General features: G+C 39.9%; 3 protein-coding genes and 1 pseudogene across 4 annotated transcripts; 1 reads left to right on the plus strand and 3 right to left on the minus strand.

Moving 5' to 3' along the window:
• Window positions 1–1,106: 1,106 nt before the first annotated feature.
• Window positions 1,107–85,258, minus strand: RGS20 (regulator of G protein signaling 20). Its single transcript, XM_055318310.1, is given in 8 exon segments — window positions 1,107–5,675; window positions 11,105–11,339; window positions 17,720–17,803; window positions 25,767–25,915; window positions 62,435–62,493; window positions 62,496–62,748; window positions 68,993–69,001; window positions 85,094–85,258. Coding segments are annotated over 8 exon segments (1,143 nt in total). The 3' UTR covers window positions 1,107–5,486.
• Window positions 85,259–102,619: 17,361 nt separating this feature from the next.
• ATP6V1H (ATPase H+ transporting V1 subunit H) lies at window positions 102,620–238,231 on the plus strand. 2 transcript variants are annotated; one of them, XM_055318350.1, is made up of 14 exons: window positions 102,620–102,869; window positions 104,203–104,350; window positions 117,358–117,460; window positions 118,698–118,787; window positions 126,196–126,309; window positions 129,431–129,535; window positions 132,855–132,908; window positions 147,558–147,655; window positions 152,883–153,075; window positions 167,633–167,811; window positions 170,479–170,604; window positions 185,348–185,449; window positions 201,301–201,414; window positions 237,760–238,231. In XM_055318350.1, the coding sequence occupies exons 2-14, from the start codon at window positions 104,238–104,240 to the stop codon at window positions 237,818–237,820; spliced, it is 1,452 nt and encodes a 483-aa protein (XP_055174325.1). In that variant the 5' UTR covers window positions 102,620–102,869; window positions 104,203–104,237; the 3' UTR covers window positions 237,821–238,231. The 2 variants fall into 2 exon arrangements, with proteins under 2 accessions (XP_055174325.1, XP_055174326.1); XM_055318351.1 differs by lacking the exon at window positions 201,301–201,414.
• LOC129505343 (glyceraldehyde-3-phosphate dehydrogenase-like) lies at window positions 181,277–182,460 on the minus strand. Its single transcript, XM_055318352.1, has one exon. The coding sequence runs from the start codon at window positions 182,414–182,416 to the stop codon at window positions 181,415–181,417; it is 1,002 nt and encodes a 333-aa protein (XP_055174327.1). The 5' UTR covers window positions 182,417–182,460; the 3' UTR covers window positions 181,277–181,414.
• A 39,098-nt stretch (window positions 238,232–277,329) lies between the features above and the next one.
• On the minus strand, window positions 277,330–279,517 carry LOC129505254 (CREB-regulated transcription coactivator 1-like; annotated as a pseudogene).
• Window positions 279,518–288,358: the final 8,841 nt, after the last annotated feature.

Here is a 288,358-nt window from a genome sequence, read left to right on the forward strand (position 1 = left end):
AGAAAGGCAAACTAGTTTATCTACCCGTCAACAGTAAGGCCCTTTTCCTGACACCTTTGCTACTACTGGATATGCTCAAACCTTTTGGTTTGGGCAAATCTAGGGGGGAAAAGAGCAACCACTATTCTCTCGTTTAATTTGAGTTCATATGATTATCTTCTTGTATTTATTATGCTCATCTTTTCTTGTTTATAACCAATTGATTTCTTATGTTCCTTCTGTTTTTTTTATATGTTTTTTTTTTAATTTTTATTTATTTATGATAGTCACAGAGAGAGAGAGAGAGAGAGAGAGGCAGAGACACAGGCAGAGGGAGAAGCAGGCTCCATGCACCGGGAGCCCGATGTGGGATTCGATCCCGGGTCTCCAGGATCGCGCCCTGAGCCAAAGGCAGGCGCCAAACCGCTGCGCCACCCAGGGATCCCTGTTCCTTCTGTTTTTATTGTGTCTTTCCTTTTTGGTCTGGAGAGTTGTCTTAGTAGGTTATAATGCATTCTGCATAGATTTTTTTAGTTTTGTTTTGTAGCATGATAGTTGTATTTTGATTCTTTTTATGTTGTCTTTGTGGCACAGAATTTAAATAATATTTTTCATATCATCCAGTCTATTAGTATTTTATGTTGTCTGGCTTGGATTTATGTTTTCCTTAGGAAGACCTTGTCCATCCGAAGCTACAAGAATATTGCCTACATTTTCTTCCAATATTCTTATAATGTTCTCTTTTTAAAAAGTTTTGAGTTCTTTAAAAGGTTTGGAATTTATATTTGTTTATATATTCTTTTTTTTCCCAAATGGAGTGCCATTCATCCCAACAAAATAAACTCTTCAAAGTTTACATAAAAATTTTTGGGACACCTGGGTCGCTCAGTGGTTTAACACCTGCCTTTGGTCCAGGGCGTGATCCTGGAGTCCCTGGATCAAGTCCCACATTGGGCTCCCTCCCTGCATGGAGCCTGCTTCTCCCTCTGCCTGTGTCTCTGCCTCTCTCTCACTGTGTGTGTCTCTTATGGATAAATAAAATATTAAAAAAAAAATCTTAAAAACCTGGGACTTCTGGGTGGCTCACTGTTTGAGCATCTGCCTTTGGCTCAGGTAGGATCCCAGGGTCCTGGGATCGAGTCTCAGCATCAGGCTCACCACAGGGAGCCTGCTTCTCCCTCTGCCTGTGTCTCTCTGCCTCTGTGTCTCTCATGAATGAATGCATGAGTGAATGAATGAATAAAGAATTTTTAAAATCCTTAGAATTGCATTGATTTGGGGCAGCTTCAGGATTCTTTCATACACATAGATGTCACCAGCGATTTACCCATCGAATTGGTTTGTAGTAGTAGTGCACTCTGTAGCCACATGGGCTGTGATGATTTCTTTCTGAGATGTGACACATCGTGAAATAAATTTGGAATGGAATTTTTGTTTTATAACTGGAAAGTTCAGCTTTCATGCTATAACTCTCCAGTTCAGTTCTACAAACATTTACGGAATACTGTTCTTAAATATATATATGAGGGACAAAGTGTATTTCCAATGCCTGTGGAGCTTATAGTCTAATGGGAAAGATAGGTCAACATAGTTTGTAAACTCAGATGATAAATAATTGTACAGGAAAATATTGGGATACTAAGAATGGCACCCAGCGCAGTGGAAATAGAAATCAAGAGGTCAGGTAAGGTTTTTTGGAGGCTGTAGTGTGTTAGGTAAATCTTAAAGGAATGAAAGGAGTTAGCTGAGTGAAGGGTGGCATTGTAGAGAGGGGTAGGGGTAGCAGGAAGTATGAACAGTATGAGCAGTGATGAGGTATGAAAATATACTTGTCTATAAGTATATATTCTAGAGTCTAAACCGTGTGTGGGGTTGGCTAGGGAGCCAGTAGCCCAACTATAGAGGCCCTTGCTTATACACCTGTTGTGCCCAAGATTGCTAATCCGAGAAACTGCCAGGGAGCTGACACCGATGCAATCACACGAGGGTTTATTTACAAGCTCGAGCCTGGGGCCAAGTGTACCCGACACAGCGGAGCAGGGACTTGGACCCCGAAACTAAGAGGCTTAGCAACTTTATAGGGGCCAGTGGCCAATGGGATATGCAGAAAGTTGCACAGTCATGCTGGTCAGCTGAGCCGGATTTCCGATTAGGGTGTGTCCTGGTCTTTGATTAGGGCGGGGCAGTGCCCTAAGTAATAAGCAGGTCAGCACAAGGCGGGTGCAGCCCAAAATAGAGTCAGTCCTCCTCTGCTTGTCCAGGGGTAGGGGATTTTGTTCAATTTCCTGGGTCCCCACACCGTACTGAGAGTTTGGTACTTGTACTCTGGGCAGTTGGGAATTAGGAAGATTCTAAGGAGCAGAGGGATGGTGATGAGATTTGTGTGTAAGAAAAGTCACCTCGTGGCATTTTGAAAGCCTGAGAGAGACTAGGTAGGAGGCTCTTGGTGATGATACTGGTAGGTGTGCGATAATGGGGATCAGAAGAAGGAAGGAGACACATGAGAAATATTTAGGAGTTAAGATCAGCAGGGCTTGGCGACTGCTTGCAAGGAGAAAGAAGGGGAAAGTTAGCAGGTAAATAAGAACTTAGGTGACTGGCCAGGTGACTGGGGACCTAGGCAGTGCTGGGGCTTGGAGGGAGGAGGGCAGTGGGATGAGAAGTCAGAATTTAGATGAATTTCAATATCATCTCTGTGGTGGGATATGCAAGGGGAGATGTCTGGCTGGCAGCTGATTGGGAAGTGCTGGGGGTAGCCTACACCAGGTCCTGGTCTGGTAGTCCTACGTGTGTTGGCAGTAATTTAAGGGGTTATAAGAATGCAGGGAAGCGGACAGATGAGTAAGGAAAGTACGCCAGAGCCTAAACCCGGAGGCCGTATCTAGTGGACAAAGAATAATAGCAATAACTGACATACAGTGATTGCTTAGTATATTTTACATGGGTTAGTTTCTTTTTTAAAAAGTATCATTTTTTACAGATTTCATTTGAGAGAGAGGGATAGAGGGCATAAGGGGTAGACCGGGCAGAGGGAGAGGGAGAAGCAGCCCCCCCACTGAGACGGCAGCCCCTAGATCAAGACCTGAGCCAAAGGCAGACCCTTCACCGGCCCAGGCGCGCCTAAAGATTTATTTCTAAGCGATCCCTGCACCCAGTAGGCCCCTGGAGCGCACACCCCGGCGACCGAGAATCTCCTGCCCTGCCGAGTGGCTGGCCCCGCGTGGGTGAGTTTCAGTCTGCACAGCAAGCCCAGCCCTTTGCTGACCGCCTCTCCCTTTGAGTCTACTCAATAAATCTCACTTGGGGGAAAAAAATCCGCGCAGCAACTGGGGTGAGGTCCCAGTATCCCCGCTCTTGCAGATGAAGAGGCAGGCCCGGGCAAGACCCGGGTACCCAGCGCGCGGTCGAGCTTCGGAGCCTGGACCCTCCCGTACCCGCTGACTGGGGACAGGGAGGAGGGTCTGCGGGGAGCTGCGCCTGCGGGGACCTGCGCAGAGGCTCCCGAGTGCGGCAGGAGAGGAGCAAAGGCACCAGCAAGCGCCGACCCGCTGAGAGGCGAAGGGCAACCGGCGGTTCTGGGGTGCAGGCTCGCGTTCACTGGGGGCCCGCGGGGAACGGGGAGCCGAGTTCCAGGTAAGAGCCTTCATGGACCATTAGGTGCCCGGTGCCCGGACCGTTCCTGTGCTGCCTTATCCCCACTTTCTTACCGGAACCGAGAAGGCAAATCCTCCCCAGTTTTCTTCGGGACTCTTTGTTGCAAGGATTTACCTCAGCTCTTCTCACTCTGTAACCCTTCTGGCAATCTTATCTGTGTTGAAAATCCCAAATACTCCAGCCTAAAATCTTGACACCCCGGGTCCCTCTGATGTCTTGACCGCCTTCATCTTACAGTCACTTGCACTGCCTGTCCCCAGCTAGACTCATTTGGGGGATGCTTCAGTTACAAATACCTTCCCTACACCTCGGACCCAACACACACACACCCTCCGCCAGTAGCCCCTCAAGACTTGCTTGCTGCAGTATAATGTAGCGGCCACACACGCCTATTGTCCTTACCTAAATGTAAACTAGAGGGCAGAATTTATGTCTCAATCACAATCATGTCCTGTCTAGTGAAAAAAGTGAGACTGTTGACTATGGCATCGAAAGCACATAAGGGGTTGATGGCTTGAAAAGGAGGAACGATCACATTAGTCCCTGGGACTGGACTGACAGAGGTGGGAACAAATGCCCATCCAGACACATTTGGAGCTTACACGGGAAGATGAAGCGGGTAGGGACCCTAGTAGGAGGTGGGAAGATGTTTGCCTGAGGATGAGAGCAAGGGGCTTAGTCTGGGGCTTGAATTGAGTAATGAAGAAATCACCAGGCCAGGTGAGAATGGCCCAGAGGAAAGCTCGCCCCTGTAGGGGAAGCCTGCCACAGGCCCCTTGCACATAATTTCTAACCCACAACTCCAACCATTCCAGATTTTGGATGTTTTTCCCTTTCACTGCAGTGATGGGTTTCTTCAGGATGGCTGATGGGTACTAACCACTAGTTATACCTGTAAGCTGTTAAAGTTACTCCATTTGTCTACTGTAAAAATAGTGGGATCTAAAAACAGGGTCTGGGGAGCTAGATGCTACCTTGTATGTTTCCCTACTTACTCCATCTTATATTCCCAAATATTTAACGTGTGAAAAAAAATGGAGATAAAACTCTTGTGCTTTATTATGTCAGAGTGAAAATGCCATATTTCCTTGAATAATCAAAATGAAAATATGCTTATTTGAAGGTTCTGTTATGAACATTCATTCTTTAGGTTGGCAGATTCTGATAATAAAATAAAGGTAACTTTTCAACGAAAGAATTTTCTAAACACTACTTCTCTTGCCAAACAGGTGAAACCGATCCACTTAAGAGCACAGTACATGAACCATTATAGATACACATGCACATATATGTATCTACATACACAGAGTCTAAGATAAAGTGGAATACCATTTTTATAAGTAGTGGGGACACGTCTTTATAAAATGGGAATTTGGGTCCTACGATGGCACCAATAAGCAAATATTCAAAATAGCTGGATGGAAGGAAGGAGTGGCTAAGAAACACCTGAATGCCTTTTCTTTGGGAGGAGAATCATCGGATACTACATTCATGGGAAACAAAAGCAGTCCTGTTGGCTCCAGTGGACGCAGATGCCCCAGGCAGTAGAGAGTCTTCTAGGGTATCCTTCGCCATTGACAACACGCTGCTGTTACTGTAAATGTAAATATATTATTTTTCTAAGACAGCCATACTCCATTTTCCCCCCCAAAAGTATCACGAAAAGTGGCTGCAGTTTACGTTGTGAATATGTAGCTTTCTCTAAAAGGAAGCATCTGTTGTTAAAAAATAGCCCAAGTAATAGCCCAAGTATTTCTCTAGCAGAACATACTCCTACCTCTAAGTTCCCTGTACTACACATAGTCCATCAGTTCTTTTATTGTTTTATTAATAATAAATATATTTGATAACATCTAGGCTTCAGCTGATTTCTCAGATAAGGACTGAAGCAAATCTTTATAGAGGGCAGAGTTCATGAATCGGGGATATGAGTCTCTGTGCATTAAAGTGTAGATCTGAAGTTGGGCGTCATCAAATATGTGTTGGGATGGCTCTACCATGTTCCTGTTGATGACTTCTCTTACTCGGGAATCCAAGCTGACCTGTCAGTAGAAACAAAGAAGAGTGGGATTAGATATTTTTCCCTTTGGAAATCCATCCCTAACCCCCCCTGGCTTGTTCTGTTTCTTAAAAATCCCAAACCAGGGGATCCCTGGGTGGCGCAGCGGTTTGGCGCCTGCCTTTGGCCCAGGGTGTGATCCTGGAGACCCGGGATCGAATCCCACGTCGGGCTCCCGGTGCATGGAGCCTGCTTTTCCCTCTGCCTGTGTCTCTGCCTCTCTCTCTGTCTCTGTGACTATCATAAATGAATAATAATAATAAAAAAAAAGGACACATATGAAGAAGAGGAAATTAAAAAAAAAAATCCCAAACGAAACAAAGTCATCCAGAAATCTAAATCGCTGAAAGAGAAGTCGAACACACAATGAACAGGGGTTTTCAAGCTTCAGCAGCATCAGAAGGAATGCCTGTTTAACAGATTGCTGGCCCCCACCTGCAGAATTTCTGACTCGGTAGGTCTGGGTTGGGGGTGCCTGAAATGTGTATTTCTCATGAATTTTAGGTGATGCTGGCGGGGATCACGTTGCTTTAGAAAACCACAACATTGTTTTCCTTCTTCCAAGTGACTGTACTGTGTCCTTTGAAAATAAAAGGGTAGCGTGCACAGACTCACCCCTTGCTAATTTCCTAACATCAGGGCTTAACACATGGAGGCCCCCGGCTGTAGCCAGCTAGAGCACAGTCGCAGATTTCTGGGAACGAGTGTCAGGCTGGCTGGTGAATCGAAGCTAACTCGAGCACCATGGAATGGTTAACAGCACAGGGCCTGTGTTTCAATCCCAGCTACATCACTACTTAGTTGTGGGGCCTTAGGCAAAGTAAATTTAGCCCCAACGAACTCCTTCCTAAAGGGGATAATGATGATGATAGTGGTGGGGATTTAATGAGAAATTATTTCAAGTATACAATGGAATATTCCTCAGCCATTAGAAACGACAAATACCCACCATTTGCTTCGACGTGGATGGAACTGGAGGGTGTTATGCTGAGTGAAGTAAGTCAGTCGGAGAAGGACAAACATTATATGGTCTCATTCATTTGGGGAATATAAAAAATAGTGAAAGGGAATAAAGAGGAAAGGAGAGAAAATGAGTGGGAAATATCAGGGAGGGAGACAGAACAGAAAGACTCCTAACTCTGGGAAACGAAATAGGGGTGGTGGAAAGGGAGGAGGGCGGGGGGAGGGGGTGAGTGGGTGACGCACTGGGGGGGGCACTTGACAGGATGAGCACTGGGTGTTATTCTGTATGTTGGTAAATTGAACACCAATAAAAAATTATTATTAAAAAAAAAGAATTCATTAAGTCCTTAGGAGATGTTGGCTCTTCTTTCTCTGATGTTTTGCTCATCCTAGAAAAGCCTGTCTCACAGACCAGAGGAAGCTATTGGGCTTCGACTTTCTCCATAGGACACCAAACAAGAGTACAGGCTGTAGAGACGAACTCGCACCTTCGCGGGACCATCTCTGCACCAGGAGGCCAGGATAGTTCTAATGCTATACGATGCACATGCTGCTCTTTAGTAGGAAACTGAAAATATGACTAGCTAAACCATTAAATTTTGACTTCAGTGATCTGTCTTTCCAGATGCATATATCTACTCTCCTCCCAGAAAGCCCCTGGTACCCACCCACAGGTAACTCAATGTGGTTGACCTTGAACAACATAACATGGGTTTGAATTGCGTGGGTCCCCTCACAGTGGATTTTTTGGGGACAAATACAGTAGAGTACTGTAAGTGCATTTTCCTCTTAGCATTTCTGAGTAACGTTTTCTTTTCTGTATCTTTACTGTAAGCACGTGCTAATCGACTGTTTATGCTGTCGGGAAGGCTTCTGGTCAACAGTAGGCTATTAGTAGTTATGTTTTCGGGGAGTCAAAATTATACGTAGATTATTGACTGTGTGGGGTCAGCGCCCCTAACCCTGTGTTGTTCAAGGGCCAACTTCACGTGGATTCAGTGGATTGCCAGCATCTCCGAATCTCTTTTTTGTATAGCTTGGGAAGGAAGAAAACTTTTTCCATCCAATTCCAAGTCCCTCTCATCCCTCATTTTCCCTCTGGCTCTGTATTCAAAGCCTCCAGGAACCTGCCTCTTTAACACCTCTCAAATCTGTCTACCTCATGCCTCTTACCTGCCAACACCCTTGGGGAAATCCATTTCCTGCTGGATTTGTTCACTGGCTTCCTAACTGGTCTCCCGTCTCCTGAGTGCCTCTCCAAACCACACCACTGTTTGGCCAGAGGGCCCTTCCTTCCTTGGGCTCTTTCTTCCTTCCTCCCTCCCTCCCTTCTTCCTTTTATTCTTATTTTTTTTATTTTTAAGATTTTATTTATTTGAGCACAAGCAAGGAGAGTGGCAGGCAGAGGGAGAAGGAGACTCCCCGCTGAGCAGGGAGCTGAATGAACTATCAGGGCTTGATCCCAGGACCTTGGGATCATGACTTGAGCTACAGACAGACACTTAACTGATAGATCCACCTAGGTGCCCCTAGAGGACTCTTTCTATGGTACAAACTCCATTCTGACACTGCAGCTTCAGAGCTGGCACTGACTTGTCCAAGTGCTCAGAATAAGCCCAAAGTTTAAACTTAGGAGGCCTTTATGCTCTGCTTCTACCAATTTCCCCTGGTCTACCTTACTATTCCACTCAAGAATGTAAAGATTTGGAATTCCACTTGAAACTTAAAGAAAGAAGGTGCTAGGGTGGCACAGTCACTTGAGCATCCAGTTCTTGGTCAGCTGGCGTTGTGATCTCAGGATCATGAGATGGAACCCCACCTCAGGCTGTGCGCTCAGCAGGGAGTCTGCTCTAGACTTTCTCTCCCTCTCCCTCCGGCCCTGCCCCTGCTCCCCACTCACTCATGCTATCCCTCGAATAAATCAGTAAATCTTAAAAAAGGCAAGCAAGCAAGCAAGCTAGGACTAGCTTGTCTTTGTTCCCTCCATCTAGAATAACCTTTCCCTGACTTCTCCTTCAGGTCCTGGGTTAGCTGTCACTCCCCCATCATCCGGAGAAGCCTCCCACAACTACCCAGAGGGAGGTGGAGTTCCCTCCTTTGCTGCCCCCCTGCCCCCCCCCCCCACAGCTTATTCCTGGGGCAGCACTCAGCCAAGCAATCCCTTCGTGGAAGCTTCTTGAGGATTAAGTGCCCCGTGCTGAGGTGCTGAGGGACATTGCTCCTGCCAAAGGAGAGACTTGCTACTTATCATTGGCTAGAAGGATGAGATCTTCTGCTCTTGTTAGGGAATTTGATGGAGATACTCTAGAAATCATTAACATTTTAGTTTACAAACAGCTAAGGCACAAATGGAATTTTTTTCATTCTCTCCAGCCTCCACATGAGCATCCCTGTCCGTCTGCTCAGGATGAGAGAATGAACACAGAGAAGAGGCCATGTCGAGTGTCACCACTGTGCCAGGTGCTATGGTGAGTAGGGCTTTGCACCTGTCCTCCCTTTAATCCTCCCAGACAGGAAAATGGCCATGTCCCATTGTACATATGAGGCAGTGGAGCCCCCAGAGAGGTTCAGATATACTGAAGGTAATTTAGCTGTTAAATGAGAGAAGTAGGGTTCAAACCCAAGTGAATCTGACCCCCAAATCTAAGCTCTTAAAAATGTCAAGCTTTTACACTTTAAGTAATACATGCTTACATTTGGGCAGCAAGAGTCATCTTTTTATATCCTTTTGGCTTCACACATTTGCTAAGAAATTTTTGGGTATATGATGCTTATCTCAAAAATCTTGTCTCAAAAAATAAGAAGGAAAATCACGACAAAATAAGAACATGTAGAAGCCTTAAAGGACAAAAATTCTCTTGCTTTTATGAATCCAAAATGGAAATGATATTCTGAACTCTATATTCATACATCTGTCACTGAGTATCTCCAACTTAAAAACACAAACTTAAGTAAGCAAAGTTGAGCCCTGTGGTCTTTCTCCCAGGCTCGATCCCCATCCTGTCTGCCCAAATTCCACGTATCACACCACTGTCTGATGTGCCCTGACATATGGGAGTCATTCCAGACGCTGGGATCCCCCTCAAATCAAAGCCCACTGCTCAGGTTTCTCCCCAGCTGGCTCGTCAGGCCTCATGATGTCCTCTTTCCACTACAGAATGAACCTGCTAACTGTTCTCTGCCTCTTGTGTCTTCCTCCTAATCCATTCTGCAGCCACACTGGTCTTTTGGAAATCTAAATTTGATGATGCTTCCAGGCTAAAATCCGAGGGCTTCCCAAGATAACAATTAGAACAGGCCAGCATGGCCCCCAACCCCTTGATGCTCTTGGGCCATCCCCTTTTCTGAACTGTCCTCCAGCTGCCTGCCAGCAGCCTCAATAGCTTGGTAAACGTGCTACATTCCAGCATTCCAAACTGTGGACATTTTCACAGATCATGGGACTGCATGCTTTTACCCTTGGCGCATCTAGTCCTTTCCTCTGGGATGTTTTCATCCCACTGGGTTGCTAGTGATTTCCTTTTCATATCCTTGGTTCGTCCACGGCCTCTTCTAGTACGTCTTCCTTCTTCCTGCCCCACCCTCTATTGATGGCTCACTCTGCCAGCTCCTTGGTCACACCACGGGCTCCACACCTGTCTGCCCCATTGACTATGAGCTCCCTGACAGGAGAGGCCCTGTTTGATTGACTATATTCTCAGAGGCATATAGGAGGACATAATGGCTGATTTTACAATTAGAGCTATAAAGTACTCGGTGTTGAGATAACCCTGACCCTGTAGATTTACATTTGAAGGAACAGCAACTGGGCGATGGCAGCTTACTGATGTCCCTCATCTGACAGTTTCTCTGCTCTAAGAGAAGGATACCCTAGGGAAAACCTCCATATCATATTAGCCATGCTATTTTTTTTTTCAGATTTTATTTATTTGAGAGAGAGAGAGAGCATGAGCAGGGGGAAGCACTGGCGGGGAAGCAGACTCCCCGCTGAACAGGGAGCCTGTTGGGGCTCAATCCCAGGACCCTGAGATCATGACCTGAGTTGCAGGCAGATGCTTAATGGACTGAGCCACCCGGATGCACCAGCAATGCTATTTCTATCGAAATAAAAATACCTGTAAAAAATATTGGTGCTCAGAACAAAAAGATAATTTTATTTAAATAAATTCTTATAGGGTATAATGTTTTTAAACAGTATTTACAATAAAATGCACAGACTACCCCTTCTGGAGAATCTGGTGAAAGTCATAAATAGTTTCTCCAGAAAGATGCACAAAAGTTATCACAGAGTTCACGGGGCACTGAGAGCCTGCCTGTGAGACCACGTCAAAGGCATCCAAATACTATGAGTGTGGGTGGAGTCGTCTCTACCTTATAGTAGCTGTCACTGTGCCATGTGACCCAATGCTGATGGGGTTCATTTTACCCACGGCCATGGCAGGTACGTACCTCTTTAGGAGAAAGAATAGAAATATAGTCTTCATAGATGGTCCTTGCTTTTTCCTCAATGATGGTTTTATTAGCTTCTTTTTTCAATTCCTCACACGCCATCCAGAAAAGCATATTTTCTTCACTAAATTCTGTTCGGAGGAATTCCCGGAAAGCATTCCTTCCCGCTGGAGTGAGCATTACCTTGTCAAATGACTGAGACCAGGCGTTGACTTCCTCCAGAGTGGGACTTGGGCTTAATGGGGATGGAAAGAAAGGGGCAAGAGGAAGCTATGTTATTGGTAGTTGCTTTACTTTGAATTTCCTCACTATAAACATCCCCTTTTCCCCTCTGAGAATGAAAATGTGCACCTAGGCCCTTTTAGGAAAGGAAAGAGCTGTGCTCATTTCCTTGCGCCTTTGGCAAAAAACACACGAGTATGATACTTTTAAATCGTTTAGCTGGAGTGTGTGGTACTGCCCAAATGCTTGCAGACCAGTCACTAGAATAACTGCTAAGAACACTCTTGTTTAGATCTTAGGAGTCCTAGTGAAGTTTTAAAATTATAACAGTGAAGTAAAATCCTAGGAGCATCTCACCAAAACTTCCCTGTCACCCGCGACAGACCTCAGCACACTACCTTCCAGCACAGCAGTGGGGCTATATATCTCTTTAGTGGTTTTTAACATGTGAAAGAGAATTTTAAGGAGAAAGGGAAAAGAACATGTAATATAACTGCAAGTTATAAAGGACGATAACAAACACACACTATAAACTCAGCATTCACCTTGAGAACCAGGCTGCCACCACCAGCCGCACCTACCTTGGCATCATATGGCCACAACCTGTTCTTCTGCCTTCCCCACCCTGAGGGAACTGCTGTGCTTGATTTTGGACTCGCCCTGGTTTAGTTTATTTTTACTTATATTTTAATTATATTGAGGCCAGAAAACATAGTCTGTTTAGCAGTGATACTTATTAAATAATTTCTTTCCTGGGAATGGAAGCTGGTGCAACCACTCTGGAAAACAATATGGAGGTTCCTCAGAAAGCTGAAAATAGAGTCACTCTATGACCCAGGAATTTCACTATTGGGTATTTATCCCAAAGATACAAAGGTAGTGATCTGAAGGGGCACATGCACCCCAATGTTTATAGCAGCAATGTCCACAATAGCCAAAGTATGGAAAGAACCCAGATGTCCGTTGACCGATGAATGGATAAAGAAGATGTGGTATATGTATACAATGGACTACTACTCAGCCATCAAAAAAAAAAAAAAAAGAAATATTGCCATTTGCAATGACGTGGATGGAACTAGAGGGTATTATGCTAAGTGAAATAAATCAATCAGAGAAAGAGAATTATATGATCTCATTCTTATGTCAAATTTAAGAAAACAGAAGATCATAGGGGAAAAGGGAAAAATAAACAAGAGGAAATAAGAGGGACACAGAACCATAATAGACTCTTAATCATAGGAAACAAATTGAGGGTCATTGGACCGGAGGGGGGGTGGAGGGACAGGGTAACTGGGTGATGGGCATTAAGGAGGGCATGTGATATACTGAGCACTGGGTGTTATATAAGACTAATGAATGACTGACCTTTACCTCTGAAACCAAGAATACGTTATATGTTAATTAGCTGAATTTAAATAATTTCTTTCCTCCTAGCTTTCTTTTCATAGTTTTAATGTAAATACGTATCTCTGAAGACTATATTCTTCAGTGGTTTTTTTTTCCCCTTCACTTTATAAAAATGGCTGACCACCATGTTGTCTTTGGCCAATTGCTTTTGTCACCCAACACTGTCTAAGATTCATGAATCCACATTGCTGAAGGTGGCCAGAGTTCCTGAGTAGGATTTATCTTTCACTTTCTATTCTTGAACTGTCCTCTTCTGGTCTGGTGTTCCTGTTGAATTGATTTCTTACACATTTGGGTAGTTATACAAGACCCGTAAAACCTTGGAATGATTTACTGCAGAACTGTTTTGTGGAACTAACCTGTAAAACCAATTGGACTCAGTGTTTATTTTGTAGGAGGGTGTTATGAGTTGAATTAGGTCTCCTAAAAGAAGATATGTTGACATCTTAACTCTAGTACTTCAGGAAGTGACTATATTTGGAAATAGAGTCTTTGTAGATTTAGCTAAGATGAAGTGATTAACGGGAGCCCTAAACCAGTAGGACGGGCATTCTTTTTTTTTTTTTTTAAGATTTTATTTATTTATTCACGACAGACACAGAGAGAAAGAGAGAGGCAGAGAGAGAAGCAGGCTCCTGCATGGAGCCTGACGTGGGACTGGATCCTGGGTCTCCAGGATTACACCCCGGGCGGAAGGTGGCGCTAAACCGCTGGGCCACCCGGGCTGCCCAAGGACTGCCGTTCTTATACGAAGGGGAATCAGGACGTTGAGACAGTCACACACAGGGGAAAGATGGCCATGTAATTGGTATGATGCATCTACAAGCCAAGGGATGCCAAGGATTGCTGGCAACCACCAGAGAAGCTAGAAGAGACAAGGAAGGGGTCTCCCCTAGAGCCATCAGAGGGCATGGCCCTGCTGACACTCTGATTTTGGACCTCTGGCCTCAGAAAAATAACATTAAAGCATAAAGAAAAAAGGAATCTCATGTGCCATTTGCCCAGTTTCCCCAAGGTGACATCTTGCAGAACTATAGTACAACTTCACAGTCCTCCTGGACACTTCTGATGGTTGAATTGTACTCATTTATTTTTGTGATCCCATCTTTAATTGGTTTAAACATTTCAGAGACCATTATATTTTATTACAGATAACTCTAATATCTGAAGTCCTTTGGGCTCTAAATCCAAGTGTTGATTCTACTGTCACTTGTGTGTTGTGTCCTTTTAGTTTTCGTTTAGGTTCTGGTTGGTCTTAATCTTTAGAAAACTAAGAGTCAAAATTGGGAATATTTTCTTTCCTCCAGAGAGGTTGTGTGTTGGCTTCTTCTGAGATCTAGGAGGTGTTACTGACCCAGGACCACTTAGGCTTCTTTCATAAATCAGGGCATAATCTGGGATCTCAGTTTCAACATCTTGTCCTCACCCTACCTTGTACTTGTTCTTTGAGAAAATCCTTTCAACTCTGCTTAGCCATCAATACTCAGGATTTTGCTTATTTTTTATTTGGTTTGGTTTTTCAGTTGCTTTGTCATTTTCCTTACTCTCTAGGAGCCCAGCAATGCAAAAACTTCAAAATAATGCAAAATCTATTGTTCTGCATTGGGAAGGCCCTCTGATTATCTACTCTGCCACAGTGCCAAAAGTTCTGTATTTAGTTTTGAGGAGTACAGGATGTATACCCCAAAATTTGATATGTAGCTACTTGTCCTAGTTATATGAAGGTCATAGAAAAAAACACACTCACATATACAGAGGTTCACAGTGTTAATTCAATTTCCTTTTCTTGAAATGTATCTTGAAGATGGATTATAATGACCCAGCAGTGAAGCATAAATGAAAGGCTCAAGACCAGAAAAAGTAGGTTATAGAGAGGAGTCAGCAGACCAAAAAAGAAAAAAAAGATATTCAAACGATTGTTTCAAGTTAGTTTCAAAATTAGATTCACTGTATACATGGATCATCCCATTTCAGTACAACTGTGTGTAAATAAATAGAAAATTCTTTTGAAGATATATATTTCTATTTATATAAAACATTGATGGTAGTTCTATCTGGAGACTGGGATGAGGTCTAGAACAAAAGGAAGACTGAATTTTTACTGAAAACCTTTTGTAGTGTTTGGGTTTTGTAGTGTTTTTATAGTGGGTAGACTTTTCATCATGCAAAAAACTATTGTGTATGAAAACAAAGTATCTTTCATAACTAGGAAAAATAGTTTTGAAAGAAAATGTTTAAAAGATGTTGAAAAGATAATTTAAAAATAAAAATAATAACTTCAAGTAACCTGCATAAAAATCTTGGATTTTTTTCAGAAAGGTGTGGCTGAGTATGCTAAGTCATGTTCCTTAAGGGACACCTGGTGGGTGGCTCAGTGGTTGAGCCTCTGCCTTGAGCTCAGGACATGATCCTGGGGTCACTGGATCAAGTCCACATCGGGCTCCCAGCAAGGAGCCTGCTTCTCCCTCTGCCTTTCTCTCTCTCTGTGAGTCTCTCATGGATAAATAAATAAAATCTTAACAAAATTATGTTCCTTAAATATGAAGATTCAGAAGATACTTTTTTTACTCCTGTCAGTTTAAGAGATATAAAAGGATGATTCTGAAAAACTTAAAAGCAATTGGTAGTACATTTTTTTTTTTTTTAATAAGAAAGAGCAGAGGTGCCTGGCTGGCTCAGTCAGTAGACTTCCAAACAAAAATTAAGGAAGTAATTAGTCGGTATTACATGAGATAATATGCTAGAAGATTAGACTTACCAGTCATCATCAAAATAACTGACACAATGTCATTGGATTCTAATTCCTCATTTAATGAGACTGCTCTGGGGCCAGAATCCAACATAATGGTATTTTTAGGAAACATATACAATATTACAAAAATTAAGAACAAATAGGCAAAGATATATGAGGCAAATGCAAATAAGAATAATATTAATACCTAAGTAGAATTAAAAACAAAAGACATGAAGTTGGATAAAGAGTCATTTCATATTCTTGAATTTGAGACCAAATAATGGCCAACATATGTCGAATGCTTGCCAGGCTCATGACAGTAGCCACAATAAACTGTTATTGTTCCCATTTTCACACCCAAGGAAACCGAGGCAGAGTGTGGCTTCTCAGCAAAGTGCCCAAGGTCACACTGGCAGGATGGCTAGAGTCAGGCCTAGATGAAGCATTCTCGTTCCAGATAGAAGAGCCTCAAAGCTTTGGTACAGAATACAACATACCAGTATATGTAAGATAAAAGCCATTTTTAAAAAAGCTTATTTTTTTAGTAAGCTCTACACCCAACATGGGGCTCATATTCATAACCCCGAGATCATGAGTCGCATGCTCTTCCAACTGAGCCAGCCAGCGCCTTAAGATAAAAGCTATTTTTTAAAAGATTTTTATTTTTAAATTTTATTTATTTGAGAGAGAGAGTGAGGGAGAGCAAGAGTACGGGGGAGAAGCAGAGGGAGAGGGAGAAGCAGACTCCCTGCTGAGCAGGGAGCCCAATGGGGACTTGATCCCAGGACCTTGAGTTTATGACTTGAACTGAAGATAGATGCTTAACCAACTGAGCCACCCAGGTGCCCTGATAAAAGCCATTTTTAAACAAACTCATAAATTGTGGAATATTTTTTAAAAGTTTTTATTTTTTTAGTTATCTCTACACCCAACATGAGGCTTGAACTCATAACCTCAAGATCAAGAGTCTCATATTCCTCAAACTGAGCATGCCAGGCGTACCAAATTGTGGAAGATTTTAATATGCTTCCCAGACTTTGAAAAATCTGGGTAAGGGTAAGTAAGTTAAAAGAATGAAAAAAAAAAAAAACCACTTAAGTAACCATTTAGGCTACTTGTTTTTTTCCCCCTCAAAAATAAGCAATTTAATACAAGACCTATTTGAACAATGCTTTTAGGAGACTTGTCCAGTATCTGTAATTATATAGGTATAATACCAAGAAAAGACATTAGAATAGGCAAGTGAAAGTAAGTCAACTGATAATACAGGAACAAAACGAGATAATTTTAAAATCTGATATTATGGAAAGTAGTGTGTTTTCTTCCTAACAATTTTTCAAAATATTTAAATTAAGACAATACTACATTTGAGCATAAATTTATAGTTAAGAAGAAAAATGGACTTTCCTGAAAACCAAATATGTGTGTTTCACTACTATGTTTTATTCTATTTTATTTATTTTTTAAAGGTTTTATTTATTTATTCATGAGAGACAGGCACAGAGACACAGGCAGAGGGAGAAGCAGGCCCCATGCAGAGAGCCTGATGTAGGACTCGATCCCGGGTCTCCAGGATCAGGCCCTGGGCTGAAGGCGGAGCTAAACCACTGAGCCACCGGGGCTGCCCCTGTGTTTTATTTTTTTAAAAGTCTATCATATGAAAATAGGAAAACATCATGTTTTGTCAAGAAGCATCAGTTAAGCTGAGTGAAGTAAGTCAATCGGAGGACACAGTGTATGTTCTCCTTCATTTGGGGAATATAAATAAATAATAGTGAAAGGGAATATAAGGGAAGGGAGAAGAAATGTGTGGGAAATATCAGAAAGGGAGACAGAACATAAAGACTCCTAACTCTGGGAAACGAACTAGGGGTGGTGGAGGGGGAGGAGGGCGGGGGGTGGGGGTGAATGGGTGACGGGCACTGAGGGGGACACTTGACGGGATGAGCACTGGGTGTTATTCTGTATGTTGGTAAATTGAACACCAATAAAAAATTAATTTATTTTTTTAATTAATTTATTTAAAAAAAGAAGCATCAGTTAATATTTGTGATTAGCAGGGATGAAATTAATAATGGAATTAATTTTTCTCCCTGTCACACAATGAACTCTGCAGAGTGGAAATGTGCTACTTTAGGATCTGATTATCATTAAACTGCAGTTAAGCAACTGTGTGTTACAGTGCCAAAAAATCACAATGATAAGGCTGGCATTTCTGTCAATTTAGTAAGCTAAACAGTAATGAGATTTACCTTTCTTCACAGGATGGAAGGTCTTCTTGTCTGAGTTCATGGGAGGGCCTCCTGGGTCTCTGTTCTTGGTTTCTAACAGTAAGACTGCATGAAACAAGACATTTATGTATCAATTGAAATCATTATGTGTCAGGAAATATGTTAAAGGGAACTCCAGATTACCAAGAAATACCAAGTATTTCTCTCTTTTCTTGAAAAAAACTGGCCCTGATTTTCTTAAGAAAACCAAAAGTTGGGCATCTGCATGGCTCAGTCAGTTAAGCATCTGTCTTTGGCTCAGGTCAAGATCCCAGGGTCCTGGGATTGAGCCCCACATCAGGCTCCCTGCTCAGCAGGGAGTCTGCTTCTCCCTCTCTCTCTGCCCCTCATTCATGCTCCTGTACTCTTTCTCAAATAAATAAATAAAAAGTCTTAAACCCAAACCAAATGTATGATACCAAAGCATTAGCAAAATAATTATAATATTGTGGTCTACACTAATTGAGGGAGAGTTTACATTTAGAATAATACTTATTTTCATAAAAACATCTGTAAGAAAAATATAAAAAGGTCAGGGGTCAGGTTATCAGGAATGTTTGAGGTTTTCATTTCATTTCTACACCTTGAAAAAAAGTGTACATTCTCGTCAAAATGTATTTGTCTTTCCAGTCAAAATAGAGGTCTTAGATATTTCTAGGCACATATGCAAAAATGTTATGAGAAAACCGGGAAAGCATACAAAATTTATGCCTTTCAGGAGACTTTAAATTTCCTTATTTATTCCAAGTGATTCTGTTGTTATTGCAAATGCAGTTTTCATCTCATCTCTTAACTGGTTCCTGTTTGTACATATTAAGGCTACTACTTTTTTAATAGCTTTATTGAACCATCATTTACTTATTTATTTTCTTCTTAAAGATTTTATTTATTTGAGAGAGAAAGAGAGAGAGATGAGATGAGTGGGGGAGGGGCAGAGAGAGAGAGAAGAAGTGGAGTCCCCACTGAGTAGGGAGCCTGACACAGGGCTTGATCGCAGGACCCTGAGATCATGACCTGAGCTGAAGGCAGATGCTTAACCAAATGAGCCACCCCAGTGCCCCCAGAAAATCATTTATACATCAAGAAGTTACCTGTTTAAAATGTACAATCTAGTGGTTTGTAGCATAATCACAAGGTTGTACAACCATCACTATGACCTAACTTCAGAACATTTTCATCCCTCCAAAAGGAAGACCCACGGAGCAGCCCCTCCTCATTACCCCCTATATCCTGCGTCCTCCGGCCCCAGACACCTGCTGATCTACTTCCTGTCTCCACAGACGTGCCTCTTCTGAATGATACAGCACGTGGTCTTTGGTGGCTACCTTCTCTCACCTGGCAAATTGTTTTTAAGGTTCATTCATGTTGTAGTGGGTATCAGTACTTCATTCCTTTTTGCAGTTTAATAACATTCCACCGTTTGGATATGTGCCAATTTGTTATCCATCCACTGGTTGATGAACATTTAGGTTATCTGCACTTTTTTGCTATTATAAATAATTCCACTGTGCACGATCATGTACAGGTTTTTTCTGTGGATGTTTGTTTTATGTCTCTTGGGCAGACACTTAGGAATGGAAGTGCTTTCCTATGGTAACTCTGTTTTCAACATTTTGAGGAAGTCGCAAATTGTTTTCCAAAGCAGCTGTGCCATTTTACACTCCTACCAGCAATGCTGGAGAGACTATTTCTCCACCTCCTTGTCAACACTTCCTAGTATCTTTTTTATTCTTATTGACTCAGGGGGTATGAGGTGGTGGTACCTCATGATGGTTTTGACTTGCATTTTGCTAATGGCTAAGGAGATTATTTTTTCATGTATTATTACCTATTTGTAGGTCTTTTTTGGAGACATGTTCTACACTCTTGCCTACTTTTATCATCTTTTTATTTTCCAAATACGTTTTTCTTTTTTTTTAATTTTTTTTTCAAATATGTTTTTCTTAAAAAGAAAAGATTTATCTATTTATTTTAGAAAAGGAGACAGGGGCAGAGGGAGAGAGAGAGAGAATCTTAAGCAGAGTCCTCGCTGAGTGCAGAGCTCAATGCAGGGCTTGATCTCATGACCCATGAGATCCTGACTTGAGCCGAAATCAAGAGTTGAATGCTCAACTGACTGAACCCCTCTTTTGCCTACTTTTAAATTGGTTCATCCTTTTATTTTTGCATTGTGAGAGTTCTTTACATTCTGAAGGCTATTCTTTTTTACACTAATTCTGTATCTTTCTTCGTACTGAATTCTTTGGTGTTTGCTCTGGTTTAGCCACAATTCTCTGGGGATTTCCAGGTATACTCTCATATCTTCTGCAGATAGGGAGAGTCTTACTACTTCTCCTCTGATTCTTAGGCCACAGGTTGTTTCTTCTTGTCCACACGCATCAACTGATGCCTGATAAGATACAATGTTAAAGAGAAGGGGAGAGCATAGACATCCTTGCTTTGTTCTTGCTTTTAGTTCCCCATTAATTTCAAAATGGATTTTTATTATTGGTTGAGTTTGCTTTATCTGACTATTGCTACTGCTCTTTTCTATTCCTTTTATTATATCTTTCCTTTGCACTCTTTCCACCATTTTATAAGAGTAATTCAGCCTATTTTTAGCACATTTGCTTTATGGATTTTCGGTAATTGTGTGTGTGTGTGTGTGTGTGTGTGTGTGTGCGCAGCTCTGTTTTTCGTTAATGTGGTCATTAGAAATGCAGGAACTCTTCTGACTTGTTGCTTTCATGATGCCAGTTTCAGTAAATAATGGTTTCTTAAAACAAAAACAAACAAGAGACATCTGGGTGGTGTTCGTGCTGCAGGAGCATTAATACTGCTTAACTTCTTAGACTTCTTTTGTAAGCAGAAAACATTAGTACACAATGGGTATGAAAAATCAAAGAGAAAAATAAAGGATGAATTTGACACAAGATTTCTAAGAGAACTGGAAGTTACATTGTGAATTAAATAATACAACCTTTATTTAGCTTTGACATTTTTTCCATGTCTCATTATTTAAAGGAGGAATATTTCTTAATGAGTTCTTAAAAAAAGTGAAAAATATATTTTGTGTCGTTTTCAACCTGATTTGTTATTGTTACAGTAGAAGAAAACTCCTAGAAGCTAAAATAGCTGTTCACCATGTTTAAGAGCTATTCAGTAAAAGAAGTCCCATGGCTAGATATATTTTAGTAAATTTTTAAAAATATTTATCTTTTATTTATTTATTCATGAGCAACACACAGAGAGCAGCAGAGACACAGGCAGAGGGAGAAGCAGGCTCCATGCAGTGAGCGCGATGTGGGACTCAATCCCAGGACCATGGGATCATGACTGAGCCAAAGGCAGATGCTCAACCACTGAGCCACCCAAGTGCCCCTGTTTTAGTAAATTTTTGACTTATAAAGAGGAAAAAATTCTTCAATCTTCTAACAAGGAAAAAAAAGTTTATTTTTAAGAAATCAAGTATCTGCATGACTTCTTTGATAAAATGAAATGCCAGAAGGCCATGAAGCAGAATTTTGAGAAAGATAATACAAGGGCTTAGAAAACGTACTTCCTTTTAATTTTCTTAAAAAATGACTCTACTAGGGGGGCACCTGGGTGGCTCAGTTGGTTAAGCATCTGACTTTGGCTTGGGTCATAATCTTGGGGGTCCTGGGATCGAGCCTAGCGTGGGGCTCCAAGTCAGGCTCCCTGCTTGGTGGAGGATCTGCTTTTCCCTCTCTCTGCCTCTTCCCCTGACTCCTGCTGTTTTTCTTCTCTCTCTCTCAAGTAAATAAATAAAATCTTAAAAAAAAAAACCCACTCTAGTAGGTATTATCAACATGGAAAAATCTCAAAAGCTGTATGCTTTTGAGTGGAGAGGGAAAGGGGAGAGATATAATCCCAAGCAGACTCCATGCTGAGCACGGAGCTTGAGGTGGGGTTGATCCCACGACCCTGAGATGTGACCTGAGCCAAAATCAAGAGTCAGATGCTTAACTGACTGAGCTCTTCAGGCACCCCACAACATATATTCTTTTTTCCTCCAGCACATGTATTTAAATGCTGTATGGTACTGCATTGTGTAACCACACTGCAATATATTTATCCATTCTCCTGTTCTTGCACATTAGAGACATTTTCAATTTTTCTCAATCAGATTAATGCTTCAGTGAATCCTCTCATACATATCTCCTTTTGCTTGTGTGCAAGAGGTTTTTTTAAGGTAGAGTATTATATTTAGGTGGTGTATATTTAACTCTCATGTATCTGATCCTTGTTTATAGGAGCACAAGTAGATTCTTTTCTGTTTCATTTCCTTTGCTTATTTTTCTTTTGGTTATTATTTTCTTATTCATCTCCTGAAGTTCTTTCTTTGTGTGTTCTAGGTTTATATTCTTTATTTGCTAATGTCTTGTAATCATCTTCTCTCAGTATGTTCTATGTGTTCATTTTACTTCCGATTTTTTGCTAAACCCATATTAAAAATAGTTTTATTCAGATAAAAATCACACACCGTAAACTCACAATTTAAATGGTACAAGTCAATAGTTTTAGTATACTCATAAAATTGTGCAACCATCACCACAATTTTAGAACATTTTATCACTGCAAAATGAAACTGTACACATCAGCACCAACTCCCATTCCCCCAGGCCGAGGCGACTATCAACTTTTTGTCTCTGTGAATTTATTCCAGATGTTTTGCATTAATGGAATCATAGGGTATGTGGTCTTCTGTGTCTGGCTTCTTTTACTTAGCATGATCTTTTCAAGGTTCATCCATGTTTTAGCAGTTTCAAGACTTCACTCCTTTTATGGTCAAATCATATTCCACTGTATGGATACACCACATTTTGTTTATCCATTCATCAGTTGATGGACCTTTGGGTTGCTTCCACTTTTTGGCTAGTGACTGCTATACATATTCATGTACAAGTCTTTGTATAGAGTATGTTTCTTTTTCTCTTGTTAGACACATTTTTATATTTTAATATAGTCCTATTTGTGAATCTTTTTAAAAAGTAATTCTTCCCAATGCCAAAATCAGAAATATATTATCCTGTATTTGTTCTTGGCTACTCACATTTAGGCCTTTAAACCATCTGGAATTGATCTTCATTTTGGGTGGGGTGGGGTGTAGGGGTTTAGGGAGAGACTGGGTTTTGTATGTGCTGCAATATAGGAATAGAAGTATTTTTTGGATTTGGATACCAGGTAGGGTGACCCACTTCCCGAGTTTGCCTGGGACTCATGGGTTCTCAGATAGTGCTAAAACAAAGACAGTCCTGGGCAAGTGGAATGAGCTAGTCACCCTAACTCCAAGTATCTTGGCATTCATAGAATAGTTCATTCTCTCTTGTTAAAACCACTTTTGTCATATGTTGATAGTTTTCTATGTTTCTGTTATTTTCCATCGATGTGGAAAGTCTCTGTTATACTTGTGGCTATTCAAGAATGCCATTAATTTGGAAAGAAAATGTAATTTTTTCCTAAATCAGAAATTATTTGATTTGTCTATCACTACCATGATATTGTTTACAACTTTAGATTTACACTTATTAGCACAAATTAAGTATGTTTTATAGCTATATTTGATCCATTCCATTCTGTGTCCATGATTGTTACTTGTTTCCCATGACTACCCTGTGGGTTCACTTGTTCTTCCTGAAGTACATTCTCTCTTAGTGCTTTTAAGGGAAGGTCTGAAGACAGCTTTCTTGGTCTTTGTATGTCTGAAAATGTCTTGTCTTAACCCACACTCTTGAATTTGAGTTTGACTAAGTTTTCCATTATTTTTCTCCAGTTCTTTGATGACATTGCTCTATTGTGTTCTTTTAATTGAAGTATAATTAATATACAGTGTTATATTAGTGTCAGGTGTACGCACACAGTATGTGCTGCAGGAGTGTTGGCTATGATGAGGATGGCTAAACATAGTTTTATAATTTATTCACCATAGTGGGTGCCAGTGGAAGGTGTCTGCTCTGGTAGCAGCATGCCACCACCGGCTATGCTCACACCATCAGTCCCAGACACTGTTGAGGTCACAGCCTCCTGCGTCCCTTTAAGGCAGTAGAGAAGGGAGGGGGTAAACAGGAGTTTCACCCACACCTGAATATCTCTGCATCTCTCTCACACAACCATCTCTCTCTCACTATCTCACTGAAACTGATTAGCAGAGTGAAAGACTCTGCTAGAGTGAAATCCCTTCACCATTGGTGGGTCTCCCCACTGTGTTGGGTGGGTCCTGGACCCCACATGTGCAGGGTATGCCAACTTGTGCCTCTCTTCCAGTTTTCTGTTGAATTTTTCAGATTCCTACTCGGGGCTGAAGCCCTGCCTTGAGTCAGACCGCTTGGCTCCTGCCAGTCCCATATCCCCCATATTCCTGCTTGTGTCTGGGATTTTGTACTGAACAGGCCAAACACCCACCATCATCATCCCATCAGTCCTTGGTGTATTGTATTGCTGAGTCCCATCCATCAGATAGGAACTTCTTGGAAATTAACACTAGCTCAAATCAAGCAAGAGACCAAGTTTTCCTGGACATTTAATTTCAGTCTGCACCTGTTTCACCCCAATTACAACAGTCCTGTCACTGTTCTTTTTTTTTTTTTTAAGATTTTATTTATTTATTCATGACATGGAGAGAGAGAGAGAGAGAGAGAGAGAGAGAGAGAGAGAGAGGCAGAGACACAGGCAGAGGGAGAAGCAGGCTCATGCAGGGAGCCTGACATGGGACTTGATCCTGGGTCTTCAGGATCAGGCCCTGGGCTGAAGGCGGCGCTAAACCGCTGAGCCACCCAGGCTGCCCCTGTCACTGTTCTTGAGAGCTGCACTATCACCTGGTCTTCTCTACTGGAGAGTGATCTTGGTCCAACTTGTGGCCAAGCCTACATAAATATAGAATAATTTTTAAAAACCCTTCTCTAAGATTTTATTTTTGAGAGAGAGAGGGAGAGAGAGAGAAAGAGAACATGCATGTGCAGGGGTGGGGGCAGAGGGAGAAGCAGACTCCCGGCTGAGGCCCTGTGGTACTCGATCCCAGGACCCTGAGATCATGACCTGACCCAAAGGTGGACACTTAATTGACTGAGCCACCCAGGTGCCCAATATCCAATAATGTAATTGCCTAAAGTTAGGCACACATTTGGTGGGCACTAAGCACTTTTCATAGCCAAGATTTCAGAAATGCCACCTAACATTCCTATGATTTTTAGGTGTAAACTATACACATTTCTCCAGACCTTGACAGTCAAGGATATTTTCCAAACTGTGTATCTCTCTTATGAAGCAAAGATTGTGTATCTTCCTGTACCAGTAAGTTAGCCTATATTTTTATATTCTTCTCTCTGTTAAGCATATATTTTGCCATTTTTCTTTATTAAAACATGAAATTAATAAAAGAAAAACAGAAGATAAAATCCAGGCTCCTCTACCTCACCTTAACTTTTAAGAGCCACCTTAAATCCTAACTCCTTTACAAAACCTTTGTTACCAAGTAGACTGCCTTGAGTTCACTCCTTTCTAACACCTAGTTGTCATTTCTGCCCAAATATTAACATTTGATCAGCAATGGCCTTAGACTCTCCTTTAGCTGTTTAACACACCACCCTGATTTCAGGGATTTGAATAGAAGTCCCCTGAGAGCTAGAATACAGAGCCTCTTTGTGAGTGTGTGTGTGTGTGTGTGTGTGTGTGTGTGTGTGTGTTGTTGCTGTTCTTCACAGGTCCCAAATCAGTGTGCCAGGCATATAGTAGTTGTTCAAAAGATACATATGGGGGAGCCTGGGTGGCACAGTCGGTTAAGTGTCTGACTCATGGTTTCAGCTCAGGTCATGATCTCAGGCCAGGTCGTTGAGTTGGAGCCCACATTGGACTCCATGCTCAGCGGGGTCTGCTTGAGATTCTCTCCCTCCACCTTTGCCCTCCCACCCATGCTCTCTACCTCAAATAAATATTAAAAAATAAAATAAAATTAGAGAATTAATCCTAAGCTGGCCCTCCCCAGGGGGGCCAATTCCCATACAGAAGCGCACGGGAGAAGCCCCGAACTTACCAGGAACAGCTGCAGCAGCAGCACCAGCAGAAGCAGCAGGCGTTGGCCCCGCGCTCCCCTGCTCCGGGCTGGCCTGGCGTGGAGCCGGCGGTCTCCTGGGCTGCAGGCATCTGCCGTTTCCGCATCTCTGGCCGCTCAGATCCCATGGGCTGCAACAGTGCAAGCGAAAGGGGGGCCAGTTACCACCACACAAGGTAGGAGAGTCTGCTGTCTGGATCGCTGCGAAAACGCAAGGCGCCTCTCTCCAGGCCATTTCTGCGAATTCTGGCAACATTTGGCGCTCAGAGTCCATTAATGTAGCCAACATTTCGCGTCTGGCATCTGCCAAGCACTGTGAATAGAATGACGGCGTGTCCCTGCCCTAGGGCGCTTCAAGATCAGGAGAGGAATCAGACACTGCCATCACCTACTGAGGACATCTGGTGACGAGGAGCGCATTTCTCAGCCCTGGGTTCCCGCTGGGTGGAGCTGCCAGGGAGCAGCGGCAGGTGGCAGCTGAGTTAGGGATGCCCCCAAGGCCGGAGCATCGGAGGAAGCCAGGCCGAGAAGGCAAGTGCACTAACAAGGCGGTAAGAGGAAATGTCCTAAGAGGAAGAATGGAACTCCTGGGGGGCAGCCAGGTTCTGAGACCCCACTGACAGGTTCAAGTCTTTTTTAATATTTAATTTATTTATTCATGAGAGACACAGAGAGCGAGGCAGAGACACAGGCAGAGGGAGAAGCAGGCTCCCTGTGGGGAACTCAATGCAGGGATCGATCCCAGGACCCTGGGATCACAACCTGAGCCAAAGGCAGCAGCTCAACCCAGTTGCCCCTGGTAGGTTCAAGTCTTAACTTGCTCTGAAACCTTGAAGATGTTTCCCCACTCTGTATGTGGACCTGAAGTTAGGTCCTGTGGCTCAGTTACTCCCAGGAAGCAAGGAAGGGCTGTGAACTGTGGCCTGCTCTGATCTGCCCTGCCATCTGCAGGGACAGTCACCCTCGCCTACCTCAGTGGAGAGCAAGTCATTGCAAACAAGGTCTCTGTCCATCAACCTCCTCTTTTTCTGAAGACCACAGAATGGCTGAAGCAGCACAAGAAGGAGGAATCATCCAGTGCACTTTTACGCTTGATACTATTATTCAATTGCTGGTGAAGTAAAAGCAAAAATACCAAAGCTACATTAAAGAACCTTAAATAGGACTTTGGGATTAAATTCTGGATGTGGTATTCCATTCCAACACTAGGTTTCTCTCTCCCAACTATTACTGATTCTTAGGTTCTATTGGACTTTAATTACTAGAGTTTTAGTATGGGTTTTTATATTGGGTAGGTAAAATTCTCTTCACAAATTAAAAAATTGTTTTTGGCTGTTTGTGTCTGTTTTGTTTTGTTTTGTTTTCATCTAGTTGAATTTTGGAATCAGCTTTTCAAGGTCCAGAAATTCCATGTTGGGATTTTGAGTAGGACTACATTGAATTTATAGATGTATTTATGAGAAATGACATCTGTTTTAGTACCTGCCAAATCAGGATGACTCCTCTGGAGTAGCCCTTTTATTTAATTATGCAGGATGTATTCCAGGACTGCAAGAGAGACGCGGCCAAGCATTCACTGTGCTTTCCCACAACGGGAACAACACTCAGAACTCCTGTCCAGTGTCCAGCCCAAGCAGTCCAGGATGCTGGCACTGGGGTGGCTCACTTGTCCAAAGGGTGGAGACAGAGACTTTTGTTCAACTCACAGCCATGTTTTATGGCACCACTGGGAGACAAGACCCTTTTAATGCCCCGGAGGTAGAAACCTGGGCTTCTTCCTAGGCATCTGTGGCCTTGCAGTAGAGATGCAGACTAAGGATTGTTTCACTTCATTCAGGACACTGAGGGGCAAGGGCAAGCGGGCACAATCTCCAAACAAAGATGGCTGGAGCAGGAGATGCCTCCAGGTGATTGTTATGTCCTAAGAGATACTGATGCAACTTGCCTCATTAAAAAGAAAAATCCCAATAGCTTCTCAGAAGAAGGAAGGATTGTGACGTGGGAATGTCAATGAGTTTCAAGGGACTACTTTTCTAACATCTTTGCAACACTGGGTCTTCCCAATCAGTACGTGGAATATATGTTCATTCAGAGCCTCCCCTGTGTATTTGAAAGGCTTTACTCAAACACGTCTTGCATATTTTTGATAGGTTTATTTCTGAGTATTTTATAGGTCTTTTTTTTGCTGCTTTTGTAAATACTTCTCTGCTTCAAGTTTCTAAATAGTTATTTTGGTGTATAGGGAGGCTACTATATCTGGCCTCCCTGCTGAATTCTCTTATTAATTCTAGTAGTCTTTCTACTGATCCTCTTGGGTTTTCTAGGTGGATGATCATACTGTCTATAAATAGTCACACTTGTTGGTTTACCTTCTGTACCTTTCCAAGTACAGTATCTTTCCTCTCCATGGTCTTATTTCATTGGCCAGGAAGTTCTGTAAATATTGAAAAGTAGGGATCCCTGGGTGGCGCAGCGGTTTGGCGCCTGCCTTTGGCCCAGGGCGCGATCCTGGAGATCAGGATCGAATCCCACATCGGGCTCCCAGTGCATGGAGCCTGCTTCTCCCTCTGCCTATGTCTCTGTGCCTCTCTCTCTCTCTGTGACTATCATAAATAAATAAAAAAAAAAGTTAAAAAAAATATTGAAAAGTAGTAGTACTTTTTGGTACCTTGGGCTTCTTCATGACTTTATGAGAAGACTCATAGCACTTTGCCCATATGTGTGATGTGTGCTGAAGGTTTCTGGGAGAAGGTAATTTTATGGAGTTAATCACATTTTCTTCTATTGTTTACATAGTACAAAACAAGTTGTGCCCGTTATTTATTTTATTTATTTATTTATTTAATTTATTTTACAGAGAGATGGAGAGTGTGAGTAGGGGAGGGGCAGAGGGAGAGGGAGAGTGAATCTCAAGCACTCAGCATGGAATCTGATACCAGACTCAATCCCAGGACCATGAGATCATGATCTGAGCTGAAACCAAGAGTCAGCTGCCCAACTGACTGAGCCACCCAGGCCTCCCACCCCTGCTTATTAGTTAACTTATTTTATTTGCTTGTACATACCTCATTCTTTGTAAACCCGAGGAAGACTTAATGGTTTAGTGAGCAAACTCTGAGAGAACATCACACAGTTGTTCATGACTAAATATATTCTCCGAAATCAAAGACAAATGTCATCAAAGTCTGTTCTTACACATTTTTGAGAACAGCTTTATTGAGGTGTAACTAGCATAGAGTCTGCAAATGCTATTTAAAGGGTATAATTTGATAAGTTTTGGCATGTTAATATACCTGTGAGACTACCACCACAACAATCACGACCACATCATCCACTGCAAGTTTCCTCACACCCCTTGGGAATCCCTCTTGCCCTTCTCTCCTGCTCCTGCCTGCTCTAGCAATCACCGATCTGCTTTTTCCCACCATATGTTAATTTGAATTTTTAAAGAATTTTATACAAATGGAATCTTTTTTGTCTGGCTTCCTTTACCCAACATGATTATTTTATGATGGTTATGTATATCAAACATTCATTCCTTTTTAAAAATTTCTGACTCTCTCTCTCTCTGTGTGTGTGTGACTATCATAAATAAATAAAAAAATTTTTAAAAAATTTTAAAAAGGGATCCCTGGGTGGCGCAGCGGTTTGGCGCCTGCCTTTGGCCCAGGGTGCGATCCTGGAGACCGGGGATCGAATCCCACATCGGGCTCCCGGTGCATGGAGCCTGCTTCTCCCTCTGCCTATGTCTCTGCCTCTCTCTCTCTCTCTCTATCATAAATAAATTTAAAAAATTAAAAAAATTTAAAAAATTTCTGAGCAGTAGTTCATTGTCTAGATATACACAATTTGCTTATACATACACCTATTGCTGGACTTACACCTTATTGATGGTTCCTGAAAGGATTATATATATAAAAGATATTGTCTTCTTTTGAACACAGCAGTCTTTTATCAATCAATAGGAGAGGTGCATGTTGCTGAGATTGCATTAAAGTTTACAGTACTGTATACAGTTGTAATGTTTCTAGTTTGTTCTTCCACATTGAATAATGATTGATGATTATGGTCTTTTGGTATTTCTTGGACAAATCATGGTTGTTAACCACTTTCCTCACTTATAATTCCTTTCTTTTCTCAGTGTTCCATGTTTAGTTTATCTTTATAGAGTTTCAACTTGGCCTCATAACATAATCCATTTAATTTTTCTTCTGTTTAATATTAGAATTTCTTGTATGATTTCTTGAAAATCTTACACTCAGTTCAGTAATTCTGACATTCTGAATCATTTAAAACTTCAGATAAACAAAAAAATATATGCTATTCCTATAAAATCTACGAGCAACCTATATCCCCCTCTCAATTCCAAAATTTCTAAATGGATAGATGTTTTTCACTCAATTATGAGGTGCTGGAGTGTTCAGTGGAGGCAGTAGTTAGTCTTGAGGATTTATGCCCTGCTGAGCCATGGTGGAATAGGAGAGTGTGAGAAAAGGCAAAATGTGTTAATAAAAATCTGAATATTAAATATTAACAAAATGTTGATAATTGTGTCATTAACACAGGGACTTTGTTATACCTTCCTCTCTATACTTTTTAAGATAGTAAGCTCATAAACTGAGGGGAGGGGAGAAGGAGAGGGAGAAAGAATCTTAAGCAGGGTCCAGGCCCAGCATGAGCCTGACATGGGGCTCCATCTTACGACCCTCAGATCATGACCTGAGCTGAAATCAAGAATTGGACGTTTAACCAACTGAGCCACCCAGACACCACCTTCCTCTCTACGTTTAAGTATACTTGTTTGAAATTTTTCTTTAAAACATTTATATACAATGGAATATTACTCAGCCACCAGAAAGGATGAATACCCACCATTTGCTTCAAGGTGGCTGGAACTGGAGGGTATTCTGTTGAGTGAAGTAAGTCAACCAGAGAAGGAAAATCATACTATGTTTTCACTCATATGGGGAATATAAGAAATGGTGAAAGGGATTATAAGGGAAAGGAGGGGAACTGAATGGTAAAAATTAGAGAGGAAGACAAACCATGAGAGACTCCTAACTCTGGGAAATGAATAAAGGATTGCAGAACGGGAGGTGGGTGGGGGGATGGGGTGACTGGGTGACGGGCACTGGGGGGGGGCACTTGATGGGATGAGCACTGGGTGTTACACTATATGTAGGTAAATTGAACTTCAATAAAAACAAAACAAAACTTTTTAAAATATTGAACTCTATCAATTAAAATATCTATTGAGAATATGTATCTGTTAAGAATATGAATTTCCTCCTTTGAATAGTTAATGAAACAAATTAATGAATTTTTAAATTTTGAACCACCTTTATCTTATTGGAAAAACTCTTCTCGGGTCTAAAAGATGGTTATTCTTTTTAAAAAAAAAAAGATTTTAAATTTATTTATTCATGAGAGATGCATTGAAGGAAGCAGAGACACAGGCAAGAGGGAGAAGCAGGCTCTATGCACCGGGAACCAGACGTGGGATTCGATCCTGGGTCTCCAGGTTCGTGCCCTGGGCCAAAGGCAGGCGCCAAACCGCTGTGCCACCCAGGGATCCCAGACAGAGAGAATCTGAAGCAGCTCCATGAAGCTGATATGGAGCTTGATCTCATGACCTGGAGATCATGAGCTGAAACCAAGGGTCTGGCACCCAACTGATTGAGCCACCCAGGCACCCCTATGTATCTTTATTAGGAAATTATTTTTTTCCTGAGGACTTGCAGAGATTGCCTGCAAAATTACTGAAATCTCTCAAGAGTGGCTTGTTAACTATGTCTTCAATTTCTTCCTTGATTTGTTTTCATTTTCCTCCTTTCTTTGAGTCAATATGGTATTTTTCATCTCCTGTTTAAAAAACTCATCCATTTCACCTAGTTTGCAAATTTACTGAAACTCATTATTAATAGTCATCTTATCACTGTCAGATGATTTGCTTTAAATTACTGTCTGCTTGTTTAAGAGACAAATGTGTAATTGCCTATGGGAGAGTTGCATATTTGGTGTCACTAAATATTTGTAGAGAATTTTTCATTGTGATAGCTGATTAATACGAGGCCTAAAAACATATACTAAATGAATACTATCTATTTATAAGATTTTTTAAATATGCCATTGGTATGTATTAATTGGCTCAGTCCTTTTAGAGACTGGCATATGATCTGATTAGCCAAACTAGCTTCACGTATCTTTTTTCCTTTGCCTCACCATATTTGTGGGAGAACGCTGTACACATTTTATTTCCATTTGTCCTTTCTTTTTTTAATCATATTTTATTTCAATTCAAATAATTAACATTTAGTGTATCATTAGTTTCAGATGTAGAGTTCGGTCATTCATCAATTACATAGAACACCCAGTGCTCATTACATCACGTTGTCTCCTTAATGCCCATCACCCAATTACCCCATCCTCCCAGCCTCCATTTGTTCTTTCTAAATAACATGGACTCAGAGCTTCCTTATCATTGCTATTGTCTTCTTCTTCTGGTGAGTGTCTGGCATAGACTGTTGGGCATCACTTCAGTGTCTGTGGGGATGACTCAAGCATGTCACAGGCATAATGCCCCAGTAACTAGCTTCCCTTTGCTGGAAAGGTTGTGTGAATGCAAAACCAATGTCAGATGCTTTATTCTATAATTTATGGCATTTAAAAATCAGCTTGAGGAAATGGGAATAATAGAGGTTGGCAATTTATTAAATATTCAGATCTTAACCAAAAGATAATTCTACTCAAATATGGCTTTTCCAAATACCTAGGATCCTGGCATTTAAGAGAATTTTTTCAAAGTTCAAGCAAAAGCCAAAGCAAACTCTTAATCTTGATCACAATCTTTTACTAATTTGGAATCAAAAGTAGTATCTTGTTTGAAAAAAATTTAACGTAACTATAATTAGCTCAGAAAAGTTATTTTTTTTGTTAAACTTGGTGCTTAGATTCCATTAATAGCTGTTTATTTTCATTATAGTTTCTAAATCTGAAAACAGCCATTTTTGACTTACATATTGAGAATATGATGACACATCAAGTAATGTATGAAAAAAAAATCTTATCTCTTAAGGCCTAAGGCCGAGCTCCTGTTAGAATCATAGACAAGGGTATAGACTCATAGACAAGATCCCAATGAAGAAGAACCAAGAACCTTAGAGGACATAAAATCAAAATCATCCCTAGCAATTCTTAGGAAATGATCCTGCCATCAGGGGATATTCAGGGGCCTGAAAGTTAAATATATGAGGAATTTGAGAGGACAAATTCCCTTGAAGGAAACCAAAATCCGAAATCCCAAATGGAACAGCTTCTGAGTTCCATTTTCTTTAACAAATCTTGGCTCTTGACTCCCTTTGGGCAGCACTCCATTATGGATCATGAGTGTATAAAAATTAATTATGGGAAACCTTACTAACATGGAGTGGGGAGACCAGAGGGGGGAGCTCTCACCCCTTACCAGTTGATGTCAATTACGGGAAGCACTGCCAATTAGAGACTCCAACAGAAGATCTTCAAACAGAAAAGAAAAATCAATTACAGGCCACAACAGAAAAGATACACATTGCATCTCCAGAAGAAATCAACGACCCAGCAACTGGGCCAATGAGCAACCCTCATCACCCTGGACTCTTGCTTTTCTCAAGTGGACTTTTCTACAAAACAACCCCTCCCCCAACTTCCAACTTCTCCATAAAATTACTCTCTTTTGTTAGACTAGCCTCTGGGTTTTTGCTGGCTTGCCTGTCCTAAATTGCAATCTCTGCTATTCTCAAATAAATGTGTTTTTGCTGGTAAAATAACTTTTATTTTTATCACTGTAAATTTCATCAGTTTGTTTTCATGTCCATTATTCTGTATTTATCTTTCTTGAAAACTACTTTGTTAGTTTTCTCACCTCTGGCACTAAATTTTTAGTTTATTTTCCATCATTGCTGTTTTCTAATTAATGTAGTTTGGTCTACACATGTTTATCCAATTACTGCTTTGTGCACTACTGGTTAACAAGGAGCTCAGACCTAATTTAAGCTCAGATTTCTTTTTATCCAAGGTTTTTCAGAAGTTTCTTTTTAATTTCTTGAGTGGCCTTGTCATGAGCTTATATATATATATATATTTTTTTCAATTTATTTAAAAAAATTTTTTTTATTGGAGTTCAATTTGCCAACATATACAACCCGTGCTCATCCCGCTAATTGCCCCCCCTCAGTGCCCATCACCCAGTCACCCCACACCCCTGCCCACCTCCCCTTCCACTACCCCTTGTTCATTTCCAAGAGTTAGGTGGCTTATATATATATTTGCATTGATTAGAAAACGTGGCCTCTAGGACTTCACCATTTTTGAATATAGTGTGATTTTGGGTAACTTTATTCAAGGTTTAAAAAGATGTAGCTTTACTTACCTTTAGCTTTACATTTTCCAGAATGCCATATAAATGAAATAATATAGTACAAAGCCACCCCTAGAATTTTCCATTCATTTTCTGGGATCATAATGTCATTGGCTGGAAGAACCCAATAGCCTGGTCACTTGACTCACAGCAGAATCATTACCTCCCAAACCAATGGTATCTGACTCTTTAAATATTTAGGAAAGGTTTTTTTCTTTTTTTAAAGATACATTTAAAAAATTTTTTGTCAGAGAGAGAGAGCACCAGCAGGGGGAGCAGCAGACAGAGGGAGAGAAGCAGGTTCCCTGCTGAGCAGGGATCCCCATGCAGGACTTGATTGCAGGACTCTGGGATCATGACCTGAGCTGAAGGCAGACTCTTAACCAACTGAGCCACTCAGTGCCCCTAAATATTTTGGAAAGATTCTTTACATTGTAGCATAGATAAGAAGGCTGTCAACACATTGAAAACATCAAATGTTTCACAAGAAAGGTGATTTATGAGCACAGGAACTGTTATGCAGCCCCCTTATCTGAGATAAAGAAGAGTGGGAATGGGGTGGGTGCACAGCACCGGACTCCTGGCATCCTCATCACCCATCAGCTCAGTCATTCCCAGTACACCTTCCTTACCATGTGTTGCAGAAACAACTGGTTTGAGTTTTGCCCTTTCTTTGTTTTCACACTGAAGAACTTACTAATGAAGTCAAAACGGGTGGGAGGTGAAGGCAGAGAACTATTTCTGGTATTTTATAGCCTTAGTAAGTCCAAATATACCAACTGTACTAGATTGACTACAAATAAGTGTTAGGCTTCCTTGGCACTACACTGTTGCACGCGGACTGTACCTTCTTTTCTGTCATGCTCTCTCTGTCCTCCGATATCTTTTAAAATGTTTTATTTATTTGAGAGAGGGAGAGGGAGGGAGTGCCGCATGAGCTGGGGGACAGGGGAATGCTTAGCCCAGTGACCACCCAGGCAACCCTCCCCCGAAATTTTTTTTTAGCCTGTTCAAATGATTGAGTTTGTACCAGGAACAAAGGTCTCTTCCTCGTGAGCCACTTCTGTTCCTGGATCTTGCACTGCTTGCTAAGCTCCCACTGCCAGAGGCACCCATCCGGAAGAGAGGTGGGATGCCTGGGTGGCTCCGTTGTTGAGCATCTGCCTTCCACTCCGGGTGTGATCCTGGAGACCCGGGATCGAGTCCCACGTTGGGCTCCCTGCATGGAGCCTGCTTCTCCCTCTGCCTGTGTCTCTGCCTCTCTCTCTCTCTCTCTCTCTTTGTGTCTCTCATGAATTAAAAAAAAAAAAAAAAGAGGAACGGAGGTTATGCTCCAGGAATATTTTCTGTGCTGCCGCCTCAAGAGACACACTCATTTCTCTGTTCTGCAATAATATTTCTCAGTACTTAGCAGAATTTGCTCTTAATTTTATCCTGATTTTGGTCTTCCTGCTTTTTAAGTTTCTATAGGCTGGAAAAACATTTCCTAACATTATTTTGTCCTGGACGCAGCCTGATTTTTCACAGATACCACCCTGCCACAGGGCTAGCACATCCACGGTGTGCTCCACAGCCACGTGGCAGAGGGCTGAGTGTAAGCCTTCTGCAGGTTCTGCACGTACTGGTTCTGAAAGTTGGGTGCTCACGTGCAGGGGGCAGGGGAAAGATCCAGGTCCCACTCAGATGGGACCTAACTTCTGAATAACTTCTGTTCACTGTTAGAATCGAGTGAACAGGCTGGGGAAAGGGGAATGTTCAAAGTCCTTACATAGGTTGGAGGGAGGTGCACATCGGGTATGACGAGCACCGGGCTTCCAAGACCTGAAGGGGGTTGATTCTGAGGGTGTTTGGGTTTGAGGCTGGTTAAGCCACAGGAAGGCTCTCTCATTCAAGAATCTACACCAGGGAGTTTGAAAAACAGACCAACTGAAATCAGCAGGGACCGTTCCCCTCCTGAACACTTCCTGGGTTTAGCTACTTGGTCTGAAAACAACCACAGGTGAACAGCTTTCCCTGAGTCACAGAGTCCAAGTGTTAACACCAGATTGCCTGATGCTAAATAAGTCACCATCAAACGCACCACCTGCCTAAAGGCTTCCACCTGTTATTATTAGCTGCTGGGAAATAAGTGAACCCAGGTCCACAGTGATGTTTCTATTCTGTTTAGCTGGTTCCCGCAATAAAAGTTTCAAGTTTGAGGGAATGTCGGCCCATTACCCTGTGGTACAGTCATTACCAGAAAGAAGTCCAACTCACTCCACCTCATGAAATATTAATTAATGAAGATCTAGAAGTTACTTGCACTGACTTCAAATGGACCAAAACTCTAATCAGAGCTGTATCTTCCACTTTATAAGGCATGGAGAGCTAACAATTTTTAGTAGCTCGTAGGCTGGTGGGAGATCTTAATTCTTCCTCTGTGCAAAACTATGAGTTTTCAAAAATTTCTTCCTTTGGTTTTATAGTCTGAATAATTTGGGGGCTATTTTAAGAAAAAGCTAGTTCATTGTTCTAGAAGGGGGAGTCAACTGAAAGCTTACTGATAACAATAGACATTTTAGAATTATAATTACTTCCAGATGGATGCTTACACAAGTCCTCACCTCTTAAAAAAATACATTAAGTGTGTTACCATCTGCTTTGCAGTGACTCTGAATGGAAACCTTTACTCCTCTGTCTACGTGCCTGCCGCCAAGCTTAAGACTATAATTGTAATGTCTTTCTCTTCTTTTCTGTTACTAAATGGACATATTGTATAACCCAACGTTTACGACTGTTTTTGGGAAATATCAGAAATAATAAGAGTATGATCTAAAGGAAGTTAATCAGTTATACATGTTTTAACTTGTTCTTTCTTAATACCAAACAATTAACATTTTGCAAGTACTGACTGAAATCTTCATCCTGGACTTTCCTTATCCCAGGAGATCATGGGAATTTCTAAAGGAGATTGTAGATGGGCACATTCCCAATGATAACTTAGCTCAGGGACACCTCGGAAACACGTATGAAAATCTTGGTCTATGGGGCTGCTTTAAAGAATTTTCAAATCATTAAGGAATGTGTCAGTCATTAACAGTTTGCTTAAGAATTTCTGCCAGTGTCTTAGTGTTTCTCAGCAAGGAAAAGTCCCTCTAACAAGAATGTATGAGCTAATTGTGGCAAATTATAGAAAAAAAAAACATGACAACATACTTGCAACATGGAAAAATTAATATACAAATTCAAACTTATTTTCATGGATAAACCTACCCATTTTCTTCCTGTCCTGATCTTGGTAGGCAGCATTGCTATCTATCTAGTTAAGAAAGCTTGAAGCCACCCTTCACTTCTCCCACTTCTAATTTGTGGCAGAGCCAAATAGAGTCTCTTCCCAAGATGTCTTTCACATCCATCCCCCTTTCTATCTCCATGTGTCTCAGCCCTAGTTATCCTCTCCAGCTTTGGATTATGAAGGCAGTCTCCACATTACTCTGCCTCCATCTGGCCTTGGATCACTAGAAAAAGGGTAAAATTCTGGAAGGAGCTATAAGAGAGTTTCCACTGCCTTTTCTCCCTCTGTGGTCTTTCTTTTTCACTCCTTCTGAGGCAATGTTTTAGGTGGTACTTGGTAGGGAAGGAGTTGACTTTGGGATGATCATGCTTTTGCTTGGGAGATGCTTCTTCATTTTGGATGAAGATAAGGCTGTTGAACTGAAGAAGCACAAGTTATCTGGGGCGCCTGGCTGGCTCAGCTGGAAGAGCATGCAATTCTTGATCTCAGGTTCATAGTTCAAGCCCCATGTTGGGAATAGAGATTATTTAAAAAGAAACCCCCCCCCTCCACCCAGGGGGTTCCTGGGTGGCTCAGTTGGTTAAGGATCTGACTCTTGATTTCAGCTCAGGTCATGATCTCAGGTCTGTGAGATTGAGCCTCATAGTGGGCTGGGTGTGGAGCCTGCTTAAGATTCTCTCTCCCTCTGCCCCTTTATCCCTTTCCTAGAAGAAGAAAGAAGAAGAAAAGAAGAAGAAGAAGAAAGAAGAAAGAAGAAGAAGAAGAAGAAAACAGTTTTTCTGATGTTGCTCTGGGTTAGGCTCTGAAGAACCATGAAAGAAGGAGCATGGACAGTACTAGGTTATCAGCTAGGTCATCAGGGAAAGATCATGGGCAGAAACTGGGCAGGAATGTGGTCTGCTTCTCATAGTTTCTTGTGTCCTGTCTCTCAGGGACCTAACTGGTGTGGAAGGTGGCTAGGTGCGGAGCAGATGTAGTCAACGTTAATGTTAATTCTGGGACTGTGTAACCAGCATTCCAGTTAGTCAAATTAGACGCATTTTACTAAACTGATATTACTTTTCCTATAACAATTGTTGGACCTCTCATTTGTTCACCATATCCTAAAGATTTTAAAAAGAAACCTACATCAATATGGTGATTTTTTTTTCACGATGGTAGAAGAGCAGTGTCTAGCCTACAGGAGGCACTAGAAATAATATAAATACATGTCAAACAGAACACACGTATTTATATATGTACATATATACCTATCTATATAAACATACGTACGTGTATACACACATGCACAATAATGACAGCACAATGGCTTAATAAATTAACCTGCCCATTTTCATTTAGAGGAAATAAATTGCCAGTGTATGAATGGATATCACATGATCCCTCTGTCAAAAATATAAAAATCAGTCATTTTTGTTTTTGCATTTAAAACTTTGGCTTTTTTGGAGTGCCTATGTGGCACAGTCAGTTAAATGACAGACACTTGACTTCTTCCCACTCAGGTCATGATCTCAGGGTCATCAGATGGGGTCCCGCAGGCTTTGCGCTCAGCACAGAGTCTGCTTAAGTTTCTCTCTTCCTCTCCCTCTGCTTTTCTCCCCCCACCCCCACACTCTCTCTCTCTCCAATAAATAAATAAATTTTAAAAAATTAAAAGTTTAGCTTTTTCTTCATTTTCATAGCAATATCCATACCCTAATAATTAGTGTAACAATACCATGCAGATTTAGCCAACTACTAAAACACAGGGAATGGCACCTGTACACACACCTCCGAAGAGCTAAAATGATGAAGAAAATGCCAAATGATGGTGATCATATAGAGAAAATACATTGCTGATGGGAGTGCAAACTGGTATAACCACTTTGGAGCACTCACATTCGTGAGCACTGACCACATACACACCCTCAGACCCAGCCATTGTAGTCCTTAGTATACATACACTCCCCAGAAACACTGCGCCGAAAGCATGCATTAGGGCGTTCTTGAATGTACTCACATCTAAAACGACTCAAATGTTCATCAGTGGCAGAATGGATAAGTTGTGGTATATTCATTCACACAACAGACTGCTGCTCAGCAATGACGGCTCTACCGTTACCGCAAGATGTGGATGAATCTCACCAACAATGTTGAGTGGGAGAAGCCAGATGAAAAAAGACTACACATTGCATGACTCTATTAAAAGAAAAATTCAGGCCCCGGCAAAACTCTTCTGGCAAAACTGTTCTCCGCTGTCAGGAGTCAGAATAGTGCTTCCCCTTGGTGAGGAGGCTTCTGAGGACTTGTCATGTGCGGCCACCACACTGTGGGTGAGGGTTACAGGGGTGTGTGGAGGTGGTGAGAACCGGCCAAACCATCTGTGCACTTTTCTGTTTGTGTGGCATGGTTTTAAAGAAAGCTAAAATGATAACAAGGAAGGCTAGAAGACATGATAATGGAAGAAGGGCAGAACAGAGCTTTATAATTATCTGGATGTCTGTCACCTGCCAGGGCGTCTGACTTCATGGCGCACAGGGAACTCGAGGCAGGGGAGCTCGCCCTGGGCGACCTGCCAGCGCGAACAGCATGCATGCCAGACTCCAGACGCATGCTCGCCTCCTCCCTCCTATGGAAGTGTTCCTCTTACTGCAAGATGTTTGCCTTGTGCTTTCAACATTTTTGACCTGTTTGTCAAAGGGCCAGAAAGCATATGGACAAGGAACTTTAAAAAAATGTGTAACAGTGATCGGCATGGTGTCTGTTTCATACAGAAATCCTGCAAAGTTCTTGGCACAAATCTGGAGCCCAATAAGCATAGTCATGGCCTTGCAAAAGGTTTTTGTGAGCTCCAGCATTGTGGGATATTGTCAACAGACACTGTGAGAAATGGTGGCAAGGTATGCTTTTCACATCCTGCCTGGACACTTTGTTTTACACCTTCTCAAATGTGGAAAATCTGCTGAATCTATGTGTGATGGCACAGTAGGAGGATCAGGCAAAGAATGACTCGATTAGGGAGACCTGGGTGGTTCAGTCAGTCAGGCATCTGCCTTGGGCTCAGGGGTCCTGGGATTGAGCCCCAAGTGGGGCTCCCTGCTCAGCAGGGGAGTCTGCTTCTCCCCTTCCCTCTACACTCTCCCCTTCTTGTGTTCTCTCTTTCTCAAATAAATAAACAAAATCTAAAAAAAAAATGACTTGATTACAAATCTAGGGTGAAAAGGTTAAAAATATGACCATGTTGTTTGTTTTCAAAGGCTTTTCCTGCTGAACTGATTTCACATTTATTGAGCTCCACCTGAAGCAGTCCGTGTTGCAGGCAGGGGGGCCTCTGGGGTAAGCCTGACTGTTTCTGTCAAGGGCTTACATTCTAGTCAGAGAAACACAAAACCGTGACAACAAATAGGTAAGAGAACTTGAAGTCTGAGAAGTGCTGCAAAAATGCTAAAATGGTTGATAGCCTATAGCATGATGAGGGATAGTGGCCAGGGAAGGTCTCTGAGGTGAGAGCAGTGATATGGAGGCGGGCACACAAATATGGTTGGGGGTGCTTCTAAGAAGGAACTGTAAATACAAATGATCCTGGCCTGTTCCTGGAACATGGAAGGGTAGTGAATGATGAAAGGGTGGAGGGTGCTGAGGACTCGTGAGTTAGGGAGATGAGAAGGAGGCCTCAGACACCAGAGAATTTATGGAGGAGAGCACCACCGTGAGCGACTGGGTGGGTCACAGGTGTGGGTTTTAGGATGAGGTTTCCGAGACCATGCAGTTGGGTCATAGCTAACCTGAGGGATGGTCACATAAATGACGGCCGGGGTGTGGAAGGGAAAAAGACTTCTGGAACTGAGAAAATCAAGGAGCAGAGGGGCCGGAGGGCAGCACAGGTCATTCACAGGGATGTTGAAGAAATCAGGAATGAAGACCGGGCCAGTGCTGGAGAGGAAATGATGGCTACGTGCTGAAGTCTTCTACATGATGGCAGGGACCGGAAGGTGAGCAGGTGACTGAAGGGAGCAGAAGCAGTGGTTCACTCTAAGGACATGCATTCAAAAGTAGTATTATTTTTTCTAGTTGTGGTAAATTTACATAACCTAAAATTTATCATTTTAACCATTTTTTAACGTACAGTTCAGTGGTGCTAAATACACTCACACTGCATCCAACCATCACCACCATCTGTCTCCAGAACTTTTTCTGAATTCATGAAATACTAACTTCCATTCCCACCTTCCCCCAGCCCCTGACAACTGCCATTCTACTTTCTGTCTCTAAAAATACAAGTAGACGGGGATCCCCGGTTGGCTCAGCGGTTTGGCGCCTGCCTTTGGCTCAGGGCGCGATCCTGGAGTCCTGGGATCAAGTCCCATGTCAGGCTCCCGGCATGGAGCCTGCTTCTCCCTCTGCCTGTGTCTCAGCCTCTCTCTCTCTCTCTCTCTCATGAATAAATTAATAAAAAATCTTAAAAAAATAAAAATACGAATAGTCTAGGAACCTCGAGTAAGTGGAATCATACAGTGTTTGTTCTTTTGCATCTGACTTATTTCACCCAGCATCATGTTTTCAAGGTTTACCCATGTTGCAGCACATGTCGGAACTTAAGAGGTAGGGTTTTTGAGGGAAGAATGTTTTGGAAGTGGCACAGAGGTAAGAATGGAAGTCAGTGGTAAAAATTCAGTGGCAAAATGCCTGCAATTACCAGGGCCATGGGGGAAAGCACTGTCCTCTGAGAGCAGGTAAAGTTCAGAGAGAAGGAAGGGAAGGGATGTTGAGACACTTGTGAAAAACTGGGGCATTCTGCTGGCAGGCTGAGTTCCAGGGGGCTCAGCAGGCAGGAGGCAGAGGGGCGTCCAATGAAGCCAGATCAAGAGGCGTGCATCCCTGTAGTGACCAGGATCAGAAGCCGAGTGGGAATAACCAGGTTTATTTGGAGAAGTCCTGCCAGTCTTGGGCTGGCACTTAAAGAATAATCATTGAAAAAGAATGAGCAACTGATCCAGAGTTTCTACAAGGGTGTGTGGTGGTTTGCACCATCAGTCATGAAGAGATCATGGGGTTTCAAAGCCAGAGGATCCACTTCTACTTTGACCTTTGCCACTTGGGTGGCCTGGACTAAACACCTTCACCCTCCTAAGCCTCTCTCTCCTTATTTGGATATCAGCTACCTGAAGACTTGCTGAAAGGCATAAATGAGAGAATGTATGCAAGAGGCCTCTGAAAACTAGTAGTGCTACTCCGATGCCATTATTATTAGTTTAATTTAGTACTTATCAATGATCTGTAATGAAAAAGACAAAATGAGTAATATGGGAAGTCTTTAAATTGTGTGTGTGTTTAAAGTAGGCCCCATGCCCAGCGCAGAGGCCAAAGCAGGGCCTGAACTCACAACCTGAGATCAAGACCTGAGCTGAGATCAAGAGTCAGACGCCCCACCGACTGAGCCACCCAGGTGTCCCTAAATTGTGTTGTAAGATCAGAAACAAATCCATCTTATACCTTTGTATCTATAGTCAGCAGAGGGTGAAGCAGCTGGTCCCTCTTATCCACCCTCAGACCCCTGGTACCTTGTCCATTCACAAACTTAGAAGAAAACTAAAGTGCCTCCTCCTGCTCGCAAAGTGGCAACAAAATGCTGAGGAGAGGGAGAATGGAAGACCAGAGGAGCTGAGTGTATGGCATGTACCATTAGCTTGCCACCCAGAGCTAAAAGCTTTTGCATGTTCACTGGGGAAGCCTGGGGAGAACCTGCTAGAAGGCCTAGGCAGGAAGAGGTCTGGGTCCAGCCCTGGCTTTTCCATCAGGCTTTGTGACTTCAGCAATGGGCCACCTTCCCAGGCCTCAGTTTTCCTATCTGCAAATTGAAGGACCAAGATGATCACTAAGCTTTTCTTCTTATTCTAAGATGCTATTACACGGGTGATGCATGCAAAAATTGCTGAGTGAAGAAAAGCCAGATATAAAAGGCTGATATAAAGGCAGATATTGTATGACTCCTTTTATATGAAAAATTTAAAAGAGACAAAGCTGTAGAAACAGAAGGTAGCTCAGTGGTTGCTATGGCTGCAGGACACATGGGCTTAGTGGGGGACAACTAGGGGGCGTTGGGTTTCTTCTTGATGCTCAAATCATCTAATGTTCTAAAACGGATTCTGGTGATTGCTACACACTCTGAATATATTAAAAGCCATTGAACTGTACTATTTATTTATTTATTTATTTATTTATTGAACTGTACCTTTTAAATAGGTGAATTGTATGGTATGTGAATTACCTCCCAATAAAATGTTTCTAAAATGCTGTTACTTTATATAGATTTATCACCTGAAACTAATGTAACATTGTGTCAGCTACAATTAAATTTTTAAATTTTATTATTTTTAATTAATTAATTTTTAAAGATTTCATTTATTTATTTGCAGAGAAAGAGAGAGCACAGGCAGAGGGAGCAGCAGGCAGAGGGAGAGGGAGAAGCAGGTTCTCTGCAGAGCAAAGGAGCCTGATGTGGGGCTCAATCTCAGGACCCTGAGATTATGACCTAAGCCTAAAGCAGACGCTTAACTGGCTGAAGCACCTAGATGCCCCTAAAAACAATTCTTTTAGGTGTCCTTTTAAAATGTATTTAAAGGCAGCATGTTGGACTATATGAGCCAGGAGAGCAGGGACTCTGGCTATGAGTTCAGTTCTGGCCCTAACGTGGTGATCATACCTAAGTCATTTGCCCATGCCAGGCTTCTGGGGGCTGAGTCATTCCCCTTTGCTGTTTCATAAAGTTAACTTTCCCTGGGCATGATGTTTAATTGGGTATTTTTACTTTTGTTAGGTATGACAAAGGGATTCCGTGACTTAGAGCTGAGACACATCAGAGAACGAGAGACAACTACACAGGGAAGAAGAGTAAGGAGAGAGAAAAGGAAGTAGGGATGAGCAGCTGCAGTATGGTGGTGCCCTGGGAACAGGGACACACAAGTAACACAGGCTTGCAAGGTGTTGAGGGATATGGTGCATCATATAGCCCTGGGGTGTAGTAGGAGTGTGGACAAACAGCCCCACTCCTGAAGGAAATGCTACATCACGGCCCAGAACTGTGTGTATGGTGCCTAATATTGAGAGAGTTTTTCAAGTCTGTATTTGAAAAAAGAAGTATCATGAAAATACTTGCCCAAACACCATGGTATAACGGGAAATTCAGTTGAACATGCCAGTCACCTGACCATTTCAGTGCTCTCTTATGTATGGAAGTCGGTTGGTACAAAGATCCGGAATGCAAGCTCTTTCCCTGGCTAAAAGCACAAGAAGTGCTCTCTGGTCCAGAGAATAATTACACTTACAGTCTTTCCTACATTCAACAGTGGAGAAGTGGTTCCCAAAGTGCATGTGGAGAAACAGAAAATGCTTAAATCTTAACTAATTACATTTTAGATTTTATTTGATAGAGAAGACGGTGAATAAGTGCAATTAATGCCACATCGGCCCTCACTGGGTACAATTTTGTGCATATTTCAGATCTCCCTCTGGTTCTGAAATCTAAATAAATCCAGAGCCCAGAGGGTATCCTGTATTATGCATGCTTCAATATAACCCAAAGAATGTGAACTGAAATTTGATGTGGATTTAAATTCTCTACAAACTCACACTTAGAAAAGTGTCTGAAGTAAGGATGAAATGTTAAGAATGAAGCCAGTTTCTTCTTTGGTTCTGAGGTGATACAAGGAACATAGCCTTACAACAACAACAACAAAAGGATAAAGTAAAGCCCCTCGGTGCTCCCTTAATTGCTTCACCTCCCCCATTCCTAGGTACATTCTAAATATCCTTCAATACCAGGACAAGGGTCTGGGAACATCTTATATCCTCAGATGCATTTCTGGAGGTGATACAGTTTCCTCAACCCAGAAGAGTTCTCCAAATTAACAATGCAGAGGGGAAATGCAACATAATCACCATCATCCTTGCTCAAGGCCATCCAGGCAGGTAAGCTGTAGCTAGGAGAAAGCCCTGTGAGGGATGGGAGGGGTGGGAGTGGTGGAGGAGGTGAGGGTATGGGGGCTGCAAATCAAGGAGGCATTCCAGCCCCTCTGAGGGACAGGACATTAAGGGGCAGGCCTGGAGCGTGCACTGTCAAGATCCTTTGGCAACGAGAAGGCTCCTGTTACGGGTGCTGCATGAGCACAGACACACCTGTGTGCTCTTAGCCACTCTGTAAATGTCAACTGACCCACCAAGCTTTCAAAAGGCCCTTAGGAAATAGCATAACTAAAAGGGGTTGGTCATGCAGAAAGACTGTGCCTTTCTGATCCAATGTAGTAAGAAGTTCAAGCACCACCCAGGAAAAGGTCTGGTCAAGTCACTGAGCCTAAGTCTATTCTGGCCTTTGGATCTAACATCTACTTTGGAGAAATTCAGGGAGTAGAGGATGATAAGCATGATAAGGAAGAAGCAAATAAATTCATGATGTAGTATGATCCACGGGCACTGGATCTGGTTTCTTCCACAAGTTAGCATGTGAAAGAGAAAATGGAAGGTGGATGAAGCAGAGACCAAGGAGAAACAATGTGACATGGTTGGACTGAATTGGGTCCCCTAACCCCCATTTTTATGTTGAAGTCCTAATCCCCAGTACTTTAGAATATGACTTTATTTGGACACAGGGTCTTTAATGAATAACATTTGTAATAAAGCTTCCTATCATTGCCCCAAAGCAATTAGCTAGAACTGTGGAAACTCTTAATGGACAAGGCATCTTGTTTGATCACAAGTGAGAGCAAGGCTTCACCCAGGGCTGCAGAAGCCCCCTACCACTCTGGTCTAGTCTGTTGGGGCTCTCCTCACCCATTCTGTTTATGCTGGCCACAGATCTTACAGACATTAGGCCTGGATGACTCGTTGCTAGTTGAAGAACTAATCTTCCACCAATTACAGCAGATGGCCTGTGACATGTGTTAATGTACATGCAAATTAGGGATAATAAAAGTATACAAAAATCTGTGTTCCTAAGTAACTAGCCTTCTGTACTCCTTGTAGATCTATCTGGGTAAATTTTTCCTCTATGTCTCTTTTTTTCACAAATTCTACTTTGTCACACAGAAAGGTCTCCATGATCCCTTAGTGGATAGTAGTATCGAATCCTCAAACTCTGCCTTACGTCCATTATTAGTTAGACATTTTCATCTTGCGATGATGATAGCAAGCTCCCATCCTATTTAGAAGCTTTTAGATTGTAAGTAATTTGAATCTCCACAAGCCTCTAGCATCTGAGTTGTACACACAACATTTGTGCATATCATTTCCCTCTGGCCCAGGTTCATTAGTACTTCTGGGGCTTGTTAAAATGTCCTTAAATTTTCCCATTTATATGAAAACACTGAATGTTGAAGTGATGGATACCAAAAGGAATCTTAAGTTAGATCTTTTCTTTCTTTTTCTTTCTTTCTTTCTTTCTTTCTTTCTTTCTTTCTTTCTTTCTTTCTTTCTTTCAAGATTTTACTTATTTATTCATGAGAGACACAGAGAAAGAAGCAGAGACAGAAACAGACTCCCCACAGGCAGCCCGTTGGGGGATTCGATCCCAGGACCCCAGGATCATGGCCTGAGCCAAAGGCAGACGCTCAACCGCTGAGCCACCCAGGTATCCCCTTACTTCATTTCCTATAGGAGATTGTCTCTAATTGAATTTTTGGTCTTTCTGAAATTTTTTTAAGAGTACACCATTTTTCTAAGAAATAACATTACTAGCGGTTAAACATCATATTTACTTTCATATAGACTGTTTCTTATAAAAATGTAGTAATACTTCACACTTACATCTACGTTGTAGGTGAGAGGGAGATAAACCTTTTCTGTAAAGGACCAGAGAGTAATACTGTCGCTTTTGCGACCCATACAGTCTCTACAGCAACTCCTCAGCTTTGCTTCTATTGGTGCAAAAGCAGTCACAGACACCATGTAAATTGAATGGATGTGGCTGCATTCCAATAAAACTTTATGGACACTGAAATTCAAATTTTGTAACATTTTCATGTGTCAAGAGATATTCTTTTGGTGTTTTCCCCCGAACAACCGAAAAATGTAAACATTGAGCTTCCACGTTGGTGAACACATCTAGCTGCTGGGAAGGTGGTGTACCCACAGAGGGCATGCAAGCTCTGTGCCCTTCCCTCTGCATCCCATCCACTTGGCTTTGCCCTCTGCATCCCATCCACTTGGCTGTGGCTGAGTTATTGACCTCCCCCTACTCCCCCCCCCCACACACACCATTCAAGGAGGAATGCTGCTAGCAGACTGCCTTTGGATTTGAACTGTGACTCTTCCCTGAGTCCCCAGCCCACTAGCCTTAGTCCATCAAGATTTTGGACATACCAAGTTTCCACAATCATGTGAGCTAATTCCTCTAAATAACTCTCTCTCTCATTTTCTCTCCCTCTCCTCTCTCTCTCTCTCTCTCTCTCTATATATATATATATATATATATATATATAATTTATTTTATATATATATATAATTTTTTAAAATGTAAAAACCATTTTTAGTGTGTAGGTCATACAAAAACAGACAGCAATATTGATTTGGCCAAGACGCCTTAGTTTGCTGACCTCTGTAGTAAATCCATAGCAACTCTCAGTAGATTTGTTTACAGTTTTAGAAAAGAAAGTGCATATTCTAAGGCAGTAATATCCCAAATCATGCTGAAGAATTTCCCCACTATAACCTCATGAGAATCTAGTACACCACAGCACAGCAAGCTACATACATGAAGTATACATACATACATGTATATACATACATACATGAAGACTCTAATAAATTCTCATTTCTGCCTCAGGCCCAGGCCAGTCCCTTCATTTCAAAACACATCAATCCAGCTGCCTACTCACCCCCACAGTTGTAACTTTTGTGGATGTCTCAGACTTTGGGGTGTGAAGTGGACTCCTGAGTCTCCTGCCCTGCTCCCTGTTTCCTCTCCAATGTTCTCCAAGTCCATACATGGTGCCCTTTACCCACCCCCATCTGATGAATCACCTTGACTCCTCTCTCTGCTACTCACTCATTGGCAAGCTTGCCAGATCTCCAGAGTGGATGTCAAGTCTGCTCACTTCTCTCCAATTCCATGGCCCCTCAGCTCAGGTGGGCACCACCTCTGCATGGATCAATTCTCCTTGTACTTTATCTCCCACAGATTTGCCATTAGTGGCAAGAGTTGAGTAGTTGCAATAGAGACCATATGGCCCCCAAAGTCTAAAATATTTACTGTTTACAATAGAGTTCACATTTTGTTAGTCCCCCTCCTGTGGCCTTCCGTGGCAATCTATGGCATCAGAAGAAAATCTAAACTCTTTATCAGAGCCTACTTTTTCCACATATAGCTTCCAAATAATGCCGTTTCTCCTTTGTCTATATGAGCAAATGTAGTAGTAATCACACCTTACATTTAATTTGTGAAATGATTCTGTGGAGATTTCAAGATCCTATTTTATCAACAGGAAATTAAGACACAGAGAGTTTGTGTGATATAACCAACTACCCAAAGTCAGCCCCCAAACAGACTTCAATCTAGATCATTCAGCTCTAGGTTTGGGTCCATCCCATCACCCCACAGTGCCTTGCTCTTCCCTCCACAGCTATGCATGGGCCACAGTGAGACAGGTTTGGATTATTTTTGGATGCCCGTAAGTAAATGCCTCTGGAGTCTTTCTTCTAGCAGGGTTGCCTCTGATTAGAATGGAAACTCCAGTGTACTACCTTGGTTCCATACACCCTTCATGTTCCCAAGAAGGTCTCTGGGGGCTGAGCTGATGGAATGTTTTTGTCTTTTCCTAGGGTATGTTTGGGAGAATCTCTGTTCCTCAAGGTTCTGGTTTTTTACAACTTGTCCCAAAATAGCTACTGAATTTTAGGTTCCCATTCCCCCTTGGCATGAGGTGTTAAATAAATAAATGTTGAACAAACATTTAAAATTGAAAAAATTTCAAAGAACTAAAATGTTTAATGGTTATGCATTTTGGCCTATCTGTATTGTACCACAGCTATTTGATATTTTTTTTTGTGAGACAATATAAGGCAATTAGACACAGAGATCCAAAAATAAAACCCCCAACCTGAGGGATATATAAAAAGGCTCATAGAGCATCTGATTTTTTATTTTGGTTCAGGTCATGATCTCAGGGTCCTGGGTCCTGGGATCTCAGGTCCTGGGATACAGCCCCATGTCAGGTTCCATACTCAGTGGGAAGTCTGCTCAAAGATTTCTCTCTCTCCCTCTGCCTCACCTCCAACTCATGCTTTCTGTCTCTCTCTCTCTCAAAAATAAATAAGTAAATCTTAAAAAAAAAAAAGGTTCACAGAGGACCAGTTTCCATTAAGAATATAATCTATATGTATTTCCTGACTCTCAGAATGCATGATATATTTTAAATAAATATATGCTCTACCTAAGTTAGTATTTATAGTTTTTTTAGGGGGGGAGGGGGGGGATAAAGAATATTTTTTTGGGGGGGGGATAAAGAATCTTAAGCAGGCTCCGCGCTGAAGCCCAATGTGGGGCTCGATCTCATGATCCTGAGATCATGATCTGAACAAAAATCAAGAGTGAGACGCTGAACCAACTGAGCCACTCTAGTGCCCCATAAATTAGTACTTACAGTTTTAATACTTTTATGATTTTGAACCCATCACTGAAAGATTAATAAAAGAAATAGAGGCTTTTGTTTCATTTATGACATTTTTTGAATATGCCCAGGTGAGTTTTTCACTTTATCAGATTTTGCAGAATTGTACCTTTTTCATACTTCTTTGTATCTTTTCATTCACCCTCCTTTAACCCAAATTTATTCCACATGGTCTGGTCATGACGTTCAGATGTTTTTGTTACTAAGTACTTCATTTCACCAAATAGCATAGTCTAACAAGGGCCAGAAGTGACTTAACTTCTTCAACAAAGCCTTAGCTCTAGGAGGTATTTGGTAAATTCCAGTTTGTTGCATAACTAGATCCTACAGTTCTTGTGCCTTGACTTAAATCTGTCTACAAGCTGTAAGGAGCATAGTCTCTCAAAATTTAGGGGTCAGACTAGTGGAGCCCCACTCTCACTGTGCTGAGGAATTAAAGACAGGTATATCTGTGGCCTCAGGGACATGGACCTGAGATGCTGTCCTCCTTGCACAGGTCAGAAGAGGCCTGTGTATACCAGAAACACCCATCTGTCTCTAAGAATATTTTCATCCTCTATTTAGAGCAGAATCAATTGTTCCCATATGCTAGTGCAGTCCTCTTCTTTTTTATTTATTTTTTTAAAGATTTTTAAAAATTTATTCATAGAGACACACACAGAGAGAGAGAGAGAGAGAGAGAGAGAGAGGCAGAGACACAGACAGAGGGAGAAGCAGGCTCCATGCAGGGAGCCTGACGTGGGACTCGATCCCAGGTCTCCAGGATCACACCCCAGGCTGCAGGCGGCGCTAAACCACTGTGCCACTGGGGCTGCCCCTCTTTCTTTTTAAAAAAGATTTTTATTTATTTATTTATTTATTTATTTATTTATTTATTTGAGAGAGAGAGAGAACAAATGGGGGGACAGAGGGGCAGAGGAAGAGGGAGAAGCAGAATCCCTGCTGAGCAGGGAGCCTGACATAGGGCTCAATCCCAGAACCCTGAGACCACAACCTGCCATGAAGGCAGATGCCCCCCAGGTACCCCGAGAGCAGTCTTTTAAAAAAAACAAAACAGTGCATAAATCAAAATAAGAGTGTGGCTCATAACAGAAAATTTAGTATGAAGATTAATTATATTTGAATCATTCATGGAGATAAGGTTAAAATTACTCCTAGCCCCCACACAGACACTCCTCTGCAAAAATGAACCAGCTGTCCTTTCCAGAGAATACTGGTAGACTTTTTAAAGTATTTCTCAATACTATTTTCTTACTGGCAACATCTTATAATAAACCATATTAGTATGACATCAGGTAGTCAGATATGGATTTTACTGAAAGACTACTTTGAATATAATTCTTTCTGTTACTAAATTTTATTTATTTTATAGTTTACAAAACACAGACATTTTGGCAAAATACGAATTCATAAACTTATTTAGTAATATTTTCATAGATATTAAGTCATAGGTATAGGCTTTTTTTTTAGGTATAGGCTTTTTATGTTAAACGAAATCTTTTCACAGAACCTTGTTTGAATGGTAAAAATCTCAGAATCTGTATCAGATAGAAATATATCAAAATATAAACATTTAAAATCAAATTACACATGTTCAGGGGCCTAAAATAATGATGGATAAATCTTAGAGGAATAATGATAATAGGAATAATGATAATTCATTCCTACTGAATGCTCTCTTGAAACTTCTGCTGCACATTTCTTACTATAATGTAAGTGTAATTATTCCTATTATACATATTTAGAATTGGAGGCTCAGAAAAACTAAGTGAGCAAAATCAAAATTCAAACTCAAGTTTTCTTTCATCCCAAAGCTCATGCTTTTTAGATCACGTAACTGCAACATGAAGCATTAAGAGTTGTAAGGATCATAACATACTTCTTTTCCTTCTAACATTTTTGAACTCATAAAATATATAGTACACTTTATATTTGTAAATGGCAAGGTTTTTTTTTTAAATGGCAAGATTTTAATGTTCATTTTCTGAGTTATATTGGAAACAAATGATGTAATAGAAAGATAAAAATGTGATCCAAACATAAAAAGAGGGATCCCTGGGTGGTGCAGCGGTCTGGCGCCTGCCTTTGGCCCAGGGCGCGATCCTGGAGACCCGGGATCGAATCCCACGTTGGGCTCCCAGTGCATTGAGCCTGCTTCTCCCTCTGCCTGGGTCTCTGCCTCTCTCTCTCTCTCTCTGTGACTATCATAAATAAATAAAAATTTATTTTAAAAAAAGATAAAAAGAAAAGAATGAAAAGAAAAAAGAAGAAACAAGGAAAAGAAACTTAAGAAAAATATCTTCAAGAAAAAAGACAATAGGTAAGGGCAGACTGCAGTTCCTCTGCACCAAGTAAAAAAGTCAGATAAATAACTAGAAACACATTTCTAAACACATCAGAAGGCTGTGGAAGCAAAAAGAATAAATTAATTAAAATATCTGAGAGGGAGAACTCTTCAAAAGTGAGCAGTCCGTCATCAGGTATTTTCTTTCCTGACGTCATTTGCTGACTCTAGGCTTGGGATGAGAATATAAAGGACTCCATTAGGGGCACCTCAGTGGCTCAGTGGTTGAGCGTCTGCCTTTGGCTCAAGTTGTGATCCTAGGGTCCTGGGATCGAGTCTCACATCAGGCTCCCCGCAAGGAATCTGCCTATGTCTATGCCTCTCTTTTTGTGTCTCTCATGAATAATAATAGAATCTTAAAAAGAAAAAAAAACGGACTCCATAGTTTCATGTGGAAGAGCCAGTCCCCATGTGTAACAAGGCCAACCTCAAACACATGCCTAGCCTCCTTGAGACATTTACCGGATGTGGAAGTCACTGGGTGAAGGTGGGAGTGGAAAGCAAGCTCAAAACCTCTGAAGGTTTTATGAAATTTATAAGTATCTCAGTCTTTCAAGACTGAGTAGATAGGAAACCCACTAGGCCTTAACTCTGAAGCCCAGGAGAGAAAACTCAAGGAATGGGAAAAAGCCAGAGGTTACTTATGTCTTATTAAATTTGTCTAATTAAAATTAAAACTTGCCCTAATTCATTTCAATACCTGTCAGTACTGAAGTGGTCAGCCCCTCATCCTCACAGAGGAAACCCCTCCAACAGTCCTTGCTGGTGGACAATATTATGTGAACAGATATAGTTTCTTTATATACAATGTGTACATACGATAAAAATTAGGAGGTATGTGAAGAGACTGAAATGTGACAGAAGAAACAAATAAAAGATACAGACTCACAATATTAATATTGTTACATATTACTCTTAATAGATAAGAATTTGATGGATGAACCTGAAGAGAAGATGAATTTCATTAGAGAATTTAAATGAATTAAAAAGAATCAAATAGACAAAATACATTGAAAACAAAATACTTTCTGAAATTGACAGTTCCCTAGATGGTTTGACAGAAGCTTGGGCACAGCAGAAGACAGGATAAATAAACTAAAACACAGGTCAAAAGAAAGTATTCAAAATGGAAGAAGAGAGGGATCCCTGGGTGGCACAGCGGTTTGGCGCCTGCCTTTGGCCCAGGGCGCGATCCTGGAGACCCGGGATCGAATCCCACATCGGGCTCCCGGTGCATGGAGCCTGCTTCTCCCTCTGCCTGTGTCTCTGCCTCTCTCTCTCTCTCTCTCTCTGTGTGTGTGTGACTATCATAAATAAATAAAAAAATAAAAATTAAAAATTAAAAAAAATTAAAAAAAAATGGAAGAAGAGAGAGAGAGACCCACCCCCAAAAGGGGATAAAACAGAGCATAGAATAAAAGACACAGCAGAAGAAAAAGAAAGTCTAACATATGTACAATTTGAATCCCAGAAGCAGGAGAGAAGGAGAGAAAAAGGGCACGAAGATGTTGAGTGAACATTTCCCAAATGTGATGAATGATATCAATCTACAGGCACAAAAAACTCAGTGAGTTCAAAGTAAGACAAATACAAAACCACACATTTATTCTAACCATGGCAAGTCAAAAACAAAGAGAATTTTAAATCAATCAGAGGAAAAGCCATGTTACTTTCAGAGAAACAGGACTTCAAAAGAAACTGCAGAAACCAAAAGATAATGGTCTGAGAACGTAAAGTCAAGAAGGCACAGGCTGGGATATGCAATACACACAGACACACACACGTTTTTGACAACAACCTATATCCAGAATATCTAAAGAACTCTCATGAATGAAAAAAAGACAGACAACTCAGTGGGAAAATGGGCCAAATACTAGAAGAGGCAGTTTATAATAGAAGATATACAAATGGCCAATAAAAAGATGCTCAACATCATTAGCAATCAGAGAGATACAGACTGAAACCACAGTGAATTACCACTACACTGCCGCCAGAATGACTAAAATTAAATGGGTGAACAATGATAAGTATTGATCAGGATGTGAAATAATACACTGCTGGTAGGCTTGTAAATTAGTTTGGAGTGTAAAAACAGTTTGAAAACTCAAAGTATCTAGTAAAGCTAAACACATACTGGATCTACTACCCTGCAATGTCATTCCTGGGCATCCAATGGAAATAAGGCTTATGTTTGTCAAAAGACATGATAAGAATACAAATATTAGCATTATTCAAAATATCCCCATGCTAGAGACAATTCAAATGCCGTCCAATAGTGAAATAGGTAAATTAACTGTTTATGTTAACACAAAAGAACACTGGATAGCATTGAAAAAAATCACAGTACATGAAACAACAAGTGAATCTCATATATATATATATATATATATATATATATATAATGCTGAGCTAAGGAATCAGATGCAAGTAATATTTACTGTATAATTCCATATAAAGTTCAGAAAAGGTCCAACTAACACAGTTGACTCTTTAACAACATGGGGGTGGGGCGCTGAGGGCTCCCATTCACTGTATTCTTATAATAAACCAGAGAAAAGAAAATGTTATTAAGAAATCATAAAGGAAATACTTTTACAGTACTGTACTGTATTAAAAAAAATCCATGTAGAAGTTGATCCAAACAGTTCAAACTCATGTTGTTCACGGTCAAGTTTGAAAACTTGTGAGAGTGGTTATCTGTGGAAGTAAATACTGGGAAGAAGCAAGGGGGGTTCTTATGGATATGAGCTGAAATTACTCTATATCTTGGTCTAGAGCAGTGGTGAGTGATCTTGCCCCCAGGAAACATCTGGCAATGTCTAGAGACATTTTTCTTTGTCACATCTAGGGAAGGGTGCTACTGGCATCTGGGGGTGGAGGCCAGGAATGCTGCTACACATTCTCCAGCGCACAGGTCAGTCCCCCAGGCAGGGAGGTATCAGGTCCCAAATATCAATAATGCTGAGATTGGGAAATGCTGATCTACACAATAGGTACTTACATAGGGGATACTCATAAAAAGGTTTATTAAGTTGTACACTTAAGACGTGTACACTTTAGTATAAGTTATAACTGAAATAAACAAAAGTAAAAGCAATAACTAAAGTCACAAAAGTACCTATAGCCCCTAACTGAAATTTAGCAAATGTATATAGAAACTGTGTTTCAGCTTTATGTATAGTCTAATTCATTAGGGTCATAATGACTTGACTTTGTCAGGAATTGCATTTAAGTCAGGAAGAACAGAACTCGTTATGTACCACCCCCATTAAATGATTAAATGGCAAGATGGGTGCTATTACTGATAGCACAAGATGTATGAATTAAGATCTGGGTTATTTCTAGGAATGTATATTTGTAGAAACACAATACAAGTATATGGTAAAGTCCACACTTCTGGGATTTTCTTGGAGCCATTCTGCTGAACTGGCTTGGGATATTGCTACAAAGTCACTCCCTACTTAATGCCCTGTATTTCTGTCCAGAAGATACAGAAAAATATACATGTACTTTTAAGTAGTAGTCCAACCTTCCTTCCAAAGAGAGTAACCTTTTGCCACTAATTAGCAACAAATTAAGAAATCTTCTAGTCCCTTAAATCTCATTCTGACTCCATCCTGAGATGTAACATTCATTTGCAAAGGTGGGGTCAGGCATCCATTGCGTCATTCTTTCCACTGTCTTGCATAAATGCAACAGCTACATAAGCTTATGTTGATCTAGCCATACAGCCATAGAAGGGTGAGAAGTGCTGGGTGTTGCTAGCCCTGGAACAGCACCACAATCCTGTGTACCAGCTCTTGAACAAATACTGTTCAGTCAGCGTGAGAGGGGACAGGCACTAACAGAGACAAAGGAGAGAAAAAGGTGACTCTTCTACTTCACTGTTAGGCTGACTTGCTGTTGTACAACCCAGGATCTTAGGAAGTCAGACTGCTAAGTAATTGCACGAGATGCTGTTGTCTAAAATCCAAATACTCACACGTATTTTAAAAGGATTTTGCAGTTTCAAGTAAAATTAAATAATAATTAGAAATCAAGTACATCCAAACCAGAACAGTTGATGGGCTTTAAAGTCAGTGAAATAACTGAAGTAAAGTGTCACTGCTGGGTAACACTGCATATTACTCCAATTTCACAAATGATTCCCCATGCAAATAGCTAGAATCTAATCAGCTGGATCAGAATCGGGGCAATTTATTTTACGAATCCATCATCATGTAATATTCCCTTGTGCTCTCAGTTACATCAAACTTTATTGTGAATGATTGCCGCAGAAGCCCATTTGATTGTACTACAAACTGATTCACCCCATGCAGCATTATCTAAATTCATGAGCTGCTCAAGGTAAAATTCATGGACATCTCAGATAGTGCCCAGTAGTCAGTGACTCACACTTACTGTACTAAATCCTAGGCTGTGACTCAGAGTGAACCCTGTCAGTTGCTGACAGATACTATATGTATTTGAATAGAAGCTCACACTGTGAGTCACCTGGTGGTATACCGAAAACCAATCTGAAATATTCCCAATTGGACAATGATTCATGTTATAATCATACTGGGACTTGACTTAACACATGTGATTTCAAAACTCAGTTCTGCTGAACTGGCTTGGGAGATTGCTACAAAGTCACTCCCTACTTAATGCCCTGCATTTCTTTCGAAAAACATGTGGTAGGCAAACAGAGGTGCAAAGTCAAGGGTAAGATATCCACTTTATGCACTGGAGGAACAATGGTTTCCTTCTTCGAAGATGCAAGCACAGTTCCTAGAAGTGTCTTCTTTGGAAGACACACCATTCCTATAATCTTAAATAACTTCATGAGGCCAGATGCTTATTTGAAAGGCTCTGCCATAATGATTCCTAAACTGCTCATGCCAGGGCTGAACCCTGAAGCTACCCCCACTGCACCTGTCTGTGGAAGGTGAATGTCATTAGACTACCACATGCAAAAGTGAAAGAACTGTAGGATTTTAGGAGTTGATACTCAAGTGCCTGGAATGGAAATCATTTACCAAACTACTGCATTAAAATAAGAAAGCTCCCCCCCCCCCCGTTTTCTCTTGCTCGTTCACAACATCTGGAATAATAAAATCTCCTATGCAATTTTGAAGGCCTTCCCTAAAAAGCTCTCAAGTCAGCAGGAAGGAGACTTCAAGAAACTAAGAAAAGCTCAAAAAATGACTTCTAAGGAAGTCCAGGGATTAACAGAATATGCAACCAATTGTGTACTCCAGAGGGACTCTGGATTCTAGTGCTGGCTCTGCCTCTGGCTTGATCTGTGACCTCAGCTTACTTTAGGTAAGTTTTGCCGTCCTACCTTCTGCTGTGCGGGACCATGATGAAGCTGAGGGACGATAGCCAAATTACTGTCTTGTCTTTCTCGTGTTGTATATAACACATGCTTGCATATTTTCCCTTATGTAATGGCTTCTAGTTTCCTATTTGTTAAAGGTTCATACGTCTGTAGAAGACAGGAAAACATCAGTGTGGTGTATACAAGCCTTGGGGAGCCAGTCAGAAGACTGCATTCTAATCCTATTTAGCTGGAGATCTCCAGTAGGGACTTCTACCCTCTCTGAATGTTTCCTCAGCTGTAAAGTGAAGGAATCTGACTTTTATCCTTTTCTTCTTTCTCTTCTCTTCTCTTCTCTTCTCTTCTCTTCTCTTCTCTTCTCTTCTCTTCTCTTCTCTTCTTTCTGTTCTTCCTCCCTCCCTCCCTTCCATGATCTCTGTGCCAGTGTGGGGCTTGAACTCACAACCCAGAGATCAAGAGTCACATGCTCTACAGACTGAACAAGCCAGATGACCCTATCTATGTTTTTGATACTAAGAGTATTTTTGCTAAAATGTTTACAATCACCTTAGAGAAGTTAGCATTTCTAGCTTCCAAGGTAAGTTTCCCGATTCTCTTAAATTACAATTGACCTGGTACAGTATTTTAATGCAGACATTGGATTTTTTTTAAAATTTATTTTATTTATGATAGTCACACACACAGAGAGAGGGAGGCAGAGACACAGGCAGAGGGAGAAGCAGGCTCCATGCACCGGGAGCCCGACGTGGGACTCGATCCCGGGGCCTCCAGGATCGCGCCCTGGGCCGAAGGCAGGCGCCAAACCGCTGCGCCACCCAGGGATCCCCGACATTGGATTTTCTGTATATATCATGATGTAGTGTGTATTTTTTATGCATGTTTCACAAAGTGAAATATTTTGAAGGTTAGAGATAATTTTCTTAAAACGCTGTTTGAAATATGTATTTCCTAATTATTTGAAATATAAAGGGTCCAGATGGTGTAGAAACGCACTGCATTTTAAACGTACGGTATCAACACAGAAAATGTTTACTGGTTTTCTAATTTTGGAGATGGACATCTTTTACTTTATTATATAAACTCTTCATAGCATACCAAAAAATGCATTTTGTTCCTGATCTCATGGTACAGTATTTTGAAGGCTACTTAGCCAATTTTGCATAAATATAATAATAGTAATACCAACTTTTGTTTGGTATGTGACAGAGCTCTACTGCATTAATTAACTGTATGGCAGCTACCCTATCGAGTAGGTATTTTTTCTTACCCTCATTTTGCAGCTCATGAAACAATGGCATCCAAACGTTAAATAACTTGCCTGAGGCTACACAGCTAGGCTGGGATTCGAATCCAATCAGTTAGGGAACCCAGGACTCTGACCTGCCAGACAATACTGTCTCTCATATGCGTTACTAATACTCGATACAGAAGATGCCATTTAGGGGATCCCCGGGTGGCTCAGCGGTTTGGCGCCTGCCTTTGGCCCAGGGCGCGATCCTGGAGTCCCACGTCGGGCTCCCGGCATGGAGCCTGCTTCTCCCTCTGCCTCTCTCTCTCTCTATCATGAATAAATAAATCTTTAAAAAACATATTTTAAAAAGATGCCATTTAATGAGAAGGTAAATACGATGAGGCTCAGTAGAGGTTATGAGCAAACATCAGGTCATGAACAAAAACAAGAATATAGAGTCATTTTATGACAAACGTCCTCGCCAAGTCTGGGGGGGGGGGAGTCCGTTTCCTTTCCCCAGCTGGGATCCTGGTTTAGTCAATTCCATAATCTTAACTAGAAGTTACGTGGTTAACCGTAACCACGAGAAGCAAAATGAAGCCAAGCCACGCAGGGTCCTGGGCCCGGGCGGAGGGGGACCGACCCGGGGGGGACACCTGGAGACTGGGGCGGGGAGCTCCCTGCTCTCCCCACGGCGCAGACGCTAGACGGAGCCCAGCGGGCGAGCGACCGACTGCTTCGGCCTGGGGGGGCAGCGGCAGGCCGGGGCGCCCGGGGAACTGCGGCCGGGGCGCCTGGTTGCGACGGCCGGGGTCCGCAGGAGCCGGGGGGTCCGCAGGAGCCGGGGCCTCCGCGGGATGCGCAGAAGGAAGGGAGGCCGGAGAGAGCTCCCCCTCGGCGCTCCACTCCCCCCGGATGGAGCCTGCGCTCACTTTCGCCCTCCAGCCCGTCCTCCGCGGGCCGCGCGGGTGCCGCAGCCGCACCCCGGTAGCCGGCTTGGGGCACTCGCCGCCGCCGTGTCCGCCCGCCGCCGGGTCGCGCGCTCGCCGGGAATCCCCCATACCCCGCCCCCTCCCCCCCCCCCGCCAAGCCGGCGAGTCGGAGAAACCCACCGCGGCCTGGGAGCGCCGCCTCCCGCGGGGCCCCTCCCCGCCCACTCACCACTCTCGCCGGGTGCCCGCCGTTTCCCGCCCACCCCCGGCTGCGCACCCAGCCCCGCCCGCAGGCGCCCACCCGCTCCGGCGCGCAGCCCTCCCCGGCCCCTCCCCGCCCACTCCCCACCGCCCGGGACGGGGGCCGCCGCGCACGCCGGTGCCCAAAGGTGCCCCGCGCCCCCCGGGCCCCCGCGCGCCCACGCCCCTTCCAGTGTCCGCAGCCGGGCCGCGGGGACTCGTCCCAACTTACCCAGAGACTCGGTCGCCGGGGCCGAGGGTGGGCAGACAGCCCGGCGGGCTTCCGGGAGCCTGAACGCGGACGCCGACTCAGACCCTCCGGGGCGCGCGCTCAGACGCCCGCTCCCCGGCTCCACCGCCTCGGCGGCGCTTTTCTTACGGGAGGCGCCGGGACCCCGGGAGTGTCTCCCCCTCCTTCCCGCCGGCGCCCCAGCTGCGCGGCCCGGCGACGCCGCCGACGTTTCCACCGCGCGGAGCTCCCCAGATCCACCCCGGGAGGCTTCCAGGGCTGGGCTCCCGCGTCCTACCCGCCCCCGGAGCCCAGGCCCCCGTGGCTGAGTCGTGCGGACGCCCCGGGGGACCCGGCCAAAGCTGGTCCCGGCGGCTGGACGCCCCCCTTGAGACCCAGGCACACTGTGAGCCCGTACACCCCTCCAGGACGCGCGGGCCGTGGGGCCACCGACCTGCACCGGCTCCCGCCATCGCGGCTCCGACGAGAGCTCCCGGCCCTGCCCTGCGAGCGGCCCGCCTGGCCGCGGCCCCCTCCCAGCCCGAGGCCTTCGAGCGAGTCCGAGCGGGGCCGGGGGGTGAGGCCCGCGGTACTCACGATTTCGCCGTCCGCTGGGCGAGCCGGAGGGAAGCTCCGGCAGCTCGCCTCTGTCGGCGGTGCGCATGCGTCTAGTGTGTGCCTTTTTTTTTTTTTTTTTTTGATATTACAATACCCACTGGTAGCTTTACTTCGCCCGCGACTGCCCGCCTCGGTCTTTGCTCTCACCTTCTTCTCCGTCGCTCTGGCTCCCTCCGCTCTGCCTCCTCCGCGCCCCTCCCCCGCGCCTCCCCGGCCGGGCAGTCCCGGTCTCGCCTCCCTGCTGCCGCAGCGCGCTCCGCCGCGCCGGGGCTGGGGGCTCGCCCCGGGCTCCCAGAGGGACCCAGTCCGCGGCGGGGCTGTAGCCCACTCCTCCAGCCCGGGGCTGGGCCGAACCCAGAGCGCCGGCACTCGGCCGGGCGAGCGCGGCGAGCGCCCGCAGGTCGCCTCTGCTCTCCCTTCGCTTGGGCGCGCGGGGGCCGCGTGCTCAGACCTAGTGAATGGAGCGGGCGGGGGGAGGTGCGGGTGCGAGGGTGCGGAGAGGCGCGCCGAGGGTCACGCGGCGGACCACGCCGCATCTGGAGGGCAGCCCCCTACCTTCTTCCTTTCCCCGGGTGCTCCTCCGAGCTCTGCCCCCGTCCCACCCGGGTGATGCCTCTGCCTGTCCCTCCCTCACTGGCGACGAGCTCCACGCCCTCCGCCTGCCGCCGCGGCCCGAGGCCCCGCCAGCTCGACGGTGGGGGTGGGGGTGAGGCGGTTGGCTAACTCCGGATTCCGGATCCCGCTGAGCCCCCAGGCAGCTGCCTGCCGTCCCCCGGGTCCCCGAGCCCCAGGCGTAGGGAGAGACCTGGGGGCGGGGCGGAAAATACGCGGCGGCTCCGCTCCTCGGGCGCAGAGCCCGGGGGATCCCGGTAGGCCCCTCCGTGTGCCCTCGGGAGCGAGGCGCAGACGGACCGCCGGGGCCCGAGCAGGAGGTTGGAGGGCCAAACTGAAGCTGGAAGCCGAGCTGACACAGAAATAACATCACGTCATTTCCTCCCCGGCCTCCGAGCCTGCGGACGCCTAGAGGGCAGGGGAGTGGGCGCGGGAGGGGCGGAGGCGCGTTGCGCGGAGGCTCGGAGGAAGGGGCTGAGCCGCACGTTAAGAAGGAGAGTTTGGGGGGCAGCCTCGCGAAGGGCGAGGACTCCCTCCCGCCTCCACTGCTTCCATTCACACTGGATGGGAACGGTCCAGGAAAAAGTAGCTCCCGGGGTCCGCTGCGAAAAGGAGTGTCAGCCGAGGCGCCGGCGCCCTTTCCTTGAACATGCTCACGCCTCCCTTAACCTTCCCACCAAGACTCTCCGCCTCTCCCCCCACACCTCCCGCTCTGGCCCGGCGCGGAAGGGGTCAGTCGGGGTCAGGACGGAGCCGGGGGTGCGGGTGTCCGGGGGGGAGGTCGGGGGTGGGGCGTGCTGGAGACCACAGTACTCACGGGCATGGGCGAGCTCTGCCCAGCGCAGGCGTCCTCTTCCCTGGGCGCGCGGCCCCCCGGGGTCGGCTGGGCAGTGCCAGAGCTGCCCCCAGCGGGAGCGAGAGGCGGCCTGGCCGCTCCCCGTGACCCCGCGAGAGCCTAGCCGCTGGCAGAGAGCGAACGGAAAGCAGGAGGGAGAAGTCCGGGCGCCGCTGGGGAGTCCCAGAAGGGGGTCGCCGGAGGAGGTGAGAGAAGAATCGTGCGAGGCCAGAGAGCGTGCTGGACAGGAGGCTGAGCGGCTTCGCGGCAGCGCGCGAGTCTGGGAGCTGTGCAGGGTCGGCAGCAGGCAGGGCAGGAGGTAGGGGGGAGAGAAACAAAATCAACACACCATTACTGTTGGCTCTAGCTACAGATGGAAGAAAATGTGTATTTACTATCATTTGCTACAGCATTTTGAGGCTGTATTTTGGGGGTGCAAGAGAAGGTAGGTGAGAGCAAAGGGAAAGGCCTTTGCTTAGATTCTCCTTCCCTATTCTCTCCTTCCCCCCCTCCCCTACCCCCTTTCTGAACTCTGTGCTACTCAGTGTGGTTCTTAGACCAGCAGCTTCAATAACAACCAGGAGCTGGTCAGAAATACAGAATCTGGAACCCTGTCCTGAACTAGAGCATCAAAATGTGAATGTTAACATTCCCAGTGAGGTTTGTATGCACCTTACATGTGAGATGCAGTGTAAAGAAGCGTCTGTATTCGTGTTTCTTGGTTCTTTGGGATTTCCTAGTGAATGAAAATTCACTTTTGCAACTCTTGCTCATCTCCCATTTTCCCTCCGACCTTTCCCACCTCCCAAAGTGCCTAGAGTTCTCCCTGCTGAGTCATAGAAGTTAGACTTGGTTACTAGGTTCCCTTGTGAGAGGTGTCTAGGGGAGAACTGATGAATGGCAGAGGACTGAGCAATCGGAGACCTAGGCTGGGTGGAACAAGGGACTGGCTGATTTGGCTTTGGTTGTACACGTTGGAGTGGGCAGAATACTAGGACTGTTTTGGGTCTCATAAGTGCACACTATGCAGGGCCCCTTTCCACACTCTAATGTGTCCATCTTATTCTCAGGAACACAGGCCTTTGCACCTTCCACTTGTTGCGTAGGATATCAAAACAGCCAGTGTGAAGGTAAAATTATTATTATTTTCTTTGAAAGTAGAGGGAGGCATTAATTCACAAGTCAGAAACCCAAGGTTCTAGACTGAGCCTTGCAACTAAGTCCACTGCTTAACCTTGGGAAAGTCTCTTTATTCTTTGAATTTATCTACTTCATTTATAGAGTAAAGGGATTGAACTCAGCGGCTTTTTAAAGTCACCTGCCTAGTCAGGTCTCATTTTTAGAGCTTCTTGGTCCACTAACATTTAGAGAAGTTACAATCCAGAACCTAACTCAGCCAATACAAACAGCACCCTCAAGCAAAACAAAAAGACAATTTAATCTGTTTGTGAAAAACAAGAGTGGTGGTTGCCAAGAAATTGGAAGGTGGAGGCGGGAAGCAGCGAATAAAAGTGACAGGGTGGCGAGGCACGGGAGGGGGCTAGGCTAGCGGGGCGGGAAGCGAGTCCCCAGGGCGCGGCCGCCGCTCTCCAGGGTCCTGAAGGCGGGAGCGGCCGCGGGCGGCCTGCGTGGGCTTGGCTGCGCAGGTTCCCCCTGCTCCGCAGTTGGCAGGCCCCGCATGTTTTCTTTGGGCCGTAGAAGTCTTGTGGGAAGCAATTGTCGAGAGGGAGGGAGGAAACCTAGCAACCCATTCTCATTCATGAGGCCCTTTCTGGGAAGCCGCCGAGCGCGTTGGCCGATTTGTCTTTCGGTCGTTTGTATGCGCCCGGGGAGAGAGTGGAGCTCGGTTTGCATTTCCGAGTAAGTTCACACTGTTTCGCTTCCCCCTGATTACCTTTTCCTGGAGAATGGGGTCTTTCTCCTAGAATTTTCATTCTCTCCGTTCAAGTGCTTGTTTCCCCTCCCCTGCTTTCTGGCACCGTGCGTTTATTTTAGGGATTGGAGCTGAGAGCCCAGGAGGCTCCTGGAGGAGGGCCAACAGCGCACTCGAGGCGGGGGCGGGGTGGGAGGTGGGGAGGTGGGGAAATGAGAGAATTGGACAATACGCTGAGCGGGCCTCGGCGCCCAGCTTCGGTCTCGCTGGGGAGGAGGCAGGGGATGAGTCCCTTGGTCTGGGGTTGGGGTGGGTGCTCAGGAGGCGCCAAGCGAGCTCGGACGCCGCGGGCAGCTGGACTTGGACTGATCGCAGTTCACTTCATGCGCACCTGCCGGTGATGGTGGGCCAGTGGCCGTGGCCGCGTCCGTCTCGGGTGAGCTGCCGGACGACAGCAGAAACCTAAGCGGATTCGGGCACGGGGGCCTGAAGGGCCCCATGGAGAGGAAGTCAAGAAAGAACCGATTCAATCCGTGGTGACCCAGAGCCTGACTAAGCCCACCAGCGACCTTTTCCGACCAGCCTTCATAGAAAGGCTTGAGCAAAGATTAAATCGCTGGAAATGAGCAACAGGTACACTTTCTAAGGGCCCAAAGGAGGCTTCACGGGACTTCTGTGGGTCGCAGAATTTGCGTCTCCAGCTCATATTTTCAAATGGCTTTGTGAGAATGTGTGAACCTATAATCTGACCCTTCTCTCTTCTCTCCTCCCAAGTCCTTCTTCCCAAGTCATTTGCACGTCCTCCCCCCCCCCCCGCCCCATCCCCCGCACGCTTCATTAGGCATTTTGCTTCGGTCTTTGCTTCAAGACAGAGACGCTTGTGAGGGAAATAGTGGAAATGTTCAGGCAGAATAAAAGTCCCAAACTCAGCCCCAGAAACCCAAAGCCCCTGCTCCGCTGCTCCTTTGGAGACAGTCAGCTTTTACCCTTCCCTAGGTTGGTCTTTTCTCTCAGGATCAGTAGCCTGCTCTCCAATTCTGGCTGTGTCTGGACACACGGCAGTCAGAGCAAGTCTGGGCAGGGACGACTGGCTTCTCTAACAAGCAGGGGGATGAAGCATGATAGTGTAGGGTGCTGAAATCCTACTCCCTCTGGCTCTCTTGGCAAGGACAGAGCTCTGGAAGTGTCAGTGGAGCCACAAAATTTGATCTGATAAAATTATCTGAGGAAAGACTTCTGCTGCCTGCCGTGCTCCAGAAATCCCTGTCTTCCTTTTAGGCCAGATTCTAGATGGCAGTCTGAGGGTTTCACTAACATTGTGCACAAAATGAAATCATCTTGGAATCTGTATTACTGAAAGCATCACTCCTTAGGGATCCAGAAGACTTAGGGAATACTTTATAAAGATCGAATATCCCCTTCCCTACTTAATCATATTGGCTACCGAACCCTGCAGAGGAAAAAAAAAAATCACCACACCCAAATCAATATACACAAAGTCTCACCCCTTTAAAAGGCAAATTGAAATTTTGCATTCACCCCTAAATAACATCATTTCATAAAGGAAGCATTCATGGCAGGATTAAACAACTTTTAATCAAAAATTTCTGAGAGACTTTAGAATTAAAATCACAGGATGGAATTTGAAATTAGATTTAATTTTATGAGAGGACCTATTTTTTTTTCTGGACTCCTTTCTTTTTAACCTCTGTTTTGCTTTGATTTAGCCATATTACACATTTTTATTTTTTCATTATTTGGAGAAATAATTCCTCCACTTGGATCTAAGAATCTAATTGGCAATGATTTAAAAGTCTAATATGGCAAGTCTTTGCTTGTGCTGACTTTAAATCATGCAGATTGGAAAATGGCAAGATAGAAGATAGACAGATCATGGATAGTAGAGTCACAGGTTAATATTAATTTGAGGCCAACCAAACAATGATGTTTCTATTAGGTTTTGCTTCAAATCTTGATGTTCTTAGTGAAAGTACAACTGTTAAAAAGAATATCTCTGTAGCTCATAATTAGTTTTGACTTCATTCTTTTAATAACTTTCTAGTGGGTCTATGCCTAGGGCTTACATGGAGGTGTTACAAGTAGATGTTACATACTGGAGCATTGGTAATAAGGGGGAGGTGGAACTGGGAACAGAGGGGACCAGAAATGAGGGCTACTTAGGTGACATACATGTCTGGGGGAGGGAAACACTGCAGGCTGTCTGCTCAATTCTTTCAGAGATAACTGGGCCCTTTGCCTTCCTGCTGGTGTTCTTAACCAAGTGAGGAGCTTAAGATAGGAGGTGGGTCTTTATTTGAATCTATGTACATATATTTATTTGATTATACACAAAACTGAACTCTTGGTATTCCACTCCAAACTTTCTCCTCCACCTCGGTGAATGGCCACTTGATCATTTCAGTTCAGGTCAAAACCACTGAAGTATCCCTGCTTCTTACATTCACAGTTATCACTGTGTTATAGGATGAATTGAGTCTCCCTTGAAATCGAATGTTGAAGTCCTAACTCCCAGTACTTTAGAATATGGCCTTATTTAAAAATAGGATGGAGCAGATACAATTATTTAAGATGAGTCATGTTAGAATAGCATAGGCCTCTAATCCTATGTGACTGGTATCCCTATAAAAAAGGAGAAATTTGGACACAGACACACACAGAGAATGCCATGTGAAAATAAAAGCAGTGATGGAGATGACGCATCCACAAGCCAAGGAATGCCAAAGATTGCCAACTAACCATCAGAAATAAGGAAGAGGCATAGAACAGATTCTCCCTCTCAAGAAATCTGGCCACGAGACTGAAACATAGAAACCCTGCCTCAGTTTCCAGCCTGTTGACCTATCCTGCAGATTTTAGATCAGGACTGAAACATCAGTTCTAACCTGAATTTCTAACCTGCCAGCTTACCCTACAGATTTGAGATTTTCCAGCCAACATGGAATGTTGGAATGGAGTCAATTCCTTAAGATAAATCTCCTACTCCCTCACCATCCCCTTTCCTTCTATCCTCTCCCTGCTACTCTCTGTCATCATCTGTCTATCACATATATATCCTATAGGTTCTGGTTCTCCAGAGAATCTTGTCTACTACCCTTTGATACAGGTCTTATCATCATTCATCTGGACTTCTGAATTACCCTTCTAGCCGGTATTTCTACTTCCCCTTTGCCTCGTTTCTCTCACTTTGCCTCACATTCCCTTAATATTGAAGCTAGGATTTTTCTTTAAAATGTAGGTCAGGTTATGCCACTCTGCAAATCCAAACTTTCTATTGGCTTCTATTTTGGAGTAAAATCCAAAGTCCTTACACTAGCCCTTAAGACACAACATGAATGGTCCATCCTACCACTAAGATCTCCTCTTCCTGTAGAGCTATTCTTGCAATATTGGTTTTCTATAACACTTATTACTATTTGGCATATTATATATTTACTTCTTTTTTTAATGATGAAGTAGTAACTTTTTTCTCTTTTGTTCATTGCTATGTCAATAATGCCTAGAACACTGTTTGGCCCTTAACAAAGTGCTCAATAAGTATTTGTGAGACAAATGAATGAAAAAGCAAGCTCAAATATTAGTCATAAAAAGGAATGGAATTCTGGTGCATGCTACAACATGGATGAACTTTGAAAACATGCTAAGTGAAAGAAGCTGGACATAAAAGGACAGATATTGTATGATTCCATTTATATGAGATACCAAAACTAGGCAAATTCACACAGATAGAAAGAATAGTGTTTACCAGGGGCTGGTGGGAGAGAAGAATTGAGAGTTACTACTTAATGGATGCAGAGTGTATGTGTTGATGTAAGAGTTCTGGAAATAGTGGTGATGGTTCTACAACCTTGTAAATGTATTAAATATCACTGAATAATACACTTAAAATGGCTATTTTATGTTATTTTTATTTTACCACAGTTAAAAAAAAAACATTAAAAACTCTTTGGGGCAGCCCCGGTGGCCCAGCGGTTTAGCGCCGCCTTCCACCCGGGGTGTGATCCTGGAGACACGGGATTGAGTCCCACATCAGGCTTCCTGCGTGGAGCCTGCTTCTTCCTCTGCCTGTGTCTCTGCCTCTCTCTGTCTCTCTCTGTCTCTCTGTCTCTCTTTCTCTGTCTATCATGAATAAATAAATAAAATCTTAAAAAAAACCTCTTTAATGTGTGAGCTCAGAGGAGCTTGAGAATGCCTACCCAATGGGGAAAAACAACTGATTTTTTCAACTCCTGATTCTGCCAGAGATTTCACCTACCTCCTGAGCTTCCCTTGCCTTGATTTTTGCTGCCACCAACTAAAAGTTTGCAAGATAGACATTGCCAACTTTCATTCCATTCCATAGATTGTGGTATGTAGAAGTAGAAAGAAAATAGCTGAAGCAGGATCCAAGAACAGTCTTGTAGGCTCTCATTTCTTCATTCTTTCAACAAACATATCTCTTAATTATCAATGTCTAGATACTCTGGATTCGAATTGGGGCGGAAGAAAATGATCCACTCCTACAGTGTGGTGAAGGAGTGTATAGTGAGAATCTATGTAGACCGTTTAGGACAAGTAAGTCATGGCAAGGATTTTGGATTTCATTTTAAAAGCAATTGTAAGTCATTGAAAAGTTTTACGCAAGAGAGTGACATGATCTTATTTATAATTTTAAAAGACTCCATGGTTCTTTGTATTGGAATGATTGGTGGGGTGACAGGCATGGGATTAGTGAAAGCAGGAGGCTTTACCATAGTCCAAGTGAGAGAAGATGATGACTGGGACAGAAATGGGAATAAAATATAGAGAAATAGACTAAGATATGTTTTAGAGAATTAATAGCACTTCAGTGGATTGGATGTGCAGGCTGAGAAAAGGGAATCAAAGATAATACCCAAGTTTTCTGAGATAAGTGGCTGGGTGGCTGGCTGAAATGAGGAAAAGGGTGGGGAATCAAGAATCCTGGTAAACACATTCCTAGATGCCCATGAGTCATTCAAATGGAGATGCTAAATAGGCTGTTGTAAAACAGCTTTGAGCTCAGGGTAGAAGTCTAGGTAGGAGTTTAGGAGATGTACATTAGGAGTTATTAGCATAAAATGGTATTTAAAGCTATTGGAATTGGGTAAGATTCCTAGAAAGAGATGAAAAGATAGAACAAGATTGAATTAATTTAAAGAGTCTGAACCACATCCAGATGGAAATGGGAAGCCACTGACAAAACTTAATCAGGGAGTTAACAGAATCAGGTTTGTATTTTAGAAAGATCTCTCTGTCCTTTTGTGTTACTCAGAGGTAGGCATGACTGGAAAGAGTGACCAGGGAAGATGCTGTTGCAATAATTTTTGGGGAGATGATAGTGACTTGATCTAGGAAAGCATTAAATGGGATGGAGATAACTAAATGAAGAGATCAAGAGATACTTTTGAATAGTGTGAACAAAATGTGGGGATTGATTAGAAGTATGAAATGAGGACAAGAGCAAAGTCAAGGGTTATGCCTCCCAAATTGTAGTTCAAAACTGGATAGATGATAGTACCATTTTTACTGAGAGAACTTAGGAGAAGAAGAGTTTGGGCAAAGGTAAAGAATTTTGAAGTGCCTTTTAGATATATAAATGTAGATGGTCAGTAGATTTTCATAAATTCATGTGTGGACTGCAGCAGACAGAGCCTGAGTGGATTCATCAATCCTTAAGCTGTCTCAGAGCCTTTGACACTGCTCAGATTAGCCAGAGAGAATGAGTCCAGGGAGAAAAGAAAAGTCCAGTGAGAAGATGAAAACCTAGGGAACTTCTAATATTTCAGAGTCAATAAAGGGAGAGGAATTTTTAAATGAGGTGAAAGGGAGCAGCCAGAGAAGAAGGAAACAAGACAAAAGGGACATCATCTGTTATGTTCCAGACTCTGGTTAGATGTTAGGTCATTTATTTCTTTTTGTAACCCTGCAAGCAGGTATTGACTTCCTTTCCATTTGACAGAAGACTGTTTTGAGACTCAAGTGAAATAACTTGGCCAAAGATATTTATCCAGAAAATAACAGAACAAGTTTGAAGGAATTTAACAAGCTTGGACGATCAAGTTTCTACCCTTTGTATGTTGGTAAAAGGAATGAATTGTGTGTGTGTGTGTGTGTGTGTGTGTGTGTGTGCCCAGGTACATATATTTGTATATACATAGACTATCTGTAGGACAAAACAAAGAAGCTGATAAGACTGAAGAGTGGCTGCCTTGGGTGGATTGGGGAGTGCAGGTTGGGGACTGGCCAGATAAAGACTTAGTATATTGTATGTACTTTTATGCTCTACATTATTGTAATAGAATCTATAATAAAGAGTTGGTTCCTTTATTTATTTTTCTTTAAATACTTGACTGCTGACAGCTTTCAATCCCCACTCTCTTTTTCCTTCTGCTTCATATCGGGCAAACTGATAGGACAACCTAGATGCTTTCTCCTTTGGCACCTGCAGGAAGTTCAAGCCATGCAAGTCCTGTCTCTTGCAAAGGAGTACCCTCAATTCTAGCCCACTATGAAATCCCAAGACACTCTTCTGCTCTCCCAAGCCATATTTGGACCTGTTAGCGTCCTGACTTGCTCTCCTCAGAGGGCTTCATTATGTGAATAAAACACCTCTCTATACTCTCTTGGTATTTTTGTGGCCTAATTGGCCTGGACATCTGAACCGAATTTGGGGTGTGTGTGTGAGAGGGTCGGTCCATTCTGCCTATGTAGGGATGACCACAACAATTGTATTAGGTCATAACTGTAAGCTATACTAGTCTAATTTTGAATATTAACTAGAACATTTTTAAATGGTAAGAATAAAAAAAGGTCCATGTACCAAAGCCCTAAGATTTTAAGATCCATGTCGGCCTTCTCCATCTTTCTTATCTGCTAATTCATTAAAAAGGCTGAAAAAGAAAAGAAAACTAAACTAAAATGACTAAAATCTGTGCTCTTTCTTCCATATTATTCCATATTCCAGAGATCAGGAAGGGAATTATTATTACATAAAATACAGAAAATTGAAAAGAAAAATTCAAAGTAAATTTTTGAAGCTTTGGTGATGTTTATCTGGGATCTTCAACTCTAAAAAAATTAGATTTGTCCAAAACTACCATATTTTAAAAAATCATAGATGCTTACAATGAAAAAAATATATTTATATATACATAAAGCATATATAAAATTATATATATATAATATATATATTCAAGCAAGCTATTCCTGAGGAATAGTAATCAGTACTCTAACAGAATCCTCACTGTATTTTACATACTTATTTTATCATATTTTAGGACATATTTTACCCTGATGTGCAAGCACTTAGAAAATGTTCTCAACATGCATGCACTCACCACCCCTTTCCTTTTTTTTTTTTTAAGGTTTTATTTATTTATTCATGAGAGACACAGAGAATGAGGCTGAGACACAGGCAGAGGGAGAAGCAGGCTCCTTGCAGGGAACCTAATGCAGAACTCGGTCCCAGGACCCTGGGATCATGCCCTGAGCCAAAGGCAGACACTAAACCACTGAGCCACCCAGGTGTCCCTCACCACTCCTTCCTTAAAGCTATTTGGTGAGGAGGCTACAGACCAGTGAGCTCCAATGATTTCTGTTAGGGCGGGCAAGGAACAGAACTGGGCCACTGATTAGTGCTTCCTGCCATAGTGCTTCTTGACCCACATCCAGGAGATGTGCTCATTATTTACTGATGTTAGTAACTAGGATTAACAGTAACAGTAATCAAGGACAGTGATATTGTTGATGCATATCCCTGAATGCCTCGATGGTTGCTAACTGTTCTTAAGTGCCTTTGACATTATTTCTCTCAGACCAAAATTCCAATTTCCCCTCCTTCTCATATCCAGCAAGCAATGAAAATTCCATGACTAGCTTGCTTCCAAACTGCCATTGGAGATTGAATTACTGACTTCAACTCTATAGGTGCTGGGTCAGTTTATCACATGGCTGCTAATTCTCTACTTCCCTCAACAATACAGTTACTTCTTTGAGGTCCTAAAAGGACAATAACCTTTTTAATAATCTGATTTACTTAAAACTAGAGAACAGTATTTTAAGCCCTAACAGAGAGGCCCCTAACATTTTAGATAGTAAAGAAAATACACCAAAGTGAAGGCTGTAGGAGAATCTGCCTCACATGATGTCAGACACCTTCGGTTAAGTTAAATCCACAGAGTGCAGAATATTGTTACTCTGAAATGAAATACAATATAGTCAAAACTCTGTATAATTTATAAAGTTCCTATTTAATTATTTATTTATTTTCAAGAAAGCTGCTAATCTTAGTGCAGCCAAGCTTTGCACAATGATTGGCAGAGTCTAATATAATTGTAAATCATACATTTATTTTTCAGTTCTTATTCAGTTTCTCTTAAGAAGATATAGAACAGGTCAACAAGAGTTCATATTGTGATATTTCATCCTAAGGCTTTTCAAGGATTAATGTCAGTAACTACGAGAAATGAAAAACTGTGTCATCAAAATCCTAAGAGCTGGTGGGAGCAAGCAGAAGCTTGAAAAGTGCAAATGTGAGAAATGCAGGGATGGGGCTGCTCACATAATCAAAAGTCTTCTTTTTCTTAGGTTATCTGTATATAAAAGTTTCCAGCACTGCTGCCATTTGAATCTTAACATTTTCCCTGGGCTCTGTTGGTCCCCTGGGGTGCCTAGTGGGGAAGAGGGAAGAAGGTTGGCAAGAGAACAGAGCAGGGGAAAAGCTGTAGATGGGGGAAGGGCAGAGTCAGGAGATGGAGGCCCTACCAGCTGTGTCCCCTGTGACTTTGGATAAGTGCTCACCTGGGCTGCAGTTTCCTTTTCTGCAGAGGGATTTAGTGAAGACAGCCTCAGGGCTTCTAAAGGAGCTGATTTCTGGGTTCAGTGTGGGGCCCATTCTCTGACACATAATCCCTTTCCATTGTCCTTTCCTGGGGCTCCCTCCCCAACACATGCGAATGTGCGCACACATGCACACACTTACACGCACACACTCACACATGCACACACACGAACCCTGTACCTTAGAGCAGAGAAGCAGAGCAGAACCCAGAGGGAGCTCTGGAGCCAGCGTGACTCCCAAGCAAGCACTTATCAACATCCCCACTGCGACTTCTCCAGCTTCCTTAATTAAATTACAGCATTCCTCCTAAGGAGGAGCTTCCACATTGGAGCCTGCACAGTGCCGCAGTCCATTCTACCCTGTTCTCTACCCAGCTGAAGGAGTAATCTTTCTAAAAGGCAAATGTGATCATGTTGCTCCCCTCCCTCTAGCCATTCACTGGCTCCTCATTTCTTTATGGGCCCTAATACAGCATATAGACCTTCTGTGATTTGATCTCTACTTTTACTCGCTTTTCTTTTCCTTCTCCCTATTACCTTGTATTCAAAGCTCCAATTATATTGTTCTGTCAGTTCCTAAAATTCCCTTGTACATGTTCATTCCTGGTTCTTTGTATAAATTTCCCTTCTGCTGAATCATTACCCATTCCTAATCTGCTCTTCTTCTTCTCACCCAGGGGAGTCTCTTATTAACCTTCAAGTCTCAGTTTAGGTGGGGTTCCTCCAGGAAGCTCTCTCAGGTTGGGTTAGCTGCTTGCATATTTTCTCTTGTCACAACATTTCCTGCTCTGAATTGTGATAGTTTGTGAGAGTCAGGACTTTGCCCTTATATGAGACCTGTGTCTCAAAAAACCAAAAGCAGTACTGAGACATAATTCGTGTTCAATTGATATTTGTTAAATGAACGAACTTAGATATGACATGATCTGGAGTTGATAATTGTTGAAGCTGGGTAATATATACATAGGGTTCTATTATGCTATTATTTACTATGCTATTTTTCTGCTTTTAAGTATATTTTGACATTTGTTGTAATAAAATAATTTTTTAAAAAGTTTTTATTTATCTATTTGAGAGAGAGCACATGAACGGGGTAGGGAGGAGGCATAGAAGAAGAAGCAGCTCCTTGCTGAGCAGGGAGCTCAACTCAGGGCTCTATCTCAGGACCTCGGGATCATGACCTGAGCTGAAGGCAGACACTTAACCAACTGAGCCACCCAGGTGCCCCTTAATAAAAAGATTTTTTAAAAGATATGATTTTTAATTTTTTTTTTATTTTTAACTTCTAAACAACATATCTCAATTCTTCTTAAATTGCAATCAATAGACCAGAGACAGCAGAGTAGAAGCTGCCACAATTCCATGTGCAAGCCTTCAGGGCATGAGGTTTATTAAAATGGCTGTTCGGAGAAGGTATGATGCAAAGGGGGACACGTACAGGTCTCACTCGAGGAGCCTGCCCTCCATTTGTCCCCATGGTCCCACGCCGGATCCACCAATTTCACACTGGTGGGGTACAAAAATCAATAAGCAAGATGGCAAGAACAAGGGAAGACATTGTTCCGTCCAAAGTGGAAATTTGTGAGAGCGCTCAGGAAGGCTGCATGGGCTTTGTAGCTTTTCCAGTGGTTTCTAATAAACCAGGCTTTGTGTGAGCCTCACTCAGGCTGCACAGGGCCCTGTCCTAAGGCTTTCTCTCTCCTCTGGCCTGGCTGCCCAGGGAACTTATTAGCTCTCACTCATTTCTTTGGAGTTGGACTCCACTGAATTGGATTGCTTTGCTTTGCATTTTAAAAGAGGTATTTTTCTTGAGGAAGCTGGAAGCTGGCACTGACCTGAAATTACATATTTTGAGACCAGTCAGGATCCATAACTATCATTAATTTCCTTCATGGCACTTAAGACCTTTGGCTGAAAAAAGATTCTAACAATGCCCTTGGCTTAAAGAGGTAGAGAAAACTCAGTATTTCACCCCTATGGTGGGAACAATGTCGGATAATAATACGTACTAATCAATTGGCAAATCAGTATTGATTGGGTTCTTAGCGGGTGCCCAGTATGTGAGAGGCTTCCACATAGAAGGGAATAATTCCCACAGATGGGAATAATTAGATGAACTGTTGTGGGGGAAGCATGGGTTCCCCAGGAGAGCAGTGTAGGACCAATAGGATGCCTGGACCCGTGGGTGCAGACTGTTTTTTAAAAGTCAAAGCATCTGATTAAAAAAAAATAGAATTATTCACGAGAGCTATTATTGTCTTGATTTTATAGATGATAAAACCAGACAAAGAGAATTAAACCCTACTTGGACCTGAATTAAAAAATCAGTTCTTGCCAGTACAAAGACATTGATTTCATGTCATCACACTGCCTGGTTTGTACCTGCGTACACCATAAAAATGCACATGACTGAACTTCTTCAGCTAGGATAAAGGATGTCTTTAAGTAAGTAGTGAGACTTACTGGTTAAAACTGAACCTCATTTTACTAGTTTGAGATCCTGCAATGCTGTCATGTCCACCAGATGTCAGTGTATGCTGTTCTTTCACTCCCTTGGGTCTTGCTTTTAGGAAATATCAAGACCCAAGAGCCCACCTTGCTCTTGGGCTCCTCAAAATGGTTTTTGCACCTGGGCATGTGGTGAAGGGCTGTGTGCTAAGAGGGTACCGCTGAGTGCTGAGTCTTGACTCAGAAGGAATTTGGAAATCTCATGAGCTCTCTGCTGCCCCGATTTTCTAAAATCCAAAGGAATTAATTTCTTCTCCCCTCTTTTGTGATTTCGTGTATCTAAAAACCAGCTCATTTCTGATGGATGAGCCAAGCAGAGTTATAACCTGCTCTGTGGCTAAGACTGCACAGAAAAAAAAGGAGGTTTTGAAAGTGCAGGGAGGATGCCAGGAATGTCTCAGCTTCTCTGTAATCAGCCGAAGAAGCCAGTGCCAGATAGGGCTGGGATTTGGACCAGGCTGGAGTGTGGCTTCTGAGGAGGGGCCAGAAATAGCCTCAAAGGGGGTTTCTCTTCTGCTCAGCTTCTTTATACCTCAAATTACACTATTTCAAGTTCATCCTTGCAGATCTAATATTACCATTCCGCGTAGATTTCGTGAGTAGGAACAGTCTATTAATTCATTTACATCTAAGTGCAAATGAATTTGAATTTTATGGTTTTTCTAATGGGAGAAAACAGGCAGGAATGAGACACTGAAGTGCCTCGGGGATGCCTGGGGAAAGAGGCTAAGGTGAGGGGTAGGGGAAAGAGCGAGTGTGACAAACTTCTCTGATCTCCCAGGCTGGCTCAGGCTAATAATGGACGTGGTGCCTGGGAGACCTTCTGTGCTCTGTCCCTCATATCCTTACTGACCTTAATGACACCAGCAAGTTGTTAAAAATAGTTTGACGGTATTTTTAAGGAGAAGAAAAAAGGAAGCAATAGTAGTAGGATTTTATTTGCTAATCATATGCTTATTTTTCAAACCAGCAGGATTTTTTCTGTAACAAAAGTGTCTATATAAGTAAGTGACTGTTCTCCTTGGATGATGTTGATGGTAGTAGTAAAGCTCTCTCCTCAAATGAAAACTTCAAAAAATATGCCCTTCAGAACACTCTGAACAAATGGTCACAGATGAAAGTCTTAAATAAATGGAGTTCAGTCTAACCTGTAGAAGCAGAGAGAGCAGATTTATTACAGAATGGAGAAATGTGGTGTGAAATTGGTAATATCAAATGCTTTGATCATTTCTTTCTAGTAATGTTTTATTCATTCCATTTGGTCATTTCTGCTCAACTTTCTTACACAACCTTGAACAACCTTTAATGATAGCTTATATGTAAAAATATTTATGTAACAGTGTGTCTGGGTTACTAGATGACCCGCACTGATTTGAGGGAGTACAGAGGGTCACACAAAAAGCTTACAGTCTACCGTGTCTGTCTGGTGGAGGCGGGGGTTTGTCTGGTGACTAGATTTCAGTTGCTGTGGGGCCCACCCACAGATATTTGCTAAATAGGGGATAAATGGGGGAGATGTGTGGATTTATCTCTGAAATATGACTATAAGGCTTGTGAGTGATAGATACAAAAATGCCAGACCTAAAACATCTAAATTAGCACTATCTCTTTCCAGTGTCATGGTTACTTTGGGAGGCCATATACTGGTTCAAAGTTGTAGTCACTCCAAACGTGCTGGTGAGCTCCTCTAGGATTGTCTCTTAACTTACAGAAGGGCCAGGACTGATTGATTGATCCAGGGGTAGATACCAGACCCACACTGGGCCAGATTCTCTCTCCAGGGAATTGGAAATGAGACCGTGGAGATGCAATGATGGGAGTCTGCTTTTTGGTGCTGAGCTGTCTTTCTAGCACCTTCCACAGACTTCCAGGCTCAGGTTCCTGAGCTGCCACGCTCCCGGCTTCCTGATTTTCCTTTTATCTTCTGGTTGGTCATACATAGTTTGAAAAGGCAGTTACCCAGATGTGTTGAGACTATGCTTATGATATTTTAATCTTACTTCAAATAAAAGTCCTTGGAATGCTCTATCACTTGAAAATGAATACTTACAGTTTTTAGTGCTGAGAATTCAAAATTTTGTAAGTACAATATATTCTTAGGGAAAAACATACTTGGTTACATCATTGATATCAAATTAAATCATAGTCTGCAATTTGGACTTCATTCTTGAATATTTGAAATATATTCCAATAGTCACTGCAGGGTTTAAACTAAATATTATCTGTCAGCATATGTGCTTCATTTTAAAATTTCTTTTTTCAGTCATTTTAAATGCAGTAACTATGAAACCATTCTATGGAAGTTTCTAAAATAAATTCCCACCCCACATAACACAAGTTTAATCTGAATTGCTTTTACCTAAGGAATGGAAATACATGGTTCATACGGAAGCTGTAGCAACAAGTTTACTACCAAAGGTTCCCAGTAAAGTTCATCTACAGCTTTACCTTGCAACAAGGAAAAACTTTAATGTAAATTTCCTAAGGTATTTGCAGTGGTTTTATTGTTTTGTGAAGGCTGGCTTGATTCTTTTTTTTTTTAAGTTTATTTAATTATTTATATTGTAGTAATCTCTACAGCCAATGTGGGGCTTGAACCCACAACCCTGAGAGATCAAGAGTCACATGCTCTTTTGACTGAGCCAGCCAGGAGCCCCAAGGCTGGCTTGATTTTGACAGGAAAGCCAACATGATTTTATGAGATCTTTTGAATAGAGGAAATGAGACAAGGTATATTTTTTCCTAAATATTAATTTAAAATCTGAGCATTTGGGATGTCTGGGTGGCTCAGCAGTTGAGTGTCTGCCTGTGGCTCAGGTCCTGATCCCGGGGTTCTGGGATGGAGTCCCACATTGGGCTCCACAGGGAGCCTGCTTCTCCCTCTGCCTGTGTCTCTGCCTCTCTGTGTGTCTCTCATGAATAAATAAATAAAATCTTGAAAAAATAAAATAAAATAAAATCTGAGCATTCTAAGATTTGTGAAAAAAAAGCCCAAGCTACATAATGAGGCCAACTCGGACTTTAACAATATGTTTTTAATTCTTCCAGACAAGATCTTTTGCCATTTTTATTTATTTCTCATTTTTACTTATTTATTATTATTAGTTTTAAGGATCTTTTGCCATTTTTAAAGATTTTTCTGAAAGTTCAAGATGAGTTGTGCTATCCAGTGAATGTCTGAATGTCTGAAGTATGTGCTAATAACTCCCATTGTGATATAAATAGGTATATGGAAAATTGTATTTATGTGTCTATTCGCTCTTTAATTTCAAAGGGTAAAATTGAATCCCCAGTCTTTGAGATTGAAAAAAAAATGTATTACGTTAACTTTCAAATAAAAAAATACCCAGGGCAAATATACTCATGAATTTTCATATCCATCACTCAGTATCAACATATTGCCAATTCTGCTTCATTTCACACACCCCCCCCCCCTTTCTCCCCGCTTCTCCTGTTATTTTAAAGGAAGTCAGAGGTCATATGTCATTTCTTCTGAAGACATTCTTGTTTGCCTCTTTGGGACTTAAAAGAAAAAAAAAAGGAAAACATAAAAACCACAGTCTCTTCTGACTTCCTTTTTCCAGACATGAGGGGTAGAACCCATTGTTTCTCCTCTTCTCCCTTCCTTTCTTTGTGTCTGTGAATTTAATCTGGAGCTGTAAGCCTCCTCCCTTATTCATTTCTCCTTTCTTTTTGTAATATAACCAAACTTTTAAAGAATAATCACATTTTGCAGTCACTTTTTTACCTCTAATATCTTCATCCAAGCAACTCTTTCAATAATTACCATCGATCCTTCCTAACTGTGACTTCCACATTTTTCATCGCTTTGAAACATATTTTCATGTGACTTACACAGGAAGTGTGGCTGTGTCATAATCTGTATACTTGAATATCTTAAAATGTCTTTCTCTTGAGTTAGGGCATGAGTGACACTTGCTTATGAATAATTCTTGGGACATAAAGTTATTTTCTTCAAAGCTCTTGCTATATATCAATTGTTTTCAGTTATTTAGTGCTTCAGAGAATTATAAGGTGAAGGACCTTCTTGTTTCCCTATATGTAATCTTATGTTTTCTGGATATTTACTGAAATGTCTTAATTTTTGAAATTTGAACATTCTATGAGGATATTTCTAGGCTTAGTTCTATTTTCATTAAGTTTGCTTCTAATAGAATATGTCTTCTTAGATTATTGTTTGAAATCTTTATTACATCAGGAATATAAAATTATATTTAAAGAAAACTTGATTATTGCTGAGTAATGTATTCAGATCCCACTTTATATCTATTTCCTTTATCTGTCCCTAAAGTGAATTTTTCAAGATATGGCCTCCTTATACTATGCCTTCATAATTTTAATTTCTTTATCTTTCTCCCCTGTGTTGTGACTTTCTCAAATATATTATTCTATTTTGATATTTCTTATTTTGATTATTTTAATTTTTGTGGCATCTGGTCTGCTGTTAAAGACTTCCTCCCTCCCTCCCCTTTTAAATCAATGACTGAATGTCTTAACTCCATTAACTTTTCTTTTTTTTGGTAACATTTCACTAATTTCCAAAATGCAACACCTGCTTGAATATTACAATGAATATAACACAGATATATATTATTAAAATATTTCTGTTTTCTACAGGAGTATGCCCTGGTAGCACAGTCAACACCAACCTACAGCCAAAGCCATCAGTAGTGGCAGAAAGCACGCTGGCTAAGTAGGCAGGCTGTCCCGGCAGTGATGTAGACATGGGGCTGCAGTGACACTTGGTATAAATAATTCTTGGGACATAGAGTTTTTTCTCCATGGCTCTCTTGTCATAAATCAATTGTCTTCAGTTATTTAGTGCTTCAGAGAATTATAAGGTGAGAAGAGAAGCACTATGTGGGTTTTACACTGAAGTGGTCATGTACCGCCCTTGTAGGATTCCATGGCCATGCCACAGTATCCGGAAAGTTAAGAAGTATTATGCTAAGTGCAATAAGTCAGTCAGAGAAAGAAAGCTGCCATATGATTTCACTCATATGAGAAACTTAAGAAACAAAAGAAATGAACAACAACAACAATAATAATAAAGATAGCTATACTCCTTTGCCTCATCTAGAACATCCTACAGGAGTTACTGGAGGATTGCCAATTAACATTTGCATGCTAACTATGGAAGATATAATCACAACAGGCTTCCAAATGAAACTTTTTCTGAAAAGGTTTATGTGAACATCTCAAATGTTAAACTAATTACTACCGAATTCTTTTCAGAGGGCCTTCAAAAAAAAAAAGAACCAATTTTATCCTTCTTACTGGGCTTACTCTTTCACAAATGGAGGCAGGACAAACTGATTTTGTCTTCTGAATACATTAATGTTAAAGTATTGGATATCAGAAGCATAATTCCTTTTTACGAAGACTTTTTTTCTTCTTTTCTGTATCTTTTTCATCACACAAAGCTTCATTGTCTTTGTAGCTACCTTTTGGGGCCCTGACATTTGTTTTTCTCCTTTTAGTGTATAACGTCTCAAAACAAGTGCTTTGATCAGCTGCTCAAGGGATTACACGTCTGGACAGGAGGGCACTTAGAAGCCTGTGTTCTTAGAGATGCATTGATGTTGGAATGGTATGAAAAATAATTTTGTGGAGGGGTCTGGCTGGCTCAGTCTGTAGAGAATGCGACTCTTGATCTCTGGGTTAAAAAAAATGATTTTATGGAAACAACTTTCTTTTTTTTTTTTTTTTGGAAACAACTTTCGTCTAAGCTCTGACCATGTTTATTACTGAAGAAGAATGCATTGACACATATACATATAAATCTATGTCAATAGATGGATTTGACTTCTTGCCACTGTGGCTTTAATGCTTTCTCTCTTTCTCATGTCTATCACTTAGGAAGAATGGTTGGCCTAGAGGGTCCTCTGCCCCCTACCTGCATTCCATGCCCTGAATTAAAGGAAGCAAAAATCCTGATGCAGAAAAAATATTCTGCTGGAGATGGGTGTGTGATTATGTGGATGGGGGTATTAATTTATTTTGTAGTAAATTAGTGGTCCATGTTGGTGTACTTTGGGCTGAATGCACAAAACACTATTAACACTTAAGCTACAAAACACTATTAAGAAGTCTGTCGTCAAGCCTCTGAAATTATAGCCTACTTTCTAAATCGCTATCAGAAGCTATTGAATTAGTAATAAAATCAGTGCCCCAAAAAACTCTAGGTTCAAATCACCACTCAGATGACTTCACACACATAACCAACAGTATTTCAAAACTTGTTTTCCCATCTCTAAAACGGGTCTAATGACACTAGTGCTACTGACCCAATCAAAGTGGTTAAGGATCCAAATGAAAAGAACTGGAAGAACCAGAACAATAAATGTAGGCAACACTGTGTTGGTACATCAGTGTAACTGTCTTTGTTTTCTTTTAATTTTTATTTTGAAATAATTATAGATTCATAGTAAGTTCCAAGAGAGAATGGGCAGAGTGGTTCCAGGCACCTTTTGCTCAGTTTCCCTCATGGAAACTGCATGACTATTGTCCATTATCAAAACCAGGAAACTGACATTGGTACAATCCATAGCATTTATTTCAATTTCACAAGTTTACTCATTGCCAGCACTAGGTTTTGTCACTTTATTTATTTTTTTTTTTTAGTAGACTCGACCCTGGGCTCAATTCACAATCCTGAGACAAAGCAAGACCTGAGCTGAGATCAAGAGTCAGATGCTTAACCAACTGAGCCACCCAGGCACCCCTCACTGCTTTTCATTTTAGCCATTCTGATAGGTGTGTAGTGATATTTTATTGTGTTTTTAGTTTGTGTTTTCCTAATGGCTATGATGTTGACTATCTTTTCATGTGTTTGTTTGCCATTTGTATATGCTCTTTGATGGAATGCCTGTTCAATTTCTTTGCCCATATTCTAGTTGGATTGTTTGCTATTTTATTTTTGAGCTTTGTGAATTCTTTATATATTCTAAATGTGAGGGCTTTGTCAGTTATGCGGTTTGAAAATATTCTCTCAAAGTCTGTAGTTTGTCTTTTTATCCTCTTAACAGTTTTTGGCAGAGCAAATGTTTATTTTTTATATTCTGAGATTCAACTTTTTAATTTTTCCTTTATGGACTATACTTTTGATGCCCAAGAACTCTGATTAGCCTTAATCACAATGATTAACAAAAATTTCCCCCTGAAAGTTTTATAGTTTTACTTACAGTTGTACATTTTATAAGTCCATGATGCATTTTGAATTAATTTCTGTATAATGTATGAGGCTTAGGTTGAAGATTTTTGAAGGTTTTATCACTGGCCTCTAGACATCTAAACACATTCCATCCCATACTCTCCCTGTCTACTTTTCCATATTTCTTTTTTTTTTAAGATTTTATTTATTTATTCATGAGAGACACAGAGAGAGAGAGAGAGAGAGGCAGAGACACAGGCAGAGGGAGAAGCAGGCTCCATGCAGGGAGCCTGACGTGGGACTTGATCCTGGGTCTCCAGGATCATGCCCTGGGCTGAAGGCAGCCCTAAACCACTGAGCCACCCGGGCTGCCCACTTTTCCATATTTCTAAGACATTATTTCACGTCTACTTTAAATTTCATCTCTTTAACTCTTTCATTAGGCAATTTTCAGTTGTTTTACTCTATATTGGTCATATGCCATCCCTAACATTTTACTGCCTTACTGACAAAAAGAATATAGTTACATAGATATCCTCTACTGTTGACATGAGTATGGTGATAATACGGTAACTTAATAAATGTTGATATGCTTGTCTGTTTTCCAATGTATTGTAAGTCTGCCAAGGAGAAGGAGCATATCTTTTTCTTTCGCAAAACCTAACCCAGGTTTTACACATAGTAAGGATGCAATGCTATTTATAGAATTAAAATGGATTGAGTTCTATCATCCTTATATATGCTAGAAGAGGGACGTGTTCACCTATATGTGTATCTATGTTCAGATGCAACATAAGATTTTTTGAGGAGGCAAAACTGAGTGGGAAGGCCAGTAGCATCTCAGCTGGATCACTCCTGACTACTCATACCTGCTGCTGTACTGGCTAGAACCTGTTTATCTGGGTGAATGAGGTCAGTATCACAGGTAGGATTGTCCAGTACTGGAAGTGTATTTGATTCCAGGATGCTGTGGGAAGATGTATTGCTGATTCATAAATACTTTTCCAATTTATCTGCCTATGATTCTGTTTAAAGAGTACCCCTCAATACAGTTAGAACTTTGAAAGTATATGTGTGCACACACATAAAATATATCTAAGTTGTTGTTGCTATTTCCGCAGAGTAACCTCCAAATTCTACCTTTCAGAAATCTCTTTTGCATAGGTTCCCTACATTTAGGTTTAGATGCCCATTAATTAAGGACTTCCAGCCAGTATATCTATTTCATTTTAGCTTCCTAAAGACCTAGTGCTCAGGTGATAATAGGAGCTGTGAATATCACATATTATTTGTTCACATCTGTCTGAAAGGTCAAAAGTGAAGGTCAGTACATTTCTACATTTTTCTTCTTCCTGTGCCAATTGGTTAAAATAAGATATCCAATAATAAATCATGATTATTGTCAGGATATGAGCCATGGCACAAGGACGGATCAGTTTTTTGGTGTTAAAGTATTTGGATAGGTTTGCTGTAGTATGATTGCAGCATTTAATTCTGAGCTCTGATTATTTGTAGGCAGTAACATAGGCCCATCCCCCTTTCTCTGAATAACCTTTTAAGAGATGGTTCTATTTATAGTTAAGAGGATTTACAGACTTAAACTGCAAAGATACACACAACACTGAGCAGGCAAATTGTCACTCTTTGGGGAAATAATGTTACCTATTGATAGAAATTCATGCTTAAAAAATTCACCATAGGAAACTATGAATTCAGGAAAAAATATCCCTTAGCTTCTTAATGTTCTTATGTTCCTGTATTATTTTATCAATTTTTTTCTTGAGCAATTTTTGTAGAAAGCAGTCTATAGTTTTTCTTTCTTTTTTTTTATAGTTTTTCTTTCAATACTGTACGAGAAATAAATTTTATTTCAGAGAAAAATATCCAAGCTACAATAGCCACAAAATATCAACAGTCATAAAAATCTATGGCTAGATTTCCTTTTTTAAAAAACATTACCCCTCCTGAAACAAACAAGCAAACAAACAAACAAACAATAAATAAGCATTTGTCTTCGTAAAGGGAAGCTGTTTAGGTTGGAGAAAACTGGACAGATCTGGTAATTATTATCAAAGTTCTAGTTTTTCTCTTGGGGTTAGCTTGAAAACATTTTGATAAACTATTAGTAAGATAGAGCAATAGTATGAAAGCTTGCTTATGGTTTTATATTCTTTCCAGATAAAAATTTTCCTTGTCAAGAAAGGATCAGGGGTTGTGGAGATTGTCTTACCTTGATATCATGCACAGCCTTGGTGCTACCTTCATTTTCCATGGTTTCGTGAATGTTTGCTTTATATCCCTCTGCCCTACGCAGGGGCAGAAATTGCTTCCACATAGATGGTCTGGAGAAATGTTCCTGGAGGCACTCTTGGTTGTCTTGGGGAAGACTGGGCATGTTTAACAATAAAGTTCTAAATGAGTCCTGCAGCCTGATTTTAACAGCACTAGCCCAGGATCCAGTCTACTTCTCTTCGCCTGGTGGATGCTGTGCTATCTCTCAGCCAGCTGGGGATCACCCTGCTTCACTATCTGAAGCAACAGGATTATCTGTTTTGGGGATCAGCAGTTTATCCACTAGTGTTCTATTCCAGGTAGAGCTTCTGGTTTTGAATGTCTAGATATGTTATGACTGCCCTCTGCAGGCAGCAATGTGTTCCTAATTCAAATTTAATTCCTAAATCAAAATGGAAAGAAATGGTGTAAGTGATATATTGCTTAGGATATAATGATAAAGGGAATAGATTGTTTTGCGAAATTCTGCATTAGTCGTGTGCGATAGGGACTAGTATTTGATCATCTTGGACCACGCAATTGAGAGGCAGATGGTCTGCCTAATCTATGTAGTTTTCTTAAAAGGTCATTTTAGCAGCAGTTAGCTTTGCGGTTAGAAATATTTGCTAAACTCACACCCAAACTTAAGCCCAAGGATTATTACACCTAAATTGATATCATGTAGGATTAAAATGATTTTTCTTGCGAAGTAACTAGTCATCTAGTGATTAAACCAAAAGTTGGCTTCGAATATCGTGCTTCACATTTGTAAAGTGCCCTATAAATAAAGATTATTACACAGAGTGCAAAGAGTAGAACATAATATCTTTCTATCAAGGAATATCTAATGTTCAGGTAACCATTGCTGGGTCTGGTGCACAGGGGTAAAGACCCCAGATGTATATTACTTGGGTTATGAACTGGAGAAATTTCCTTTTGTAAAATGACCCCGGGCCTCCAGAATTGGTATGCAAAACAAACACAGTCACAGTCCCTATCAACATTTCAGCTTCATTTTCTTTTTATTCTTTTTTTTTTGTGAGAAATTGATAGATTGATTGTAAAATTCATATGGAACTGTAAGGGACCCAGAATATCCAAAACAATCTCATAAAAAGAACAAAGTTGGAGGATTCACATTTCTCAATTTTAAAACTTATTATAAGGGGATGCTTGGGTGGCTCAGTGGTTGAGCGTCTGCCTTTGGCTTAGGTTGTGATTCCAGGGTTCCAGGATCGAGTCCCGCATCAGGTTCTCCACAGGGAGCCTACTTCTCCCTCTGCCTCTCTCTCATGAATAAATAAAAAAAACTAATTATAAAGCCACAGTAATTAATAGTGTGGTACTCGCATAAAAATAGACCTATAGATCAACAGAATAGAGAGTCCATAAATAGATCCATACATTTATGGTCAATTGATTTTTGACAAGGTGCCAAAATAACTCAACAGAGGAAAGAATTGTCTTTTCAACAAATAGTGCTGGAACAACTGGATAACTACAGGCAGACAGATTAAGTTGAACTTCTACCTCACACCACAGAAAAAATGAACTCAAAATGAATCATAGATGTATAGGTAAGAGCTGAAACTATAAAACTGCTACAAGAAAATGTAGGGGTAAATCTTTGTGACCTTGGATTAAGCAAAGCCTTCTTACATACAATACCAAAAGCACAAAGGACAAAAGAAAAAACAGGGAAACTGGACTTCAGCAAAATGAAAAACTTTGATTTTCAAAGAACCTCAGAAAGAAAGTGAAAAGATAACCTACAAAATAGAAAATATTGCAAATCATATATACACAATAAAGGAATTGTATCCAGAATATGTAAAGAGTTCTTACAACTGAAAAAACAAAACAAAATAAAATTTAACTGAAAGTGGGTGATGTGTCTAGATAAATATTTCTCCAAAGAAAATACATAAATGGCCAATAAGCCCATGAAAAGATGCTCGACATCATTAGCCATTAGGGAAAAGCAAGTCAAAATCACAATGATTTTATACTCAATAGGTTGGCAAAAAAACAGACAATGATAAATGTTAGTATGTGGAGAAACTAGGACTCTCAGACGTTATCCATGGAAATGTAAAATGTTGTTGCAACCATTTTGGAAAACAGTTTGGCAGTTCCTCAAAATGTTCAACATAGATACCATAATATCCAGCAATTTTGTTTTCCACTGAGGTTACTAACTAGTAAAATATAAGTCTGGTCCCGTTGGTGTATATCTTTGCCAATACTTGCACAGAACTTGCTTAAGAATGAAATAAGCTCACTGAGAACCAGAATAGATAGGCAGGCAGACCGATTCCTAACATCATTTGAGCAATTCACTGTCCCTGAAGAACTAATCTTAGACTCTTCATTTATATGGTTTAATAACTTCCTTAGAAATAAAAAATGTTATTTTGAGAATATTATTACTATTTGCTTAAGTTAGCTCGATCTGTTTCCTTTCACCTGCAGCATAGATGAAGGGCTTATTGGAGTGCTCAACACATAATAAACTCTTGCTACATGTTTGCTGTTATTATTATTACCTTGGCTGCCGTGACTGTATTAGTTATTTATTGTTGCATAACAAGTATTCTACAACTTAGCGGTTTAAGATAACATTTATTATCTGACTGTAACAGGAGCTGGCTGCAGATCCTCTGGCTCAAAAACCACTGCTGAGTCAAGGTGCCAGCTGGAGCTATAGTCATCTCAAGGCTCAACTGGGGAAGGAGTCACTTCTAGGCTCACTCACATAGCTGTTGCCAGGATTTAGTTCCTCAAATGCAAGTGGACTAAGGGCCCCGTTCCTTACTGGTTGCTGACTAGAGTCTGCCCTCAGTTCCTGCCATATCAGGCTCTCCGTGGGGCAGTTTACCACCTGGCAGCTTGCTTCATTTGTGTGAACAAGTGAGAACGACCCAACAGAATGCAAGTAAGATGAAAGTCATGGTCTTTTGTAACCTCAGCTCAGAAGTGACAGTCCTTTTCCCTTTGCTGTATTCTGTTCCTTAGAAGAAACTCAGTAGGTCTAGCACATACTCAAGGAGAGAGGATCAGAGAAAGGCAGGAGTCACTGGGAGGTGGGATTACTAAGAGCTGCTACCACAGTGACCATATTTTTAAATTGTGGGAGATTGTCATTATGGGGCCAGTGGACAAATCTAATAGACTTGACCTGGAAAATCCTAAAGCTCGGTTGCCGTAGGAATTTAGGGCACTGGTATCACAAATAAGTGAAATCCTTTGTTATTGATATTAGATCTACTTTGGTAGTACCAATGAAGAGGCTGTTATGATAGCTGGTTAGAGAACTTTGTAAAGATGTCATGTGTCCATGCCCAGGGTTACTGTCAGGTCAAAGTAAGTCAGCTTCTTACAAATGTCTACTGTATGAAAGATATTGGAAAAACCATTCTTCCATTAAATTAATATTTTATTCACTGAGCAGCAAAAACTTCTCAAAGTCCTCACCCAGCTGAAGGTAGGCTGGTAGCATAATGTTTACTAGGGGCAATAAGTATGTCATGTGAAATCATCTTTTAGAATAAGATTTCTGTTGGCTGGATCTCCTTTAGCTCCATGGGCAAATGTAAGTTTAATCCACATTTGGAAGGAAAAGATTGGAAATGATGATGTTCATAACATTTTCTGTTTTAGGCTGAAGAAATTCCTTTGAAATTATGTATTTTTTCTACTTCTGATCGCTTCTTTTTTTTTTTTTTTGCAACTTCTGATCACTTCTAGGTGGTATATTCTCTCAAACATATAATATAATCCTACTCTAGTGAAAAAAAGTTAAACATATGGGACATTGATTTAAAGAACACATTAATTATTAGTATTATTTTTCTTCTGTTGATGTAGTTTTATCTTATTTCCCTTGTGTTATTTTTAAAAAAGATTTTATCTATTTGAGAGGGAGAGATCAAGCAGGGGGTAGCAGCAGAGGCAGAGAGAGAAGCAAACTCCCTGCTGAGCAGGGAGACCAATGCCAGGGAGCCCAACTCAGGGCTTGATCCCAGGATCCGGGATCATGATCTAAGCCGAAGGCAGATGCTTAACTTACTGAGCCACCCAGGTGCTCCTCCCTTGAGTCATTTTTTTTGGTAAAGATTTTATTTATTTATTCATGAGGCAAACAGAGAGAGAGGCAGAGACAGACATAGGCAGAGGGAGAAGTAAGGCTCCCCGTAGGAAGCCCAATGCAGGACATGATCCCAGGACCCAGGGATCACGCCTGAGCCGAAGGCAGATGCTCAACCACTGAGCCATCCAGGCGTCCCCCTTGTGTCATTTCTAAATAGCAAATCTGGAGCCCACCTAACTCTAATTACCTCCTGAAGGCCCCATTTTCAAATACCATCACAATCGGGGGGGGGGGGTAGGGCTTCAACACATGGATTTTGAGGGAAACACAAACATTCATTTCATAACATTGAAAGATAAACTGAGGATTATTAACATTTTTCAAGAGTTTATTTGAGTTAATATCAATTTGAACCAGGCAGCACCAAAGTGAAAGTGCTTGACAGGAGCTTGTGAAAAGGCTTGTAAAGAACAGATGTGGAAGCAGAGCAAGGAAGTTATTTGATGGCCTACAGCTTAGTAGGTTGACTAATTTGGGAAAGTCTAGGCGGCTGTTTGTGACTGTTTAGTGTCATTGTCTACAGTACAAGTGCATTTACAAGAATTGACTCTGGGTTACACAGTCTACCAAGGCATTAGAGGCAGCTCAGTCTAATGGCCCCCAGGTTAATTACTTTAACAATTCCCCCTTTTGGTTATTTTCTCATATATGATGGATTGACCAAAAAATTGGTATTAGTGCCACCCTTGGTCACTATCAGGGTTAAGTTGTTTCACTGTGAAACTTATAGGTTATTGATGTCAGTTTGTGGAAGGTTTTTGTTATTCATCTCCTTGTTCATCTTGTTTCTCTTTCTCCCAGCTCAGATAAGACCAGCTGATGTCCTGCTGAGGGCTACAAGCATGTTTTTAAGACTCTTGAGAGATAACTTTTAAGTAGATAGAACATAAAATGTAATTATTATTGAAAAGTCCATTTATAAACTTTTACTTATATCTATTCAATGCACTTGTTCCTAACAATTTTTTTTAGATTACTCCTGAAAAATTCACAAGATGTTAAATAGCTAGTGATCATCTCAAGTTTTTTTGATTGCTGAAATATTTTGTGACAGTCATAATATCAGCTTATTTGACTAGTAAACCTAGGTAGAATTGAAGTTGTATGTCTGCATTATAGTTAACGTTGATAACTCTGAAGGCATGAGTGTTTTAATTAAACCAAGCAAACTTAGACTAGCTTTTATATATCAAAGATTATCAAAGATCATGTGAACTTGAACTACATTTGGGTTAGTTTCGATATTTCTTTTTTTTTAAATTTATTTTACGATAGTCATACAGAGAGAGCGAGAGGCAGAGACACAGGCAGAGGGAGAAGCAGGCTCCATGCACCGGGATCCTGACGTGGGATTCGATCCCGGGTCTCCAGGATCGCGCCCTGGGCCAAAGGCAGGCCCCAAACCGCTGCGCCACCCAGGGATCCCAGTTTCGATATTTCTGAGAGAATACTTAATTTATGTAAATACTTTATTTTTTTAAGCCAATTTAATAGAGTTCTTTTACAAATTTTGTTAAAATTTAACATTAAAATTACCATCTAAATAGAAAAATTGCACATCTATATATAACACATGTATAGACACAAATAAATATACAGCAGACACTTTTAAAATTGTAGCCATGAGGCAAGTATAATACAAAACTTGCTAGTTTCTAAAAGAACTGTTGGATCAGAATTGTGTTTCTGGCAGTTGGAATAAGTTAAGGTTACTTGCTCTGTTGCTTAAAGCCTTTTACTAATATTTATAGAGACTTGATCTTTTCATTTGCTTTTTGTTTTGTTTTTAAAGATTTTGTTTATTCGTGAGAGACTCACAGAGAGAGGCAGAGACACAGACAGAGGGAGAAGCAGGCTCCTTGCAGGGAGCCCGAATTGGGACTCGATCCCTGGACTGGAATCATGCCCTGAGCCAAAGGCAGATGCTCAACCACTGAGCCACCCAGGCATCCCTTTATTTGCTTTCTGTAAAGAAATTTTTAAAGAGGCCATTTTAAATTCATTTAGTCTCTTAGGACCTTCTGCATACCAACTGAAAGATGTATTCTATTATTTTTGGGAAGTTTGGTACCCCCCCTTTTTTTTTGTCTTTAGGGCGCCTTATAAATGGATAAACTTATCTACATTAAAAGTTCCCAGTGTGGCCAATGTTATTCAAGATTATCTTTGGTAAATTTCATCCACTTGTTCAGACAAACAGGTTCTGGGCTCATAATTTTTCTATATATACTCAGACAAAATCCTAGATGGAGGAGTCCCAGACTCTGGGCTTAGAGGAACCCATTTTGTTTTGCTCTCTCCCTTTTTCCATTTAAAACAGAATTTTACCTACTGGAGGCCCCACAATGGACCCAGACCATTGGGTCTGACTGGTGCAAGTCAGACTAGCACCAACTCTGGACTCAGTCTGGAAAAAAAGAAATGCTCAAATAAAGCTGGAGAGCTCACAGTGCAAAAGCTGCAGAGCTCAGATCTGAGAGGAACTTTCTGCACCCTTAAAGAAAGACGTGGGCACAGAGTGCTCGGCAGGTGCCTGTGCCCAAATGCTCCCTGAGACCCATCAAAGTTTTCCTTGGGGTCCTGTTTCTAACACAGAACTTTGAAAAGACAAGCTGAAGAGTTTATTTGAGCAGACATGGATTCACATCAGGCAGTGCCAAACTGAGAGTAGTTAGGCGCACTCTGCGAAGAGGAGTTAGGGAAAAGGATTTAACAAAGTGGATGCAGAAGCAAAGCAAGGAAATGATTTGATTGGCCACAGCTTAAGCAGGTGCCTCATTTCAGAAAACCTAGTTGTCTGTTTTTGGTTGCTCTTAAATTTTGTCTTCTGGGATGCAAATGCATTTACAGGCATTGACTCTGGCTTAGGTTTTTTTTTGGCTTGCTTATGTAGGCTACCCAGGCATTACAGCCATCTGGGTCTAATGGCCTTCTTTTTACAATAGCCTATTACATTACGAACTGTTGAGGACCAACTGGCTGACCACGTGCTCTTAACAAATTGGGGCTTCAGGCAGCCATCCAGGCAACACTTGACGGTGCTGTTTCCTACCTTATGCCTCCTTATAATTAGGATCTGTATTTTTCAGGGTAGTAACTGATTGGTGGTATCTAAAAGATATGTCTACATTAAAACCTAGGAATTTGTAGATGTTTCCTTATTTAGAAAAGGTCTTTGCAGATGTAATTAAGGATCTTGAGATGAGGAGATCATCTTCAGTTATCCAGGTGGGCCCTAAATCCAGTGACAAGGTCCTCATAACGCAGGGAGGTGAAGGTGGAGATTGGGATGTAGCAGGCACTGGAAGCTGCAAGAGGCAAAGATTGGATTCTACCCTACAGCCGTGGGAGGGAGCACAGTCCTGCTGACACCTGGATTTTAGACTTCTGGCCTCCAGAACGGAAAAGAATAAATTTCTGAAACTTCTGGAGTTTTTTTTTTTTAGTACTCAAGTTTGTGATAATTTGGTACACTAGTCCTGGGAAACTGATATAGTGAGAAATCCTTTTCTTAGTCTGACGCAGTGTTTCTCAACATTTACTTCATTTTTGCCCAATCCAGAGGAGAAAAAAAGAATTTAACTAAAATTTAAAGTGAGTTTAGGGAATCCCTGGGTGGCGCAGCGGTTTGGCACTTGCCTTTGGCCCAGGGCGCGATCCTGGAGACCCCGGATCGAATCCCATGTCGGGTTCCCGGTGCATGGAGCCTGCTTCTCTCTCTGCCTGTGTCTCTGCCTCCCTCCCTCTCTCTCTCTGTGTGTGTGACTATCATAAATAAATAAAAATAAAAAAAGAACATATTCATTAAAAAAAATAAAGTGAGTTTAGTTTCTCCCTAACAAGTTAAATACCAAGAACATTTTGGCAGATATGGTTATTATGGGTCACAGACCATTGTGATGTCTACGGTTTTCTTAACCTTAAGGACCATTTTGCCATCTTGGAGACAACAATATTATCCCCCGGTTTCCATTGGGAGCACAAGGTCTGGAAGTACTGAAAGTGATTAAAAAGGAGAAAATTACCAGGGAAGGAAGCACTGACAGATGTAGATAGAGTCCGTAGAAATTTAGGTTTAATAATTTTCTGTTTTAAAGAAAAGTGTATTTGGAGAAAAAGCTATTAAAAGTCAGTATGGAATCCGACTTAAAACTTTTAGCACTTAAGTATTAGACTAAGTAGCAGCTGAATGATACAGATAGTGTTATACAGATAGTGTTATAGGTAGGGCTGTAACATGGGCTGGGCCTCGATTCATGGGTATGGGTGATTAGCACAGGACAGCCAACAGGGCATTCCTGGTATGGGGAAAGAGGTGGAGTGAAGGAGAGGACACAAAACTCATCTGGTCTAATAAGCTTGTGATAATAGTTGGATTAGACCCCAAGGTAAGTAATGGCATTGGGTCCATATTGCAGGGAGCACTTAATGCTAGACCAGGAAGTCTGGATTTTGTTCTCCCGGGCAATAGGGAGGTGGTACGTATTCTTCACTAATGTTTATGTCCTAATCTCTTCTTTTTAGAAGGACACCAGTTATATTGTAGTAGGATGCACTCTAATGGCCCCATTTTACTTTAATCACCTTTTTAAAGACTGTACCTCCAAATACAGTCACGCTTTGAGGTCCTGGGCATTGGGACTTCATCATATGAACTTTGAGGTGAAAAACACAATTAGCCCATAACAATAGCTATACAAATCAATTCTGTACCAGTGGCTTAAATTGTTATGTCTGATTTTTTAACGTTCCCCCAGAATAAAAATAAATTCAATTTTTAAATTATTCTTTTTAATTTCTTCTTCTTAGCATCTGTACTCTTGACATATTGATATGAAACTTAGATATTTTCAGACTCAATTTATAAGAAAGTTATGATAGAATAAAACTTCTTTCTATCTCCTCACAGCTTTACAATGAATAAAACTAGTGTTTTCAACTATTTGTAAAAATGACAGCTTCTTATATCCTTTGTTTACAGGTATTAATAGAAGACATTTTATTATAATCAAAATATTTCAAATTGAATTACTTGATTTTTGTCAAGTTTATTTTTTGGTTAATTCATTGAAATATGAAAATTCCCCATGGTACTCTCACCTGCTGTGAGAGTTCTGTTTATTATTTTCTCTATTCTGACCAAAAATATACATACGGCATATGCTGCACTTTGAATAATTCCTAGATCTACCAAAGACATTAAACACCTTTTTGTAAAATGACATTTAACATTTATTTTTGTGATATCTTGAAGTATGATATTTAAAAAGTATTTTGAAGATGAAGACATGCATTGGCCCTGAGCCCTGGACCCCTTTTCAGCATCAGAGCTAACGAAATAACGAGGAAACGTGTTGGGATGGGTGAGTGAAAACCCAGTTTATCTGAGTGCCTCAGGGAAGAAATTCTGCATGAATAAATTGAAAAAAATTCTTGATTTCTCTACTTGGTTTGCTTTGAAACCCGGCTGATGAATAAATACATTTAATTGGTGATAGTGAGAAGTCATCTTCATAACATTTTAGGAAGCGAATAGTCCAGATAGCTCCTTGAAATATATAAGAGAAGTTAAAAGATTGGGTATTGGAATATAATCATACCAGGCAAGTTAAATGAGTGGCTCTTTGATCATGTATAAAGACTTTTAGCTTTCAGCTTTTATTTTTTTTTAATTTTTTATGATAGTCACAGAGAGAGAGAGAGGCAGAGACACAGGCAGAGGGAGAAGCAGGCTCCATGCACCGTAAGCCCGACGTGGGATTCGATCCCGGGTCTCCAGGATCGCGCCCTGGGCCAAAGGCAGGCGCCAAACCGCTGCGCCACCCAGGGATCCCAGCTTTCAGCTTTTAAAGAGTTGTATAAAACTGTGAATATACTTCAGCCTGTCTTGAGATTTCTGTCACCAATGCCAGAAGTCACATCCTAGGAAGGGGATATTTTGGTCCTTTTTCTGTCCTTGTTCACATGACCTGCCTGTAGCATCTGACATGGTAAGCCATTCCCTCTGTTTTGAAACTTCTGTCCTCTTAATGTTGTCAGTCTTCCATAGATTCCACCCCCCCAATCTATCTGGAAACTTCTTTTCATGATTCTTTTTCCTCTTCTTGATCCATAAATAGTATGTCTTTAGGACTCTGCCCTTGGCCTCCTTCACTTCCTACTCTTGGCTGACTGCATCCATTCTCAAGCCTGGAATGTTGTCCTCCACACTGATGATATCCACATGGTATCTCCAGTCCAGACTCCGTCCTGAAATCTAGAAAACTGATTTAAGTGATTCCTTGACATTTCCACCTAGGTATTTCATATAAATTTCAAACTGAACATGTCCATGTGACTGGCAGGCAACAACAGGTCTCTTGTAGTTAGACTTCCAGGACTGCCTTCAGAAAATAGAGATAAGTTTTGCTCAAATATATTTTGCTAACTTTTTGATACCAGTAGGCATTAGGAGGGAATAGGTTGTCTTGCTTTCAAACTGACTTACAGAAGGAAGCTTTATGTGGATATTGTACATGAACCTCTGGGCACAGTATAGAATACATTTCAATTTTGTCCTATTTTACCTTTGTTCACATAGCAACCCACATCCCATAACTAAGCTATTAACAAAAGTGATAAAAGGGAAGATTTTGGTATTTGTTTTAACAGATGTATAGTTCAAATCCTTATTTTTCTCAGAAATTTTTTATTTATAATGATTTACAATATTTCATGATTTATAATACTACATTGTTTAAATTCCAGAACTCCACATCCAATCTTTGTCCTTTAGGTATCCATCATGACATGAATTGCAAGAGGATTTCTTCCAGTATCAGAGGCACTGAGATCTATATTTTATATCTTAATAGTGGAAACTAGTTTCCCTATAAATGTGGAATTAAGATAATGATGACAGGAGAAAACTCAGGATGTTGGAGGAGGACCAAAGGAGGGCCATATTTTTACTGGTATTTAGCTACTTAAAATATCTATCTATCTTATCTATCTATATAAATTCCAGTATAATTAACATACAGTGTTATATTAGTTTCAGGTGTACAATATAGTGATTCAACAGTTCCATACAACACCCGGTGGTCCTTACAACACCTACTGTCCTTAATCCCCATCACCTATTTCACTCCTCCCCTCTGCCCATTTCCCATCTGGAAATCATCAGTTTGTTCTCCAGAATTAAGAGCGTGCTTCTTCATTTATCTTTCTCTCTCACTCTTTTTTTTTTGCCCTTGCTCATTTGTTTTCTTAAATTCCATATATGACTGAAATCATACAGTGTTTGTCTTTCTCTGACTTATTTTGGTTAGCATTATACTTTCTGGCTCCATCTGTGTTGTTGCAAATGGCAAGATTTCATTTTTTATGGCTGAATAATATTCTGTTGTCTATCGTCTATCTATCTATCTATCTAATCAATTATCTATCTATCTATCTATCTATCTATCTATCTATCATCTATCTATCACATCTTCTTTATCCATTCATCTGTGAATGGACACTTGGGTTCCTTCCATATCTTGGCCTTGTAAATAATGCTGCTAGAAACATTTGGGTACAGGTATCCCTTTGAATTAGTATTTTTGTATTTTTTGGGTAAATACCCAGGAGTATGATTGCTGGATTGTAGGGTAGTTCTATTTTGAACTTTTTGAGGAAACTCCATATTGTTTTCCACAGTGGCTGCATCAGTTTGCATTCCCACCAACAGTGCATGAGAGCTCCCCTTTCTCCACATTCTAGCCAACACCTGTTGTTTTGTGTTGTTAATTTTAGCCATTCTGACAGGTGTGAAGTGATATCTCACTGTAGTTTTGATTTATATTTCCATGATGATGAGTCATGTTGAGCATATTTTCATGTGTCTGTTGAAGATGTCTTCTTTTTTTTAAAATAAATTAATTTTTATTGGTGTTCAATTTACCAACATACAGAATAACACCCAGTGCTCATCCCGTCAAGTGTCCCCCTCAGTGCCCGTCACCCATTCACCCCTACCCCCTGCCCTCCTCCCCTTCCACACCCCTAGTGAAGATGTCTTCTTTAGAGAAATGTCTATTCATGTCTTCCACCCAACTTTTATTTTTTTTCCACCCAACTTTTAATTAGAATATTTGTTTTTGGATGTTGAGTTTGATGAGTTCTTTATAGGTTTTGGATACTAACACTTTCTTGGATATGTCATTTGCAAATATCTTCTCCCATTCCGTAGGTTGCCTTTTAGTTTTGTTGATTGTTTCCTTCACTGTGCAGAAGGTTTTTATTCTGAGGTAGTCCCAATAGTTTATTTTTGCTTTTATTTCCCTTGCCTCAGGAGGCCTATCTAGAAAAATGTTGCTGCAGCTGATGTCAGAGACATCACTGCTGTGCTCTCTTCTAGGATTTTTATGGCTTTAATCCATTTTGAGATTATTTTTGTGTACAGGCTAAGAAAGTGGTCTAGTTTCATTCTTTTGCATATTGCTGTCCAGTTTTCCCAACATCATTTTTGAAGAGACTGTCTTTTTTTTTCCATTGGATATTCTTTCTTGTTTTGTTGAAGATTAATTGACCATATAGTTGTGAGTTCATTTCTGGGTTTTTCTACTCTGTCCATTGAATTGTCTATTTTTGTTCCAGTACCATACTGTCTTGATCACTACAGCTTTGTAATATAATTTGAAGTCTGGAATTGTTATGCCTCCACCTTTGCTTTTCTTTTTCAAGATTGCTTTGGTTATTCGAGGTCTTTTGTGGTTCCAAGCAAATTTTAGGATTGCTTGTTTTAGCTCTGGAAAAAGTGCTGTTGGTATTTTAATTAGGATCGCATCAAATGTGTAGATTGCTTTGGATAATATGGAAATTTTAATAATAGTTATTCTTCCAAGCTTGAACATTTCCTTGTGTCATCTTCAGTTTCTTTTATTAATGTTTTATAGTTTTCAGAATACAGGTATTTCACCTCTTGGGTTAGGTTTATTCCTAGATATCCTATTATTTTTGGTGCAACTGTAAATGGGATTGTTTTCTTAATTTCTCTTTCTGCTGCTTCATTATTGGTGTATATAAATGCAACAAATTTCTGCACATTGATTTTATATCTTGCAACTTTACTGAATTTGTTTATCAGTTCTAGCAGTCTTTTGGTGGAGTCTTTTGGGTGTTCTATATATAGAGTATCATGTCACCTGCAAATAGTGAAATTTTGACTTCTTCCTTACTGATTTGGATGCTTATTTCTTTTTATTGTCTGACTGCTGTGCTCAGGACTTCCAGTACTGGGTTGAATAAAAGTGGTGAGAGTGGATATCCTTGTTTTGTTCCTGATCTTAGTGGAAAAAGCTCTCAGTTTTTCCTCATTGAGTATGATGTTTGCTGTGAGTTTTTCACAGCCTTTATTATGTTGAGATATGTTCTATCTGGACTTACTTTGTTGAGGGATTTTATTATGAATGGGTATTATACTTTGTCATATGCTTTTCAAAGGAGGGCCATTTTAAGAGGAAAAAAACTGAATACATTTTGATGAAAGCTTAACTTATCATTTACCTTTAGGGCTGGAAAAAAGCAGGAAATAGTTTGCTAATTTAAGAAAATACTAATACCTTCTGCTTTTGGGAATTTATTAGTGCATGATTACTTTATGCTTCCTCTCTTTTTAAAAATTATTTGCTTTATTTTTTTAAAAAAATTATTTATTTATTCATGACAGACACACACACACACACACACAGAGAGAGAGAGAGAGAGAGAGAGAGAGAGAGAGAGAGGCAGAGACACAAGCAGGCTCCATGCAGGGAGCCCAACGTGGGACTCGATCCCAGGTCTCCAGGATCACACCCCGGGCTGCAGGCGGCACTAAACCACTATGCCACCAGGGCTGCCCACTTCCTCTCTTTCTATGAAAGCTTTTTCTCTTATATTTTCTTTCAAAAGGAAACACCCAGACTTTTGCTTTTGGCCAAGGCAGAATGCCTAGATGAATTTACTCTTCCAACTAAAGCAACTAAAAAACTTGACTAAGTATATGAAAAAAACAAAACAACTCAGTACTCAAGACATTGGATGTCAGTAATGAAGGGTACCAACCCCCAAGAGGCAGGAAACAAATGGATGCCATGGCTTACTGCTTTGAGAATGTTTTCAGGCTCTGCTTAGGGATAGGAATCCAGGTAGGGAATGGTGGTCTCCCTGAGGTGAAGAGATGGAGCAGGGAGTTTGGAGAGGCCACAGTTGGTAGAGTTCCTGAGGGTACTGGTGAGGAAGAGCTGCATAGAGTGAGACTTTGGGGATCTCCAAAGGGCTCCTCTTTTTAAAAAATATTTTATTTGTTTATTTGAGAGAGTGTGAGAGAGAACACAAGCAGGAGGGAGGAGCAGGCTCCCCACTGAGCAGGGAGCCTGACTTGGGGCTGAATCCCAGGACTTTGGGGCTTGATCCCAGGACCCTGGAATCATGACCTGAGCTGAAGACAGACTCTTATGCAACTGAGCCACCCAGGCACCCCTAAAGCGCCCCCCTTGAATGTTCGGCTGAGTGCTAATCAGTGTACTCATATGAGGAGACTAGTCGAGGCTGGGGAAAGAACCATCCAAAGGATAGAAGAAACAATACTTATAGCTTATGAAAGGCTGGGGTTAGCACCTGTTCTCAAAAGGCCAGAGTGGGAACACTTACAACTCACAAGGTATTAGATATTCAGAACTCAGAGGGTTTTGCTTCAGTATTGGGGAAAATTAATCCTAGATGATACATTGCTTTAGTTCTGCCTAACAAAGCTTAAAAGCAGGACCCAAAAGGATTAAACTGTGGGTGACATAAGTATGTCCTGGAACAAAACTCAAGAATATTTACAGGAATAAAAAAAAATACCCCCCCCCGACAAAATGGTAAAATTCACCAGTTCTGGTGAATGACCAATACCTTGTGAACTCTAAGTGTGCACACACACACACACACACACACACACACTCTCTCTCTCTCTCCCGACCATGTGAGGACACAGTGAGAAGGTGGCTATCTACAAGCCAGGGAGACACTTGACCTAACCAAAATGGCCAGCACCTTGATCTTGGACTCCCAGCCTCCAGAACTGAGAAATAATGTCCTATTGTTTAAGCCACTCAATCTTTGCTATTTTGTTAGGGCAACCTGACCTGACAAATTTTTCTATTTTTTTTCTACTATAAAAAATATTGCACTGAAAATCCTGTGTATTTATCTTTGCATGGTTATGCTGAGTTTTATAGCAGGGATTTCTGGAAGTTTGTTTGCTTGGTTATGGTGTGTACACATGTAACATCTGGGTAGATATGCTATTCTTTCTGTCAGTGCCTCTTAGTATTCAGATGCACAAAAATGATGTCATTCTGTAATGGTAAGGCCATGTATTCCTATCACAGCCTAGAATATGCCTTCATATTTGCAATGACAGCTTGATCATATAGAGTTAGTCATCATCCCACTTCCTCCATAGGAGCACTACTGACATTTTTGGCTGGAAAATGCCTTGTGTGTGGTACTGTGCTGGTATCCCTTCCCAGCTCTTATCATCCCTAGTCCCTGTGCACCAAATGCCAGCAACACTCCATCCCTAGCCATTGTAATAAGTCCAAGAGTCCCACATAGTCTCAAAGACTCCTGAGAGGGTTATTTTCCCACTTCCAGAAACTGAAACATTGATAAATGTTTTACTTATAAAACTATAAAATATTATAGTTAATATTTTAAACAGTTTTGTGACCTATAGCTTTGTTAACAAGGATTTTTTTTTTACTCTTATTGTGGTTAGTACCTGCAATCATGTTTAAAAATTCTAACCTCACAATTTTCTAATCAGCAAGTCCCACATTAATTTAGGCCAGACTTTCACATGTAAATGGACTTAATCCATAGCATCAAACTTATTAAAAGAAAATGCCAAATAAAAAGAACATAAGGAGTGAATATCCATGTATATTATTCAGATTTTAAAAGGTTAACATTTTGCAGTATTAGGTTGAGGTTTTAAAAAATTTTTACTTTAGAAATTAAACGTGGATGTCATGCAGGGCTCCTCTGTATGTTTACTTAACCAGTTACACTAATGTGTATCCTTGCCTCTGTGTTTGTGATAGGCAGAATAATGGTCCCCTAAAGATGTCTGTGTTCTGACCTCTGGAGCCTTTGAATATGTTAATTTACATGGCAAAAGGGAAACAAGGTTATGTGTGCATGTGGTTAAGGTTAAGGACCTTGAGGTGGGGAGAGTTGCTTGTATTATCCAGGTGGATCTAATCTAATCAGCCCATAAAATCAGAGAACCCTTCTCAGCCGTGTTGAGAGAGGGAGCAGGCGAGCTGTGACGTTGCTGACTTTGAAGGTGGAGGAAAGAGGACGTTGACCAAGGAATGCAGGCAGCTTTTAGCAACTGGAGAAGACAGGGAAACGGACTGAGACCCAAGTCATGCTATAGACCTAGAGAACCGCAAAAGAATAAACGTGGTAGCTTGTTAAAACAGCAATAGAAAAACAATAAATTATATGCTATGTGTTTACTCATAGGGTTTAAAACTTGACCGAAACGTAACATTTTTCGTAGAAATGTGTTGATTCTACTTATAAATCCCTTTCAGTGCTGGTTTGCAAAAACGTGTTAGGGACGCCTGGGTGGCTCGGCGGTTGGCTTCTGCCTTCTGCTCGGGGTGTGACCCCGGGGTCCTGGGATCGAGTCCCCCGTCGGGCTCCCTGCATGGAGCCTGCCTCTCTCTGTGTGTCTCTCATGAATAAATAAATCTTAAAAACAAAAACATGATGTTACATTTACCTGACTGCCCACAAGGTGTAGCACCGAGTAGCATCACTCATTATCATTTAGGACAAGGAGGCTAGTTGAGGCCTGAACTGGGGCAATCCCGGGCTCAAGTCAGAGTTGTCAAATCTGCGCTTTCGGCAAACACGGAAACTTTAATGTAAGAGCAAACACTACATGCAACACACTACTTGCTAAGCCTGCGAACCGACGGGAAGACAACTTGTGATCCCCTTCTCGGCATCAGTTTTGCACTTAAAATCCTTGTAAGAGCTCCTGCTTCATTCACTGAGCCGTTAGATCACGCGGAAGTCAATCTACTGAAAAGCACTGAACATATCGAAAGAATGACGGTCACGATAAACAAGTCTCGGCCCGCCTCTGCCTGGGGCCGGAGGGCCCTGGGTTTCGGGGTGGCGGCCCCCACGTGCCCGGGCGGCGCCCCCGCTCTCCACCCGCCTTCCGGGCCGCCGGGACCCCCAGACGCAGGCGGGCCCCGCGGGCGGCTTCGGAGCTTCCGGCTTCCGGCTTCCGGCTCGTCACGTGCCTCTGGTCACGTGACCGAGGCTCCTGTCATCCTCCTGCGGCCGCTCCTGCTTCCTTCTGCCTGTGGCGCCCTCAACGTCTCCTGGGTGCGGGAACGTCTGCACTTCCCGGGGGCCGTGGCTCACGCCGCCGCTCAGACCTCGGTACCGGGCCGGAGACGCCAACTCGTCACCGACTCGGGGCCTCAGCCGGCGGCGGCCCCCACGGCCTTGACCGCAGCGTCCTCCGCGCGGTGTCTGGGTGACTTGTAGCGTCCCCGGGGTTTGCCAGGTAAGGCCGCACCCGCCCTTTGTCCCTTGGCCCGGGCCGAGGGAGGCGACCCCTGCGGTTCCCCGGCTTCTCCGGTGCGTGCTGGTTGCTCGCCGCGCAGGCCCCGCCCGCCGCCTCCAGCCCGGGGTCTCCAGTTCTTTCCTTCGGGGCCTCAAGCAGGTTTACGGACCTGGGGCTGCTTTCCTGCGGGGCAGGGGATGGGAGGGGCGGGCAGAGGAGAGGACGAGGACGGGGAACGTGTATTTCCCCCAGGACTGGGCCACGGCCCCGGCCTGCGGAAGGCTCGAGTCGTTCAGTGACTGGGCTGTGGGTCCTGAGGCACCGCCACCTGCCCCAGGGGGGCCGCTGGGCCTGAAGCCGCCGAACAGGGCTCCAGCCTGGCCCGGACACCGCCGGTTTTACCTCTGCCCTGCCCGTGTATATTCCTTTTCCTTGTTTAGGCAGCAAACCCTCGGATGTAGAGATTAAGTTCCAAACTGATTAAGGTCATTGGGGTTGCAGAATAGAATTTTGGGTATGGTTTTAGTTTCTTTGTGGCTGTGGCAGTGAACTTACGTGTTGTGAGCCAGAACCTATATATTTTGTACTAAGATAAAGACAGGCTTAAGAGCTTACCGTAAATTACCTTAAATTCAGAAACGAGAGTTACATAGAAGCTCAGCGCTGTCAGTTCTTGCTCTCAGACCAGACTCTCATTGTTGGCTGTATCTGAATTTTAATTAGTGTTTGTTCCAAAACTTTCTCCCAAAATTGATTTTGAAGATACCGTGAACTTTGGTTGAAAAAAGAAAGCTCTGCCTTTGAGGAAATTGCTTTCCCATTTTGGGGTTTTTAATTTGAATAAGTCATTTTAGAGGGCACTTGTACGTTTTTTTTTTTAATATGTCACTTCAAAATGATGCTTAGTAAATGTAAATTAAATAATTGGTCTTTACAAGTTTTGATTTTTTTCTGTCGGGAGAAAGTTGATGCCAGTTGTATATACATTTAAACTGTTCATATGCCTATTTTATTTAAGCATGACTCCTCATGTCAGTATCTTAAAGTGTTACTTTAAAAATCTTACTGCAAGATTAGTGCCAATAATTAAAAAAAAAACTTTTCCTGGAAATGTAAAAACCTTTAGAAGACACTTTATGGAGTGGTGCATAATTGGGCAAGATATGGAATATAATTATATTAATATTTAATGTGTAGGATATTCAATATTTGAGTTGAATGTGTACAGAGAGAGTAAGGTGATGATATTAATTACAACAGTAATGATAGTAGTAATTGTTAAAATGAATGATAACATTTGGTATTCTGGTTTCACCTTGCATCAAAATTGAAGATCTGTTGAAAAAAATCCAAGATCATAAAATTTAGATGACCAAAATGGATATCCGAGGTGCCGTGGATGCTGCTGTTCCCACGAACATTATTGCTGCCAAGGCTGCAGAGGTTCGTGCAAACAAAGTGAACTGGCAGTCCTATCTTCAGTAAGTACCGATTTGCTGTGAATCATGGATAATCATGTGCTTTTGCATCAGTCTTTTTCATGATCATGCTTCTATGAGAGAGATACTGGAAAAATACTAATACATGTGGAAGAAAACACTTCCTCCTCAGAATTCTTACCTGTCCTAGGGAGACAGTGTCGTGTGCTGGAAACAGCTTGAGGCTCTAGCTGGGGAGTGGAGCTGCTCAGAGCAGTTTTGACCTTTTCTGTCTGGAAAATTGTACTTTTTGAATGAGTAGGAAATGTGAGAGGGATGTTCGTGGGATCTGTAGGCGGGAAGGGGATAATAGGCAAAACCTTCCAGACTGGCTCACTGTGCTTGGTGAGCAATGTGGGGACAGAGGTGTTGCAGAATGGCTCATACAACTAGTAAAAAGTGTGGATGTTTGAATTTCAAGACCTGGGTTGAATTGTGTTTCTTCTGTCTACTAGATTGGTAATTGTAGGTGAATCTTATCTTCTCTGAGGTTCATTGACATATATGTGAAATGGGGATAGATAACTCCGAGTTGTTTAAATAGTGTACTTAAAGTATTAACACAGTTGAATACAAGCATTCGTGTGTTCAATATACTCTCAATAAATTGTAGTTCTTTCCCCTTCTTTCTTGTATGCATTAAGACTTAGCATGCTGGTGTTCTGTATTTATCTGTAACGTAACGGTTTAATTATTTTTAACCATATTTTATCATACCGACTTTACCTCATATCTATTTATTTTGGTATATTTTTAAGAGTAACTTATTAAGGAAACTCAGTTAAGATTTGGATATACATTTTGAAAAACAAATTGAGGAATCTTTAGTTTTATACTTAGCAGTTTGCTTTGCTGTAAGAGGGACATACAAAAATGTACAAAAATGATACATTTATTTCTGTTAATTTAGTCACTCGTCAAACATTTATTGCCTGCCCTTCAAGTTTGAGGCATTTTTCTAGGTTTTGAAGCTTCAAAAGATAAACTTATTAATCTAGTAGGGAAGTCAAATATATACATAGATAATTTAAATTTAGTTTGTTAACTGAGGTAGTAGAAAGATGCACAGGGGATCATGGGTGGATAGAAAAAGGACAGCTAATCTTATCTCCAGGAGAAGATGGTCTCTTTTCCTGGAGGGGATGGTCAAAGGTAGGGAATTAAAAAGCAGCATGCTGGGTGGGGGATAATACTTGTTTTGGAGGCAGGCAGTGGGGGAGGGCTGAGGCTGGAGAGACAGCCAGAGTAGCCAATTGTAAAGGCTCCCCCAGGAACACAGTTTTAAAATCACTGTTGTAGGTATTGGGAATGACTGTTGTTTGTAGGTGGGGGTTAGATGTCAGATTGCCTTTTGGCTGGATTGTTCTACTGACAATGTAGAGGGTGGATTTGTGGAAACAAAGCTAGAGTAGGGTGAGGCTATAGCAGTATCAGGGTGTTGCAATGGATAGAATTGAATAGATTTGAGAAAGTCTTAGTGATCAATTTAATGTATGAGAGTGAAAATGAATCTAGAATGACTCAGGATTCCTACTTTAAGGGACTGGATTGAAATGGGGCCATGGACACAAGGGCAGGAGGAGGAGGGACTTTTTCTTTTTTTTTTAAGATTTTATTTATTTATTCATGAGAGACAGAGAGAGAGAGGCAGAGACACAGGCAGAGGGAGAAGCAGGCTCCATGCAGGGAGCTCCATGTGGGACTCGATCCCGGGACTCCAGGATCGCGCCCTGGGCCAAAGGCAGGCGCTAAACCGCTGAGCCACCCAGGGATCCCCGAGGAGGGACTTTCTGATGTTTTCTCTGTTCATCTATATCTGTGTAATTGTTTAAAGCCCCTGTGAAATTAGGATTTTAAGCTCTGTTTCCTAATTTTAGCCTAGAGTGTTTTTAGACTAGAGGACAGGAGTTTCATGTTTATAAAGCTTGACTCTGTTTATAATCTAAATAGAATGATATTGTTATTGATAAGAAAGCACTGGCTGACTGGAGAAGTTCTCTAGCATTGGCATTTGGGACATTTTTAATTCATGGAGATTTTTAATTGCTTTCTCTTCTGTTCTTCCTTTTCCGAGACCTCTGTACTACTAAGTTGTGGTTTTGTCCTTTATTCCGTTGTCCATCTCATGCATTTCTTTATAAAACCTTCCTACTCTGTATGTCTGTACACATACATTCACCAAATGTTACTGTGTGCCTGCTGTTGAGCCAACTGTTGTGGGGACACTGGTGGGTGTGAAATGTACTTGCCCTAAAAGAGCTTAAAAATCATTGGGGATGGCCACAACACATGAATTCTCAGAGAATCCTGTATCACATCTTATTCTGATAAGAGTCCCCCAAAGTCAGAAGGCCAGTATGCTCTGTTCCTTACAAACTTTAACATGTTATTATGAGAATACAGTGTTTTCAAAATGTATGTAGATTTAAAAAAATGTATGTACATTTGGTTAAATTTTTTCTTCGTAATTGAACTAGACAGTACATAAATGAATGGGCTTGGCTATCTTTCAGTCAAGCTGGACTCTAGTAAAACTCTATCCTGAGGATACAAGAATCATAAAATAGCATTCTTCCTCTGGCGTTTAATATCTAATGAGGAAACAGACTTTTAAATAAAAAATTAAATAATAACTTTTGGGAAGCATTAAAAATGGAGATAAGTGTGAAGTTTTCTCAAATAACAAAAGCAGGGAACGAATAATTATCTGGCAGCATTGGGAGTGACTTCACAGAACACCTGAAGATACTCGTAGGAGTTGTCCAAGCAGAGGAGCTGCAGCTGTGGTGAGAGAAACCCTAAGGGGAGGAGACGAGCTGTGGAAGAAGGCCCGCTGGGGGAGCTTCCGGTAGTTGGGTGTGGCTCCCTCCTGCCTGTTGAAGGACAGTTTGTGGCACGTTTCCTCACTGGCCCTGTTGGCCCAAATTTATTAGCCATTTTGACACTTCCCTTCCCAAACCATCCATGTCCAGACAAATTCTTTTAGCTCTGTATCCGAAACCCATCCTGGATCTTACCATTTTTCTTGCTCCACACTCAGTGCTCTATGTAAGCTGTCATTATTGCCCACATGCTCTCTTCTTACAGCCCTTTGCCTGCTATTCCTGCTTTCACTGTTCCTCATTGGAGCAACTGTTTTTTTTTTTAATGAAAAATATTGATTTAATTGACTACAGTGTTACGTTGGCTTCAGGAATACAGCATAGTGATTAGATATTTTTATACATTATGAAATGATCACCTTGGTGTGTCTAGTTACCATCTGTCACCACACAAAGTTAGAACAATATTATTGACCGTATTCCCTATGCTGTACTTTTCATCCCTGTGACTTATTTATTTTATGACTGGAAGTTTGTACCTCTTAATCCCCTTAGCGTATTTTGCCCTTCCCTTTACACCCCTCCCCTCTCATGGTCACTACTTGTTCTCTGTATCTGTTAATGTGTTTCTGTTTTGTTTATTTTTATATTTTCATTTCCCCACATAATGGAAACGTGAAAACGTGCAGTATTTTGTCTCTCTGACTTATTTTCCTTGGCATATTACCCTCTAGGTCCATCCATGTTGTACGAATGGCAGATTCTCATCCCTTTTGAGTGGCTGCATGATATTCCATTATGTATACACCACATTTTCCTTATCCAAATGTCTGTTTGGTGGACAGGCTGCTTCCACATCTTGGCTGTTGTAAATCATGCAGCAGTAAACATTGAGGTGCACATACCTTTTTGAATTAGCGTTTGTTTTCCTGAGATAAATATCCAGAAGTGGAAATGAAGAGCAGTTCTTTACAGCTCTGTGACAGTCATTTGAAAATATGAATCAGATTATGCCACCCTGTTCACAAACACCCAGCAATTCTGCTTTTCTTGCTCTTTCCAGCTACTGCTGTGCCACTGTCCTTGGACTTATACTTCTGTCTGGAAGTTCCTCCCTAGATTACTTGGCTCATTAACTCGCTTCATGCAGGTGTCTGCACAGGTGGCCTCAGAAAGGCCTTCACTGTAGTGCGCCTGGGTGGCTCAGTTGGTTAAGTCTATGACTCTTGATTTTGACTCAGGGCATGATCTCATGGTCTTGAGATCATCAAGTTCCCAGCTCAGTGGGGAGCCTGCTTTCTCTCTCTTTCTCCCCTCCCTGCCCATACATTCTCTAAAATAAATAAGTCTTTAAAAAAAATAACATGTACATGCTAATACAGGTTTTTCTACCTAGGTGCTAGGTAGAACTGCCATACAAATTCACAGTCTGACTGATGAAAAAAGTAATGTGGTCAGATGTGTGCTTGAGAAAGCTGGCTGGTGGTAGGTAAGAGGGATGTGGGGGAGGAGTGGATCATTACCTGAAGGCTGAGCTACTCCAGAGGCAGGGAAGTCTGGAGGAGAGTGATGCTAGGTGGAAGGATTGTTAGGACTGGTTGCAGGCAGGTCTCTAGAAAAGAGACAAGAGTCCCTAAGTTGTAGGTTATGGGACTGTTAAAGGAAGATTCAGAAACAAAAGAATTTAAGCAAAAAAGAAAAAGTTACTTAGAACAAATGCAGGAAAGTAAGGCTTCAGAAGGACTGGCTTACCAAATAAAAACCAGTTATTTAAATGGAAAAGAAAGCTGTAAAATGATAAGGTTACCAACTGTAATCTTCATTGTACACTTTTTTCATGGTAGAAAAACCACAATTTTTTCACATGATTATCCTATCTGCAAAGGTTGTGATATGCTTTTATATAATAGCATAGCAAAATTTGGGGCTGAAATTGTTTTAGCTGGGAAGTTCAGGTTTATGAAAAAGACTGCATTTGTTTTGGGGCCAGAACTGGACACGATGACCTTGTTATCTTGGTCTATCCTAGGGTACAGAGTGCATTTTTTTCTTGCTTGGTATGTGAAGTGCTTAGGCACAAAGATAACAGGGGATTTCATTATCCCATTAGCCAGTCTGTGGTGGAGTGTGTGTCGGGATATATGTTAGTGATCTCAGTTCTGCCCTTGTAGGGTCTGGAGTGCCTGTGTGCTTGCTGTGTGGGAGGAGAGGTCCCCATGTGTGAGTGGGCACTGCAGCAGGGTGGCCTGGGCTGGAGCTGAAGACTGTGAGCTACCAGCACAGAGGCTAGCTGGCAGCACTCCGGGAGGATTCAGGGAGTGCAAATGAAAAGAGCCTTCCATAGAACCTGAGGCAGAGGGTAGGAGATAAGGAGTCTGTGAAGAGCACTAATGAATGGCCTGAGGAGGACGAGAAGAATCTGGAAGCTCAGGAAGAGAGTGTCAAGAAATGGTTATGTTTGATATAGAACTTTGCCTGAATTCCTGCTGGGCTCTTACCTTCCTTGCTCTGTGTTCCCCACTCCATCCCTGGTCTCCTGGGAGCACTGCCTGCATAGACTGCCTGTACACCAATCTCCATGTCAAGGCTTGCCACTAGGAACCCAATCCAAGCCAGATCTGAAAAAGGACTATATTTCTGTAACTATGTGTATGGGGAAATTGGCTTCAAATTCATTGTTTCCCTAGTTGGGCTTTTGTGGAACACTAGTTTCTCAACATACTTGGGGGGCAGGGGGTGAGGAAGGGCAGTTTTTTTTAACTACCGAGTTAAAAAATATATTGATGCTATTTGAATGACAAAGCATATTATAAGACATTTTTAATTTTAAACTTACATTTACTTCATGCTTACATCCATCAAGTGCTTTTTCTTGTATTTTTTCATAACTGCTCAGCAGACCAGAGCAGGTAGTATTATAATTGCCATTTTCCTGGTGTGGCAAACGTTGCTCAGAGGGGTAGTGACCTGCTAAAGTTTCACAGCTGGAGTTGGAACTCTTCCTCAGATTGATGCAAATTCTATACTTTACCCACTATACTGATAGTCTGAAAAGATTGATGTATGTCCCGAAGTATACAGTGTCACAGAAACTAGCAAGGCTGTTTTGCTGATAGGTCTTTTTACAAGGTAGTGTCAAATGGGGTTTGAGTTGTTTTTTTTTTTTTTTTATAAATTAATTTTTATTGGTGTTCAATTTACCAACATACAGAATAACACCCAGTGCTCATCCCGTCAAGTGTCCCCCTCCGTGCCCGTCACCCATTCACCCCCACCCCCCGCCCTCCTCCCCTTCCACCACCCCTAGTTCATTTCCCAGAGTTAGAAGTCTTTATGTTCTGTGTCCCTTTCTGATATCTCCCACACATTTCTTCTCCCTTCCCTTATATTCCCCTTCACTATTATTCATATTCCCCAAATAAGTGAGAACATACACTGTTTGTCCTTCTCCGATTGACTTACTTCACTCAGCATAATACCCTCCAGTTCCATCCACGTTGAAGCAAATGGTGGGTATTTGTTGTTTCTAATGGCTGAGTAATATTCCATTGTATACATAAACCACATCTTCTTTATCCATTCATCTTTCGATGGGCACCGAGGCTCCTTCCACAGTTTGGCTATTGTGGACATGGCTGCTAGAAACATCGGGGTGCAGGTGCCCCGGCGTTTCATTGCATCTGAATCTTCGGGGTAAATCCCTAACAGTGCAATTGCTGGGTCGTAGGGCAGGTCTATTTTTAATTCTTTGAGGAACCTCCACACAGTTTTCCAGAGTGGCTGCACCAGTTCACATTCCCACCAACAGTGTAAGAGGGTTCCCTTTTCTCCGCATCCTCTCCAACATTTGTTGTTTCCTGCCTTGTTAATTTTCCCCATTCTCACTGGTGTGAGGTGGTATCTCATTGTGGTTTTGATTTGTATTTCCCTGATGGCAAGTGATGCAGAGCATTTTCTCATGTGCATGTTGGCCATGTCTATGTCTTCCTCTGTGAGATTTCTCTTCATGTCTTTTGCCCATTTCATGATTGGATTGTTTGTTTCTTTGGTGTTGAGTTTAATAAGTTCTTTATAGATTTTGGAAACTAGCCCTTTATCTGATATGTTATTTGCAAATATCTTCTCCCATTCTGTAGGTTTTCTTTGAGTTTTGTTGACTGTATCCTTTGCTGTGCAAAAGCTTCTTATCTTGATGAAGTCCCAATAGTTCATTTTTGCTTTTGTTTCTTTTGCCTTCCTGGATGTATCTTGCAAGAAGTTACTGTGGCCAAGTTCAAAAAGGGTGTTGCCTGTGTTCTCCTCTAGGATTTTGATGGAGTCTTGTCTCACATTTAAATCTTTCATCCATTTTGAGTTTATCTTTGTGTATGGTGCAAGAGACTGGTCTAGTTTCATTCTTCTGCATGTGGATGACCAATTTTCCCAGCACCATTTATTGAAGAGACTGTCTTTCTTCCAGTGGATAGTCTTTCCTCCTTTGTCGAATATTAGTTGACCATAAAGTTCAGGGTTCATTTCTGGATTCTCTATTCTGTTCCATTGGTCTATGTGTCTGTTTTTGTGCCAGTACCACACTGTCTTGATGACCACAGCTTTGTAGTACAACCTGAAATCTGGCATTGTGATGCCCCCAGCTATGGTTTTCTTTTTTAAAATTCCCCTGGCTATTCGGGGTCTTTTCTGATTCCACACAAATCTTAAAATAATTTGTTCTAAGTCTCTGAAAAAAGTCCATGGTATTTTGATAGGGATTGCATTGAACGTGTAAATTGCCCTGGGTAGCATTGACATTTTCACAATATTAATTCTGCCAATCCATGAGCATGGAATATTTTTCCATCTCTTTGTGTCTTCCTCAATTTCTTTCAGAAGTGTTCTATAGTTTTTAGGGTATAGATCCTTTACCTCTTTGGTTAGGTTTATTCCTAGGTATCTTATGCTTTTGGGTGCAATTGTAAATGGGATTGACTCCTTAATTTCTCTTTCTTCAGTCTCATTGTTAGTGTATAGGAATGCCATTGATTTCTGGGCATTGATTTTGTATCCTGCCACGCTACCAAATTGCTGTATGAGTTCTAGCAATCTTGGGGTGGAGGCTTTTGGGTTTTCTATGTAGAGTATCATGTCATCGGCGAAGAGGGAGAGTTTGACTTCTTCTTTGCCAATTTGAATGCCTTTTATTTCTTTTTGTTGTCTGATTGCTGAGGCTAGGACTTCCAATACTATGTTGAATAGCAGTGGTGAGAGTGGACATCCCTGTCTGGTTCCTGATCTTAGGGGAAAGGCTCCCAGTGCTTCCCCATTGAGAATGATATTTGCTGTGGGCTTTTCGTAGATGGCTTTTAAGATATCGAGGAAAGTTCCCTCTATCCCTACACTCTGAAGAGTTTTAATCAGGAATGGATGCTGTATTTTGTCAAATGCTTTCTCTGCATCTAATGAGAGGATCATATGGTTCTTGGTTTTTCTCTTGCTGATATGATGAATCACATTGATTGTTTTACGAGTGTTGAACCAGCCTTGCATCCCGGGGATAAATCCTACTTGGTCATGGTGAATAATTTTCTTAATGTGTTGTTGGATCCTATTGGCTAGTATCTTGTTGAGAATTTTTGCATCCATGTTCATCAGGGATATTGGTCTGTAATTCTCCTTTTTGGTGGGGTCTTTGTCTGGTTTTGGAATTAAGGTGATGCTGGCCTCATAGAATGAGTTTGGAAGTACTCCATCTCTTTCTATCTTTCCAAACAGCTTTAGTAGAATAGGTATGATTGCTTCTTTAAACGTTTGATAGAATTCCCCTGGGAAGCCATCTGGCCCTGGACTCTTGTGTCTTGGGAGGTTTTTGATGACTGCTTCAATTTCCTCCCTGGTTATTGGCCTGTTCAGGTTTTCTATTTCTTCCTGCTCCAGTTTTGGTAGTTTGTGGCTTTCCAGGAATGCGTCCATTTCTTCTAGATTGCCTAATTTATTGGCGTAGAGCTGTTCATAATATGTTTTTAAAATCGTTTGTATTTCCTTGGTGTTGGTAGTGATCTCTCCTTTCTCATTCATGATTTTATTAATTTGAGTCTTCTCTCTCTTCTTTTTAATAAGGTTGGCTAATGGTTTATCTATCTTATTAATTCTTTCAAAGAACCAACTCCTGGTTCTATTGATCTGTTCCACAGTTCTTCTGGTCTCAATTTCGTTGAGTTCTGCTCGAATTTTAATTAACTCTCTTCTTCTGCTGGGCGTCGGGTCGATTTGCTGCTTCTTCTCTAGCTCCTTTATGTGTAAGGTTAGCTTTTGTATTTGAGTTCTTTCCAGTTTTTGAATGGATGCTTGTATTGCGATGTATTTCCCCCTCAGGACTGCTTTTGCTGCATCCCAAAGATTTTGAACAGTTGTATCTTCATTCTCATTAGTTTCCATGAATCTTTTTAATTCTTCCTTAATTTCCTGGTTGACCCTTTTATCTTTTAGCAGGATGGTCCTTAACCTCCACGTGTTTGAGGTCCTTCCAAACTTCTTCTTGTGATTGAGTTCTAATTTCAAGGCGTTATGGTCTGAGAATATGCAGGGGACGATCCCAATCTTTTGGTATCGGTTCAGACCCGATTTGTGACCCAGTATGTGGTCTATTCTGGAAAAAGTTCCATGTGCACTTGAGAAGAATGTGTATTCAGTTGAGTTTGGATGTAAAGTTCTGTAGATATCTGTGAAATCTATCTGGTCCAGTGTATCATTTAAAGCTCTCGTTTCTTTGGAGATGTTGTGTTTAGAAGACCTATCAAGGGTAGAGAGAGCTAGATTGAAGTCACCAAGTATAAGTGTATTATTATCTAAGTATTTCTTTACTTTGGTTAATAATTCGTTTAAGTATTTGGCAGCTCCCACATTCGGGGCATATATATTGAGGATTGTTAAGTCCTCTTGTTGGATAGATCCTTTAAGTATGATATAGTGTCCCTCTTCGTCTCTCACTACTGTCTTCGGAGTGAATTTTAGTTTATCTGATATAAGGATGGCTACCCCTGCTTTCTTTTGCGAACCATTTGAATGGTAAATGGTTCTCCAACCTTTTATTTTCAGGTTGTAGGTGTCCTTCTGTCTAAAATGAGTCTCTTGTAGACAGCAAATAGATGGGTCCTGCTTTTTTATCCAGTCTGAAACCCTGCGCCTTTTGATGGGGTCATTAAGCCCGTTCACGTTCAGAGTTACTATTGACAGATATGAGTTTAGTGTCATCATGATATCTATTTAGTCCTTGTTTTTGTGGATTGTTCCACTGAACTTCTTCTTAAAGGGGAATTTTAAGAGTCCCCCTTAAAATTTCTTGCAGAGCTGGTTTAGAGGTCACATATTCTTTCAGTTCCTGCCTGTCTTGGAAGCTCTTTATCTCTCCTTCCATTTTGAATGAGAGCCTTGCTGGATAAAGTATTCTTGGTTGCATGTTCTTCTCATTTAGGACCCTGAATATATCCTGCCAGCCCTTTCTGGCCTGCCAGGTCTCTGTGGAGAGGTCTGCTGTTACCCTAATATTCCTCCCCATGAAAGTCAGGGACTTCTTGTCTCTTGCTGCTTTAAGGATCTTCTCTTTATCTTTGGAATTTGCAAGCTTCACTATTAGATGTCGAGGTGTTGAACGGTTTTTATTGATTTTAGGGGGGGATCTCTCTATTTCCTGGATCTGAATGCCTGTTTCCCTTCCCAGATTGGGAAAGTTTTCAGCTAGGATTTGTTCAAATACATATTCTGGCCCTCTGTCCCTTTCGGCGCCCTCGGGAACCCCAATTAAACGTAGATTTTTCTTCCTTAGAGTGTCATTTATTTCCCTTAATCTGTCTTCATGGTTCTTTAATTGTTTATCTCTTTTTTCCTCAGTTTCCCTCTTTGCCATTAACTTGTCTTCTATGTCACTCACTCGTTCTTCCACCTCGTTAACCCTCGTCGTTAGGACTTCTAGTTTGGATTGCATCTCATTCAGTTGATTTTTAATTTCTGCCTGATTGGATCTAAATTCTGCAGTCATGAAGTCTCGTGAGTCCTTAATGCTTTTTTCTAGAGCCACCAGTAGCTGTATAATAGTGCTTCTGAATTGGCTTTCTGACATTGAATTGTAATCCAGATTTTGTAGCTCTGTGGGAGAGAGGGCTGTTTCTGATTCTTTCTTTTGAGGTGAGGTTTTCCTTCTAGTCATTTTGCTCAGTGCGGAGTGGCCAAAAACAAGTTGTATTGGGAGAATGAGAGAAAGAGAGAGAAGGAAAGAAAAGAGAAAAAGAAAAAAGAAAAAGAAAAGAAAAAGGAAAGAAGAGAAGAAAAAGGGAAAGAAAAAGAAAGAAAGGTGAAAAAAAAAGGGGGTGGGGGAAGCAATCAGAAATCAAAAAGAAAAGAAAAAAGAAAAGAAAAAAAAAACACGGGGGAGTATTTCTGTAGAGTTTAAGTCCCTTGACTTCCCCTGGAACTGGTCCGTCCAGCTGGTCTTCTGGGGGAGGGGCCTGTTGAGCTGATTTTCAGGTGTTAGCACTTGGGGGAGCTGCTCTGCCCCTGCCTGCTGCAGGGCTCAGAGGGGGTTGTTTACCCCGTGAGGTCTCAGGAGGAACAACAGTTGCAGTTGCTATGGCAACTCTGGAAGCCTGGATTCAGCCTCCGCAGGAACTCGGGGCTCTCGGCTCTCCGTCGTCCGCAGGGCCTGGAGGCTCCGGGGCGGGGCCGTTGATCTGCTCAGCTCGGGGCAGGAGCGTCCTTGCTGTCCTGGGCCCTCCCGGCCTCTGCCTGTCCCGGGGGGAGGCCGGATCCTGGGCTGTGTCCCGGCGCCCTGTGCTCCCGGGCCTGCGTTGTTGGATTTGCGCTCCTGCCCCGCAGCTCCCTCCCTGGAGCCGCTCCCGAGCCCCTCCGAACTGCTCCGGTGCGTGCTGCAGCCCTTAGGGAGCTCGGAGCACTCTCCTGCGCTCGCAGGTGTCTGTTAGTGTCCCCGGGAGCCCGAGGGCATCCCCGCCCTCCTGGGTCCTGCTCCAACTCCCTGCGAGCCCCTTTCCGCCCGCCCGGGAAGGTTGGTGCAGCTCCTGCTCCTCCGGGACGGGGCTCTCCTGTCCTGGGGACACTCGCCCCGGCCTCAGCCCGGCTCCTCGCGGGGCCCCTCCCCCTCGGAGGCCTTTTGTTTCTTTATTTCTTTTCCCCGTCTTCCTACCTTGATAGAAGCGTGAACTCCTCTCACTGTAGCATTCCAGCTGGTCTCTCTTTAAATCTCAGGCCGAATTCGTAGATTTTCAGGATGGTTTGAAGGTTATCTAGGTAATTTGTTGGGGACAGGTGATTTGGGGACCCTACTCCTCCGCCATCTTGCCCCTCCTCCGGGGTTTGAGTTGTTGATGAGTTGAGTGAGTTAGTTGTGAGGTTAAGCTGAGTTGGAAGGGAAGGCAATGATGGTTCAGTTGTGATGATGTTGAATTTGTGAAAATGTCAAGAAGTGGAAGATAGATGGAAATGGTTTGGCAGAGAGAGAAGGCTAAACTCTCGGTTTAAATCTCACTCAAGGAAAGAATTTGGGAGAGAAAAGCAAGATTCCAAGGATTGAGCCTGGAGAGAAGCCTTGAGCAAAGAGCCATTTTCAAGGAAGGGACCCCTGAAAGAAGTAGGAGGAAAGCAGGATAGTGTGGGATGATTACCAGAACAGGGGGGTCAAGATGGCAAAGTTATTTTTTCAGAGAGGAGGAGGATCACATTTTTCTGAGTCCAGAGGGAATATGAGAATATGCTGGAGGCAATGATTGTAGAAGTTCATATAAAGTGGCTTTGGTTTTGATGGAGTAGAAAGCCAAGTGAATTTTTTGTCTGGGAAGGGGATAGGGTGAGACTTTGGACAGTGCTAAGAGGTGTCAGTTATTGAGTGCTTCCTACTGACCAGGCACTGCACTAACTACCTTCTGTGAATCATTTAACATTATCCTCAAATCAGCTGCTAATGGCAATGTGCATATTAGTCCCATCTTGCAGATAAATTAACTCAGGTCCAGAGAGGTTGCATGGTCAGTACGTGGTGGAGCTAAGCTTGTTCTCAGGTCTGTCTGATGCCCGGACCTTGTGTGCCTACCACAGGTGTTAACTACCGAGGAGAGAGGAAAAAGATGAGGAATTCCTGTATCTCTTGCTCACAGTGATAATTCAACTCTTACTAAAGAAAACCAACTTATTCTTACTTTCTAGGGGGCAGATGATTTCTGCTGAAGATTGTGAATTCATTCAAAGGTTTGAAATGAAAAGAAGTCCTGAAGAGAAGCAGGAGATGCTCCAAACTGAAGGCAGTCAGGTGATGGATATAAACATTATGTTATCAATACCTCTGTCATTAAAAATTCTAGAAAATATTTTTTTTAATAAATTAATTTTTATTGGTGTTCAATTTACCAACATACAGAATAACACCCAGTGCTCATCCCGTCAGGTGCCCCCTCAGTGCCCGTCACCCATTCACCCCCACCCCCCGCCCTTCTCCCCTTCCACCACCCCTAGTTCGTTTCCCAGAGTTAGGAGTCTTTATGTTCTGTCTCCCTTTCTGATATTTCCCACACATTTCTTCTCCCTTCCCTTATATTCCCTTTCACTATTATTCATATTCCCCAAATGAATGAGTAGAAAATATTTTTTAATGACTTTGTGATATTCCATTGTAGGTATGTATCATTATTTAGCTAAAAATCCTTTTTTATTGAAAGACATTTGAATGATTTCCAGTTCTCTTTGTTCATTTTGGAAAAATGTTATAATGGGTATGTTTATTCCTCTATCCTTTAATGCATTTCTGAAAATCTTTCTAGGATAGATTCCTGGAAGGGCAATTAAGTTTCAAAGCATAGTTGTTTTTAAAGTTGCTTAACTTTTTTTTTTTTTTAGAAAATTTTTCCCACTTTATATTTTCATTAGAATATGTTGCAGTCCTACTGTCCATCAGATTTTCTGATGTGGAGTCCTGATGGCCTGAAGGACCCTATATTGCAACTCAGTCTGATTCTCACAATAATCTTGGGAGATCTGTGAGGAAACATGCTCTTGGCTCCAGAGAATTTGTTTGTTTTTGTTGAATTCCAGAGATTATCACATAGTTAATAAGTTGTAGGATGGAAACAGGTCATGGCCTTCTGATTCTAATTCCTAGTACTCTTGTTGCTGAAGTGTTCTGCTTCCCAGCAAATGCAAAAACAAAACAAAAATAACACCCAAAACCAATGATAATTTTTGGGTGTCTACATAACTTAATCTTTATGTTAACATGTAGTCAGGAGTTATAGTTGGTAGGTCTATTTAATAGTAGTAAACACTTTGAAATTTATCACGATGAAATGATCACAAATCTAATGCAAGTCATAGTATGTTTCTCCCATACTTCATCACAATGTTTGTAAAAGATATACATTTTCTGTAATTAGAATCTGTTGTTTAATAGCACTTGTATTATAATTTGTGCAAGATAAATAATATTTTACTGAAATTCCATTAAGTTTGTTGTGTTTGTGGTTGAAAATAACATTACTTTCATTCTTTCCCAGTGTGCTAAAACAGTTATAAATTTGATGACTCATATCTCCAAAGAACAGACAGTTCAGTACATACTAACTATGGTGGATGATATGCTGCAGGTATGTATATTCTTTAGTTAAATACATTTGGTGACTTGGTGATTTCATTGTCTTCTGTTCTGTACAAGTAACAATATTTTTGTTACTTATACCATGAGTTTTCTTTTACAGTTGTAATTGCTAATAGTGTTAAAGATGGGAATGCCCACGCACTAGGCTACAGGATGCCTAGTAGTCAATCTGTATTTTTTTTCATAATACCTCAGTAGTTCTGTGTTGAATACTGGTGATGTTGGGTGAATCATTTGAGGCTTTCTGGATGCCCTTTGTACTTACAGGTGACGTGGCTTCTTTTCTTTCAGTCATTCAACAGATTTCAATGCCCCTGCTATGTTCTAAGCCAGTGCCAAGCACTGGGGGTTCAGTACTGAATGTAGGCAAGGTGCTTACCCTCAGAAGTCTTGTCTTTTGGAAAACATTTTGTTGGGACACCTGGGTGGCTCCGCGATTGAGCCTTTGGCTCAGGGTGTAATGCCAGAGTCCTGGGATCAGTCCCATATCGGGCTTCCTGCATGGAACCTGCTTCTCCCTCTGCCTGTGTCTCTGCCTCTCTCTCTGTGCTTGTCACGAATAAATAAATAAAATCTTAAAAAAAAAAGGAAAATATTTTGCTTATCATCTGAGACTTTTCCAGTTGCATAGTTTTTTTTTCTTGTTTTACTGTCCCTGAACACAGAGGGGCTTCCCTTATTCACAGTTCTGTATTTTACACCAGAGTATCATCTAGGTTTAAATTGTTAGTGTACAGAGTGGTTCTTTTTTGAGACAGGGCACCTGGCTGCTAAATCCAGTGGCTGACTGCATGTCTCAGGACTTAAAGAACAGTGTCAGTCTGGTTGTTTATGTGGAGCATTGTTTTGTCAGTTTATAAGGAAAAACATTTATTGATGGCCTACTGCATCCCATTGTACTAATTTTTTTTTATTGGAGTTCAGTTTGCCAACATATAGCATAAAACCCAGTGCTCATCCCATCAAGTGCCCCCCTCAGTGCCCGTCACCCATTCACCCCCACCCCCCGCCCACCTCCCTTTCTACCACCCCTTGTTCGTTTCCCAGAGTTAGGAGTCTTTATGTTCTGTCTCCATTTCTGATATTTCCCACTCATTTTTTCTCCTTTCCCCTTGATTCCCTTTCACTATTTTTTATATTCCCCAAATGAATGAGACCATATAATGTTTGTCCTTCTGCGATTGACTTATTTCACTCAGCATAATACCCTCCAGTTCCATCCACGGCAAAGCAAATGGTGGGTATTTGTAATTTCTAATGGCTGAGTAATATTCCATTGTATACACAAACCACATCTTCTTTATCCATTCATCTTTTGATGGACACCGAGGCTCCTTCCACAGTTTGGCTATTGTGGACATTACTGCTATAAACATTGGGGTGCAGGTGTCCTGGCGTTTCACTGCATCTGTATCTTTGGGGTAAATCCCCAGCAGTGCAATTGCTGGGTCGTAGGGCAGATCTATGTTCAACTCTTTGAGGAACCTCCACACAGTTTTCCAGAGTGGCTGCACCAGTTCACATTCCCACCAACAGTGCAAGAGGGTTCCCCTTTCTCCACATCCTCTCCAACATTTGTTGTTTCCTGCCTTGTTAATTTTCCCCATTCTCACTGGTGTGAGGTGGTATCTCATTGTGGTTTTGATTTGTATTTCCCTGATGGCAAGTGATGCAGAGCATTTTCTCATGTGCTTGTTGGCCATGTCTTGTCTTCCTCTGTGAGATTTCTCTTCATGTGTTTTTCCCATTTCATGATTGGATTGTTTCTTTGCTGTTGAGTTTAAGAAGTTCTTTATAGATCTTGGAAACTAGCCCTTTATCTGATACGTCATTTGCAAGTATCTTCTCCCATTCTGTAGGTTGTCTTTGAATTTTGTTGACTGTATACATGGCTGTGCAAAAGCTTCTTATCTTGATGAAGTCCCAATAGTTCATTTTTGCTTTTGTTTCTCTTGCCTTCATGGATGTATTTTGCAAGAAGTTACTGTAGCCAAGTTCAAAAAGGGTGTTGTTGCCTGTGTTCTCCTCTAGGATTTTGATGGAATCTTGTCTCACATTTAGATCTTTCATCCATTTTGAGTTTATCTTTGTGTATGGTGCAAGAGAGTGGTCTAGTTTCATTCCTCTGCATGTGGATGTCCAATTTTCCCAGCACCATTTATTGAAGAGACTGTCTTTTTTCCAGTGGATAGTCTTTCCTCCTTTGTCAAATATTAGTTGACCATAAAGTTGAGGGGTCCACTTCTGGATTCTCTATTCTGTTCCATTGATCTATGTGTCTGTTGTTGTGCCAGTACCACACTGTCTTGATGACCACAGCTTTGTAGTACAACCTGAAATCTGGCATTGTGATGCCCCCAGCTATGGTTTTCTTTTTTAAAATTCCCTTAGATATTCAGGGTCTTTTCTGATTCCATACAAATCTTAAGATAATTTGTTCTAACTCTCTGAAGAAAGTCCATGGTATTTTGATAGGGATTGCATTAAATGTGTAAATTTCCCTGGGTAGCATTGACATTTTCACAATATTAATTTTTCCAATCCATGGGCATAGAATATTTTTCCGTCTCTTTGTGTCTTCCTCAATTATTTTCAGAAGTGTTCTGTAGTTTTTAGGGTATAGATCCTTTACCTCTTTGGTTAGGTTTATTCCTAGGTATCTTATGCTTTTGGGTGCAATTGTAAATGGGATTGACTCCTGAATTTCTCTTTCTTCAGTCTCATTGTTAGTGTATAGAAATGCCACTGATTTCTGGGCATTGATTTTGTATCCTGCCACACTGCCAAATTGCTGTATGAGTTCTAGCAATCTTGGGGTGGAGTCTTTTGGGTTTTCTGCGTAGAGTATCATGTCATCGGCGAAGAGGGAGAGTTTGACTTCTTCTTTGCCAACTTGAATGTCTTTTATTTCTTTTTGTTGCCTGATTGCTGAGGCTAGGACTTCCAATACTATGTTGAATAGCAGTGGTGAGAGTGGACATCCCTGTCTTGTTCCTGATCGTAGGGGAAAGGCTCCCAGTGTTTCCCCATTGAGAATGATATTTGCTGTGGGCTTTTCGTAGATGGCTTTTAAGATGCTGAGGAATGTTCCCTCTATCCCTACACTCTGAAGAGTTTTGATCAGGAATGGATGCTGTATTTATACAGCATTATACAGCATTACAGCTCAGGGTCTAAAATGAGTCTCTTGGGATCCATGGGTGGCGCAGCGGTTTGGCGCCTGCCTTTGGCTCAGGGCGCGATCCTGGAGACCCGGGATCGAATCCCATATCGGGCTCCCTGCATGGAGCCTGCTTCTCCCTCTGCCTGTGTCTCTGCCTCTGTCTCTCTCTCTCTCTCTCTCTCTCTCTGTGACTATCATAAATAAATTAAAAAAAATAAAATAAAATGAGTCTCTTGTAAGCAGCATATTGATGGATCTCTTTTTTTAAATCTATTCTGATACTCTGTATCTTTTGATTGGAGCATTGAGTCAATTTACATTCAGAGTAATATTGAAATATATGAATATAGTGTATTAGATGTATTACCTGTGAAATTGCTGTTCCTGTAGATTGTCTCTGTTCCTTTCTAGTCTTTGTTGCTTTTGGTCTCTTTCTTGTGCAAAGGGTCCCTTTTAGTATTTCTTGTAGAACTGGTTTAGTGTTCATGAACTCCTTTAATTTTTGCTTGTCTTGGAAACTCTTTCTCTCTCCTATTTTGAAGGACAGCCTTGCTGAATAAAATATTCTAGGCTGCATACTTTTCCCATTCAGGACAATGAATATATCATGCCACTACTTTCTGGCCTGCCAAGTTTCTGTGGCTAGGTCTCTGCTAACCTTATGTGTCTACCCTTGTAGGTTGAGGACTTTTTGTGTCCTTCAGAATTCTCTATCTTTGCAAGTTTCACTCTGATATGTCTTGGTGTTGACCTGTTTTTGGAGATTCTGAGGGGAGTTCTTTGTGCCTCTTGGCCTTGAGAACCTTTATGGTTCTCAGCCACAATTTGTTCAATTAAACTTCTGCTTTATTCCTGTTCTTCTTCTGGGACTCTTGTGATACAGATATTATTATGCTTTGAGGAATCTCTCAATTCCCTAAATCTGTATTTGTGATCTAGTAGTTTTTTTCCCCCCTTTTCTTTTCAGCTTCATTATTTTCTGTAATTTTAATCTTCTGTATTACCTATTCAATCCTCTGCTTCTTCCATCCTCATTGTGATTATATCCAATTGGTTTTGCATCTCAGTTATAGCATTTTTAAATATCAGCCTCACTAGTTTTTAGGTCTTTTATCTCTGCAGCCAGGGTTTCTCTGGTCTTCCATGTTCTTTGAAACCTTGTTAGTATTATTATGATTGTTATTCTAAATTCTTGTTTACATACATTGCTATGTCTCCTTTGAATAAATCCCTGGCTATAATTTCTTTTTGATCTTTCTTTTAGGGATAATTCCTCCATCTTGTTGCTGTGTCTAGGTTTCTGTCTTTTGCATATTATGAAAGCTTGTTATGTTTCTTGGTCCCAAAAGTAATACACATTAAGAAGGGGTCATGCCCATACAGGTCTAGGGCCTGGCATTTCAGGAAGTGATTCTGGTGTATGCTGTGTCTACTTTGCTGTTGTGTTTGGCAGCTCTTTCCCACAGGTTGGTCCTCTGTAGAGTTCCTACTCCTTGGGGAGTGTTTGGACCTTTAACTAGCTGTGCTTTGATTTGTTTGTTAAGCCTGATTTAAAAAAAAAAATAAAAGATCCTGATCCAATAAAAAAGGAAGAGTAAAAAAAAAGCAAACAACCAGACAAAAACTATAAGCTTGATTCCAAAGAATAAAAAAGAAAGAAGGAAAAAAAAAAGAAGAAAGAAAACCTGATCCAAAAAATGAGAAAAGGAGAGAAAGAAACCAACAAATGAACCAAAAACTCTAAGCCTGATACCAAAGGAAAAAGCAAAAAGAAAAAAAAAAAAGTAAAATAAGTAAGAAATAATAATAAAAAAGGAAACCCTTGTCCTTTTTTCACCACAACTAAAGCTGATGCTGAACACTGTGTGCAGTAGACTTGGTATACATGGGGGGGCCTGTGTTTTTAAGGGAGAGGCCTGCTAGGCTGGCTCGCAGTCAGACTTGCTGTTGTAAAGATGCTCTTGTCAGGTCAGGGGGATAGGGTTTAGTGTAGGGGATTCTGGCCTCTACTGGAGGCATTGTGTTTTTCTCTAAAGTCCTGTGGTACTGGTGGGTGGTTGTGTGTGTGTGTGTGTGTGTGTGTGTGTGTGTGTGTATGTGTATGTGTATGTGTGCTTGAGTGTGTAAGATGGCATTCCCTGCCCTTTCGTTCCTCAGACGGGGAACTTGCAGCCACTGCTGTTCAGGAAGTCCTTATCATAAGGCGAAAATCTCCCCTTCTGTGTCCCAGACTTTCATCAGATCCTGTCTTCAGTCTGTGCCCAGGCATGCCCAGTGCCACAATTCTCCTGTGTTTTATCTTTGGCCAGGGGCGGGGATTCAAAACTCCAAATCTTAAAGGGCCCACCAAAGTGCTGACCTTCTCCCTTCCCCTAGAGGGGAGCCTCCTGGTGTGCCCAACACCATTCTGTCCCAGAAAATCAGTCACACGGCTTGTGCAGGGTGGCTGGACTTTGTTGTGGTGCATCATAAAAAGCTGTGACCAGGTTATCTGTCCTCTGCACATAACACTTCTGTCCTAAGCTATTGAGTGGCTGCTTAGTGGTGACTCACGAGTCTTTTGTCCTTGGAGAGGCAGTATACAGTCTTCTGAATGTGCTTCAGGAGTATGACCCAGGGGATCCCCACACTGAGACATCTTGTGCGAACCCTGGGTGCTGCTCTCTCCCTCTCCCTTCCCCAAAAGGGCTCCCTCCTTTTCATGGCAAACTGTGGCTTTTTTCTCCAGTTCACCACTCTGAATCTCGCATCTGCCACATTTTGTGCTTCCAGTTCTGCAGATTGTTTTCTTAATCCTCAGATCGAGTTCCTTTTGTTCAAAGTGATTTTCTGTTTATCCAGCTGATTTCCTGTTTGAGGAATGAGGCAAGCTCAGGGCCCCCCTCCTATTCTGCTGTTTCAAATCCTCCTCTGCAGGAATTGAAACCACAAAGGACCAGTCGAGGAAGAGGAGGTTTTTGTTTTTTGTTTTTTTTTTTTTAAGATTTTATTTGAGAACAAAAGAATGAATGGGGGGGAGGGGCAGAAGGAGGGGGAGAGAGAGAATCCTCATTGAGTGGGGGGAGGCCCTTGTGGGGCTCAGCCTCACAACCCTGAGATCATGATCTGAGCTGAAATCAAGAGTCAGAGGCTTAAATGACTAAGCCACCCAAGCGCCCCAAGAAAGATGAATTTTTAACTTATTTCTGTATGAAGTGTACTTTATTCATTTATGTGTCAATGATAGTTACAGTTTTAGCTTGGGAAATAATCCACCAATGGAGTAAATGATGACCTATTCAAATTTTGAGTCCTTTGATAAAATCTGTATCATAACTTGCAGTTGTTTTTCTGAACTATAGTGATTCATTACTTAAGGAGGTGTTAGTCTCTTCCTCAAATAAGTAACTGTTAGCAACAACCAAAATTAAGAACAATGTATTTAAAGGAGTTAAATGTTGATCTGAAAATTATTGTTTATGTGGTTTTTTGTGCTTTTACCAAATACTGCTGCTTGGTGACCATACTCATTCAGTGAATCAGAAAGTATATTTGAGCTAGTGAAATGCAGATAAAACTTAAGTGAGAAGTAGAGTGTGGATGATTTGAGCTAAGAATTAATTGTTCCTCAAATCCTATCTATGTCTATCTGCTAGTGTTATATGCTATTTTTTGCTATCTTTATCTGCCCTAATTTTTCTATTATAATGTGCTAGGAGTACTCTGATTTTATTTGTGTGGAGACAACATTGGGAAGGGCATGTCAGAAGTTCAGGCTCAGAAGAAATGTACCTTAGATTTCTGCTTCCTTCAGGGTTGGGATTTGCTAGCTTGGCTCACCTAAAGCTAATCATAATAACTAAAGGTGATTTTATTTTATACTTTCAAATATTTATTTATTTATTTGAGAATGAGGGAGAGAGAACATGTGCCTGTGCACGTGTGTGTGGGGAGGGGCAAAGAGAGAGGAAGAGAGAATCTCAAGCAGACTCCTTGCTGAGTGTGGAGCCCAATGCAGGGCTTGATTCACAACCTTGATTGAGATCATGACCTGAGCCAAAATTAAGAGTCACCTAGGCTCCCCAAAGGTGATTTTATTTTTAAAGCATCTATGCCTTCCCCCTTCACCACCCACCATAATAGCAACTGGGAGAAGAAAACACACTGACTAAGGAGACACAGAATGAAAGGTTGAGAAGCAGTGCACAGTAGTAAAATGCATTCTGAATGGTAATATCATTTTTTTCTTTTTTAGGAAAATCACCAGCGGGTTAGCATTTTCTTTGATTATGCTAAACGCAGCAAGAACACTGCCTGGTCCTACTTTTTGCCAATGTTGAATCGCCAGGATCTCTTTACTGTTCATATGGTAAATTTTGAATTGATAAGATTTCTGACTTGGGGAAGAAGCACACTTGGGCTATTTATGACTTGGTAACCTCCCAGTTCCCAAAGGAGTAATGGCTGTGATGTTAACTTTTCAGAGCAGCGTTTCCTTATTAATGGTTAGTAATGTGGGGATATTGGGAAGACAAAGGAGATAGAGTCACTCTGATACAGTTAAAGTTTTTGAGAGTATTTGTTGAGTTCATTAGCATAAAAACCTTTACTAGATTACAAGCACAAAGAGCTTTCAATTGTCTGACAGGATTAATCACATTTTAGTATAGAAATATAATTTTTTTAGAAGTAGCTACAGTGTTTACTTTTTATTTATTTGCTATTTATTTATTTAAAAGATTTTATTTATTTATTCATGAGACAGAGACAGAGAGAGAGAGAGAGAGAGAGAGAGAGGGAGAGACATAGGCAGAGGGAGAAGCAGGCTCCACTCAGGAAGCCCGACGTGGGACTCCATCCTGGGACCCCAGGATCACGCTTTGGGCCAAAGGCAGGCGCTAAACCGCTGAACCACCCAGGGATCCCCTACTTTTTATTTTAATTTAGTAATTACTTGTTTTTTAATATCACAAACACACTCTTGTTTTAAACTTACCCTGAAAGGCTATCTTTGGATGCCTTAACTCTGAACAGTCTCTTATGGAGGCTAGAGAAGGTATGAGAGGAGAGTTGAGAGAATAAATCTTTGTACCAGCTTTTTCTATTCAGTGGGCTGCAGTGCGGAGCTCCTGAGGCTGTTCATTTCAGTAGATGTCTTTGAACTTTTGAAATGAAGGACTACTGTTAGTGAAACATTTTTGAGCATGTGTCTGTCTCTCCATATATATCTATAGTCATTTATGTATGAGTGTATTCATATATTTTGCATTTTATAAAGCCTTTACAAAAAGAGAAATTAAAAAGGAGGACTCACGAAATTATATTTTAAACAATACTATTTTTAAAGATTTTTATTTAATTATTTGAGTGACAAAGTGAGAGACAGAATATGAATGGAGAGGGAGGGGCTGAGTGAGAGGGAGAAGCAGACTTCCTGCTCAGCAGGGAGCCTGATGCTGGGGCTTGATCCTAGGACCTTGGGATCATGACCTGAGCCAGAGGCAGGGATTTAACCAACTGAGCCACCCAGGTGTCCCAAGAATACTTTTTAAAAAAAAATACTGTATTTATTTATTTATTTTTTAATTGTAGAGACTTGGGTCTTTTTTTTTTTTTAATAAATTAATTTTTTTATTGGTGTTCAATTTACCTACATACAGAATAACACCCAGTGCTCATCCCGTCAAGTGTCCCCCTCAGTGCCCGTCACCCATTCACCCCCACCCTCCGCCCTCCTCCCCTTCCACCACCCCTAGTTCGTTTCCCAGAGTTAGGAGTCTTTATGTTCTGTCTCCCTTTCTGCTATTTCCCACACATTTCTTCTCCCTTCCCTTATATTCGAGACTTGGGTCTTTTTAAGTAGAGACTTGTTTTTATTGTTTGGATACATGGTGTAAATGACTTACTAATTTTGGTGGTTTTATAATAAAATAGATAAATATATTAAAGACCACATATACATTTAGGGTAAGATTCAGCATCATTGTGTAGCCAGAACTATGTTTTAATTTCTTTATTATTTAGGTTACTTTTGGCTAATCTCAACAATTCTGAAGGTCGCACGGTCATTGGTTTACCACATACTGATGAAGAGCTTATTTCGAGAGTGAAAATGTCATCTGTATTCCTTTGTCTTTTCCATGTTGCTTGTGCTTACGTAGCTGATAATGTTTTCAATCCCTGATTTCCTTATAGGAATCCTTTCAAGTCACATATCTTTGTGAAAGTTAGATCAGTTTTAAATGTATCTGTAAATTCACTTAGTGAGGCACATGAAAACATCTGTATGTCACAACTCTGTGCATGATTCAGAGTGCTGTGGTTAGCCCTCTGTGGTATAGGATTCTAAATCTGCTCTGGCACTTGAATGCCTGTCATACTGACCTTGAAAATATGCCTTCATCGCCTGTGTCCACTATCTTCATGTGTAAGAACAGTTTACCAGTATAGCTGTGATTTTGGGTTAGCTAACCTCAACCTCTCATTCTCTACTAGGATTAATTATTACTGAATAATTGGAGTTTTGAAACAGTGACTTGGTTTCAGAAAGTACTGAAAGAATATTAAATCGGGTTTGTGTATGGAGAAGTAGTATTTTATACTGCCTGTGTGTGTGCATAAATATATTTTCCAGATTTATCAAGGTATAATTGACAAATTGTAAGGTATTTAAAATGTACAACATGATGATTTGTTATTCTTATACTGTCTATTTAATAAGAAAATTCATGATTAGTTTTATAGCTTGAAGAAACCTGAGAAATATTTATTTTAAAAGATTTTTTATTTATTCATTCATGAGAGACACAGAGAGAAGGGCAGAGACATAGGCAGAGGGAGAAGCATGCTCCATGCAGGAAGCCTGATGCGGGCTTCCATCCCAGGACTCTAGGATCACGCCCTGGGCCGAAGGCAGCACTCAAGCACTGAGCCACCCAGGCGTCCCCTGAGAAATCTTTAGATGAGGGAAAAAAGGTTATTTCGAGAGATGGGTGTTTAATACCCAGGATGTATTTTATACTAAGATACAGATTTTTGAGTGTGAGGACTCACAAGGGGCTTGGAATAAATGAAGGTAGCAGCTGGCAATTTGTTGTAGACATTGCTCCAAACTCTGGCAAGTAATTTAGAGAAGTCTACAGGTTTTTGAATAATAGCATCTACAAATTATTAAAAATACTTAGTACCTCCAAAAAAGAAAAAAAGATTTTTTTGAGTTTTGCTGGTCTTATGAATCCCAATCTTACTTTTGAAACTCAAAATAATACAAGGAATGTCATGAAATTCTTAAAACATATCTAATTTTGTTTTACCTTAAAGAAACTATTTAAAAATACATTTTGACTCTTTTGCAAAATATATTTTTAAAAATGAAATGCAAACTTATTTTGGATGAGTATTAACAAAAATCATGCAAAATGGTTATGAGTCTTGCTTTTGAATGTGATTTTAGAATCAATATCGTATTTAAATACATTTTTATTTTTCAGGCAGCAAGAATTATTGCAAAGTTAGCAGCTTGGGGAAAAGAACTGATGGAAGGCAGTGACTTAAATTACTATTTCAATTGGATAAAAACTCAACTCAGTTCACAGGTAAAAGACTTTTTTTTTTTTTTACTGTTTTTGAAAGGCATGTATACCCATATTAAGCTATTTATGATAATATGTGAAATCACAAAAAAGTTATATTAAATAATGCCATTTTGAACTTGATAAGTCAAACTACTCTTAGGTATGATATGCTTCACTTTTTCTTTCTTTGACTAGCTTCAACTCAAACCTTTCTATCTTTCTGCCACTTGGAATTTTCATTCATGCTTTTCAGTGGGCAGGGAATCTCTTTGCAGGTGGCTACCAAGATCACACAGGTGGGAGAACGGAAAGGACTTGCACAATTCCAGAGAGCATATTTATGTAAGGTTTGTAAGAAGGGAAAAGAAACAGTATAGCAGGAGACAGAGTGCAGGCAGGTTTCAGGCTGAGACTTCAGGTGCAGCTCCCATGTCTGCTTTGGACCCTGAACCTCTAAGATTTGTGTGGGATACCTTTGGTTTGGGGAGAGCTCCTCACAAATTTCTAGTGTATCATTTATGTCCTTCTGGTCACAGAACAGGCCAAGCTGTCTGACTACACCAATAAACAAACTGGCTCTGGGTGCTGCCAGGGGAGTTTTAAACTACGGACAGCACATTACAGATCATTGGGCAATCCAGTTATTCTAATGTTGCCAACGATTCCATACCAGGCTTTGAGGCACCCCTGGGTAAGCCTGGAGCTGCTGGATCAAGATGTAAGATGACCATTGCCAAGTGGCCCCTTTCCAGGATTTACTGTGTCATTCTGAGATCAAACATTTGGGCCTAAGGTTAAATGTGAAGCCTCCTTACTGCCATATTGGTTGCTTTCAGACCTCCCTAGTTCTACTTCTCCATGGAGGAAATAGCTGACTGGTTAAAGGACAGAGAAAATGACAGGTTTTCTGTTTTTGTCTTCATGGTTTCCTAGAACAGGCAGATGATAAGATACTTATGTTGGCTCAGTGGTTCTTTCTTTCAGCCTTCCAGTGACTAATATTAGTGGTAAGGGGAGACTTGGGAATGATCCTCAGAGAAGGAGTGAGATGAAGGTGCTGGGGAAGGAGTATTCTGGGGAAGAAAGGGTAGAAGAACATGAGATTTTGATGTGGGGATGGCTTATGTGAGGAATGGGACCAGAAAAATAATATTGATAGTGTGTTGTCAGTGTCAGATTGCAAATAAATGTCTATTTGAAATAAGCTTTTGGAAAGTTATAATTCAGATTTCAGGTGACATTTTAATAGATTTTAATTTGAGGCATAAGAGAGACACCATGACGTTTTACTTAGGTTTATTTTTTTAAATTGTTGCTTGCTTTTTTTTGGGAAGTCTAACTGTCTTTTATATTTGTACAGGGATATTTTGGAGTGTATTGAACATAAGTATTTTTTATGTCAGCATAAATTTTAACAGACTTTTTGCTTAGTGTTTTTTTTTTTTTTTTTAATTTGAGAGAGAGAAAGAGATCACATGAGTAGAAGGAGGGGCAGAAGGAGAGGGAGAGGAGGAAGCAGACTCTGTTGAGTATGGAGCTCAACACGAGGCTTGATCCCACAACCTTGAGATCATGGCTTGAGCAGAAACCAAGAGTTGGATGCTTAACCAACTGAGCCACCTCGGTGCCCGTGGCTTAGTTTTTACATAGTTTTATAAGAGCCACAAATTTGCAGATTTTACTGACTTTGTGAGATATTAAAAAAAAAACGTGTGATTTAGAACATGAAAAATAGGTGTGTAAAGATGAGATTTTAAATTTCTAAGTGAAAAAAATAAATTTCTAAGTGTATATCATTTGGGATCAGAATGCTTAACCTTCCCTTCACCCTTCCTTTTTTTTTTTCTTTTCTTTTTTGAAATTAGTTCTTCTGAACAAACCTCATTGTTTTAGTGTTAGCTTTGTGGTAATGGTAGTGAGGTTCTGTTGTAACTGGATTCATAAAATGGAAATCGGTAGGAAAGAATGTATACTGTAGTTTGCTACTAACATTTTGAGTTGTTTCATCTTAGATTTCTCCTTACAAGAATATTTGTTTTGTGCTTTGCAGATGACTTGTCACTTTTGGAATGATTAACTGTGATTATAACTGTCCAGGAATTTGGGGAAATACCTTTATCATCACTAGTGGGAGCAAAATATTCAGTGTCTAGAACAGTTTTCATTAGAACTGAGCTTCTCAGTATTGGATAAATGCTCTAAAAGAGCTTTTCTTTGTCTTTCTGCTGTATTCTTTTTATCCCTAACTCTTTGGCTTTCTTTGGTTATGGTATGGTGTTTCTGCTTTGCAAGTCCTGCTACAGAGTGAGGACATCTTCAGGATGCCCAGGCCCCGTTCTGGCTTTGTTTCTCAGAGTCTTGTCACTGCTTGTGCTAGGATCTGAATTGCATTCTCTTTCTTGCTGTGGACAAACACTTCTTCCATAGTCTTCTAGCAGGATCAAATCACAGACATGTTATTTAAAGAAGGAAACCTAAGATTATTTGGGATTCTGTTTGCTACTTAAATGTCATTTGATGGCACTGTATCTGAAAGGTCTCTTTTTCTCTATCATTAGTGTTTTCTCCCTCATAAAAAGGACCACAATTTCATTATTTTAATAGAAGTAAACTTTCAAAAGTCCGAATTAGTTGCAAGTTTGGATATTTTGTTGGCTTTATAGTGAGTGACAAGAGCTTTTTCTTTTTTGGTAGTTTAAGCAAGCATTATATATGGGTTGGGGGGTGCCTAATGCTTGGCACTTAGTAGATAATAGATAAAATTAGTTTGAGTAAAAGAAAATAAAAATTTCCTTTCAGAAATTCATTACCACTTTTCTCTTGCACATTCAACCTTTGACTTTCTATCTTAACTTTTCTTTAGTTATTTCTACGTGTCATTTAGACATTATATAACATGAAATTCTGATTGTCATTATAACTTGCTAGTATTGCTGTTGATAATCTATTTTTAAGTTCTGTGTGAATCTTCCCATTATTAGGCGCCTATTTTGAAAGCTTTGCCACAGAACATAGTGTAGATCGTTCAACTTAAGACAGTCATCTTACTCGAAAAACAATTCAATAAGTATGTCCTGAGACTTGGAAATTTGTACCAGCTTCACTTATGAAATTTAGCTGGAAGCTCAGTATTCAGTTTATTATTCTGTTTTTTAATTATCTGGAAGAGTGTAATACATAGAATATTTTGTGTCTTCCTCATGCTTTTTATTAGTTGATGATACTCCATTAAGTAGGATTAGGAAAATTATAAAATTTGCTTAGCTCCCTTTCATAAGTTGATTAATTAGGATAAAAATTAAAAACAAAACTAAGTAATAAGTTATTTATTTCGTAATAGAAACTGCGTGGTAGCGGTGTCGGTGTTGAAACAGGAACAGTCTCTTCAAGTGATGTAAGTATATTCCTTCTTAATTCCCTGGCCTCCTAACACCGTGAATATGTTATTTTGAGTCATTTAAAAATTTAAAGATGTTTACTAGTCCCAAATGTAAATCTATATTAACCTTTAGTTAGGTTAATAGCATTGTAAAAACTATATGTTTATGTATATATAAATATTTGTGATCTGTTGGTAGACAGGAGACTTGCTCTTCCCTGTTGCTCTTCTTTTCAGGTCTCTTTATCTTAGACCTGAGAATCAGTGGAAGAGTCTAAATTCAGATATTCAACTGGAGTGAACAATCATAAGGTTACTCTCTTCAAGCTTCAGTTGTTTGATAGCCTATCCAGTATCTAACAGATACGTGAACAGTGTGTCAGGGAGTTGAAAACAGTTCAGTTACTTGTTACTTGTACTGTATTGGTTAAGGCTTTATGTGGGGCTGCATGCTGGCTGGAACACCCACTTGCCCTTTTCTTGACTAAACTCTCTCCCTGTTTTTGTAGAGCCAGAAGTGTAAAGGTTAAAATTAATCATGTCTCCCCAAGTTCCCTTCTTGGTTGGAGTTCTCTTCCTCATTTGGGAACAGTTTATCTTTGTTGTGTTCTGAATAGTTCAAGAACTGGCAATAAATTTGGACATGTAAGGGTTGGCATGATTAGAACCAGTTGAGAATAATAAACTGAAATAAAAGAATAAACTGAATAATAAAAGAAAGTAAGAAATGTAGGTGAGGTGCATCTATCTTCATTTGTGGGAAATATCTCTGGGAAACTGGAAAGCATCTTCTGAGGATAGTGTCTACTGCCTGCCTGTAGTAGACCTAAATGAAGTTCTGTAGAAGCCATTTAATATCCATATTGATTACCAGTGCTTCTATAATCTGCATGGAATATATCTGTTTGTGTGCTCTGAGACTGCAGATGGCAGCAGAACTCATTTTCAAAGCCAAGAGCAGGGCTTCTCTTGGAGCATGGGTTGAAAGACTTGACAAATAGTGTGTTAGGCCAGAAAATGGCTGTTAGGTTTCTAAAGTGGAATCAGAACAATGTGTAGAACTAGGTGAGCAATTTGGGGTCAGACTAGGGTAAGGAGATCGTAGGTTGGAAGTCTAGATATTCAGCCCTAAGCACATGTTTAATTTGAGAATCTTTATTTTCGTGACTTGAATTATTACATTAGAAATTTTGAAAAATTCTTTAATTCATGTATTAGACTTATTGATAAAGTTTTAAGGTGTTTTTGGAATTATGTATCTTATAAACTTATTTGAGTGATTATTAATGTGTTTGTAAGTTATTACAGTTTACAGAATGAGTTGCAAGCTCTGGTGACATGACATTCTTAATTTTGTTTTTTCTGTATGGTGTATTGGAAAAACAAAACTAAAAAAAAAGGAAAAACAAAACTAATTAATTGAATTGGCAGTGCATTAGTTAAAGTGGTTTACCTGGTAGACTCCCACACATACATCCCAAATAGGATTAGTATCAGAGATAATCGTAAGTCAAAGAGGGCCTTTAATTTTTGACCTTCTTCCCTTTTGTGCCCTTCAGACTTAAACATACTTGATGTCTCTTCCTGAAGGTTCTTACTATTTCAGATTGCCGTCAACTTGGAAAGCAGACTTTAATAGTTGAACGTCAGGTGGTAGCTTCTCCTCTGATATGATTTAATAGAGGAATCTGATTTGATAACTAGTATTTATTGAGCTCTTACTCTGTGCCCGGCACTGCTTTATTCATTCATATTTACATGTCCTTAAATGTTCACACTTCCTCTCTGACGTAGGTATTACTATGAGCCACACTGGCCGCACAGAATGCAGTATCAGTTTGCCTAAAGTCATTTAGCTAATGAGTAGCAAAAACCCCAAAGAAAGGAGTTTCTTACCAAGAGAATACATTTTGAGGCAACAGAAGTGCAGTTAGATCTTTAGGCATTCTCCAAGTCTCATAGCCTGCTTGGCCTTGTCAAAATACTGATATTATATCTTAGAATCCCTTGAGGTTTTCCAAGAGCATAGAAAAGCAGTTTGGGAAATTGCATTACATGATACTGCCACTTGATGTCAGTATAAAACAAACAAAAGTTTTATATTGCAAAATGTGAATAAGAATGATTCAACAATCTTACCTTTAAAATGGCCACAGAAGCATCATCAGAAGTTATAAGTTGATTATTAAAAATGTTTTTATTTAAGCGACATTACACAAGTAGACTTTCCTTAGCATGCCTTCTGTTGTCTTTGCTTGAATATGAAAATGATAAATGATGCCAAATCTTACGCACTTGCCTTAAACTCTTCAGTTCTATACTGGCTCTTGAACGTGAGTACTCACAATCTTCTATTCTGAGGAAGCTACACAGCTGTGGATGTTGATTAGTGCTGATGTCCTGATAAAAAGATAAATATTGCGATCTCTTACAAGCTTTGCAGGATTTAGAAAGAATCTGGGGATTTGTTTTGTTTGTTTTCTTTTTTTTTTTCTTCTGTCCAGCTTCACTTATACTAGTGTGAGAGGGAGCAAGGTGACCACCCATTCGATCGGGTCCTGATCTCTGGCTATTTTGTTGCAGATCCAGTTTAGCATGTTACCGCTAGATAAACATTGTCTATTGATAGTAAATAACTTGATTAGGTTGCCAGCCTCTCCTTATTACTTACTTCGTCTTGCCTTTTAATGTTCTGGAATAGTTCTGTCCACCAGAACTTTCCATGATGTTGGACAGTTCCAACATTATGGATATACCATTATGGTAGCCACTGTGTGGCTGTGAACGACTCGGAAAGGTAGCAAGTGCAAGTGAGGAAGTAAATTTTCAGTTTTATTTAGTTTCTAACATTTGAAAGTTTTTTTTTTAAGATTTTATTTATTCATGAGAGACAGAGAGAGGGGCAGAGACACAGGCAGAGGGAGAAGCAGGCTCCATGCAGGGAGCCTAATGTGGGACTTGATCCCAGGTCCCCAGGATTACGCCCTGGGCCGAAGGCAGGCGCAAAACCGACGAGCCACCCAGGGATCCCACATTTTAAAGTTTTTAATCAAAATATGTATCACATGCCATAAAATCCATCCATTTGCAATTCAGTAGGTTTTAGTATCTTTAGGGTTGTGCAATGAGTTCGATTTGCCAACATATAGTATAACACTCAATGCTCATTCCATCAAGTCCTCCCCTCAGTGCCTGTCACCCAGTCACCCAATCCCCTTGCCCACCTCCCCTTCCACTACCCCTTGTTCATTTCCCAGATTTAGGAGTCTCTCATGTTTTTTCACCCTCTCAAATTTTTCCCACTCATTTTCTCTCCTTTCCCCTATAATCCTTTTCACTATTTTTTATATTCCCCGTATAAGTGAAACCATATAATGATTGTTCATAGAAAACCCAAAAGACTCCACCCCAAGATTGCTAGAACTCATAAAGCAATTTGGCAATGTGGCAGGATACAAAATCAATGCCCAGAAATCAGTGGCATTTCTATACACGAACAATAAGACTGAAAAGAGAGAAATTAAGGAATCAATCCCATTTACAATTGTGCCCAAATGCATAAGATACCTAGGATAAACCTAACCAAAGAGCTAAAGGATGTATACCCTAAAAACTACAGAACACTTCTGAAAGAAAGTGAGGAAGACACAAAGAAATGGAAAAATATTCCATGCTCATGGATTGGAAGAATTAATATTGTGAATATGTCTATGCTTACGCAGGGGATTTACATGTTCAATGCAATCCCTGTCAAAATACCATGGACTTTCTTAGAGAGTTGGAACAAATCATCTTAAGATTTGTGTGGAATCAGAAAAGACCCTGCATAGCCAGGGGAATAATGAAAAAGAAAACCACGTATACAATGGAATATTACTCAGCCATTAGAAATGACAAATAGCCACCTTTTGCCTTGACATGGATGGACCTGGAGGGTATTATGCTGAGTGAAATAAGTCAATCCGAAAAGGACAAACATTATATGGTGGAATTTAAAAATTAGTGAAAGGGAATAAAGGGAAAGTAGAGAAAATGAGTGAAAATATCAGTGAGGGTGACAAAACATGAGGGACACCTAACTCCGGGAAATGAACAAGGGGTAGTGGTAGGGGAGGTGGGCGGGGGTTGGGGTGACTGGGTGATGGGCACTGAGGGGGGCACTTGCTGGGATGAGCACTGGGTGTTATGCTATATGTTGGCAAATTGAACTCCAATAAAAAAAATAAAAGAAAAAGAAAACCAGATCTGGGGGCATCACAATGCCAGATTTCAAGTTGTACAAAGCTGTGACCATCAAGACAGTGTGGTACTGGCACAAGAACAGACACATAGATCAATGGAACAGAATAGAGAACCCAGAAATGGGCCCTCAACTCTATGGTCAACTAATATTCAACAAAAGAGGAAAGACTATCCACTGGAAAAAGGACTGTCTCTTCAATAAATGGTGCTGGGAAAATTGGACAGCCACATGCAGAAGAATGAAACTGGACCATTCTCTTACACCAGACACAAAGATACACTCAAAATGGATGAAAGTTCTAAATGTGATACAGGACTCCATAACAATCCTAGAGAACACAGGCAACACCCTTTTTGAACTTGGCCACAGCAACTTCTTGCTAGATACATCTATGAAGACAAGGGAAACAAAAGCAAAATTGAACTATTGGGACTTAAGATAAAAAGCTTCTGCACAGCAAAAGAAACAGTCAACAGAACTAAAAGACAACCTATAGAATGGGAGAAGATATTTGCAAATGACATATCAGATAAAGGGCTAGTATCCAAGATCTATAAAGAACTTATTACTAAACTCAACACCCAAGAAACAAAGAATCCAAACATGAAATGGGCAGCAGACATGAACAGAAATTTTATGGCATTCTTAACACCTCAGAAAGAAACCTGTAACACAGTAATAGCCATTCCTCATTCCTACTCCCCACTCCCAACCTCTGGCAAGCACTAATATACTGTCTTTCTCTTTCTGTTTCCTCTGGCCATTTCATAAAAATAGAGCACATAGCATGTGGTTGGTCTGCAACCAGCTTCTTTCACTTAGCATCATGTTTTTAAGATTCATGCGTGTTTCAGCATGTAATAGTATTTTTGAATTAGAGAAATGAAACTTAGTTTTTTTGGTTTTGGCCAAATTTCTTAAATTGTTTCTGTGGCAGTTCTAATATCCTTTTTATATGAAGTTATTTTTACTGTTTTGGCTTTGTATATATATATATATATATATATATTTTTTTTTTTTTTTTTTTTTTACTTATGATAGTCAGAGAGAGAGTGAGAGAGAGAGGCAGAGACACAGGCAGAGGGAGAAGCAGGCTCCATGCACCGGGAGCCTGACGTGGGATTCGATCCCGGGTCTCCAGGATCGCGCCCTGGGCCAAAGGCAGGCGCCAAACCGCTGCGCCACCCAGGGATCCCTTTGGCTTTGTTTATAATGTAATGCTGTGCCTATGTGGCTTTTCATTGTTCTAGAAGAGGTAGGATACTTTAATGATTTAGTTCTTTACTACTTTGTTGTTAAGTACATCAAAAGTGCTGCCCAAGTAGCAGCGCTGTGTCAGGAATTTATACAGTTCATGGTTGTTATTTAACTGTAGTCTGCTCTGGCTGGTGAAGTTTGTGAGGACTCAGAGTAATTTATAATCAGTTATGTGGCTAAGTTTCAAGAGCATTACTATTTAAAGCAATTCTTGGAGGATTTTCATTATCTAATTGCCTTTTATCTTCTTGCCACAAAATTAATACATCTTAAACATTGGGGATCATTAAAATATATGTACAGAATGAACACTAAGGAGGGAAGATAAGAATCTGAGTTTTGTTTTTCTGATCAGATTTTTAGCATGATTGTCTGCTATGCTATGGATGTATATTCTGGCAATACAAAAGAAAATTAAGTGGTAAGGTATTTCAGTACAAGATTTTCTTTTACAAATCATTGTCAAAGCATAGCACTTGTAAGTGTAATAAGTAACCTAATATTGTGCATTAGATGTGTTCTTGAAAGTTGTATACAAAGCACTAATTTATAAAGGAAATAATATTTTCTCAAGTTCACAGTTTTTCTGTAAAGAATCTCATTACATGGCTGAGCCAATTAGGTTGAAAGCAATGCTTGAAGGACATTTAGAAATTTGCAAATTAAAAATGAAATTACCTTTTTTTGGGTAAAACTTAAGTCTAAGGCTAAATTATCTTAATCTAGGCATTAATTTATTATTGGTATTTTCTGAGTTTTGACCAGAAGATCTCTTGAGTAAGCCAACTTGAAGAGAATCCTTGAGCTAATTTTAGTTCCTGCATATGAGGTAGTAATAATATATCTTATGGTTGTTCTGTGCTTGTTGAACTGATTTGAGTTCAGATTTGAGTAGATTTTTTCCCTTTAATTTGTTAGGGCTGATATTTCCCTTTATTCAAGATAAAACAGTTTTGAGGAGTTTAAGTGATTTGCCAGAGATAATTTGGCAAAACTGGTAGTCAAAGCCTCTCCTCTTCTCCCTTCCTTTCCTTGTCTTTCTTTCTTTGTCTCTTTCTTCGTCTTTCTTTCTTTCTTTTTCTTTTATTATGTCTTAACTCACACAAAGTAAAATGCACAGATTTTAAATGTTCAGCTGAATGAATTTATATGTCATATGTTCTCCTGCTCAATATATTCCTTTCGCTGAACTTTCACCACGGTTATTGTTATCATGGTATCTATTACAAGTGATGACTTTTGCCTAATCTTGAACTCTATTGTAGTATAATCAAATACAGTATGAAATCTTATGTATCTGAATTCTCTTGCCAGTATTGTGCCAATGAGTTTCATTCATGTTGCATTTAACAGAAATTCATTCTTTTTATTGCTATGTAGTAATTCATTAAATTATTATTTTTTATTCTCTTGTTAATGGATATTTTGGGTTGCTTCTAGTTTTTGGCTATTGTGAATAATCTTGCTATGAACGTTCTTGTACCCATCTTTTGGTAGATGTAATCACTGTAATCACTATGTCTGGAGCACTTAATTCTAGGATAGAATTGCTGGGTTGTAAGGTATATGTAAATTTAGTAGATATCACAAATCAGTGTTCTAAATTGATTTATGTGTCCATCAACAAAGTATGAGAATTTCAGTTCTAGTCCTTACTGACATTTGACATTATTTTGTGTTATTTTTTAAAGTCAATGTCTGTGATAGAATTAAAAACCACACATATATATATGCACACTCACTTTTTAGTTCTACAAGAAAAGATTTGTGTAATTGCCATGAAACATTAAATACTTTGATACCGTACAAATCAGCAGTCCTCATGTAAAACTGGCTTCTGGAATCTATTTTAGTTAATTATATGTTTGAAAAGTTTAACTTGGTGTTTCACTAATTCCACTGTAGTGTGTATTTTTACTATCTGTGGGACAGGTGCTTTTTACTGCACTTATTCTAAGTGCCCACAATTCCAAAATTTAAGTGAATATTATCTTTGCTCTTTCTTATTTAGTTTGTACTTAAATCCCAGCATTATGAAGATGAATATTGAGAATTTGTCTATAAACATTTTTGTAACATTAGTTTTACTTTGGTACAATATCACTGTAGTTTTTATGTTTATCTTTGGTTGCCTGCTTGCTTTGTAATTCCTCAGTTCTTGAATTGCTTTGTAATTCTGCAGAATATGGATCTCTGAGATCATATTTGCTATGAAGGTGAATTTTACCAGTTGCTCTTTTCCCACAGTGTGATTATTCCACCATAATACAGGAGAGTTTGCATTTCAGCAATGCTGGAAAGTTTCTCTTAAATGTGTTGAGAAGTAAAAATAGCTTTTCTCTACCAGTGAGGTTTGCTGCAGTGAAAGAGCATATTGTGGCCAATTCTCAGCCCAGCATGTCTGATGTAGCACAGAGAACTCTAGCTCAAGTGTGAAGAGAGTGGATTCCTAGGGCCAATCCAAGATTAACACACTTTTAATTCCAACAGATTATATCTCCTTTTTAAGGCTCATCTGAAAAATTGGTTATCATAAGATTTCCCTTTATTTTTAATTTTAATTTTGTGTTTAAAAATGCTTTGAAAAATGTGTTAATAAATTGTTTTTATTAAAAAATTCTTTCTTTTTTGACAGTGTTTTGATTAGTTGTGAAGGTTAGAAGATATATTTTGATTCTGGAAAAAACAAAACCTTTACCTTAAAGAAAAATGCTGGTTGGATGACATTTAAATAGATAGTATTCAGAAAACAATGCAATGAGTATCTAAAAATATTTTTTTGTGTGTATGTATTTAGTTATTAAGTCATTACAAATACTGGTAGTTTTGTTTTGTTTTTTAATGGAGAAGTGAGTTTGTTTATTTATTTATTTATTTATTTATTTATTTATTTATTTATTTATTTAAAAATGAGAGTGTGAGCATGAGGGGTTGTGGGGAGGAGAAGCAGAGGGAGAGGGAGAAGCAGACTCCCTGCTGAGCAGGGAGCCTGACTGAGGGCTTGACCCCAAGATTCCAAGATCATGACCTGAGCTGAAGGTAGCTGCTTAACCAACTGAGCCACCCAGGCGCCCCTACTATAACAATATATATATTATATATTTATATATATATATACACTATATTATATATTTATATATATATTGCAATATATATTTATTTATTTAACTGTAGCCATTTCAATGAAAATTATCATCTAGCTAAATGAGCTCTTTTACCATAAATATTTTCTAGGAAAGAGGATGACACAAAGTACAGCCAGAATTGACTAACTATATTAGTTTTCAAATGAGATAACTTAAAAGAAAATACTAGACAATTATATAAGATCCATACTATCAAACAGATGTAGTTTTGGCTCCAAAAAGAGGTAGAATAATGATGCTATGTTATATATATTTCTGCAGTATTGATTGTTATTAGGATAAAAATTTTGGCCAAACTTAAACCATATCTTTTAGAGTCCCATTCATTTGGAATTTGTGTAAGATAGGAAGTTTGTTTGTATTTCTCTTGTTTGTTCATTCAATCAAGAAATATGTATTGAGTACTTACCAGATACAGTGCATGGTGCTGAAAGTGTAGCACTGAACAGGATGGGCAGGACTCCTGCCTCCATAGGGCTTCATTTTAGGGAGGACAGCATTAGACAAGTATATGGTTATTTTAGTATCCTTCTGGCAATGCATGTAAGAGAGAGGCACAGGTCCTTTGAGTGTGTAGTGAGGGGCCTCATCTGGGGCCAGTTTGCTCAGGCTTCCTAAGGAAGTGGAGAGATGAGGCCTGCGCCTCCAGTGGAGGGAAGTGTGTGGAGAACATGGACAGAGAAGGGAGAGTTGGTGGTGCTGTAGGAGTGCTGGTGTAGGGAGAGCGGGGAGATAGAAGGCAGGCAGACCAGGGCATTCAGGGCCTTCGAGACCACATAGGGTTTTAGAACTTTTACTCGGCAGAGGGAACCCATGGAAGAATAGTAAGAGGGCGAGTCATATGGCATAGAGCAGCCATGAGAAGTGCTTGTAAGTATGTGCCCCTGGGTCTGCCATACTGCAGCATAAGCACCGTTTTCCTCGATTGCCGTGTGACTTGATTGTTACTTTCCTGGATTCTGTCACTTGTCTGCTCAGCAGTGAGTCCCCTCCAAGGATCCTACTTACAAGAGCACCCATGTCTCCCTCTCTGCATTGCTGGTTCCCCCCCCGCCCCTTTTTTTTTAAATCCTATTTCCCTTTCTTAATGGTATTTTTGTTGTATTGAACTTGTCAGACTCTAGAACGCTCTGTAATTTACTTGTTTTTGTGTGCTTTTCCTCTTTCTCCATTGGACTGTAAGCTCCCTCAGGGAAGGCAGTGAGGCCTGTTTGTTCACAGCTATGTGTCCAGTGCAAGAACAGTGTCTTGCACATAGTAGGCACTTTGTAAATATTTGTTGAATGGATTTTGAATACAGACTTGTAAAACATTTCTGGGGAATAGTTGATAACTTAGAATGAAGGAGGCCTTATGTCCCTTAGTTTCTGACAGTCCAGGCAGTCTGAGATTGTAGCTGTCAAACATTTGATTATAACTGCAAGGGCAGATGGGCTTCTTCATATTTGGTTGTATTTTAACTACAAAAATATTTGAAAATAAAGTGGAATCCCTTCTACATGCCAGATGGTATAAGCAACCAGTATATGTTGTTGAATGAAGGAATACTTCATCAAAGTTGAGAGCACAAGTGGATTTTAAATCTTTATATAGATGATTAAAAATACAGTAGATCCAAGTATATGACTTCTTAAATGGAAAAAGAAAATTACAAGGGAAAGTTATAGTATAATCTTATTTGTATTTTTTAAAAAAGATGTACATCTAATGCATAGAAACTTCTGCAGTTTACAGAGAAATCTTTTTTTTTAAAAGGTTTTATTTATTTATCCATGAGAGATACACAGAGAGAGAGAGAGAGAGAGGCAGAGACACAGGCAGAGGGAGAAGCAGGCTCCATGCAGGGAGCCCGATGCGGGACTCGATCCCAGGTCTCCAGGATCACGCCCTGGGCTGAAGGTGGTGCTAAACCCCTGAGCCACCCGGGCTGCCCTACACAGAAATCTACTAATTGTGATTGCATCTTAGCAGTGGTAGTGAGGGATGATAAGAGGGAGGTTTTTATTTTATGTTCTATGTTGATTGGATATTTTATCATAAATATGTACAAAGAATTTCATGTAAAACTCAGGTCAATTAAAACAATGTACACAAATTTTTTAAAAAAATTTATTTATCTGAGAGAGAGAGAGAGAGAGAAGAGGGATAGTGAGAGAGAGAGAGAGAGCATGAGCAGAGGGAGAGGAAAAAGCAAACTCCCAGTTGAACTGGGAGCCTGACACAGGGCTCAATCTCAGGACCCTGGGATCATGACCTGAGCTGAAGGCAGATGCCTAACTGACTGAGCCCCTATATACTCTTAATATTTGCACACAAATATTAATGAGGTTCCATACTTCTTGTCAAGTCATACTTCTAGTTGATAACTATACTTAATACCCAGAAGCTGATCATATAGGCAAATGTCCTTCGGAGTTCTGAGTGTAGGTGTCAGGGAGACTCAGGAGACTTATAAGTCAGGGAGAGGTCAGCTAGAAAAGATAACACTCTGGTACAGCTCCAAGGGAAGGCACAGAGATGCTCTTCCTTATTTGATTCTTTCTTGTGACATTTCTGTTTGGAAGGAGCACTATTTGATTATCTCAAATACTGCTTCATCAGTTTGGTGGTTTTTGATATTGTCCTGTAAGATAGATTATTTCTCTGCCTTTCACTTCTTGTTAAGTTTGTCTTTGAAATCTTGTGAGATTTCAGGATTTTCTATTAGCAATTACAGCTATTTCAGGAATACTTTTAAAAATCTTAATAGAATAGGAAATTCAAGCAAAAAGAAAAAATATATCCAGGAGGAAAAGATCAAGATTGTGTACATTGAACAGTATGGAGGATAGTAGTACATTTTTATATCATTATCATGGAAATCAGCTTAAGGGAAATGATAAAATGCAATTTGGGGCCTTCTACATTTTGTCCTTTAAAAAAAAAAACTAGGCAGAAAACAAAAAAATACTTCTCTTGGACAAGGTATATCTTAAAACTTTAGTTTCTCTATTTCTCCTCCTAAAACCAAATAACACAATAAAAAAAGATAAGGTGGAATGAATAGTTAATTCATTTACTGAACAAACATTTTTAAAGTGCTGGGGTTTTTGGTTTGTTTTTTCTTTTCGGTTTTTCTTTCTTCTTTTGCCAGGGATTATGCTTAAATGTTGAGATTAAGAAAGACTCCTCTTTTGCTTTCTGGTCGAATGGGGATGACTGATACACACACACACGCATATTCATACACACTCACACCAAAGGATTTACAATAGAGATTTATATGTGGCACATGAAAATGATTAATTCCACCTGGAGAAATGATCAGCAAACATTTGTTGACTATTATATGACAGATACCATTGAAAACTCTTTTATATACAAACTAATGAAATTATACTGACATTCCATGGGATTTGTTGTATTATCCCTATTTTATAGGTAGAAAGCTCTTTCAAGGTTACGTAGTTTATAGGTGGCTGAGTGTGGCAGGCTGTTTCCAGAGCCTTTGTTCCTAACGATTGTATACTACTGTATACTACTACTGTACTATATGCTACTGCTTTTCTTTCATGATGGAGGAGTTAACTGTTGATCTAAGACTTGCAGTAGGTGAGTCAATTTGGATGGTGACAAGAATGGGGGAGAGCTGTTCAGTTAGTAGTTGGAGATTGAGATCTAGTTCTCAGGTGAAAGTAACTTTTGGAACTGGCATTTTAAGATCACTTGTTTTCCTAGAATTTGACATATTAATGAGGTGATAAGATCCAAAAGAGATAACAATTTGGTGATAATTCTTTCAAGAAACCTTCATGTATTAGGAGGAAGAAAGATGGAGAGATTGGTAGAAGCTTTAGGGACAACACTAAGATGGGAAAGGATTGAGTATATTTAGAGGCTGAGGAGAGGAAGCCTATCAAACAGAGACTGAAGATGTAGAGAGGGGTCTGATGGATAGAGCGTCATTTGGGAGGAATGAGATATAGACTTTGCTGGGGCTGAGGGTTGTGGACAGGAATAAGTCTGCTGGTCTCCTAGGTGAGAGAGTGGCAAGAATGGCTGTAGGCATCATTCAGTTTGAGGGTGATATGTTGGCAGCTGGTGAATCTAACCAGTGGTATGTATATTTTCTCATACTGCTGAGAGTAAGGGAAGAGAGTAGGACACTGGGATAGTGGTGAGTTGTGCCTAACTGGGGAATGACAGAAAGAACAAATCCATAACTGCTGGTTTGGCTTTGCAGGATTGTATGATTTTCTCCAGCAGTATTGAATTACCTTTGGGAGTAGAGATGGTGACTTGTTGGCTTGATGGAAGACTGATTATTTAGAAAGAAATTTGTTGAGTAATTTTATACATGAGAGTAATAGGGCACATGTGAGTGAAAGATAAGGAAGTGATATAATAATTCAATCATTTGCCAGTGTTGCCTTCATTATATACTTTGAAAGTGATTTTGGGAATAGTATTTGGACTGCTTCATTATGTATATTAGAAGCAGGATCTTTAATATGCACATTTATAATGTGAGTCTGGAAGCTCTATGACAATGAAGAATCCATATTTGAAATGTATCATGTATTTCAACATAGTATAGTAAAATGGACACAGAAAAGAAAGGCTTAGTGAAACAAGACATTTTTGTGTCAAGAGGAAATAGATGAAAAATGGAAGAGAAGAGAGTGTTCTAGTTGCATTTTTATTCATTATATGTAGAAACCTTGGTTAGGCTATCTCTACACAAGAAAAATGGAATTCCTCTTTCATAAAGCAATACTACCTGCTGACTTAATTGGAAAAATAACATATATTTTTTCCATTACGGAAGATTGTTTTAGAGCTGAAAATTCACTCTTTTTTTTTGGGTCATTTCTGCTAATGTTTTGAGTTTTCAGGCAAATTATATTACTGGATGCATAGTGCTTTTGGGAAGCTATATTCACTACTTTCTAGGTAAAATCTAAGATAACCTTTTCCAGATACTTTTGACAATTCCACCAAATGTACTTATATTGTAATTGAATGCTTGGAATTTCCTTGAAATTTTAGGTTTTATGAACTTTGAATTAAAACACAGAGTGTAGTAGCATCATGTATATTAGGTTTTGTGAATTTCTATAACATTCTTGATTCTCTCCTTTTCTTCCTTCCTTTTTATTTTATTAGCATATTCGTTAAAGCTAGAGTCTGAAAATTCTTCTTGTCTCTCTGTTCTTACAGATGTTAGGCTCATGGTAAATACTTAGAGAAGAGCCCAGGCCAGGTGTTGCTATTAGTTTTGCTATAATGTAGGTGCCTGCATTATTTCTGGGGATATTATTCTTGTTTATTTCAAGTTCCAGATTTTACTGCAGTTTCTCTAGAACTGTGCTATTGAGCTGATAGTTATTAAAAATTATAGAGCAAAGGTCATTTTCAAATGTTTAATTAGACTTCTTCTATGCTCTGTATATATGTATTTTTAAGTTCCTATTTATTGAATTTCTACAAAATATCTAGCTGTATGCTGAATGAATAACAGTACCCCTTCAGGATGCTTGACGGTATCATCCTCATTAAAGACAGAGAAATTGAGTATTGGAAAAGTTCAGTGACTAACCTCAGACCATTTAAATATAGGCCCATCTCAAAGCATACAGTTTTATCTTTTTAATTTTATTGTCATTGATATTTCTAGGATTATGAAGAGTAGTGTTATCTCTATAATGCCTCTCTCCAGGACTAAGTGAAACATTGCAAGATAACATTTATCAAGCCATCTCAAGGATATAGTTACTTTGTTCCTTGATTTCCCTGACTGTGTGTTAAGTAGTCTTGAACCATGTAGGTTTAATTTGGCAGAGAAAACTAACTGCATTTCTAAGAGGTAGAGAGGAAAACAAAAATGGAGATTGACTTTTGAAAAAATATTAGGGACTTTTGGACGTTCTGATGATAAGAAACTCAATAAAAAAAAGTCCAGACTTTCTGTATGTGCATGATCTCATCATGTCTTTAAATACTTTTCAATTTTAAAACCTTGTACTTGTTCTTGCATAGAGTTCTCAGTATGTGCAGTGTGTTGCTGGGTGCCTGCAGCTGATGCTTCGGGTCAATGAGTATCGCTTTGCCTGGGTAGAAGCAGATGGGGTAAACTGGTGAGTAGCCCTTTTACTTTGAATGTAGAATGACATTTGAAAGCATCTCTCCTTGACATTTTCAAAGAAATTAAAACAGTTAATCATCTAAAAGAAATACATTTTTTCCAGGTCTGTTTAACAATAGATTATGCTAACCTTCATGGAAGTCAGTAACTACTCAACGGAATATCTCCCCTTTCCCTCACTTGACCTGTGCTATTTAAGAGGTTAAGAACTCTGAAAAGCCTAGTGCTTGATAGAACAAATTATAGGTATTCAGAATAGAAGAACAAGTATGAAAGTATTTTGTGGTGAATGTAGGTAAAAATCAACAAGAAAAGGTCTTACCCAGAGGAGTTAATATAACCCAGTTTTTGTAATGCTGTGTAATTAGTCTCTGTGGGGTCTTAATTTGCAGGTCCAGAAGCCCTGAAAAGCTGTCCTCTCAGGTTAGCAAAGGTGCTTATATAACAAATTATGCACTCCCATCTCCAAACAAACAAAATTCTTTTTTACTACCAAAAAGCCAGTTTATTTCTTAATAATGAGAGATCTCACTGCTCTTACTCTTTGGTTAGTGAAGACCTTGTTTATGTACTGAAAAATCTATACAGGAAACTAAAGGAAACTTTGTCAACAGAAGTTTGCTTGATGAGCAATAAGAGTTGATTAAAGACTTCTGATGCTGTGTCATCAGACATTAGACTCTACTAGGCTGATGCCTCCATCTCCAGTGTAGGGATACACCTGCTAGAGGAATCTCAACTAGTATTTCCATTGCAACTTCCTCAACTAGGTTACTTCCACAAATGGCTTTTCTTATGACTTGCATAGAATTGTCACGAAATGCCCATGTACCATTGATTCAGTAAATTAGTAATCTTTTCTTTCTTTTTTTTTTTTTAAGATTTATTTATTCATGAGAGACAGAGAGAGGCAGAGACACAGGCAGAGGGAGAAGCAAGCTCCCTGCAGGGAGTCTGATGTGGGACTCCATCCTGGATCCCAGGATCACGCCCTGAGCCCAAGGCAGATGCTTAACCACTGAGCCACCCAGGGTCCCAGTAAATTAGTAATCTTGTATTAATATGCAAAATTTCAATCTTTTTATACTTACTTAACCTTCAGTATGTTAGGAAAAATAGTCATGGCAATTTGCCACATGGACCTTTTAGAAAACATATGTTTGGTCAAGTTATGTATAATTTATAGAATAATGAATAAAGAAATAGTGAAAAACAACCATTAGAAATTCTTTTTTTTTTTAAAGGTTTTATTTATTTATTCAAGAGAGACACACAGAGAGAGGCAGAGACATAGGCAGAGGGAGAAGCAGGCTCACTGTGGGGAGCCGATGAGGGACTTGATCCCAGGACCCTGGGTTAAGCATCTGACTCTTGATTCCAGCTCAGGTCATGATCTCATGGTGTGAGACTGGGTCCCATGTCAGGCTCTCTGTTTAGAAGGGAGTCTGCTTGAGATTCTCTCTCTCTCCCTCCCCCCCTCATATGCACCGTTTCTCTTTCTCCAAAAACTAAAAAAAAAGATTTTTTTTTTGCATGGTAAATCTTTTTGTGGTAAGTGAATTTTAGTGCACAAATGTCATACAAGATGAAAGATAACCATCACATACCCTTTTAGCAAAATGGAATGGCCCAGGTTCTGGTTGCAGAATATTGTGTTGAAGGCTTTCATGATGAATCGCTAAATAAGTGAAAATACCGTATTTCCTTTTTTTTGTCCTTATATATTTTCACTTTTTGATTATTGAGTTTGAGAAAATGCATTTATGATACAGTCATCTGAAGACAGAGTTTGAGATTTCACTTATATGATCAATTTTTTCATCATTGTTAGAGAACAGAATGCTCTTTGCTTTCAACTTCTGGTTCATCTAATAATTATTACAAAAATGCCTTCCTCAGGTCTGTGCCATTATGGATGGAAAATAAAAAGTTCTGAATTCTTTGAATTTCATTGTTCACACAGTGTCAAGAGATTTAGCAGAAGGACTCAAGGGACTCCACATGTAGTCATTCTCATGGCTGGGATTTATTTCAGAGACACAGTGGATCAGGCTGAGTCTGGAGGAATCCATGTTGACTGACTTCCTTATGTTCTCTCCCTCCTGTGGGGGTCACACAGCATTTTTTCTCCAGCAGCAAAAATGTGGCAACATTTGTGTGATTTTTCTGCCCAGGCATCCCCCCTAGAGACTCAGCACCCATGGTTTTTATTGGAGATTTGTCAGGTAGTCCCCACCTCTAGCATGCAGGAAAACTTCAGACTCCGCAAGGACAGCAGGTGTTCAGTATAAACAGAAGCATATTGTTCGTGCATACAACACAGGTACAGTGACCTGCCTTTCTCATTTAGGGAAATTTTTTATATTTATATTATACAAAAATACATTTTTATTTTTCTTTGGAAGATCTGTAAAAGAATAAAAATCATCAAACAGCTATTTCTACAAAGAGAATTGCTAAAAAAATAAGCTCAAATACTAAAATTTGGTCCGGTGGATCCTGATGATATACTGATGTTAAGCAAACATAGCTGTTCTGATTACTGGCACTTAGTATTTTGAACAACAGGAAGCAGTATTAACTGTTCAATTCAGCAGCAAGAGCAGGGACAAATAGAGTCTAGAATACTCCATGTTCAGCCTGTACATTTTGATATAATAATGACTGCTAATTAGATTAACAGTAATCAAAAAAAAAAAGAGACCTTTGGGTTGAGGGCAGGCATAAATAAAGATATAGTATGTTAACTTGTTGATAATATTGCAATAAAAATACTCACTTAATCTTTTCATTTTTAAAGAAACAAAACCTGTACTTTCTACATGTCCATTTCTTTTGTTTAGGATTGAAAGTTTTTCTTGTTTCTTTCTTTCTGGTATTCCTCAAATCACAAGCAAGAATCATGTAGAGGAGGAAAAAACTCAAGGGTAGCCTTTTTGAAGAGAATAGAACTGATATTTTAAAAAGTCCAGTACATTTCTATCTATAATTTTTTGTTGTTGTTGCTGTTGAGAAGCCTATTATGTGGGAGCACCCGGGAGACCTGATTTAAGGCTCAGGTCTTTGTATCAGGGCCCTGGGATTGGGCTGTCTGTCAGGCTCTGCGCTCAGTGGGGAGTCAGCTTGAGATCCTCTTTCTCCCTCTGTTCTTCCCACTGCTTGTGATTTCCCTCTCTGTAAATAAATAGATAAAGTCTTTAAATAAGCCTATTATGTGGATGATACAATACTATTTCTAGATGTTTATATACTTATGTGAGATCAAAAATGTACTTTGCATTGTCTTGCATATTGACTTCACTAGAAAGTCTGCTGGTTAGCATTGATTTATTAAATACTCGAGCAAAAGGGGGCTTTTCTGGGATAATTGCCTCCATAGATTCAATTGGTGTTGAAGTATTTTGAAAGTGTAAAGTAGTAGATAATGAAAATAGTATATAAATGAGAGGTAAGATTTATTCTGAATGTCAAAACATGACATTATTGGGTGATATTGTGTGATGAGGTGCAAGGTGCTCATGGTTGTGAAGAGCAGCACCTAGCTAAAGGTGTACAATTCAGCTAGGAAATCAGCTGTTTGTCTCCCTATGCCCTGTATTGCCTTGAGTTCTTTTAAGACCTTAATTAAAAAAAAACCAAACAAACGGAACACTAAATAATTATTTTGGCTCATGGACCTTAGCTTTCTAATTTTGGATTTGATAATTTATTTTTTGAGCTCTCTGCATAATGTTATACTATATATTACAAGGAATACAAAGAAACCTATGGTTCCTTTTCTTTTAAAAAATTGTAATCTAGTTGGAAAGTATTACATAGCTAACAAATATAGCATTCAGATTCTATAAGTTTTTCAATGACTAAAAATAAAACTAAACTCATCAGTTTGAGAGGGACAGCAGAGACCTAAATGGGCTGGATACTGACTCATCCTTCATTCCCCAGGGTCACTTCCTTTGAGAATCCTTCCTTCCCACTGCTCTAGACTCTGAGTTCCTTGAGAGCATGGGCAGTGTCTGTCTTTGCCACCATTATGTCTTTGTGCCTTGCACTGTACCTGCCATAAAGCTCTTCAACAAATGTTAAATTACTGTATTTAGGTTTATCTTGGGCCATTGTGTCCTTTGTTTCCCCTTAGCACATTTTCATGCTCCACTGTCCTCAAGAGTTAGGATTCCTGCCCCCATGGGAAACTCTTCTGTATTCTGGCGAATAGGAACTTTGTTTTGCTTCATTGGAGTTTTTCTTATGGTTAATATTTGGATGTAGAAGACTTCCTTATTTTTTCAATAGAATAATATATATTGTAGACAGATTTTGAACTCTGAAATTTCTCTGCCGTGTTCATCATTGTTGACTGCTGCTTCCTTTGAAACCTTTCTGTCTTGGTTTTAGCAATAGTGTATTGGTCCAGAGCTCTGTATAACCCCTCTGGTCATCTACAGATTTTTTAAACAGAGATAATATAATATAAAGAACTGTTAACTAGGTATACATGTTTATTAGGTTTCTGAAAACAAAAGAACTCTCAAGTGTCAGAGAGGTACCAAATAGATGCTTCCCCTAAAGCTAGGGAACAAAGGTAAGAGATTGGAATTACTAAAATTTACGTGCTTGTGTTCCTGAACTCAGAGGAAGTGCCTTATAGGTCAGGGACCCAGATGGCTGGTGCTGTTATCTTTGAGGGTATGCAGAGAGGCTATTTGGCTGACACTGTTGCAGACTGAATTCAGCTGCTTTCCACGAGAAAGCACCATCTCTGCTGCTGAGGTGAGGAACTCTTGCTGGAGTGATACCTATAGAAGGAAGCTGACAGGACAAAGCCTTTTTACCTCCATCTTGGCAGTCAGTCTCTAGCAGCTCCTGTCGGCAGATCCAGCTGGAAGAGCAGGATGAACTGTGGCTTCAAGTCCCAAATAGAAAAAGTGTTAAGGGAGAAATCAAGCATGAGAAAATTAAGGGCAATTCAACAAATTTATGACTGTATATAAATCACAAAAAATGGAGAAATGGCACAAATATAAGCTTTCCACTAAGTTGTTAGTTGTGGATTGTAAAATTACATTTAAAAATTTGTTAGACTTTTTAAAGAGCAATTTTATGTTAACAGAAAAATCAGAAGTCAGAATTCCTATATATACTTGCCTTTCCATAATTTTCTGTTATTCACAGCTTGCACTGTTATAGTAAATGTTTTGTTAATGTGTGTTCCTTTTCAGCATAATGGGAGTTTTGAGTAACAAGTGTGGCTTTCAACTCCAATATCAAATGATTTTTTCAATATGGCTCCTGGCATTCAGTCCTCAAATGTGTGAACATCTGCGGCGTTATAATATCATTCCTGTCCTGTCCGATATCCTTCAAGAATCGGTCAAAGAGAAAGTGACAAGGATCATTCTTGCAGCATTCCGTGTAAGTGTTTTGTAGTATTTTTTTAATGGTGTGTGTGTGTCTGTGTATGTGTGTATGTGAGGCATTTTCCCTGTGGAGTATATTTGAGGGCTTTTAGCAGGTGGGAAAAAATTGCTTGTTTTCCATGTAGTTATGAAACCATTGGTGAACATAGAGTGAAATCTCACTAATTTGTATTGTGGCATGGGGGAGTGGGATTAGGGAAAAACCATTTGGATAAAATATATGAGTTATAGAAAACTTATAGGAGATGTAATTGTATGATGTTCATGTAGAGGAAATCTCTTTCCGTTGCAGTGCGTTCCAAGACAGTTATGAAAGTTATTCTCTTAAGGGGCCCTTATTTTAGTATAGAGTATAGAGTTGTATTTCAGGTTTTGGATCTGCTGATGAGCAGTATATTTCCAAGGCAACTCTAAAGATACAGAATCATTTTGTATAGTAAAGTTGTCCTATTAGGATATTAGAATTTGGGTGATTATTTAAGTCAGCTCTCTCCCTTGAACAGATGAGGGAGTTGAGGACAAGAGGGGGAGCAGAGTTAGAATCTTAATCCTAGGTCTTATGGTTGCCAGGCAGCTGTAACACAGAAATAAAGAATGTTAATTGGTTGCCCAGACCCAATATATTTATTGTAGTAATTCTGTGTTGATTACATTGTTGGTCACCTTGGGATTTAATCTGGCTTCTGAGGGATGACTTGGCCAACCTAGTGTCTTTTAAGAATGTTACCCAAGAGTAATAATAGTGAGCAGTTCAGAGAGTGCTTACCCTGTGTCATGCATCGTTCTAAGGCTTTCCATTTGTTAACTCATTTAATGCTAACCACTGCCCTATAACATGGTGATTATTATTATTTTTAGTATCATTAATGTTAGTATTGGTCTTCTCATTTTACAAATGGGGATATTGAGACGGAAGGCATGTTGCTGGTAGACATGCATATCCAAGTTATTGCCTTCACAGTCTTTAACTATTATTTACTCTTAATGCTTTCTTCAAATAACAGCAAATCAAAAGTAAAGAGTAGTACAGATGTATTGCAAAAATTTAAATAGCGTAGACCTCATATTGGCCAGTCACTAACATCTTTCAGATTTTTCTAAGCACATAGAGATAAATATATAAATAGGTGTGTTATTTTATTCTGTATTTAAAAATAAAATGACATATTAGATATACTGTTCCATAACTTTATTCCTAGCAATACATAATGAGTACGTGTTCATTTTCGTATATGTGGATCTTCACTAATTTTTTAAATGTCCACATTCTACTGTGTTGATGTAAAGTGGTTTCTTTAGGCAATGTCCTTTTGTTGGGCATGTGGGGTGTTTTCGAGTTTCTTCTACATGTCTGCCCACCTGATGAATATTTCTGTTGGATATAGTTCTATGGAATTGTTGAACCAAATAATAAACTTTTACAGTTTTGATAGGGAACATCAAATCACCTTTCATAAATGTGCAAATTTACATTTCCATCAACTATGTATTGAGAGTGAATGCTTTTCCATTCTTCCTCTCGCGTTTCTTTTATTACAGAAGATGAGGTGAAAAGTGAAATCAGGGACGCCTGGGTGGCTCAACGGTTAAGTGCCTGCCTTTGGCTCAGGGCGTGATCCTGGAGTCCCGGGATCGAGTCCCACATCGGGCTCCCTGTGTGGAGCCTGCGTCTCCCTCTGCCTGTGTCTCTGCCTCTCTCTCTCTCTCTCTCTTTCTCTCTCTCTCTCTCTCTGTGTGTGTGTGTCTCTATGAATAAATAAATAAAATCTTTAAAAAAAAAAGAAAAAAGAAAAGTGAAATCATTATTTTAAATTTGTATTCTGTTAATAATAAATGAAGCTGAGCATTGTTTAATATTTTTATCAGCTATTTATATTCCTCCTATAAATTGCTTATTCATAACATTTGTCACTTTTCATATTTTACGTGTAGGAACTCTTTTATAGATGTTTGTAGTTAATAATAATAACTAATGTTTATTGAGAGCTTATTCAGGGTAAGGCACTATTCTGATTGCTTTAAATGTGTTACTCATTTAATCCCCCAAGAACTCCATGCCATAGGCATTAGGCTGCACGAGATTAAGTAATTTGCGACAATAGCTAGGAAGCGGCAGAGCAGGAATTTAGTCATGCTCCTAACCATCATGCTTAACCTGCCTTTGAGACTGAGAATAATAAATGTTATAATTTTTATTGAGTGATTTTCATACATTGTCTTATTTAATCTTCATGATTATCCACTAGGCTCTATGATTACTTTTATTTTATAGATGGGGAATCCAAGATTTGGAGATTGATTCCTTAGTAAGCAATAGGATTGGAGTTTCAATGAGCACTGTCTGGCTCCGAAGCCACCATCTTAACAGCTGTCATCTCCTTTGTTTCTTTTCTCGGTGCATTTTCTCAGGAACCATAAGAGTGACATTAAAAGGTCCTATGAAATAGGAATTCAGATTACTTACTTGAAAATACATTATTTTTCATGTAGAAATTGTTCTATGGCCCTTGAGAAGTTTATTCTTGAGAAATAGGTAAATGTGATACCTTCTGTGCCTCACCATACTGGTTCTGCCATTAGGTTTTCTTTTTTTTTTTTTTTTAATTTTATAAATTAATTTTTATTGGTGTTCAATTTACCAACATACAGAATAACACCCAGTGCTCATCCAGTCGAGTGTACCCCTCAGTGCCCGTCACCCATTCACCCCCACCCCCCGCCCTCCTCCCCCTCCACCACCCCTAGTTCATTTCCCAGAGTTAGAAGTCTTTATGTTCTGTCTCCCTTTCTGATATTTCTCACACATTTCTTCTCCCTTCCCTTATATTCCCTTTCACTATTATTCATATTCCCCAAATGAATGAGAACATACACTGTTTGTCCTTCTCCGGTTACTGTGGCCAAGTTCAAAAAGGGTGTTGCCTGAGTTCTCCTCTGGGATTTTGATGGAATCTTGTCTCACATTTAGATCTTTCATCCATTTTGAGTTTATCTTTGTGTATGGTGCAAGAGAGTGGTCCAGTTTCATTCTTCTGCATGTGGATGTCCAATTTTCCCAGCACCATTTATTGAAGAGACTGTCTTTCTTCCAGTGGATCGTCTTTCCTCCTTTATCGTATATTAGTTGACCATAAAGTTCAGAGTCCACTTCTGGGTTCTCTGTTCTGTTCCATTGATCTATATGTCTGTTTTTGTGCCAGTACCACACTGTCTTGATGAACACAGCTTTGTAGTACAACCTGAAATCTGGCATTGTGATGCCCCCAGATATGGTTTTCTTTTTTAAAATTCCCCTGGCTGTTTGGGGTCTTTTCTGATTCCACACAAATCTTAAAATAATTTGTTCTAAGTCTCTGAAGAAAGTCCATGGTATTTTGATAGGGATTGCATTATACGTGTAAATTGCCCTGGGTAACATTGACATTTTCACAATATTAATTCTGCCAATCCATGAGCATGGAATATTTTTCCATCTCTTTGTGTCTTCCTCAATTTCTTTCAGAAGTGTTCTATAGTTTTTAGGGTATATTTTGAGAACCATTTGAATGGTAAATGGTTCTCCAACCTTTTATTTTCAGGTTGTAGGTGTCCTTCTGTCTAAAATGAGTCTCTTGTAGACAGCAAATAGATGGGTCCTGCTTTTTTATCCAGTCTGAAACTCTGCGCCTTTTGATGGGGTCATTAAGCCCATTCACGTTCAGAGTTACTATTGACAGATATGAGTTTAGTGTCATCATGATATCTATTTAGTCCTTGTTTTTGTGGATTGTTCCACTGAACTTCTTCTTAAAGGGGAGTTTTAAGAGTCCCCCTTAAAATTTCTTGCAGAGCTGGTTTGGAGGTCACATATTCTTTCAGTTCCTGCCTGTCTTGGAAGCTCTTTATCTCTCCTTCCATTTTGAATGAGAGCCTTGCTGGATAGAGTATTCTTGGTTGCATGTTCTTCTCATTTAGGACCCTGAATATATCCTGCCAGCCCTTTCTGGCCTGCCACGTCTCTGTGGAGAGGTCTGCTGTTACCCTAATATTCCTCCCCATGAAAGTCAGGGACTTCTTGTCTCTTGCTGCTTTAAGGATCTTCTCTTTATCTTTGGAATTTGCAAGCTTCACTATTAAATGTCAAGGTGTTGAACGGTTTTTATTGATTTTAGGGGGGGATCTCTCTATTTCCTGGATCTGAATGCCTGTTTCCCTTCCCAGATTGGGAAAGTTTTCAGCTAGGATTTGTTCAAATACATATTCTGGCCCTCTGGCCCTTTCGGCGCCCTCGGGAACCCCAATTAAACGTAGGTTTTTCTTCCTTAGGCTGTCATTTATTTGCCTTAATCTGTCTTCATGGTCCCTTAATTGATTGTCTCTTTTTTCCTCAGTTTCCCTCTTTGCCATTAACTTGTCTTCTATGTCTCTCACTCGTTCTTCCACCTCGTTAACCCTCGTCGTTAGGACTTCTAGTTTGGATTGCATCTCATTCAATTGATTTTTAATTTCTGCCTGATTGGATCTAAATTCTGCAGTCATGAAGTCTCGTGAGGCCTTAATGCTTTTTTCTAGAGCCACCAGTAGCTGTATAATGGTGCTTCTGAATTGGCTTTCTGACATTGAAGTGTAATCCAGATTTTGTAACCCTGTGGGAGAGAGGGCTGTTTCTGATTCTTTCTTTTGAGTTGAGGTTTTCCTTCTAGTCATTTTGCTCAGTGCAGAGTGGCCAGAAACAAGTTGTATTGGAACACGGGGGAGTATCACTGGTCCGTCCAGCTGGTCTTCTGGGGGAGGGGCCTGCTGTGCTGATTTTCAGGTGTTAGCACTTGGGGGAGCTGCTCTGCCCCTGCCTGCTGCAGGGCTCAGCGGGGGTTGTTTACCCCGTGGGGCCCCAGGAGGATCAGCAGCAGTTGCTATGGCAACTCTGGAAGCCTGGATTCAGCCTCCGCAGGAACTACGGGGCTCTCGGCTCTCCGTCGTCCGCAGGGCCTGGAGGCTCCGGGGCGAGGCCGCTGATCTGCTCAGCTCGGGGCAGGAGCGTCCCTGCTGTCCTGGGCCCTCCCGGCCTCTGCCTGTCCCGGGGGAGGCCGGATCTTGGGCTGTGTCCCGGCGCCCTGTGCTCCGGGGCCTGCGCTGTTGGATTTGCGCTCCCGCCCTGCAGCTCCCTCCCTGGAGCCGCTCCCGAGCCCCTCCGAGCTGCTCCGGTCGGTCCCTCCGTGCGCGCTGCAGCCCTTAGGGAGCTCGGGGCACTCTCCCGGGGCGCAGGTGTCTGTTAGTGTCCCCGGGAGTCCGAGGGCATCCCCGCCCTCCTGGGTCCTGCTCCAACTCCCTGCGAGCCCCTTTCCGCCCGGGAAGGTTGGTGCAGCTCCTGCTCCTCCGGGACGGGGCTCTCCTGTCCTGGGGACACTCGCCCCGGCCTCAGACCGGCTCCTCGCGGGCCCCTCCCCCTCGGAGGCCTTTTATTCCTTTATTTCTTTTTCCCCGTCTTCCTGCCTTGATAGAAGCGCGAACTCTTCTCACTGTAGCATTCCAGCTGGTCTCTCTTTACATCTCAGGCCGAATTCGTAGATTTTCAGGATGGTTTGAAGGTTATCTAGGTAATTTGGTGGGGACAGGCGATTTGGGGACCCTGCTCTTCCGCCATCTTGCCCCTCCTCCTGCCATTAGGTTTTCTAAGTGAATTGTGTCTATGTGGGTTGTTAAGGTAAATTTCAGTCTAGTCCAGATAAGGTAATAATTAGTTCTTAAATCAGAGCAGATTGTATTAATGAGTATTTTAGTAGCTAAATTGAATGTACTTTTTCTTCTGTTTCAGTGTTTCATTATCCATAGTTTTTTCAGTAAAGATGAACAATTCTTTGCTGAAGAATTCCAATGGTCTCCTTTCATTGCTACAGCTGAGTTTAATTCACAACCAAGTTTTGAGTTCCTTTTATATTCCACACATTATGCTAATCAATAGAGAACACAAATGCCTGCGATATATCTTGACATTGAAAGTCTTATAGTTCAGTAAAGACAGAATATGTAAATAAATAGTATCAGTTCAGTGGAACATTAAGTAATGTACAAGAGGAGAAATAGTATAAAAGAGGTAGAGGGTAAGATAGGGGGTTTAAGGAGAAGTTTTAAAGAGGAGAAAGCTCCAAGAGATTTTGGAAAGATACCTAGGAGTGTTTTAGTACTAAGGTGGAGAGAGGTTGATAAATGTTAACAAATAAAGAAGCTGACTTCTAGAATTCTCAGTAATTTGTTCTTGTAGATTGATTATAGTCCCCTGCCCCCACCCTGGCAGGTGAAGTGAATATTAAGGGAATAAATAGAGCACCTAAGTCTGGCTCTTGAAGATACAGTCCTGACTTATGGCCATTTGCTTTCTGAAGGAACAGACCTACTCTGTAAAATGGAGCACTTGCTTTGCTGATCTGTGTTATCCTTCTAGGCACAAATCCTTCAGCCATCCTGTCACTGAGTCACCCTAATGTGTATTCATACTCTGGGCATCACCCACCAAAGCCCAGTGTCTTTGAACAGGATTGCTCAGCTCTGCATTTTGAAATTCTATTCATTTTGGTTGAATAGGGACTATATCTTCTCTACTTAGTATATTTTCTGAAAGCTTAAACCTCTTCCTATTTGATTTGTCTTTGTTTTGAGTTTCTCCCTTTTTTCTTCTTTCTGTCCTGTGGTAGTTATAGGAGCCTTTATTTTACTACAACTTCCTATCCCGAATTAAGCACTTGTCATTAAGAAAATGAAAAAAAATTGATCTTTTTCCTGTTTATAAAAACAATATGACCGGGAGCCTGCGTGGCTCAGCGGTTTAGCGCCTGCCTTCAGCCCAGGGCGTGATCCTGGAGACCCAGGATCGAGTCCCACATTGGGCTCCCTGCATGGAGCCTGCTTCTCCCTCTGCCTGTGTCTCTGCCTATCTTTCTCTGTCTCTCATGAATAAATAAATCTTAAAAAAAACAACAAAACAATATGACCTTATGGTTAAATAAAGATACTCTGGTGGGGTTCCTGGCTGGCTCAGTAATTGAACATCTGCCTTTGGCTCAGGTCATGATCCTAGGGTACTGGGATCAAGTCCTACCTCTGTCGGGCTCCCTGCGGGGAGCCTGCTACTCCCACTGCCTATGTCTCTGCCTCTCCCTCTGTGTCTGTCATGAATAAATAAAATCTTAAAAACTTACTATACTATGGAAAAATATTAAGAAAAAAGTTTAAAAATTAAGCATAGTCTCACTCTCAGATATGAAAGCCTACTGATATTTTAATACCTGTAATTTATGATCTTTGTTCCTTTTCTACAAGGGGGATCAACTCTGGATGAATTGCAGTGGGCACTGAAAACCTGAATGGTTAAGAAGGAGTTTGAATTATCATCTCTTTATAGTTTGGGCAGATCATGCTTAGCATCAGTTTCTGCAGTGTGTGCACTCGGGTTGGAGGTAGTGTGTGTGCTCATCATGCACAGTGAAGGTCAGGTTCATTGGCTTTTCGGCTGGCTTCTGTACCTTTGGCAAGTTGGCTTAGCCTCTCCGTGCTTTGGTTTGTTCATGTATCTGTTAAGAGTAATATCATCTGTCCTAAGGCTGTCATTGGGTTTTATGCTCCTATGATAATGCCCTTTTAAAAAATAAATGGGGGTTAAATGAATACTTGGCATATAGTAGGCACTCAGTATTTGTGACTGTATGAGGGACTGAATTCACAAAAACACTGAAATAGAAGTATAAAGAGTAGGGCAGTGGTGTTGAATTTACTGATATTTTTATTGGTTTCTTTTTTGCCTGAATTAAATTCCTTTTTACATTTTTGGCTGCTTTGCTTGGTTCTCATATTTAAAAGTGTGATAATAAAATTCTGTGGCAGAATGTCTGCTTGCAGCTACTTCTGCATTGAGAATGAACTTGCCCGAGAGTCTCCTACATCTAGTATTCATAAGTATGTAAAGGTTACTGATATATTAGAATTTTATTAAAATAATCCACTTAGCAAAACTTACTGTGGAAAGCAAGACTACAGGAAAGAGCCCCCATTTTCTGTTAATGCATGGACTTTTTTTCTAAATTGGAAGCTATTCCTAAACTTATCATGAAAACTCTTGAGAATATGAGATATATTTGGTAATTGCTAAATTGCTCCAAAAATTAGTTACCCTCAGCTCACTGTTTTTGCAATTAGTAGATTATCCTAGAAAGATGACTTGGATTATTATTATTTTCTTTGTATGACTTTTCTGGGAAATAGATAAAAAATTGTCTAATTAACATGCAAATGAAGTGTTTTTCGCTTTATACCTACCTATCCTGTTTTGTATGTTTAGTTATATTTTTAAATTAAAATATTTATTGCTTTAAATGTTGATGATTGTAAAAATGTATCATAAATTATTTCTTCTGATAATTTGATAATGTCACTTTTTAAGGTAAGATAATAGGTGTGAGAGAGAGCTACTATAGAAGTCAGGGTCTTATTTTAGTTCTCTTGTTTCAAAGAACTCTACACTTTTAACTTTGCCTTCAGTTTTTATAAACTTACGTTTTTTAATAAGTATTATTTAGGTAACATAGTAAGTGGTTTGAGTTTCTAGTAAGAAATCAGATACTAATAATTTATAGTAATGAGTCGAGATTTAATATAAAGCTCAGTAGAAGCTGCTTTAAATAAAATATATAAAGTCACTTTTCTATCTGGGCTTCCCTTCAACCTTGCTTAGTATGTTGTTTCTGTTCCTCTTCTCTTTCACTGATTTTCATTTTAGATCATTATTATGTAAAATAAAAGGGTCATTAGAAGCAGGTATCTCTAATATTGCTATATGATAGAAGAGAGGTTTGGTAGATATTAGTTGAATCCTACCTTTGAGAGCCTCCCTCTCTCCTTTTCCCTTTCCTTTTCCCATCCACTCTCCCTGTCATTTTCATGGATTATCTGTTCACTTGTCAGATGTTTAACTAAAGACCAATTATGTAATAGGCAATGTGTTAGTTACTGTGCGAATGGAAAAATGAATAAGATACTTTTTCTCAGGATTTTGTATCGTGTTTAAATGCTTGTCTTTATGGAGTGACTTCATGAAGTCACCATGATGGTTTACAATATAAAAAAGCTTGAAAAGTCCCAAAAAACTATGGAGCCAGACTGAGGTTCTTAGGGTTTTTTTCTTTTTTCTTTTGATGATTTGAGAGTTCTTTAGATTGATCATCTACTTTTTAGGGGAAATTTGAGGAGTACAGTAGTGTAACTCTTTTCTGATTTTCCTTTCAGTATGACATATTAGAAAGGGTGTAGGCTCTGGAGTAGGTAGATGTAGGTGTGAATTTGGCGCTAGATTGTTGGGAGAGTGGCCTGAACTCTTCAAGTGAATTTCTCTGTTGAAGGTGCTTAGTTAGTAATACTTAATTCACTTCAAGATTAGGTAAAGATTCAGTGAGATAGCAAGAGCCTAGCAATAGTGAATATACAATTTGTGACTTTTCTCTCCAGAAAAGCAGAGAACGATAGCAGTTTGCCCCTTTAAATCCCCTACCTTTGTAAGTTGCATTCTTGCTTGGTGTTGAACATAGGCAAAGATCCAGAGATGATCTGTTTGATTTAGAAGAGGTGGCATGAATATTTTGCTAATATTTAACAAGATTTAAAAACCTCATTTAAGTTTTACTTACAGTTTCACTCTTGTGCCTACAGCACATGGAACTAGTGATTAGGCTAATTTCTAGGCTTCTGTTGTCTAATTTGGATTTCAGATTATATAAAATAGACCCAATCTATTGGCAGGAATATTCGTTTTTTAGACCCTGCTGTGCTAAATTTGGGATAGTACAATCATTAGGGGAATATCCTAAGCTCTGAAAATCAGAAGAATGCCTTTAGACATCTACAACTTTAATGTACACAACTGAGTTAAAATTAAGCTATCAGTAACAATATAGTAAAACCATTTGACTTATACCATCAATAGGTGAAAAAATGATGAGTCCTTTTTTTCTTTATCATTCTCAAATTCCTATAACCGTTAAAGAAGATTCACTGAGGAGGTTGTTTAAGGATGGTCTAGTCATGTATTTTTCCCACATCTTGAAACTCAGGAAGGAAATTTTTGCGCTGAAGGCTTTAGGAAGCTTGCTGAACTGCTGTGAGCTGAAAAAGTTGCTAATTATTTTTTTTTCCATTTGGCTTGGTGAATTTTATTTTTGAAAATGTCAATCTCACATATTCATATTAGGTGCTGGACTCCAGGTCTCTGGAAATGTTATTCTACTGGTTAAATTGATTTGTCAATCTTTAGTTCCTAAAATAAATAGTATGTTTTGAGCCTGTGACCAAGAAGGACATTGAAGGTCATATTTGTTGTCTAGAGTTTTACATTTGTTGTGAGTTTTATTTCTCTTTTTGGCTCTACTTAGTCAAGAGCCTACATAATATGTCAGATAATAAGAAAAATCATATTTTTACAACTCAATGGTTTTCAGCAGAAAGGCTTATTAGTTAGAAAGAAATACCACCAAATTGGATTGGAATTTGATTAGTTCTATTAGTCATGATGTTTAATTCACACCCACACACATGTACACATAGACACAGACCTGCACATACCCACATCTTCCTGTGCAGGTGGCCTATAGTCATAACCCATTCCAGAGAGGTCCACCATTTGTTTGACTCTGTGGGTGCTGTTTTGCCTATTGCTTTGGTATGGAAGTATTGCTGTCAAGAAATTTGATTCCCAAGTCTATACCTCATTCCTTGTCTCAGGGATTTATCTATTTTGCTCATTAGGTACTAGATTTGAGTGACATGTAGTAAGACTCAGACATTTTTAAATCTTGGGGTGAGTGTTTATACAATGATCACAGGTCTCTTTCTCCTTTTTTACTCTATAGCAGTCATGTAAATATATGAATATATGTAAAAAACTCTATGATACATTGGTTTATTTTTTCCTTTAAACAACCCTGTTTGTATTATGGAAGTGAAGAGGGAAAATAGTCTTTTATATTTATTCAACTATTTGCCATGTCTGCATTTCTTCCTTTCCTGAAGATTCAGCTTTCCATTTGGCAGTGTCATTTTCTGCCGCCTGCAGAATTTCCTTTAGTTCATGGCTCATCAGTCTGTAGTAGCTCATAGGCCAAATCTGACCCACCATTGGTTTTTATAAATAAAACTTTGTTGGAACATTGCTGTGCTTATTTTTTTTTTTTTGTATTTTGTATGTCTGCTTTTGTACTATAATGTCAGAATTGAATAGCTATGATACCTCAAAACCTAAAATGTTTACTATTTGGCCCTTCTTAGAAAGTTTGCCCACCCATGCTTTAGCCTGTCTTCTACCAGAGGTTTGCTGGTGACCAATGATTTTAATTTCAATGTCTAAATATTGTTTGTTTACCTTTATTTTTTAAAAATTGAGATATAATTGACATATTTTATTAGTTTCAGGTGTACAACGTAATGATTTGATATTTGTATGTATTGTGAAATGATCATCGTAAGTCTAATAATTAACATCCATCACCACACGTAGTCACAAATTTTTTTTCTTGTGATGAAAACTTTCAAGATCTACTTTCTTAGCACCTTTCAAATATACATACAGTATTATAACTATAGTCATCATGCTGTTTGTTATATCCCCAGGACTTATTTTTTGTAAGATTTTATTTATTTATTTGACAGAGAGAGCACATGCAAATATGCGTGTACATAAGCAGGGGGAGTGGCAGGCAGAGGGAGAGGGAGAGCAGGCTCTCTGCTCAGCAGAGAGCCTGACGTGGGGCTCAATCTCAGGACCGGATCACAACCGGAGCTGAAGGCAGACACTCAATTGACTGAGCCACCCAGGTGCCCCAGGACTTACTTATTTTATAACTGCCAATTTGTACCTTTTAATCCCTTTCACTTATTTTGTCTCCCCTTTCCCCCTCCTCATTGCATCTGGCAACCACCAATCTGTTCTATATATCTATGAATTTTTTTTAAATTTTAGTTTTTTTAAGGTTCCACATATAAGTGAGGTATACACTATTTGTCTTCCTCTGACATTTCACTTAGCATAATGCTCTGAAAGTCTGTCCATGTTGTCACAAATGGCAGTATTTCCTTTTTGATGGCCGTATAGTATTCCATCGTGTATAAATACCCATTTACCCCATTTTCTTTATCCACTCATCCTGTGATGGATGATTTTCTTTTAGGAGTTTTTTTTCTTTTGAAAAAAGATTATTATGTTATTCATATACCTTGGCTATTGTAAATAATGTAATAATTATGAGAATGCAGATAATCTCTTTATACTCTATTTTCATTTCCTTTGGGTAAATACCTAGAAGTGGAGTGACTGGAGCATATGGTAGTTCTATTTTTGATTTTTTTGAGGAACCTTCATAGTGTTTTCCATAGCGGCTGCACCAGTTTGCATTCTTATCAACAGTGCACAAGTGTGCGTTTATCTCCATAACCTAGACTATACCTGTTATCTTTTGTTTTTTGATAGTAGCCTCCCTAACATATGTGAGGTGATATTTCATTGTGGTTTTGATTTGTATTTCTCAGATGGCTTAGAGATATTCTTATGTACCTGTTGGTCATTTGTATGTCTTTGAAAAAATGTCTATTTAGACACTCTGCTCATTTTCAGATCCTTTTGTTGTTATTGTCTTGTATGAGTTCTTCATATATTTTGGATATTAACTGCTTATCAGATACATACTTAACAAGTATTTTCTCCCATCCCATAGGATACCTTTTCATTTCATTTATTGTGGTTTTTCTTTTCTATGCTATACAGAAGCTTTTAAATGTAGTGGATCTAGGAGATTGTGCGGAAGCTTTTTAGTTTGATGTTGCCCCACTTGTTAATTTTTGCTATTGGTGCCTGTGCTTTGGTGTTATATATAAAAGATGGTTGCCAAGACTAAGGTCAGGGAGCTTTTCCTCTATATTTTTGTTTAGGAAATTGACAGCTTCAGGTCTTATAGTTAAGTCTTTAATCCATTTTGAGTTGATTTTTGTGAGTAGTGTACAGTAGGGCTTCTGTTTCATTTTTCTACATGTGGTTATGCATTTTCCTAATGCCATATATTGAAAAGACTATCCTTCCCAAGTTGAATATTCTTGGCTCCCTCATCAAATATTGGTTGACTGTATATGTGAGGTTTTATATCTGGCCTCTCTATACTGTTCAGTTAGTCTCTGTGTCTTTTTTATGCCATTGCCTTCCCGTTTTGAGTAATATAACTTTGTAGTTCAGTTAAATCAGGAAGTGTGATGCCTCCAGCTTTGGTCTTTCTAAGCTGTTGAGGGACTTTTGTGGTTCCATACAAATTTTAGGATTGTTTTTTCTACTCCTGTGAAAAATACCATTGGACCTTTGGTAGAGATTGACCTCACTAATTTCCATATGCTAAGTTAAATCTCCTTCTGTGTTTATTTAGCATAATTATTAGGAATATAATTTGCTTGCAAAAATAAATTGAAAAATTTCTTATTTTGGTAAAATTGACTTGGAATTGTTATTATAGGACTTTTTTGGTGGGGTAAGGGGAGGCATTTGACAGGTCTTCTTTACCATCTTGTTGAAGTTAGCTTTCTTGAAAGTTTGTTTTTGTCCCTAAGCCTGAGCATGGTCTTTGCTTAGAAGTACTGGTCATTTCAATGAACAGGTTATTTGTATAAATACAGTTGTACAATGTAGGGGAATGGGTGTTGATCCCCCTGTGCTGCTGAAAATCATGTATAACTTTGGACTCCCCCAAAACTTAACTATGAATAGCCTGCTGTTGACAGGAAGCCTTACCAATAAAATATATGGCCGAGTAATACATATTTTATATGTTATGTGTATTATATACTGTATTCTTACAATAAAGTAAGCTAGAGAAAAGAAAATGTTAAGAAAATCATTAGAGAAGATGCATTTCTAGTACTATACTGTAATTATCGAAAAATCTGCGTGTAAGTGGACTTGCACGGACAAACCCATGTTTAGGGTTATGTATTTAGGATTCCTTTGCTCTTTTCGTAAGTACTTTTATAAATAGAGAAGTTACAGAAAAAAATTAGGGAATTTCCCAGAATGTCACAAAACTTTTCTGTTAATTGTTCAAGCAAGAGGGTTTTTATTACTGCCCTTTGTGCATTTGTAGGTTGATTGAAGGGGATAAAAGGGTGACCGATTGAGAAACTAGTAGAGGTACTTGAAGAAAATTCTCTCTCAATATCCTAAGTACTCTAGGTGGCTAATGAACAAAGAGAGAATTCACTGGGAACTCCTAGGAGCTCAGGAACAGGGCTGTGAGAAATGATTTGATGGATTTAATTGTAAACATGTTCAGTGTTTTGAGGCTTGTCTGGGTAATTAAAATGTTTTAGGCCGGGAAGTAAGCAAGGAATCAGAAGTATGTTTGTTATGGGACAGGTACTCAGGAAAGAAGTAAGGATTTGTGATATAGTCATTGCGTAAAGGGGACTGTTAACCTGAGAATAGAGGAGGAGAGGGTGCAAGTGCAGAGGTATGAGAATATCACAAATAAGAAATCACATAGTTTTCTTGTCTAACTCAGAACTTTTTAGAAAAATCGACTGAAAGAGAAACTCGCCAAGAATATGCTCTGGCTATGATTCAGTGCAAGGTTCTGAAACAGTTGGAGAACTTGGAACAGCAAAAGTATGACGATGAAGATATCAGTGAAGATATAAAATTTCTGTTGGAAAAACTTGGTGAGAGTGTTCAAGATCTTAGGTATGTTTTTAAAAATTCTCACAGGCTGGATATTGAGCATTGTTTGACTTTCCTGGTATTTTAAGAATGTCTAGATTAGTTACTAACGACAAACTCAAAACGTTTCACTGGAACATTATTTTAAGAATTGGGGGATATGAGGGAAAAAAAACAACAAAAACTGGCTCATCACCATGGCAACAGTTGGTTATAGCTGTGTTTTATGTCTTCTATTTTGGAGAGATTCCCATCATTCTCTTATCTGAAATCTGGCTGGCTGTACTCCTGCAGGATATTGGTGTCACCCTGGAACACCTTAAGAATCTCCCCCTGGTTTAGAATCTTTTTTAAGCAGTGCTGGTTGTTAATTTGTAGAGGAGGGTTGGCCATACTGGAAAGAGTATTTTTTTCCCCTGGCTTTTGTGAAGTTCCTATTGGTTTCATTTATTTTTTATTTTTGAAAGAGAGAGCATGCGCAAGTGCTTGAGCACATGGGGGATGGGTCGGAGGGGCAAATGGAGAGGGAGAGAGAGAACCTCAAGTAGGCTCCATGCCCAGTGCAGCAAGCCCAACATGGTGCTTGATCTCATGACCCTGAGACCATAACCTGAGCCAAAATCAACAGATTCCTAACCAAGCCACCCATTTATTATATTAAAAAATTATTATATTCATTATATTATGTAATATTTTATTATATTTAATATTTATTATATTAATATAGTTATGTATACATTTATATATTTATTTCTATTTATGACATTAAAATTATGCAAATAATGTAACAATGAAGTAAGAAAAAAAAAAGAATCCTATGTAGTTCAGAAGGAACTTCATGCCTCTTCCATATAATATTGCCCAGTCCCATTTCTTGAGTTTGCTTCCAAAAAAACTTAGCTCTGCTCCCCTAGCACCTATGCACACACAGGTAAATACACACACAAATGGGGTTCTTTATTATTCTGGACCTTGTTCTTTTTTGTTTCATAATGTTTTGGTGATCTTTCCCATTAACCTATATATTTTTTGTTTTTGAACTATTAATACATTTTTAGGAGAGAATTACTATCTAGAAGTAGATCTTTCTGTGTAGGTGATTTGAGATTTGGAGCTAGGCTGAGCCCAGTTTTAATTGTTTGACTACTTTTCTCCACCTCTGGCCTTGACAAACTTTTTGCCTTTTTAAGGTCTCAGTTTTCCTTTTGGTAAAATAGCAATAAAAATTCTAACCTTGTAGGATTTGTTGCTAATTTTCAAGCGTCCAGCAAATACCTTCAGGGTAGTATGTGTTCCAGAAATGTATTACCAGATAATTGAGTGCAGCTCACGATCCCAAGGCCCAAATTCTTTTATGGAGAGCGATGTATCACTCATATCAGTGGTTTGTAATGGAGTTTTGTGGAGGGAGGCAGATGATTTTTGTCTTTCTATAATTTTAAATGTGAATAAGCTGATTGTAATAAAATACTTTGGCCAGCAGTAGACTTGCAGTTTTTTAAAATTCTGTTTTATTAATTTCATTAAAAAATTCATTAGCAGTTCTTCTGTAATAATGATTTAAGATCTCTTTTAAAAATAAATAAGGTTAGTAATGCTTAGCTTTCTAAATTATTTAATCCATGTTAGCCAATTATTACTACTTACTGATTTTTCATATTGAATTTGGTAATTTGAAAAATACTACTAAAGCTAATAGGGTGATGGGAGCAGGTGAAAAGAGCTTTGTCTCTGTTTTTCCCTGTTATAGGTTGAGGATATTAATGTTAAACATTAGCTTACTTCTTAAAGTGACTGGCCTTACACTAAAGTAAATTACTATTTTATTCAATAGGACACTGTTCAACTTAACCAGTAAAATCCTGATTATTATTCTAAATTGCCAATCAGTATTGAAATGGCTAATTCTTCTTTAACTTTTCACATGAGAAAATGGCCACACGTGTCCTGTCACTGTGTTGTTTTTCCGCTGGCTAACAACATTAAACATTTTTTATATTTTGAAACTTTGAATAATTAAGTTAGTTTATACATAGCTGATTTTTGAATTAAATTGCATTGCAGTTTGTTATATGCACAGAAGTTTTTGTTTTTAATTAATCTGTAATGTGTTAATTTAGTGAATTATCTCTGCAGTGTTTGTAATCACATTATGCAATATTATATCCATGTGTATATTTTTGTTTAATGCAGGGTATAGTGGTTTATGACATTTATAGTATTAGAATATGCTGTTTTATATTTAACATACTTTTATATAAATTTACATGAAGTTATATACATTTATATTAATTTACAAATACAGTATTTTAAGTGGCATGTGGAAACTGCTAGATTATAGATATTTTTCTGGCATACATTTATTTATCAAGATAAAGATTTGAAAGCAGGTGTTCCTTTTAATATGTCATGATGAGCATTCAAACTGACCGGAGTATTGGACATTAGGACCTTGAATAAATTTCACATGATTTATTAAAGATTATTTAAGTGGTTTAAACTTTGTTAGTGGTAGTTTGTTAATCTACAAAGGCTTCTCAGTCTTTGCAGTTAAATTATCAGTGAAGATTTTTGTTTTTTTTCTATTTAGGTATTATTGACATGGTAAAAATATTTCCATATAATATTTGCTTAATTTTGGAGTAGCTCTTAGATTCTTCTAAACTATGGATTATTTAAAAATTTTTATAGCTCATTTGATGAATACAGTTCGGAACTTAAATCTGGAAGATTGGAGTGGAGTCCTGTGCACAAATCTGAGAAATTTTGGAGAGAAAATGCTGTAAGGTTAAATGAGAAGAATTATGAGCTTTTAAAGTAAGTTTTAAATTCTGGTTTACATTCTTGATACCTGTTCCACATCCTTGCCAACATGTTATTGTCACTCTTTAAAAAATTATAGCCTTTTCATGATTTTAACTTGTATTTTCTTCCGTCTTATTTGGTTGGATACCTTGGTCATTTGGATATCTGCTTTTCCAAAATTATGCCTGTTCAAGCATTTAAAAATTTGTTTAAAAAAGATTTTATTTATTGATTTATTTGAGAGAAAGAAGAGAGAGAGGGACAGTGTGTGGGAGCAGGTGGGGAGGAGCAGAATGGGAGGGAGAGAGAGAGCGGGAAAGAATCTCAAGCAGACACCATGCTGAGCTGACACTGGGCTCTATTGCAGGACCCTGAGATCATGACCTGAGCCGAAACCAGAAAAAGTCAGAGACTTAACCAACTGAGCCACCCAGCTGCCCCTACAAAATTTTCTTTTAGTAGGAGTTCTATACGTATTCTGTACAGGAGTTCTTCTACCTGCTCATCCTAACTATTTTCTTCTATTCTGTCATGTATCATTTCGCTCTTTAGTTGTAATGTAGCTCAATTGATTAATCTTTTCCTTTATGGCTAGTACTGTTTGGCGTCCTGGTTAAGAAGTTTTTGCCTGTCTGGAATCATGAAGATACATTTTTAGGTTATCTGCTGGAAGCTTTACTGTTTAACATTTCACGGCTAGATCTCTGTTCAATCTGGAATTGGTTTTTGGGTAAGGTGTAAAGCAGTGGTTAAGTTTTTTTTCATTTTGTGGGTATCTCATTGAACCAACACCATTTATTGAAAATAAAATTTTCTTTTCACTTGCAGGGCTCCTTTTGTCATAGTAAGATGACAAAATATGTGCAAGTGTCTCTTTTTTTAAAATTGAGGTATAAATCATGTGCCACACAATTCACCCACTTAAAAATTACACAAATAAGTGGATTGTACTAAATTCACAAATATGTGCAACTATAAACACAATCAATTTTAGAACATTTCCATCACTTTGAAAAGAAACCCCGTATTCTTTAACTGTCACCTCTTACCCACCCATCCACTCAGCCCTAAGCAACCAAAAATCTATTTTTTGTCTCTATAGATGTGCCTATTATGAAAATGTCACATCAGTGGAATTCTATAATATTTATCCTTTCATGATTGGCTTCTTTTAGTTCCCATAATGTGTTCAAGGTTCATTTATGTTGCAGCATTTATTAGTACTTTATTTTCATGGTAGAATGATACTTCATTATATTGATCTACCACATTTTATCTGCTCATCAGTTAATGAACATTTGTTGTGCTCTGAAAAGGTGGTGGTAATAAACATCTGCATACAAGTTTTTGTGTGGATATGTGTTTTTATTTATCTTGCTTGAGTAGGTTTTGGAATAGGATTGCTGAATCATATTAACCATTTGAGGAACTGTCAGACTGTTCTCTGAATTGCCTGCACAATTTTATGCATAAAGGCTTTCAGTTGTAATGAGATCCAACTTACCATAGACTGTACTTTGTTGTATCTAAAAAGTCATCTCCGTGCCCAAGGTTGCCTACATTTTCTTGAAGTTTTATAGTTTTGTGTTTTTCATTTAGGTCTCTGATTCATTGTGCTAATTTTTCTGAAGGTTGTAAGATTTGTGTCTAGAGTTACTTGTTTACATGTGGATGTGCAGTTGTTTTAGCACTATTTGTTGCAATATTGCTTTTGCTCTGTTGTCAAAGATAGCTTGATTGTGTTGATTTATTTCTTGGTTCTTTATTCTATTCTATGAATTTATTTGTCTACTTGTTCACCAATATCAAAGTCTTCTTGATTACTCTAGCTTTATAGTAAGTCTCACTCATTTTTTCTCCTTTTCCCTTTATTCCCTTTCACTATTTTTTATATACCCCAAATGAATGAGACCGTATAATGTGTGGGAAATATCAGAAAGGGAGACAGAACATGAGAGACTCCTAACTCTGGGAAACGAACTAGGGGTGGTAGAAAGGGAGGTAGGCGGGGGGTGGGGGGTGACGGGCACTGAGGGGGGCACTTGATGGGATGAGCACTGGGTGTTATTCTATATGTTGGCAAATTGAACACCAATAAAAAATAAATTTATAAAAAAAAAAGAAGGGATACCTGGAAGCAAGTTTTAAGCAACTCTAAAATTCAGTAGTACTAACTTTGCTATTTTTACCATCCCAAGTACATTTTCCTCTAAGATAAGAATAATGCCACAAAATGTTGTTGAATGGACTCAATAAGATAATGTATATAAAACATTTAGCACAAATGCCTAGCCATATAATAATTGCTCACTAAATGTCTTGTTACAATTATTATGTAAACAAGTTAAAATCATGACAATTGTATTAAGATAGTAGGATATTGTAAAGTTTTCCTTTCTATTTTCTAAAAAAAATAAAAAATAAAAAAATGTTGAAATAAAAAAAAGTCTCAAAGTTGGGTAGCATCAGTCCTCTAACTTTCTTCTTTTCCAATCTTGTGTTGGCTATTTTGGACTTTATGCCTCTTTATATAAACTTCAGAGTTTGATGACATTCAAAAAATAATTTCCTGGGATTTTGATTGGGATTGCATTGAATCAAGTTGAGAAGAACTGGCATCTTGACAATATGAGTCTTCCTATATTCATGGACATGGAATCTCTCTCCATTTATTCAGCTTTTCTTTGATTTCTTTCATTAGAATTTTGTAGTTTTCTTCAACATATTTTCAAGTTTTTTCCAACGTATTTTGTTAGGTTTATATCTAAGTATTTCATTTTGGTGGGGAGGGTGTTAAGTAAATGGTATTTTTAAAATTTTGAATTTTACTTGCTCTTTGCTGGTATATACGGAAGTGATTTGTTTTGTATATTACCCTTGTGTCCTGCAACCTTGTTATAATTGGTTATTCTAGAAGTTATAAAAATTGAATCTTTTGAATTTTCTACTTAGATCATTATGTCATCTACAAAGACACTTTTATTTCTTCGGCCCCAATCTATATAACTTTTATTTCCTTTTCTAGCTATTGCATCATGAGGACATCCAGTATGATGTTGAAAAGGAGTGGTGAGGGGACATCTTTGCCTTGATATTTTTCTTATCAGGAAAGCTTCTAGCTCTCCACCATTAAGTATGATAATAAATGTAGGATTTTTATAGATGTTCTTTATCAAGTTGGAGAGGTTCTAAGATTGTAAGAGAGTTTTTATCATTAATGGGTGTTGGATTTTGTTAAATGGTTTTTCTACATTTATTGAGATAATCATGTTAATTTTTTTCCTTTGGTCTACTGATGAATGATAGGTTATATTAATATATTCTTGAATATTGAACTGGCTTTGTGTACCTGGAATAAAGCTGATTTGGTCCGATACATAATTCTGGGTAATAACACATATGTGTATGATATATAAATCATGGTACTTCTTTTTATAATTGTTGTATTTGATTTGCTAACATTTTGTTAAAGATTTTTGCATCTATATTCATGAGATATATTGGTCTGTAATTTGCCTTTCTTGTGATATCTTTGGTTTGGTATTATGGTAATGCTGGCTTCATAGGATGAGTTAGTGTTTCTTCTGCTTTTAGTTTTTGGAAGAAGTTATAGGGAATTTATGATTTCCTCCTTAAATGTTTAGTAGAATTTACTGTTGAGTTCATCTGGACCTGTTGCTTTCTGTTTTTGAAGGTTATTAAATATTGATTCAATTTCTTTAACAGGTACATACCTACTCAGATTTTTTTCTCCTCAGGTGAGCACTGTGAGGACCCTCAGAGAGCTAGGCCTCTGGGAGTTTTTATCTCTCAAGCTACTTTTTGCTAGTCTCTAGCAATTAGTCAGTTACCCTTTAAATATTCCTGCCAGTTGATGGATGCAGCAGCGGCTTCTGCTCTGTTAGCTGTCTGTCTCTGTATTTACCTGCCTCTCTAGCTTATGGCACAGTGGCTGGTTCTGGGACTTCAGTTCTCTGTTGGATCTACAAAGAGGTATTAACTTTCAGCTTATTTAGTTTTTCTTCTTGTGAGGACAAGAGTGGTGATTTCAAGCTCTTTACATAATTGAATTGGAAACTGAGATCTCTTTTTCTTTTTCCAGATGAGTTTGACTCTTCTGGGTCCCTTGCCTTTTTTTTTTTTAATATTTTATTTATTCATGAGAGACACACAGAGGAAGGCAGAGATGTAGGCAGAGGGAGAAGCAGGCTCCCTGAGGGGAGCCTGATGCATGACTTGATCCCAGGATCCCGGGATCATGACCCGAACCAAAAGCAGGTGCTCAACTGCTGAACCACCCGGGTGTACCCCTCTCTTTCCATTTTAAATGAATTTTAGAATCACTTAGTTAAATTCTACAATGAAGCCATTTGGGATTCTCTTAGGGATTATGTAAGCTGTAGATCAACTTGGGGAGTATTTCCATCTTAACAGTATTTGGTGTTGAGATCCATAAAAATGGTATACTTTCCCACTTATTGAGTTCATATTTATTTCTTTTCAGTAGTGTTTTGCAGTTTTCAGGGCATAAGTTTTGCATTTTTTTTTTTTTTTGCTGAATTTGTTTCTAAATATTTTTTTCTTTTGATGCTATTGTACGTGGAACTGTTTTCTTCATTTTCAGTTTATCACAAGTTTATAGAAATACAATTGATTTTTCTGTATTCTTATATTCTGCAATCTCTCTGAGCTTTTAAAATAAGTTTTAATAACTTTTTTAGTGAATTCCTTTGCTTTTTCTATATATAAGATCATGTCATCTGTAAATAGATATAGTTTTACTTCTCACTTTCTAATCTGGATGCCTTTTCTTTCTTTCTTTGTTTTTTTTCCTTGCCTAATTTCCCTGCCTAGTATCTTTGTATGCAGATGTCTCCCTGAATTCTTTATTCTGTTGCATCATTGATTTGTCTGTTCTTGTTCCAGTATTATATTATGTTTATTGCTGTATTTTATAGTAAGTCTTGGTATCTGATAACATCAGCACTCCACAAATTTGTTGTTTTTCCAAGTTAGCTTGGCATCTTTTGGCCTTCTAAATTTCTATATGTGTTTTAGAATAAACTTGTCAATTTAACAATTCTAGTAAGATTTGATTGAGATTGAATCTGTAGTTCATTCTTGGGAGAATTGATAGTTTTTCTTTTTTTTTAATAAATTAATTTTTATTGGTGTTCAATTTACCAACATACAGAATAACACCCAGTGCTCATCCCGTCAAGTGTCCCCCTCAGTGGAATTGATAGTTTTTTAATTTGGGGGTCTCTGGTCTTTGTGGAATAGCCTTTCATTTATCGTAGGATTTTGTTCTAATGTTCTTGCTCATCTTTCATTAGATTTATTCCTATGTATATTATTTTTCTCCGCATTCCTTTACATTGTGCCATTTAAAATTTTTCATTTAAAAAATTTTAGCTTTAGTAGTGATTCTTTGTGATGATAGAAATAGTTTATGTTTGTGCTGTCCAGTATGGTATTCAGTGGCTAAAGAGTGCTTGAAATGTTGCTGGTATGACTGAAAAACTCAATTTTTGATTTAATTAATGTCAGGTTAACTTTAAATAACTCATGTGGCTAGTGGCCACCATTTTGGACAGCACAATTTGAATTTGGTTTATAGAAATACTGCTAAAGAGTTCCATGTTGCACATTAGGTTTCTACGTAACTTCCTTCACTGCCAGCTTGGTATTTTGTTTTCTCAAATTACTTAGCATTTGTTCTTCTGTCTATTTTAATATTTTGTTGTTTAATTTCCCATGGGTCTAAGCTTTAAAAAGAAAAACCATGAAAACTACAATGAAATACCACCTCACACCAGTTAGAATGGCTAAAATTAACAATACAGGAAACAACAGGTGTTGGCGAAGACTGTTGAAAGGGGAACCCTCTTACACTGTTGGTGGGAAAGCAAACTGGTGTAGCCACTCTGGATAACAGTATGAAGATTCCTCAAAAAGTTAGAAATAGAACTACCCTATGATCCAGGAATTGCACTTCTAGGTATTTGCCTAAAGGATACAAAAATACTGATTTGAAAGTATATATTCACCCCAGTGTTTGTAGCAGCATTAACAACAATAGCAAATTATAGAAAGACCCCAGATGTCCATTGACTGATGAATGGATAAAGAGGATGCGGTCCTTGTGTATGTATGTAAGAGTGTGTGTGTGTGTGTAGCCATCAAAAGAATATCATCTTATTATTTGCAGTGACATGGATGGAGCTAGAGAGTATTATGCTAGGTGAAATAAGTCAGAGAAAGATAAATATCATAGGATTTCACACATGTGAAATTTAAGAAACAAAACAAATGAAACATGGGGGAGAGGGAGGAAGAGAAGCAAACCAAGAAACAGACTCTTTATACTATAGAGAACAAACTAGTGGTTACCAGAGGGGAGATGGGTAGAGAGTTGGGTTAAATGGGTGATGGGCATTAAAAGAGGGCACTTGTGATGAGCACTGGGTGTTATTTGTAAGTGATGAATCACTAAATTCTACACTTGAAACGAATATTACACAATATGTTAAGTAACTGGAACTGAAGAAAAAACTTGAAAATGAGAAAAAAAATTCTTTTACTGTTATTTTAACAAGGTAGAAGGAGGAAAAGAGGTATATACTTGTGTCTGATAAGTGATTTTAGGGAGATCTATCTCTGTTGTTTATACTTATTTTCCATGTATTACCAAAAATGATATATTAAGCTTATTTAAAAGTTTAACAAACCAAAATGAGTGGTTGATGTTGGCAGGACTGAGGGAGAATAGATGAGGGAAAAGTGAATTATCTTATCAACATTGTGCTACTTTGAGTGTTTTTTTTTTTTAAGATTTTATTTATTTATTCATGAGAGACACACAGAGAGAGGCAGAGAGAGAAGCAGACTCCCTGTAGGGAGCCTGTTGCAGGACTTGATCCCAGAACGCCTTGATCTCATGACCTGGGCCAAAGGCAGATGCTCAACCACTGAGCCACCTAGGTGCCCCATTACTTTGGGTTTTTAACAGCAACAAAATGAACTTGAATAATGGCTTTTAAATCTAGTTTTTGGAAAACTTGAATATAATGGAGGGCAGATTTTTATAAATTATTACTAAAGCATTACATATATTTTTATTATGATACACTTAAGGAGCCTTTTGAAGTTCATGTTCTGCTTTCTGTCATTAGGTTTTGGTTTTATGGTTCCTTTAAATTATTCTCTTTACTTTTTTATGACCCTTAGTGATTTTTCTGAATAATCAGAAACAATGACATGTAGCACTTTAGTTTTAGAGAAATTTGAAGTCGTCGTTTGTCCTTAGTTTCCATTCCTTTTTTTCCCTAAAGGTTTGTTTGTTTGTTTATTTTATTTATTTTAGAAAACATGCATATGTGAGGGTGGGGGAAGAGCAGAGGAAGAGGGACAAGCAGACTCCCCACTGAGCATGGAGCCCTGTGCTTGGCTTAATCTCATGACCCTGAGATTATGACTGGAGCAGAAATCAAGAGTTGGGCACTTAATTGATTGAGCCCCCCAGGTGCCCCCTGTTTCCATTCTTTTTTTTTTTTAAAGATTTTATTTATTTATTCATGAGAGACACAGACAGAGAGGCAGAGACACAGGCAGAGGGAGAAGCAGGCTCCATGCAGGGAGCCTGATGTGGGACTCGATCCCAGGACCCCAGGATCATGCCCTGGGCCAAAAGCAGACGCTCAACCACTGAGCCACCCAGGTGCCCCCCCTGTTTCCATTCTTATAAGTTATCTGTATGGGGATGATTGGCAAGGAGGGGCATGGTAATGCTGTCCCTCAAACTAGGTGATAAATAGATACAGAAGAAATCTTTATTCTGTTATTAAAAACACAGTGAATACTAGCCTTCTTTTTATCTGTAGAGAACTGCACTTATTTCAGGCCCCGACCTATTTTTTTTCAGGTAATTCCAAACTTAGCAAGTATGCAATGTAAGTTCATTTTTTCACTATCAGTTTTAGTTTGATAGTATGCAGAAAATACTTTGTAATCTTGTATGTTATAATTTTGAAATAAGTATGTGTTTTGAATAAGGAAATATTCTGAAATACAAGAAACTATGCAAATGATAAAAGAAAAGCAAAGGCCAAGGGAGCAAACAAGTTTTTAAAACAGGAAAAACATTGTGAAAGACAATGTGAAAGAGCAAATTTGTGGAGTGATCAATCAGAATAATAATAGAAATTGTGTTTTGGCTTTGAACAGACACTTTCTAAGATTACATTTCTAGCAAATGTCAGAGTCAGAATTCACATTTGGTCTGACTCCAAAGCTGTGATATGTTGCTGTCTTGATCCCATTGGAGTCTCTGACAGAATCTCAGCTTGTGGTTAATATGGTGGTAGAGATTTGGCTTTTGATTGATGAATCTACTGTTTTTATTGATGACAAATACAGAAATGGAAAGTGTGTTCAGTTTACAGATAATAATACAAAAATATTTTGTCGCTGAGCATATTCAGTGGGCTGAATGACCTAGGGATAGCCGTTAAAATCATTTCTGTATTTTCTATATTTGATTAATCCTTTCTACTTTGAACATTTTTTTTGAGTCTAAGACTACAGTTTTCAAAAAAAAAGTTTTTTTTGAAATTTTTTTTGAATTTATTTATTCAGAGAGAGAGACAGAGAGAGAGGGGCAGAGACACAGGTAGAGGGAGAAGCAGGCTCCATGCAGGAAGCCTGACGTGGGACTCCATCCCGGGTCTCCAAGATCACGCTCTAGGCTGCAGGTGGCGCTAAACCGCTGGGCCACCAGGGCTGCCCCAGTTTTCAAATGTTAATGGAGATCTTGTTAAAATGCATATTCTAACTTAGTAGGTCCAGGATTGGGTCTGTGATTCAGCATTTCTAAGGTGATACTGATACTGCTGGTTTGCAGACCATATATTGATTATCAAGGGTCTCAGCTATATGGAGAATGACTCAGATCACTGAATATGGATTAAAGCTGCATTGGCAAACTTTTTCTGTAAAGGCCCAGGAAGTAAACAATGGAGGCCTTGTGAGCCGTTCAGTCTCTGTCACAACTGCCAAGGCAACCATGGACAGTAGGCAAACTAGTAAGTGTGGCTTTGTTCCAATAAAACTTTATGTACAAAAACAGGTAGCTGCTGGGTTTAGACTTCAGCTGTAATTTGCTGGCTTTTGGTTTAAGGTATTCAGAACAAATATTCTGTTATATTTTAAGGAATCTTAAGTGAATATTTTCTTATTTCATAAAATAATATCTTAATAAAATTTCAAAATAGTAAAAATAACATTAACATACTTTAATCTCTAGAAACTATTAAAATGTCTCAGTTGAATTAAACTTCATTTTAGGATAATTTGCAAGTTGGCCTTTTAAAAAGAGCAAGTTTGAAATAAAAAAAATAAATGTATGGGAGATTGAATATATGTCTTGTTTTTTCTTTGTGGGTTTTCATGTGCTTGAGTTGAATGAACTATCATCATGGGGTAGTTGCTTAGCATGGGCTAGAGTTGACACATAGTGATTCAAATCTGTTTCAACAGTTGTATGTTTAAGCAGATATGTAACTTCTCTGGATCTTATTTCCTCATTTATGGGATCCTATTGTGAGGTGTATATTTACACTGAGTTTGGAACATGTATGTATATAATAAATTCTCATCCTTTTCTATTATTTGGAAATGCAGATATCTCAGTCTGGAAAATAAAAGGCATGTAATTACTGCTTAATGAAATAATTCCTTGATTGACAGTGAGGTTTTTTATTAGTGTTTCCTGTTGTTTACAGAGTTAGATATTTGACACACAGAGATGATAGAAAAAGGTAGGTAAAAAAAAAAAAAGTAAGGGTAGGTAGAGAAATGTTGAGCCACACTCTTAGGAGATATTACCAAATAAATGAGCTGCAGAAACTAAAGTACGTAAGCTTCATAGACTTGTACAGATTATGAACAGTGTTTTATTGCTTTTAAGTATTTGTTGAAATGCAAATGATATGAGCAAAGGTCATGGTGATTCAAGTTGTTTTTTAGTACAGATCTTAAGAAACAAGATTTGTATTTTGTAATTGAATAGTTTGTCGGCAAATAGTCAAATGGTTTCAAAACTTTATGTTAGATATTTTAAACTTAAATTTTAAACTTTAATTTAAAATTAGCAATTCTACAGTTTGGCTCTTGTGGACATTGCTGTTATATACATTGGGTACAGGTACCCCTTCGGATCAATACATTTATATCTTTGGGGTAAATCCTTAGTAGTGCAATTGCTGGATCATAGGGTAGCTCTATTTTTAACTTCTTAAGGAAACTCTATACTGTTTTCCAGAGTGTCTGTATCAGTATGCATTTCCACCAACAGGTCAAGAGGGTTCCCATTTCTCCATATCCTCACCAACATTTGTTGTTTCCTGTCTTGTTAATTTTAGCCATTTTGACTGGTATGAGGTGGTATCTCATTTTGGTTTTGATTATATTTCCCTGATACCAAGTGATGTTCATTGACAGATGAATGAATAAAGAAGATGTGGTATATATATGCAATAGAATACTACTCAGCCAATAAGAAAGGATGACTACTTACCATTTACATCGATGTGGATGGAACTGGAGGGTATTTTTTTGGGGGGGGGGTACAGTATACTTTATTGATGGTACATGACAAGGTAGGGCTCCCCAAGCCCTTCCCCTTCTTCGGGGTCTAGGATGTAAATTGGAGGTCAGGAGATTCTCAGTGTGTTGGGGGATTAAGTTGGGGCAGGGACTCCCCAGCAGCTGAGGGCCTCTCTCTTCCTCTTGTTCTTGCTGGGGCTGGTGGTCCAGGAGGCTCTTACTCCTTGGAGGCCATGTGGACCATGAGGTCCACCACCCGGTTGCTGTAGCTGAATTCATTGTCATACCAGGAAATGAGCTTGACAAAATGGTCATTGAGGGCAATGCCAGCCCCGGCGTCGAAGGTGGAAGAGTGGGTGTCACTGTTGAAGTCACAGGAGACAACCTGGTCTTCAGTGTAGCCCAGGATGCCCTTGAGGGGGCCCTCCGATGCCTGCTTCACTACCTTCTTGATGTCATCATATTTGGCAGCTTTCTCCAGGTGGCAGGTCAGATCCACAACTGACACATTGGGGGTGGGGACACGGAAGGCCATGCCAGTGAGCTTCCCGTTCAGCTCAGGGATGACCTTGCCCACAGCCTTGGCGGCGCCAGTGGAAGCAGGGATGATGTTCTGGGCAGCCCCTCGGCCGTCACGCCACAGCTTCCCAGAGGGGCCATCCACGGTCTTCTGGGTGGCAGTGATGGCATGGACAGTGGTCATGAGGCCCTCCACGATGCCGAAGTGGTCATGGATGACTTTGGCTAGAGGAGCCAAGCAGTTGGTGGTGCAGGAGGCATTGCTGACAATCTTGAGAGAGTTGTCATACTTCTCGTGGTTCACGCCCATCACAAACATGGGGGCATCAGCAGAAGGAGCAGAGATGATGACCCTCTTGGCCCCGCCCTTCAAGTGAGCCCCAGCCTTCTCCATGGTGGTGAAGACCCCAATGGACTCCACAACATACTCAGCACCAGCATCACCCCATTTGATGTTGGCGGGGTCTCGCTCCTGGAAGATGGAGATGGACTTTCCGTTGATGACAAGTTTCCCGTTCTCAGCCTTGACTGTGCCGTGGAATTTGCCGTGGGTAGAATCATACTGGAACATGTACACCATGTAGTTGAGATCAATGAAGGGGTCATTGATGGCGACAATATCCACTTTGCCAGAGTTAAAAGTGGCCCTGGTGACCAGGCGCCCAATACGGCCAAATCCGTTCACTCCGACCTTCACCATCGTGTCTCGGGGACGTGGCTGGCACTGCACCAGAAGACGCGGCTGTCTGTCGAACAGGGAGGAGCAGAGAGCCTGGAGGGTATTTTGCTGAGTGAAATATAAGTCAATCAGAAAAAGAATTATATGGTTTCACTCATGTGGAATATGAGAAACAGCATAGAGGATCATAGGAGAAGGGAGGGAAAGCTTAATGAGAAGTCATCAGAGGGAGAAGAACCACGAGAGACTCTTAATTATAGGAAACAAACTGAAAATTGCTGGAGGGGAGGTGGAAGGGGTGGGGTCATTGGGTGATGGGCATTGAGGAGGGTATGTGATATGATGAGCACTGGGTGTTATATGTAACTGATGAATTATTGAACTCTACATCTGAAACTAATGATATACTATGTGTTGGCTATTGAATTTAGTTCCTTTTTTTTCCTTATTCATGAGAGACACACAGAGAGAAAGAGAGAGAGAGAGAGAGGCAGAGACACAAGCAGGCTCCATGCAGGGAGCTTGATGTGGGACTTGATCCCGGGTCTCCAGGATCAGGCCCTGGGCTGAAGGCGGCGCTAGACCACTGAGCAACCCGGGCTGCCCTGGCTGTTGAACTTAAATTAAAAAAAGAAAAAGAAAATTAGCAATTCTAAGGGATAGTAACATCTTGAGCATCTTAGTAAAATTAAGTAACTTTTTTTAAAAAAAATGTGTGCTGAATTTTTGAATTCTAACTTATATCAAACAGCCTGGGCCAAGTCATTCAAATACTCTTGAAGGCATACAGGAGTAAAGAGAAAAGGTTTCTTTACTACTCCTCTCTCAAACTCTTCCCTGGTGGTAGCCAAAGTCAGCAGGTGATAGACTTCTCCAGTGTTCTTTCATTCATAGACATACCTGTACCTGTATCTTTATATAAAGTTATTTATACATGTCATCATCAGAATGTGTTTGTGACTTGTCTTTTTCACTTATGGCTTAGGGTCTGTTAAAATGACTTAGTTTTATTATTTTAAAAAATTTTAATTCTAATTTTTTTTGTTGTTATTTTGGGCTACTTTATTTCACTAAGCCTCTGGTTTTACATCTCTATAAGGTAGGAAGAACCAATAATCCTAGTTGTAGGTGTTCGATAAAATGGTGAATGTGAAAGTGCTTTGTACATGACATAGTGTTAACAGAGGACAAAGTAGGTGCCACTAGCATGGAATAAGAAATGGAGGGAAAAAGCCTAACTCTTGGATGTGGCCTCCACCCTGTAGCCTTTTCTTTTAGTCATTGTTTAAAGCCTAGTGTACATAGATATCTTTGTGGAAATATGAAAATATTTCTGTAGGTTAGATTCCTAGAAGTAAAATTGCTGGATCAAAGGGTCTGTGTATTTTAAATTCTGTTAGGATCTGTCAAACTTTTTTCCAATTGGTGGCATCACCATTTTACACTTAAATTATATGTTCATTTTTTTTTTCAGTAAGTGTTTCTTGAGCATCTGTTGCATGGGTTGTATGATCAGTACTGCTCTAGGTGTTGCAGACACAATGGCAAATAAAATTAAGTTCTTGTTGTTGTTAAGTATACATTGTATTTGGGGGAGAGAGACTAAAAAAATGTAGTCAAGAAACTATATAATATTATGATTGGTGGTAATGAGTCCTGTGAAGAAAAATGCACCAGGAAGTGGGGTAGAAAATGATAAGGGACAGAGTATCTTAGGGGGATCAGAGGCTCTTAAGCAAGAGTTGATATGTGAGCTGAGAACTGAAAGGATATTCTCTCAGTATTCTATTCAATTAGCTAATTCTGTAAGGTTTTCATATATCTGTTTACGTGAGTGGCTATTGCTGGCATATTAGCAGATTTTATTTTTTATATGTTAGTCTTCTGCCTAGCCATTAAAAAGATTACTCATTCTGATCAATTTTCCCAGTTATGCTCTGTTTGTGGAATGAATTGAGTAGTGTTCTTTCCATTTTTGTGCCCATTAGCAGTTTAACACAGGAATGATCTATTCCTTGAGTGATCTCTCCTCATACTCAGGGTGAAGGCAGTCTTTTCCAGTGGATTGGATTTTGGGCATGGAGTACTCCCTCTCCCTCCACTCCGGGGGAAACATGTGCCACTAGGTGAGATAAACCCTTTCCCTGGAGGTCCTTGAGGAGGCAGAAATCTGTGGTCAAGGCTCCAGCTCCCTACAGAAGGGAGCCTTCTCTGCATCTGGTTGGCTCCCGTTCTCAGAATCACCATCAGGCTCTTGCAGTGGTTTCACTCTGCCTATGTGATTGCTGTAGAGAAAGGACCAAAAGGGCAGCAAGGGAGTCAGGATTGTGAATTTGGGTGGCCATCTTCTCAGAACCATTCACTTGCTGTTTTGTATTGTTTGACTTGTGAAGTTCAGTTTTAGGTTCTTCTGGGACTTGGAGTGAGAGAGAGGCCTAGAGGTGGGGGGTGGGGGGAATGTGTGTGCTCAGGGCTCATGCTCTATCTTGATCACAGCTTAAAGTAACTTCTTAAGTAACTAACTTCTTAAGTAAACTTCTTGATCACAGTTTAAAGTAACTTCTTAACAATAAAGTAACTTCTTGTTCTTAACAAAATACTTACAACTGATTAATCTTCAAAATAGGCAAGGATTCGCTGGTAATTGTATATTAAAATAACATTAACTGACATCGTAGTTGTCTTTTTTGAGAGAGCAGGAGAAGATGTTCCTGATATTTTGGGAATTGTATGTGGTGTACATTGTGCATCTGAAAGTAACCTGGTATAAATGTATAAAGTAACCTGCTAACTTATATATTACACATATTATGTGTAATAGTAAAATCTGTAGAATATATGATTACATTTGTAAATGTCTATTTTCAGAAGATATCTGCATCGTACCTATGCTTTGTTGTGTTCTATAGAAGAACTAGAAATCAGTCTCTCTTTGAATTAAATTTCTTTCAGAATTTTGACAAAACTTCTGGAGGTGTCGGATGATCCACAAGTCTTAGCTGTTGCTGCTCATGATGTTGGAGAATATGTGAGGCATTATCCACGAGGCAAACGGTAAGGGAAAAGTAATTTAGCAGAGGAACTAATGGAGTAGGTGAAATCAAGATGCCCATAATATGGGGACTCATGATAAACCTAATTAAAAATGGGTGGTATAAAAGTATCAGTACAACTATAATACTACTTGTGTAGTGACCAGGAGAGATCACATTAGAAATTTCACATTCAGGGTTTTATTTTTGTTTGTATGATTTTAATTCAATAGCCATTTTGTGAGCACTGGTTATTTTTCAACTACTACTAGTAGTTACAGAGATGATGAGACATTTATTATTATTTAAAGATTTACTATTTTATCTGAGAGGGAGAGAGTGCGCACATATATGCACAGAGGGGATGGGGCAGAGAGAGAGAGAGAGAGAGAGAGAGAGAGAGAGAATCTCAAGCAGACTCCCTGTTGAGCAGTAAGCCTGCCATGGGGTTTAATCTCATGACTCTGAGATTATGACCTGAGCTGAAATCAAGAGTCAGATGCTTAATCCCCTGAGCTCAGGTGCCTGAAATGAGACATCATTATTCAACTTCTTAGATTCACAATATTGAAGAAAATATAATACCTGTAAAGAAAAGTTACAGTTAGATGTATAGGAATAGAATTGTATATTTCAGAGTATTGAAAAGAGGAATTCCGTGTGGGAGGAGACATATAAGATTTTACAGAGGTAGTGATACTGGCCACATAATTTAAAATCATCTAGGTATATTAACAATGAAAAGGTAGGCTTTTTTGGGAAGAATAAGAAATTAAGGTACCAGTATTATATCAAGGGAGAAAATATCAAGGGAGAAAACATTAAATGTTTGTATAAAGGGGCAGGTTTCTATTATTTGGAAAAGCAGAAATGCATAGTGCCTTGGTTGAATTATTCCTATTTCACTTGCTAGTTGATTTCCTAATCTATAAAATTGGGATGATAGTCATATTCCTTTCTTATAAGACTGATGCACAGATTAAATGAATTAACCCAATATAGTGATTAGAGTAGTGCCAGGAGGTACACAGTAAGTACTCAATAAGTATTAGTTACTTTTATTATTATTTTTTTGAAGATTTTTTTTTTATTTGAGAGAATGAGAGAGAGAGAGCCTGAGTGGGGAGGGGAAGGGAGAACGAGGCTTCCCACTGAGCAGGAAGACATAGAGCTCAATCCCAGGCATGACCTGAGTCGAAGGCAGACACTTTACTGACTGAGCTACCCAGCCATCCCTAGGTACTTTTATTATTACTAATGTTTGTATTTTATATTAATCAAAGTTATCTATAAGGAAGACATATAATAGTATTTATCTTTTTTATCTTATTTATCATAAAACAGTATCAGGTAAGCCCAGAACATCTTAGAATGTGAGCAAAAATTGGCAGAGCCACAGATATAATTGCATACTTTAACATTTCACAATTACTTTATAAGTTCCTCTTTCTCTTTATAGTTTATAAATATTTAAACATTATAAAACACCATGTCAGTGACTGAATGGAGGTATAGCTTTTCAAGCAGAGAAATTACCTTTAATTTCCAAGTGTCTGTGGAATATATTATTTTTGATCTTCACTTTGTTTTTTCTAGATCTGATTTATAGTCACTCAGACTGCTTTGTATTGGTGGATCTTGGTAAACTCCACTTGGAATATCACATGGGTCACATACTGAGTTGTCAGGATCTGCTATACGGAGAAGTAGGCTTGAAGTGGGCAAGGGGCAGCCTACCTTTGGTCTCAGAGATAAGAAGAGGTTGTCATTCATGTCCCTTTGGAGTGAAAAGGAGTTTCCCTTTGTACTTTTTCTGGGTGAGAATAATGAGCATGAACATCTGTGAACTCCATATGATGGTAACTGTGCAAAATGCAGCATAGTAGCCTCTAGTTTTGGAGCGCTGGGCCTGCCCAAAGCTCTTCTGGAGGGTAAATGAGAGAACATTAGGCAAGTGGCATATGGGAAATTACTCAGGATATTGGTACCTACTTCAGGAAAAGTAGAAAATTATTTAGTATAGCTACTGAATCTCTCAGTGTTTGAACTGCAGAATGTTTTCATTCTGACCCAGCAGACTCTTGTTTACTGGTCTAGCATAGAACTTCATTTTGGGTGCACTCCAGAAGCAGATGGCATAGATACAGCAGGTGCGTAAGTCTCTGTGTTAAAGCTCCCTATTGCAGTTTTTACTTCTCTCAGCTCCAGGATTTCTGTTTGGTTCTGTTTATTTGTTTCTTTATTGACATTTTGTTCATGTGTTGTTTTTCTAATTTTGTTCAGTTGTCTGTGTTCTCTTTCATCTCATTAAGTTTCTCTAAGATGATTGTTTTTTTTTGATCCTTTGTTAGGTAAACTTTAGGAATACATTTTTATGGGACTGGTTACTGGAGCTTTGTTAGTTTCCTTTGGTAGTGTATTTATCTGATTCTTTGGGGTCTGTTTAGCTTTGCATCGATGTCTACATTTGAAGGAACAAATACTTCTTTTAGTCTTTACCATTTTCAATAGATAATGACCTCCTCTCTGTTGCCTGGGCTAATGGATGCATTACTTTTGGAATCACATTCATGCTGGGTTGGAGTGGGTTGTACATGGTTGTGAGTCTGCAGTGGTGTCCATGGTTGACAGGTTTATTATTGGGGTATTAGGTAGACATGTTTTCACTCTGGTCTTCATATGGCTGGGACTGCCTCTAGTACCTTATTCAGTAGGGTAGTGCTGGGACAAGGGTCCACTTCAGGCTCCCACAGTTGTGTCCTTAGTCAGCTGTTCCCTTCTCAGGTATATGGATGGGTATAGCTCCTGCCAAGTTCCAGTGGGGACTGCTGCCTGGTCACTGCTGAGTCCTACGTGGGCAGGATAGGTGCTGGGCCTTGACTGAGAAGGGCTGGAACCAAGCTCTTGGGCCATTTTTAGTATCCTGGCCATGACTGAAGTCTGCATATCTGGCTTTGGAGGCATGAATGGATATTTTTACCACCTGTCCCTGGGCAGGTTGGACTGCTCCCTGACTTTGGCTGGAGGAACTGGAGCCAAGTATAGGATAGTTTCAGGATCTCCTGAGGCAAAGATGAGAGTGTCCCCTGTTAGGTCCCTATGTTGGCAGGGCTGCTCGTGACTGCAGCTTGGTGGGAATAGAACCGAGTAGAGGACCCTTTCAGGATCTCTAGGGTGCACATGAAGAGTGTCTCTCACTGGTTTTCTGGGTCAGCAGTACTGCTCTTGGACTGGCTGGGAAGGGATGGAGCTGGATATAGGGCCCTTTTTAGGATCTCTGGGAGCATTGTCAGAGTGTTTCCTGCTAGGTCCCTGAAGTTGGCTGGCCTGCTGGCAGGCCTTCTGTGATGGGGCTAGAGCCATGTGTAGAACGCTTCAGAATCTATAAGGGTGCAGCCAGAAATCTCCTGCTGGGTCTCTGTGCCAGCAAGAATGGGGACTGGCCAGAATGGACTAGAGACCAGTTATAGGGTGCTTTCAGAATCTACAGTTTGAGAGAGTTTATCAGGTTTAACTCCTGGGTAAGGGAAGGACTTCCAGACCTCAGCAGAGAAAGGCTGGAGCCTATCTAAGGACTATTTCAGGATCCACACAACTGAGACCAAAGTCTCTGTGTCTGTTAGCTGATGGATGAGTAGTATGATTCCTCCAAGGTCCCTTGGCATATTTTGTTAGTGGTAGAACTGAAACCAACAGGATTGTAGCAGAATTTTCGGTTATAGAGCTGTTTCTGGGTCTGTAGCCAGGACCATAGTCAGCGAATCAGCTTACCTGAATGTAAGCCTACCTTCTCAATGTGTCTCAGTTGGAGAATGCACCAGGGTTTCACAGTCCCCTACCTGGATCCCAAAGATCCTATGAAGGCACTTTTCCATGAATGGATGCCCAATTATTGCTGTTGAAGAGGGGCGATATGTGTGAAGGATGTCTTATTCAGCCATCTTGCAGCTGTCACTCCCATAGCCTATCTCTGCAAATTTTATGGTAGTGCTTTTACCCTTCTTGTCAACTGACCCTTCTAGATCAAAGGTCTGTATGCATTTAGTCAATGACTGTAAAATAGGTGAAATTATAGGTTCTGATTTTGTAGCAGTTGAAGTGTAACAACTTTAGCACCTGTAAAGAGAAAAATAGAACCACAGGAGAGGGAGAATATTAATGATCTTTGTTTTTCAGTGAATTATCCCTGTAGCTTTCCTCATGAAGGAAAACAGATCTTTCAGCTGTTGCACACTTTAATTGCTGGATCTGTCATCTACCTCCAGAGAGTGTTGCCACAATTTGGTGGTCATTCCCTTTAACCTCTTGAGACATCTGTTGGAAACAGAAGGGATAATAGCTTTTGCATCTCCCAAGCAAAATACCTCTCAGTAGTTCTTTATGTCTTCCCTAACCTCCATCCTGAAGCCTCCTTTATCCATTCCATGGGGCAGACATGTATCACCTATCTGGTACCATAGACAAATATGTCAGTCTTTTCTAGAACCAGGACTAGACTCTGGTATCTGACTTGAACCGAGACCCCTAAGGTTCATCCATCTGGGAGACCACACTGAGGACACCATCAACTTGTCTGCCCTCCCCTTATTCTTCTCTCCCAGCTGATGAAGATCTCATTTGGGTGGCCCAATAGTTGTAAACACTTTCTTTCCAGGGGCCATGAGTGTCCTTGGTATTGTACTTCCTGTATGAAGGCCAAGCATGAACTTGCTTCCCTCCTCAAAACCCTAGTAACTTACACCTTAGGAGTGGTGATAAGAAGCCTCCAAGTATTTAAGGAAACACTACCAGTAGATCACATAGTCCTCCGCTGAATATGATCACTTCCCCAAAAAGAAGTGATCAGTGATACTACCTTAACCCTGGAAGACATTCAAGTTAGCCTGAACTCACTGGTCAGCATTTGTTATAGATGAAAGAATTGCCCTGGACTTCCCTCTTGGGCCAATGAAGAATCTGCACATTCTTTATATATCTATCTATACCTGGATTCATGCAGAACTTAGGGGAAAGCCTTTGAATTTTAAGTAGATCTGATGTTTTATGGCATTTTTTCAGCTGGTTAAATCTAGGACCTTGGGGGACATGGATAATAAAATCATGGTGCTTTACCTTGGTGCTATGAATTTGATTCCAGCCTACATCATACAGGTGAATCACAGTGACCAGTGGAGTGGTATATTCATAGGTGAACCTGCTAGAAAGCAAGCTGATACAGAAATGAGGGTTTTATAGGTGGGGAGATATTTCTCTCAACTTTCTTTCCTTCTTGCACATTGAATGCCCTTTTCAAATAGATGTCTTCCTAGGAGCAAAGGGCAGGGTGCTTACTGTCCATTATGAGAGATTCAGGGTTCCTTTGGATGGATCCTTCATACGTATGTAATGGCTTATTTATAGTACTTTTGAAAAAGGTGGCTAAAAAGTAAATCTAGATAAAGTGCCCTCATTCTAAAATCATATAAGTGGTGAAAAGCTTATTTAAGGACTTACCTTCTTACAGTACTGATTTGTTACCAACATCATGAACCAGCTAGTGTTTCAAATGTGTCCTACCGATACACTGTTTACACCATATCTACTGCTAATCAGAAGCCTTTTATGCCTTCACATCATCCAATTCAGCCACATCCCTTCTTACCTCCCTTCTCAACTGTCTCCCCAATTAAGGATTATCTTGGACACCATACTTTGCCTTCTACACATCACTGGTATCACCCGCTGCATCAGTCCTAAGTGCTAAAACACTTCCTAAAATTTTTTGTTTTCGTTTGTTTGGTTTTTTTTTTTTTTTTTTTTTTGCTTGTTCATAAGCGGTGATGCTACTGTTTTGTTTTTGTTTTTTGGTCTTCCAGTGGCTTACATCTTACAAGGATCCATGGACCAGTGTATTCATTCTTTTTTTTTTGAAGCCCCTCACCAGTCTATTTCAGAATAAGTAAATTTCTCTACAGTCTTTTGCTCCTTCTTGTTTGAGATGTATTTTCAGATTATTTTCTCCTTATCACATAGTCCCTTAAAGAGTCTCATTCGTTTGGAATCTGCTTGATAAAAGGTAGCATTTTTTTTTTCTGTGATGTCATTCTCACATCTTCCTATACAGGAGTGTTTCTCAAACTTAATAAATAGTTTGCAGACCCAGAATTTGAAATAAACATTAAAAAAAATAATACTTAAATATTTTATTTATTTATTCATGAGAGACCGAGAGAGAGAGAGAGAACAAGAGAGAGAGAGAGAGAGACAGAGACATAGACAGAGGGAGAAGCAGGCTCCATGCAGGGAGCCGGAAGTGGGACTTGATCCTGGGACTCCAGGATCATGCCCTGAGCCGAACAAAAGCTGATGCTCAACCGCTGAGCTACCCAGGTGTCCCAATACTTAAATTTAATTATAGTTTATGGCATTTAATAAATTTACTGGTAACTCTTTCATGTCAGTTATAGTAATTATTTTGTTCTTGATCTTTTATCAAGATATCAAGAATAAAATGCTCAAGTAATGCATAAGTCAAGTTCTTTACTCACTTTTTCTTATTTTTTATCGCTATTAAGTTAAAATAAATGTTAACTCACTACAGTAAATTGGCAGGAATGGCTACAACAGGAATATCTTCTCCATAGGTGCATAGTACATATGCTAATAGCTAGTGGGCACCACAGTCATCAGCACAGAATTACACAGTGGTTAAGTGCACAGACTAAACTTGCCTAAGTTCAAATCCCAGCGCTACCACCTTGTAACTGTGCAACCTTGGCATATAGCTTCTCTGTGCCTCAGTTTCCTTCTCTGTAAATGTGAGGATTAAATGAGTTCCCATGTAATGCACTTAGGACAGAGTCAACACATAGTAAGTACCATTTAGGTGTTTTTTGATAAACCAGTTAAATGAGTAATTTTGTCCAGTTGTTAGTATCTATTATCCTGCACAATAGCAATTGCAGTTGCCATTTGAACAACATTGGTTTGAACTGTGTAGTCCCACTTATATGTGGACTTTTTATAATACAGTACTATAAATGTATTTTGTCTTATGATTTCCTTAATAACATTTCCTTTACTGTCAGAATGGTATATGGTATAACACACATATAGTATAACACACAAAATTTGTGTTAGTTGTTTATATTACTGGGTAAGACTTCTGGTCAACAGTAGGGTATTAGTAATTAAGTTTTGGGGGAGTCAGGAGTTATATGTGGATTTTAACTGTGTGTGGGGTTGATGTTCCTAACCTCCTCCACCCTTGTGTTGTTCAAGGTTTAACTACTCTTCTCTGCTGTATGTTTTTGATATCATGTGATGTTAAACATTACTTAATAAGGAAATTTGGCTTTCTCTAAGAACATAGTGTTCTTCGTGGTGGACTTTTTTTCTTTTTACAAGTTTCTTGGTAATGATTTATACTCAACACACAGCAGGAGTGTCAGGATGTTGTCTCCTTTTGAATTTTGTCCGTTTCTCCATTTCAAACAGTAAAATCAGTTGACAAAGTTTCATATCAGAAATGTTATACACAACCGATGAATAATTGGACACTACATCTGAAACTAATGATGTATACTCTGTCAGCTAATTGAATTTAAATTAAAAAAAAAGAAATATTTTGGAGATTACCCGTGAATATATTGCTGGTCCACTGATAAATATTTGAGTGGTCATAGCATAATTCTCATCTGTCATTCTCTTTTATCACACTCAGATTTGTCTTGGCATGCAGATTTATATATGACATTAAAAATGGAGTCCTGTTCACTCTTATTTTACATACTTGTTATTTTCATGACTCCTTTTATAGTTTAAAGAAACCCTTTTGATTCAGTAGCTTGTTTTTGTAAATTCAGACTGAGAGCATAACATAACAGTAACTTACCCCAAACTGTGTATTTAATAATTGTCCTCAATAAATGCAAATAACATGAAAGTAAGCTATCGGAATGAATTTACCCTGTCAACTATACTTGGCAGTTAGTTCTTGTAAAGGACCCACAGCCTTTAAGATTGTGATATGATTTCCAAGAAACAAATACCACTCATTAATCTTATTTTTCAAATGAGTATGATGGAATGTGAATAAAATTTTTCCATTGTTTAGTCTTTGGAAAACACAAGACCACCTGTGGCCCTGACAGATGCCGCAGTCACACTTTGATGACTAGTGCCTGAGAGTTGTCCCAAGGAGAGTGTGCCCCCTTTGCATGCATAACTCATTGGCACAGATGGTGTAATGAACATTGTTCCATGCAGCAGAACATTGCAACAGCAACATCAGAGCCACATCAAACCCTTAGAGGCTTGAGCTAGCCTCTAAGTGTGCTGGACTGTAACTCTCAAAAAGAGGAACTATATCTGACCAGGCATATTGTTTACCACAGTGTAGGACATTATAAATGTTGAGCGAGAGAGCAATCAAAAGAATTTCTGCTTATTTTAAAATGAACATTTTTATATTAAGTAAAGATCTCTATTTTCCTTTGTACAAAGTCTAGCATAGCATACAAAAGTAAAAATTAGTACTTGTTTTGATAGTGGCATTAAGTTTTTATCAAACCAAGTTAATTTATTTTTTCTAAATTAGAGTCATCAGGAAATGTAACATGCTTACTATAGGAAACTTGAAAAATATGGAAAGAATAATAAAAAAACAAGACTAGTTTTGAGCTAAAAGTAATAGCTTATTTTTTTCAGGTTTTTTTTCCCCTCTATACATACTTTTTTTTCCTTCCAAAATGTTGATCATATAATATTTCCTGTTTTATCTCTTGATTTTTTGTGGGAATTTCCCATCTACAAATTTTTAAAAATATACATTAATGCTATCTATAGATAAATGATAAATGTATTCCATGTGCTCAAATCTTACTAGTGGCTATTTGATATGCTTCCAATTTTTCATTATTAAAAAAACAGAGTGAATGTCTTTGCAAACATTTATTTTCTTTTTTTCTGGTCCCTTAAATACATTCCATGAGAGAAAGTATATAAGTAATTCTGAGATTTGAAAAACATTATTAAATAGAGAATTATTCAGGCTCTAAGCAGCACTAGGTGAAAATACCATCTTTACCACCCTCTCAGCAGCAATGAGTGTTATCATTTCTCTTAAACTCTCACAGGGGAAACTGGTATCTGGTGCTTTTAATTTGTACTTTGATTACTTACATGACTTACTAGGAATTTAACTGCTACATTTAAGACATAAATCTTTATTATTTTATTTATTTATTTTTATTTTTTTAATAAATTTATTTTTTATTGGTGTTCAATTTGCCAACATACAGAACAACACCCAGTGCTCATCCTGTCAAGTGCCCCCCTCAGTGCCCGTCACCCATTCACCCCCAGCCCCCGCCCTCCTCCCCTTCCATCACCCCTAGTTCGTTTCCCAGAGTTAGGAGTCTTTATGTTCAAGACAGAAATCTTTAAAGTTTATTGTTTACATTTCTATTCTATTCATAATATTTTCATCATGTCAGTTTCAGTTACCATATAGTGAAATTCATTAATTCACTAGGCATTAATGTTTTGTTATCTGCTATGTGCTGGGTATCATTCTGAGCATGGCCTTACGGAGCTTACTTCCAGTGAAATCCTTTGTGGTTTCTTTTCTTTTCTTTTCTTTCTTTTTTTTTTTTTCATATCCTTTGTGGTTTCTTCAACTACTTTTATGCTTTCCCATTTAGAAGTCTGGTAAATATTCTCCTAAATTATTTTTATTTATTTTTTTTTAAATTTTTATTTATTTATGATAGTCACACAGAATGAAAGAGAGAGGCAGAGACATAGGCAGAGGGAGAAGCAGGCTCCATGCACTGGGAGCCTGACGTGGGATTCGATCCTGGTTCTCCAGGATCGTGCCCTAGGCCAAAGGCAGGCGCTAAACCGCTGCGCCACCCAGGGATCCCTATTTTTGTTTTAAAAAATGTTAATCACCTTCTTTGAGGAGAACAATAGAATAAGACAAAATAGTGATTTCTGTGCTATTAAACTTACAGACTCTCGAGGGTATATATAGTGTTTCATAGAAAAGTATCTACTTGCCTGTAAATGGAATCATACATGCAACTTAACCATTTTTAGCAATATATTGTAGAATCATAATATGTTACATTATCTTACTGTGTATATAATTTCATTAGCCATGAATAGAATGCTAAACAGTAGAATCCTTATCAGGATATTTTATGTAACCGTAGTATATATTGTAGAACTACATTAAGACAGGAAAAAGACCTTTAGAACAAACAAAAATAGTGCTGTGCTTTTTAGGATATTTAAAGTTTACTCTAAAATTACATTTTCCTTATTTCACCAGCTGCTACATTCCTTAAGAGTTCCTGCCAGTACTGAGCTTGTTAATCATGTTTTATAATATTGCAGCCTAACATGCTCTTGACTCAACTTGTTTTGGAATACAGCCAGCAGGTTTTTCTCTATTAAACAATAGCTTATGAACAAAGTACTCGGGTCTAATTCTAAATTAAATCATCCACATATTCTGTCTTTTTAATGATGCCTTATGTTAATGATATCTTGTTTTAATAAACTAACTGGAAAGATGATTTTTCTCACCATTTTTTCAAGTATCAATGATTTTGGACATCTGTATAATCTGAAAGTAATTGGTGTTTCAGTTAAATTTAAAAGACAGGAAATGTTCATTTTATTGCAGTGAGCTTCAGTGGAGTGGAGATTGTCCATCACTCTGTGAGATCTGCTGGAGTCTCTTGAGTTTGAAAATGAAGGCTTAATGAATAAATACTTATTCATTCAATTATTAAAAGCAAAACTCTTCAAAATTTACTTGCTTATAATATGAGAAGGTAGTAAAGGGGACAAGGATTTAAAATGTCAAAAACACCACATTATAGAGGAATAGGCAGCACATTTGTTGTGAGGATTACATGAGGTAAAAAATATGAAGTGTTTAGCATTGTGTTCGGCATGTGTAAAAATGCTATTGTTGTTGTTATATAAGTGGTATGTGATCTCCTTTTTTTTTAAATCCATCATATTTTACACACACTATGGCAGTTTTCTGAGATTATATTAATTCATACACAGTTAATCCTCATTTTTCATGGATTCTATATTTGTGAATTTGCGTGTTAGAATTTATGTATAATGCCCAAATTAATACTCAGGTATTTGAGATCATTTGTGGACACATTCAGGGCAGAGGAAAGTTTGAGTTGCCGGACATACAACTAAAGTCAAACAAGGCGAGATTCTGCCTCCTTGTCTTAGCTCTTGTACTATAAACCAGTGCCCTTTTTGAGATTTGTTTAGTGCCATGTTTTTGCATTTTTGTGCCTTTTCTTGGTGATTTCCCTGTGTACAATGGCCCCTGAGCACAGTGCTGAAGTGCTCTCTAGTGTTCCCGAACACAAGAAGGCTGTGATTTACCTTATGGAGGAAATCCACGTGTTAAATAAGCCTCATTCCGGCATGAGTTATAGTGTGTGAGTCCATTGTTGATGAATCAACAACAGACATTGAATTGTCTTTAAACAGAAGCATGTAAAACAAGTCTGTTATCGACTGGTTGATGAGAATGTCATGACTAGAGGCTTGCAGGAACAGAATCCTATATTTCCCTTAGAAGTCTCAGTATTCACTAAATCAGCATTTATGGTAACTTTATAGAACACAACAACCATAAATAGTGAGAATCAGTTGTATTTTCCAAGTGTTGTAGGTATCCAGATGGGGACCAATAAATAATTCCTTTCCTACTTGCTTGAATTCCAGACTATTGATAAACTTGACAAAGGAGGTATAACAGATTGAGGCCAAAATAGAATCTTCCCTGAGAAAGTCATTAAGAGACAGATGGCCTTCCTATTACTGAACCCATTAGCTCCAGGTGGCACTGAACCGGTGTGGAAGAGAAAAGAGAATGTGGATGTGTGTGTGTGTCCTTGATTCCTGCTTCCAAACTCACCAGGCACAGAAGTCCCCTCTGAGAGGAGTAGGCAAGGGCAGGGGAGACAGGAGCATTTTCTGAACAAGCAGATGTAAGAAGTCAGCCCTGCCACCCCCCTCAAAGTAGCTCATACATACTAATACCAGATTGGTTGGTTGAAGAAGACATTGTGGTGAAATAAGAATGTCTTTAGATTTGTTCCTCAGAACTCCTTTAAAATTTATTCAGGGTTGATAATCTTTTTGTGCCTTTGGATGAAAACCTAGTGGGTTGTGTTACTTTCCCCCTCATGCTTAGATAACAGCCCTACTGTCATTTTAAGTCAAAAGAAGGGTTTGGTTGAAGACCTTTGGTAGCCCTTCGTGCTACTTATCAAAAGTAGGCCTTCCCTCTTTTCTCTCTGATGCTCTCAACAGGTGCAGGCCCACAGTCCTTTCTCTTCCTGGCTGTTTCTCTAGCTTACCTACTGTTGCCTCACTCTTTCTGAGGCTGGTGAATGGAGAAGGAGGAGGCCACAGGGAGAAGCAGGGATTTTCTTACTTGCTATTATTGTTGGCTGCTTTATGCTCTCCCACCGTGGCTGATCATTTCTCTTGGGAGCACTTTTTGGGGTTCATTGAAGGTACCTTTTCTGGGCCATTTATTGCAGCTCCCCTAGGCTAGGTTGAGCCATTGTTGTGTTTCATCTGACTCATGGTGCCACTCAAACGTCTTTGCACCTTTGGCTTCTGAGAATGTCAGCTGATCCTGACGCTCCTCCTACTTTACTGCTTACTAGTTACCGTGACCTCTCAGGGTTGAGTCATTGTCAGGCACCAGACTAGAAAATGTGCGCCTGTCTCTTGTGTGAGGTTTCCTTGGCATGGGATTGGAAGCCATTACCACCTGTTTCTTTTCTGCAGGGCAGAGGCCTACCATGTGATCTATCATGTTCCACAGATTACATACAAATCATCCTTCCCCTCCCTGGATCCTTTAATATTTGAAATAGAATTCCCCAAGGGGATTAAAAATTGTTAGAGTTCTTTATAAAATCTGTATTTGATACTCTCTCATGGATTCACTTTAGTGTCTGATATCTGTTGATTTGGCATCTCAATTGATACTGAGACAGGAGTTCTATATTATCATCCTGTATGTACATATATACCTATGAATTTCAGCAGTTCCAAAAAATTAATGTATTACAAAAGTGTTAGGTAAACTGATGTCTAGTTAAATTGTCAGCTTAAGCAGATCAGTATTTTCTAGTGTGGCAATGGATAATTCTAAGCACATGTGAGAATAAGGTACCTTAGACCATGGGACTTTATTTTTCCTGAATGCTATTCCTGATTTGTATATTTTTCTCTTAAATTTCTGTTCTTTATCATTAATCCTGACTGCCATCCTAGACTACTTATAACTTTTGAAAGAGTTAATATTGGAAAGTGCAGAGATGAACAACTGGCCAATAGTAAGTGTTGTATAGATATTTGCTATTATAATTATTTAGAATTCTAGTAATGGTATGCTATAGCAATTGAGGGAGGGTTATTGTCAGGCAATTTTGCTATAATAAAGGCCTATCTTTTTTGATGGCTTACTCGTCCTTTAATGATGTCATTTTGACAAAAATTAACTAGATAATATTGTTATTAGTGTAGTACATATTAATAAAATTTGGTAATATATTTAATAGATATTTGATGAGAACTTTTTGTCTTGAGCCCTGGGAACATAGGGTAAGCAATGCCATGCATAGTTTGGCCTTCATGGATCTTCTTATTTAATGAAGGAGACATTTGATATTTTAGAAGGTTATTCAGGTGTAAAATTGCAACTCAGATGAATACTTCTGATATATCCTCTATTTCTCTTCTTTGCACTCCTACCTTGTAAGAAGTGATCACTTTTCTCTCTATAGCATTCTAGCTCTTCTTTCTTTACATCTCAGGTTGAATTCATAAGTGTTCAGGATAGTTTGAAAGAGCTAACTAGGTAAGTTTGGGGGGTCCCCTAATCTTCCGCCATCTTGCATCTTCCTCACGCAACTCAGATGAGTACAATGAAGGAAAGATAACACAGTGCCATGAAAAGGGCATATTTGGGGATCAATATGGGTAGAGAGAAGACTTCTCTGAGGAAGTGACAACTGAGGCAAGATCTGAAAGATGAATAGAAGTTACCTTCCCTATAAAGTGAGATGTTATATAAAGTAGGACAGCTTCTGGGAGAGAAAATAGCATATACCAAGAGTCTGTGGCTGAAGGACCTGAGAGAAGGCTAGGGGAGTCCAAGTGCAGAGAGAGGTGTGTGTCTGTGCTCTCTGGGGGCACTTGGATGAGAACTCCAAGTCAGACTGTGAAAGACCCAGTTAGCCACTATTTTAAGTTCAGATTTTTGGAAAGATCACTTTACAGTGAGGAGAATAAGTTGAAGGGGGGCAGCCCCTGTGTCCTCATAACCACCATCACTATCCTTAATGTCATTATCATTATAGTAGCAGAAAGGGGCTTACCATATTGCAGGGACCTGGGCTTCACAGCAATGCCATAAGGGAGGTGTCCTTATTCCCCTCATTTGCCAGGAAGGAATTTACTAGATTAAATGACTTGATATAACATATCTGATAATGAATAGAACTGATGTTAGATAAAGTAATGTTTTAGAGCACAGTACTTGGTACATAAGAAACACTCAATTGATGTTTGGTTATAATTATACTACATTTTTTCCCTTGATTCAATACTTTTAAAAAAAAAAGATGCTTTAAAGTATAAAAGGATATAGAGGTAAAAACTTCTCTTTCACCCTTGACCCCCATCTACCCATCTTTGAGACTGTCTGCGACCGCCAGAGGCCCTACTGCATTATTGCTGACTGTGTAGCGGTGGCGGTGTTGCCCACTAGACAGTACAGCCTGGAGACTCCACACTGTTGTGCTGGCCTTAAGAGGCTACACAGCTCTAGCTGCAGCCGCACCCTTACAACAGAATGGAGAACCTCTTTCTGTTCATGAAACAAATCACCATTTTTGCTTCACGTTTGCATCTGTAGCAGCTGGATTTTTCAGGGTGTTAGGGGATGCAGTGATAGAAAGCCAGTGTCAGTTTCAATCACCTTAGTGCTCTTGACAGTAGAAATTTTCTCCCCTGTTTCACTGGCCAGGAGGTCATGTGGCCTATTGCATCATTATAATAAAGGACAGATATCTTTTAAAGTCTTTTTCAGGGAATTAATATGGCTTCTCCTGGGTACTTTTTAATTAACCCTGTGTTTCCTGTTAATCTGCATCTGAGCCTCACAGCACGGCAACTGGTGGACTTAATATTGATCTGATATTGTGGCAGACATTAGGTGGTGCTCAATACACAGCTTTTAAGCAAACTAGAAATACTGGTAATAAAGAAGTTTTAGGAGCATCTGGGTGGCTCAGCTGGTTAAGTGGCTCATGAGGGTCATGATTCTAGGGTCCTGGGATCCAGCCTTTGGCTCATGAGGGTCGTGATTCCAGGGTCCTGGGATCCAGCCCTACATCAGGCTCCCTGCTCATTGGGTAACCTGCTTCTCCCTCTCCCTCTGCAGCTCCCCCTGCTTGTGCTCTCTCTCTGTCAAATAAATAAATAAAATCTCAAAAAAAAAAAAAAGCTTTTAATACTCAACGTAGAAAACCATACTCTAGAGTACTACAACAGTCTGAGTTATCCATAGATATTTGCCTGGATTGGGAGATGAGAATAACAGCTGGATTTTCCAGTAAGAATTTAAAAGAGAGCAAACTTGACTATTTTAAATCTGTGATTCATAAAAAATGATATAAAAAAGGCATGTGTCAGTTTACTTACATGTATTATAACTTTTCTCTTTAAAATCCCTTGGCACTTTGGTATATGGCTCTCAGCTGACTAACAGCATGAGTTAGAAAGGAATGGCAGCATCTTCACAAAATGGCTTCTGTTCCTCAGGGTTATTGAACAGCTTGGTGGGAAGCAGCTGGTAATGAACCACATGCACCATGAGGACCAGCAAGTTCGCTACAATGCTCTTCTGGCTGTGCAGAAGCTCATGGTGCACAACTGGTATGTGTTGACTTTTCCTTCCTCTTCCACACTGATCTGTAAGATCTCACCTACCCCTTCCAAAGGTTCTTATATAAAACGTTCTAATGAATGACAGTTTTTTAAATCAGCAATTTTGATTAAATATCTAGAAATATATTTTAGTAATTGAGAGCAATAACATCATTTTGGAAAGACCAATGGGTTTGATGTTCTCAAAAATGTATATTCAAAGTACTAATATAAAAAACAATTCCAGAAGTAACTAAAAGGACAATTGTGGCTTAAGTGAATCAGTCTTTTTTTTGGAGTTGAAAGTAATCCAGTTGGATTACTGATCAGAGACTTTACAATTTTGCATGGTTTCACTTTTCAGCATATGGTTAACCTGAATGGTTTTTACAAGTTTATGTGAAAACAATAAAAGCTGAGATTCAGCTCTCCTATTTCATTCATTATAGCCTTTTGCTTTTGAAATAATGGAAGTCATGTTTTTCTCTCATTTGTTTTTACTTTTCAAATAAAAATTGTTTGCTTTTTTGTATCTGCTTGAAACAAGATAAATTGAAAAGTGACTGTTTAGATATAATGGTGAGCTTTTTGTGTCCGTGATGAAACAAACCAGAATTCCTTTGCCATGGCTGTTTTTCACTGTGAGTTGGTTGGGTATTGAGTGCTTTCAGTGCTCTATTGAACAGTTCACATACCTTTCTATTATCCACCATTTTGAAGGGTGCTTTGGGGTTGGGTTGTTTTGTTAAGGCGCAGTGAACAAATGCATGTTCCTTGTAACTGACAATAACACTACCAGTACTTCCAAAGGAAAGAATTGATGGTGCCTTGGAAAGCATGCATTTGAAAGATGCAGGCAAATACAGTATAGGGGACCATCCAGGAGTGCTACTATGGTATCATAACATCATAATGTTGCCACTTAAGCATTTTTTTCACAAATACATTTATGCATTCTTTCAGAAACCACCTTTTATGTACCTATGGGCTATAGGTATGATGGAAGTAGGTGCAACTTTACATATGATGAGTAGAGAAGGCCTCTCTGAGTAGGCCAAAACAACTAAGCTGATGCTTTAATGATAAGTAACTAGCTATACAACCCAAGTATTAGAAGTAAGCATTTCAGGTAAAGAGGATGAGAGAGAAAGGGCCATAAATCTTGTTTTTTTTAAAAGCAATGTCTGAGGACATATTTTGCTTGTCCACAGAGGGGGGTGCTGGTGCTATTGGTACAAGTGAGGAGAGGCCAGGGGTGCTGCTAAACATACTATAATGCATGGACAGCCCCCTACAATGAAGAAGTGTCCTGCCTAATATATCAGTAGTGCCAAGCTTGAAAGTCTCTAATTTGAGGGTAGTGTGAGGGCCAACATGGAAGAAGATAGGCAAGGAGAGGTTGTCAGGGAACCGATCATGTAGGGTCTTGTAGGCTACCATTTGACTCTTACTTTTGAGTTGAAAGCTATTCAAAGGTTTTTAAATGAGAGAATTGACAAGATCTGATGCGTACGTTTTAAAAAGATCTCTGAGGCTACTCCCTGGTGAATGGATTATGCAGGGGTAAGCATGAAGGCAAAGGACTATTTTGATAGGTTCTCATTGTGGTCAAGAGTAGAGATGGTTAGTGGCTTGGATTAGAACACTGAAAGTTGAGATAACAAATAGTAGATGAACTTGGATAGATGTCAGAGCTAGTGCTAGCTGCACTTGATGGACTGAAAGCGTTTTTGCTTGTTTTCATATACTCAGTGCAAGAAGAAAGGGATCAAAGCAGAGGGTACTCAGAAATGGTTTTCATCTATTTAGGAGGAGCAAAAAACTTTTCAAGGCTGTCAATAAAAGCAGAATACTCAACTGGATTTCTCTCCTTATTTCACCTTACCATGGGTCACTTTTTCAACAGAAATGAAATATTTAGTAATTTTATATCTCTTGATTTGTTTATGCCTCTTTCCTAAATTAGTTGAAAGAATGTTGGCATTTAGTAGAGTTTGAGGCTATTACAAACAGCAAACTTATATTTACCTTCTGTGAAACAATTTTATTTTCCATTTTTGTTTAAATTAAGATTGATGAAGTATAGGTCCTGTTTTGTTAATAAAAATTCTTTTTAATAGTTCTTTCTCATAAAGGAACTATTGTTGGGTTTAGGGTTTTTTTTTTTAATGTATATTTCTGATGTGGAAGAAAAGAGGGGTATATTTCTTTGCCAGTGGAGAAAATTTTTTGGTTGAGAATTTTTGTTGAAATGATCATGCATTGATGATGATACATTTGCAATTGGAATATTTTCCTTAAATTTAGGAACTTGATTTAGTTTCTTGGTACATTTTTCAATGTATGATTACAAAAGAAAAAGTAAATGTCATTGTAGCCAGAGACTGTTTTCTTTGCTCTCTGTCACTGACTAGCTGATGAGAGAATATCCCTTTTCCTCCTCTGTCATTATGTGCTAAGGTCTCTTAACTTTGTTTTAATTATGATAAATTTCCTGTGATAGAGAAGCTTAATGTCAGTGTTTTCCTACACTTTCTTTTTTAAACAAAATTTCATATGAAGAAAAATTTTGTTGTGACATGTATTTTGTTGTGACATATACATTTCCGTGTCTCTTTGTGCCAGAGATGAAAATTGTTCTAGTAATGGCAATTTATTTAAATGTCAGATTAAGATGAGATTGAATAGAATGCAATTTGGAAAGTAAATCTTCTGCAAAATGTATCCCCAAATTGAAAAAGGATTTTGTATATGTATCTTTATGCGGGTATCCAATTTGTCATCATTAAATCATGCTAGTAGAGAGTGCCTTTTTACTTGCCTAAAGCAGATTTTATCCCCCCCTGAAAATACGATTCTGGTGTCCTAAAGATGTTTATTGATTGAATCTTACAAAATTCCTCTTGGAATTGTTTATTTTCACACCAAATACAAATGTGAAAACAGAATTGACTTTGTTTCCTTTTAGCATTTTGTTTTAAGTAAAATGATTTTTTATAAATGATTTAATACTATAGAGAGAAATAAGTTAGTTGAACATAATTAAAATATAATCATAGATATAAATAGAATAAAAGTCTGCCTGAATGGCAATAGCAGCTTTTCATGACATTTTTGCATGTTTACCTGTACTTGTTTGCTCTTAGGGCTACATTTTCAGATTTCCAACACACTCTGGATTTTTTCTTTTCTACCGTTAGTGATTCTTAGATTTTTATTTGATATTGCATCCTAAAGCTTCTGTTTTTGAGACTAAATCATAATTTTGGATATAGTAAAGTAATACTTTTTACTGCAGGGAATTTTTTTTGTTTTAAATATAAGTTTAAAATTACATTTCAAGTATAAGTTGGATACTTATGAAATTATAGAACTGAGCTGTCTAGATTTTGATTTTGTTTATGTTTTAAGGAGTTAAATATTAATTTTTGATAACATAGAGATGGATTTGAGTTTATGTACAGGGTGTACAGAGTTGTGTATCATGTGAAAATACTTAATTCTTTTTCACAAATTTTATGGTTGATTTCAAAATTATTTCATGAATTGCAGATCCTAAAATAAGCTAGAATTTCTCCCCTTGTAGTTGACATCTGTGTTTACATGGGATAATGGAATAAACCCTCATTGATGTGGGTGGGGAGTGACCTGGGGCTAGAATAGAGTCGCCGGGAGGGGAGGGGATGGTCAGCACACACTGGTGTCTCCTCAGTTCAGGTCTTGAGCATGTCAGTCCTTGTTATAACCCTCTGTTTAAATGATGTGCACCTCTCTGATCTTCCCATACTGCTCTGCGTTCGTGCCATGCCCCTTGTTCTTTGAGCAGCGCTGGATTTTTATATTAATAAATTTGCCAAAATCTATAAGCTGTGACATCGTACTCTAGCGAACTTTTATATATATAACCTCAGTTTATAATTTAACATCATAAAATGTCATCATTTTTCTCCTACAGAATGATTTTAAATGTAATCAGCCTCTAATTCAGAAGCAACAGTATGTGCATATGGACAGCTCAGGACTTCAGGAAAGAAACACTGAATTTTGTAGGTAGAGGATCTTGTGTAGAATTTTCTGTTTGTTTCTAGATTATTTTTCATTTTTTTTAAAAGCAGAATAATAAGTTATGAGTGGTGTTCTCTCAAGTTATATTATGTGCAGGTAAATAATATGACAGAGAACTCACCAAGCCAAATATGAGTGATACTATTTTGTTTTCTGATATTTATATCTGCTTAGAGTATTGGTTATTCTGTAAAGGATATAGTCATAAACACAGTAATTAAAATAGTTATTATGAACTGAATTGAAGGAAAAAACCTTATGTACATTAACCTTTTAGCATTAATAATCACGTTACTAAAATATTCCATGTAATTTTTAATAAACATAACATTTCCAGATTTAACATTTTCCAAGATTAATTTGGAAAATTGTGACCACCCTTTGAGTACCTCGAATTTTCCACATTATTCTTATAACATTTTTATTGAAGAACCTTTGAAAATGTCTTTAGTATCTATCATATGTTTTGTGTGTTTATCAAAAACAAATATAACTTGATTAAAAAGCATATCGAAACCTATTCCAAGTGAAGAGGGATTCTTTATAACCTGTTGCCTCACCATCAAGTTGAGCAGCTCCCAGTATCCTGGCTAAAGTTGTTTCTACTTTGCTAGTTAGAGATGTCTTGAGGCTGTGCTAATTTGTTGGACACTATGTATCACTTAATTACAATTGATTTGGAGATGCCGCCATAACAGAAGTCTTAAATTACTGCAAAGCACCAGCCTAAATAAACATTTGGAAGAGGTGGATAATAAGCATTTAGATGGTAAAGAATATAAAACCACTCATACATAATGGAGTCTGTGTACTTTATAATTAAGTATAAAATCAAATGCAGATTTCACATATAAGTGCGTGTGACTAGTATTAAGTATCTGTGGGTCAAATTCATGTGGTTTTGTTTGATTAGGATTGTTTTTTTAGACAAACAGATACCTGATTAGTGTTTTGAAGGATCACTTAAGCATGGATGGAAGAGTCTCATCTAGTAAGGGGAGGAAGAGAAAAACTAACTTGCTTTGCTTTTAAATGCTTTTTCTCCTTTCTCTTTCAGTGGTGCGGACAGTTACATTTATGATTACATGAACATTTCATTTCATGGGCTGTGTGTGTGTGTGTGTGTGTGTGTAAGAAATCAAAGCTCAATAGAATAGAGTATGATAAAATGAATTAAAGATAAAGGAAACTTTATATTTACTCATTTAAGAGATTTAATTAAAATTTTGAATTATTTTCTTAGTTTACTTTTAAGTATATCATCCAGATCTTGCATCTTGATGGGGAAAAAAAATCTCATGGGTAACAGAAATGAATTGATAAGTTTTCATCACCACTGAAATTTTGAGGAATAGACTAAAAAAAAATTGTGATAAGCTTGTCCTCTTAACAAAGACAGCTTTTGATGTAAATATCCTTTAATTACACTTTTATTAAATTGACTTTTTAAAAGAATTTTGCAGTGATGCATTAGGTACCTACTATATATCTAATCGTCACATGAATTAAATTATTTTCTTCCCAGTCCTTACTTGTTATTTTTAAAAATGAATTCAGTAAAAAGCTACCAAAGTGTTAGTACAGGGGACAGCTGTGTTCCTAAAAGATCAAATTTCTCACACATTCACAGTATCAAAGCTGTAGAACATTTCCCTGTAATTCTCTGTGCCTTCAGAAGCTTCTTGCTCCATTTTCCTTAAGGGCAGGTGTTTGCAGATACCCGAACAAAAATAGTGTTTTGGATGACAGTTTCCCCTACCTTGTTAACCAGCCCAGAAATACCTTACAAGAAAACATTTAGCATTTGGCTAAACACTGCACTGTTCTATTTGTATCCAGTTACTTTCCCAGTTGAGAAGGTGTTTACTGTTACCTCTGTAATTATTACTCTTGTCTCTGATTTAGGCATGAACAGGAATACTTATTAGATGATTATGTGCTAAAATAGATATGAAGTAGAAAATAAAGAAATAGCACACAGCTTCAGTGCCGTGTCATGAGAGTGGTGACAGAAGTGTGAATGAGTGTCATGGGAGCTTAGGAACTGTGCCTCATCCCTTCCTGGGCCTTCAAAAAGGAAGGTTTCTTCAGGAGGTGATGTCTGGACTAAGACTTAAGGATCAAGAAGGAGTTAGTGTATGAAGATGAGGACTTCTAGGCAGAGGCACTCTGTCAGCAGGCTGTACATGGAAAGTCAGGGCGGCCTCACAGGAATGGAAATTGGGAGCCTGGGAGTGGCTGAATTGTCCTTAAAAGGTCACCTCTGAGGTCATGTGCCATATCTTAGTATTTTGGGAAGCTTTAACACAACTACAGTAATCTGAATACCAATTTTATGATTTTTTAAAATTATGTAAGGGATTTATTTTTCTCATGTAATGTGAACTGTACTTGTTTCTAAACAAGTCCAGAGCTGGTACAGCAGTTCAGTGAGAAGCAAGATTGTTCAGCCTTCTGCTCCCCTATTCCTAGGATGTAGTTTTTACCCTCCTAGTTCAAAGGGGAAGGGAAATATGGAAAAAAAAGTTTTATTTTTTTAAACTTTTTAATTGGAAAGAATTTAAACTACTGTAAAATTGCAGGAACAGTAGAATGAACTGGTGCTTGTTTCTTTTTTTTTTTTAAGATTTTATTTATTTATTCATGAGAGACACAGAGAGAGAGACAGGGACATAGGCAGAGGGAGAAGCAGGCTCCCTGTGGGGAGTCCCAAGACCCTGGGATCACACCCTGAGCCAAAGGCAGACAGTCAACCACTGTGCCACCCAGGTGCCCCAAACCTGTGCTTGTTTCACCTAGATTCGCCACTTGTTGACATTTTGCTGCGTATGTATGTTCTCTTTCTGTCTGTGTCTCTCTGTCTCTCTTTCGGAAGTGAGACTATGTGGCAGACATTATGACCCTTTACCCCTAATTGCTTCAGCAGATAACTCCTAGGACTTGGGTTTCTTATATCACAATGATGTGATACTATAATATATAGCTCATATTCACATTTCCTTGTCTACTACTTGTACTATTGTCTGTAGCAAATATGTTTTCTCCAGTAGGATCATACATTGCATTTAGTTATTATGTGTCTTTAGTCTTATTTAAATAGAACAATCCTCGGGTGTTTGTCTTTTCTTTTAGCATCCATATTTTTAAAGACTAGAGGTCAGGTTTTTTTGTAGAATTTCCCTCGATTTCCATTTGCCTGATGTTTCTCCCTAATTTGCTTCCAAGTATGCATTTTTGACAGGAACACCATGAGGTGACGGCCTGTTCCTTTTGTATTTTTATTCAGAAGCTCTTTAGTCAATTTACCTATTATTTGTGGTGTTAACTTCCACCTGCTTAAAGTGGCATTAGGTTTCTCTAATGTAATGAACTTTCCCCTTTGTAATTGTAAATTACGGGGAGGTACTTGGAGACTGAATACTGGTTGTGTTTCCTAATAAACTTTTACCCAGTTTTTTAGCATCCAATGGTGCTTCTTACTAGAGTCAATTATTACTGTAATGGTTGCAAAATACCTTTTGGAATTTTATTTTATTGTTATGTAATTATTTAAATTCAATTAATTAGCATATAGTATCTTAGTTTCAGAGGGATTTTATTTTATTTTTTTAAAGATTTACTTATTTGAGAGAGAGAGAGAGAGAGAGAGAGAGAGAGAAAGAGAACACGCTGGGGGATTAGCAGAGGGAGGAGCAGGCTCCCTGCGGAGCTGGGAGCCTGATGCAGGGCTGGATCCCAGGAATCACAACCTCAGGCTGAAGGCAGAGGCTCAACCAACTGACCCATGCAGGCACCCTGGGGTTTTATTTTTTATTTTTATTTTTTTTGGGGGGGTTTATTTTTTTATTGGTGTAATGTAATGCCTTTGGAGTCAGCAGCCTGTATTCATCAGTGCATCGGAAACTGAATCTATAGAAGAGATAATATAACAATCAAAAAAAGATATTTTGTGGGTTGCCCTGGGACACTGGAGGAGGAGGAAGAGAGAATGGCCAGGCACTTGACATTCCACAACTTAGCCCTCCTAAGCCAGGAGGAATTTTGTCTTATGTCTAGTACTTCTTTCCTTCTAGCACCTAGACAGTATTTTTTAAGTTTCACTTCAGGTAGTGATCTTGAGAGAAATGTGACTCATTATCAGCTTCCTATCTTAGTTATTATTTTCTGAAAATGACATTATATCTTTGATCTCTTCAGGAGTATTTTTATGTAGACATTGTAAAGCTATTAGGAAAATATCTCCTAACCATGCCTTTCATCAGACATTAGTACAGAGGTTTTATTTGGCACGTCAGGAATGATGTGTTGTTTTTAATGCATTGAAACATTAATATAGTTTTAAGAAAGTTTAATCATAAGATATTTAGATGACAGCAGACCTCTGTTTTCTTCAGACATATTGGACATAAATTAATAAACTTATAAATGAATGAGATATCTTATTTGGTAAGGTGATTATATGTTCATGGCTAGGGTTTTAGTAATGTTAGTAAAGCATAATTTTGAGACTACTTTTTCATTTGTTTAATTCTGTTTTGCCTCCATAAGAGAATTGTGTGTGTATGTATGTGTGTATAGATGTATTATATATACCTGTTTTCTAAGATGTTTTGTCTATTTTGCATGTTCAGAATCCAGTTTATCATGTTTTGACAACTTACAACAATTTTGCTGTTTTTCTTTCAAGTTATTTTAAGTGAGAATATATGTTCTAATTTGTTAACTTATATTTTTGATAAAATTGAAGAGTGGTAAACATTTGTTCTTAGATGACAATAAAAAATCTTTGCCTTGTTTTTGTAGATTGTCAGAAGCTGCATATTTAAATAGAAGCTGCACAAGAAATAATGTAAATGATAAAATTATAGAAACAAATTAGCAACTAGAAGATTCTGCTAGAATAAAGCAGGAATGTGATTGGTTCTAGTAGGCTAGTCAAAGAGTACTTCTGTAAACTGTGATCTAACTCCTGTGTGTGTGTGTGTGTGTGTCTGTGCGTGCGCACATGCGCTTTACCTCCCCAGGAATGGTTTGTTTGGAAGAAACACAAGCCTACTCATGTTAGCTTAAATATAAGATACTCTGTGAAAAAGGATGTCAGAGTAGCTCACAGAATCCAACAATAGGTAAAGTCACACAGTTTCACTGAAACTAGGAACCAGAAAGCTGGTGAGAAGCAAGGCAGCAACTTGTTCACCTCCTTTTTCCTTCTGGCCACATGGTTTCTCACATCTGTAGTTGTCTGCTTATTTTCTGTAGATTGGCTCTTTTGCCATAGGTCCCATCAGGGTTGCTCCATGGTTGCAGGCTGACCCTCAGTGTTTTCATGATTTTCTAGTTGAGCTTTCTACAGGGAGCTGGCTCAGTTTGGGTATGCCCTTCCAGTTCCCTGCTTCCTGCTGGACCTGTTCCCTGGTCCCTTTCTCTTCTATCTGTACCTGATGAAGGAGGAGCAAACAGGAATTGAATGGCAGCGAGGAGCTGATGGATCCACCGAATTAGATGTCTCTGTATTATATCTAAGGAGAAATCTAAAAAATAGAAATACAGGTTTGAGTTCCAGAGCAAGATGTGAGCTAGAGTTTATAGAGCTAAAGCAATCAGAGAGAAGATTGAGGTCATGGCAGTAGATTGAGATTACCCCAGAAATGTATGTGTAGAGCAGGGCCTCTTCCTCCAGGAGGTATTTGGATTAACTTCCTGAAATGGTACACAAAAGCGTATGTATAAATATTTTCTGTGGAAGTGTCCATGCTTTTCCTCAAACTTGCAAAGGGATCTGGGATCAAAAGGAGGTTAAGAACCACTGTTAGAGAGTGAGACAAAAGTATTTTGGGATTGACAGAAGAGGAGTAGATTTTACACAAGGAGGGTGGATGTGAGTGAAAGACTGATTCTAAGGAGAAATGGCTATAAAATTAGGAGAAAACCAGGAACATATACTTTTAGGAGAGAGAATATATTCTATATAAAAGAAAGAGAATAGGAATCCCTGGGTGGCGCAGCGGTTTAGCGCCTCCCTTTGGCCCAGGGCGCGATCCTGGAGACCCGGGATCGAATCCCACGTCGGGCTGCCAGTGCATGGAGCCTGCTTCTCCCTCTGCCTATGTCTCTGCCTCTCTCTCTCTCTGTGACTATCATAAATAAATAAAAAATTTAAAAAAAAGATTTAAAAAAAAAGAAAGAATATATTTCAAGCAGCATTGAGTCAGTGGTAGGCAGTGTAAAATACTGCCAAGGGGACCAGGAAGAGGAGGAATGGATAGGTACCTTGGATGCGGTAGTGTGAACACCATTGACGCCCTGGGCCAGGGTGCTTGGTGGCCCTCAGCAGGCTGATTGCCCCAGCGGTGATGAAGAAGTAAAGCAAGTCTTTGTGGTCATTCCTTCTAGAAGCTTCATTAGAATAGGGAGGAGGAAAGATGAAGGACAGTGCTTAGTGGGGGGGGAGGGGGGCTGAGGTAGTCACTGGATGTTTGCTGTCATCATTTGTTTGTTTTAGTATAAAATGTTTAAATGCAATCAGAGGGAGAGTGGGGGAGAGATACTGATGAAGGGAAGGCTCTGAAGAGGCTCTGGAGGCGTTGTTACTTGGAAAGGTAATTTTGTGGGGATTGTCTTGCTATTAAATGTGTAGACAAACCTTGCTGCCTGTACCTCTTCTTGATGAGATTAAAACTCTGGTCTGAACCAATTTAGCAAATAATTATTTATTGAAATGAATTGGTAAATTGGAAAGGATAGGTGTCCAATTTGTGTCAAATACATGTTTTCCTTATAGCTAAAGATTTAACTTTTTGTGTTCCAGACTTTTAATTTGAAAGTGAGGGTAGGCAGTGGTTAGGAAGCAACAAGATTCTTTGAAAGCATTCAGAGTATTTCCCACTCTTAGCAGCTATTGGGTGTGCTATATAGGTAATAGATGGAGGTGGAGTGGAACAGTCCTATTCCCAACCATGAGAGAGAAGAGAATTAGCATTCTTGAGACAGTAGCCAGGGACATACATTATCTTTTTTAATCTTCACACATAGCTCTGCAAGATAGATGCTACTGATCTTAGTTTTACAGATATGAAGTCCAATGCATAAGGATAGTTAAGTGATTGCCCAAGTTCTCCCATTTATGCAGTTAGATTTGAACATGTGTCTGTATAATTCCAGATTTCAAGTTTGTTGTCACTCTGTCATGCTGCTGAGTAAAGCATACTTGGGGGCCTAATGAGTATATAATTTCCTATTACACCTACACAGTAAGACCCTTCTTAATAAGACATTTGACAGAGCTTTCCTGTGGTATCCAGATGAAATTGCTGTACCACTAGCCTACCTTCTGTCTCCTTTACCTGTTGTCATTGTCAGTGACAATCAACATTGTCAGTATTGATCATTCTGCCCTGCCCCCCAAGTCCACTGCAGCAAACAGGTCTGTTTGCTGACTGATTTAATTACAGAAATTTCTTTATTTCTTTTGCTCCTTCCACACCTTCTGCTTTTGTGCAGAAAGACTGGCAGTGTGTAGATATTGCTCAGCAACCAGATGCTCCTTTTCTGCACACAAGAACTCATGAATTGGTCCTAGTTGGTTGGTTGCCAGGTCTTCCCTTCTTTTTGCTTCGTTTGATAACTGCGGCTCCTGGGCTCTTTGTTGATGAAAAGAGGTATATCTTTTCATCCTCATTTCCCAACTTGGTTTGGTGTAGAGTGATGATTCTGTTGCCATTACAAGGGAAAGTACTTACCTCCTAGGTATGAAGAAAGTGACTCCTAAGGAAGACTTAACTCTACCTGACTCCTAAGCCTTAAGTCAAGTATCTTCCCAAATCATTATAGGAGTAGACTGAATAGGGATTATAAAAATTTTAATGAGGTAAATATGGCTCTCATTACAGCTTTCAAATTTGATAGATTAAATTAATACTGTTTTCTTGTTTTTGGGTATCTTGGCTTTTTAAGTTATGTGGGTGTTCTCCCTTTTTGGCTAATAATTTTGTTTGTTACGCCCACTTAATGGTAAAGTCAAGAAAATCACTTGTATAACTTGTATTGAATTAGAGTAGTTTAAAAACCTGTATTAGGGACACTTGAGTGACTCAGTGGTTGTGATCCTGGAGTCCCGGGATGGAGTCCCACATGGGGCTCCCCACGGGGAGCCTGCTTCTCCCTCTGCCTATGGCTCTGCCTCTCTCTGTGTGTCTCTCATGAATAAATAAATAAAATCTTTTTTAAAAAAACCTATTTTAAACCTATATCAAATATCCATTAAAAGTGTTTTACAAGTAATTATTTTAAACCTGGCCATTTCAAGACCTGTATTTTCTTCCCCTAAGTAACTGTATGTGTTTTATTATTTATCAGCATGCATTTTTAAATTTTTTTTTAGAGAGAGAGAGTGCAAGCAGGGGGAGAGGGACAGAGGGAGAGGGAGAGAAAATCCCAAGCAGGCTTCATGCCCAGCATGGACCCAACACAGGGCTTGATCTCACAACCCTGATTCATGACCTGAGCCAAAATGAAGAGTTGGACACCCAACCAAATGAGCTCTCCGGGTGCCCATATTAGCATACATTTTTGAAGCACCTTTTTTTTCCCTATCATTTATAGTCTCTTTGAAGTAATGTTTCTCATACTTACCATTATTTTTTTAATGCTTTAGGATTTCAGATATACAGAAGTTATTTGTTGGGTGATAGCAGAGCATGTTAGCTGTTTAGGTCTTTGCTCACTAAATAATATTCTGAAGTTCCTCTACATATCATGGTAGAATAGTATCTATTCACTATTTGGTAGCCATGATTTAGTGTAACCGTGTTGATTTGTTGTACTTGTAAAAATAAAAAAACAATTAAGTACCTTGGATTTAAAATATTAAATATATACTTAAAAAAATTGGGACCGTAGGAATTGTATATTGTCACAATTAGAGACCAGTTAGTTTCCTGAAATAAATTTTTAAGTTGAAGCTTTAGAACAAAATAAAAATGGAGTTCCCAATTTGGAAAAAAATGCTAGGAGAAATTATTTTACCTTAATATCATGTTAAATAAGAGTGAATATGATAAATTATAGGCCTATAGGTTGACTATTAGATATAAAAGCAAATGTAGGGGCACCTGGGTATCTTGGTTGGTTAAGCATCGACTCTTGATTTCAGCTTAGATCATGGTCTCAGGGTCATGAGATCAAGCCCTGCATCAGGCTCCACACTCAGCAGGGTAGGCTGCTTGAGATTCCTTCTCTTTCCCTTTCTTTCTCCTGCTGTTCCTCCCACTGCTGTCTCTCTCTTAAGTAAATAAAAACAAATGTATAAGTTTGTCTATAGAACAGAATATTTACTATCAAACGTATTCTCATTTGTGGCATAGCACTAGAAAATAGGTAGCTATTAGAGTAGTTGCTATTTGTTTACTTGAATGATTTTTGGCATAGTTTGAGTGTAAGTTGTAGTTTGAAATGTTTAAAACAGAGAATTTTGATTTACTCTATATTTTGCTAATAAGAATATTTCACTTTGTATTTTCTCCACTAAATAGTGTCTTATCAGTGGTTAATGTTCTTCAGACCAAGTTGCTCATGATATCATGTTTTTAGGATCATAGGAGGAGGGAGGAAAAACTGAGTGGGAAGTCATCAGAGAGGGAGAAAAACCATGAGAGACTCTTAACTGTAGGATACAAACAGGGTTGCTGGAGGGAAGGGAAGGAGAGGGATGGGGTAATTGGGTGACAGGCATTAAGGAAGGCACATGATGTTTTGAGCACTGGGTGTTACATGATACACAACTGATAAATTATTGAACACTACATCTGAAACTAGTGGTGTACTATATGTTGGCTAATTGAATTCAAATAAAAAAAAAGGAAGAAAAAAGAAACATTAGTAACATTCAACTTAAAACCTACAGCTCTTCCCAAAGGATAATATAAAAGCAGACCATCACATTTTGGCATTATTTTCCCGGCTCGGCTGTTTGTTTTCTGCTTTCCTGTCTCTTTGCTTAAGTAGTCTTGAATAATGTGGTAGTTTCTCAGTTGGGATAGATGATAGTATTATATGGTCATAATTTGTTGACTTTTCTGCAGTGCTCAAGGTTTTCTATCTTGTTTGTTGTTAAACTTTATTTTGTTAGTTCTGGCTTGACATCTCAGTCAACCTTTGTGCTCCTCTCTGCATGGGTGAGAATTAGAATAGGCAACACATAAATGATGAGTGTTCAGGTGGAAATGGTGTCAAAGACTGCCACATATTGAAGCAGGACACTGAGAAAAGTTTCAGAATTTCAGTAAAAATCTGAGTTCTGCCATCTGTCTGGATTTATTTAAGTTTGTAGGCAGACTGTTAGCATATTTTACATGCCAGGTTAATTGACCTAGTCACATACACTTGTTAAAGCCTATGTATATCTAGTATAGATACTCATATTTTTATTCAAGAGGAGAAATAATGGGAAGGATAGGTTAATGATAAGCTAGTGATATAATAGATACCCAAAATAACAATAGTTGAAATGTGACAGATGTTTGTTCTAGACTGTCTCTTATGAAAGGGTGGGGCTAGGAAGTCCAGAATTTTAAGTGCACAGGGATCCAGGCTTCTTCCAGCTCAGCATCCTGACATTCCTAGAGTGTGATTCTCATCCTTATGGCTGTGGCTGGTGGTAGATAGGCCAGACAACTGGGAGCCTCCTAGAATTTGCCCCGCACCACTTCTCCTTATACGTATTGACCAATACTCACTCAGTCATGTGACTACAAAGGAATTGGAAAATAAAGGCTTCACTAAAGTCACATGTCCTATTAAAATTCAGTGGTTCTATTTTTGAGGAAGAAGGAAAGAAAAAGGATACTGGAGAACAGGTAAAAATTTCTTTCCTAGAAGTTAAATCTGCTTATATAATCTTATGTATTCAAATGATAAATACATGTTTTGATTTTGATTATTCGGTTTTGGGACTCCTATGACCTCCCTACATTGGCATTGATAATTGAGGAAACTGATTATGTTTGGGATTCATGTTCTTTTAAAATCCCTTTTTCCTTTGAAGAGTTTTAAAAAAATTATTTGTAATCCCTTGAAAGTTAATATTTGCTAATCTTTATGGTAATAGGCATTGCCAAAACTTTTTATGATTTGATGTTTGAAATGTTTATGAAATTGAAACCACTGAAGTAGTTACACTACTACCTCTTATTTATTAGATGAAAAAAATAGTTGTAGATTTTATTTAAATGAAGTTCATTTTACTTAAATTTGAAAGCTAGTTTTTGACAGAGAAGGTTGATGATGATAATTGATAGTTCTATTAATCTTATACTTAAAAAATTTATGTTGGGCTTCCAAATTTGAACAAAGCTCATTTTACTGTTTTTTTTTTTGGGGGGGGGAAGCTAGAGTGTTCATTGGACAATAATTTAATGCCACTCCTGTAGTGAAGTGTGACAAGCACATGCTTCATTGTAACACTGTGGGGAAAGGTGTGTCTCCAAGTGGAGGGTGGGCCTAGTCTAGGCCTGCAAGGGTCCTGGGCAGAAGGGACATAAGAGCTCTTGGTAGATTAGGAGGTGGTAGTCAGTGAAGGGGGAGGGAGAGGGCCGTGTGTGTGTGTGTGTGTGTGTGTGTGTGTAATTCCAGTGAGAGAGTTATGTCTATACATTGAGGTCAGAGAGATCCTGACTCATTTGGGGAATTTCCACTGGTTCCAGACAGCTGGAATCTGGTTATGAAGTTGAAAATATAGTTGGAGACATAGTAGTGGCCAGATCATGAAAAACCATGTTATGCTAGGTTTGAACTCTTTTCTGAAGACTGTGGAAAACTGTAGAGGTTAGTAAGAATAATCACAGTGTCATTTTAGAAAGATTATTTTAGAGACAGTGCAGGCTGGTAGACTTGGAAGGGTAAGGCTGGAAGGAAGAACACCAGTAAGGAGACTACAGATTCAAGTCAGGTGGTGGATTTATGAAGATGTCTATTTAGGAAGGCAGGGTCAAGGGTTGGAGACAATAGAACCTATAAAACCTAGAGATAAGTTGGATGTGGGGGGAAAAAGAGGGAGGAGACCAGTGATTCTCAAGATTATAGGTGATATTCTTAGTTCTAAAACAGAATCAGACAAGCAAACATAAAAGCTCTTATCTCCTTGCATGTTGTATTCCAAATTTGCATAGTCTACTTTATTCTCTAAATAGCTCTGAGATTCATTTTAGGTGATTATAAATTCATATTAGAGGAACAACTGGTTCACAAGTTTTGGTTTATTTTAGTTTTTGCACATATTGTGGGGAAATGCTTCTCTAAAGAATAATTCTGTAGGCTTAGAGGATCTTTTAAGCTTAATTATAAAGCTAATTTAACACATTTCCACTACATATCATTAAAGCATTGAACTTGCCTTCTAAATGTTGCTTCTTTACTGTGGATTTAATTGAGCCTTTTAAGTGTTATTATAAGCAGACTCTAAAATAATTTTAAATTTTGTTTGAGCATTCTGCTAGTGATGAACTGGTTTAGATTATGAAGTATTTGTAGGTTTAAATGCTGGGATCTTAGTCTCATCTGGTGTTTCAGAACATTTTCTTGTTAGGAGAAAAAGGTATTCTTTTTCAGGTTCTAACTTCTTTGTAGGATTCTTCAGCTACTTTTCATTCAACATTGTTGACCTCTTAGAGTATGCCAGGCACTGACCTAATACTCAGGATAAATTGACACTCTCTCTACTGTAATGCACTTAAAAGCCTTAACATTCTAAATATAATTCAAGAAGAAAGAATCTATAATAGGCCTTAAATACAGAATTTGCTTACATACTATTTTGATAACTAATATAAAATAAGCTTTCTTCTTAAAAGTCCTTATAACAACGCAAACATTTCTCCCACATTGCATGGTGCATAGCTGTATTTGTATGTAATGGGGTCATGTAGGGTGTATATTCTGCATTGCACAGATTACTTTTGGTTACAACTACGTACTGATCAGGAACGAGCATTTAAAAGGAAGCTTGGAAGTTGCCACTCCATCCCAACAATAAGTAAAAAGCTGAACAGGCTGAAAAATCAACAGCTCTTCTTTGGTTGGAAAACTTGAACTGTGCTGAATTCAGGAGGCTCAGTGTGGGCAGATCTGAGAGTTAAAAACTTGAGGGGGTCCCAGTCATAGTGGGTCCTTACTGTGCAGTGAGATTTATCTCCAGAAGCTAGACCAGATTCCCAAGTAAATATCTGAGAAACATCCCTGCAGGCTTCTGGCAAGGGCAGAGGAAATAGAGCCATCTAGAAATATGCCAGAGTACTCTTTTCTTAATAAGACCTATTCTCAGGGGAAACTAGCTAAGTAGAATCTTACCTGCTGGGATATTATTAGAGTCTGTCTGAGTAGGGGAAGGGAAGTAACTAACCAACTTTAGCTTTCTTTAGCCATCCTATCCCACCCAAATGGGGAGGAAAAAAATTCCGAGAAACAGTTGTGAAGTTTACAGTCCAGAGGTCATCGCTCACTAAAAGACTGAGATTTAATCACAGGATAGTAGAATGCTTCCCCTCCCCCCACCTCACCACCATATTACTGAAAGTTTATTTATAGCACTTCTTTTTACCTAGTACATCATGTTCAACTGTCAAGAAAATATTACAAGGCATACCAAAAGGCAAGAAGCACAGTGTGGAGGGACAAAGTAAATATCAGAAACCAGCCATGGCAGTGATGTTGGAATTATCAGACTGGAGATTTTAAACAATATGATTATTATGCTAAGAACTGTAATGGATAAAGTAAACAGCATGCAAGGACAAGTAAACAGTGTGTAAGCAGGGAATTAGAAGTCCTAAGAAAGAACCGCAAAGAAATGCTGTTAAAAAAACAAAACAAAACACTATAATAGAGGGACGCCAAGTGGCTTAGTGGTTGAGTGTCTGCCTTCAGCTCAGGGTGTTGTCCTGGAGTCCTGGGATCAAGTCCCACATCAGGCTCCCTACATGGATCCTGCTTCTCCCTCTGCCTTTGTGTCTGCCTCTCTCTCTCATGAATAAATAAATAAAATCTTTAATAAAAAACCCCACTATAATAGAAATGAAGAATGTCTTTGATGTGCTTTTTAATGTACTGACATGGCTGATGAGAGAATCTCTGAGCTAGACGATCCTCCAAAAACTAAAAGCAAAGAGAACAAAGACTGAACACACCAGAATAACCAAGGATTGTGGGACATCTACAAAAGGTATAAAATACATGTAATGGGAATGCCAGAAGGAGAAGAGAGAGAGAAAGGAACAGAAGAAATACTTGAAACAGTAATGACTGAGAAGTTCCCCCAAATTAATTACAGACACCAAACAACAGATCCAGGAAGGTCAGAGAATACCAGGCAGGATAAATGCCAAAAATGTACACTGAGACATATAATTTTTGAAATTACAGAAAATCAAAGTAAAAAAAAAATCCTGAAAGAAGCCAGAGGGGGGGAAAAAAAATCCCACCTTACGTACAGAGGAACAAAAGTAATTACATCCAACTTCTCAGAAACCATGCAAGCAAGGAGTGCAATATTTGAAGTGGTGAGAGGAAAAACCCCACCACCTTAGAATTCTGTATTCTGTAAAATTATCTTTCAGAAGTAAGGGAGAAATGAGGATTTTCTTAGACAAAAATTGAGGGAATTTGTTGCTCGTAGATCTTCCCTACAAGGAATATGGAAAGAAATTAGTTCTTTAGACAGAAGGAAAATATTAAAGGTCAAAAATTCAGATCTACACAGAGAAAGGAAGAACATCAAAGAAGAAAGAAGGAATAACTGAAGGTAAAATAAAGAATTTTCTCCTTTTGTGTTAAATTTTTATTTATTTTAAAGATTTTAGGGGTGGCCCCGATGGCTTAGTGGTTGGCTCCGCCTTCAGCCCAGGGCGTGATCCTGGAGGCCCGGGGATCGAGTCCTATGTCAGGCTCCCTGCATGGAGCCTGCATTTTTCCCTCTAGGTCTCTGCCTCTCTCTCTCTCTCTTTCTAATTAATAAAATAAAATAAAAATTTAAAGATTTTATTTTTATTTATTAATGAGAGACACACGCAGAGAGAGGCAGGACCTAGACAGAGGGAGAAGCAGGCTCCGTGCAGGAAGCCTGATGTGGCACTTGATCCCATGCCCTGAGCCAAAGGCAGATGCTCAGTCGCTGAGCCACCCTCAGAAAAGCCACCTCTTCTTCTTCTTAATTGATAAAACAGCAGTTTATTCAAAATACTAATAGCAACATTCTATTTGATTATGTATGCTTGTGTGTGTATATGCTTCTGTACATTTATGTGTAAGTGAAATAGAGGACAGCAGTGTTCTCACACTACCCATGAAGTGGTATAGTGTTATTTGAAAGTGGATGTGGATTAATTATAAACGTATGCTGCAAACTCTAGGACAGCCATTAAAAAGGCAAAAAAAAAAGTATAACTAATATGCCAGGAAAGGAGAGAAAATGGAATCATACAAATTGCTCATTTAAAACCACAAAAGGCAAAGAGTAGAAGGCAAAACTAGGAGCAAAAGAACAAGGGCAACAAATAGAAAATAGTAATGAGTATGGTAGATATTAATTTAACTATATCAGTGATCACCTTGAATTTCAGTAGTCTAACTGTACCAATTGAAAGAGATTATCAGAGTGGATAAAAAATATGACCAAACTATATATCGTCTATAAGAAATCCACTTTAAATATAAAGGCAAATATAGATTAAAAGTAAATAGATGGAGAAAAATATACTATGCTAACACTAATCAAAAGAAAGCAGGAGTAGTTGTATTGATTTCATACAAAACAGACTACAAATTAAGGGCAGTTTATCAGGGATAAAAGAAGGGCTTTACTAAAAGGGTCAGTTCTCCCAGAAGGTATTGTAATTGTTTACATGTTAACAACAGCATCAAACTATGTGAGACAAAAACTGATACAGCTATAAGGAGAAATAGATGAATTTTACATTTATAGTTGGAGACTTTGATATCCCTCTCTCAGAAATGGACACATCTAGCAGGCAGAAAATCAGTAAAGACATAGTTAAACTCAACAGCACCATCAATCAACTGGATATAATAGACATTTGTAGACTACTTCAGCCACTAACAACCGAATATACATTTCTCTCAAGCTCATGGAACATTTACCAATACCACACTCTGAGACGTAAAACACACCTTAACAAATGTAGAAGTCTAGAAATTATTCAGGGTCTGCTTTCAGACTACAGTGGAGTTAAACTAGAAATCAATAACAGAAAGATAATTGGAAAATCCCAAATATGTGAGGATGAAACAATATATTTCTAAAATAATGTAAGGTCAAAGAAGAAATTACAAGAGAAATTAAGAAATATTTTCAACTAATTGAAAATGAGAATGTAACTGACCAAATTTGTGGGATGTGGTAAAAGGAGTTCTTAGAGGGAAATTTATAGCATTGGAAGCATATATTAGAAAAGAAGAAAACTCAGTCTAAGTTTCAATTTTAGGAAATGAGAAAAAGAAAATTAAATCCAGAGTAAGTAGATTATTAGTAGTATTATTATTCATAATAATATGAATAAATCAAAGAAATTAAAAACAGAAAATATCAAAAAACTAATGAAACCAAAGCTGTTCTTTGAAAAAAGCAATAATATTTATAAGCCTCCAGCTAGGCTATCTAAAGAAAAAAAGAGAAGGCACAAATTAATATCAGAGACAAAAGACAGACACCACAGTGGATCTCACAGAAAATAAAAGGATAATAAAGGAATACTGTGACTAATTCTATGCACACAAATTTGATAACCTAGATGAAATTTCAAATTCCTTGAAAGACACAATATGCCAAAACTCACAGAAGAAACAGATGATCTGAATAGGCCTTTATTAAATATATTGAATCAACAATTAGTAATCTTCCAAAACAGAAAGCACCAGGTCCAGATGGGTTCCATGTTGAATTCTACCAAATATTTGGGAAAGTTTTCTACAGTCTCTTTCAGAGGATAGAAGTAGAGCAAGTACTTCTTAACTCATTCTATGAGGCCAGTTTTACTCGAATATGAAAACCAAAGACAAAGACATTACCAGAGAACTATAGACCAGAAAATCCTCAACAAAATAGCAGCAAACTGAATCCAACAATTTGTGTAAAAGAGAATTCTGTACGACAACCAAGTGAGATTTATCACAGATGCATGAGGTTGGTTCAACATTCAAAAATCAATATAATCCTTCACATCAAAAAACTAAAAAAGAAAAATCACATTATCGTATCAGTAGATGCAGAAAAAAGCATTCACCAAAATCCACCACCCATTTTTGATAAAAACTCTCAGTAGACTAGGAATAGAGGTGAACTTTCTCAAATAGATGTTCTTTATAAAGAACCCAATAGCTCACATCTTATTTGATGCTGAGAAACTGGAAGCTTTCCCACTAAGATCAGGTACAAAGCAAGGATATCCTCTCTCACATATGACTCCTTTTTTGACATCGAACATGAAGTTCTTGCTTAATGCAATAAGACAAGAAAAGTAAATGAAAGGTATACAGATTGGGAAGGGAGACATAAAACTGTGTTTCCAGATGACCTGATTGTCTATGTAGGAAATCCTAAAGATTTGACAGAAAAACTTTCCTGGAACTAATAAGTGATTACAACAAGATTGTAGGGTACAAGGTTAATACACAGAAGTAAATTGCTTTCCTATATACAATGAAAAAATGGAATTTGAGATTAAAAACCAAGCCATATACATTAGCACCCCCCAAAGGAAATACTTAGGTACAAATCTAACAAAATATGTATAAGATCTAGATGAAGAAAACTACCAAACTATGTGAATGAAATCAAAGAACTGAATAAATGGAGAGAGATCCCATGTTTATGAATAGGAAGATACAGTATTAAGATGTTAATTCTTCTCAACTTGATCTGTAGATTGAATGCAATGCCAATTAAAATTCCAGCAAGTTATTTTGTGGGTATCCACAAACTGATACCAAAGTTTATATGCAGAGCCAAAGACCCAAATAGCCAACATAGTATTGAAGGACGAAGTTAGAAGATTGACATTACTTGACTTCAGGACTTACTATAAACCTGCAGTACTCCAGACAGTGTGGTATTGATAAAGGAAGAGACAAATAGGCAATGAAACAGAACAGAGAACTTAGAAATGCCCCCACCAATATAGTCCACTGATCTTTGAGAAAGAAGCAAAGGCAATACAATGGAACAAAGATAGTCTTTTCAACATGCGATATGGATGACAACTGGGCTTCCACATGCAAAAATGAATCTGGCATAGACCTTACAACCTTCACAGAAATTAATTCAAAATGGATCATAGACCTAAATATAAAAAGCAGAACTATAAAACCCCTTGAACATAATATGGGAGAAAGCCTAGATGACCTTGGGTACAGTGATACCTTTTTAGATAAAGCGCTAAGGGCATGCATGATCTGTAAAAGAAATAATTGGGCTTCACAAAAATTAAAAACTACTCTGTGAAAAATAATGTCAAGAGAATTAGAAGACAAGTCACATACTGGGAGGAAATATTTGCAAAAGACACATTTGATAAAGGACTTTTATCTGCAATATACAAAGAACTCTTAAAACTCAACAATGAGAAAACAACCTCAGTAAGAAATTAGTCAAAGACCTTAACAGACACCTCACCAAAGAAGGTACACTGATGGTAAATAAATATAGGAAAAGATGCTGCGCATCATATGTCATCAGGGAAATGCAAATTAAAACAAAATCAAGATACTACTACATGCCTATTAGATTAGCCAAAATCTGGAACACTGATACTAATTACTGGCCAGGCTGTGCAGTAACAGGAACTCTCATTTATTCCTGGTAGGAATGCAAAATAGTACAGTGACTTTGGAAGACTATTTGGTGGTTTCTTATCAAACTAAGTATTTTCTTATCATATGATCTAGCAGTTGTGCATCTTGGTATTTACCCAAAGGGATTGAAAACTTGTATCCACATGAAAACCTGCACAGGAATGTAGCAGCTTTATTCATAATTGCCAAAATTTGGATTTGCTGTCCAGCTGTCCTTCAGTAGGTAAGTGCATAAACAAGCCATGGTACATCCAGACAATGGAATATTATCAAGCTATCAAGCCATGAAAAGGCATAAGGGAACCTGAAATGCATATTATTATGGAAGAAGCCAATCTGAAAAAGCTACATGCTGTATAAATGTATAAAGGCAAAACTATGGAGACTAAAAAAATCAATTGTGTGAAAAAGGAGGAAGGGATGAATAGCTGGAGGGTTTTGAGGGCAGTAAAAATACTGTTTGATACGATGATGATATGTCATTATACACTCATCCAAGGGCATAAAATGGACAGCACCAAGAATGGACCCTATGGTAAACTATGGACTTTGGATGATTATAATATGTCAATGCGGGTTCATCATTGGTAAAAAAAAAAAAAAGTACTACTCTCATGTGAAATGTTGATATTGGGCGAGGCTGTGCATGTGTCAGGGCTGGGTGTATATGGGAAATCTCTGTCCCTTCCTCTTAGCTTTGTTGTGAACCTAAAACTACTCTTAAAAAAATAAGTCTTAAAAAGATAAGAGGAAAAGGAGTGTCTGCTGCCAACTCTTTGGGTGGCTTTGTGCTTTGAGTGGCTCAGTGCATTGCATATCATGGCCACATGTTAGAAAAATGATTAAGTGTGAAAGACACTGCTGATCCTAATGATAAAGCTGATGGTAATAGGTAAAGAAGGACTATTCTTGAAAATAAGCTAGAGCTAAAGAAACTCTGGATATTTAGATTTTATAGCTAGTTTAAAATCATTTGATTGTTGGAATTCCTGTGTGAAAAATAACTTTGTTATTGCAAACTTTGCCTAACTAAATTGCTTTTGTAATAGACTCTAATGCAATTGATTTTAAAATGCACATTTTTCTTTCTTATGACCAGAATTCAAATAAATAGATTCTACTTTTAGAATCACTGACCTCTTAAAGATACTGCTAATCTATTAATCTTTGGATTTAAATGCTGTTAGAAAGTGAAATGGCTGGTGGTTATGAAAATGTATTTGAAAAATAGAGGATTCACATTGTGATGTTCTGAAGCTTTTTATTCTCACATCTACACAATAATATGTCCTTAGCCAGTGGGAGGTACAGTAGTATACCAAGAGGCAGTATTACATAGTGATTAAGACTCTGAGTTTTAAATCAGACTTGGGTACAAACCCTTCTGCCACTATTTATCCTAACCTTACAGCATGTCATTTTCATCGATAAACTCTAGCTCCTTATCTGTAAAAGTGGGGCTCATCTGTAGCTTTTATGAATATTATGGTGGAGATTAAATTAGAAAATGTACGTCAAGCCATTAGTGCAGTGCTCAGTAAGTAGCAGGCACTAGGAAATGGTACGCATCGTGGTGATCACTGTTCCTAGGTGGAGATTTTTTTTTTAAAGATTTTATTTATTTATTCACGAGAGACAGAGAGAGAGAGAGAGGCAGAGACACAGGCAGAGGGAGAAGCAGGCTCCATGCAGGGAGCCTGATGTGGGACTCGATCCTGGGTCTCCAGGATCACGCCCTGGCTGCAGGCGGCGCTAAACCACTGAGCCACCCAGGCTGCCCCTAGGTGGAGATTTTTAAAGTATTGTGGAAACAGGTTGACTGTGTGTCCTTACATTTGGGATTTAACTATAACTGTGTACATTAGATGCAGATGGGAGAAGGCATTACATAGTTCAGTAGTTACATAGGAAAATACATTTGTAAAAACCAAATTTGCTTTGTACGATACTCAAAATCATGATAAAGGGTGAAGGAGTAACACAACTTATAACTGTAGTAAAGTAGCATTAAAAATATAGGCTTGTGGAGGTGGGGCAAGAGGGCAGAGGGGTAGTGTCCTCTGCTCGCCCGGCCCCACCAGCTCACCTAGGTGACTGTCACACCGTCCTGAACACCTACGGATCCGAATCCCTGAGAGTAAAGAGACAACAGCGGATGCTACAGAGAGAAGGGTTTTCGCTTCTAGCAGGTAGGAAGGCGGAAAAAAATAAAATAAAAAAGAATCCAGTGGGGGGAGGGGCCCCGCGAGGAGCCGGGCTAAGGGCGGCGGGAGAGCCTCGGGGACAGGAGAGCCCAGCCCCGGAGAAGGGGGAACTTGAGAAATCTGGGCGCCGGATTCCTCCCGAGGGAAAGGCGCTCAGCAGGGAAATCGGGCAGAACCGCAGGAGGGGCAGGGACGCCGCCAGTCTCCCGGGGGCACGAGGAGAGGAGGGGCGCCCGGGGGAACGCGCACCCACACCGCAGCCCATGTCGGTAAAGGGCTGGAGCGCCCGGCGGGGCCTCGGGGAGAAGCGGGTCGGGCGGGTGGTGGCTCCCGGCGGAGGGGCTGCGTCCTGCTGCCTTCGGGAGCCGCGGCCCCGGGAGCGATTCCAGCAGCGCAGGCCCCGATCCCAGGGCGCCGGGGACACAGCCCAGGATCCTGCGGTCCCCCCGGGACAGGCGGAGGCGGTGAGGGCACAGGACAGCGAGGACGCTCCTGCCGCCGGGCGATGTCCCTGCTGAGCTGACTCTAGAGCTGGAGACCTGGTGGCTGCCAGCGGTGGTGTTCCTCCTTGTGTCACCCTCTGCCTGGGAGAGGCGGGGCCCCAGGGAACAGAGGCCTCCTGGGGTAAACAGCTCCCGCTGAGCCCGGCACCCGGCAGGGGGCAGTGCATCCCCCGAGGTGCACACACCTGAGAATCAGCACAGCAGGCCCCTCCCCCAGAGACCAGCTGGAGGGACTGGGAAAGAGCAAGTTCTGGACCAAGCAGCGCTAGAAAGCTCCAGGGGAAGTCGAGGGATTTACAGTACATAGAACTAGATGGTTCCACCTCCCCCCCCACCCCCCTTTTTCCAGTACGACTCATTTTTATATCAGACTAAAATTTTCCAATATGTTTTCTGTTTTCCCACCTTAACTACAATATTTTACCACCTCTTCAAGTTTCTTCCTTTTTGACTTCCATATTTCTACAATTACATGTCTTACATATATTTTCCACTTCTGGATTCCCTTCAACATACTCAGTTTAATTTTGGGAGGTATATGAGATTTGTTTTTTGTTTTCTCTCATTTTGTTCTATGATGGCAGAAGTTAATACCTTCTAAAACATGACCAGCGTGCACCCAGAACCAAGTGGTATAGCGTGCTGGTTCATTCTGTGAGATTCCTCATTCCCATTCTGCCCCCCTTTTTTATCTCATTTATGTTTTGGTTGTCACTGTTGGGGCCATCTACAAGTATTTCTGGTTTATATAAATTTGGGACTGAGCGTCTTCTAATATCCAGAACTTAATATACTCAGGACCAAGAGGATCACCCCGTAGAACCCCTCAGATAGACTACATTCTCCCTCCACTACAACTGATTTACCACCACCATCTCCCAGTCCCCCCCCTTTTTCCTCTCTTTTTTCTTTTTTTCCTCTTTTGCTTTCTTTCTTTTTTTCTTTTTTTTGTCATCTTTGGGATTCTTAGCCTTTTATTTTTTACTACTTTGTTTAAAATCTGTTTTTCACCTTAGTGTTACTTATGTTTTATTTTGTTTGATCTTTGTTTTCATTTTTTGGTCTCTGACCTCATCAGAATAATCTAGAGTAAAATTTACTTAGGTCATGATTGATATTCTTGACTAGGCTGACTCATATAGCCACTCTGCACTGAGCAAAATGACTAGAAGGAAGAACTCACCACAAAAGAAAGAATCAGAAACAGTACTCTCTGCCACAGAGTTACAGAATATGGATTACAATTCCATGTCACAAAGCCAATTCAGAAGCACAATTATAAAGCTCCTGGTGGCTCTGGGAAAAAGCATAAAGGATTCAAGAGACTTCATGACTGCAGGATTTAGATCTAATCAGGCTGAAATTAAAAATCAATTAAATGATATGCAGTCCAAACTGGAGTTCCTAACGATGAAGGTTAATGAGGTGGAAGAAAGAATGAGCAACATAGAAGACAAGTTGATGGCAAGGAAGGAAGCTGGGACAACAGAGAAAAAAGACCATGAGGAAAGGTTAAGGGAAATAAATGATAGCCTCAGAAGGAAGAATCTACGTTTAATTGGGGTTTCAGAAAGCGCCAAGAAGGACAGAGAGAGCCAGAAAGCATATTTGAACAAATCATAGCTGAGAACTTCCCTAATTTGGGGAGGGAAACAGGCATTCAGATCCAGAAGATAGGTCCCCCCCCCCCAAAATCAATACAAACCCTTTAACACTTCGACATTTAATAGTGAAACTTGCAGATTCCAAAGATAAAGGGAAAATCCTTATAGCAGGCAAAGACAAGAGATCCCTAACTTCTATGGGGAGAAATATTAGATTAACAGCAGACCTCTCCACAGGGACCTGGCAGGCCAGAAAGGGCTGGCAGGATATATTCAGGGTCCTAAATGAGAAGAACATGCAGCCAAAAATACTCTATCCAGCAAGGTCCTTATTCAGAATAGAAGGAGAGATAAAGAGCTTCCAAGATAGGCAGAAACTGAAAGAATATGCGACCACCAAACCAGCTCTGCAAGAAATATTAAGGGGGACTCTGTAAAAGAAAGAGGATGCCCAAAGAAATAATCCACAAAAACAGGGACTGAATAAATGTTACAATGACACTAAATTCATATCTTTCAATAGTAACTCTGAATGTGAATGGACTAAATGATCCTATCAAAAGATGCAAGGTTTTGGACTGGACAAAAAAGCAAGACCCGTCTATTTTCTGTCTACAAGAGACTCATTTTAGACCTAAGGACACCCACAGCCTGAAAATAAAAACTTGGTGACCATTTTGCCATTCAAATGGTCCTCAAAAGAAAGCTGGGGTAGTAATCCTCCTATCAGATAAATTAAAGTTTATCCCAAAGACTGTAGTAAGAGATGAAGAGGGACACTATATCATACTTAAAGGGTCTATCCAACAAGAAGACCTAACAATCATGAATATGTATGCCCCTAATGTGGGAGCTGCTAAGTATATCAATCAGTTAATAACCGAACTAAAAACATACTTAGATAATAATACACTAATAGTAGGAGACTTCAACATGGCACTTCTGAAAATGACAGATCTAAGCACAACATCACTAAAGAAACAGGGCTTTAAATGATACACTGGACCAGATGGATTCCACAGATATTTATAGAACTTTCCATCCAAACACAACTGAATTCAAGTGCACATGGAACTTTCTCCAGAATAGACCACATACTGGGTCACAAATCAGGTCTCAACTGATGCCAAAAGATTGGGATTGTCCCCTGCATATTTTCAGACCATAATACTTTGAAACTAGACCTCAATCACAAGAAGAAATTTGGAAGAAACTCAAACACGTGGAGGTTAAAGATCATCCTCTAAAAGATGAATGGGTCAACCAGGAAATTAGAGAAGAATTTAAAAGATTCATGGAAACTAATGAAAATGAAAATACAACCATTCAAAATCTTTGGGATACAGCGAAAGTAGTCCTGAGAGGGAAATACATTGCAATACAAGCATCCCTCAAAAAATTGGAAAAAACTCAAATACACAAGGTAACCTTGCATCTAAAGGAGCTGGAGAAAAAAACAGCAAATAGATCCTACACCAAGCAGAAGAGACTTAATAAAGACTCGAGCAAAACTCAGTGAAATAGAAACCAGAAGAACTGTGGAACAGATAAACAAAACCAGGAGTTGGCTCTTTGAAAGAATTAATAAGATAGATAAACCATTGGCCAGCCTTATTAAAAAGAAAAGACTCAAATTAATAAAATCATGAATGAAAAAGGAGAGATCACCACCAACACCAAGGAAATAACAAACGATTTTAAAAACATATTATGAGCAGCTATACACCAATAAATTAGGCAATTTAGAAGAAATGGACGCATTTCTGGAAAACCACAAACTACCAAAACTGGAACAGGTAGAAATAGAAAACCTGAACAGGCCGATAACCAGGGAGGAAATTGCAGCCATCATCAAAAACCTCCCAAGACACAAAGTCCGTGGCCAGATGGCTTCCCAGGGGAATTCTATCAAAGGTTTAAAGAAGAAACCATACCTATTCTACTAAAGCTGTTCTGAAAGATAGAAGGGATGGAGTACTTCCAAACTCATTCTATGAGGCCAGCATCACCTTAATTCCAAAACCAGACAAAGACCCCACCAAAAAGGAGAATTATAGACCAATATCCCTGATGAACACGGATGCAAAAATTCTCAACAAGATACTAGCCAATAGGATCCAACAGTACATTAAAAAGATTATTCATCATGACCAAGTGGGATTTATCCCAGGGATGCAAGGCTGGTTGAACACTCGTAAAACAATCAATGTGATAGAATGAAACTAGATCATTCTCTCACACCATACACAAAGATAAACTCAAAATGGATGAAAGATCTAAATGTGAGACAAGATTCCATCAAAATCCTAGAGGAGAACACAGGAAACACCCTTTTTGAACGTGGCCACAGCAACTCCTTGCTAGATACATCTATGAGGGTAAGGGAAACAAAAGCAAAAATGAACTATTGGGACTTAAGATAAAAAGCTTCTGTACAGCAATAGAAACAGTCAACAAAACTAAAAGACTACTTTCAGTTTGGGAGAAGATATTTGCAAATGACATATCATATAAAGGGGCTAGTATCCAAGATCTATAAAGAACTTATTAAACTCAACAACAAAGAAACAAACAATCCAATCATAAAATGGGCCAAAGACATGAACAGAAATTTCACCACAGAAGACCTACACATGGCCAACAAGCAAATGAGAAAATGCTCCGCATCACTGGCCATCAGGGAAATACAAATCAAAACCACAATGAGATACCACCTCACACCAGTGAGAATGGGGAAAATTAACAAGACAGGAAACAACGAATGTTGGAGAGGATGTGGAGAAAGGGGAACCCTCTTGCACTGTTGGTGTGAATGTGAACTGGTACAGGCACTCTGGAAAACTGTGTGGAGGTTCCTCAAAGAGTTAAAAGTAGAGCTACCCTTCGACCCAGCAACTGCACTACTAGGGATTTACCCCAAAGATACTCATGTAGGGAAATGCTGGGATACCTGCATCCCGATGTTAATAGCAGCAATGTCCACAATAGCCAAACTATGGAAGGAGGCTCGGTGTTCATCGAAAGATGAATGGATAAAGAAGATGTTGTCTATGTCTATGTATACAATGAAATATTACTCAGCCATCAGAAGAGACGAATACCCACCATTGCTTCAGCATGGATGGAATTGGAGGGTATTATGCTGAGTGAAGTAAGTCAATCGGAGAAGGACAAACATTATGTGGTTTCACTCACACAGAGAATATAGGAAATAGTGAAAGGGAATAAAGGGGAAAGGAGAAAAAATGAGTGGAAAAAATCAGAGAGGGTGACAGAACATGAGAGACTCCTAACACTGGGAAACAAACAAGGGGTAGTGGAAGGGGAGGTTGGTGGGGGGATGGGGTAATTGGGTGACGGGAACTGAGGGGGGCACTTGATGGGATGAGCCCTGGGTGTTCTACTATATGTTGGCAAATTGAACTCCAATAAAAAAAATTCCCAAAAAATAGGCTTGTACAAAATACTTAAATTTCATTTTTTTCTCTTTACCAAGTAGAAATCTGTGTTGTAACCAATACAAAGTTCATATTCTCAAAAAAATTTTCATACATTCAGAGAAGGATATTTCACTTATGATTTATATTACACTCATTTGTTTCCTGATAGGATGGGCAAATGTTAAGAAAAATAAAATTATGACTCAGTTGTAGTTTTAATAATCATTGTAATAAACTCATAGAAAGATGTGAGATATAGTATGTAGGTCCTCTGTAATTTTAGTTGTGAAAATTTATACACCAAAAGGATACTAAAGAGAATAAAGACTAAAATGATAGTAATAGTGGAATTTCTACTGAACTTTTTGGCTGCCAAGGGAAAAAGAGAAATAAGGGAGATTGTAGTTTTCATAGATAAACATGTTTGTCAGGAGAAAATTCACTTTTTTTCTGGCACTAAGTTATATAGGTGAAGTTACCATGTATTTATATAGGTGAAGTGTGAATGATAATTGTAGTCAGTGTCTTCAACTATGGGTTTCTTCCTTTTTTTTTTATTCAACTACAGTTTTAGTTTTTTTTTAATTTTTTTATTCATAGAGACACAGCTAGAGAGAGAGGCAGAGACACAGGCAGAGGGAGAAGCAGGCACCATGCAGGGAGCCCGATGCGGGACTCGATCCCAGGTCTCCAGGATCACGCCCTTGGCTGCAGGCGGCGCTAAACTGCTGCGCCACCGGGGCTGCCCTCAACTACAGTTTTAAAGAACGAATAAAAATGTTTGACTATTTATATAGCCCTAATTATAGTAAAGATTTGACACTTAATTGTAAATGGTGAAGGCCTTTCTTTTCTAAGAGTTAATATACCTCAAGTGTTTTTTTTTATGTTTTTATTTTTTATTTTTATTTTTTTAAATATACCTCAAGTAAATACTTCTGGTACACTAGCTGCTAACAGCTTGGAGCCTAGATAGCTAATGCCATATTCAGACTGCCTCTTTCAATCCCTCTGTAACTTTCTCAAGAACTGAAAAGCAGTTTTTCAGTATTACGGTAGGTGCCAAAGTATAGAACTTGTATGGCCATTGACAAGAGAATAAAATAGATCTTTTTCTTTTTTTAAAAAAAATATTTATTTTAGAGACAGAGAGTGTATGCAGGAGCAAGTGTGAGCTGGGGGAGGGGCAGAAGGAGAGAGGGAGAGAGAGCCTGAGGAGCTGAGCATGGAGCCCCATGTGGGGCTTAATCTTACAACCCCAACGTCATGACCTGAGCCAAATTTAAGAGTTGGACACTTAACTGACTGAGCCACCCAAGTGCCCTTCTTTTTTTTTTTTTAAGATTTTGTTTATTTTTGAGAGTGCGTGTGCACGTAGGCATGTGTGACACCCAAGGAGGAGGGGCAGAGGGTTAGAACCTCAAGCAGACTTCCTGCTCATTGCAGAGCCCCACACAGTGCTCAACCCCACAACCCATGAGATCATGCCCTGAGCCAAAACCAAGAGTCGGATCCTTAATGGATGGAGTCACCCAGGTGCCCCCCAACATAGGTATTTCTTAATCAACTGTCAACATTTTCTTAGTATGCAATATGGTCTTTTTTTGTGAACTATTTTGTATTTGGATTTTTTAAAAGGGGAGTATGTTTTTGGACTGTTTCTTTTTTTAGTTTCAGAGATTTAGAATCCTAAATGATTTAAGTTATGGATGAAGTTACAGAGGAGAAGATATTAGACTTCTCAAATTTTGCTTCTTAGGTAGAAAAAGCAAAGATTTAATGTCAAACTGTGGATTTCTGGTACAAATTGGGCACTTTATGAGCAAATTATAAGTTGAATTTTTATTCTTGTATTAATCTTCTGGTACAGAGAGAAAGACTGACTCAATACTTAGATTAATGTATTTAAAATAACTCTTCTTGAGTCTTTTGTTGTGGATATATTATAATCCCTTGAGGTAAAATCCATAATTATTTTTCCTTTTGCCCAACACTAATGTTACCTTAACCTGAGGAAATTATTCATACACTCTTACGATTTTCTAATGTATAAACTTAGGAACAGTGGCTGCTTCTCACACCTTCATGGGTTCTATTTGGGACAGGCAGCTTCACAGTATAAAGTGGATAGGATCTGAGCCCTAGCCAGGCCATTTGCTCATTTTGTCTCTGAGCATGTTATTGGAAGTTTTCTAAGGCTCCATTTGATCCACCGTAAATGGAGATAATTCACCTCACAGGGATGTTGTAAAGATAGGAAGATAATGTATGGGTGTACCTACAAGCAAATTTCCATGATGGCTTATAAAAATGTGTGGAATGTAAGTAAGGGTCCTGTGTTCCCAGCCCTAGGCACTTGGTGCTAGCACTTCCCTATGGTGGAGGCTCACAGGAAATTCAGAGGCAGACCTCGGTGAATCTTGGGAATATTTTAATTGCGTGTTGCCATTTGGCATGAGGGAAATGGACTGTAACATTTTATAAGCCAAGTTCAAAGGAGTAGATGTTTGTCAAAGCTTTGTGTAGGCTGGTCCTTTTTCTACAGTTAGTATCTTTTTCAGTTGAGCCTCAGGTCAGCTGTCTCTGATATTATAACAACTCATATGCCATTGCAAACTAATTTCAGGAAAACCTGAGGAGGAGATTTGATTCTTTTTTCATGAGTCCCATTTGGGCTTTTCTCCTATTTAGATTGACATTTTGTGACCTACAAGTTAGGCTCATAAAGTTCTATCTGGGGCTCTTAATATACACATTCTCATTCAAACCCCTTATATGTGTTCTTGTCCTTCCTCTAAATCTTAAATTGCATACACTCTACTTAGCAGACACAAAGGAAGCCCTGAATTTTCTGCATTCTAGGCAGAAAAGGTTGAGAAGAAGTGGATGTCTCAGGGCCACTTTGTGGAAAATAATGAGAATATAGTAGAGCATTTTATCTGTAATAAAGACTTTTGGCCAGGAAAAACAAAAGAGCAGAAGACTAGTGAGCAAGAAGCCATGGTTGGAAATGCTTTTCAATTCTCTGCCAGAAAAACTCATCTTTGCTTTGTTTTAATATTCCTCCTACTTTGGCCCTTACTTCAATTATGGCTTGTGTGTGTGTGTGTGTGTGAAGAAATCAGTTATCTTTCCTCACCTCCAAGTATTCACTCTTGTCCCCTAAATATCAGTTAAATTTGGTATGGCAAGTGAACACCCTTCATGTCTCTGTAATGGGTGGAGCAGATGGGAGCTTTTGTGTGTGACAAGATCCAGCCAGATACTTCTCTATCTCTTGTCAGTTCAGAGCACTGAGCTCTGAAAGGCTTTGCTATGTTCTCTTGTGATTTGTCTTGGACACTTACACTTAGAACATGGGTCTTCACATTGGTCTTTTATTGAAAGAACCATAGTTTATTATTGAAGGATGTCATGTGTCTTTAAGGTACACTTTTAAAATGTTTTTTTAAGAAATCACTCTCAGAGGGGAGGAAAAACAATTTCCCTTCTACCCTTCTGAGTTCTCAGCTGGAATTCTATAATAGATTAACATGAGAAAAACTATTGATTAACGTATATACCTCATGTACACATGGGAGATACTCAGGGAAAAATGGATAACTTAAAGATGTAGCTTTAGAATTCAGGATTAAATTTCATCTTAATAGGGAAAAAGGAGTGGAGATGTAGGCCTCTGAGGGAAAGTAAGTGGTTTTTAGGAATAATGATTGAACCCATAGAAGAATAGGTGGGAGATATGAGATTGTGACATGGTCTGTCTGGGTGGTGTGGACTTCATGACTGTTCTCTTGTGATGAGAGTCAGTTCTCCCCAGTTGATGAAACTCTCAGGGAAGGGACTTATGACAACGGAGTTCCTTTTGGAGGACTTGTCTTCAGGTAGATAAGGGGAGTTCAGAGAAAGCCTCTTCCTGTACTTGCTGTTTTCAAGTGTCTACAGATCAAAGTAGTATACCAAAGGGGCATATTTTGGGGTGGCTTGTTCTGCTGATCCTTTACACAGTCTAACTTTTAAAATTGGAATATTTGAAAGCCCTCTTAAAATGAAGCATGTCTAATTTCAGGCTTAATTTTTTAGATATCTATTTAGGGAAAAAACGTGTGTGTGTGTGTGTGTGTATAATATATGGAAATTTTGTCGTAAATGTTATACTCATCTCTCATCCCTCATCTCTCCCTCTCCCCACAACACAACACAACACAACACAACACATCAAGCTTACGCAGTTCTACATACTCCTTAGTTGCAGGCCTCCACAGAGTGGTGGCATTTATAGTGTCCATAAACTCTTATTTCTTTCCCTGTCTAATAACATTTATAGATGGTTTCCTTTTTTGCTCTTGCATGAGTTAGAACTACTTCCTTACTGTTGGTTGAAAATAAGATCCCCATCCATTGTTCAAATTATGTTAGGGTGGCTCCTAGTTGACACAAAAATATATTATATGCTTTAATATGACACCCATGATAAGTCAGTGGTAAGAACTTTCATGTAAGGGTGAAAACACATAAATCATTTTCATGCTATAGGTTTCAGTCAGTCCCACTTTACTTTCAACCTCGTTTACAACTTTGTGAGACTTCTGGGGGTCCCTGACACCTCACCTACACTAGTCTACAGAACTCCCCCTCTGATTTCTATTCCGAATGCTTCTTCCTTTTCACAGTCTTGCTTCCTGTCTTTGATAGCTTTGGACTAAGGCCATGATAATGGAGGTAGAACAGTCATCTGACACTGGGCTGCTCATACCCGGCATGTGCCCTCATCCCACAGCCTCTGGAACCAGCATGTCCGTGAGGGGGTGCAACTAGAATGTAAATCCAGGTCTCTACCCAAAACTCATGCTCTTTCTTTTTCCTTTTCATAGCAGGGACCCTTTTAAATGTTTTGTTTGTTTTTAACAAAATCTCTTCTTTTGTTCAAAAACGAACGATTGGGCAAGCTGTTCACAGGAAAATAGGAAAGAGGTTATTCTTTGTCCTGGAATTAACGGTGCTACCTGTATGTAATTTAGAGCTAAGTATCCATGTACTGAGGGTACATGTTCAGTTCATTTCCTAAAGGAGAACGAGATTGAAATAGTTTGGAAACCACTGCTCTGAGCCACAATGAAAGTGGCTCACCTCTACAATGAGAATACTACTTCTCTGCTCTTGGGATTGTTCTGTGGATTCAGTATGACCATCTTTGTGAGGGTTTTAGACTATGTTGTTGCAGAGAAAGTGTTCAGTAACAAGAAGCTTCATTACATGTTGTGAGTCTTGATGGTATTTTCAGTGATTTATTTTCATCTCTAGTATAGATACTTGTATTCACTAGTATCAGGAAATGTGTTTTTCATGTGTCAGTCCACTTACTTGAAATAATATTCCATTGATTTTGAACTTCTTCGGTTGCAAAATTGGCATGGCAGTAAACAAGACTTGTCCTCAAGAAAGTAGAAATGCAGAATCACCTGTTTGTGCGTGTAATGACTTACGTATGCTAAAGAGAGCATTTAAAATTCACACAGTACATACTTTTCAAATCTGGAATAGATTAATTTTCTGGAGCTATTTTGCTAATGCTTAGATATTAAAATAAGTATAGATGACATGGTGTATTGTGCTCTGATTTTGAAAGAGATTCTTTGTCCTATAAATTCTAACATGCCTTCCTATTTTATTCCTGCTGTTTTAGGGAATATCTTGGTAAACAGCTCCAATCTGAGCAACCCCAGACTGCTGCCGCCCGAAGCTGAATGTGTCCTCCAACCTCAGAATCTCCAGCCGTCGTGTTTAACCCGGGACAGAGTACCTGGAGTAGGAATCTCAGTAGTTAGGGTCAGGAGCAAATACCTTTTCATTTTACTTGCAATTATCTTTTGTTGTGTCACTTTTCCCAATGCTGATTTTTGTTAAATGTGTTTGCCCATTAAGTTGTATAAAAGTAAGTGCTTTCTGTTGCTAAGGAGATTACTGTCACATATACTGCTTGTAATTTCTGTATTTATTGTTCTCTGAAAATGAGTATAGTTATTAAAGGATTCTCACTTCAAAAAGGTTTTGCTCTTGTTCCTTACTCAGACTTTAACAACAATCATCTTTTTTTCCTAGCCAAATTGAGAAAATTGTTACAAAATAGTGAATGGTAAATAAATGTTAAAATTATATGTATCTGTGTCCATCCATCTACCCATCCAGCCAGCCATCCGTCTATGCACAATACACATTACAGCAATCCTCTGCTAATATTTAAAGAACTTTAAAATTCTAAATAGATTTTTAACATGATGCTGTGGTCCAAAAGATTTGCCTGTGGAGCTAAGTGAAGAATTTCAGCTTTAGGTTATTTTATTTCATTGATTTCCTGTACTTTCATTCTTGGATTTAGTACTTCCAGTCTCTTTTCTTTAATATTTTCTGTTTCCAGTATTGCCAGTAGATATTTATTTCTGTCCCCTTCCCTCTTTACTTTGGAACTACAGGCCTTCAGCAGGGCATGCATGGCATACATGTCCCCCTACTCCCAGATCTGAACCTTTTGTCTTTAAATCTCTGAGTCTCATTTTTTATTCATTTCCATTGTACATTACTGGCAGTTCTCGGAATGCTGAGGTGTTTGGTGAATGTGGGAAGGCTAATAAACTATTTTGGTAGGTTTTTTCTTCTGTAGAAAGACACTCATAGGATCCATCTTCTGTTTCAGCATCGAATATTGTTTTATTTTCAGCAGAGAGATCCTATAGGAAAAGTTAGTTAAGATAATCGATGTTTTTCTTGGTTAGTGAGTTCATGTGAGTGAATGGTTTTTCTTAAAGAGTTGACTTCATATTTGCCAAGAAACCATGTAGTCTGATCAAACCAATTTTTTTAACTGAAAGCTTTTTAAATTGCTTAGACCTAGATATTTTACTTCCCAAAACAAGACACAGAACTTTTTTCAGTGGTAGTTACACAGATTCTGCATTAGCAACAGGATCAGTTCTCATGTTAATGTAATAGTCTGTAAAGCCTATTAGGTTTTCTAAGACATTTAATTTCTGGAAGTTCTGGTAATGAGACATGGCAGTTCTCTGAATTTCATAAGAGTACATTGATTGTTCGATATCATAATTCTGATTTTAGTTCCATTTTGCTTGAATTCTAAAGTAGATTCAATGACAGTCATTCTGATAGAAATTGTTAATCCTTTAATTCCCAAGAAATGCTTTTGGACATAGGAAGCAATACTCCCATGTCCTCATATTTTAATTGTTATCCTGTATAATAAAATTATTTCTAGGTACCTTTTTCTCCTTCAAATCTTTACATTCAACTTATAAAATTTATTTCTAAGACTTATAAGAACAATCACTTTTATTTTTTCTCTTCGCTTAATGCTTTTGATTAACATTCAATGATTAAATCTGCCTAAAATTTAATATCACTTGTATGTTCAACTAAAATGCAAATACCTAACAGAGTAGACTTATAAATCTGACATACAAATAGTAGTTAATGCTTATAAATCTAATCACACGATAATTTAGTAGAACAAATTTTGTTAAGCATTTTTGAACATCTTTAAAAATAGCCAAAACAAAGAGCACAGTGATTATAACATTTGTTAATCCACCTAACTAAACACGATTTACACAATGTCTTTAATTACAGGATTGAATAATTTCATAATTTCCTCTGTAATTATGTATTTTTAAAAATCCTTTTGTGTCTCATTGGCTATCAGTCTGTTTTCAATTTGTGAAAAATAATTTCACAAAGAGTTGAAATATATTAGAAAAAAGTTGGTGTAGAATTCAGGTATTACTAGATTTCTCGTTGAGGGAACAATAGGTTCTACAGGGTTTAACAGGAATCCCAACTAAATAAGTGAATTTCTGAATTAACATCCATTAATCGTTTATAATAAAATTAACCTGAGTAGGTATGTACAATAATTTTACAAAAAAAAAAAAAAGACCTGATTTTCGGATATTGCGAGGTGTACATAGACATTCACCTTAAAGGAAGAATGAAATAATATCTTGTTTTTTTTTTTGGAAAACTCCTTTTGGAGATCTTCTTGACCCTCATATTTTAAAAATTGGGGAAGGCCTTCCCACTGGCAGGTGAAGCTCGGTGCCACATATTACACCAGGTGAGTCACAGATATCAGATTAATAGAATATATACAATTAAAAAAAATCTCCTTTCCTTCCTATTTAGCCACAGCAGACCTAGCGGGGGTTAATTTTCATATAATTAAAATTTAAATAATTTTGTAACCTTTAGCTGTTAAATCTTGGAAAGCTCAGAGCCAACTTTTGATGCTTTTGATTTATAATTACTTAAAAGTTTCTCTGTTCTCATTCTTTGCCTTTGAAAATAGAGAATGTTTGAGACTAAATTTTGAAACCACTCAAAGTTAGTAGGTGTCAAAGTTATTTTCCAAATCTGAACCTTATGATGAAATCAACTTTTAGTTTCAAATTTCTCTCTTTTGCTGTACAAAATGTTCTGTTCTGGTTAAGAGATGTGGCTCCTTTAACTTTCTGAACAAGGTCCCAGTGGAAAAGTCAGAAAGACAAATGATGTTATGTTACTTCATTTATGCAAATGTGACACTGAGTTCACATTCTCTCTTATTTTTTATTTTATTTTTTTTAAAGATTTTATTTATTTATTCATGAGAGACAGAGAGAGGCAGAGACACAGGCAGAGGGAGAAGCAGCCTCCCTGCAGAGAGCCTGATGTGGGACTCGATCCCAGGACTCCAGGACGACCACCTGAGCCAAAGGCAGACGCTCAATGACTGAGCCACCCAGGCACCCTCTCTTTCAGTTTTTAAAAGGGACTGTTGACTACTCTTCCAAAACCAGAATAAAAGTGGAATAACCACTTTTATGATTAATACTGGTTCTAGATGCTTTACCTTCCAGTAACCATCTAGGTCATTGTCTTTTTTTCCCCTCCCAAAGAAACAAAGTATCAGAGAGCTTGGTTGAAAGAACCAATATACAAAGATTGCTGAATATAACAGGTAGAAAGAAAATATTTGCAAAAGTAACACAAAGGTTGAGGGGGGCAGAAATGAATTACGCTCTTCTAAGGTTCTTAATTATGCATGAGGTGGTGTAACAATTTAGACTATGATGAATTAAGGATGCATATATAATTCCTTAGAACAACTGCTGAAACAATAAGCTAAGAGGTATAGCTGAGGAGCCATTAGTGAAGATAAAATGAAATGCTCAAAATACTCGATTAACGTGAAAGATGTCAGGAGAGGAGGAATGAGGGGACACAGAAAGCAAGTAGCAATAAAATGGATTTAACCCAACAATAACTACATTCATGAAAGGGGTCTGGGACTCCTGCCATTCCATGTATGTCCAAAATTTTAACTGTTCAGGGCTACCATACCTAGGAAGCCCATTGCTTCCAGTTCCCAAGATTTGGGAAGAGAATGTATTCTGGGGTGCTGAGTGGTTGGTTGTTATCACCTCCTCTCATCCACCCTTTTATAGGCTGTTAGTGGAGTAGAAAAGCAGACACTGAAGTTAGTTACCAATTGTCCAGTTTCTGGAATTTTAATGATAGTGTTGGCTATGATCTCTTTTGTTGTTTCTGTCTTGGTGGGTTTATCCTTTTGATTGTTTTTTGTTATTATTTATTCCTTTTTTTAATCCTTTGTAGCCTTTGGTGTGGGGTTGGGAAGAAGAGATAAATGTGTGTGTTTAAAACATTCACTATAATTAACCTAAAGTCTCCAAAGTGGCATTTTAAATCAAAGTTGACATGTAAATTCATTTGAGAATAGGTTGAGATTAAATTTGGGAGTGAGAGGGCAGATGTGCCAAACTGTATGGACTCAGAGCTGGAGGGATTTTAGAGCCTGTTCTAACAATGTTTACCATCTGAAGTGAGAAAATTTGTATTAGTGTAAAGGATTGGAAAAGATCGAATCATTACATGGGATTATTTTAGCTAGCATCATAGATGGATATCTTGCCTTTCTTGATTAATACCGGTGACAGGCAACCTGCTTTAGAGTGTTTCCTCCCTCTGAGTCAGTATCAGTTTGTAGTAATTTTCAACATTGAGCCAAGTATTTGGAATAACAGAACAAGTCTGATCCTTCAGGTTCAACTTTCTTTTAAAAATGTTCATTCTAAAATGATAACTGTCATTTAAAATATTTCTGTTTGAACGCATTTTAGATCACATTTTGACATAGAAAGTTGAAACAAACAGGTGTCACGTGACTCTCCTCCCAGACAGCCTAGACATTAGGAGGAACAATCTGGAGAAGATTGCATTTGCATTGCATTCTGGAGATTGTAGAAGTGAAGTTTTGAGTTGGTTTGTTGTTTGCCACAAAACCACTCTAAAACAAGGTATTTGCAAGTGTTAGAGGTAGTCCTCTGAGAGCCTGCCCTCTAGAGAGAGTAGCCATGCCATGCTCTTGGCCACCACAGAAGGAGGGGTCTGGACGGGTTTTGTGCAGGGGTGTTGCCTTGGTGGCACTCTGGGACCCTCAGTACCAGCACAGCTGACTGAACCCCCAGGCAGCAAGTAGGGAGTTGGTGGTGGGGGAGGCCTAGTGTATGGGGCCTACGAGGACTGTCACGGCTGACCCAGACCTCTCTCTTGAGATGATGGAACATAGGATGGATAGAAGTAACAGGCCGTGAGATGATACAGATGGAAGAGTTTCCTAGCAAGAGAAGAGTGGACAGGTGAGTGGGGTGACAGCTGGGTGGGAGCAGCAGGGAGGCAGGTGGCCACTCGTCAGCCTGGTTACACTGTTGCAATGACTTCCAACTTTGTGCCCCCAGGAGCTGTCTCTCACCCCCGTCCAGCAAAGGACCCAGGCCTTGGAGTGGGCACTCCATATTCCTGTTGCCTCCCAGAGGTGGCCCAGCTCTATGGTAACCCCTCTGTGAGGACTGTGGAGTTGGAATGCATGCAGGAATAGCCAATTAGTCTTGGCAGTGTAACAGGCTCAGGTACTGATTTATTTTGACAGAATTCATTATTTTGATGTAATTTCACAAATACAGAACAGTAGCAAGAATACTACAAAGAACTCATGTCTGGTGCAAATTTTCATGTTGGCTTGATTATTGATATTTTAAAATACACTGAAAATCTGATACTGGCAGGTGAATGATGCTTTCCTCACCTCAGACACTTTTTTAGGTTCTTTAAATTCCTCCCAGTGTGTTTCTCTAGATGAGATTTAAATCTCTTCTTCAGGTTTCAGAAGAGTCCATTGAGATTTTTATATAATTTATTTTCATCTACATATTAATTTGGGAATGCTTCTATAGCACTAACTTTTCCTATCCAAAAAAATTGATTCTCTCCATTTAGTCAGTGTGTCTAAAGTTAATGTAGCTTTAACACATAGATCCTACAAATACTATTAAAGTTATTTTCACCTATTTTTTTATTTAGTTTTTGTGAAAAGGGTTTTTCTTCCATTATTTTTTCTAACCACTATTGCTGGTATATAGGGACATTATTTATAAACGTAAATCATTATCCTGTATTTAGTCACTTCACCTTATCATTATGAACTTTAATAATCTTTCAGTCCTATATTTTTTCTGGGTATAATAGCATGTAATGACAATACTATCCTTTCCAGTAGCTTGCAGGCCCTTTCTGTTCCACATCTGTAATAGGGAGATCAAAGTTAAAAATAAGGTCTGCCTCATACTATCAATTTGATACTATCAAACTTCTTCAGGCTTTAGCTTTGTTACCTGAAAAATAGAAAAATGGTAGTATCTGCTTCATGGAGTTACAAGGGTTCAAGGAGAGAGTGAATGAACCTGTATATACTAAGCACTTAAAATGCTTCTTATTAGTTATTGTGTTGGTCTGAACTCACAGGACAGTATCGCTCAATAGGGTATTTGTGGCAGTTCTGAATTTTTAAGGTGATGCCTCCAGTGTTTCTAATGAAATACTCATTTATGGCCTGAGAGGATTACCATGTTCAAAAGAGACACATGTGCTCCTGGCCGGCTCCAGGATTTCCCCAACCAGTGGTAGATGTTATTTTGTCAATGACCTCATGTCAGCTATTTAAATCATCCCATTGAAATTTGTATTTGACCTATAGATGTGATCTCCTAAGGTCGCTCTCAAATTAATCAATGGCTTTCTCAAAGTCAAAATGTCTTTATAGTTCAGGAATAAGTCCCTTTTAGTCCTGGCAAATCTATCTATCTATCTATCTATCTATCTATCTATCTATCTATCTATCTATCTATCATCTATCTTTCTTTCTTTCCTTTTCTTTCTTTCTCTTTCTTTCTTTTCTCTTTCTTTCTTTCTTTCTTTCTTTCTTTCTTTCTTTCTTTCTTTCTTTCTTTCTTTTTTCCTTCCTTCCTCCCTCCCTCCCTCCCTCCCTCCCTCCCTCCCTCCCTCCCTCCCTCCCTCCCTCCCTCCCTTTCTTATCTATTTATTTATTGTGACTTTATTTTTATTTATTTTTTTATTGGAGTTCAATTTGCCAACATTTAGCATAACACCGAGTGCTCATCCCACCAAGTGCCCCCCTCAGTGCCCATCACCCAGTCACCCAAACCTTCTGCCCACCTCGACTTCCACTACCCCTTGTTCATTTCCCAGAGTTAGGTGTCTCTCATGTTTTGTCACCCTCACTGATATTTTCACTCATTTTCTCTCCTTTTCCTTTATTCCCTTTCACTAATTATTATATTCCCCAAATGAATGAGACCATATGATGTTTGTCCTTTTCAATTGACTTAATTTACTCAGCATAATACCCTCCAGGTCTATCCACGTTGAAGCAAATGGTGGGTATTTGTCATTTCTAATGGCTGAGTAATATTCCATTGTATACACATACCACATCTTCTTTATCCATTCATCTTTCAATGGGCACCGAGGCTCCTTCCACAGTTTGGCTATTGTGGACATTGCTGCTAGAAACATCGGGGTACAGGTGTCCTTCCATTTCACTGCATGTATATATTTGGGGTAAATTCCCAGCAGTGCAATTGCTGAGTCATAGGGCAGATCTATTTTTAATTCTTTGAGGAGCCTCCACACAGTTTTCCAGAGTGACTGCACCAGTTCACATTCCCACCAACAGGGCAAGAGGGTTCCCCTTTCTCCACACCCTCTCCAACATTTGTTGTTTCCTGTCTTGTTAATTTTCCCCATTCTCACTGGTGTGAGGTGGTATCTCATTGTGGTTTTGATTTGTATTTCCCTGATGGCCAGTGATGCAGAGCATTTTCTCATGTGCTTGTTGGCCATGTCTACATCTACCTCTGTGAGATTTCTGTTCATGTCTTTGGCCCATTTCATGATTAGATTGTTTGTTTCTTTGCTGTTGAGTTGAATAAGTTCTTTATAGATCTTTGATACTAGCATTTTATCTGATAGGTCATTTGCAAATATCTTCTCCCATAGGAGGTTGTCTTTTAGTTTTGTTGACTGTTCTTTTGCTGTGCAGAAGCTTTTTATCTTGATGAAGTCCCAGTAATTCATTTTTGCTTTTGTTTCCCTGGCCTTCATGGATGTATCTTGCAAGAAGTTGCAGTGGCCAAGTTCAAAAAGGGTGTTGCCTGTGTTCTTCTCTAGGATTTTGATGGAATCTTTTCTCACATTTAGATCCTTCATCCATTTTGAGTTTATCTTTGTTTTGTTTTTTTTTAAAGATTTATTTATTTATTCATGAGAGTACACAGAGAGGAGAGAGAGAGAGAGAGAGAGAGAGAGAGAGGCAGAGACACAGGCAGAGGGAGAAGCAGGCTCCATGCCCTGGGAGCCCGACGTGGGACTCGATCCCGGGTCTCCAGGATCACGCCCTGGGCTGTAGGCGGCGCTAAACCGCTGAGCCACCAGAGCTGCCCTTATTTGTCTTTGTGTATGGTGTAAAGGAATAGTCTAGTTTCATTTGTCTGCATGTAGCTGTACAATTTTCCCAGCACTATTTATTGAAGAGCCTGTCTTTTTTCCAGTGGATGGTTTTTCCTGCTTTGTCGAATCTTAGTTGACCACAAAGTTGAGGGTCCACTTCTGGATTCTCTATTCTGTTCCATTGATCTATGTGTCTGTTTTTGTGCCAGTACCACACTGTCTTGATGACTACAGCTTTGTAGTACAACTTGAAAACTGGCATTGTGATGCCCCCAGCTATGGTTTTCTTTTTCAATATTTCCCTGGCTATTCGGGTCTTTTCTAATTCTACACAAATCTTAAGATGATTTGTTTCAACTCTCTGAAGAAAGTCCATGGTATTTTGATAGGGATTGCATTAAACGTGTAAATTGTAAGCCATTGTAATGGCTTATCTATCTTATTAATTCTTTCAATGAACCAACTCCTGGTTTTGTTCATCTGTTTCACAGTTCTTCTGGTCTCTATTTCATTGACTTCTGCCCAAGTCTTTATTAAGTCTCTTCTTCTGCTTGGTGTAGGATCTATTTGCTTTTTTTTCCTCCAGCTCCTTTAGGTGCAAGGTTACCTTGTGTATTTGAGTTTTTCCAATTTTTTGAGGGATGTTTGTATTGCAATGTATTTCCCTCTCTGGATTACTTTCACTGTATCCCAAAGATTTTGAACGGTTGTATTTTCATTCTCATTAGTTTCCATGAATCTTTTTAATTCTTCCCTAATTTCCTGGTTGACCCATTCATCTTTTAGCAGGATGGTCCTTAAACCTCCAAGTGTTTGAAATCCTTCAAAACTTCTTGTGGTTTAGTTCTAGTTTCAAAGCATTATGGTCTGAAAATATGCAGGGGATGATCCCAATCTTCTGGTATCAGTTAAGACCTGATTTGTTTATTTTTTTATTTTTTTTTAAATTTATTTATTTATGATAGTCACAGAGAGAGAGAGAGAGAGAGAGAGAGAGAGAGAGAGAGAGAGAGACAGAGAGAGGCAGAGACATAGGCAGAGGGAGAAGCAGGCTCCATGCACCGGGAACCCGATATGGGATTCGATCCCGGGTCTCCAGGATCGCGCCCTGAGCCAAAGGCAGGCGCCAAACCGCTGCGCCACCCAGGGATCCCTAAGACCTGATTTGTGACCAAGTATGTGGTCTATTCTGGAGAAAGTTCCATGTGCACTTGAGAAGAATGTGTATTCAGTTGCATTTGGATGTAAAGTTCTCTAAATATCTGTAAAATCTATCTGGTCCAGTGTATCATTTAAAGCTCTTGTTTCTTTGGAGATGTTGTGCTTAGAAGATCTATCGGTTATAGAAATCACCATGTTGAAGTCTCCCAGTATAAGTTTATTATTATCTAAGTATGTCTTAACTTTGGTTATTAATTGATTGATACACTTGGCAGCTCCCACATTCAGGGCATAAATATTCATGATTGTTAGGTCCTCTTGTTAGATAGATCCTTTAAGTATGATATAGTGTCCCTCTTCATCTCTTACTATAGTCTTTGAGATAAACTTTAATTTATCTGAGATAAGGATGGCTACCCCAGCTTTCTTTTGAGGACCATTTGAATGGCAAATGGTTCTCCAAGCTTTTATTTTCAGGCTGTAGGTGTTCTTACATCTAAAATGAGTCTCTTGTTCGTTTCCCAGAGTTAGGAGTCTTTATGTTCTGTCTCCCTTTCTGATATTTCCTACCCATTTCTTCTCCCTTCCCTTCTATTCCCTTTCACTATTATTTATATTCCCCAAATGAATGAAAACATATAATGTTTGTCCTTCTCCTATTGACTCATTTCACTCAGCATAATACCCTCCAGTTCCATCCACGTTGAAGCAAATGGTGGGTACTGAGGGCTCACTTGATGGGATGAGCACTGGGTGTTATTCTGTATGTTGGCAAATTGAACACCAATAAAAAATAAATTTATTATTAAAAAATAAAATAAAAGGAGTCTCTTGTAGACAGCAAATAAATGGGTCTTGCTTGTTTATCCAGTCTGAAACCCTGCACCTTTTGATGGTGTCATTAAGCCCATTCACATTCAGAGTTACTATTGAAAACTATGAATTTAGTATCATCACGATACCTATTCAGTCCCTGTTTTTGTAGATTGTTCCCTTGGACTTCCTCTCTCTTTTAGAGTCCTCCTTAATATTTCTTGGAGAGCTGGTTTGGTGGTCACATATTCTTTAGTTTCTGCCTTTCTTGGAAGCTCTTTATCCCTCCTTCTATTCTGAATGAGGGCCTTGCTGGATAGAGTATTCTTGGCTGCATCTTCTTCTCATTTAGGACCCTGAATATATCCTGCCAGCCCATTCTGGATGCCAGGTCTCTTTGGAGAGGTCTGCTGTTAACCTAATACTTCTCCCCATAAAGGTTAGGGATCTCTTGTCTCTTGCTGCTTTAAGGATCTTCTCTTTATCTTTGGAATTTGCAAGTTTCACTATTAAATGTCCAGGTGTTGAATGGTTTTTTATTGATTATAGGGGAGGATGTCTCTATCTCCTGGATCTGAATGCCTGTTTCCCTTCCCAAGTTAGAGAGGTTGTCAGCTATGATTTGTTCAAATACACTTTGTGGTCCTCTGTCCCTTTTGGCACCCTCTGGAACCTCAATTAAACGTAGATTTTTCCTTCTGAGTCTGTCATTTATTTCCCTTAACCTGTTCTCATGATCTTTTAATTGTTTTTCTCTTTTTTCCTCAGCTTCCTTCCTTGCCATCAAGTTGTCTTCTATGTCACTCACTCGTTCTTCTACCTTGTTAATCCTAGTCCTTAGGAACTCCAGTTTGGATTGCATCTCATTTAATTGATTTTTAATTTCGGCCTGTTTAGATCTAAATTCTGCAGTCATGAAGTCTCTTGAATCCTTTATGCTTTTTTCTAGAGCCACCGGTAGCTTTATAATTGTGCTTCTGAATTGGCTTTCTGACATTGAATTGTAATCCAGATTTTGTAACTCTGTGGGAGAGAGGACTGTTTCTGATTCTTTCTTTTGTGGTAAGTTTTTCCTTCTAGTCATTTTGCTCAGTGCAGAGTGGCCAAAAACAAGTTGTACTGGAAAAAGGAGAAAAAGAGAAGAAAAAAAAGGGGTGGGCTTGGAAACAAACAGAAAAGAAAAAACAAGGGACAGTATACTCTGATTGTATATCCTGTAAATCCCTCAACTTCCCCTGAAACTTTCCAGTGCTGGTTGATCAATAATTTGCTCTTCCCCTGTCCTTCCAGCTGGTCTTCTGGGGGAGGGGCCTGCGGTGCTGATTCTTAGGTATTTGCACCTAGGGGAGCTGCCCAGCCCCCTGCCAGGTGCACGGTTCAGTGGGAGCTGTTTATCCTGTGAGGGCCCTGCTCAGTCTCAGGCACAGGGTGACACCAGGAGGAACAACACCACTGGCAGCGGCCAGTCTCCAGCTCCCGCAGTAACTACTGCAGCTCCCAGTCCGTAGGGGCCTGGATGCACCAGGGGCGGGGGGCCCTGATCTGCACAGCTTGGGCCGCCCGGCAGCCGTAGCATCCTTGCTGCCCTGTGTCCTCCCGGCCTCTGCCTGTCCCAGGGGAGGCCGGATCCTGCGCTGTGTCCCCCGGCGCCCTGGGCTCCGGGGCCTGCGCCGCTGGAATCGCGTTCCCGGGGCCGCGCAGCCCCCTCCGCGGAGCCGCCGCCCGAGCCCCTCCGAGCTGCTCCGGTGGGTCCCGCCTGCGCGCTGCAGTCCTTAGGGAGCTCGGCGCACTCTCCTGCGCGCGCAGGTGTCTGTTAGTGCCCCTGGAGCCCGAGGGCATCCCCGCCCTCCTGGGTCCTGCTCCAACTCCCTGCGAGCCCCTTTCCGCCCGCCCGGGAAGGTTGGTGCAGCTCCTGCTTCTCCGGGACGGGGCTCTCCTGTCCTGGGGACACTCGCCCCGGCCTCAGCCCGGCTCCTCGGGGCCCCTCCCCCTCGGAGGCCTTTTGTTCCTTTATTTCTTTTTCCCCCGTCTTCCTGCCTTGACAGAAGCGCGAACTCTTCTCACTGTAGCATTCCAGCTGGTCTCTCTTTACATCTCAGGCCGAATTCGTAGATTTTCAGGATGATTTGAAGGTTATCTAGGTAAGTTGGTGGGGACAGGTGACTTGGGGACCCTACTCTTCCGCCATCTTGCCCCGCCGTCAAATTATTCTTTTAATATACAAGTAAATGCTCTTCATACTTTCAAATCCTTCATCTGTTATTCGGTTTATTAACAATTCCTCTTGGCTTTGGGCCCACTTGAGCATTTCATAACTATGACTGTATGTCGTCATGCTAGTGTTTGATGAAAGTGTTGGCCAGGCCACAATCAGGTTTAGAGCCCGGAAGTGGATTGAAGGAACACAAAATTCTGATCAGAACCTCAGTTGCTTACTCCATATTGCACATTCTAGTAACTGAAAGGCCATGTGAGCAGAATTGGAACTTCTGCTTTGTTTGAATGACTTTGGTCTGCAACGTGTTCAGTGTTAAGTGATGAGGGCTAACCACACCTAGACCTTATATAGATGTGTCCTTTAAGATGCTTCTGGCTGCAAGTAAAAGAAAACTTGCCTCATACTAGGTTAAAATCAGTGTCCATGTCTCATGTGAGAAGCACAAGGAGATACCGTTCCCTGGCTCTCAGTTCCAGCCTCTGCTGTGCATCTGCTCTCCCTGGGCCTGACTCCCCAGGTATCACACCAGACTCACTCTCTACACATCTTTCTTTTTCTAGAAGTCTGTAGTGGACTTTCTCTCACTTCTTATGGCCAAAAGCAGTGCACAGCCAAGGACTGGGCAGTGGGGTTAACTAGGATGACCTTGCTTGCTTTACAACCACCATCTCCTGAAGAGGAAGGGAGGAGCCTGAAAACAATAGGACTTCCACTGGCAAAGGAGGGTGAGGGAAATGGATGTGGAGTGAGCTAGCTCTTGTGTCTACTGTGCCATGACTGGTGAAGCAGGACTCCTGATTGTGAGAGGTCATGGAGAGTGATCTACACAGAGCTCTCAGAGGATGGAGAGGAATCAGAGCCCTTATTGTGGTTCTGCTCATAGGTCTGGAATTTTAAATTTTACCATTGCTAGGATAAGGAACAACTCATTAAAATGCCACCACCACTTAGAGTGAACACTGATGTGTTCTGTCTGTCCTTCCTCATGTTGTCAGTAATTTAGACTAAATTGTTATTTTGCATTCATATCTCTAGTTGCTGTTTTTCATGCTTACTCAGTATGTGCTATATTTATGTCCTGTGGGCATGCCCATGGGATTTCCAGGGAAGAACCCATTCGTGGGGATCCAGAACTGGTCAGCCTGATGCCTGGGGCTTTTGGGCAGCTACTTTCCATTATGAGTTTCTCTATCAGTAAGAGTTACAGGGAATCAGTACTTGAATAAGCCAAGTGCCCTGAGAAGTTTGAGCCTCAGATGGAAGTTGATCTGGCCACAGAGAAAGCTTATCTTAAAAGTGACTGTAGGCTGCTGCCAGCCTGGTGGCCTTTGGATACCGAGTCCCCTCCTCACCAGAGTCAGAACCTGACCCCATAGTCCTAGAATTGGATGTAATGGGCCCTGCCCTTCTCAGCCAAATGCATTTCCCCACAGTAGGCAGCTCTGGAGAAGAACAGTTCACATGTCCATCTATGAGGAGTGGTTAAGAATTCCCAGGCCTAGAGGCTTTGCATTGTGGAACATAGTCTGAACTTTTGGTTTTTTACCTCCTGCACGTCCACTGAGGGAAACCTTTCCCCTGGATTTCAGGGAAGAACTCAGGGGTACATTTCAAGTTGGGGGAATTTAATCCAGGAACATTAAGATGTTTCACTGGATTTGGCTCTTAAACCTGTAGATGCAAAAAGAACACATAATATCCTTGGAAGGTGCTACTTTGATGGGTTTCCTCTAGACGTATCCTTCCTTACTGCCCTGGATACTGTTCTCAGATGCTTGCCTTATGCCACTGTGAGTGGACACCTGCAGGAACACAGCACAGTGCCCAGGGACCAGAGAGATGTGGGAGCTTGGTTTCCTTCCACAGGAGCTGTAGGCTTTCAAATAAAGCTATTTGAACAAGAAAAATAGCCCTTTAAGAATCACTCTCTTAGCATATGTTAGAGCCATATTTATGTATAAAATCACATTTTATAAAATTCCATTTTAATAAAAATTGTTCTGAGATGAAGGTGTCTGAATGACTCGACATATTCCAAGTACACTGTTACCATAAGGTTTTATTGGTGCATTTAAATTTTGAAAGAAATTTGTAAGAAATAAGTCTCCTAAACTCCCACTTATCTTTTCCTACTAAGTTGCTGCTAAATATGAATGACTATCAAGGAATGAATATGTTTGATATGCTAAGCACAGTGCTGAGGCTGGACAGGAAAAAACACACAAGAAATCTGGGAAAGGACCTTCCAATACCGATGAACCCAAAATAGGTTGTGTTTAATCTCCCAAAATATGAGGCATGTTCATACATTTTCCCTAAAAATATTACTTCATTCCCCAATGATAAGATATAAGAATAAGGTCATAAAAGAGGACTTTAATGAGTATCAGTTGGCACTTAGGTAGGCTCCCTGCCAGAAGCCCCCTGCTTAGAGCTCAGGAGAGATGTTGAGATTGGCTCCCAAGGCAGAGCTGGGTGCTGCCAAGCCCACATGGTCGGGATGAGATGTTGGCCTATGAGTAGAATGGGCAGGGGGCTCATCCATAGCTGATGACCCCTGGGGCCATTTCTCTATCCTGTACTTTGATTTTTGAAGCTGAATCCATAGTCAGCAATGGCTTTCTGAAGTAGGGCTCCAGTTTCAGAACCTCCCTGCCCGCCTCACCTCACTGTGCCAAAGACCATGTGGCATATAAAGAAATGAAGAAAACAAATGAACAACCAAAGAAAACACAAGAAAGAATCTCATAAATACAGAGAACAAAGGGGTGGTTGCCAGAGGGAGGTAGGGTTGGGAAGATGGGTGAAATAGGTGAAGGGGTATAAGAGTTACAAACTCCCATTATAAAATAAATAAGTCATGGGGAATAAAACTATAGCGTGGGGAATATAGTCAATGATATTGTAATGACTTTGTGTGGTGACTGGTTGGTGACTATACTTATTGTGGTGAACACTAATGTGTAGAATCTTCAAATCACTGTGTTATACACCTGTCAACTATACTTCAATAAAAATAATAAGTGAAAAAGGGTAAACAAGAAAAAAATTCAGAAAACAACCATTTTGTATAAGAAAAATATAACTACTCTCCCCCCACCCCCAGCCTCTGCTCTCTACTCTAGTGAGGTTTAGAGTCATAGGCCAAACTTAGCGCTTCAGAGTTGGTTCAGCTGGAGATGTTAGGCTGGTTTCAGAAATGAAATCATATATATTTTTTCCCAGATGTGTAATAAGAGTAATAAGATTATTGCTATTCTCCATTAAATACTATATACCCTAGTCTCAGGGTTGGTTTAGTTTTGTGTTAATACTTGCGTGGATTGTGGGGGGCCATGAAACTTCATGCTCCATGCTGAACCTTCTTTCTGTAGCCTCCAAACATACACAGACACACACAGACACACACATACACACATGTCTGGTGCATGCTTACTCCTCTCTCTCTGGAACACCTGAGTCCCCAGTGTCTGTCCTTCCTTGAGTTTTGTGGCATTGAAGGATTTGCGTGCCAAATTGTGAGCTTCTGAGATTTTTGTTTGTGTAAGTCACATTAGTGCTCTCCTGGGTCAGGGTTGCTCCTTGCCACACATCATGGGTGTGAGGACAGTGAAGAAAGAGGCTGTCTGTCCATGCTGCCCACAGCCCAGGACACTCATCTAAGGTGTCATTTTGGAGAGACTTGGGAAAGGAAATAAAGGAGAACAAAAGGGTGAAAGAAATGAAATTTCAAACCAAGAAGATTTGGTAGATACTTTCCAAAAAGATCTGCATCACAGAGAAGCTGGGAAGGAGTCCTTCCTTGTCCCATGTTTTGGCCTTTGATGGATTTAATGCAGGAGAAGAACTACCTACAAGAATGGGTTTCATTGCTGACAGAAATGCATCTTTGTGTATTTGCTAGCATGTACTCCACAGATAGTAGCAGTTCAAATATTCATGGACTGGCAAATCTAAGTTACCATACCTATAATATGTGTATATATATTATATAACCTAAAATTTGTCCCTAACTTCCTTTTTTTTTTAAGATTCACTTATTTATTTTTAAAGCAAGAGAGTATGCACACAGGGGGAGGCACAGAGTGGGGGAATTGCAAGCAGACTCCCTGCTGAGTCTGGGGGCAGTGCTTGATCTCACAACCCCAAGATCATGACCCTGTTGAGGAGGATGCCCAGGTATCCATCAGGGTTGGGATGAAGTATGATAGGTGGGCCCTAAGACACAAAGTCAATAATGTAAGATCTAGAAAAATGGATGGAACAAAGAAAGTGTGGAGGTGCTTATCAACTCCATTTCAAAGCTATTAGATGCTCTGGAAGCAATGAAAATATGCATGCACCTCAGATCCATGGTTTTCCAGAGGAGCTGGTTGTGTGGAAAGCCATGGATTGAACAAAATAAAAGGCTATTGACCAAGGCTTTTAAAAAATCTGGGTAATTCTCATATGAGATCTTTAGAGACCTGCCTCTGTGTGTCAGGCTCAACTTTCTCCATGCTACCACTGTTGGTAGTTAACTGGAAGTGTCTCATTGACTGTGAACATTGAGAAAGTCCCCTACCTCAACACTTTATTTGTTCCATCCATTTTTCTAGATCATACATTCTTAACTGTTTTTGTATCTTAGGGCCTGCCTACCATGCTGGGTCCCAACCCTGGTGGATACCTGGGCATCCTCCTCAACAGGGGATTGATATGTCTTACCTGTTAAGATGTTGTGAACTTCTATATTATGAGAAATTAACTACCCACAAAGAAAAATAAGCAGTCTGTCTCTCTGAAAATGATTGAACCCTGTGGAAATATGTAAATATCTGTTTGTGGAATCTCAGCAAGAGGTCTGGAAAAATACTCTAAAATGCAGATATCAATTATTAGAGTTTAGGAATATCAATCAGTGCTACCTAAATTACAAAGACTGACTAATCCAGGGTAAACCATGAAAATCTCACCTTCTCCTTTTAGGTGGATGCTATTCTCAAATTCTGGGCACAGGGAAGACTGCCTCTCCCAACCCTCCCAGTCTGAATAGAGTTCAAGGAAATGGGCTGAGAGAAAGTGAGGGATGTCACTTCCCAGGCTGAGGCTGTAAAAAGCCCATAGTGGATTCTCTAGTCTTGCTTTCTGTTATTTTGGCAACCAAGAAAGGCACATTCCAGCCCTTAGAAATGAGAGATAAGAAAGGGGTCTGGAAGAGGACACAAGAGGTCAGGACGACACAGGACACAAGGTAGCCATTAGGAAGATTATGAATAGAGGCTGTTCCATAGAGCCGCAGCTGGTTCTCTTTCCTAAACCTAGTTAGATAAAGCTCCAGAATGTGTGCATGCTGGAAGAAGGGAATATTTTCATATCTTATCTGGATATTCCCTGAACTGTTGCACTAACTGATTTGCTCTTTTACTACTAGACTGAGAAAAGGACTTGAGAGATAGAGAGATAGTTTGGCTCAGTAGGAAGAGGACCAAGGATCTCCTTAGGGTAAGAGTGTTGGAGTCATGGAAGCAGGTGAGATAGAGATGGCAGGTTTGCTGGTGATCACCTCAGTGTCAGAAAAGTAGGTAGATACAAAAGTAGACAGTATTTTTGGTCAGTGTCACCAGGCAGAGACAGCTGAAAGGCATAACATCTTGCAAGGGACCACTTTATACATAGGAAAGCTGGTAAGGATTCACTGGGTCTTGTTAGGGACCTGTCCTCATCAATTCTACAGAAAATGAACCAATTTCAGACAATTATAATCAATAAAAACACAGCAACTGTCTCTTCCTCACCATGTTTTTGCTTATATAATGGATTAGCCGTTATAACTAATGCAGCACACTCAACATGAGCAGAATCATCTAAGGAAATATCATTTTTCAACCTCTTCCTCCTCTTTCCAGCAACGGAGGGGCAAGCAATTGAACAGGGTGAGTGTACGCAGAGATGCAGCAGAAATTCTGTATTCCCGCTCCCCCAGCAACAGAAGCTGTGTGTATAGCAGGACAGTGCTGGGAGGAAGGAAGGGTCATTTTAATGGAGTATGAGATTGACATGTTGGCCAGGTTGTTTTAATAGCTAAAAGTGACTAAAAAGTAAAAATCGTACCGAAACCCCAATAAAGGAGCTAATTGGAGAGAAAGGGGGAACTTGATGGAACAAAATGCTATAAGAAGTTTCTGGAAAAATATCATCTATTACATGTATTTCAATGGGATTCCTCTGTCAAACCAATTACTTGTTTTATGTATGTATGTATGTATGTATCTATCTGTCTATCTATCTATCTATCTATCTATCTATCTATCTATCTATCTTTCTCCACAGTAGATTATAAGCATCCTGAGATTAAAGAACAAGTCTGTGTTAGTCACTAAAATATATCTAAATCTCAGCCAGTACCTGTACTAGGTGAAACTTGATACATATTTGCTGCATCAATGTTATGAAATTCTGCTCTGGCTCTTTCCTGTCCCTACTATTGATTACTACAAATTGTGAAAATGGGTAAATAGTTTTGCTAACTTTGCTGGAAACAACAAAAATAGAAACTAAAATGTATTGAACTCTCAGGTGCTGGGCACTGTGATAGATGCTTTATGTGAACTGGCCCATCTGTATCCCACAAGATTGCTGAGGCAGGTGTGAGTCTTACTCTACAGATGAGAAAAATATAGCTAAGAGAGGTAAGGATGTAGCAAGTCACAAGGGCAAAGTCAGGATTTTTTTTAATATATATTTTTTAATGGGAGTTCAATTTGCCACCATACAGTATAACACCCAGTGCTTATCCTGTCAAGTGCCCCCATCAGTGCCCATCACCCAGTCACCCCATCCCCCCACCAACCTCCCCTTCCACCACCCTTTGTTCGTTTCCCAGAGTTAGGAGTCTCTCATGGTTTGTCTCCCTCTCTATTTTTTTCCCACTCATTTTCTCTCATTTCCCCTATGATTCCTTTCACTATTTCCTATATTTCCCATATGAGTGAAACCATATAATGTTTGTCCTTCTCCGATTGACTTACTTCACTCAGCATAATACCCTCCAGGTCCTTCCATGTTAAAGCAAATGGTGGGTATTTGTCTCTTCTGATGGCTGAGGAATATCCCATTGTATACATAAACCACATCTTCTTTATCCATTCATCTTTTGATGGACGCTGAGGCTCCTTCCACAGTTTGGCTATTATGGACATTGCTGCTATAAACATTGGGGTGCGGGTGTCCTGGCTTTTCACTGCATCTGTATCTTTGGGGTAAATTCCCAGCGGTGCAATTGCTGGGTCATAGGTTAGCTCTATTTTTAACTCTTTGAGGAACCTCCACACAGTTTTCCAGAGTGGCTGCACCAGATCACATTCCCACCAACAGTGCAAGAGGGTTCCCCCTTTCTCCAAACCCTCTCCAACATTTGTTGTTTCCTGTCTTGTTAATTTTCACCATTCTCACTGGTGTGAGGTGGTATCCCATTGTGGGTTTGACTTGTATTTCCCTGATGGCAAGTGATGCAGAGCATTTTCTCATGTGCATGTTGGCCATGTGTAGGTCTTTTGTGGTGAGATTTCTGTTCATGTCTTTTGCCCATTTCATGATTGGATTGTTTGTTTCTTTGCTGTTGAGTTTAATAAGTTCTTTATAGATCTTGGATACTAGCCCTTTATCTGACATGTTATTTGCAAAAATCTTCTCCCATTCTGTAGGTTGTCTTTTAGTTTTGTCGACTGCTTCTTATGCTGTGCAGAAGCTTTTTGTCTTGATTAAATCCCAATAATTCATTTTTGCTTTTGTTTCCCTGGTCTTCATGGATGTATCTTGCAAGAAATTGCTGTGGCCAAATTCAAAAAGGGTGTTTCCTGTGTTCTCCTCTAGGATTTTGATGGATTCTTGTCTCACATTTAGATCTTTCATTCATTTTGAATTTATCTTTGTGTATGGTGAAAGAGAGTGGTCTAGTTTCATTCTTCTGCATGTGGATGTCCAGTTTTCCCAGCACCATTTATTGAAAAGACTGTCCTTTTTCCAGTGATTATTCTTTCCTGCTTTGTGGAATATTAGTTGACCATAAAGTTGAGGGTCCACTTCTGGGTTCTCTATTCTGTTCCATTGATCTATGTGTCTGTTTTTGTGCCAGTACCACACTGTCTTGATGACCACAGCTTTGTAGTACAACCTGAAATCTGGCATTGTGATGCCCCCAGCTATGGTTTTCTTTTTTAAAATTCCCCTGCCTATTCAGGGTCTTTTCTGATTCCACACAAATCTTAAAATAATTTGTTCTAACTCTCTGAAGAAAGTCCATGGTATTTTGATAGGGATTGCATTAAACGTGTAAATTGCCCTGGGTAACATTGACATTTTCAAAATATTAATTCTGCCAATCCATGAGCATGGAATATTTTTCCATCTCTTTGTGTCTTCCTCAATTTCTTTCAGAAGTGCTCTATAGTTTTTAGGGTATAGATCCTTTACCTCTTTGATTAGGTTTATTCCTAGGCATCTTATGCTTTTGGGTGCAATTGTAAATGGGATTGACTCCTGAATTTCTCTTTCTTCAGTCTCATTGTTAGTGTATAGAAATGCCACTGATTTCTGGGCATTGATTTTGTATCCTGCCACACTGCCAAATTGCTGTATGAGTTCTAGCAATCTTGGGGTGGAGTCTCTTGGGTTTCTATGTAGAGTATCATGTCATCTGCAAAGAGGGAGAGTTTGACCTCTTCTTTGCCAATTTGAATGCCTTTTATGTCTTTTTGTTTGATTGCTGAGGCTAGGACTTCTAGTACTATGTTGAATAGCAGTGGTGAGAGTGGACATCCCTGTCATGTTCCTGATCTTAGAGAAAGGCTCTCAGTGTTTCTCCATTGAGAATGATATTTGCTGTGGGATTTCGTAGATGGCTTTTAAGATCCTGAGGAATGTTCCCTCTATCCCTACACTCTGAAGAGTTTTGGTCAGGAATGGATGCTGTATTTTGTCAAATGCTTTGTCTGCATCTATTGAGAGGATCATATGGTTCTTGTTTTTTCTCATGTTGATGTGATCTATCACATTGATTGTTTTACGAGTGTTGAACCAGCCTTGCATCCCGGGGATAAATCCTACTTGGTCATGGTGAATAATCTTCTTAATGTACTGTTGGATCCTATTGGCTAGTATCTTGTTGAGAATTGCAAAATCAGGATTTAAATTCAAGTCCATATGTTCTTAACTCCTTCTTTATATCTGGATATTTTTCAATCAGTTTCTCATTCTTATTTTTTTAAATGAAATTCATTACATTTTCTGTGTAAAACATGTTTATAGACTTTTGGATTATTTTAGATGAAATAAAAAAGCAAATATACTCCTTTCCCTCTTAAAAGCAGAGTAGGAGTTCTACTTATGTTTCTGAAATGTTAATTGCTATGGGAATTAACTTTTATATTAATTACCTATTGCTGTGCAACAATATTATCACAAACTCAGCAGGTTGAAATAACACATTTATTACCACACAATTTCCATGGGCCAGGCATCTGGGCGTGGCTTAGCTGGGCCTTCTGCTTTAGAGTTTTACAAAGCTGCAATTGTCTCATCTGAAGTTTAACTGGGGAATTATGCACTTTCAAATTCACATGATTTTTGGAAAAGTCCAGTTCCTTGCATGTTGCTGACTTGAGTGCTTCAATTACTTGCTGGCATTTGTCCAGAGACATCCTCAGCTCTATGATCTGTGGCCTCTCCAACCAGTGTACAATATAGCAACTGGTTTTGGTAAAGCCATCAGGGTTTCTTCTGGAGATGAGCATTATAACCTTGTGTGACACAATCACATACATGTAATTACACACAGTCTGTCACCTCTGCCACATTCAGTGCTATCTACACTCAAGGGCATGGGGAACATAAGGATGTGGGAGTCATGGAGGCCCTCTGAGAGTCCTGCTGCCACTCTCCCAGCATAGACAACTAGAAAATCAGACAAAATATATGAAACAGCTTTTTCAGATATTAGACAAAAGCTAGTGCAGGAGTGTGATCTCTGGGACAAAGAAAGGAGGTACACCCTGTGATGGTCTTGGCTGACTGCCTGGTGGCAGTTGCCAGGACACAGTGGATAGATTCTCATTCTACTCAGCTGAAGAGAAAGATCCAGCATTTGTAGAGACTGTAGCAGATAAAATTTGTGAGCAAAATGCCAAACAGGAGGGGTTTTACACAGAGCAAACTCTTAAGATCTAAAGAGGAATCCCTTCAAGTTTTAGGCTGATACTGGTTTGTGCAGGCACAGGGTACCTCTCCATCAGGCTGAGAAGCAGTTAGCCAAACAATTCCCAGAGTTCACACAGGGCTGGGAAGAGTCTGTGTTCTTGCAGGAGAAAGAGAGCTCATAATACATGCAAAACCAGGCAGAGTCCCCAGCAGTGGCACACCTTAGTTGCAGGGCTAAATTAGCTCTAGACTAAAGGCTGCTCCAAATTGCCCTAACAAGGCTTAAAAGCAAACTGTAAAATTTCCTAGGAACAAGTAATGTGTGCCAGCTTCCTTTGAAAGAATGGAGTGAAATTCAGTGAACTGCAACATAAGTCAGAACATCAGCATCAAATTTAAAAACTCACAAAACATGCAATGACAGAAAAAAATATGAACTACAACCAGTGAAAAATCCACTTAATGAAAACAAACTCAGAAATGATAAAATGAGAATATTATTGGACAAGGATGTTAAAACAGTTATTATAATATGCTGTAATGCTCAAGATATAGATGAAAGCAGGGATGTGATGAGGAAAGAAATCAAAGATATTAAGAAAGACCCAAATGGAACTTCTGAAGATAAAAAATAATAATATTGGAAATGGAATACACACTTCATTGGATTAACAACACACTAGACACTTCAGAAGGCAATAACAGGGATTCTGAGTACAGCAATAGAAACTATGCAAAATGAAGCACACTGATAAAAAACTGAAAGACGTCCAGGGAGTTGTGGGATAATATCAAGCACTATAACATATAGTCAATCAAAGTACAAGAAGGAGAAGGACTATTAAATACAAAACAATGACTACATTTTCCACACTTGATGGAAACCATAGATCCAAGAAACTCAATGAACCTCAACAGGTAATACATAAAAAAACCACAGAAGCCCTAAATCTACTAAAGAAATTGAATTTATAGATGAAAACATTCCAATAGAGAACATAAAACTTTATATCCAAGTGACTTTACTGGTGAAATATGCTAAAATATAAGAGCAAAAAAAAATCAAGCTATATCAACTCCTTCAGACAAAAGAAGAGGAGGAAATACTTCCCAACTCATTTTCAGAGGCCAGAATTACCATGACACCACAACCAGAAAAAGTATTATGAGAAAAAAAACTATAGCCCAACGTCCTTCATATACATGGATGTAAACGTTTTAACAAAATTTTAGCAGCTGAATTTAGCAATATATAAAAAAGATAATATATCACATCCAAATGGGGTTTACTGCAGAAATTCAAAGTGAATTTAACATTCAAAAATCAATCAGTGGAATTCACCAAATTTATAGATTAAAAGACTAAAAGAGGAAACATGAATGAAAATAATATTTTCATTATATTAGAAAAATATCACTTCAATATTTTCAAAGAAAGAATTTGACAAAATTCAATGCCTAGTCACAGAAAAATTCTGGCAAACCAGGCATAAATGGAAACTTCCTCAGTTTGGTAAGGGATACTTATAAAAACTTGCTATAGACATTATACTACATGATGACAAACTGAATTCTTTTACCCCGAGGTTAGGAAGAAAACACTGATGTCCTATTCAACATTGTAACAGAGTTCCAGTCCACACACTATGGCAAGAAAAAAGAAAGTATGTAGGTTGGAAAGTACAATGTAAAATTTTAGTTATTCACAGATGACATCATCATTATCATATAAAAAATCTGAAAAAATATATAAAACCTCATAGAATTAGTCAATGAGACTAATAAGATCACAGAATACAAGGTCAATATAAAAACGCATTTCTCTATGCTAGCACCAACTAAAAAATGAAATTTTAAATAGCACAAAAATACTTTAAAAGCTCAACAAAGTATGTGTAAGACTATATATGAAACAAAAAAGCACTGCAAAGACAAATGAAAGAAGACAAATTAATGAAGAGATATATCATGATCATTGATGGGGGGATTCAGATGTTAATTCTCCCCAGATGATCCATAAATTCAATACAATCACAATAGAAATGCCATCAAGCTTTGTTGTAGAAATTGACAAGCTAATATTTATTTATTTATTTATTTATTTATTTATTTATTTATTTGGGGGTGGGTGGTGAGGGACAGAGGGAGAGGAAGAGAGAAAATCTTAAGCAAGCTCCACGGCCTATGTGGGGCTCGATTCTACAACCCTGAGATCATGACCTGAGCTGAACGGAATCAAAAGTTGGACGCCTAAATGACTGAGCCACCCAGCACTCTGACAAGCTGATTTTAAAATGTACATGTAAAGGACCTAGAAGAACTGAAACAATTTTGAAAGAATGAACCAAGTTGGAGGATTTAACAGTACTTGGGTTGAAGACAATAACCAAGTCATTGTTGTACTAACATGAAAATCACTGGACAAACCAGGAAGACAGAATAGAGTCCAGAAATAGAGCTTGATTGACTAAGACTGAGAATGAATAAACGGCAGCTTCACTAAAATGGAGTTGAGGAGAGGGGGGAGGCCAGCAGGGGCCATCATATCACCTAATATTGATGATAGCAAGCATTGTCTGTTACAGACTCCAATAGAATGATCAACAGGGAAGGATCATTACAGGTCCCAATTGGAAGTGATGTACCCTGGATCTGCTACCCAGCAACTCAGCCAATGAGAAACCATCATCACCCTTAACTCTTGCTTTTCTCTAAGGGATTTTCTTTGAGAATAACCCTCCCCAGCCTCTCCCTTCTTCTCCATAAAATGTTCCTCTCCTTTGTTTGTTGGACTTGTCTATGGTTTCTCTGTAGCTTCCTTGACCAGAATTGCAATTCTCTGCTATTCCTGAATAAACTATATTTTGCTTGTGAAATAACAGACTATTTTATTTTGAAGGTTAACAAAGCTAAACAAATGACGCCTACTTTGGGAGATTAAAATAAAAGCAAGACACAATGAAAAACCCAGATAGAATATGGTTTGCGAGGATTGTGATGTGAGTTTGTGTTCTAAGGTCCTTGCTTTGCTTGGGAAAAGGAGAAAGACACTGCTTAACTTTTGAGTTTTAGAAGTTTAATATTTCTAGTGAAATATTTAGGGTAACTCTTTAAAATAAAACTAAGCCATGGCTGTAGAGGTGAGAAGGAAGTAAGTTGAAACCCCACCTCCACCACCTGTAAGTGTTGTGACTTAGTTTCCACATGTGTATTGATGCCTATTTCATAGGTTATTAAAAAGGTTCAGTGAGACCCACTAAGGAGGAGGGTTTAGCTTGGAACCTGGCTCATGTTTAGTGCTTAATAAATGCTGATCCTCTGGCCAGTTTCCTGGTTTTAGCTGTGGATTACTTTGCATAGGATTTCTTTGCTTTCTGAGTTTCCAGGGTCCTTCCAGGATTCTATAGTAGATGAAAGCAAAGTGCTAGTTCTCCTTTTCCTTGCCAAATTCATTGTCCGGTGTGTGTGTGTGTGTGTGTGTGTGTGTGTGCACGTGCACATTGCCTCCAGGCATGACTGTTGCATCTGGAGGCACCAAACTGCACTCATTCCTATAGAACATACAGTAGCATCATTGATAGGTTCCATTCTGAGCACCTAACTGTGCCTCCTACACATAGTAGTGGCTTGATAAATACTGCTGGTTATGCTTATGTGCGAATCAATCCTCTCTAAGGATTTTAGAGGATTTGAAAATAAGAAAAAAATGAATCGCACAAAACAGTTGGATTTGTATTTAAATAGGTTTTAAAAAGGAAAATCTGACTTAGTCTTTAAATAGCGTCAGTGAAAGGTGCCTTGAGTTGCTTAGTAACCTCACACCGTTCTATTTATACAGCAGATGGCCCAGGAATCTGTGGTTCCATGAAGTGCCTTTATGATGCAGAAAAGTCCCAGGGATTCTGAGTTTACTCAGGGAAGAGCCTGACTAATGCAAAAGCTTGTTTAAAATCAACATATAATTAAAAACTTTTTCTTTAATTTTTGTTTGGAAATGATTTCATGTTTACAGAATGTTGCAGAAGCAAAGCTAATGCAAAAAGCTTTATAGATAGACTCACCTTTAGCTAATATTTTATCCCATTTTCTTTATCATTACTTACTTGTGCTTTTTCTCTGTCTCTCTTCACAAATACAAACGCAAACATACACATTTATTTCTCTGAACCATTTGATGCTAAGTTACATATATGTCTCATTGGCCATAGATATTAAAATGTGTATTTCCTAAAGGATGTTTTCCTTATAAAACCACAGTACAATGATCAACTAGGCAAGTGTACATTTACTTTTATCTGATTTACTGTCCATATTCCAGTATTTTTGGTTGACTTAATGTCCTTTATTGCAACTTTTCCCCTTTCAGTACCGATCTAGATTCGGGTCAGGAATTGCTTTTCTTTGTCATGTCAATGTGTAATTAAATAAAAAAAATTATGGGGGAGCCAGATGACTATTTTTTAATTTAAAAATTAAATCCATAATTATCAAAGATTTGGGGCATAGAATTCTGTCTAAAATTTGCTGTCTTGGCATAAAAAGGGATTAGAATACAAGAAAATAAGTTTGTAGGTGATGGAGAAAGAGTGATAGAATTATTCCCTCCAGTGATTAGAACATGTATTCCTAAAGGGCTTGGTGAATTTTAAAAACAGGGTCCTAGACACTATGCCCTGAAATTCAGATTTAATAGATTTGGTTTCAGGCCCAGGAAACTGGGTTTTTGTTTTTTTGTTTTGATGTTGTTGTTTTTTAGACTTGCTAGGTGATTACAACCTTCTAGTAGGTTCTGGAACACAAGGTGAGATATGTATGGCCACAGAGGGCAAGCCTGACTCTCTTTGAGGAACATGAGGACTACTCTTGAAAGCCAATCAACAAATCTGATTCCAATCTTGGAAGTCCCCTAGAGGGAGTCATTGAGGCCAGCTCTGCACCAACACAGAGGTACTCCAGGCAGGTTTGCAGCATAACCTTTGAGCAAGCAATGCGTTATGCTAGCTGCTCATGGTTATTCTCAGCTTCAGAGAAGATGAAAGAAACAAAATACCCAGATTGAACAGATACTCAATATGTGCTAGATGACTTGGATTTTTGAATACAGGGCACTTAAAAGATAAATACTGTGTATACAGCATCTTGGATGGTGGCACATGGCCTTAGAGTTCATTAGCTCCTTGACATCACTCATGTCAACATCTTAGCACTTCATGAAACTGCATATGAAAGGCAGGGCTCAGAAGTGAAATAAATTAAATTGGGAAAAAATTAGACTAAACTCATGATTATCTGATTCTAAAGCATATGTGGAAATGCAAAGCCATAGAGCAGCCACAATAATTTTGAAAAGGAAGACAAATTTGGAGACAGAAAGTACCTAAATTAAAGACTTACTGTGGAATAAGGAAGTCAGGGTGGTATGGGCATAGGAATAAACATATAAATCAATGTTATTAGAAATCTCCATTATTCGAGTTAGTACAGAAATAGACTCCATATATAGAAAAATTGCTGTGTCAAAATGCAAAGGCAATCCAGTGGAGAAGGGATAGACTTTTCAACAAGTGTTACTGAAGCAATCAAATATCCATATGCAAAAAAAAAAGAACTTCCTTCTATACCTTGCACCATATAAAAAGATGAACCCAAATTAGATCATATACTTAAATAATAAAACCTAAAACCAACAGATTTCTAAATGAATGTTTGAAATCTGGTTTATTTTTCTCTAACAGTTGACACAGTGGGTTCTTCATTTGCATTCCAGAGGGAGCTGGACTCCGAGCTTAAGTCCCTGAATTGGTTCCTACCAATAGGAGAAAAAGAAGGACCCTTGACATCCAGAATCATGGCACAGTGAGGAGAGACGCCTGAGAAGCACATTGATAATTATGGCCTCTGGATGTGGTCTTTGCCCTAAATAAGCAATTTTTTTTTCATTCTTTAATGTAGAACATTGAAAAGGAAATTCATTAAAGTCATCATTAAATATTGAGATCAATTCATCATTCTAAAATTCTGTGCTAATTTAACATAATCTAATTTACCAAAAATGACTTTTTCCCCATTTCTGGAAATACTGTTTTATCTTTCTTTTTTTCAACATATTTAGGTTTTAATATAAAAAAGCTCCTCTCGAACTCATAGTTCTGTCTTTCACATAGCTATTTTATCTTATTCCAACTCTAAGAGGAAATCTCATTTCTCCCTTGATATGGAAAAAAAAATGAGCACATTTACAGAGGTTGCATTAAATGGTGTTTTATCTTTCAGCAGAGTGGATTAAAGTAAGTAGTATCTCAGTGACCATTGGCATTTTCATGTGTATAGAATCCCACCTTGACATTTGTTGACCCTACAATCATGATTAATATTTGTCACCAGATAGTATTATTTTCACCATGATATATAAATGTCTATTTATTTTGTTACATTTTTCAGAGAAACAGTGGACACAAGCCCCTCCAGGAGGGGATTCATCAGGCCAATGAGCTTCTCTCCCTGTGGTGGGCTCACCCAGGATTCTGGTCAGTTGGTATCTGTTGAGTTGAGGCATGGAGACCAATCTCAAGGGGGTGAATCTGGGTTTATTGAGCTCAGGGTGTCTTTACTGAGCAACTGCTCTATGTGTATCCCATGCTAGACAGTGGGTACACTGTCTTTAGCTTACAGTTCAGTGAGGGGGTCACCTCTCCACAGTCCTCCCGTTTCTTGATGTCCCCTTGTGTGTAAAGAGAACTCCGGCAGTGTAACCCACCTGGCCTACATCCCTCACTCACTTTGTCCAGGAGAGGGAGTGATTCAGCTAATGGTGAGTTTGGGAGGAGAAACGTGGCCTGTGGATCTCAGATGCTTCCTCCCCATTTAAGCTACCTGTAGAAAGTCTGCCTCTGTTGGTGCCCATCACTGCCATATATGGTGGGTGAGTCTACCTAGATTCGAGTATTGTGAAACTTACTTGCTGTGCCCTCCAACAGCAAGTTGTATTAGTAATAAAGATGCCACTTAGCCTTATTCTCAGAATCAGGTAGGGGAAAAGGAGTATAATTCATCAGAGTCTTCAAAGATAATCTACAGTAAGAACAGATAGAATAGGAGCACAGAGAGGAGGGCCCCTAACCTAGCCTGGTGGTTCAGGGAAGACTTTTCAAAGAAAGTGGCTCTGGAAACTGAATGTTGAAGGATGAGTTCATCAGCCAACTAGAGAGAAGAATGTATGAGAACTGTTGTCTGAGGGAGCATTATTGGGTAGAGGCCTGGGGTCAAGAAGTAGCACTGTTTGTGTGAGGAAGAAACAAGGAAACAACACAAGATTTCTAGGGAGTGAGATGGAAAACGGAGATGTGTGAGATGAGGCCAGAGAGGCAAACATGGGGAGTGGAATTTGTTTTCCAGCTTGTGTTGCTGATGTTACAATCAGACAATCCTACAGGCTAATCTATACTCAAGCCCCAGATCTGTTCTACAGACTTCAAATCTGACACCCCTGTGGACAAACTACCACAGCTGTAGACTGAGGCAGCTAAGGTCAAACTCTCCTGAACACTGAACTTGGCTTGTTATATATAGCCTATACCAAGTGCTGGATTGAGCCTCTCTTTAATAAGGAAAAACAAAAGACATGGTATGCATTCCAGGGCTAAATATTAATTGCTTGGCATTCTGTATGTATATACTAGTGAAACATATTTAATGATTTAAATTTCTTATTGAATTTGCCTTCTTTTGTAGCAATCTAGGAAACTATTTTGGAAGATATTTGAAATTATGTTATTCTTGAATAAAATGTTTTCCAAAACTAAAAAGAGGAAGAGAGAGAGAGAGAGAGAGAGAGAGAGAGAGAGACTCACAGTCCCCCAAATCCTAATGGCTTCAATAACTGGATAGATATGTGTTGACAGTAAGTTGTGTGAAACAGGCTTGGGGACTTTCACGAACATTTCCACTGTGAATCAACAGGCCACATGGCTGTCAACTATAGTGCCTTCTGAGTTACATTCATGCTGAAAAGCCTGCACAGTGAGAAAGGTCAGGTAGCCAGCCTCTGGAATATGGCACAGCAATATTGAGGGCATTGTGCTCAGGCTCATGAGGAACAAAGGAAAAGCAGAGAACATCTAGTGATGTGTGAACGGCACCGAAAAGTAGGTTATGGGAAAAGACATAAAAAAAACTGGGGTAAGTTGAACCCCTGCTGTATTGTCAAGTGATAGATTTTAGGCTCTTGATAAAGAAGGAATTTTCTATTAGAGTTGTATAGAATAAAATGTGGCTGAGAGGTAGAAATTCTGTAATTAGCTTTTATGCAATGAGTCCTACTTTGTGGAAGGCACTGCGCTAAATGCTGTAAATGCTTCATCTCATCTAAAGCTTAGAATAGCCCTATTGTGAGGATATGATGGTTACCTTCCTTTCAGAGATGAGGAAATGGGACTGAGCACAGTTAAGTGACTTACCCAAGCTAATGGGATTTGAACTCAGCTTTCACAACTACTCGGTTGAGAGCAGGAAAATCAGGGATAGCTGTACCTCAAAGATGTTTTGAAGTCAAAACAAGCCTCAGATTTTACAAGGTGAACAACTTGAAAATACTATCATATGGGCATCTCTATTTAAGATGAGTGGAATCACTTGACAGGATGAGCACTGGGTGTTATTCTGTATGTTGGCAAATTGAACACCAATAAAAAATAAATTTATTATTAAATAAATAAATAAACAAACAAACAAATAAATAAATAAATAAGAAAAAAAAATAAAATGAGTGGAATTGCAGTATTTACCACAGGCAAAAGTGGATTTACTCTGTATTAAAGTGGAGATATTTCAGTACACCTTCTTTCCTGGATGACCCAAGCTGGCTGAACCTCCTCTAATTTCAAAATTTCTTGGGACTCAATGAAGCGAAGTTTAAAGAGCTTTGGGATGAGATGATTTTGAATGATCCTGTAGTGAGGGGATGAGAAGTGGTGCAGTGGGGCTCAGGTGTGAGAAAGTTGAAAAGCAGCTGCGTTGGTCAGAACCCAACAGCCCATGCTAGGGAAGGCTGCAGTTTTAAATTAAACTTTCAATTTTTAGGTAGATATAAATGAATATACTATTGTAAGAAATAATATAGAGAGATCCTGTGTCCTTTTTCCTCAGTTCTCCCCAAGAACAACATCTCTAAAATTAAGAGTACAATATCAAAACCAGGAGACTAACATTAATCAAGAACATTTCCATCACAAAATAATCTCCTATGTTGCCTTTTAATAGCCACACCCATTTCTATCCACTCCCTTCTTAACTGCTGGTAATCATGAATCTGTCCTCCCTTCCTATTATTTTGCATTCAAGAATGTTGTATAAATGGAAACATAGAGTATGTAATCTGTCGAATTTGGCTTTTTCCACCACGCACAATTCTCCATACATCCAGCCAGTCATTTCTCAAACACCCAGCCAACTCTGGACTTTATACTTATTTCCTTGTTGTTTCTTACCCCAAACAAGATTGACTCTGTGCCCCAGCCAATTGAATTTTTCTGTTTTATTCTTTCTTGTTCTTTAATCTATTTTTTTTTAAAAAAAGACTTATTTATTTATTTTAAAGAGAGAGAGAAGCTGAGTGCAGATTAGTTCAATCTGCACTCAATCTCCTGATCCTGAGATCATGGGGCTCAATCTTACGATCCTAAGATCATGACCTGAGCCAAAACCAAGAGTCAGATCCTTAACCAATCACCTAGGCAGTCCCATGTTCTTTAATCTTTATCCTATAAAAGCTCTCTGCCTTCTGCCCCATTTTGCAGTTCTCCAAGAGGAGATTGCTTACCTCATGAAGTGTCGCAGTTTTTTGTATCACCTAACTTGTCTTCTTTGATAATTTTTAAAAAGAATTATTTGATACAAAATACTTTTAATTTTAGTGAAGTCCAGTTTATCTATTTTGTCATTTGTTGTTTGCACTTTTGGTATTATACCTTAAAAAAAGAAAAGAATTACCAAATCCAAGGTTGTGAAGATTTACTTTGATGTTTTCTCCTAAGAGTGTCATGGCTTTAACTCTTCTATTTAGATCTTTGGTACATTTTGAGTTAATTTTTATATATGATGTGATAAAGTCCAACTTTGTTCTTTGGTGTGTGGATATCCAGTTATCTCAGCACCATTTCTTTCCACACTGCTCTTTGTACTCTTGTTGAAAATTAATTGATCATAGATATGTGGTTTTATTTTTGGACTCTCAATTCTATTCCACTGATCTATATGTTTATTCACATGTCAGTTCCACACTGTTTTGATTATTATTGGTATGTAGTAAGTTTGGAAAATGGGAAGTGTGAGAACTCCAATGTTATTCTTTTCTCATGATTCTTTTGGTTATTTGGGTTCCTTCTAATCTTATATGAATTTTAGGATCATTTTTTCCATTTCTACAAAAAAGGTCATTGGGGTTTTAATAGAGATTGAATCTGCAGATCTTCTTTGGGGCGTATTGCCATTTTAACAACATTTATTCTCTCAACTCGTGAATATGGGTGTCTTTCCATCTATTTAGATTTTCTTTAATTTCTTTCAGCAATGTATTGTAGTTTTCAGTGTATAAGCCTTGCATCTTTTTTAAAAAGATTTTATTTATTTGTTCATGATAGAGAAAAAGAGAGAGAGAGAGAGAGAAAGAGAGAGAGAGAGAAAGGGGCAGAGACACAGGCAGAGGGAGAAGCAGGCTCCATGTAGGGAGCCCAACGTGGGACTCAATCCTGGGACTTCAGGATCACACTCTGGGCTGAAGGCAGGCGGTTAAACCGCTGAGCCACCCAGGCTGCCCTCTTGCATCTTTTTGTTTAAATTTATTCCTAGCTATTTTCTTCTTTTTGATGATACTGTAAATGCAATTACTTTCTTAATTTTCTTTTTGGACTGTTCACTGCATGTGTGTAGAAACATAACTTATTTTCATGTGTTGATCTTGTAGTCTGTAACTTTACTGAATTCATTTATTAGCTATAATTGTTTTGTGTATTCTAAAGGATTTTTTTATATATAAGATTATGTCATCTGTGAATAGAGATGGTTTTACTTCTTTCTTTCCAATCTGAATACCTTTTATTTCTTTTTCTTGTCTCATCGCTCTGGCTAGAACTTCTACTACAATGTTGAATAGAAGTGGTGAAAGGCAATATCCTTATCTTGTCCCTGACCTTAGGGGAAAGCTTTAAGTCTTTACCATTGAGTGAGATGTTAACTATGGGTTTGTCTTAAATGATCTTATCATGGTAAAGAAGTTATTTTCAGTTCTAGTTTTCTGAGTGCTTTTATTAGGAAAGGCTAATCAAATGTCTTTTCTGAACCAATTGAGAAGATCATGTGTTTTCTTCTCATTCATTCCATTAATGTGGTATATTACAGTTATTGATTTTCATGTGTTGAACCACCCTTGCATTCTGGGGATAAATCTCAGTCATGTTCCTTTTAATATAATAATGCTTTTAATATAGTGGATGTATGATCCTTTTAATTTAGTACTGGATTTAGTTTGCTAGTGTTTTTTGTGGATAATTACATCCATATTCATAAGGAGTATTAGTCTTTAGTTTACTCTTCTTGTGGTATCTTTGCCTTTGATATAAAGGTAGTACTGGCCTCATAGAGTAGATTAAGACATGTTCCTTCCTATTTTTTTTAGAGTTCAAAGATTAGTGAGAATTATCCTTTAAAGGTTTTGTAGAATTTATAAGTGAAACCATCTCGTCCCATACTTTGTTGGGAAGTTTTTGGCTGATTCAACCTCTTTACTTGTTATAGGTCTGTTGAGAGTTTTTATTTCTTCTTGTGTCAGTTTTGGTAATTTATGTATTTCTGGGAATTTGTCCCTTTTGTCTAGGTTATCCCATTTGTTGGTGTGCCATTGTTCATAGTATTCTTTATTAGTCCTTTTTATAGCTGTGATGTTGGTAGTAATGCCCTTAATTTCTGATTTTAGTAATTTTTATCTTCTCTTTTTTTTCTTAAAGGTTTGCCAATTTTGTTGGTCCTCTCAAGGAAACAACTTGTTTCATCAATACTGTATTTCACTTATTACTATTCTCATCTTCATTATTTTCTATTTTCTTCTGGTTCTGCATTTAGTTTGCTCTGTTTTTCTAGTTGCCTTAGTGTGTAGGTTATGGTCTCAGATATTTCTTCTTTTTAATGTTTATGTTTAATGTTTATGGTTTAGCTATAATTTTTCCTCTGAGCACTGCTTTTGCTGTATCTTATAAATTTCGTGTTTATGTTGTTTCATTCAGCTCTAAGTATTTTCTAGTTTCCTTTGTTATTTCTTCTTTGACCCATTGATTATTTAAAAGTGTGTTGTTAAATTTCTACATATTTGTGAAATTTCCAGTTTTTCCAAGGCATTGATTTCTAGGTTTATTCCATTGTAGTTGGAGAACATACTTTGTATGATTGTAATCTTTAAAAAAAAACTTATTGAGACTTGTTTTGTTGAACTAACATTTGGTTTATCCTGGAGAATGTTCCATTTGCACTGGGAAAGAATGTTTATTCTGCTGTTGTTGGGTGGACTGCTTTATAACTGTCTGTTACATCTCATTGGTTTATAGTGTTGTTCAAATATTCAATATTCTTATTGACCTTCTGTTTAGATGTTCTATACAATAATAACAGGGGGATATGAAGTCTTCAACTATTATTTTAGAACTATCTATTTCTCTTATCAATTCTGTCAATGTTTGTTTCATATATTTTGGGGCTATACTATTTGATGTGTGTATATTTATAATTATCAATATATAATATCCTTTTTTCACATTTTCAGTTAAAAGTCTGTTTTGTCTAATACAAGTACAGCTATCCTAGGTCTCTTTTGGTGTCTGTTTGCATGGTAAAAAATAGTATTGGGGTGCCTGGGTGGCTTAATTGGTTAAGCATCTGACTTCCACTCAGGTCATCTGGGTCCTGGGATCTAATTCCACATAAAACTCTGTGCTCAGCAAGGAAGGAGTCTTTCTCTCTCTCAAATAAAAAATCTTAAAAAAAATAATACAACTTGCATGGAAAACTTTTCCCCTGTCTTTTCACTTGAAAAAAGATTTTATTTATTTATTCATGAGAGATACACAGAGAGAGGCAGAGACATAGACAGAGGGAGAAGCAGGGTCCTCGCAGGGAGCCTAATGTGGGACTTGTCCCAGGACTAGATCATGTCCTGAGCAGATGCTCAACCACTGAGCCACCCAGGTGTCCCTGTCTTTTGACTTTCAACCTGTTTTTACTTCTTTAGTCTAAGGCAAATCTCTTATAGATGGCATATATTTGGATCATCCATTCTGCCAGTATCTTTCTTCAAACTGCAGAGTCTAAAACATTTATTCTTAAAGGAATTATTGATAAGGACTTGATTCTGACATTTTGTGGTTTGTTTTCTGTATGTCTTATATCTTCTCTGTCCCTCAATTTCTTCATAGAGACTTTTGTGCTTGATTAAGTTTTTATAGTATGCCATTTTGATTCCTTCCTCATTTTGTTTTTTGTATATTTTGTTTTTCAGTTGTTACTCTGGGGAATTACAATTAATATCTTAAACTCATATAATTTGTATTGATACTAACTTATCGTCAATAGTAAAAAAAAATCTGTTCCTCTACAGCTTTATCCACCTCCCCTTTACGTTGTTATCACAAATTATATCTTTATATATTGTATGCTAATTAACATACAATTTATAATTTTTCTTTTATGAATTTGTTTTTAAAATCATATAAGAAACAAAAAGAAACAAAGAGCCTCACAATTTGAAAATAACATACAGCTGGTTCTAAAAATCAAGAGTTTAAGGTGTAGTCTTGGCTCATGTTGGGTTTGTTCTCTGCACGGCACTTGTCTGAATGCATCCACAGAAAGAATAAATGAACAGACTTCATGAGGAGGGATGCCTTATTCAGTGACGTCCAGGGGAGAGTGGCTTCACCATCTGATCAGACACTAAACCAATATCCCTGTCTCCTGACAGAGATATTGCACACTCCAATTTCAGGGAGTGCTTGCTGCTAGGTTTCCTTACTCCCTCCCAGTCTCATTTCAGGAGGAAGAGAAATTCTGCTGTAAGTCACAGAAAAACTACTGAGTTATACTATAGTGTGAAGAAGAAAGTGTGTTGGTCCAGTATCATGGATGTCCAAGTCCTGGACACTCAGCTTCTAAGTTGGTAAATTGGCATTTTGCTTACATGCTACTGTCTGTTGAGGTAAGCATCCAAAAGGCTGATTGGCTTTCAGTGTTTTGGTAAGATCATGGTCTGAATAGTTGAGGAGTGGATCTTGGAACATTAGTACCCAAGAGAGGTGTACTTATGAGAGGCCCATCTACCTTGATAAGTATCGCTTGAAGCTGAGACATGTGATAAATCTTCACATTATATCCAGAATCTTTATTTGCCAAGCATATTAGAATTCATTTGATATTCCAAGTGAAAACTAACCCAAGCATTGACCTCCAAAAGACATGTCATGCATATCCAAGCCTCAGAGGTATATTTAATAAGCATATGATTAATGTCTGGTGCAGATTTACTCAATTTAAGTTTTATTTTGAGGTGAAAACATGACATGAGATGGAAATAAATCAAATGATTAAGAAAAGAGTTTCTGTTATCATCACCACATAATCTGACAATAAATCAGTGGAATAGAATATTTATTTAAAAAACATTAGTAATATTTTTGAGGTGTAATACATTGTTCAATTCAAATCAACTAGCAGTTATTAAAAAACTACGATGTGAAAGACTGGTCTAAGCAGTTATTGTGCATAAGGGTGTGTGTGTGTATGGGCAAATAAGAGAGTGTGTGAGAGATGCCACTTTGTGTCCTCAAAGAGTTTATGATATAAAAAGAGAGATGAGTCATGCTTTAATCTAAGGCAACTGTGATGAATACTATAAGAAAAATTTAAAATTTTTCATGTGGGTAGCAGGAATGATATATTGCTTTGGTTTGGAGAAGCTGGGGAAAGCATTACAGAGAAAATGATGAGATTTGAGGTCTGTAGCTTTTTCACAGGACTTTCTAAGACCTCAGCTCATTGTCACCTGACATCCCATTGCCCTCCTCCCAACATAAACTGCTCTCAGTTACTTTACCAATGACATCCTTGTTTCTAAATGGAACAAGTACTTGTCTGTCCTTATCTAAACAGAATTCAAAGCACTTGTCATTCTTACCTATCCTGCTTTCTTGGAAGATGATCCATTTTCAGCTTTAATCCTGATCCCATCAGGATGAGACCTTGCCCACCCTGCTCAGGTGCATCATCACCTTGTACAGTCACTCTTGGGATCATCTAACAAAGATGCAGCTATTAAAAATGTATCACTTGAAAAGATGTATCACTTAAAAATGGGCATTCCAGAGAAGAGCAGACCAGACTGTCTAGGCTGGGGCACCATGGAACCCACAGTAGGGAATCCAGACCAAGCCAGCACAGCATCAGTTAGTGAGGAGGAAAGAAATGGTGGTCTCAGCATCCACTTGCATCTGTACACAGCACCCTTTACATGGGCCATACCTTGGAAGTCATGACTGTTCTTTCTCACTGCCCCTTTCCACTATGTACAAAACACAGGAACAATCTGAGATGTTGCTGTTGGTGAAGCTCTTCTCATCAAAGTTCCATAAACCCAAGTAGGGGCTTCTGACATTCCCTGTCTCAAATATATTCCCATTAAGAGTGAAGAAGACATAAGAAACAGGACTTCGGCCAATACTGGGATGCTCTGAATTCAGATATATTGCAGAGTGAGGCAGAAAACTCAGCCAATTTGGAAATTAGTCAGTTTGTAGTGTAGACTTGCACTCAGATATCAGTGGTGTATATGGAATAAAGGTCTGAAAAGAGGAAAAGTTACAGATATTTTGTATGAAATTTATTTACTCATTTATTAACAGTTATTGAATGTCTACTAAATGTCAGACTTTGATAGACAATCGAACCATAATCTGAAGAGTGAACTTTGTTGTTAGGTTTTGGTCTTGTTGACAGTACTGAGAGAAGCAAGGTATAAGGTACATCTCTGAATTAGAACGTAGGATATGTTTGGCATGCTCTGGAGAGGGTATGAACTGTCCTGCAGATACCATGCATTAGACAGTTATTTTTTAAATGAAAGGCTCTTTCTGTGTCATTAAAAGTACCTTGGGAAAATCATTTGACATTCCCACAACTCACCTTTCTCTTGTGCAATGAGAATCTTTGATTTAGATTTAGGTTGATAATTGTTTAGCTCTGTGAAGACGGGACACAGAGCAGGGTGAAGGTCTGCATCAGTTAGGCCACTTGAGGGCACAAATTCTGCATTCTTAAAAGAACTTGACTCAGTTCTATTTTGAGACCATCTACTGATGGCAGAAAGTTGAATTCAGGTCAAATCAGTTAATTGATGCTTTTCTGAGTCAGTTCAGGGTTTCCTCTTCTCCTGGAGTTGTTGCTTGGACATCTCTTCCTATCTGTGCTGCCATCTGCTGAAATGAGCCTGCAGCCCTCCTGTCTCTGCCCAGCATCTCACACAGTCCCTCTGTGTGCCCTTTGTCCTGATAAGAAGGCCACCTCGGCAGCTGCCTTTGCTAAGTCCCTGTGATGGTGTCTCATTTTTGGTGCTCATTTATTTTCTTTCTTTCTTTCTTTCTTTCTTTCTTTCTTTCTTTCTTTCTTTCTTCTTCCTTCCTTCCTTCCTTCCTTCCTTCCTTTCTTTCTTTCTTTCTTTCTTTCTTTCTTTCTTTCTTTCTTTCTTCTTTCTTTCTTTTTTTCTTTCTTCTTTCTTTTTTCTTTCTTTCTTTCTTTCTTTCTTTCTTTCTTTCTTTCTTTCTTTCTTTCTTTCTTTCTTTCTTTCTTTCTTTTTCTTTCTTTTCTTTCCCCTTTTCCAAAATAGTGTTTATTTCACTTTGTGTCTGTCCCTCTCTCTGGCACCTTCTCCCTTTGGCAGGGTGGGGCTGGCTCGCTACCTAACGGTGGGCTGGGGGTGGCGGGCGGTTAGGGGGGCCAGGAACGAAGGAAGGCAGTGAGAGCCGGACAACAGTCGGAAACGCACCTCAGCCCACCGCCGTCGTGGACCACAGATCCCCTGCAGGCCGGCGGCCCTGCCCAACACGCTTTCCGCATTTTACAGGGGGGCGGCTCATGGCCCAGGGTGGGGGGCGAGAGAGCACGCGCAGGGAGGATCCGCGGGGGTGACACGCGGCCTCCCGAGGGAGGTGGACAGCTGAGGGCGGGCGGGTGGGCAGGGGGCGCTGGGCGGCATTGCAAGCTCAGAATCACAAGCGCGGCGGTCCCTGGGCTCAGGGAGACGCCGTCGGGACCTCCGACCGGCGGGGTGATGGAGCGGGGGGGCTGGGCGGCGATGTGCCGGGTGTGCAGCTCACAGACGGTCCATCCGGAAGGCGTCCTCGGTGGCCGGTCGGCCAGGACCCTGTCAGGGGGTCAATCTTGAGTTCATCGGGGGGAACTGGTGGTCGGAGTCGGAGCACACTGGCTGGTCAGTTCTTTAGAGGGGCTGGGAGGGGACTCTCCTGTCACGGTGAGGATGATGTTGGCGATGCTGCTGCGTGTGTGGCAGGCTCCCGTGGCTGCCTGTGAGGCCCGTGCTGGGCGCCCGCGAGTGGCTGAGCGTCGGGCCCGGGCCGTGCGGGTGCTGGAGCTGATGGCTTTCTCCGTTATCCGTCATGCTGGACTGCTCCAGCTGGTGGGACAGAGCATTGCCTGCCTGGCCGCTATCTGCTGCTCATAGCACGAGTCCCCAAACACGCCGCCCGAGGTGGAGGAGTGTTGCGGGGAGCTCCCAGGGGAGAAGCCCTGATTGGAGGGAGACAGGTGAGGTGGGAGACTGGTTAGCCGCGGAGCCGGCACCAGCGCGGCGCTGCTGCAGAGCCGGCGCCCAGGGAATGCCCATCCCCACTGGCGGCTGGCCCGGGCTCCCCGGGGGACTGCGGGGGTGGTGGGGCGGCTGCTGCTGGGAGCCTGCCTGGGTGAGGAAGGCGGCGGTGGCTGCTGCTCCAGAGACAGGGCATCCATGGCTACAGCCTGAGTGATGGGTGACAGCTGGGAGAGGGTGGGTGACACCTGCTGGGCCCGCTGCCTCCTCGCCTCCGTGCTCAGGGACAACGGGCTGACACCAGCGGGGCGGTGCTGTGGCGAGGAGCCTGCTGTGCTCATGCCCTGGCTGGCGCCGCCGATGCCCAGATGAGTCAGGTTGGCTGCAAGGTTGGCGGTGCTGCTGGGGCTGCTGAGCGCAGGGAAGGTGGCTCCTCAGGGTCCAGTGGGGTTGGGAGGGGGAAGGAGAAGTGCATGGTGGTCAGGTCGGCAGGGAGCCCCCTGTTGTGGGTGGCGGGGATCAGGGCTGTAGTGTTTTCCTGGTCAGCGGATGGAAAGATGTTGATCCCAGTGACCTCGCAGGACTTGGGCCTGGACCCCGTCTTCTTGGTGTCCCATGCTTGCTTAGAAAGATTCTTACCTGTCGCTGACGTGGTTTCCTCCATTCCTGGAACTGTTAATAGTGAGACTCTTTTCTGGTGTGCGTCCTGGGACCCGCCCGTAAAGGGCTCTGGCTGGGCGGGTGTCACTGGCCCTTCTGCAGCTGGTGTCCCGGGCGGCGAGAGGTAGCAGTGCCCTATGGGCAGCTGTCCGCCTGCCGTCCGCGTTTGCCCACTGACCAGGGCCGGCGGTGGGGAGCCAAGCCGGCCACGCTCTCGGTCTACTCGTGGTTTGGCTGGTCCAGGCCTGAGGACTGGAAGGGTGTCTGGAAGGGCAGATCCACGGTGCCACTCCCAATCTGGGTCACGTTGGGCAGGGACCCGCCGTAGTACTGGCCTCGGCTTGGGCCCAGCTGCAGGTACTGAGCCTTCTGGAGCAGGTCCTTCCTTTTTTTTTTTTTAATTTTTATTTAGTTATGATAGTCACAGAGAGAGAGAGAGAGAGAGAGAGGCAGAGACACAGGCAGAGGGAGAAGCAGGCCCCATGCACCGGGAGCCCGACGTGGGATTCGATCCCGGGTCTCCAGGATCGCGCCCTGGGCCAAAGGCAGGCGCCAAACCGCTGCGCCACCCTGGGATCCCTGGAGCAGGTCCTTCCTGACCTCCTCCAAGGCCGCTGTCTCCTCTGCCTGCTTCTGGTGGTGCAGCGCGATCTTCTCGCTGAATTTCCGCGGATTGTTCCAAGTCGCCATCCTCTCGCCGCCGTCGCCTCCTCCTCCTCCTCCTCCACCTCCCATTTTTTTCTTCATTGCTTGACACACAGCACTTTGCAGATTATTTGTTGGATAAATGAACTTCCCCTCTAGGGGGTCAGAGACGGGTTTGTGAGAAGCTGGGGTGCTTTCCTGGGTTCTGGGACTGTAGCCATGAGGATAGGGACCCCCTCTGGCCTCAGCTGCTCTGTTCTCCTCTGATTCTTCTTTCCCACCTCGTGAAGCCTTTAAGTCTGTCTGCTCATCTACTGCCTACATCTGTTGTTTATGTGCACAGCTATTTAAGGCAATTCATCTCATTTAGTAAAGATGTAGAATGTGTGTATCTAAGTCAGGGATTCTCACTGTCTTGTGGTTTCACAGACTCCTTTAAGAATACTGTCAATTTCAGGATCTTTTCCCCCAGAAAAATGCAAAGAAAATGAACACTTATAATCTTATGCACTATTTTTGGGGTTTTTATGGACTTTTGAAACTGAGCATTTCCATATCCTTGATGGTAGCTGCTGGGCTCACTAATGCATTAGGCAGAAATCTCATTACCCAAATCTCCTGAACACAAAAGACTCTTTAAAATAGAATGTACTAAAAATGGCAGTACATTAGAATCATAGAGCATTAGAACAGAAAATAATGGGAAAGACTTCTACATGCCTTCATTTCCAGGATAAGGAAACCAAGTCCCAAAGCAACAGGTGACTGCCCCCCACCCCCTGGCATTATTGGGTACAGGTGAAGGATGCTGTGTTCCAGCTCCTATTAGGAGTCCCATGTGCTAATGATGCTGTTTGGACAGCACAGCAGTCTCCAGGCAGGGACAGTGTGGTCTCCCGCCAGTCAGATGGGGCTTGCCTGCCTCGAACTAGGTCACTTGGACTGATTACTTAAGTCATTGGTTACTCTCTCTTATGAGAGAAATAAGACCAGAACTAACTAACCTACTAAGTAACTATTTCCTTCCCTCCCACCCTCCTTTCTGTCCACTCTCCTTCCTGCCTCCCTCCCTCCTTTCTCTGTTTCTTTCTTTCTTTCGTTCTTTTTCTTTCCATTTTCTCTTCTCTTTTTCTTGCTTGATTTTTTTGTTTTCTTGATTTATTTCTCTTATTTTCTTTTTCTTTCTCTTTTTCTTCGCTTCTCTCCTTCTGTCTCTCACTTTCTTGCTTTCCTTTTCTCTTTCTTTGTCCAGTTCTCCATTAGTTGGGTGTGTTTCTTGTTTGGGTCATTTGTCACAATTGTAGGTCAGATCGTTTGGGAGCAGTTGCTGAGACAGAATTTGGGGTGGAAGATACTTATCATGGAGCTGCAGCTATGAAAGGAAGGGAGGAGGCCACCCAGGCAGCAGAGGAAGGTGGGCTGTGATGTAGGCCCCTCAAAGCCCTGCCCGCCCACTAGGGCAGCTGGAGCAAGCAGTGCCCCCAAATGCTTGGGCCTTTACACCTCTGTGTCAACCTGTGGGTCCTGGGGAGGACGGTGATTCTGGCTATCTGCTGCCGAGCCAGGCCCTGACAGAGAGAATTAGACACTGTTTGCTCTCCCCACTCCCCCAAGGTGGGCGGCATGCCATTCTTGGAGGAGAACCGAGTAGTTCAGTGGGGTGTGCCATGGACCACCCTGTGCCACTCAGATCCACTTTCCCATGTATGTGTAGGGAGCAGAATTCCCATGGGTCTCCTGCTGAGTGGGAAACTGAAGAGGTAAATTAGTCAGACAGATGAGAGTCCCTGCAGCTGCAGTTGGCCATGGAGCATGGTTGATTGTGATCATCTTCCTGCTCCATTACCCATCCTAGATGCTCCCTACACTCAGGGGCCACCCTTCTGGCCTCAGCTGTGTACCTGGTTATATGACCAAGACTATCCTCCCCATAGCACCTGGGTCCTTTTCAGGCTGGGGTGCTTTTCCTGGATATCTGTAGTCACAGCTAGGCAAGAAACATCAGAACATCTCTGGAAAAAGCCTGCATCCCTGCAGGCCCCAGGATCAGCCACTGCTCCCAGTGAACAAGCATATATTTGCAGAAGTTGGCAAAGTTCCCTGTATCTGCCATTGAAACCAATGTGAGGTGGGGGCCCTGAAGGGTTTTGGTGTCAGAGTATCCAGAACATTCGAGGACAAGTCAAGCCCCACAGACCAATTAGTATCAGAAACCTCTCCTGTCCAGTTATGTTTAGAAAATGACAACAGGAATGGGATGGGGTGCTCCTTGGAAGGCCCTGGCTTCTCCCGTGGTCAGGATTGGTGCTGGATCAGGCCTGGTGCCCATGGGGTGGCAATGTCATGCACTAACTCCAGCAAACAGTTTCTGTCTTGGGATAAGTGACGCCAGCACCTCCAAAATGGCTGCAGTGCTGCACAGGTGTGCTTGGACCACAGAGTGAGAGCTTTCCGTAGCTTAAGGAACCATCCTTAATTCTTGCTTCAGGACACATAGTAATTTATTCCAGAGAAGGCTGGATGGTTGATGTCACCTCAGGGAAGAAGCTGGAGTAGGTATAAATAAAAGGTAGCCAGATGTTACATGTTTGAGTGCAGCTGTCAGTGGGGAGGTCCCTGAAAAGGGGTGACGAGGGCAGACACTCCAGTCTGTATGCTGTTGGCATGAGAGTTACTTATGATTCTCTGAAGAGATAATGCCATTCAGGATTCAGTGTGATTAGAACAATGTTATAAGACACAGGATGAAGAGCGTGCCTCAACCTTCTCAGGAATGGACAGGAGGTACAGGCCTCGGGGAGGAAGGAAGGGAAGGCAGGAGAACAGGGAACTGACACTGACCACTGAGGTGGGGTGGGGATGATTAGAGACCCTATCCTGGAAGACAATCTAGCAATGCATTTCCAGATCCTTAAAAACACTTAGACCCTTTGATTGTCACTCCATTTAAAGGAGTCTATTTTAAGGAAATCATAAGTGATGCATATAAAGATTCATCATCGCTGTTCATGGAAAAACTATCCTAATAGATTGAAAAAATCCAAACAATTAATAGGAAAATTAATACATCATTGAAGAGACATCTGTATGCTGGGATACTACACAGCCACTGGAAATTTGTTGAAGAATTCTTAATGATAGAAAGCAACTTTTGATGATACCTTAGGAAAAAAGAATAAAATTATATATTATAATTTCAATTATGTGAATTTATATATGCCTCTATACATTTATTATAGAAAAAACAAGTGCAGATTTTGCACTGTATTTGAAATTTAGATTGGCTATGATCACAATTTATTTTTTACTTACACAACCTATGCTAGGGAGAAAGAAGCCTTACAAATTATTTTTCATAACTCGAAAAAAATCTATACATTTTATTCTGTTATTTGGGCCAATTGAAACAAGACCAATAATGTCAAAGTTGAATTAGCTACCACATGTTTTATAAGTAACTATAAGTGTTGATAACACCCATATGATAAATAAATACAATTTCTCACAAGTAGAACAGGTCTTATAGTCTCAAGTCCAAAGGTTTTATAATAATTAACCATTTTGGCTGGACTATAAGTTCATAGGAGTATTGATTGTAAGTAAGTCACTTCATTTCATGGTGAAAAATACAAAATAAATGCTACTTCAAAGAATAATTACACGTCTTGAAGCATCTGGCGATTATTAGCGTGTTCAGAGGATCTGGCTGTTGCTGTTCTCCAGTTCTCTCTTCTTTTAAAACAGGCTGAGATGCCGGGCCAGTGCATCCTCAAGGTTACAGACATCCACCTTAATTATTTTTGGAACTTGCAGCCTTTGGTTTGTTAAAAGATAAACTGAGGCATATTAAACGTATTTAGAATTTATTTGAGCAAAAACCCATTGAAATCAGGAACCCAAACCAGAAGTGGTTAGGAGGGCTTCACCAGTGGTCACTGGAGAAAGGCTTTTATAGAGAAGGAGCAAAGTAGAGAAAGGAAATTATTGGCTGGCTACAGCTGAAAGCCTATTTGGCTGCTTGTGATTGGTTGTTCTTAGGTTTTGATTTTGTAAACTTGAGGCATTTACAGGCTTAGATTGTGGTTTGCTTCTCATAGGCTGCTAAGACATTAGAACCAGCTCAGTCTAATGGCCTCTTTGTTTAACAATTTAACAAGTTTTAATGATTATTTTAACTAAAGCTGAATAAGAGTATCATACAATCTCCTCTTTCCATCCTTCTACATTCCTTCCAATTTTACCTACAAAGCATATTTTTGATCAGTGACTTCTCTTGATCTCTGTGCCCACCCCTACACCCTACTTGGCTTCCTCTCCAGTTTACTTTCAAGTGGGTGGGTCTGGGTATGTCACTCCTGGTTTAGGTTCTGCTGTGTCCTTGCTCCACTAGGGTCCAGTCCCAAGACTGACCTGGCTGGAGATTGGCCTCCTTTCCTATCCTTCCCCCACAGAGCTTTCTTCCAGGTACTTCCTGCATTTCTCCTGTTGACAATTGCTTGTTGTCCTGGTCTCAGTATTAGATTCCTCAGAGCCAACTGATTTCCTCAAAGGTGCCTGCCTGGTCCCAAATCTAAATTGTGTATTCCCCTCTACTCTCACAGTAAGCTCCACTTTGACTTGATGACAACTTATAATTATGTTTTTTGTTTTGGGCATTATGCTTGCCTCTCCCAACTCCTGGGAGCTCACAGGATGTCCTACTCACTTCCCTGTGCCCAGCCCCACACACAGCACTTGGTAAACAGTAATTTATGTGTGAACTATCTATATGAGAGGTAGAATAATGAACCATAAAAAAAGCCTATCAAGGAAGAGATGATCATATTGTTCAATAGTGTTTATCTCTGACAGGTTGGATTATGTGTGATTTTAATTTCCTATTTAACCATTGATGTTCTATTCAATTTTTCTGTAATGGGAATTAATTACTTTTGTAATCAGAAAAGCCTTAAAAAGAAAAAAAAAAGAAAGCCAACCAGGAAAGAGCATCTACCACTAGAGGTGTCAGTAGAGAGGGGAGGGATTCCAGGGCCCAAATCCTTGTAGAAACTCAGGAAGATCTTGGTGGGGTTGGCCCTTGAAGAGAGGGTTTCAGGGTTCCTGTGAGGTGTGGAAGGGGCAGGCTGTGCTGGGCTTGCTGCTGTGGCCCCAAGGCTCCTGTGCTGGGCTTGAGCAGAGCAGTGTACACCTACACAATGTCAGGCAGAGAGCTTGAGTCATGGAAAAGAAGGGACACTTTGGGATTAAATTCAGCCTTTTCTTCTTCTTTTTTTAAAAGATTTTATTTATTTATGTATTTATTGTTTGTTAGAGAGAGAGAGAGAGAGAGAGAGAGAATGCACATGAGCAGGGATAGGGAGAGGAAGAGAATCTCAAACAGACTCTGTTCCCAGTATGGAGCCTGACAGGAACTTGATCTCACAACCCTGAGATCATGACCTGAGCCAAAATCAAGAGTCAGAAACTTAACCTACTGAGCTGCCCAGGTGGCCCTTGGCCTCTTTTTTAAGTAGTCAAAAAGTAGGGAATGAGTTGTTTTCTTCCTTCCACAGGGAGGTGGTCCAGGAGGTGTGAGCTGGGTTAGTAGGATGCCTCCTAGAAAGGATAGTAACTTGCATTGTGATTTCTGGGACAAAACACTTTCTCCAGCTGAGTCTACCGTATATAAGAAGGTGTTCATAATGCCTATTTGATGGCACTGATATGAAGACAAAATGAGATCATGAATTTGAGTTAAGGGCTTCTAAGAGATCCTGACATGGTTGGTACTCAATTGCTTACTCCAGTAAACCAGCAACAAGTTTGTCAGGTTGGCTCCTTACAAGAGAGAGGCTTTCAAGATTGAACAGTGTTCTGCCACAATCGCGCACAATTCAGTTTAGAATCAAATTTGGGAGCCATTATCTCAAAGCACTCTCTGGTCTGTAATCATCCATTCTATGCTTTCTCATGACCTAAATTTTCAAGCTGAGTGGTTGTTTTCCAGTTACCTGCCAATATCTGCTTTTTAAATAACACTCAGCAATTATGTTACTTCGCTAATTTAGGTGAATAAAACACAGATGGGTTCTTTAACAAATTTCCATGAATGAAAATGGGTTTCTGGAGTTGAACATCATGGCCTTGTTTTGGTCACTGATTTGTGGGTGGACATAGTAAAATGTCATTTCCAATAGCAGGTTTGTTTTTTTCTAGAACCTTGACCCCACAGCGAGGTCTCTGCTCTTGCTTTCAGGGAATGAGACAATGTGAAAATGATACTCTGTGCTCTTGCTTTCTTGCTTTTATGTGCACATCTGGACAAATTGAAAGCAGAGTGGAAAGCAAGCATTTTCTTGTACTTTCAAAGGTCATTGAAGATTGACATCACCTGAATTGTGAGGTCAATCTTTGCGACAGAGGAAGAAAACTTGGCAGCTGCACAGAAGGAAAAGTGGGGCAAATGGACAGAAGAATGTGGGGTGGCTGGGTCATGTCCCTGCCTCCTTCCAATTTTCAAGTGAAAGGTCCAAGGACAGACAAAAGTGGAGGGAAGACTACAGAGTCTTGGCAGGAGCCTTTCGTTCTGGCTTGGGATTCTTGGAAATGCTCTGACATCTCCTTGTTCATCAGTTCCACAAGTAAGCAAATAACTAATAAAAATCAATTATTTATGCTGGTAAGTAATACAGATAAATTAAGGTGAGTCAATAAGTACACATTATATTCTAGTAATAATTTCTAGCATAGAAAGAGCCCATCATGCCCAGAGTTGGCACCTGGAGCATCTCCAGTAACATCACAGCTATCTCATCTGCTCCCTTAAATGTGCTTTGGGGATCCCAGGCCAGCAGTGGGGAGGGTTGGAGGTGTTCTGCAGTGCCACTGTCATGAAGAGGTTAGGTAAAGTTAGGGGTGGGGTGGGGCATGAGGGACAGATCGCAAAAGTCGGACAATGGAGTCTAAATGGATCTTCAAAGAACCAGGGAAACATGCATAGAAAATTCAGCTTTCAAAGCCCAGAGACTGAGAATTAGGAAGAGACACAGGATATTTGGGATCAGGCATTGCCTGTAGGGTTTGCTATGGGTTCTCAGCAGGGGTGAGTGACTGGGATGACTATGCTCAAAAGGCCAAGGTGGAGGTCAAGCGTCCTTCCCAGGTCACAGCAGCTGGAAAGCAAAAAGTCTGCATGCTCACGATTAGGATCTGTGTGTCCACTCGAGTGAGGTTCTCCGGATACGCTCCACTTGCTTAGCACAGGGAGTTCCTCACTGTTTACCATCTGGGGGCATAGTCAGGAGCATTCATTGGCATCGGTCCGGCATCCTAACACCAGGGACTTGAGGCCCTGCAAGTGGCTGGCATCTGACATTGCACTGCTTGCCCACCCCCCCTCACCCTCACCCTGCATCATCACACTTTCTCTCTGTCCTTTGCCAAAGGGCTGTGGTAAGAGCCTGGGCTGTGGAGCCAGTCAGGTTGGGCACAAATCCTGGCTCTGCCACTCCCTAGCTCTGTGACCTAGGGCAAGCGACTTACCCTCTCTGTGTTGCAGTTTCCACTTCCACAAAAGGGAGATAATAAGAGTACCCACCTCACAGGGCTGTTATTAGGAATACACACAAAAGTATTTGTATGACCTTCAGATAGAGCTTATAGAAGTGTTCAATAAAATCCCATCCCTGCCAGTTGGGGGATTCCCTGAAGTGTGACCAAACACACACCACCAGTAACAGCCGACACTTCCAGCATGCACAACGTGTGAGGGTTCCTGGCTGAAAGTCTGAGTTTAACCAGGAGATAAACGTTTGTTCTTTTTTTTCATATAGAATTTCCATCAGCCCTTTTGTTCTGCTCCTGCTTTCAAGCCCGGCTGCCTCTAGCCCATCTGAGATCGGGAATTTGTCTCCATGATCTCAGGGAATGATCCATCCCGTGATAATTTATTCTCACCTACTGGCTTGTTTTGATTCTCCGCTGCTAAGCAACACTTCCTGAACTTCTCCGTTGTCCCTTTCTGTTCTGCCTGTCCAGCGCAGCACGAGGAGCTCCTTTGCAACCAGGCAGCGCTCAGTTCACAAAGGCACATGACAAAAGAGCATGAGAGAGCAGGGAGGGGGGTAAAATGGGTGCGGCCCTACACTTTGGGGAGCCCCGAGATCCTGAGGGTCTGGGGAGGGGAGCCAGCTGGGTGAAGATCAGGAAGGCAGTGTTGTTTCCCTGGAGAGGAGGCTTGGCGGCTCCGACGTGCCAGCCCAGCCCTTGACACGCTGCACTGTCACCTTGGCAAAGCTGAAGACTACCTTAGCCTCTCACTCCATCTCTGCACATCTCCGCTCCCGTCCCCAGCCTTAGGGAGTAGGAGGGTCGGGGACGGCTTGGCTCCTCATTGGCGCGGCTCCAGGCTGGAGGTCTCTGGGATTTGCCTGGTACAATGTGAGGTAAAGGTCATTTGATGAGTTGATACAAAAGCTTTTCAGCCCAGGAACTAACTGTTGTGGCCTCAACTTAAATGCTGCAAGGCAATGTTTTTTGGTTCCGTCCAAACTCTGAGGGAGCCACGGGTAGGGCATGCTCACTGCACAGTGCTCCAGCCTTCAGGGCACATGAGCCTGCTCGGCTTGGTGGCTTGGTACCGCACCTCCTTCCAGAGCAGGGATGGGACTGCTTTCTCTGTGCAAAGAGGCCGCTTTGAGGTCATAATTGTTCTAATATTTACTTTCTCTAAAGCATAGAGGAGGCCAATTTCAGGAAACACCAAAGGGTGCTCACTCAAAATGTTTTTTTTTTTTTTTAAGATTTTATTTATTTGAGAGAGAAAATGAGCAGGGTGGGGAGGGAGAGAGGGAGAGGGAGACACAGGCTCCCCACTGAACAGGGAGCCTGATACCAGCTGATCCCAGG

The sequence above is a fragment of the Nyctereutes procyonoides genome, unplaced genomic scaffold (assembly GCF_905146905.1).
Source record: "Nyctereutes procyonoides isolate TBG_1078 unplaced genomic scaffold, NYPRO_anot_genome, whole genome shotgun sequence".
NCBI classification, from domain to species: Eukaryota; Metazoa; Chordata; class Mammalia; order Carnivora; family Canidae; genus Nyctereutes; species Nyctereutes procyonoides.

Coding starts and splice junctions, on each gene's coding strand:
- LOC129505343 (XM_055318352.1), bottom strand. CDS start 182,416: ATGGTGAAGGTCGGAGTGAACGGATTTGGCCGTATTGGGCGCCTGGTC.
- ATP6V1H (XM_055318350.1), top strand. CDS start 104,238: ATGACCAAAATGGATATCCGAGGTGCCGTGGATGCTGCTGTTCCCACG. Junction 104,351..117,357: donor AACTGGCAGTCCTATCTTCA/GTAAGTACCGAT, acceptor CTTACTTTCTAG/GGGGCAGATGATTTCTGCTG. Junction 201,415..237,759: donor AAGCTCATGGTGCACAACTG/GTATGTGTTGAC, acceptor CTGCTGTTTTAG/GGAATATCTTGGTAAACAGC.